Consider the following 231,407-nt stretch of genomic DNA (forward strand, 5'->3'; position numbering starts at 1 on the left):
ATAATTAGTCTAATTAAAATGACATCCTTTAAATTTTTATGTTTTCTCAAATAAGAATCTAGTTTAGTAAAGTAGTAGAGTGACCTCTATTGAAAAAAATATAGTAATATTGAATTTTAGAAAATAAAAAAAGGTGCTCTTACATCCTCATCCATTATATATTTATTCTTTATATTTACCCATATCTGATTTTTCAATTAAAAATAAGAAATTTTATTAAACAGGAAAAGAAGAGAAAGAATAATGTTCAATTACAAAACAACAAAGTGGGAAATTTTTAAAAATCTTTATTAAAAAATTTATAAATAAGGACACATGGAGTATCCTACTAAATATATAATGAGCATGCAACTTCGATGTTTACCAAACAATCTGCAACTTAATTACCCTCTTGGTAAATATAATAATAATAATAATAATTCACACTATTAATCTTTTTCTTACAGTCAAGGTTTATACAATAAATATCATTATACCCAATATTTCTTTAAATTTTAACTGGCATAATAGCTATTATAATAAAACAAACTATCCATCTTATATAGAAGGATACTTTGAATGATTAGTCGTGTCATTTAGTTTAAAAATGTGCCTCAGGTATTTCAAGCTAAAATAGATAAAATTTTATTATAATTTTTTTTGTTGATAGAAAAACTTTGTTACAAATTTTGCAAGAAATGATGAAGAATTTAGGACCCATATGTTATTATCCTAATTTGAAACATGAGTTTCTACCCTCGAGAGAATTTCAACTCTCTGTCACAAGGCAAGAAAGGGCATTAAAGTAAACTAGATCTTAGCTTACGTGCACTTATGCTGCACTTAATATAAGCCAGCAAGCTCGTTGGTCTCAAAGGGAAAAAAGGGGGAAAAAATAGGGGAATAAACTCTCTTCATATCCACTTCCACTTCCTCTTCCTCTTCTTCTTGTCCGCTTTGCTTCTCCAAACTTCAAACTTCACACTTCTCCTGAAACCTCTCACGAAACACTCTTTCAAATCCTTATATTCTGAGTGATGGGTATGAGCAGCCGCTGCTCCCACACATCTCACATAACCGAGATCATAATCACCAGCTTCTTTCGTCATAAGTCTTAAATTAAATTTCTTCTCGACTGTTGAATCATCGCATCATCTTTAGCGATGGCTGCTTAAAAGATTAAGAATATTAGTTTTAAGTTAAATGGCGGGTGGGAGGATGTATAATCAAAATAGTTCTAGTGGTGGTGGTACTTCAAGTCTGTCCTTTCTGATTCAAAGCCAAAAGGGTTCTTGCTCTAACTCTCAGAATCTTGATGCTTCGTTCCTCTCTGGCCCTTCTCCTTCTCCTTTTCTTGGTAATTTTTTTTTTCCTCCCCCCGCTTCTGCTTTGTCTGGATTTGTGTGCTTTCTTTTATGTGTGTACTTCGTACTAGGTAGATCCTTTTATGTGTTTCATTTTTCTTTGCAGAAAATTGGATTCTTATTAGTACAGAAAAATATGAAAGTTTACACCTGATTGTTTGCTTGTTTAGATGGAAAGCTGTTTCCTAATGAGTGCTCTGTGAAAGTCAAAATTTTTATGTGACTTTCGGAAGATATGATTGCCTCTTTACTACCGATTTCTATGATTATTGGCAACTCTGTTATAGGAACATTGCATACCTTTATTGAATGGGAAAAATATGATGTGTTTAAACGTAATCTTTTAATTTTGATTTTATTGCTAATAAATTCAGGACCAAGATCCATGGTGAGCTTTGAAGATGTGCACTTAGCAAATGGATCCAATAACAGGCCATTGTCCGATTTTATCGTTGATGAAGCTAATATTGATGTTTTGAGGGCAAGGATTCTAGTTATGGAGGTGAAGGCTCACGGTTGATCAAGTCCAGTTTCTTGAAAAAAGCTTCGAGGTAGAGAACAAGCTTGAACCCGAAAGGAAAATTCAACTGGCAAAAGACCTTGGCTTGCAGCCTAGACAGGTTGCGATTTGGTTCCAAAACCGCCGGGCTCGTTGGAAGACTAAACAGCTCGAGAAGGATTACGATGTATTGCAAAACAGCTATAATAGCCTTAAGGCCGATTATGACAATCTCTTCAAGGAGAAAGAAAAGCTAAAAGCTGAGGTAAATTTTGTCTCTCAGATTTCGCTGAATTTGTTGTGGCTAAATTGCTCTGATTTTGCCTCCTGGGCCTCATTGAACCATAGTCACCCGAATTTTGACTAATAATACGAGATATGAATTGATGTTTCATGGGTGTAGTTTCACAACCCCATATAAACGTTTAAACAGAACTGCGTTGAATTTTGATTGTGCTTGTGTGTTTTGTTCAGGTTCTTACGCTCACAGACAAGCTGCAGGTCAAAGAGAAAGAGGGTAAAAACACAGAATTGCCTGTAGTAAACAAGACATTGTCACAAGAACCACCACAAATTTCAGAACCTGTTGCTGATTCTGCTGCCTCAGAGGGTGAAGTATGCAAAGCCTCAGTTGTGGCTTGTAAGCAAGAAGATATAAGTTCAGCCAAAAGTGATATATTTGATTCGGATAGCCCAAATTACACGGATGGGGTTCACTCTTCACTCCTAGAAACTTGTGATTCATCTTATGTGTTTGAACCTGAACAGTCCGATTTATCACAAGATGAAGATGATAGCTTGAGCAAGAATGTCCTGTTGCCTCCATACGTCTTCCCAAAGCTTGAAGAAACTGAATACTCGGACCCGCCCACGAATTCCTGTAACTTCGGATTCCCCATTGAAGATCACGCCTTTTGGTCATGGTCCTTCTGATCATGAATCCTTGGTATATAAGTTTATCTTGCCTGTGTCTTTCTTTGTTTTTTTAAAAAGCATGTTAGAATTGTAAGTTAGGAATAAGAAATAAATTCAATCAATGGCACCCTAATGCAAAATTGGTGGTGGATTTTGATTGCTGTTGAAAGAGAAAAATGGTGGCTTTGCCCCGTCTGTAATTTTTGTTCTTGTAGGAGTTTCTTGAGTGTTGAATGGAACTTCTTGTTCAGAATGTAATTAAATAATATCTTTTATTTGAAAAAAAAAATTATTTGGATACATAATTCTAGTCCCTGTGCTGCGCAAAGCTCTGGTCTGAATGCAAGTCATTGCAGGGTTTAATTTTTTTACATCACCATTACTTCATGTTACGTTGATTAATTAATATCATTTTAGTGTGCAATTGACGGAGGGTGCATAATCGTAATCTCAAAAACTAGGTTCTTTTCGTGAGGATTAGTGAAAATGAAATGTGAAGGCAAAATTAGTGAAGAGTTGGAACCAGATCACATATCTTTAACAATAGTGGCTGCTGTTGCTAGTATATAATTCACTAATCACTACGCTCTTTGAAGCCTACAGAAAAGACTTCCAAGAGAGGCTTGATGTTAATGAGCAAATCATATTGTTTAGGGAACGTATTAATTCAAAATCAATCTCTTTTCTTTAAAGAATCGACAAGAAGGAAGCTTTGAGCTTCAGATCGAGTAGGCGCAGTTCCATGTTAGCCAATGCTCCGTGGGAAAATTCCAATCCAAATTAATGATTGATTATTTCGATCACATCAAATGAACGTCACTCTGGGGTCCCATTCAACAAAATTTGGAAGACAGCCTCATCCACAGGATGGTCCATATTGATGGTGATGTTCTCAATCTGTTTTACAAAAAAAAAAAAAAAAAAAACTTTGATCTTACCCATAAATGGGGCAACTGCCAGGCAGTTTTTTGATAAATTGACAGTAAAAGTTAGAAATTAAGCAATCGAAAAAGAATCTATAGCCACTTCAGCGGTTCTTTAGGCTCTTTTTTTTTTTTTTTGGTTTAAATCAAATTTTCATACGGCAGCGTCGTGCAAACGTCTCCATTACATAACATCTGGTGTGATCTCTCTTTCAACCCGCAATGATGATATGTGTATAGAGTTTTCAACGATACTTGGCCACAAGTTTCTTCTAATTTTTCTTCGTCAAATTGAAAAATTGCAAGCAATGCAAATGACTAGTGAATTTTAAAAGCAAAATTATTGCTTGCTTACTAATAACATATTCCGCTTATCAAATACAACACTGAAAACTGTTTGAATTCATCTTTTCTTTTTCTTTTTTTTTTTTTGAAAGGATCATCCCATGTAAGTTAAATTAACTGATGTCAGGATTTCTCGACTTGCCCTTTACGGCATATTTGCCAATCACACACCGCCACATGTCCGTTCTTCTCGAAGGACGAGGCTACTTTTCAGATTTCCTACCGACCACCCAAACCCACACACATGGGGTTTCAACAGATGCCATACACGTGTACGACTGTGATTCTAAAATCCATCTGAAGCCTATTCTCGTCAAACAAACATCACAATCAAGACAGCGTCCCACCAAGCACCTCCATAGAATCTATTTCTGTAGCCAGGCCCCACCGACGTGGACATCTAACGCAACGTGGCTGCTGATCCGTGATACGATAGGTTGATTGATCAGGTCAAAAAGTATAGGACCCACATTGTTATAAATATTTTATATTTTTTTGATAAAGTTTGTTCTCTTGCAAGAGAGATACAGATAAGCATCGGTGAGTTGTGGGCCCAGATTTGGAGGACAGAAGGGTACTTGACAGTGACAGCGCGGATATGTCCATGTTTTCCATCAAAGCTGATGTCACACGTGGTGCACCTTTCACTGGGGCCCACTGTACACGTGCCTATCAGATGTTGATGTCTAAGCAGCGTCACAGATTTATAAGTGCGAAACTAGGGTATTCCCGCATATAGCTTCCTTTTTACTAGCATAACTTTATTATTCTTATTATTATTATTATTAGGATCCACCTAAATTATATTTAATGTAACTTACGATCAGTCTCTGAAATTTTATTTAGCCCTCTATCCTCTATATTATTTATATTTTATTTATAAATATTATAAACTTTTTAAATTATAAAATTTCATTTAACCCTTTATACTCAATTTTATTTTATTGAAACCCTGTAGTATGAATTTGCCCCTATAATTTTAAATTCTCAAATTAATCTCCATTTAATTAAAAAATACAATTATTGTTAAATGATTTATAATAATAATTATTATTATTTTATTATAATCATAAATATAATTATATTTTTAAATAGATTATTTTTATTATTAATAACAATAATAAAAAGCATTATAATTAATTAATCTATTAACAATTTAATAATAATTTTTTATTAAATTTTTAATAATAATAATTAATGATAATTATCATTAATAATTAATTTTTGAATAATAATAACAATAATAATAATTAAAATGCAAAATAATAATTATGATAAAAATTAATTAAGGATTTTATAAAAATTGGTTTACAATTTAACTCATTCTGATTTTGATTCGAAGACAAAAGAAACACATAAATGGTAATACAACTCATTCTAATTACGATTTCTTCAGTTTAAGTAAATAAATTAAAATTATTATTATTATTCATTTAATAATATATTTTCTCAAATATTTATTTTTAATTTACTTTTTTTTAATAGCCAATATATTTTCATCGAGTTAAAATTGATCTACATCTTATTCTATCGTAAGATTTTACAAAATGTGATTATTTTCAAAAGTTAAAAAAATCTACACACACACACACACTCTCTCTCCCTCTCTTTCTTTAGAAAGTGTTTCAGAGAAAAATAAAAAAAATAGACAAAATAACATTATAATTTATTTACTTGAACTGAAGAAATCGTAATTAGAATGAGCTGTATTACCATTTATTTATTTATTTTGTTTTAGAATCAAAATCAGAATGAGTTAAATTGTAACCAATTGCTATAAAATCCTTAATTAATTTTTATCATAATTATTATTTTATATTTTAATTATTGTTATTGTTATTATTATTATTCAAAAATTAATTATTAATAATAATGATAATTAATTATTATTATTAACAATTTCATAAAAAATTATTATTAATTATTGTTAATAGATTAATTAATTATAATGCTTTTTATTCTTGTTATTAATAATAACAATAATCTATTTAAAAAATATAATTATATTTATGATTATAATAAAATAATAATTATTATTATAATTCATTTAACAATAATTATATTTTTTAATTAAATGGAGGTTAATTTGAGAATTTAAAATTATAGGGGCGAATTCATACTCTAGGGTTTTAATAAAATAAAATTAAGTATAAGGGGTTAAACTGAATTTTACAATTGAAAAGTTTATAATATTCATGAATAAAAGATAAATAACATAGAGCATAGGGAGCTAGATGAAATTTCAAAGGCTGACCGTAAGTTACCTTGAATGTAATTTAAGCGGACCCTTATTATTATTATTGGATGGAGCCATTACTTTTATAAATGCACCCATTTCTGAAAAATAATTGTAATGAAATCATAATATTTTTAAAAGATATAAATTAATAAAATATTTATATAGTTAATCAACTATATCTTTTATTATTTTTAAATTTTTTTAACTATTTTTAATCATAAAATTTAATATAAGTTTCATTTTACTAATTTACTATTATGATATAAAACAACAAAATTGCTCTAATAAACATGAGTTGTATCCAATAATTTAGGTATTTAATTTTGTGACATATAATCTAATATTTTTAAATAGATCTAATTATTATTTTCACTATTCTTATGTGTAAATGACATAAATTTGACAGTCCAATAATTTACATGACTATTGTGTCATAAAGACACTATGTTATTTTAATTAAAGTTTAGTAAACATAATAATAAAATAGTGTTAGAAACAATGAATTTGGTATAAAATTAGAAAAATATTAAAATTAAAGTAAATTCTTGGTAGTTTTACCTTATAAGCATAAAATAGTTAATTTAAATTTATGCAAAAACAATATTTATAATCAAATGTAATAAAAAAATCTCAGTCACAAAAAAGTAAATTAAGATAATTAATTCTCTAAATTTAATTTTTACTTGAATTTTTTAAAAAATAATCTCCATTTTCTGTAATTATTTTAAAAAAATAAGGTGGGTTTACAAAAATTATGGGGTGGAGATATCATCACCCTTATTATTATTATTACTACCTTTGAACGGAACTTTAGGGCATGTTTGGTAGGCTAGTTTAGTCTAATTTGTACTATCTATTTTGTATTTAATTACATTAAGATATCTCTGCACCAAACTTGAGCACTGTTATTTGTACTAGAATTACTTGATTAATCAGACCCATTTACCCCTTTGATTTAAGCGAATTTGGTCATTTTCTTTATTTCTTTTATTATTTTATCTAATTAATAATATCATAATAAATTCATTTCTTGTAATTAATTAACTAGTATTTAATAATTATTTTCACTAAGTCTTCACCTACAGCGCTTCTAGTCAGGCACCAATGGTAGGGATCACCATAGACGGCTATCTACTACCGTCACTGTCAATATTTTTCGATATCAGTTGACGTCTAGTTTATTATTTTCAAAATTTCTGTCATGAGCTCTACACAATGGTACCAATATCTCTGGCGACAAAGCTTCCATTCACTGCAGATTTTTAGTCATATGTTTGAAATCTAAAATTTGACCAAAAATATATAGCGAATAGAAGCTTCATTGTCGAAGATATTGGTACCATTATGAAGAGTTAGAGACGAGAAATGGGAGAAACTTATGGTGCAACTGTGGTACCGTGCCACAGTTGTATCTAGCTGTTGGATGCTAGTGGATCTCACCAATCTAAGTGCATCTAACGGCTGGATGCAACTGTGGCACGGTACCACAATTGCACCGTAACCTAATCCCGAGAAATGATACTGAATATGACTTAAATAGATAATGTTTATAATTTCCCCCCCAGTGGCTGGTGATATCGTTAGTGGTTGTCAGTATTAATTTATTTTTTAAATTAAAATAATATTATTATAATATAAATAATAATATAAAACATTCAAATATATAATACAGTATGTCTTGCAATATGTTAGTATACTAAAATTATTACACCCTAATAAAATACAATATAATATAATATTTCAAGTACAGTTTAATATAACGAGTCATATGCCAAACACACCCTTGTTAATTTCTTTAACGTGAATATTTTTCTAATACATAATTAACGTATACACCATAGAACAATAAAATATTTGAATTTTACTCGGGACATATTAATATACTGACATGCACTGAGCTAGTTGGTGTGTGGTAGTGTTTCAAGTGGAGTGGCGACATTCTTTTCGGCTTTTAATGGCCTACTCTTTCCTTTTCTTTTTTTCTTTTTTTCTTTTTTGAACAACGAGAGGGTATGGATTTTATTTATTTTTTTTCAAATTATTACACTTTACATATATATTATAATATAAAATCTACTAAGTATTTGGTGTATAAATATGGATATACTCATTTTTTATAAAGTCAGAATATCATTAACAGACTAAACAAACACATATTTTAATATATTAACAACAAAAAAATACAGTGTTTCATACATTGAAATTTATTTATATTTATATTTTAGTGGTATCTTTATTTTGTTAAAATAAGGATGTCCTTATACATATACATATATTATATTTTCAATCAAAGATTTCTGACTATATGTATATGTATATGATACATGTGTATGTACGTATGTGTGTGTGTATATATATATACACCTAGTTATATTTCGTATTTTTACGAAAAGAAAAAGGAGAAAAATATATGATTCAAACTGATGGCCGTGATAATATTGAAGGAGCCAGCCCAACAATATAACCCAATGACCATTAGTGGAACGCTTAACTTCTTTCAATGTCTCTAGTAAAAACGTGGATGTTTAGGTGCTCTTTGAACTAGTAACAAGAATTACAAGGATTTAGTAAATGAAGCTTATGGAGGTGTAAATTCTGTAAAATCATTAGATTAATGGAGAGTCATATGTGATGAAGCTTATTAAAGCTATTAGAGCATCATAGCTTGTACACATGGCATATAAGCGTCGAAGCAGAGGCTATTAGGACTTGACCTTTCAATTTAAAATAGATAGAAACTTCAAGTTCCAACCATTTATCTATTGTAATACGATGGCAATGTTAAATTCTATAGCTAATTTATAATAAGTTTATAGCCAGGAATTTTTAATTTAGATTAAATTTGAATTTTTAATCTACTATATTTTATCGGGTTAACAAACAAAAGATAAGATTCGCACCGCAAGTCTACAAGGCTCATAACTCAAAATCCAGAGCAAATGAATCATCAACATTCAACATGTCATCATGATATTCGAGTTGATTTGATTATTTTCTCGGGTAAGTTTTAAAAACCTCTCCTGAGGTTTGGACTTGTTGTAAGTAGATGGCGAAAATTTATTTATTTGTAAAAAACTCTCTACCGTCAGTTAACTTTAACATTGACCGTTAGTTGACTGTGCAAAGACAATATTACCCTTAACAACAGTTTGTAGACGAAAATAACTAAAAAATAAAATAAAATTGTTGGCGCGAAAGCACAAACCCTATTTTTTGACAATTTTATCCTTGTCAATTCCAAAGATTTACACTATCATAGGTAAAGATTATAACTATTTCCTTTTCAAGTTTTTAATTTTATCTTTTTTGTAGGAGCTTTAAGAAAATATCAATAATTTAAAGAGAATTTTTCAAATTTTTAATCTTATCTTTCTTGTAGGAACTTTAAGAAAATATCAATAATTTAAAGAGGGTAAACCAACAATTTTAATTTTTTTTTTAGTTATTTCTGTCTACAAACTGTTGTTAAGGGTAATATTATCTTTGCATAGTCAACTAACGATCAATGTTAAAGTTAACTGATGGTAGGAGATTTTTTACAAATAAATAAATTCTCGCCATCTACTTGCAACAAGCCCAAACCTCAGGGGAGATTTTTAAAAATTACCCTTATTTTCTCACTGCACTCTACAGTCGATTCATGCTCCATTGACCTATGGCAATAGGATTAATGTCGTCTTAACATCGTAACTGAGGATTAAGCCACTCGCTTGTCTAGCAAATGAGGTTCTTTTTGTAAGAAAGAATCATAATCGCTAGATCAACTAGAAATTGGTCCCATTTTTTTTTTTTTTTGAAAAAAATTTGATTTCATACTAGTATACAAAAGAAACTTCACGGACAACCGTTGTGTATCGTTTCAATCAGGTATTGAAATTAAAAGTACCATGTCTTGAGTCCTTCAACAGACAACCAATCCTTGACATTTTTCCTGAAAACAATCGGAAAATAACTCACTTATGATCTCAACTCCTCCTTGATTCCAGATCCTTCAATCTTCGTACAACTTACATTAATCGTGAGGAGAATTCTGAGGGTCTCCCTTGCCAAGCTTTCCTTTCCAACTACATGAACATAAGCCTTCATGATCTTGGATAAAAAGATCAACTGTTTTGCTTACTTGGGGAGTGACCATAAATAAAATAATGCTGCAATAAGGTACACAGTACACACTCGTCCTAAAGTAAGCAACCAGTTCAAAGGATGGGCCGCGTGTCCTTGATGTCAATTTGAACATCAAAATTTGACATTGTCCTTCAAGTAACACACAATCTCTTGCTGCATCAGTGCAAATTGAATACCCTACTTTAATCTTCTAAAATAATGATGTCTAAAAACTAAAATATATGCATGTGCATACAAAACAGAAGTTTGAAAATGGAAATAAGAAGATTGATATGGCTTCAACAGGATAACTTCTTTCAACTTACAATCAAACAGAGGATGATGCAACCAGCAGCACCAGGAAACAAAGCGTACCAAAAATTCAAGCTATGCAGCTTAACCCCATCAATGAATAGAATTGGCAAACTTGCAGCTGCAATTGCAATTATATCACGTGCGTATTAATACATGACAAATGAAGCTAGGTTAACTTATGTCAAGGCAAATAGTGACTAATAAGAGAAAAAGGATGTACATGCGATAAAAGCTATGATTGGATACAACCTGGTGGATGCGGAGCACGAGCATAGATCATGAATGCAATTGAAGCTGCAAGACCTGCACTCCTAGCTAGCCAACCTGGTCCAAATATTGAGAATGCCAAGACACCTATGGCTGCACAACCAATCTGAGACATGAACACATTGTATTTCTGCAATATTGCGAGAGTAAGTGATTAGTTTAGAATGTATGATAATCACTTAATCTCAAGAGAAGAACATTATAATGTAAAATGGGACAGCAAGGAGCCAAATAATCCAAAAACTTTTCAAAGTCTCTCCATGTTCAGTGCAAAGGTTTTCAGTCCTAATATTCCTCTATAAAGGATTAAGGCCCTGTAACTATATGAGAATAAGGTGCTTTAAATTTTCATACACAGAATAGGAATTACTAGCTATTAATATAATGCCATATCAAATTCGATCAACGATTTTGTTTACCAAAAGCTTAAGCTCTTGTACAATTAAATTAAGTTAAACCGCATTTGCTATAAATTAAGGAGAGTCTAATTAGACTAAATATGAAGCAACTGATCAAAATGTAATAGTGTGGTAGACTTCCTTGACTTAGGCTTTCAAAGGTAAAACTGCAGTGAAATAGAAGCCAGTTTATGACTATCTAGCAAAGCACTACGAATAAGAGGTGGAGGGTTCGGTTTGGGTATTATTTTTGGAGTTCATTTTTTTCCTTTTTTTTAAATAAACAATTGTATAAAACCTTCGGATGTCTTCAAAAGGCAAAGGTGGCTATCAACAGCAAGCATCTATCAACACTTTGACAATCGCCAAAAAAACAAAAAAGGCCTTAAAAACCCAAATAGTATAAGGCCTTTCAAAACTGTGAAAATTATATTATGAAATAACTCAAACTACCAAAATTGCAATACTTGCACGAGAGAATGACACTTCGATCTCTCTTAGAAATTATTTTTACCTCTTAGATCTTTGATAAATTTTAATAGTCTATCTATTGATTGATGTTAAATTAGTAACAAATACATATATTATCAAAGAAAAAATGTGAAATTTGGAAAAATATTAATTACTTTTAATTTGTCGAAGTCTTAGATAATTAATTTGGTATGACTTTAAGGGCTCGGCCGAGTGGCTTTTCAGCCTCCTTGTTTGGCTAGCCACTCAAATTGAATTTGTAATAATGGGTTGGTTGTACCTTTACCATAAGAATATGAATGACTTGTTAAAGAAATTAAAGAAACAAAATTTAAAGGTCGAAAAATTTAATCTTTTTCAATAATTTTTCTTCCTGATTGTCTTAACACAAGGAACGGGACGGTGCACAAAAACTTATGAAAGACCCAGATAATAGAAACAAATTTGAAGAGGAATGAAAGTGTCATCGTCTCTTCTTGTTCTCGTACTTAGAAATAAGCGAGAGATTGATAACACGTGTAGATGTCATACTACAGCCTGTGATACGTCGTAGGGTGTATTAAGTATTAGTATGACATATCATCCAGAACAGAGGAGGTAGTGTTAAGTGTGCTAATTGCTGCTATACGTTACCCAAAAAAGGATAATACACCACATCCAACCCAATCCTCCCCCCCCCCCTCCCCGGCAAAAAAAAAAAGAAAAAAATCGCCGGCATTTGCAAAATAGCAAGTGGAATTCATAATTTAAAAGAGTTGACAATTGACATATAATATGTATATAAAGACAGAAAGAATTAAAGGAGATTACTCGAGCAGCAGGCGTGGATGGGGTAGCAAAAAGCACTGCGCAAACAGCTCCTAATGGTGCAATCGTGATTGAAAATCCTTTGGGAGCCAATATTTGATCCATCTTTCCCAATATAGCCATTGCCGCAAACGCTCCTGTTCATTAACAAATTAATTAGCACTAATCTTGCAAGCATTTAGGCTTTGTTAGATTAAACTGTCTATATAGAGAGAGAGAGAAACTCGAGCACACTTAAATTACCTGCAGAAGGCCAAAGGATGTCGCTGAGGGAAGGATTAGAAGAACCCTTTTGCGGCTTCCAACTTTCCCAGATAGGTGTAGCCACGTTACTTGATGATGCCACGATTCCATGTTCAAAATTCTTTCTTTTTCTTCTTCTTATCACACTAGTCGTCTCCTTATTAGAATTGAAACTAAGAGATGTGCCTAAAAGTAATGATCTCTTGTTTCCACTCAAAGGGTGGTCAGGGAGTTTTGATATAATGAAAGAAGAACATGAATGCAGTGATGGGGCTGTTGTTATTGAAGAGCCATTATGCTGATAATAACTGGCCCTGAATTGTGTGCTCATTTCTTGGATGCAGCTCAGCTAGCAAGTAGCACCTCAATTTCTGTCCCGTATATCTATCTATAATAACAACTCAAGACAGGAGAATAAACAAGACCGTCGAGCTGCTCAAGTGTGGGCACTTATTCTCAGTCAATTAAGACTGAAGAAGAGTGGGCTTTTGGAGAGGTCGAAAGGGCATTGCATAAGGGCATCCAGCTCAGAGTCGGAATACTAACATCCATTCATTTTCTAATCATACTTTTATCTTCGTATACATATGCTAACACGAGTAGTCGCGTACCGCGCTCGCCCTTGTTTTTTGTCCTTTTAATTAATATTTAATGCGGGCGCAAAGCCAAACTGAACGGCATTAGAAGCGGCCGGTGAATTAAATAAATAAATCATCAGTTGGGTTTGGATAATGGGAGGTGTCTCAGATTGCCGCTACTTATTATTAGAGAGTATGATTTGAACAAAAAAAAAAAGGTTCTACCGTGATCATTATTATTTACCGTGTCTGCAGGTTGGTATGTTTTTTTTTAAGGCTAATGCTAAGTTACATGTATATACCTTACAACCCTCTTACATGAATAGTAAATAAATATTATTTATGTGAGAGGGTTGTAAGGTACGTGCATGTAATTGAGAGAGACTCTTTTTTTAATTGAATCACTGATTTTGCGGATGTCAAATTGTAGATGTGGTGGAGTTTTAAGGGTCAACGCTGCTGAAACAATTAACAGGTGTTGCGTGCGCAGTTCGATTGTGTGTGACCTGTCCGTGATATAAAAATTCATTTATTTGATATCAATGACACCATGCATGTTGCAACTTGCAACCATCTAGGATTATGAACCCCTTGGGCAATAATAAATTATCGCATCTATAGAAAGCCTTTGGGATTTAACCATAAGGTTAATTAATGTAGCAAGCTTAACTTATTATATCAATATAATGGTCTATGTATTCGGATTGCTAGTTTGAGAATTACAAGGAGCCCGTTTTAACTTTTTCTTTCCCTCTGAAATTCCAACCGTTCCTTTTGGTAATTGGCCATTTAGGGCTTTTCTCAAGCTCTTTTTTTTTCTTCATTTTTGATGCACATGCAATACGACGGCAGCATTTCATAATCTTCCTTCCTAAAAAGAAAAGTGGGGGGTTTTGTTGGGCTGTAACTATTCAGTGAGTGTTTGCGTAAAAAAAAAACCACAACATAACAAGATGACACGTAATATTATTTTATCTTATGTTGGGGGGGCATATACGCAAGATTCTCAGCATATTCTCGTCAAACTTTATTGTACAGCTGAAATACCAAGTATTAGCTTTTGTAACCATCATTCTGAGTGTGCACTCAATGAAACCCAAGATGCTGTAAGCCCTACGGCCCAAACATCTGAAGCTCCCTTTGAAAAAGCTACCCACAATCGTTTATATAACGCAATCCAATCTATCACATGCAAAAGTGTTCACGTTCTTACAAGAAAATGAGGATTTTTCTATGAAATTGTATAAATTTTTACAATATTAATAATAGGGTTGCTGTGCAATCTTAGATTTTAATGTTTTAATCTTCACCATTAGCTTAATTTAGTACACAAATTACTTTTTTAATAATTTACAAGTAAAATATAATAAGTTCATGGATATAATTTTATTTTTAATTAATTAATGAAATATTTTCTAAATCACCAACAAAATAAAAAAATTTGAAATACAAAAGTATAAATGTTTAGATAATGAATATGAATCGTTTAATCTTCATCGACACATGTTAAGCGTGATCCCATTTGTAAAGATGAAAGAGAGTTTTCAGCATGCATGATTAAATTGAAGTCATAGAGTTATGGTACTTGGAAGTTTAGAATGGAGGATCTACTCTATATGAAGACTTACATGAACCCATTGAAGGTGAAAAAGCTACACCCGCTGATTTAGAAAATAAGAAATGAGCTCAAACAAAAGATAATGGGTATTATAAGGTCATAGATTGATTAAACTGTGTACCATCATGTTGCAAAGGAATCCATGGTTGATGTTCTTTAGAGAAAATAAAAAATAAAAAATGAGCAGCTGATAGCGCAGAATAAAGTCAATCTAATGAAAAAGCTTGTTAACTTGAAATATAAGGAGAGGCGTAGTATAACTAAACACACTAGTGAGTTTCAAGGCTTAGTTGATTAGTTGACTACTATGAAGATTATTCTAAATGATAAACTACAAGATTTGTTATTGTTTACTTCTTTGCCTGACAGTTGGGAGATATTAGAGGCGTTAGTAAATAATTTAGAGCCGATGGGAAATTAATCTTGGATATAGTTATAAATAGGTGGTGGAATAAAAAATCTAGAAGAAAAAGCATTAAAGTGGTTCCCTCCGAGTCAGATGTAGAAAAGCAGGAAAGGTGAAGGAGAAGTCAACGTAGAAATTTCCGTCAGCAGTATAATGATAACTCTAGAGAAAGATTTAAGTCCCAAAGGAGAAATATCAAGTGTTTTCATTGTTAGAAAATGGGTTATATAAAAAGGGAGTGTAGATTGTACAAAAGATAATAGGTGAAAGAAAATGGCGATGCTCAAAAAATGACAAAGAGAACACTGCAACTATAGTTGATAGTGATATGTGTATCATTTATTATGAGAGCTCTGTAAATTTCATTTATTATACTAGTGATTGGGTGAATAATTCGAGCGCTTCGTTTTATGTTATTGCATATCGTGGTTACTTCACATCCTATGCTAAGGTGATTATGGCAATTTTGGATGAGAAATGAGAGGGCATCCAAGATTATAGGAATAAAAAATATTTGCTTGGACACCAGTGTGAGTTATAAGTTGGTGCTTAAAGATGTCAAGCATGTACTAGATATTCGACATAATTTGATCTCCACAGAAAAACTTGATGATGGTAGTTATACTAACCAATTTGGTGCAAGAAAATAGAAGCTTACCAAAGGCTCTTTAGTGATAGATAAGAAAAAGAAAGTAAACATTTTATATACGATAAAAGTCAAGTTCAAGAAAGAAGATACAAATGTGGCTATAAAAGATTCTAACATTGAGACATGGTATAAAAGGCTTGATCACATTAGTAAAAAATGACTGTAAACTCTTGTAAAAAAAGGACTTCTACTCAGCTCCACAAGTATGTTCCTCAAGACTTGTATTCGTTACTTAATTGGAAAGACACATAAAGAAGCTTTTAAAAAAAAACTTCTCCATTTAGAAAGTCGTATATCCTTGATTTGATTCACATTGATGTTTACATGATGCAAAATAGATTAATACAAGGTGCACTTTATTTTTTAACCTTTATTGATAATTGTTCTAGAAAAATGTGGCTTTTTGCTTTGAAATCTACAAATTAGGTGTATGTTTAAGTTTTTCCATACTTATGTTAAAAGAGGGACAAAAAGGAAATTAAAAAATGTTGAGGCAGACAATAGTAGTAAGTACATAGGACTATATGAGTAGTATTGCAAATCACATAGAGTCAAACTTGAGAAGAATGTACCAAAAACTCCTCAGCAAAATGGTGTTGCAGAAATGATGAACAAAATAATTAAAGAAATGATCAGGTGTATGCTTTCTGATTCCAAGCTTCTTAAATTTTTCTGGACATAAGCTATACATATTGCAGTTAATTTGATTAACATTTCTCCTTCAGCTCCATTAAATGGAGAGTTTAGACTGAAAAAGATGCTTCTTATAAACACTTGAGAGTGCTTAATTGTAGAGTATATGTTTACATCTCTAAATATGAGAGATTGAAGCCTGTTGATAACCAAGGAATATATTTTTTTAGGTTATAGACATGAAGAATTTGGGTACAAAGTTATGAGATCCAGTAGCAAGAAAATTGATCAAAAGTAAAGATGTTATGTTTCTTGAAGTTCAAATAATTTGTGATGAAGAGAAGAGTGATGAATCTCAGTCATATCTCGAGGTTCCTAATATTCCAACTTTAATTTCGCCACCAGTAGTTAATGATGATCATATGGGAGTTGAAAAGGATAATAACAATAGTCCAACATAACCAGTTGAACAAGTACCTTTATAACAACTTGCACCACTAGTTGAGCCAAAATTAAGAAAATCTACTAGAAAATGACCTTTCACTAGATATGCTCACATGAGTATATGATGCTTACAGATATAGGGGAGCCAAAATATTTTGAAGAAGACATGTCTCACTAATATAAAAGTGACTAGGTTAAAGGTATATAAGAGAAAATGAAATCTTTGAATAAAAACCATACTTAGTTAGGCTTTCTAAGGGAAAGAACATACTAAAGGACAAATGGGTTTACAGGTTGAAGACTGAAAATAACTCACTGAAGAAAGGTGTTGATTTTGAAAAAATATTTTCTCATATGGTAAAGATGTCTTCTATCCAAGTTGTTCTGAGATTAGTAGCTAGCTTGAATTTAGAAATTGAATAGCTTGATGTAAAGACAACTTTCTTGCACGGTGACTTAGAGGAGGAAATATACATGGAGCGACCTGAAGGCTTCAATGTCGAAAGTAAAAAAGAACTAGGGTGCAAGTTGAAAAAAAGTTTGTATGGGTTAAAACAGGCACAAAGACAATGGTATAAAAAGTTTGACTCCTTTATGAAAAATTATAGTTTAAGCAAGATTATGTTTGACCATTGCTATGAAGTTTGGTGATAATGATTTTATTATTCGTTTGCTTTATATGGATGACATGTTGATTATTGAGCAATATTGATAATATGAAGAAAGAGCTTAGTAAGTCTTTTACAATTAAGGACTTGGGATCAGGTTGCCATGAAAATTTCTCGTAATAGAAAATCTGGAAAGTTATCTTTAATTCAAAAAGCATAAATTGAAATGATTCTTGAAAAACTCAACATGAGCAAGGCAAATCTATTTATTCTCTACTTCCAAGCTATTTCAAGCTTAATTATGAGCTATCCTATAAATGAGAAAGAGAAGTAAGAGATGAGATGAATTTTCTATGCTTCAGCAGTTAGTAGTTTGATGTATGTCATGATTTGTATAAGACTAAAATTACCCATGCAGTTAGTATAATCAGTCAATTTTTCTCCAATCTAGGCAAAGAGCACTGGATAATAGTGAAGTAGACTCTCAGATATCTCATAGGCATTTCCAAAACATGTGTATGTTTTAGTTGTGACAAACCTATGTTACAAGTGTACATGGATGAAAATATGACAAAAGATGTTGATTCTAGAAAATTCTTATCACGATATTTTCTCCTTTTTGTAAAGGGAGCAATCTCATGACAGTTTAAACTTCAGCAGTGTGTTGTTATGTCTATCACTAAAATAAAGTATATTGCAATTACTAAAGGTTGCAAAAAAAAAAAAATATTGTGGATGAAGAATATCTTACAAGAAATAGGTGTGAAACAAGACAACTAAATTATGTCCTATAATAGTTAAAGTGTTATTTACTTAGTAAAGAATTTGAATATACTAATTGAAATACAAGTATATTGATGTGAGGAATTATTGGATATGAAATGTGTTTGGGGAGAAATAATTGTTACTTGAGAAGATTTACACAACATAAAATAAATTAGATATGATAACAAAGTCATTGTAAAAGAAAAAGCCAAAAAGCTATAAAAAGATAGCATTTAATAGTGTTCCCTACATTATCTGTAAGGAGAGATTTATTGGGTCCATCTCATTTAAAGTTTGCATTAGTTTAGGTGATTAAGTAATTAAAGAAATTTTATGGGGCTAAATGAAAATTTTCATTAAAAATAGGTCTTGAAAAGCGCATTATACAAAGAAGATTAATTGTTGCGGCAGCTACAATAACCAATGCGTGAAAAAGACAAGAGAAAAGAAGACAGTGGCATGAATTTATTTTTGGGTGTTAAAGATTTTCCATTTTCAATTGGACGATCAGAATGTAATTTTAGCTCTTTTTTTTTTTTCTAAATTTGGAGGATAAATTCTTAACATTACCCTCTATAATTTTATTGATCTTGATTTTTATTTTTTACTCTCGTTAGCTTTTGTTTGATATACTTATTTATTAGAAAGACATATATTAGGCTATTACAATAAGTCAAAATTATTAAAATTCTTGATGTTGTTAGCCTTCAATGTTATCTAAAGAAGAATTTATATTGCAATCTCATTATTAATATAGTGGAATGTTATATTGAACTAGGGTCCCATGATTTTTTCAATTTGAATTTTTCACGAAAAAATGTGTCTCTTATGATTAGTTTATTGCTATGATTATTTGGTTTATTTTCTACTTGTTAATTTATAGTACACATCTCATTTTATTCACGCAAAGATAAAAATAATTTATTTCCGCTTAATTTAATTAAGCAGTTGTTTGTGTGGTTCCTTTCCCAATATTTTTTGAGAATCGTGTTTGGGGAGCATGTTAAGTGTTTCCTGGGGAAAACCGGAGGAAATTCTTGCAGGATGTACATTGTTCTTTATCATGGATGTTGATGATAAGGAATTTGAATTTCCATTGCTCAAATGGAGAGCTAGCGAGTTGGGTGCCGCATGCACGGATGTATACTTGTCAGTGACACACGTGGTCTCCGTCTCAGCAAGGCCAGGAACAGAGGGTCGTTGGTCGGCGGAGCACCACAACACGTTTTCGGTGCATCCACAGTGGATTTATGCTGCTTATTATTTGTGGAGCAGACAAGCTGGGAAGGACTCTTTTCCACTTTGGACTCAACTTTTCTTTCTGTAATTATTTTTAAAGTTAAGCTAGCTACCTTACCCACCAACATATTTTTCTGTACTACTTTTAATTTCCACTGATTGATCTAATTGTAGTTAAATTAACCAAAAGACTTTGTATACTTTTTTTAATGAAAATATAATTGAATATCGGCATTTGCGTGACCTCATCTATTTTGCCCGTCATTTTTTTTTTAAATTTTTTACCTTGCTTGTTATCAAATAACATATAGAAGCTTAATATATTTACACATTAATAGATGAGGAGAAATTAACTAATTATCGACCATGAAATTGAAGCGAGATGTCTTGTAACTCTTGTTAAATATGAATGTGGTAAGTGTCATAATTGGCGGGGCTATAGACCCACAACATAGACCCACCAATTTTAAAGGTCGTGAAATCTTAAATAGTATCGTGTTTAGTACCACATTACGGTTACGCGACCTGACACATGAGTTAAAATCTTGACTAGACAATGAACAGCTTGAGTGGATAGGCTCAGTTAAAAATATGGGCTTCAGATCAGATGACTTGTAATTGACCCTGCACAACTCAATTGTTGGATCTCTAATGCTATCTAATTAGTGGTATTAGTAGAAGCCCCAGTGATTCACGGTAAGCAAGCAAGAGCATTCATAAAATTGTAGATGAGAAAAATTAATATACAGGCTGGGCCCTAAAGAGAGGGACAGAACACTTGCAGAATAAGGTTGAGGCAGTAACTACGCATGTTCTTGCAGAACAAGGTTAAACAAAATGATTTGTGTATCAAATTAACAATAATCTGAATGGGACTCGTAGAAATCACTTGGGCAAGGTGACATGACCTCTTGCTCTAGCAGCTGCAAAACCTGGTTCATGGACGGCCGATCATCCGGGTTAGCATCTGTGCACCTTGCAGCTATTTCAAGAATTGCTTCCACAGTTTCCATATCGGCATCAGCACAGCGTTTATCTATGACATCTTCCAATCTATTCTCTTTCAGTAGGGTGTTCATCTGGATAAGTAGAAATTGTTATTATTTTGGTACACTCACGAGATGCTAAGAAACCATTTAGTAACTTGTATTGTGTTCATCTGCATAAATAGAGTATCTCTAACTAAGAAATATAGTATATCAAGAAAAGAAAGTTCTGGAAAGCATACCCAACCAACAACATTTAAGCCTCTCTTTACAAAAGTCGGATCAGTAGGTCTTTTCCCAGTCACAAGCTCTAGCAAGAGAACTCCAAAGCTATACACATCGGACTTCTCAGTGGCTCTCCCACTTTGTAGATACTCTGTTTCAAAGTAGTACATAAAAGCAACCAATCAGTGAACCATAAAAGGTAATGAATCTTTGGAACTGGAACCGGAAAGAAATGCCAGAGTAAAACATCAATTCCACAAACACACACCTGGTGCTAAATAGCCAAAAGTGCCAGCCACCACAGTAGTGACATGGGCTTCTTCGTCTACTAAGAGCTTGGCGAGACCAAAATCTGAGACATGGGGCTCCAAGTTCTCATCGAGGAGGATGTTGCTGGATTTTATATCTCGGTGAATAATCTTTGGACAGCAGTCATGGTGCAAGTACGCCAACCCTCTGGCAGAACCAAGGGCTATTTTCAAACGAGCACTCCAGTTCAACAATTGCTGTCCTTCACCATGCTCTGAAGGGTAGCAGACATCAATTTTCTTTTCTTTTCTTTTTTTTAAAAAAAAAAACCATTAATTAAGAATTTATTTTCAATGACACCTAGTCATGTTAATCTTTCACCATGGAACAGAGTCAGACTACCGGAAAAGCTGATACTTACCATGCAAGAAATCATCTAAGCTGCCCATAGAAAGATAATCATAGATGAGAAGCTTTGTTGCAGGGAGTCTGCAATAACCTCTCAGATTGACCAAATTTATATGCTTGATGCTACCCAGGATCTCTAACTCCCTCTCGAACACTTGATCAGATCCTTCACGACTCCGATCAATTCTTTTAACAGCAAATGTTCCACAATCATTCATAACCATCCGGTATACAGTACCAAATCCTCCAGAACCTACAACATCCTCCTCATCAAGAGCCTCCAGCTTCTCAATGATCTCACATGAGGGGTACGGCATATCACCATGAAAAGTTATAAGCTTTGTACCTATTGAAGCATTTAAGAATTAGCAGTAAAAAAAAGGGACATGTGCAACATTTTGATTCATATTCAGCTTACTTGTTTCTTGATCAACTTGCTTTCGGACTTCAGTGTATCTCTTTACAGCTCTTTCCTTCTTTGACAGCAAACAAATCCAAAGGAATGCAAGGAGAACCACAAGTGCAAGGCCCATTGTGGACATTGCCCCAATCAGCACTCCTTTCATGTAATGAGAGGACCGTTTTGTAGGCACTGCACAAAACCCCCAGAGCAAATAAACTAGTATCAGTATTTGGACAACCATTTGCAGGAATCAGCTCTTCCTGATAAATTAACAGTAGGGGCAAAAAACTGCCAGGGACATCTGTTATTCAGTGAAAAACCAAGGAACATGGCATAATACTTGCCTGCAACTTCATCACTTGATGCATGAGGTAGCACAGCAGGAAATCCCATCGAGGTTCGACATGGCTTGTGTACTTGCTGACCACAGAGATCTAAATTTCCTATAAACCTAAGCCCAAGTGAAGCAGTCTTAGAACAAGTTCAGAGGACGGACAATTAAACAGAACAGAAGTGATAATCAAGAACCAATTTTGATGATATTAAACTTGTCTTAACCACCACATAAAATAAAGGATGACAAAATTGCTTGCTTGTTGTCTAGATAGTTCTCATGAGTGACACAATAGATAGCCATATTTAAACTGAGGATATAAATTGATGGATCTGACATTTTAGCACCCCTCAGACAAACAACAGCTAATCATGCAAGCAAAAGCTCATCCACATCAAATGGACATTTCATACACAGATGTCTTTGGGTACCATTCAAATCATGACACATAACATGAAATTATTTGAAGCACCAACAAGGGATAGCAATTCAAGCACTCATTCTAGTTCCAGTTTTCATCCAGGCTCTGATGAGTGTTTCACAAGGTCAGATGTATGCAAAGAAGATATATAGAAGCAATTTTGTCCTTATATGGGGTAGGCGGCGGGACTAATTTCATAAGTTCACTACTTAAAAGACATTTTGTCAAACGGCTGTAGAGGAGAGCTCAGATGAAACAAGAGAATCTGTTACATGTTAATTGGCCTGGCATATTTGATCAAGCATATGCACTGGTAAGAAAACAAGAAAAGCAAAAGAAAACACGAGCATATGCACTGGTAAGAAAACAAGAAAAGCAAAAGAAAACACGAGTGCTCACGATTTGTTTCCAAAAGCACTCAGGGCTCCAAAGTCAGGTATCTCACCAGAAAAGAAGTTGGTTGACAAGTTTCTGCATGAAACAGCACCATACAGTACTATTAAGACATGTTTCCAAGAAATCTGTGAGGGCTTTAAATTGAGATCCGTGAATATCCAAGTTTGTTAAGGTAATTGTAATTCATTTTAACTTACAGATAGTGCAGATGTGTGAGCCGGCCAAGAGATGACGGTATAGCACCCTTTAGTGAATTGCTTGACAAATCCCTAAATTCAATAATAAAATATAAGTTAAAGATAATAAACTCAACCAGGATTAAAATTTGGACCTGCAATGGACGACAAGATATCTTACAATATAGTAAGAAACAAAAGGTTTCCAATATTTGCTGGTATTCCTCCTTGCAAATAATTTGCCCTCAAGTACCTACATTAATGATCAAAATGACGCCATCAGGTGTCAAGTGCACATACATGAATGAAAGTTATCAAATGCAAGAACAATGAATCAGAGTGAGATGTTCTTTTGTCAAGTTGACTTACAAGGCTCTGAGCTCTGTACAATTTGTAATCTCATTCGGAATAGATCCATGTAAGCTGTTTTGATGAAGCGCCCTGTTTCAGGGTGAAATTGAATTACAATCAGAGATTTTGCAGGCAGAAAAGCAAAAAAGGGTCAAGAAGGGTATTGAACTTACAGTCTTTGCAATTTATCAAGTCTACCAATGCTGGGAGATATAATGCCGCCTAATTGCATATATGGCAGATTTCTGAATAACCCATCACGTGAATTAATTTTTTAACAAAGTAAAACAATTTGCAGTAATTTGAAAAGAGCAAAGTAGAGTTACATACATAGAGCGGACTCGCTGATCATGGGTATGGCAAGAAATGCCAGTCCATTTGCAAGGAGATTCATCAGTAGCTTGCCAGTTCCCAAGCAAATTTCTACTATCATTCAAAGAGCTTTTGATTTCTAGCAATGTCATGCCTGGAAAATATGATTATATCATCAATAATATCCCAACTTTAACCTCAATTTGACTCTCGTCTAAAAGATTATCTTTTGTATAATACTAAAAGCAACACTAAAACATCATGTTAAGAACTTTGTTTCTTTTCCCCCCGGTCAAAAACATCACCTTTTAGCTGCCAATGAAAGTCCCAAACTCAAAACTGCCGATTTCTCAGCCCAAAAAAAATAATAATAATAAATAATAAAACAAAACAAAATAAATAAAGAAATAAAAAAGAAGAACTCGAAATGGAATATGATATGTAATATGGTTTTTTTTTCTTACCATCTTCAGTGAGAGCAAGGCAGCAAGAGCTGAAGAGGGTTGCTGCAAAAATCACTGTCAAGATCAAAACCAGCTCATGCATTTTCATTTCTTCTCACAAATGGGCTCTTGCTATGCGCTAAGCCACTGTACAATGAGTGTACACACAGCCAGAGAAATGAGAAGCTGTGATGACAACAGTGCCTGGGAGAGGAGCGATGATAGTTTGAACTACTATTGATAAATCTAATTATTATTTGAAGCACTAAAGAGAGAGAGAGAGAGAGAGTAAAAATGCTTTATTTTTCCTATTTTCTATGACCTGAGTGAAAGACACCTTTTGAAAGTGTCTATGGAAAGTTGTGCGGTAAATAAGTAGCCGTTGTCCAATGAAATTCAAACACTTTGTTCCAAACAATACTCTTCTCGAGTACGAAATTTAAACTACTCGCTTCACATGACAAAGTTAAAACATTTTTGGGATTTTTAAAAATAAAATGCTTAAGTTTGGCACGTGTAAGATGGTTAGTAGAGAGTATGGGGCAATTTGTGTATCCACAAAATTAGCTTTCGAAGGTACTGCTTTTGTTTTTTTATATTAAAAAGTCTGCGGCTGCATTGAAACATGTCTGACTCACTCATTTTTAAGACATTGACGTGTCTTATGCGCTGTGTAGCTAGAGGTTTTATTTAAGGCCAAATCTTGGGCCATCCTATTGAGCCCTCATGAATGATTATGGGGCCAACTCTATTTTACTTTCATTTTCACGGGCATCCGTTTGAAAGGTTTCTTTCCTACTAAAGCTAGCCTTTTTTATCTGTATAATTTGCCTAATCTTGCTGAACCCAGAAAGCATTTGGAGGTTTTTTGTTCAAAATTTGAGTTTAAACTAGGTTTAGGCATGGTAGGTCGATGTTGATTTGGTAATGATTTATTTGTGCAATGTATGATGCCAATTCACTGGGGCTACAATGTGATGGTGCTTATCTACTACAATTGATTTTATGATTTGACCATAAGTCGTAGACCTCTTAATTAGCAAAGCCATTTGGGTCAAATTTGGATGATGGTCTTTCACCAGACACCAGCATTGATTTGAATTTAGACCTGAGGCTAAAAGAGCCTTCACCTTTACTATAAACATACTCAAACCAAACGAAACATGTTCAACTTCAGAATCATGAGTAGCTTTCTGCTGTAGATGCTTACGTTTCAAGCAAACGGTGGTCACACTGTGGCCAGCTTTATATGGTCGCAAAGCATATTGATTTGAGATATGGCACATTTTAGGAAATGGGGGTTGCAGAGATGGCAATATCAAGTCTAGCAAATAATATATTAGTACTTCGCTCAAGAAAGCGTTGGTCAAGTTTACTAAAATCACGTCATCAACATCTTAATAAAAGGAGATTAAAATTACAATCAAAGAGCATGCTACCAGGACAGACAAGGAGTGGGTGACTGATTATATTTCACTGATCTTGATTTCAACACCATCGGCTGGTATCGGATGTGAAAGATATATAAATCATATCTGCATCCGGATTGAGTAGTTCCCACATGAATTTCCATGAAAATTATATGAGACAAAGTTCGTATTGGCTCAAATTTAAAAAATGGGATCGACAGTTTTTCTTTACTTGTTTGCAGTGGACAGTCGGTGAAGAAGGAGCACAATTTGTAATCGAGCAAGCATGTTTCCAGCCAGCTCTAATTCCTTTAACCAACCCATCAAACAATTTATCCATGGACTCTAAAAGTGGCCCTGCTCAAAGCTTATGAATAACTTTCCAATGTTCTCGAATGTCACTTGTAAACATCAGATGTGAAATCACAGTCATTTGGAGAATGACTAAGTTGCAGCATCCATAAATAACAAGATCTGGTAATGGCATTGGATACGACCACACTTCAAAAATTTGTTCACGGGGTGCATATTATTTTTCAATTAGCAGTATCCTTATGTTCTGTTATTGGTGATCACTTTTCCGCTGTGTATATGGGGTGTTTAACGAAAAAATTGCCTCGTGATAGAAAAGTTGTGTCAGCTTAGCGAATATTAACTTGACGATCTTGCGCCAGGACCCGATTTTTACCTTCTTTGCTTCATCGGACATTTGGACCTACCCTTTTTGGCCCACAAGATCGACAATGGGCCATTCAAGCTCAAAGGAATCGTACGATCGAAATACAAATTTGTTGATTGCCGGGAAACATGTAATAATTAACGGTGATCCGAGCTCGTGGGTTCTGTACATTTCTACTCCATCACGGTACCCTGATCATCAGATTTTTTTTTTTTTTTTCTCTTTTAAGAGTCAAAGCTCATGGCCAAGCGATTGGGCTTTTGGGGGGTACAGCAGAGAAATGTAAAAATAAACAAATAAATATTTGCACCTAAAATTATCTTAAATATTTTGAAATGACACACAATAATTACGGTTAAATACTCGTTTAGTTCTTATATCTTAAGTTAAGTACTTGTTTAATCTTTATATTTTGAAAAATGTCTTAAAACATCTTTGCCATTGAATATGTGATACTTATGCATTTTTTTTTCTTTTGCAATTATACCCTTACAACAATATTTTGGAAATAAATTATTTATCTATAAAAAAATTAATACCAATAGTAAAATAACATTAAATGTAATTTTTTGTTCTATTTTACTTTCGGATTAATTTGGTAAATTATTTTTTATAAATAATTATTAATAAGATCATTGCAAAATTACCAATTATTGCTTTAAAATTGTGGTAAGGGTATTATTGCAAAAGTAAAGGAAATATGAGGGCATGAGTGTCATTTATTCAATACGAAGAGTATCTTGAGGTATTTTTTAGAATATAAAAATTAAACGGACACTTAACCTGAAATATAAGACCTAAATGAGTAAACTACTAATTAATAAAGCCATTGATACGAAGAATGAATTTCAAATTAAGATGTCTTACTTACTTCTGTTGCTTAGAGTTGATGAAATCATCAGGGCGGCGAATGTTCTTGAAGTACCCAAGAAAGGTGAACATTTCCCCGATAGAAGGGAAGCCCACTTGACCGGGTGGCAACCTCGGCCCGGAATATCGAAACTTCAGAGGAAGCGTATACTACAACAGCTAGTTCCAGTATTCCACCACCACAACAGCAGCCCCAAAATGGGCATCGCTCCAAGAAGAAATGCAACCCATACTCCCATTGTTGTTTCCACGATCCTACACTCCTTTTACTACTGTAGTAAAATATAATACAACAGTGATTTACTCACTCATTTCACGTGTCTTGTGTTGTTCTTTATAAATTTAACCTTTATATCAAACAGGCTCATATTTATCGGAGTTGTACATTGTATGTTCCTCGTAGATTACTCTTCTAGCCCTAAATTGCAAAGAGAAAAGATTTCCTACCCTACACATCTTCACAATATGTAAATATGTGACGTCTTCTTCATAAATTTAAGCTATAATAATATATATATATATATAGGCTTATATATCTATTTGATAGATTATTCTTCTAACCCTAAATTGCAAAATAACAGTGTACAAATAAATTAATGATTCTAATTTTAATATTATTTATGATATTATATTAATTAGAGATAAGTATATTACTGTGGAATATGTCGTCGCGGGAGGTGTAAACATAACTCCACACTTATTACTTTAATGGATCTTGCAATTTTGCGTCTTCTTCTGCTTTTTTAATTATTATTACAATATTACTTATATTTTACAAATGGGACCAATCCATCGACAACATTTTTATTTGAGGAGCGATTTGTCTTACTAGCCTAGGTCTAGATGCTTCCTAGCAAGTAGTGCAAGTTGGTGTAGAGATTTTTAGATATCGGACCGAGCTTGTTGAATATGGGTTGTTCGCTTGTTAAGTGCACCACGGCTCACTAGTTGTATGGGACAGTCCACTGCTAAGCATATTCTACTGTTAGATGGACTTTTACTGAGCGTATCCGTACGCGCCAATTTAGTCTTTGTTGGTGATAAATTTGAGCAGCCTGTGACATATCAGTACCCTAAGAAACCCCATTTTTACCATGCATGTTAACCCCTTGTTGTCAAACTTTAACACAACAAAGAGTAAGTAATTCCGTTAGTCTTATTTCCCTAAAATTTTAAATTTTAAACCATAATTAATTTTTAGTCAAGGCTAAAAATAGTCCAAAAAACAAAAATAATGAAATTTGATAACACAAGTTTTGGATATATTTTAAAACTTTACTAGAAAATGATTTGTTTTGCCAATTAAGAGGGGTCCTGATCATTTTCCATTGTTTGAAAAATGTATATATATTACTCTTCATTTCTCTTTAAATTCATTATTCCTCCTTAAAACTATATAAATAATTGTTAAAAAGGAAAAAAAAATCATTTTTTACTTAAAAAAATCCAGTGTTAAATTAACAAAATGAAAACCTTAAGTAGCTTAAGATATGATGACGAGAAATCTTTTTTTCTTTTCTTGAAGTTGCCCTGCCACATCCCTGAAAAAGTGCTAAATTATAAATAACTCGAGAAGAATTTGGGTTTAATACTGAGCCAAGCTTTTTACGATATTATGATTGATAGTTATAGGGTAAGACATACAAGTAAAACCTCGATAAATTAATATTTAACAAATAAAACCTCTGTTAAATAATAAATTTTTTCAATCTCTACCCCGTATTCAACGTGCTAAATTATAATTCTATTAATTTATAATCGCTTAATTAATAAAATTTTTTGGTCTCAATGTTATTAATTTATCGAGATTTTACCATAATAAGTAATTAAACTTTAACACTGGATTCAATTTGATAATGGAAGGACTAGAATTAGGTCATTAAAATTTTAATCAAGCCGAATACGAAATTAAAAAAAAAAAAAGATTAATTCACACTCTAAAGTAAAAAGAATCGTCTGGCTAACTACCTGTCTGAATAATATTTGACCAGTTTATATTAAATGATTTATACCATGATTTCTTTCAATCTTTTATTGGCATTTGAAAATACCCAACATTTGTAACTAAATATTTCATCAACGATTAAATGTTAAAAACCTATTATACTATTTCTGTGAGCTAATTGAGCTTTTGTATATGTCCGTAAAGTTAGGATCAAACCGCACAACAAATTTAACCAGTGTTACAAATCTGATTGGACCGTAACTGCTTCCCAAAATGCGCGTGTTAAGACCGGACGCTATGTATACTTTCAGCTCACGCATAGTTGACCAAATTAATAAACACGTTGCATGCGTGTCACCATGGGCACGTTTCTGGCATGTCACTTATCTTCAATTAGAATTTTCAGCAAATGTCCGAGTAATCAGCCTAGCTAGTACACCCACCACACTTCTATATCAGTCATATGTTATTCTTTCTTATTTTGCTTGCACTCTTATAATTAAAAGGGCATTAAGATTAAACGAAATTAATTAGTAAGCACACAAGAGAGAAAATTAATTAAATATGGCAAATAATATCCATTCTTCTTCTGCTTCCACAGTGGAGCAAGACCCTTCTGCTAAGAAACCTGGAGGATGGAGAGCCATAAAGTACATACTTGGTAATTTTCATAATTTTTTTTTGTGTGTGTGTGTGTGTACATGATTTGATTTGTGAGTGGATTTAATTAATTACTTATTATTGAAGGGAACGAGACATTCGAGAAATTGGCTTCGATGAGTTTGATAAGCAATATAACAGTGTATCTGCAAACCAATTACAACCTGGGAGGTGTTCTTTTGGTTAACATAGTAACCATATGGTCCGGTTCCAGCAACATTACGTCATTGCTGGGTGCTTTCGTTTCTGACGCTTATTTGGGCAGGTTCCGCACCCTCCTCGTCGGCTCCATTGCCTCTCTACTGGTAGTTAAGGAGGTTAATTAAAATGCATTAATTTTTGGTTGCATATTCTTGGTAGGGGTTAGTAAGACTAAGGCTCGTGTCTCCATAATTTTTACAGGGAATGTTGATAATGACACTGACAGCAGGCATACATCAGCTGAGACCCTCTAGCTGTAGTGATCCGCCTAATTGCCCTCAGCCTCAAGGTTGGCAATTCTGCGTCCTCTTCGCTGCACTTACACTGCTATCCATCGGAGCAGGTGGGATTAGGCCTTGCAACATTGCCTTTGGTGCTGATCAATTCGACACCACCACCGAGAAAGGACGGGCACAACTAGAAAGCTTCTTCAATTGGTGGTACTTCTCTTTTACCGTTGCCCTCGTTGTAGTACTCACAGGCGTTGTCTACATTCAGACAAATGTCAGTTGGGTTCTTGGCTTCGCAATCCCAACAGCTTGCCTTGCCTTCTCCATAACCCTTTTCTTGTTGGGCCGCCGCTGTTACATTTACATAAAACCTGCAGGAAGTGTCTTTTCAGACATGGCCAAAGTGGTCGTAGCTGCCTGTAGGAAGCGATGTTTTAGCGTTGAACCAGGTTGCGAGCATAACTATTATGACCCCCCTTTGATGATAAAGCTCAAGCGCACCAACAGATTCAAGTGCCTTGATAGAGCTGCTTTAATTACTGAACCAAGTCACGAGTTGCAAGAACAAGGGACGCCCAAGAATGGGTGGAGACTTTGTAGCTTGCAACAAGTAGAACAACTGAAATGTTTAATAGCAATCTTGCCTGTTTGTGTATCGGGAATCGCTTGTTTCATATCAATGGACCAACAGAACACATTCGGAATCCTACAAGCAATTCAAATGAACAAATCAGTGGGACCACATTTCAAAATGCCACCAGCCTGGATGAATATCACATCAATGCTTGCATTGTCATTATGGATCCTCATTTACGAGCGGTTATACATTCCAGTGGCCACAAAAATTGCCGGAAAGGTAAAAAGACTGACACTGCAACAAAGAATAAAGACCGGTATCGTAATGTCGATTCTATGCATGTTAGTGGCAGGATCTGTCGAGAAAAGACGACGTGAGTTGGCTTTGAAACACGATTCGTTTGTGTCGCCCATGAGCCTTTTGATACTTTTGCCGCAGTATGCCCTTTCAGGTCTGACCGAAGCGTTCGCTGCTGTTGCTATAATGGAGTTCTTCACCAACCAAATGCCTGAAAGCATGAGAACTGTTGCAGGGGCGGCATTTTTTCTCAGCTTGTCCGTAGCAAGCTACGTGAGCTCATTGGTTATTAATATCATCCACCGGGTGACTAAAAGAACGGGGAATTCGCCATGGCTGGGAGGTCATGATTTGAACAAGAACCGGCTCGACTATTACTACTACATCATTGCCGGCCTTGGAGCTGTGAATTTTGTCTACTTCAGCTTCTTCGCTAGTCACTTTGTGGTTAATACTACTGTTGCTGAAACTGGGGTAAAGGATGTGCAATTAGAGAACGTGGTTGCGGGTAACTCAGCAAACTTGCCAAGGAGAGAATCTATAGATGAAGAGAAGGGATTGGAAAGGCCTGACACTAGCTAATTAGCAAAATAGGAATCTATAGTTTTTTTTTTTAATATATAATTTTGTGTTATAATAGATATATAGATACTATTTGTTTGCTTACTTTCTTCTTCTCTCTTGTTTTTTTTTTAATTTTATTTTCCTCAGGAGAATAGTTTAATTGTAAAAATACAGTGACTCAATTTTTTTAGGAAATAGTACAGCAATAATGCTACTTTACAAAAAAAAAAAAAAGAAAAAAAAATCGAGAATCGGATTTCATGTTTCTTTTTATTTTTTATATTTTCAATAAGTCATGGCTATGTTAAAGTTGTTTCAAGGTGGAGAACAAATCACAGCCACACACACAAAAATAATAAATAGTAAAAAATACGTTATAACTTTAATTGTATGTTTATAAAAGAGTGTCAACAGAGCTAGACCCTTTTCAATATATATTGTATTAAATATAAAGCAGATAAGATTATGGTTGTCAGTATTTTCATAATTTTGTTTGTTAACTCTTTAAATCCTAAAATAAAGGAGTACTGATATTTACTCCAAAAGTTATCTAATAAGTACTCACAAAATCATTAAGGGCTAATTTGGGATTGCGATTATTGATTAAATAAGCTACTTCTGCTATATAGATGCAAAAAGCAGCTGATTAAAAAAGCAGGTTGGTGTTTGATAAACTATGTTATTGCAATTGCTATGAGTTTGAAAAGCAGTATATATGTATTTGGTAAATATTGCAAATGTATTGTTCTATTATATAATGATTAAAATAGACATAAGTTTAAATTACATTTTTATTTTTTTGGAGTATATTTAATGATATTTAGACATGTCTTTTTCTTTTTAAAATGCTTACAATTACATGAAGTGAAAAAAAAATTAATATATTTGTTATATAAAATATGATAAAAATTCGCACTAATACATAATATAGATAAAATAAAAAAAGTAATATGCATTACATTCATATTGAACTTGATGCAATAAACATATTAACTATAGTAAAAAAATATAAAGAGATTGAAAGTCATGGTTAATTTTCATGTGAAATTGTTCAAAGTTAAAAAAAAAATTACATAATTATATGCAAACCTTTTTTAATCTTATAATAGAAAATACAAAGAAAAAAATAAAAAAATATGAACTTTTTAGATCAAAACTTTGATACTGAAGAGAATATACAATAGTTGTGGCGGTAATTTGATTGTAGTGGTAATATGATATTTAATGGCTTAATATTATGGTGTGTGGGAAAATAAGACATAATTATTATTTTTAAATATTAAGGTTATAATAGGAACTTTAAAAAGGTATGATAACTTATTTAATGAGTTGCTTATAAAAAATAACCAACTACCTGCTTTTAAAAGTTACTGTCAAAATAGAGAAAATTATTAAATAAGTAACTTTTATAAAATTTATCAAATACTATTTTTGTCACAAATTATAAAATAAACAGTTTATTGAGTTTCAACCTCAATCCCAAACGGGACCTAAATACCGAACATATTAATATTTTTTGTACGACTTTTTGTGAGAGTTTGATTATTCAAAATAGAAGTGGCAATGTATGACTACATTAAACATGGTGTGCATGTTATCTACACACAAATAAAAAACTAGGGGGGGGGGGGCATTTGAAGCGTGATTATATTCTACATATTAATGTTATGATTACTAAATTTGAATGCTTAATTGAAATACTCAATGATATGTTATTAATTATTTAGTGACATGATTATGATATTAATTGATTTTATTATTATCATTAAGTTATTATTTTTACAGCCTACTAAATAAATTACACATAAAATGTCACATTATTAAATATCCCAATAAAATATTTAAAGTGAGTAAGTAGAGCATTACTCTATTCTAAAATATTAGCGAGGGCAAATATATCTCTCTGAAGTGTACATATAAAGTCTTATTGTTACATGACATAAATTTCCTAATTATGCTCAATAGACCTCTCAAAATGCTTAAAATGTATGAATTTATACTCCCACAAAACTCACATTGCAATATATTCGTATAATTATAACTTCAATAAATAAATAAACAAACAAGAAGAGAATCTAAAAAAAGCTTATTAAAACTTTAATATAAAAAAGCTAAAATATAGGGCTCGCTTGATTATAGTTAAAAATGATGGGATTGAAAAATCAGTGTAAAATAATCTTTATCTCACGTTTTGTTTGTACATAAAAGTAGATGTGGGATAAAAATGATGGGTCCATCTCGTAATCCTAAATAGTGAAAAAAATTCAATCCCAAGGGGACCCCCTGGGTTTATGTTTTTTAAATTAAAATTTTATCCCACAACCACTCACAGGATTAAGTGATAAAAATCCCAAGTTTCTCTCTATTGCTATGAACTCTTTGCCAAAATCAATTGCAGAATATTATAACTTCAATGTTATGAGTTGCTGGACTAATGTTCATACTATTTTATCATTTTAATGAGTGTGACAAAAGAAAATGCAAAAAAAAAAAAAAAAAAACCAACAACAACACACGCACACAAAAACAACGAGCAACTTGTTTTCTTCAGCTTTTGGTGCAATAACTAATTTAAGATAAATAAAAAAGAATTAATTTGAGAAAATTAATGTAATTAGCTACTAGCCAATACCAGAAAATACCAAATATAAGATAGGATTATTATTGAAATTTGATTAACGCAATATTTTATAAATAATGTGCATACCAAATAGGTCCGCACGTATAATATTATAAAAATAATAGGAAGGAAATAGTAAAAAATCCAAATACTGTATTCTGGTACCCAGTGTGGACCTACAAATTAGAGTACGAATTGTTTTTCTCTTTCACTCAATACGAAGCAAATTAATCAAGTCAGTTACGACAGGATTTGCTGAAGTTAAGATCCTTTCGTCGGCAAATATTATATCATGACAAATTGTAGGCGAAAGCAACGGATTCAACACTCGTGCAACTTTTGCTAAGTTGGCATGGTAATAGTTCATAACAAAACAAAATTAATTCCGTGAGACCCTTTGCTTGCTTTAATCAGTAATTCTAATTCATAACCTTTAAAAACGATAAGAATGGTGATGGTAATTTCAGACGTCACTGGCATGCCCCGTTTGCCAAGCGCACAGTTTTTGCCTGAACTCCTGAATAGATGGCAAACTCCTCTCACGGGGCATGAATGAATTTTGATGGATTTTTTAGGAATAAGGCTGAGAATGGTAAAAATTACAACACAAGAGCAAGTTTTTTCACATCCCGTAAAAAGATTTAAAAGATGAGGGCTTTTGTTGGTTGGTTTTGCTGATTGGAGTTGGGTGTGCGTGTATGTATATATTAGTTATTATTTATCTACGCATATTTTATTTTATTTTATAGTATTTCAATATGTTATTTTTTAATATATTAATGATGGTCGAATATCTAATACAAAGTAGATAAATGGGAGAATGAGTAAATTGATTTTCACACGAGATTCTCCATCTCTATCTCCATTATATTTGTTGGAGAATAAGCCAAATTTTAATCGGATGATGAATGGGGATGGCTTCTCCGCCTCTACCATGTCTTGTCGTTATTATTTCTACAATAGTAAAGTGGCCATAGAGAGAATAGATAAATACAAATTTCATTAATAATTCTAATTTAAATTATTAATATGAAGAGGAAAAAAACAATTGATACGTCGCAAACGTTGAAATCATCACAAAAAGACACCGAGGTATCTTCAAATTGTTAATTAGTTTCAAAATCCATTATTGAGAAGAGATATTGACCCCGTTTCATACTTGTGAGTCAACATGTGATTATGTTGAGATTTAAAATTTTCGTTGAATTGCTGACACATAGCGTATTAATTCTTCCAGCTAAATCAAACTCGAAGCTACTGTTTGTTACCGCTACTGTTTGTTACCGCTACTCCAACGAGCAATTATGTGAACCAGAATATAATTAATTAATTATATCAATAACGAACGATGGATGGTTACAAGCCATTAATTCTAATTTGACGTTTCAGGAATTTTTCGTGTAGCTGGGGAAGAGACCCATTCGATACTGAGTTGTCCAAATTTTTAATTTATAAATATTGTGCAATAAAATGATTGGGTATTAACTACAAGTACGTGAATGATTGGAAAATTAATAACCATTAAACATGGAGTGAGATTTGATGCTTTCAAAATTAAAATGAAATACAACTGTTAAAAAAAAGGAAATAAAATTTTAAGAGTAATACAAAATTTTCATTACTTCAAAAAACAAAAATTGTTTTAATCCCTATAATTTTAGTTAACCATCGAGTTAGTTCAAGTATTTTTTAAATTATTTAAAAGGTTGGTGTTTTATATATGGTCCCATTATAATTTATTTTTCAAAATTGTAAGTCAAATTTGTTCGACTGTTAAGTTATATCAGACAAAAATATGAATAGTTTGGAAAGTAATAAAGAGTAATGTTGTATTTCTTTTTTTTTAAATCAATTTTAAATTTTCCCACCTCCTACCACTTCTAAAAGAAAAAGCACGAGTAAAATATATTTTCAGAACATTTTTAAGTATTGAAAGAGGTGATTGAATAATATTTTAAAAATATATAGACTAATTATTTAGTTTAATAACAATTCAATCCTCTAATCATCCATATGAGCGTGGTTTTCACAATTTGTGGTTTACTTAAAATTATAAGGATTAAAGGAACATTTAGTATTACTTGAAAACATTAATAGAGTATACCGTAAAACTACGAAACTTGGGAAGCATTCTTGGTTGCTATGCTCTTCTTTATTGTCAACTTGGAAAATAGGATGTGGGTAAAAAGGAAATTACAAACAATGAAGAAATTCGTTATTATAAGGATTAATTTGGTAGTAAATAAATGTATTTTAAGAGTAACTCGGCCTTGGCCCAATGGTTAGGACCTTGTACTCACAACTGTGAGAGCAGCGGTTCAAGCCCCCGCGACGCATGTAGGGATTTATTTCCTTCCTTAATTATTAAGTGAATGCAATTTTCTCTATTTCAAAATGTGAGTGGAGTAGACACCACTCGAATATTAAAGAGGGTAAAATCTGGGCAGTGCTATATAAGAATTAATGTAAATTAGGCTCAGTAATTATCTGATTGTAAATGTCAGTTGTAAATCTCATATAATATGAGTTGTAATCTGAACATTAGTCTCGTGTAATTAAAAATATATATATATATTTTAAGATTGAGTTATTATTATACAAATAAATGTCTCTACCACCTTATTTTAAAATTGGACTCTCTACTCTATTTTTACAATGATTGCCGGAGACTCTTGACTCGAGTAATCATTTCGTGTTAGCATACTTTTCTTCTTTTTCTTTTTTTAATAGATGCCAGCTACAAGCGTACTTAAAAACTAAAATTGATTCAATTGAAAACAACAGCCTCCTCACCTCCACGAACTTCACTAAAATTATCTCTTGTAATTGTATAACTGACCTTTCCATTTGCTTCCAGATCTTTTCATCAAAATCAATTCACATGCATGGAAATCAAACCGTACTGTCACCATCCCTCCAGAAGAAAGACACTTCAAGTTCGCAACCATCGATGCAGATTTAATATTTTTCTATGATAATTAATTAATAGCAGATTGGTCAATGGTCAGCTTTGATGGGCTCCGCTCCCATTCTGTAGCATTCAAATTCTGCAGTGAATGCACGGTACTCTCAAATGATCGATGAGATCTTATAAGAGAAGAAACATTTGCGGAGCTCAATCTATCTATTCCTTATTATTATTATTATTAGTAGTAGTAGTAGTTATTATTCCCCTTGGCGCTGGCAAGAGACGGTAATTACTTAAATGGGACATACATGTGAACCAAGTCCCATCTTATTTGTACATTGGGATCAAAACTAAGATTAATTTTGAATCATTCAAAATCTCGTCCCTATCTTAATAGTTATCACTCAACTAAACATTTTAATTTTCATTGATTAACAATATCTAATTTAAAATTTTCATATATGAAAATAATTATGTTTCTATTAACAACTGAAATAATGTTAAAAAGACATCTATAATGCAATTGAAAAATTAAAGAATATTAGATATTTATGATTACACAATTTAAAATTAATAATGCTAAAGAAAAACAATGTTAAATACATTGTCAGCTAAAATAATTAGGAGAACCCGTCGAATCTCGCAATAAATCTCAATCTTGTCCCAAAATTAACAATAGTAATTGATTTTAATCTTGAATCTCGAATGTTTTTAAATTGAACCTAATAATGTAGATTAATACCGTCCTCACTAGTATGGGATCACGAATCCAACTAAAGTCCAGAATAAAAAATTCATTCCGATAGTAAATACGGAAAATACATTTATTTACTAGCCAAGACGTTGTTGGAGCACTGGCCTACCTTAACAAACCCATAAGTGTCTAAGATTTTATTAGCATAGGAATCAACTTCGCACCTTATCAAGTAGACATGCTATGGCAAGTCCTATAAATAGCATGTGAATGAGTCATTAGCCTTGGAACTTTGAGCACTCTTTTCCAGACACCATGGAGAAGAACAGTAAGACAGCAGTTGTTGCGACAGATGATGAGCCTCAGCTCAACTACAGGGGATGGAAATCAATGCCTTTTGTTATAGGTGAAAAAAAAAGAAATTTAAAAGAATGAATATCAGCTGTTTTTCTTCACAAATTGTTTGATTCTAAATTCTGATCATACATATTTTAAAACGCAGGAAATGAAACTTTTGAAAAGCTGGGGACTACTGGCACTTCCTCCAACCTCTTGGTATATTTGACAACCATATTCAACATGAAAAGTATCACGGCAACAACTCTCATTAACATCTTCAGTGGTACCACAAATTTTGCCACCTTGCTCGGAGCATTCCTGTCCGATACTTACTTTGGCCGGTACAAGACTCTGGGATTCGCTTCTGTTGCCTCTTTTCTGGTACTGATTAATAGCACTCTTCCTATTTCCTCGTATGCACTTGTAAAGAAACTACTGTTGCATTTATAATATACTGTTGTTTTTACTTTTGAAGGGGATGCTTGTACTTTCTTTGACAGCAGCAATCTCAAAACTGCACCCACCTGATTGTGGAAATCAAGATTCTGGAGCGTGCCCTGGGCCAACACCATGGCAACTGGCTTTTCTGTTCACTGGGCTAGGACTGATGGTAATTGGAGCTGGCGGCATTAGGCCATGTAACTTGGCCTTTGGTGCTGACCAATTTAATCCCAATACTGAATCTGGGAAGCAGGGAATCACCAGCTTCTTCAATTGGTACTACTTCACCTTCACCTTCGCGATGATGATATCTTTGACAGTCATTGTTTACGTGCAATCGGATGTGAGCTGGGCCTGGGGATTGGGAATCCCTGCATTTATGATGTTCTTATCCTGTGCAATGTTCTTCCTGGGATCTAGACTCTATGCGAAAGTAAAACCAGAGGGCAGTCCATTGGCTAGTACGGTGCAGGTCTTTGTGGCCGCAATCAAGAAGAGGCACTTGAAGTTACCAGAGGAACCGTGGCTCACCCTTCATAACCATATTCCAAAAAATTGTATCAACTCCAAACTTCCTCATACTGGACAATTCAGGTAAAAAGATTCAAAATATTCTAGCTATTCGTTTAAAAGTAAAAAATTGTTTACTAACGAACCAAAGTGATAATATTGGTTCAGGTGCCTGGACAAAGCGGCAATCATGACCCCTGAAGACCAAATAAAGTCGGATGGATCAGCAATCAATCCCTGGAGACTAAGCAGTATGCAAAAAGTTGAGGAGGTAAAAGTCCTAATTCGAGTGATTCCTATATGGGCCTCAGCTATTGTGTACTATGTCGCTTTAGTTCAACAACAGACCTACGTAGTCTTCCAAGCTCTTCAATCCGACAGACGCGTGGGCAATACCCATTTCAAAATCCCAGCTGCATCTTACGCCATCTTCTCAATGATTGGCCTCACAATTTGGATTCCTATCTATGACAGAATCATCGTTCCGAAGCTCCAACGATTGACGAAAAAAGAAGGCGGCATAACAATTCTTCAGAGAATGGCCATCGGCATGATTCTTGCTATTTTCACTATGATTATTTCTGGCATTATTGAAGATAAGCGAAGATATTTGGCCCTTTCCAGGCCTGTGGGTTTAGAGCAAAGAAGAGGTGCAATATCTTCTTTGTCAGGACTTTGGCTAATACCTCAGCTGTCACTGATAGGATTTTCTGAGGCATTTACAATTATTGCTGAAGTTGAATTCTACTACAAGCAGTTTCCCGAAAACATGAGAAGCATTGGCGGATCTTTGACGTTTGTTGGGTTTGCAATATCAAATTATTTGAGTGGTTTCTTGATATCAATGGTTCATAGATTTACAAAGGGTGCTTCCACTGGAGATTGGTTGCCCGAAGATCTTAACAAGGGGAGATTAGATTACTTCTATTACTTAGTTGCTGCATTAGGGCTCTTAAATTTCGGCTTCTTTTTATTGTGTGCAAAGTGGTACAAGTATAAAGGGAGTGGTGACGGCGCCCCGGAAGTGGCCATGGAAAAGCTGAATCCTGAAAAATCTCCAGTATGAAATAGAAAATAATGCAATATCATATAAAAGCTGAAAAGTTATACAACAGAATAACAAATATAATTCTAGGTTTCAACAACTATATAATGTTATTGTATTAGACAAGGTTTTATTTTATGAATAGCTTGCGCTGCCCATTTCTCTGTGTAAATTATAATTAAGCACTGTCCGGAATCCGGATAGTGTGTTTGAGAAAATGTTGGACCCAAAAAAGCTTTTGACTTTAAAAGAATATTTAAGCTTGCACAATTAAGATCATATGAACAGGTGGATAACGGACAAAAGATCGAGACCCAAGAATTAAAAATCTTGTACGCGACTTAATTTTAATTAATTAGGACACGCAAATTTCCACTTTCCAACTAATATATATAGAATACACTATACAGCGTTGTTTGAACAAAAAGCCAATAATTTCGTCTAGAACATCCTGTAGCTATTAGCTAACTAGCTAACAAAACAGGATGACTTGGTGAATCATGATTCCTTCAGTCCACCGAATGGTGGGTCCCCACTCAACAGTTTATGTGTGCCAAAATTTGTACATTCTGAATCTCTCTGATGGGGTTGAATCCGACTCTGATCATTTATATCTCTAATTTATGCCCTTTTCTATGTAACTCTTTAGATGTTTTCCTCTGACCTTTAATTGAACAAGTGAAAAAGGAATTCTAGTTTATATAATTCTACAAACCCTTTAGGGTTGATTTGTGGATTAGATGCTGCCAGATGAAAACTTTTTGCTGCCTATTTGCTGTGATGCACAATAACCTCAATTATTAATTAGAAACCAGTTGGTCCGTAAGATTTTAGGCCGATATCCACATGCATGGGATGAGGGAGGTAGTATCCTCCGTCTCCCACTTTATATTTAAGCCATAAAGTCTATCAGATGTTATGTTTTAAAAATCAATCACTTTTTCGTAAAGAATCCCTTATCTTAATAGAATTAGGGCTCGTTTGGTTTAAGTATAAAATGATGGGATTGGATAAATTTAGGATAAAATTATCTTAATACAGAGTTTGGTACCCAAAAATAGTTATGAGATAAAATTAGTGGAGCCCACCATTTAGTCCAAATAGTGTCAAAATTTTATCACAAGGGGAGTGTGGGATAAGCTAAAACTTAGCCATAGGATAAGAAAAAAAAAGCCCAAAATTCCTCTCTATCCCTCTCATAATTCTTGTTATGTTTATAATGATATTATTTAGTAAAATATAAGTTTAAAACTATAACATGTTAAATATAAAAAATTAAGGAAAGAATTTACATTTTTTAACAATTTTACCAATAATTACTAATTTAATTTAGATTACATTTCATGTCATTTTAAAATAAATCTAACATAATTTTGATAAATTAATATATAAAACATATTATTAGTTACTAGCCAATCTCATGTCATACCAAATATAAGACATGATTATTTATAGTCCAATCCAACATTGCACCAAACATAATTTAGTATTATATATAATCCAGTGTTATCCAATCCAATCCTATCTTATTCAATCTGATCCGATCAAATCCAACATACCAAACGAGCCCTTAAGGACTAAACTGTATTGGAATGTATATCCTTTTAATTTTTAAATTTATTTCTTACATTCAATAAAATAAAAGATCACCTATTAAAAAGAATATTCTTTAAAAATTCTCTCGATATTATTTCTAAGCATAAATAATATTTTGGATAAATGTTTATTCAATCATTATATTTTGAGTTAAGTGTCCGTTTAATTCCTATATTAAAAAAAAATCTCAAGACACCCATGTTTTTAAATTTGTTACACTCATACCCTTACTTTTTTTTCTTTTTATAATAATACATTTTCAACAATATTCTTAGAGATATTAATAAAAAAAGATAATTTATCAAATTAACCTTAAAAGTAATATAAAAATTTACACAAACGTTTATATTATTATTTTACTTTTAATATTAGTTTGGTTAAATAATTTTTTTTGTAAAAAATTATTAATATGATTGTTGTAAGTATATTAAATATTGCTTTAGGTTGGCTTATATTAATTTATTTATAAATAATTAATAGTAAGATTATTACACATGTACAAAAAAAATAATTTTTACACTGATATTAATTGGTTAATTTACTAATAAATAATTATTGAGTAATTTACTAATTAAATTTTTTATAGATAAATTAATTAACATCAATAATATTAGTGAAAGGATATTATTATAATAGGAAAGAAAAAGAAGGGTAAAAATAAAATATATTTAATTGTAAGAATATTTTAAATTATTTTTTAAAATATAAAAATTAAACAAATACTTAAATTAAAATATAAAAATTACAGAAATATTTACTGATGATATTTTTCAAGCTATTATTACTTCAACGACGACAAAATGATGGATATAATATGACAAAGGACTAGTGCTATCTGGCTAGTATCTGCACATGCCGCGTAAGAAAGCCCCAGAAAGTAATAATGAACGCGTCAATTTCTCTGAACTGGATGTTTACAAATTTGTGGAAAAATACAGAGCTTGTTTTCAATGGGCACGTGCATCAACATCAAACATTGAAAAGAGCTCCAAAAATAAAAAACGAATCCCCGAGCAATTAATGTAATTATTGGACTTATATGATATCATAAACAAGAGTAGATATTGCCTTCCACATTTACCACTGATTGAGAAGGAGGCGGCATAGAATTTTGCGGGTTTTAGCTTTTTTTTTCTTTTTTTTTTCAATTTCGGGCACTTGTTTCAGCTTTGACTGAAGTATTTGGTGGGTGGTCCCAATGAGATGGTGGACGACAGAAGTGTTCGAGTCAGAAAATACTTGAGTAAAATGTGAGCAATGGGGTGAGGAAGGGTACAAAGTTCATCCTGTAGCTCTAGCAGCTTTCTACATATAACCCCATTGACAAGGCATACGTACTGTTTAATAATTACTGGTTATAACGCACCAATCCAGAATGAAAGCAGCAGAGAAAGAAACGGTGGAGAAGAAAGAGAATGGAACCTTAGAGTTGGAGAAGATTTATGAGAATAGAACCATGGAATTGGAGAATGTTAAGAAAACTGTGGGAAACGATCATGATGAGCCCAAGATTAACTACAGAGGATGGAAAGCTATGCCCTTCATTATAGGTGAGCTGGAGTGGGCTGCTTGCTTCCTTCCTTCATGTTTCTTTTTTCTTTTGTTGTTGTTGTTGTGTTGTCTTTTTTTTTCTTTCCCAATTATTGTTGTTTTTACTGTTGAGTAACAAATTTCAGGTAACGAGACTTTTGAGAAGCTGGGAGCCGTTGGCACTTTAGCCAACCTGTTGATCTATCTTACTTCTGTGTTCAACATGAAAAACATTACAGCTGCAACAATTATCAACATCTTTAATGGCACCGCAAACTTTGGCACCATGATTGGAGCTTATCTTTGTGACACCTACTTTGGTCGCTACAACACATTGGGATTTGCTACGGTTGCTTCGTTTTTGGTACTAGCTTCTGCTCTTGAGCAGAGAGTTTCGGCTATTAAATTTTATATTGGTTACCATTTCTAGCTGAGCTAAGATATATTATTCTACTAACTGATCAGAAAATGATACAGACTTCGAATAAAAACCTATAACAATTTGAATTCTGTCAACCATATGGTACATTACATATTTAGTTGATATTCATGTGAATCTAATTCTTAATTTTTGGTGAAGGGGTTGCAAGCAATACAACTAACGGCGGCAATTCCAACTCTTCATCCTCCCCACTGTGCAGCAGAAAGTTCAACGTGCAAAGGGCCAACAGCAGGACAAATGGCATTTCTGTTGAGCGGGTTTGGACTGATGATAATAGGAGCTGGCGGCGTCCGGCCATGTAACTTGGCATTTGGAGCAGACCAATTCAATCCTAATACTGAATCTGGAAAGAGGGGTATTAATAGCTTCTTCAACTGGTACTTCTGCACCTTCACTTTTGCCCAGATGGTGTCTTTGACCCTCATTGTCTATGTGCAATCCAACGTGAGTTGGGCTATTGGTTTAGCAATTCCGGCGTTGCTGATGTTGGTAGCGTGTGTCGTCTTCTTCATGGGCACAAAAATATATGTTAGGGTGCCAGCCACTGGCAGTCCAATGACCAGTGTGGCACAGGTCATAGTGGTTGCTGTCAAGAAAAGGCAGCTGAAGCAACCAGACCAACCTTTACTTTCTCTGTTTAACTATATTCCTCCAGGTTCTATCAACTGCAAGCTCCGTCATACAGATCAATTCAGGTAATTAACATCTAGCATTGTGCTTCTCGGTTGTCTCGCTCTCACTATAGATGTGAGTCATCGGAGCTAAGTTAACAACTTATTAATTTGTTATCAGATTTTTAGACAAAGCAGCGATGCTGACACCCGAGGACCACATAAATCCAGATGGATCAGCGGCAAATCGTTGGAGACTTTGCAGTGTCCAGCAAGTGGAAGAAGTGAAATGCGTTTTGAGAGTAATTCCCACATGGTTTGCTGCTGTTATCTTCCATCTTATGATCAATCAGCAACATACCTATGCTGTCTTCCAAGCTCAGCAGTCCAATAGACGTCTTGGAAACACCAGCTTCAAAATCCCAGCAGCATCTTATGTGGTCTTCATGATGCTTAGCATGACCATTTGGATACCTATTTACGACAGAATTTTTGTCCCATTTCTCCGAAGGCTCACAGGAAAAGAAGGCGGCATCACACTGCTTCAAAGAATGGGCATCGGTATAGGCATCTCCATAATAGCCATGCTAGTATCTGGGGTTGTTGAAGAGCACCGAAGAACCACAGCTCTTACCAAGCCTACCGTCGGGTTTCAACCAAGAAGGGGTGCCGTTTCATCAATGTCTGGTATGTTTTTGATTCCTCAGTTTGCACTAGCTGGACTGGCAGATGCTTTTACTTCCATTGGACTAGTGGAATTCTACTACAAGCAATTTCCTGAGAACATGCGGAGCATTGGAGGGTCGTTATTCTTTTGTGCATTGGCAGGTTCAAGTTATTTGAGCAGTTTATTGATAACTATTGTTCACCAAACCACACAAGGAGCAGCAACTGGAAATTGGTTACCAGAAGATCTGAACAAGGGAAGACTGGATTACTACTATTACATGATTGCTGGCTTGGAGGTTTTGAATTTAGGATACTTTTTAGTATACGCTAGGTGGTACGAGTACAAAGAGACGGGCACAGGCTCAGCTACTACCATTGAGTTTGAAGCGAATGGTGAGGCGAAGCAATCTGATAAAACTTTAGTTTAATGATGACTATATTCATGCTAGGCTATGATAAAACTGCGGGGCTGTTTAGTTCAGCTTCAGCACTAGGCTAAGGGGAGAGTCATTTTCTCGGTAGTGATTAATGATTCCTAATCCTAGCTTATTTAGCAGAAGATTTTAATTGAATTAGATAGATGCAGACCCGAATGATGAAATAATGATGAAATTTAACATACTCTTACTTCTGTTGAAAGTTCTTTCAATACTCCCTGGGATGATTCCTGCCTTGCGCATACCGCAACGTCAAACCATTATGGAATTTGAAAGAGATTGCTTCAAATTTTTAAGTAAAAATTAAAATAACCTTAACCCTTCTATATAATCTCTCAACTTATGAACTAACTATTCATATCAAAACTTGTTTTGGACAGATTCTTTTGAAATATGAGTTTGCGGTAGTATTATTTATTGACTATAAAACAATTACTAACTGCTATGCTAAAAATTTATCAAGAAAACAACTTTAAGCAATGTATAGGAGCAGAGAGTGCAGCACCAAATATATCCAGAGTTTCTAACCGCTTGTTGCCCAAAATATTACAACCGAAGCAATTGCCTATCAACTATCAAGTGTTTGTCCTTAGTACAGTTGATTTAAAGAACTGCGAACCTTAGACCTTACTAATATAAGCATCAAATGCCCCGACAGAAATAAGTACATACTGTGGGCATTTGGTGGCGAAAGTTAAGAGCAGAGATGAAAACAGAAAGATAAATACTCACCACAGCACTCTGACGTGCTGGAAAGGAAAATATACTAGCACAAAATAACACTCTTGTTTGGCGGGTAACTTGCAACATGCTGATTACATATCTTCACAGCACCAGGAAATGTTTCTTAATAGATAACGATTACGTCAATAGATGATCTCTTAGACCGTGTAAGCTTGCTGAATCGTGTCTATGTCAAGGCCTTTCAATCTCACTACTGATTCCACATGACCTTTTAACGTATGGAGTTCTCTTAACCTGAATGAAGGTGTTCCAAGAAAATAGATTCAATTTTTTTTTAAAAAAAAAGTTATAATAAATAATAAATAGAGGAACTTAGCTGAACCAATTTAGCCATAACAAAGAACTCATTTCGGCTCCTCCAAGGCGTAAACCACAAAAGTGTATCAGGCTAAAATACTTGCTAGTAGTGTTGCTCACCTAGCAATTTCAGCTCTCCTTTTGGCTTCTTCAGCCATCTGATTAAGTTCATGAGTTCGCTCGGTGAACATCTTGGTATCAGGTGGTTGCAACCCATGCAATGTTCTTTGTGCATGTGCCCATTGAAGCTCACGTTGTTCCTTACCAAAATCCTTTTGCCTTGTGAAAGCAATCTACAAGACCAAAAAAAAATCCATCGATATACAACATAAAAGAAAGCCTAGCCAGACAAGGAAATCTCAACAGACAAATATCCATCAATATACAATATGAAAGAAAGTCATGAGAAACAAGGAACTCTCAACAAACAATTGCAAGTCATACCCTCTGCTCGATAACAAGATCCCAGGCCTTCCCACTCAGAGCATAGCGTATGAAGAACTTAATGAAATCAAGTGGGATGTAGAAGATGATGTTGTAAAGCCAGACCACACCGGCCCAACCCCACCCAATCCCTTCAATTGCAGCAAAACTCCAGTTTGCATAAACGGCAATCAGAGTAGCAATCTGCTCACAAGAAAGATAAAAAATTATTAGTGCTTCTTTTTCTTCCAGACCTATTGGTTAGAACTTATAATTAAATGGCGCACCAATTGACTCACCAGTTGAGCAATCAGAAAAGCCACAAGCAGCAATATACCAGGTCGCTCAACGAAAGACCAACTTCTTGACCGTGTTACGAATATAAGGGCCTGACTGATAGTGCTCACTTGCAAGTAAATTGCTGAGGCAAGCTTTCGGAAGTCATCATGAGCTGTTTTCTCAAGGGTTGCCACCCCAAATACTCTCTGGAAAATCAAAGGGCAGGTATATCATATGGAGTTCTTCATTAGTGTAAAATGCACTAGATTACAGAAATCAAGTCCTCGTACCGGAAAGAAATCTGTTTTATATGCTGCCCAGAAGAAAATAACTGTCATCATTGCCAAGTAACTGCCAAGAACAATGCCAGTTGTAAAAATTTCAGCAAGCTTCCAGCTATCTGGCAGAGGAGACGGTTTCACCCTATCTTTTGATATTGTCATAATTGTACCTGCAATTGATCCAAGTATAGCAACTTAGCATTTAAATCATAAATGGATTAAGTACCTTAGATTTGAATGAGTAAATTGTTATTACCACTTGATATATTCAAGGAATTGTTCAATAAGAAATATATATATTAAAAAAAGAGCAATATGAGGTGCACAAAAACGAACCATCATTCAGGATGGCAATGATAAGCACCATAAATGGAGGAAAGTCAAACTTCCATATGAGCGCCAGCAGCATGAAACCAAGCTGCAACAAAACATAAAAACAAAAATATATGTTATTGACGAATAGAATGGCAGAAATATGGTATCTATCTGTTATTAGAAAAATCTAGGGAACCACTTACCACAATACGAATGGTAATGGATACTGCATATATCTGAAAAACGAAAAATATAAATATAAGTAAATCGATAGAAAGTACACATGTATTGAAAAATACAGGTTCATAACCTGATAAAGACTTGCATTATTCAACTGTCAAGAACTATAATCCAAAAGTAACAACAGAATTGAAAATAATCAAATATGTGACTCTGAAACATTTTTGTTAAAAGTAAGAGCACTACCACCAAGGTCAGGAAAAATGCTTACTGTGTAATTTTTCATCCGCTGGAAGATAGCTCGACTGGTCAAGACAGCACTGATGATGACACTAAGGCCAGGTTCTGTAAGGACTATGTCAGAAGCACTACGAGCAGCATCAGTTGCATCCGCAACGGCTATCCCAATGTCAGCCTTCTTGAGAGCAGGAGCATCGTTGACACCATCACCAGTCATCCCACATATATGTTTCCTAGCTTGTAAGCGTTTTACTATCTCATACTTGTGTTCTGAACCAAAACACGTATGAAGTCAATTTATGTAAGCAAGCAGAACTAAAACTGAGCTCTGAGTACTCAACAGTACCAAGCAGAAATTTATGTCAGGCCACAGCCAAAGGGGAAATTTTTTTTTTTTTTAAATACCAGGGAAGACACCAGCAAAGCCGTCAGCTTTTTCTATCAGTTCATCAATAGGTAAAGCAGCGATAGACTCATCCTTGTCCTGTCCTAGCAAAGCAGATGAAGGATACATGTTGGTTCCCATTCCCAAACGACGTCCAGTCTCCTTTCCTATTGCCAGTTGATCTCCTGAAGAACCCACAAGTTTCAGCAACATAAAGATATCAAATAAGCCAAAGCAAGATTTTCAAATGGCAAATGGAACACACCAGTAATCATTTTAACATTTACTCCAAGATTCAAAGCCCTCCTTATGGTCTCTGCACTATCATGCCTTGGTGGATCAAAGAGCGGCATGAGGCCCATAAATTGCCATGGGCCTCCAGGACTATCCTTCCTTCCTTCAGGAACTTCCTGCATCCATTAACTTAAAATTAGTAATGATAATATCACATATATAAGAGACTAAATATTTAAAAATATATATATTGTTAAACGAAAAAAATGGATTCCAATCACCTGGTAGGCCACAGCAAGAGATCGTAAACCTCGCTCTGCAAACTTGTCAATCACAGCATGAACTCTTCTCTCAATGTCTGACTTGTTGTGTGCAAGATTTAGAATCTAAAAATCACACATCACAACCATGAATAAGAATAAAGTCTTTGGAAAACAAGGGCCGACAACTCAGATGATGTAGTGAGGACACTATTACCTGCTCTGGTGCCCCTTTACTGACTCTATGCATTTTCCCAGCATTGTCAATATATGTCAATGCGGTTCGCTTGTCAGTAGGATTGAAAGGGAGGAAATGCACCTCCTGAATGCCAGCACGTGCCTTTTGGAAGCAGAAACAAAATGAAAAATCATATTAAAAATTGTAGATATTTAAAAATTAAATTTCTGTCACAAAAAAGAAAGAGTATCAAGAAAACTATTAGTTACCTCCTTTGGATCAGCCAACATCCCAACTATAGCAGCATCTATTGCGTCCTGGTTCTCAGTCCTAGAGGCCTGAGCTGCCATGAGAACAACAGTATCTGCATCTACTCCTTTTGTGAAAACCTAAAGTAGAAATTTGGGCACAAGCTAAGAAACTATAATTACAAGCAAGAAAAATTTTAAAAATATAGCAGGCGACAGAAAAAACTGCCACAAACCTCAATAAGATTTTTGTCAACAGTAAGTTTGTTCAGTGTCAGTGTTCCAGTCTTGTCACTACAAAGCACATCCATGCCCGCCATTTCTTCTATTGCAGTCATTCTCTTAGTGATAGCTCCCTAAAGTCATGATTGACATGTCCCATCACTTCATCCAAATCCCAACAAAAGCTAATCAATTGATAAATGTCAAGGAACCTAACCAACCTGCTGAGATAGCCGATGAGAACCAATAGCCATTGTGACAGACAGAACTGTTGGCATGGCAATTGGAATTCCACCAATGAGAAGTACAAGAAGATTGTCGATTCCAGGGCGATATTCCCGGTCTTGAATAGGGTACATGACGATAATCTCTACTATCATTCCAACAGCAATTGAGCAAATGCAGAAGTTCCCTATTGCAGTCAAGACCTACAAATCATGGGAGATGGAACAACTTGGAATCAGAATCATGAAAAGGCACTCCTGCATTTTGGAAGCATAGGAAGTCCAGAATAAAGACACTTGATTATTTATCCCCTTGCCTTTTGAAAGTGGCCAACTTGGTTTGTGGTATCAACAAGGTGAGCAGCCTTCCCAAAGAAAGTATGTACACCAGTGGCAATGACCACTGCTTCAATCTCTCCCTGCTTGCAGGTAGAACCTGAGTACACACCATCTCCAGGGCCTTTAGTTACTGGAAGAGACTCGCCTGTGAGTGCAGACTGGAAATCCCAATACATAATAAGTTAGTTAAACAGAAGTCCAGTGCAACTAGAAATATAGTATGCAAAAACGGTTACAGACCTGGTCAATTTTCAACGGATCGCCTTCAAGAAGACGAGCATCAGCTGGAATAATATCTCCCAGTTTGATACTAATTATGTCACCAGGAACTAAAATAGAAGCATCTTGCTCATTCCACCTTCCATCTCGAAGAACCTATTATAACAATTTTGCTTGAAATGATAACATTGCAGGAATTGAAACAGGTATAACTGAAGTAGATAATCATACAATCTTCACCCACTCAAGGTTTCAACATGTATACAAATAAAGCTTAAGCTTAAAGATTATTACAACTTTTTAGTCGGAAACATATTGCCTAGAACCTGATACCTTCCCTTTTGGAGCAAGACGGGCCATTAGAGCAGCAGCTGCATTACCCGCATTGTTCTCCTCAATAAAACTGATGGTAGAGTTGATTACAAGCAAAGTAATGATACCAACAAAGTCTTGCCAATCTGGAGGCTTACCCTGCGTAAGATTAACAAGAAAAAGTTTATGAAACCCCACAAAAGGGAGTTTCTCAGAAACTAAAACAACCCAACAAATGAGGACTTACCCCTCCGTTTGCAAGAGCAATGGCCATAATAGCAGCAGCTTCCATAACCCATGAGAGAGGATTCCACATGAACCCCAAAAACTTCAAAAACTTGCTCTCCTGAAAACCGCCCAACAAAGAAGAAAAATATGAGCTAACAAAAGGCTTCCATCAAAATGTACAAAGAAGAACAAAAAAGAAAAAAGGTGTACTTTTTTCTCTTCAAGCTTGTTGTAACCAAAAATGCTGAGTCTCTCCTCAGCAGCCTGACTGCTGAGACCTTCTCTGCTACATCTCAGATTCTCAAATACTTCCTCAATGGGTATGTTTTCCTGCACTCAGCAAACGAACGGAATTCCAAAGGCCAAAACTTTAACACCAAAAGCACAAACTTTAAAACACAAACGGGCAAGAGAGAGCTTAAAAGCCTAATCAGATCTATTACCAAATCCACAGTTTCCTTCAACACAGCCTCCAAAACTTCCTCTTTATCCCCCATCTTCGCTCACACACACACACACACACAAATTCTCAACTTTTGCTCACTGCAAAAATCCAACCAAAGATCAATACACATTAACCAAACAACATGAAACCACCATCAAAGTCACCAAAACTTGACAAATGAAGACAAAACAGCCAATACCCAGTTCCAAATATTTGATTTTGAGCATTGATTAGGCTACCAATATCGAAATGAGAGTTACACAATACCACCAAATCTGTGAGAGCCAACCAGGAGATGAACCGCTAAGAGCAGTTGCAGTGTACCCGGCCAGTAACAGTCCACAATCCTTTTCTACTGAAAAAATTTCGAACAACTACCCTATTCATATTTATATTGCATAAACGTCCCCGCTTGTGCTCGTGTAGTTTTTTTCCATTTATCTTTTAACGTAACAATTACCGAACCTTTAAATAAACAATTAAAAGAATAAAATAAAATAAAAACCGTAACTATCACCTATCTATCTTTTATATATAGGGTTCTCTAGGTTATATGCACGTAACTTATAATTTTCTCACATAAATAGTGAGTGGACACATATTATTTAATATTTATATAAGAGAATTATAAATTATATGCATGTAACTTAACATTAGTATTTTATATATTTATATATATATATATATATATATATATATATATATATATATAGACATAGAGAGAGAGAACGAAAATACCTTCCGCATAGCCATGAATAATAAATTACAAGTGCATTTGCAATTATTTCTTTTTATGACTAAATGTTTCCATTTTTTCCCCTCACGATGCATCGCTTAAGTAACCCCAAAAAAATATCGAAAAATATCAAGCGTCCATAATGTTAGAAAAACTATTAACCAGCAACACAAAATAAAAAAGTAACACAAGATAAAAAAATAAAATGAAATAGTAATATATTATAAAGTGATTTTATTCATTCCAAGTGTGTACAAAATAAAGAGATGAGCTCTCTTTTATAGTTACATGATCATTCCATAAAATTAATAGAAACACTATGGATTATAATTTCTCGTGAGATAAGATAATAAGAGTTATAGAGAAATCAAATATTGCTAGTGGGAGACAATAAAGATACTAAGAGATATATGTTGTGAACACCCACATTTATTTTAATAAATTCATAACACATAAATCATAATTCCATGTATTATTTTTACAATCAAGTAACCAAAGATTGTGAAATTTTATCTGTTCGTTATTCTTTTCACATTTGGTAGTTTGATCACATTACCCGGAAACTAAACATAAAATAGGAAGCTTTGCACTTATGCCCCTATATTTGGTAGTTAATAGAAAACCAATTAAATTCTATTCGTTTTTCACCTTATTTTCATTTAGCATACTATGGTCAAGCTCGGAGAATAAAACATTAACGGTTAAAAATATATAGTATATTGTTACCAGACTTAAAATACTCTTCGAACCAAATTACTCACCTGATTTTGGTTTTATTTGGGATTAATGTTGTATAGTTGTAATTTAAAAATTATAACACTAAAGTATCTGATAAACATTATTTACTATAACTTAAAAGATAAGTGGATTTGATTTTAAATGAAAAATATTTTTAATAGTTTTGTCAAAAGTATTATTTAAAATTTGTATTTACTGCATACCATTAACTTTTGTTTCATAATTATAATTTTTTTTCACAATAGTTATATGTTAAAAGTTAGAGCACTTCAATACCAAATAGGCATTTCTTAGAAAATATTCAAGGTTTAGTGAATAATTAACAGATTAGTAAATACAATAATATTATACTTAGGTAGCTTTTATTTTTTTGTCAGGAATCTAAATGAGTTTGAATACATATATTTGAATGAACCTTTTTTTTTTAATATTTGAATATAAGTGGCATCTTGTTTGTTTTTATAAATAAAAAACATCTTAAACATAATTATTTGACATTTTACGTCAGTTCAAATCAAAATAAAAAAAAGGGATTAGATTTTATAGTTTAGAAAATAATTTATAGATATATTTTTAGAATATAATATTTACTTCTCATTCAAATCTTTTCCCGTTTAGATAAACATAAATGTTTAACTTTTGTATTCAAATATAAATATCTGAAAATCAAACATAAGTGTTAAAAAGACAAACAAGTCAATTTTAAAAGAGGTATACAATTAATAAAATTTCGGACTTTAAGCGGTTAACAAACAATGTATGCAACAACAATCATTGATAGGAAGCGTATAGTGTGGAATATATTAGGAATTCTATATTTTAAGTCAATTTAGTGTATAATATTTTATTAGGATTTATCATCTTTAATTAAGCTTATTTGAACCATATTTGTAATTCTAGGCTAATTAGGGTTTATGATAATTTTTCTTATTTGAGAAGAATCAAGATTAAGTTAGCTTTTAATACAAATAGTATTATTATCTTAATTTATTATACTACTTTTAAGGTTTTCATCAATAATATTTTAGATTATTCCGATTGGGTTTATTTTTTGCGTTAATTCAATATCTTCTCTTTTTAAGAGTTATTCTTCCTTAAATTTTAAGAATGTATTATGGAACGACATCTAACATCACTTCACTGCGTCAATCATTTAATGTCATGTATATGATATTAATAGTAAACAATTTAATATTCATATTCAATGACATTATATTTTACTTAATTAAGTTATTTAGTTTGTATCCCAACTAATATAGTAAATGATGTGTCACTATTTGATTTACTCAAATTATAGTTAGTTATTAAGTATTATCATTTATAATCTAAATGGTAAAAGGGGACTGGGGACACATCAATTGGTATAGAGATTAATTATCTCAGTTGATTCAACATAGCATGTACCTACATAATTTAGTTTCTTGTTTGTCGTGCGAAAGAGAAATTTTCCATACACCATGTCTGTGATTACATGGCAAATTGTGTATACGTTTCACCTAATACTCATCACTAAAATTCAAACTGACCTCATGGTCTCCTTCTTTTTTCATTTTGTATTTTTTAAATAATAGGTATTAGAAATCCAAACCTCTAATCTGAATAATGAGATAACGTGAGACAACCACTGAGGCAAGGAATGAATAGTCACTTACAATGGGTTGGATCTTGTTATTTCAGTTTTTTCGGATTTAAAAAACAAATAGGGCAAAATACAAGGTGAAAAAAATGTAAATAGTTGAAAGTTAAAACATGTTTATTTAAGAAAGACGCAATCTTTGTCTCTGATTTTAGGATAAAGCTGTAGTACAACTGTGTTACCGTGTCACAATTACACCCGATCGTTGAATTTTTACTTATTTAAATAGACATCACTCGTTTAAATGAGTCTTGGTGCAATTGTAGCACTGTATGGTGATCCCTGGTTTTATATTAACCTCATATGAAAGCAAAATTTTCAACTTTAAAGTTTAAACAATGAAAATGGGCAATCAAAAAGTCGTGAGTGTCAGTGATGATATGATTTTTATATCTTTGTTTTCCTTTGGCTTTCTTTCCCTCCACCTTTTGTCCTTTTTTTATTTTTTCCCTTCCAATTATTTGTAACACTATCTGCATTCTTATTGTTCGTTTCACCTACTATTTCATCACATGAACGTTTTGGTACGTGCTAGGAATAGGATTAAGATTCCGTTAGCGTTTTTTCCAACTTGATACGACCGTTTGTGACGTTCTAATTTTACGGAACGTAGCCGTATTAAAACCCAAAAATTAATTAATAGCAATGAATGAGAATATAATAGCCTCTTCCTCCCCAACTTTTTGTAAAGGAGTTCAATATTTACTTTGTCACATATGAGTAGGCTTAATTACCTTTTGATCATTATAATAAGGTTCTAAAAAATTATTAGAAGCTAAAATTTTGACTTGATTCATTAAGACATAGTTGTGTATGTGTGCGTGCGTGTGTGTATGTATGTATGTAACACAATAATGCAACAACTTCGATCAGTTATTAAGTCCTAGTTGTGTGTGTGTGTGTGTAACACAATTGGCTTCACACACACCCAATTAGAACCGAGTTAATTAAATATAAGAACTATGTAATAATTGAAACACGTATTCAAAACACAGTTCACTAATCGTTGAAAAATATTATGTTTTGGTTTCGTAGGTCATCAGTCCATCAACAACTCTGCTCATTTGGCTTGTACCTTTTAATTTTCTATTATCCTTTTAATAAGACCATATTTTATTATTATTATTATTATTTTTAAATAAGAATCTTAGACAAAAGCGTCACACGAAATATGTTAAATTGACGCCTGGTTCAATCATCAATAATTCATAGGTCAAAGGATCAACTTTAAAAAAAAAAAAAAAAATCACATGGTTTCAGATCTTGACCCTCGTGGAGTTTGTGTAGAAGAGTTTAGCCGTTGGCATTATCATGGCTAAAATTATGCCAATTTTGAACAGCACAATTGATCTCTTTTTTTTCTTTTTTTTCTCTTTCTCTCTGGAAAGCAAGCTTTTGTTTTTACACTAAATAATTAATATATATGTGTCTGTGATTTTATTGTTATTTGATTAATTTCAAGATTATTTAAATTATCTTGACCATAATTTTGCTAGTTTTGAAATTTAAGTGTCCATCAGGATTTTATTTTATTCATGTATATTTGTTGTATGCGTTATACTTAACTAACAAAAATATTATTATAATATATAATACAATAATAAATCCGTACGAAATTCACATTTAGACATTATGGACATATATACGTGGCTAAACACTATCAACAAATAATGAGCGACGCGTAATGCATTTGATTGGACGTAAAGCATTTTTGTCTCTACAACTAATTCCATTAATGGCACGTGCATGGATTATGCAATTATTTACGTGCGAATTTGAAATAATCAGAAAAGAAAACATAAAAAAAAGTATTTAAGAGGTGTTTGGTTAGGAAGAGAGAATGTAAGAGAGGAAAGTAATTTAAATTTTTTTTTAATTTTTATTTGGCTTGACAAAATATATAAAAATTTAATTTTCATTAGAATTTAATATCCATTATAATGTAAAATTTAAATTCCACACTAAATAGTAAAGAATTTAAATTCTTATTATATTATAAATTAAAGTTTTCAAAACTACCCTTTAACTTTTTAACTTATTTAATGCTATTAATTATTATTATTTTATTGATTTAATATTATAAATTGACCTCCACCGGAAAGTCGCCGGACCACCGTCGGGCCTCTCAGCAAGATCACTAGACCACTGTCGGAAGATTGCTGAACCTCCACTAGAAAGGTGCCGAACCTCCGACGCCGGCCACCGGACCACCATTTTATTATTATTATATATATATATATATATATTATTACTAATAGAAATAGTTTAATATGTAAGGTAAATGATAAATTTGTCTAAAGAAAAAAATTATAATTAATTTTCTTATCAAATGTTATATCAAATCAAACAACAAAATCTAATTTCACTACTTTTCTCTATTCCTTTTCATTCCACTCTTTTCCTCTATATTCCCTTTTCTTCAAACCAAACATGACCTTAGGGTATTCAAATTTCACCATAAATATATAGGTTGGCCTACTTTGTTTCTTTTGGTGGCAACTCCAAAGGCCAATTGACAATTTGTTCGCCAAACACTGCCTATTTTTTTTTTAACAGATTTTTTATTACATTTAATATATATATATATATATGATCGGATAATGTAGCGCCAGCCCCCAAATATTTTGATTACGTGCACCGCACGCCCAATTGTGTGTTGGTATTCTTTTCAGAGTCTTGGTATTCTTGTTTAGGGTTTCATTAGTAATTTGTGTTTGTTTGATTTTATGATAAAATAACATAATCTTTAACCCTATTAATTCATGTATCTCAAATTAATTCAAATAAAAATTAAAGAAGTTTAAAACTTCTCTTGGTGCGTGCCGGCTTTGATGGTCAAATGGGGACATACCCTTGTGTCAATTGAAAGACAAATGGGGAAAATTAAAACGCTTAAACTTGAAACTTATGTTTCAATTTATTGCATGAAATCATGAGTTACTTCAAAATTTCAGTTTGATTAATCATAGCATTTTAAAGAATATTCATTATTCAAAAAAAAAATAAATTCCAAAGCATCCTCGTTTCTAGTATCATTTATTTATTTTTCAGCTAAAATTAAAAACAAGAACGCTGTACCTTTTTTTTTTTTGAGACTGATTAATCATCAGATTACTGCATTACACAGATATTTACAACAACTGCTTATTGTAGCAGAGGTATTACACTGATATTTATAATCAGATATACATGATTGGGACTTACATTATTACAATGAATTCTATGAAGTACATGCTCAATACAAATAACCCCTCACAGGAGAGGATGTCCATACTCCATTTGTATTTCGCAAGGGAGAAGGATATAAAGAACATTTAGCCCCCACAATACTTTTGTGGGGGCTAGAACCGCTGCCCTCACAATACTTGTGAGGGCAGCAGCCCACCACTTCGGCCAAAGCTGTACCTAACTCTTATATATGGGGATCCATCTTATTTACACATTTGTAGTGATGAATAAATTAACTCTGATTATTGCATCCGTTTGCGGAGACGGCATTCTCATGACCCCAAAAAAATTTAGAATAATGAAGAAGGCCACCCGCTTAAATGGAAGAGTGACGAGGATGGGACCCACGGCCCATTTGAGACGCGTCCACATTGAGTGGGCAAAAGTGTTTTTATTATTTACGAATTAAAACTAAAACGAAAACGGAGATCATCAAATCAAATCGAACGCGATTTGTGCCCCGCGCCTACTCAAAAAGGACAATCCGTACCGATCCGTATCTCCTTATCACCTCTCCACTCTCCCCCCATTATTTTTTGTCTGAGAGGAAGGGCCGGTTCCGGTATATCGACATTTTCATTGGTGCGATCAATGCCTATCACGACCGTTGATTTAATTTTCTAATTTTTTTTTTTAAAATTTCTTTGAGACTAGGTCAGTCGAATCCGAGTCGGGTGATTCATATTGCGGATGATGGGCAACCTCGAGGGGCGTCACTTTCTTTACGGAACTGTCTTTTGACAAATTTAAAAATTATGAGTGGGGCTTGGGATATCATAATGCTTTTCCTCATTTTTTTTTTCTTCTTCTTTTTTATTTTTCACTTTAATTTTCTTCCTGTTTAATAATAGATACAATTTCACAATTCACAACGGGGCAAGCAGGGGCTCGTAGAAAATAAAAAATAAAAATTCTTTGATAGTCTAGCTTTTATATATACACACCCTATTTACGGAAAAGTAATACGTATTTTTTATGGTTGCCTACCTGTGCACATATATTCCTTCAATTAGATTATATTTTGTCGAGTGTATGTCCCACTCCCAATTAGTTATGTAAAAATGAAAATCTATTAGTCAACTACAAACGCTTTGTACAAATAAATATGTATAAAGTGATGAGACATGAAGAAATTTGTTTAAAATTATGTAATTCAAAATAATAATAATAATAATAATAATAGCAGTGAATGAAAATAAATATGTGAGCTCTATAATGATCTTATCTTACTAATTTCCAACAAAACAAGGGGGTGATACACTTTGTATGCACCTAAAATTTCTTTTTTTTAAAAAAAATTATTTTCTTCAATATTTGATGCACTAATATGTTATAAAATTACATCTATCAGAAAATTCTATCGGGGCTGGAAGCCAGAAACCCTGAGGAGGTGTCTTTAGCCTCGATTATATTTTTTTAAAAAAAATGGCTATAAATATGCTCCTTAAAGAAAAATAAAAATTCTTTTTTCTTTTTTTCAATACACAAATGGAAGCATGAATCCTTGATTTTAAGAATGAAGTAAAAAAGTGTCTAGAATTAAACTAAACTAAAACTTTACATCTTTTATTAAACTTTTTCTTAGTCATAAAAGAGTGAAAATATACTTGTAACATGAAATTAAATAATAGTGGTGTATAGTGCATAGTATATAACTGACTTTCAAAAAAAAAAAAAACCTACATGAAGGAAGAGTCGGACTTCCCCACAGCACTTGTAAATTTGGACACACTTTCACGTTGTTGGTTACACTTATTAAATTATTGACGATGCGTTCGAATAATTTGAGAAAGTGAAGTGAGATTTTCGAGGTGTCTCAACGTGTGTACCACGTAGTAACTTGTAAATTGGCCCTTTCTTATGAATGAAATGTGAACTCATGGTCCATTTTTAATGCAATTACAGGAAGCACAAGCGACTGATAATGATAATGTACAGCAGCAATAGATACATGGACGTGTGGTGCAGAGAAGCTTTATCCATTAACGTGCCGAGAGAAAGGGAACAAAGCTGAACAGGAGCCAGCTCTATCAGATATTTAGATTGCCCCCGCCAACTCCATCTCCTGTGGACCAATTTGCTTAATTATTATGATATGTTACACAAAAGTTTTATACATACCTTCCTTATAAAAGGGGAAAAAAAAAAAGTAAAAGTGTCTGTTTTACTATTTATCCAAATTAAAACTTTTTTTTTTGACAGCATACATGCAAATGACGTATAGATTATTTTATTATGGCAAAAATTTTAAGAGCACCTCACATGGGTGACTCGCTTTTAGATCCTTAATAGATAATTTCAACGCTTAGAAAATTAAAACATTGGTGTAAGAAAGATTTTCATTTTAAAAGAAAAGAAAAGAAAAGAAAAATAGTTTTAAAAGAACAATAATTGACTTACATGTTACGTGTTTCATGGACTGTTTTTTTTTTTTTTTGTGGGACGATGAAAGATTGTTTTTAGCCTTATAAATTTGTCAATGTCCTTTAGTCGGCAGAGACATGGCACCCTGACTCTAACACGGTCCCCATCTATTAACTCTTTCAAGGTTATAAATTTAATGCTGCCCCACACAACCACATGTTTTGCTTTACTTACAATATTTAGAATTTTGTTACCTTTATATGGATGTATGTACGTGTGTGTGTGTGTGTGTATATATATATATATACAGACACATATACACACACACACACTCATAAAGGAAAAAGAAAAAAATATTAATCAGTAATGTGCTAGTGGAGAGTTTGCTTTATTGTTATGACTCATTGAATATTATTGGGCCTTCCCTTTCCCCCCCTGCCTTTCACTTTCGTTTAGAACTTTATAACTTTACTCCCACCGCAAATGAAAAAGATAAAAAGTGCCTATATCTTCTTAAAAGGTTAGACAATTCAAGAATTTCAGGATTCCTAGATGATTTTGACGTGATTATTGATTTCATAATTAATTTTTACATAAAGAAGGGCACTTCACTTAGTCCCACTCCCACATCACTTTCAATTTCATAAAAGCACATAAGAAAGCAAGCCAACACAAATAATTTATGTGAAGTAATTAATGAATTTTATTCATTGCTTTCGCAAAAACTTGATCTTTCAGATGAAGCCAAGAGGCCCAAATGGTACTATTTATTTCTTTGTGATTTGAATAGCAAAATGTGAACGCTAATTTGCCAGTTTGTTAGTTGGCTGCTGGGTAATGCCATTTAGTAGAAATCTAATTTGGTAACTCAAATAAATGTCTCTTTTACCTGTAATAAGATGTAATATTATAACATGGCAGGAATCAATGGAATGAGGGTGAAAGCCGAATGACAAAAGAAACCAGGCTTTTAAAAAAGAAACCCTAGCAAAGGTTGTGGGCATGTGCAAATTCTCCTTTCTGTTTTGTCTCAGAAAGGACTTTTTTTTCTTTTTTTTAAAAACTTTTTAACTATAATTTGTGTCATTAGGGGTTGCACGGCAATATAACTTTTTTTTTTTTTTTTTTTAAAGAAAAAAATATATGAAGTTTGACGATAGAGTCAGTCATTTGTATTTAGTTGTCACCTTGTGGCTCACACATATATAAGCCAACTTTTAGCTACTCCAAAAACCCAAAATCAGAAACCTGAAAATAAGAAGAAATCAAAAACTAAAGAACAAGAAAAATGTTGAGAATTGAAGGACCACTCCACTCTGATTGCTTGGAGATGAATTTATGTCTGCCGCTGCCAGCAAGATTGAAGATGAAGTTCCTTCACCGTTTCTGTTTGACCTTTTCTAAGAGTAAGAGCCAATTAAAACTTGCTTCTTGTCTTGAACAAATTTGAAGAAGACAAATATATAGCTTCATTAAAGCCCAAATATTGAGGATAGAGATGAACAATTGAACAATAATTTGGGTCAACAGTTTAGAACAAAGAACGCAGTCCATATTCGATCAATGTTTGGGCTTGAGAAAGTACATATTCCCTTTGCAATTTGATGGGGGCTCCCAGATCAGGAATTGGACTCTAGAGATCTTGGAACTAGCAGTTCAGCGGAATTGAATATTTTAAAACCAATAAATTAAAATATTATATTTCCCAATGTCAAAATGTGACCATGTCAATGCCTATACAAGTTGTTCAGATTCCAAAGGAACAAGTGTTCCAGATTATATATATGTCTAGCAACCTAATCACCACGCAAAAAATCAAATGGAAACAATGACAAAGAAGAGCTCGTAGAATTTACCTGCCTCATCTTTCCAATTAGATAGCAACCCAGACCTTAAATACACCATTCCTTTCCACCCCACAAAAAACTGCCTATCATTCACATTCTACAACAGCATGCACACTATTTACATCCAACGATGGTTTCAACATCTGCCACTGACCCTGTTAATTTAGTGACCGTGTATGAATTTTGGTAATCACTATGAAAACACTCCTCCCAGAACACTTTTTAGCTCAGATTTCTGTTCCGACGTAAGCCTTGAAGGATACTTGACATCGATCTTGATTCTCAAATTACCCTTCTTACCAGGTTCTTTAGAGATTGGCATTCCTTCATTTGGGACCACAATCTCAGTACCGGGTTTGACAATATCTGTGAGTGGGATCATAAGATTCCTTCCGTCCAGGGTAGTCAGGTCAAGGGTCTTACCAGTGAGGGCCTCCAGCAACGTTATCTCCTGGCCTACAACCAGATCATTACCGTCCCTCCTATAAAGAGCATGCGGTTTCTCATCTACTATGAATATAAGATCAGCTGCAATAATGCCGGGTTCCTGGTTACCTTTTTCGGGAAATGTTATCTTTGTGCCCTTCTTCCAACCAGGTTTTATCTCAACGGTCAATATCTCCTCCACTGTCCTCGTCTTACTGCAAAAAAATTGCACAAGGTCAAAAACAACATATAGAAGCCAACCCTTTAGAGAGAGAACTTAAACATAAGTGGTTAAACGCAGAAGAACGCCATCATGCTCATGCTGTCAACAATAAAATCAAAAGCTGTCTAGTTTGAACAAAGCAAGCTGGAAGTACTTCAACTCACAATCTACTTTGCAGTTTCTAAGAAAACTTTGAAAATCTCCAAGCTTGCCTACAAATAATGTACATTTTCTAACAGCATATAATAGGAAAAACAGAGGCTCCTGCCCTGCAGGTAGGAAACAATTTAAAGTCGTGAAAACGACAGTGAATATGAAAACAAAGTTATTAGTCACCTGGATTCCTCAATACATTAAAGTCATCACAATTATTAAGTAGGCTTTCTTCTGTCATCTACTTTCATAGTAAAGCAAACAAGATTGGTTTTAACCAACAACTATAACAACACAAATAATATGAGCTAAAAACATATTAATAAGAAGATAACCAGCATATCTTCTTGACCAATATCCAATATACATCCCACATATTCCTGGCCAGGCCAGGCCAGTCCCTGAAGGGAAAGGAAAAAAAGCAATGGGTCAGTGGTCATCAAAATGGTTTACCTTATGGAACCATTCTATTGTCAGACCTGAACTTGCAACTGAAAATTGAAAAATATTAATGGAATAGCTCATACTCATTAGGATTGGTTCCTTCCATCATCTTTGCGATAACCCTCCTGTAATCTCCTTCTACTTATTATCCTATCCCAAGGCCAAGGGATACTCTATTAAACTTAGTAAAGACCATAAGGTGGATTCAAATAGAACATTGGTAAGTCTCCAGAAACATCTTCTCCCACTCACTTGTCCACTATTTACTCAAACTTGAGCACTTACTCCTCTGTTATTCCTTTAAACAAATATTGCTAAATTTGCTTCTTTAAGTCTGCCGTGCAGGTGACCTTTAAAAAGGAGAAAAGCAAATCCAGAGGCTTATATGCATAAATGCAGCAGGGGGACAACCAAATGCAAACACATTTTCAAGAAAACCAATCATTCGATTGATAAAAATTTTTAACTTCGCAAGAAGAACCTGAAGTCCTGCCCAGACAATGCGGAAGAAAATCAACCAAAAAAATGTATCGGTTGATGCCCAATGGGCTAAAATTTTTCCTATCAGTTAAATGAAATATCAATTATTACATGCTTGAGATGGAATATCATACAAACATAACTATTGTGCACCACTAAAAAAGGTCAATCCATGGATTTATTATAATATAATCTCATCAAAGGGAACCCCTGGACAGGAAAAAAAAATGATAATAATAATAATAATAATTACATGATGATACATTTTCAAATTATGAAACAATTAATAACCTATATTAGCTGAATGAAAATGGCTGCAAGCAAGCCATGACAATTTTATTCATATTAGCCTAGATATATATACACTTTATGATTAATAAAAAAAAAAAGAATTTAATTGCAAAAATTTAAGAAATGAAAGAGAAGGCATACCCAACAGAATCGTAGACATTGCGTGAAATCCGCATTTTCTTTTTAGCACCTTTATAAATCTCCTCCAAGCTACACGGCAACAGATTCTCCACGGCCGGAGCTTTCTTGAACTCAGCAGCCCCGCCACTAGCAGTACTACTACAATTGCCATTCCTAAAAAGCCCCTCTCTATGACTATACCCTCTAATATTATGATTATTCCCTCTTTGCCCTCCACTATTATTATTACTCTCAGATCCAAACAGCTCCTCATAAATATCCTCCGCATCCCTCGGATTAAACCGGAACGACGGGTTCGGATGCTGACGTTGATGATAATAATGCTGCCCTGCACGCGATGCTGACGTGGAAGTCGACGACGTTGGGACCGTCCCAGATTTCAAACCCTCCTCCCCGTACAAATCGTAGATCTGTCGCTTCTGTGGGTCGCTTAAAACATCGTAAGCTTCGGAGATTTGCTTGAACTTGGCCTCGGCTTCAGTTCTTTTGTGAGAAGGGTTCTTGTCTGGGTGCCATATCATGGCTAATCTTTTGTAAGCCTTTTTCAGGTCATCTTCGTTAGCGTTGCGGTTCACTTTCAGTATGTTGTAATAATCGAAGCCCATTTAAAGTTTCTGTTTTTTTTTTTATTTTCTGATCGTGATCGTGTTCGGGTCTTTCAAGAAGAAATCTTCTTATACGTTTTCCTTCCTTTATTTTCTGTAAATATAAGGGCTGGTGGCCGGAAAGTGGGAAGAGGCGGGAATAATGACCGTTAGATGAGTAACGGAAAAGGAAAGCGAAAAGGGATCTGACGGTTACTAAGAGACCTTACTAAAGATGGCGAGACGTGTTTAATGGGCGGCGAAATTCTGTCTTGTGGGTCCCCACTAACTCAAACGTGCTCATAACCACTAGGGTTTGTGGTTTACTGGGCTAGCCCATTTTAATAAAATGTGTGGGTGTTGGCTTGATGGGTTTCGGCCCATTATTTTTTATTCCCTTTGAACGCAGTGTGCTTATGGGAAAAAACACTGAAATTTTCCTGAATTTCATATACAAAAATATTTAAAAAGTACAAATACTGAAGTAAATCATCAAATCCCAACAATCCCCAACAAGAAAAAAAAAAAAAATATATATATATATATATATATACAAGAAAATATACTGGAACAAGAATTGGAGAGAACACAACACCGCAGTGGCTGACAAATGAGAATTATAGCCGATGTGCGATGCCTTCATCTTATGCATGATTCATGCCAAGCTGAAACCCAAGCAAAAGTCCGACGAATACCAAAGAATCTCCCCTAATGCCTCCATCACAACTCATTCTTGAATGTAAAAATCAAATTTTCTGGATGCCATACTTTTTCCCCGAATGGAATGTATCGGTACGAAATGAAAACAAACAGCCAGACTCGTAACAAGCAAAATAATTTTATAGACTCTCCTCTACATCAGACGGCAATAGCTTGGCCAGTAGCTGCATCGTGAAGCTGAAGTGAGCCGTCTTTCATTAGGTTAAGGCTTAAACTCTTGAATCTCTCCCTTGAATACTGTCGAGATGCCTTTCTCCAGTCAGTTCCAGTTTTCATCATAGCAACAAACTCCTCGTAACTGATACGCCCATCCTGGAAAAACAAAACACTAAAAAAGTTGACCATCTGAGCAAAGATAATGAAAATACAAGAATATGTGCGTATGTTGATAAGCAGGGATATTGAAAGCAAGAGAGAGGCAGGTAAACCCGAGAACTCTATAAACTGCCTTGATTTCCAACCAGTTTGTAGCAGCTTCAACATGTTTGTGCTGAAAATTTGCAGTTAATTTGAAAGACTTCTGGCAAGATTTTTTTTTTTTTAATATGTTGCTTTCTTGCTTTAACCCAACATGTTCTCAAAGTGATTTTCTTAAAAGTAAAATAATTAAGTGGAAGGAATGTCAAGGGATGTGGGAAGACATGGGCGTTATGAACTTCAAGCTAAGAAAGTCAAACCTTGTCCGTGTCGACTTCACGCATAATGTCATTCAATACATCATTCTCAGTTTCACCAGATTCATCAGCTAAGGCCTCCCGCAGCTCATCTGACTCAATATATCCACTCCCATCTTTGTCAAAAAACATAAATGCTCTACGGAAATGCTCATCATTCTCCATCTTCTGCAAATGAATTGTTACTGCAACAAACTCTCCATAGTCCAGCACTCCATTCCCATCAACATCAGCCTACATTAAGAACAGAAGGTAATATTACTGATAAATGCTAACAAAATTCAGAACTCAATATACCAATAATTGCAATTCAAAGCTGCCATTAGATAAGTAACGGATAAATTCCAAATTTCCACTTTCTAATTCACTGCAAGTCATCAAGCATGTATAGAATACAATAACCGGAGATGAAACAATTTCCAATCCTCTGTCCAAACTTCAGTAATAACAGGAACCTACCACTTCCATTAACATCTTCATCTCTGGTTCGGCCAACTGTGAACCAACTTTCCGAAGCCCTGCCTTCAGTTCCTCATATGAGACTTTTCCATCACTATCTGTGTCCATCAATTTGAACATATCCCTAATTACTTCAACCTCTTCAACAGATAAGTGCTCTGCAATTACCTACAGCCATTGATTGAACAAAGCAAAGTCAAAATAGCTGGTAACCAATTAGAGAAAATGAGCTGAAAGTTATATATATACCAACTGGAGCTGCTTACCCGCAGGGCTCTCTTCTTAAATCTATTCATCACAGAAAATTGCCTCAATCGTGCCCTCACAATATCTCCCAAAGGAACATTTGAAGCTTTCTTTGCATTTTGTAACCACGGATGTTCTACCAAAAGGAGATGGGAAGAGCAAAACTTATACAACTATTCAACAAAATTATCCTTCATACCAGTGAAAGTAAATCTCCCAGCAGAAGAGACACATAAGTAAATGAAAAAATTATCTCCTGATGACAATGTGAATTTCCAAAATTGAAATCAAAATGTGTGCATGCATGTGCTAGTTTACACACTTGCTTTCACTTAGATGTCCACATGATGTGCTCATTTCTATAGCCATACAAAATCACATCCAAAGTAACTGAAGTCGTGATAGGACCCAAGTATATCCGTTGCACAAAATTCAATAAATCTCAGTTGACTGGTTGCCTATGATATCAGACGAATATAGTTGAAAAAGACTTATCAAAGAGACAGAGAGAGAGAGAGACAGAGAGAGGCAGGAAATTTCAAAATGGATCTCTGTCTCCCTTACTGCATGCATTGCAACACACAGAGACATGCATAACCTGAGCCCGGATCAAGGTCTGGTTTACAAAGGGTAGCTACTTTACATCAAAATTGAGTTTTGGCTTATCAATGGAAGGTCAAAGAACATATGAACTCAAAATTGAGTTTTGGCTTATCAATGGAAGGTCAAAGAACATATGAACATTGATGAGGACTTACCAAGAACCTGTTGAGCAGTCAACCGCTTTTTGGGGTCTGACTCCAACATCTGCCGGACTAGACTCTTAGCGCTCTCTGAAATCTGAGGCCATGGTTCCCTCTTGAAATCAATCACCCCCCTCAAAATCGCCAAAGCAACACCCTGTTCAGTCTCTGGCACAAGATCAATCTGACTTCAGCAATCTAGTACAACCAACAGTTGTAAAAATTATCACCAAAAGCACAAAAACCCAAGTAACCTAATCAAGAAACAAATTACCAGCCCAAAATGGAGGAACCCCGCATAACAAGATATAAAGAATGACTCCAGCACTCCATACATCAACTTCCGGCCCATAATTCCTCTTCAACACCTCTGGTGCCATGTAGTATGGACTGCCCACAATCTCTGAGAACTTCTCTCCTGCAACATAAATGCAAAGCTAAATCACACAATAACCAAAAGCAGCATCAGCAAATGAAAAAAAAAAAAAATCCAGAAACAGTTGGAAAACCGAAGCAGAAAACCAGAAGAAGAATCCTACAAAAGTCAAACAAAATTATCTAAGCCTAAAGCCCAAACTAGAAAGACAAGCAAAAGCTTATTATAAATCAGAACCGAATAATGAAAATTCACCTTTAAAAAAAAAAAAGTGAATCGAACTCAAAATCAAAACTTTAAAAATCACAAAAAAAGAAAAAGAAAAAGGAGGAAAAGGAATTTTTTTAAAAAAAAAAAAAGAAAAAGAAAACTCCACACCTCATACTCAAAACTCAACATTTCACCAACTCGAAACGATGGAAAAAATCCCGACATACCAGACTTAAAAAACACAGAAAGTCCAAAATCAATAGCCTTAAGCGGACTATTCTCCTTCTTATTAGCAAACAAAAAATTCTCAGGCTTCAAATCTCTATGCATAACACCATTCTCATGACACATTCTCACGACCTCCATGATGGTCCTGGCCACCCCAGCGGCCGCTCTCTCACTGTAATGCCCTCGCGCCACAATCCTATCAAAAAGCTCACCGCCCTCACACAACTCCATGACCAAATGAACATTCTCAGCATCTTCATAAGTGGCTCTGAGCTTAATGACATTCGGATGGTGGGGCAACGTTGACATTATCATCACTTCGCGCCTAACGTCCTCGACGTCGATAGCGGTACGGAGCTTCCGCTTGGAAATGGACTTGCAAGCGAGGTCCTCTTTGGTCTCGCGGTCCGTGCAGAGGTAGGTGATGCCGAACTCGCCGCGGCCGAGCTCGCGGCCCAGTATGTACTTGTCGGTTATGCGTGTGCGGTGGCTTAAGGGGACGATGTCCTTGAGGACTCGGATCGGGGCAGGTGAGTGGATCGGGTTGGTGATGGGGCTGGTTGAGTAAGGGTTCGATTTGCGGTCTTTGGTGGCTCGTTTCTTGCGACGGGTTTTGGAGTCGGTTTTTGTTTTCGCTTTTGATTTTGTCTCCGGTGATGGTCTTACACAAGCGTAACAGTTTCCCATGCTCTGTGTTTCTTGTTGTCGCCTCTTTTTTTTTTTTTTTAGCGTGACTGTGCGTGTATCTGTGTGAGAGAGAAAGAGAGAGGGGGGTTATGAGTGGTTTTGTTTTTTTTTTTTTCTCCTGGGAGAAGGGGAGGCAGTGAAACGGTGCGTTTAAGTGGTGGTTGAGTTGACTGGCGAGGGTGGCGGTGGTGGAGGACTGGGAATGGGGCACATAGGGATGTGATGGCGGGTGGAGACTGAAGACTGGGAGAGAAAACGCGGTTCTGTTTGAGGGATATGCGGATTTTGAAATTTCCCCATACTTAATCTTTCTTTTTCAAAGTCTCTTCTTCTTCTTTCTCTTCTTCTTCTTCCCTTTTTTTTTAAAAAAAAAAATTCCAGTTATACATCTCTTATTTATTATATTACTCACACTGCTTTTATTAAAAACTGGCGAGCAATTTCTTATTTATTAAATTATTCTATTATTTGATAATAACCGGCGGGTAATTTCTTATTTATTTTTAATTCGCACTGATAAAAAAAATATATGCATTTTATTTCAGATATATTAAAATATTAATTTTTTAACTAAAAATATCAACATATACGCTGATGGATCAATCCTTAACCGCGGCGGGGGATGAGTGAATCGAAGATACATAATACAGATGGAATTTAATGGGGGGAATCGATTTTGTTTGGTTTGCTTGTTCTTGTTCATCATAAACCGAGTCAAGCGGCCGTCCCATCGTTTGACCCAGGCTCATCCGATAAACCAACATGAAATGAAACCAAAAGCAAAAGCTTGATTAACCTTACTTTTACAAGGACAATGGGAACATAGCAATGATTTTTAAGGACCCCACGAGTTCACGTGAACGGCATTATAACCGTTGATTCTTCATACTTTTTGGTTTGGGCCGGGGGCGGCAAGGGCTGAGATTTTCGAGACGTGAGTGGTTGAAGTTGTTTACCGGTTTTAAGTGCCCCTCCCTCCCCCTTGGGCTTCGCCTCGCATTAGGTGCAATTGCCAACAAACGACACTCTTTATGAATATATAGAATATGTATATACAGTGTTGTTAAATCACACCTCTCTTTTATTCATGTGAGAGGATGATTTGCTGTTCATTGAAAAGGGAAATTCCGAAATTGTTCGAATATTTGTTAACAACCCCAATAACACTGACTTGGGTCGAATACAACACAAACATAACGCCAATTTAATTAAATAGTCAAGCCGTGGCATTTGAGAGATCTTGCCGCTGACCTAATAAAAAAGCACAGGCCAGGATTTTCCCTCAGATGCAATCATACCTTTTGTATACAATCTAGAAGCACATAAAAAGTCGTTTGAATTAGGAATTTCCACAGAAATTGCAAAAGGAATAATGGCGGCACCGATAGAGAAGTAGGTGAAGAAACGGTCAAGAAGAAGAAACTCGAGCCTTCGAAGCGGATATCGGCAGCATTAATAGCACCATCGACTTCTGTTGAATTTTTAAAGATTCCGCACAATCAAAGTCAACAGAATTATGAATCATTTGCTTTACTAAAAGCTATACCTATACCCACCATTCATCGATGACTCATTCTTCTTACTTCCTCTTTACCCCTAAGTAAAATCAAACTCCAGTACTCCACGGTCCCTTTTGCTTTTGGGTCATCAACTAATGGTTTTCAATTATTTGAAGTTTGGTTAAATCAAATCAATTAATTGCGTTTCTTCTCGTATGAACAATTGTGACCCTCCACGCCCACGACCACTCTACCCAATTTGTCATCATAGATTTTGTAATGAATTAGTTTACCCAATTTGTCATCATAGATTTTGTACCACATCACACATCTTTGGAGTTGTAATAGACGTTTTGGGTAAGGTTACCTAAAACTAGTAGTAGTAGTATTAGTAGTTAAGATTAGGACCGAAATGCCAAAGCCCAGCTGTTGTTATTATTATTATTATTTGAGTGATCCATTGTGTGACACTCAAGTTTAATCTTTTAAATTAAACAACTATTTACATGTTTGTATAATAATAGATTATTATGCAATTATTTAATTAATCATCTTAAGGAACAAAAATACTCCTCGTCAAATGTACTCATCTTAATGATTGCGTCACGTTTTAAGGTGGTGATTGTGATGGCGTGAACACTCGAGATTAAAATCTCTCTCTCAAAAAGCTTGCGCTTTTTCATTCAGCCTTTTTATCCACAGCTGCCTGAAATCAAGGGTGTTTGTTCCTCTGGCATTTGCTTTATGTACTCTCAAATCACTCCACGAGTACAGCTGTTAACCTTGCAATGGTTATGCAAATTTGCTTTCGAAGGCAAAAGGTATGTGAATGAAAACAATAAATTAATAATTGTATGTGTGTGTGTATATATATATATATATATGGCTTTAGCTAAGTTACGTTAAACATAACTTATACCAGATACACCAACAGTATTAGTGATGAAACTTGTCACTGTTGCCGTGCTTGGCTTAAGTTACGTTTAACGTAACTTAGTCGGCTCCTATATATATATATATATATAGAGATGTTTTTGGTGATGCTACTTATTTTATGGCCACTGACACTATCAAGTTGTTTAATAAACATACAGCTTTCAAAGTTATTTTGAGAGGAATTAATTATTAAGGATTTATTTGGTATAATTTTTCAAATAAAACTTATTTAAATAGAGTTTTTGTTAGTAAATATTTTATAAAAATATTTTTATTTAAAAAAATTTAATTATTTGGTTATCAATAAAAAATTTTATTAAAAATTTATGAAATTACTTTAACAAACAAGTTTTTAAAAGTTATATTATGAAAATAATAAAATAAAATTATCAAATAAGTTGAGGGTATTTTCAATAATTTAACATTTAAAAAAAAAATTAACCTCTACTCCTAAAAGTAAAAAATTTAAGTTTTTATTAGTAGAGGTAAAATAGCTTATTTAAGTTTCAAAAATTCTATTAGAAAAACAATCAAATGAAATTAAATAAGTATTTATATCCATTAAATAAGACATACAAAACACGCACTAAAACTAATATTGTTGAATGATAATAAGGCAGATTGAGCTAAAATGAAGAGACAAAAAGCAACGATGGAGCTTATTCACGTAGCCAAACTTTATACTCTGTCGGATGGTTTTTTTTTTTTTTTTGAAGTCTGTTATACACAGATATTACTGACACTACATCAGACATTATAATTAATATTTACAATCATACTATATAACTGGGACCACCATCATACATTGACACATTGAAGTATATGCTCAGATATTTTAAACCCTCTCTAATATTCGAGGGGTGCCTACTCCACTCACATTTCGTAAGAGAGAGAATGTCTCCACTCAATTAAATGATAATTGAGGAAGAACTGAAACTAACCTCCATAATGCTCTTATGGAGGCTCGAACCCTTGCACTAAACTTTATACTCTGTCGGATGGTTAAGTAGGCCAAAGTTAAAGAATTTGATGAAAAGAAGGGAAAAAAAAGAAAAGGCAATGTTGTGACCAAAATGATTGTGTTTGATGATGGATTGCAAGAAAGCAAAGCATGTGTTTCTCCCCTTCCCCAGCTCCATCACCTCTCACGCCTCCTCTCAAATCTCCAATAAAAGCAGCGTTGCAAAACGTTTTCACTTTTTTTTTTTTTTTTGAAAAAAGTGCAAAAAGCCCTGCGGTGGGGGGAATTCTTATCTTTAAGACTTAAGAGCAGTAATAATCAAGTTTATGCCCCTAATTATTTGCTTACTCGCTCGCCGAATGCGGAATAAAGTAGGTTCTGGACCATATTATTTTTTCTGCCGTAGTGTCAATGCAATGTAGCAATCCATCATCATATTATATGACCAAAATGATAGTTCATCTTTTTACATACAGTTTCATAAAACGGCTAATTATGGTGGATTGATCCAAGGTTACTGAAACAGGAAAAAATATCGCACGTGAAACGCCATAATGGGTGTCGTTTCATTTTTATGAATATATATATATATATATATATATATATATATATATCCATCGGCGTCACCCATGAGCCATGATCGGGGGCGTAGAACAAAAAAGATCATATGGTGTTTTCAACTGCCCACAGCCCTAAATCAAGCCATTTATGTACCTTCTGGGCCGATGATTGGAATGAAGCCTATAAAACTAAAGTCTAGTTTCAATTGAGGAGGCCTCATTGGTCTAGGCAGTCTTGTAGACGGTAGGACCTTTCAAATAATTTTAGCCCAATTCTGTATTCAACATTACCATATTCTTATAACCCTTTGTATTATTTTAATATATTTTGAAGCGACATGTTAGCTTAGTTAGAATTTACATTGAGAGAAAAATATTAAGGTGGTGTTTGGTTTTAAGAAAGGTAAGGAGAGGAGAGGAGAAAAAAAGAGAGGAGTGGAGAGGCGATGAGAGGAAAATAGTGCAAAAATTAATGATTATTGTTTGGTTTCACATTAAATTTGAAAGGAAAATAAATTATATATTTTTTATTTGGACAAATATACCCACTATCTATAATGTAGATAAATAAAAAATAATTAAACTATGAATTAATTTAATCTATAAATTACCTAGTTAAATAATTCTTTTAAATTCCAGCACCAAGTCATGGACAGCTACCACGTAGACCCGAGTTGACCGACGTTGACCGGTGCCGTTGACCACCATTTTTCATCGCGTAAAATGCATAATAACGATCAGAAATGGACGATTTACTCATTGGAAATGTTAATTTTGCTGAAAATACACTATACAGTTGGAAAGCATGAGAGTTAAAATTTTCTCAAGCATTTAAACAAGACTTGAGGTAAATAACAACGTATATTAGCATTTTTAACCCCATGGAGTTGTAGACCGGCTCATGAGGATTCCATTGGTACCGATTTTGATGGTAAAGCACATCTCTGGCGAAACTCCAGCGAGTCTTCGGTGACTTTCCGGCGAGTCACTTTACTGCTTTTTTTTTCAAATAAATTTATCCTATTAATTTAAGAAAATAAATATAAATTACTTGTACTTTAATTTATTTAAAATTAATTTTGTTTAGAGGATAATATTGGAATTTTTGTGTTTCAATAGATAAGGAAATTGAAATCCTTAGTCAAGAAATACAAATTCTTCAATTTAATGGAAACCGAATTTCAATGGAAATTTAATTCCATTAAACTTGGTCCAACCAAATAATGGAAAGTAGAAAAGAAATTAAATTATTTTGCTCTCCCCACTTCTCTACCCCCAAGCAAACATGGCCTAAAAAGAATGTAAACGTCTTGATTTTTAAGAAGATTTTGTAAATTTTTAATGGTAAAAAATTAATATAATACTTACTTTACCTCTATATTACTTGAACTAAATATAACCAAGTTAAACCAATAATTTTTCCAAATACATATGGATAATAACTTATTCATAGTAATAAAAATAATGGATCCCAATATTATGACTACATAGAAGTTTTATTATATTTTTTATTTTAATATTTACATTAAATTAATGTTATCTGGATTCATATTCATTATATTTTTTATTGTTTTTATATTAACTAAATAGTTTAATTTTTTTTATTAAAGTAAATATTTCTCATCGCTAGCAACCACTCGTTGCCTCCGACAACAGCGTGCCGCAATCGACCGTTTTATCTCGGTGTCTATTTAACTATATTTTGGTAACTTTATAATTCTCATAATTTGTTCTATGCAACGGTATAAATAATACGTGGCAAATAAATTTTTGTACGCTGTAGATTTACTGTTGTTAAAGTTATGGTTTTAAATATTTGGCTGCACTGCACATCTATGGCGAGTGAAAACTCCATCACTGGTAACAGTTGCATTGCTCCAACGCTGAAGATTGCAATGGTACTGATTTTAGTTTAAAAGATGTTGAAATGCGATGGCCACCGCCACCGGTGGCCAGCCACCGTCCAACTCTTGCTAGCATTTCATCATCCCTGGCTGCAATGTTGTTGGGTTATTTATTTATTTAATTCTTATTATTTTAATTAAAGAAAGTAAGAAAAAAAAAGCGAATTAATTGCATGTTGGGTTTGTTTAATGAGACGGCTACTGTATATTGTAATGCACTATAATGCAATTTTATTTAGGTGTCAAATAAAAAGACTGCATTCATTCCAGGTGCCAAAACGATATGTTTGTAGCATATCTCTAAATGGGCATTCCCAAATGACGCCATGAATGTTAATTATGTTATTGTCACCGACTCACCAACAAAGTTTTAGCTATCATTGGAAATATATATAAAATTAAAAAAATTAAAAAGAAAAAAAGCCTGAGCCAAGAGAAGATCATTACAGGATATTAGGATCTTAATTTGACACGTGTATCATTCTTAAGGCTGTTTATTAAACCAAAGATTGTGGACAGTAAACGCGGACAAAGCATCATATTCAATGTAGAAAGGTCTCCCTTGATTGAATGACAAGAAATATCTGCCAACCATAATATCAGTCCACATCATCCATATTTGACAAGTCCCATGTGTCAAGCTGTGATGCTGTTATTATTCGTGCTCCGGGCTACATCCGCGGATTCAGGATTGGGTAATTTTTAAAAACCTTTCTTGAGGGTTCGATTTGTTACAAATAGATGGTGAAAATTTATTTATTTATAAAAAAATTTCTACCATCAATTAATTTTAACATTGACCATTAGTTGACTGTGCAAAGATAATATTATCCTTAATAATAATTTATAGATGAAAATAATTAAAAAAAATTAAAATTATTAATTATTTTATCCTCTTTAAATTATTGATATTTTTTTAAAGTTTATAGAAAAAAGATAAAATTAAAAATTTAAAAAATTCTCTGATATTTTCTTAAAGTTCATACAAAAAAGATAAAATTAAAAATTTAAAAATGAAATAGTTATAATCTTTACTTATGATATTGTAAATCTTTGGAATTGACAAGGATAAAATTATCAAAAAATAAGATTTGTAATTTTCGCGCCAATAATTTTAATTTTTTTTAGTTATTTCCTTTTACAAACTGTTGTTAAGGGTAATATTGTCTTTACACAGTCAATTAACGGTCAATATTAAAGTTAACTGACGGTAGAAAATTTTTTATAAATAAATAAATTTTTACCATCTATTTATAACAAGCTTAAAACTCAGGGGAGTTTTTTAAAAATTAAGCATTCGGGATTCAATTTTGATTTTGACGTCCGCAGGTGCATCGAATTAACCCGCGAGGCTGCTCGCGGTCGCGGGGCACTCTGGGGACCTGTTCAAGTTCAACCGAAGCAAATGTTTGACGAAGCAGCCATGGAAAATACAGGAGAAGTCTATGTTACTTTTCTTGGCTTTTGAAGAAAACCAATAATTTAAAGAGAAATCTTACCTTTTTTTGTGGCATCCAACATTTAAATTTTAATCGGTATAATATCTAGTTATTAATTATTAACTAAATAATTTACAAATTATAAAATTTATTATTTAATGAATGAGTAATACCTATTATTGAGAATCAAATTATAACTCTAATATTAAGATCTATGATATTATTAGAATTAAAAAATATCTATTTGAAGAAATAGTAAGGTGCCTGTTTGTTGTTAAAATAAATAAATAGATAAACTTACCTATTTGTCTTATTTAAAATAGTAAACGTGGTTGATAACAACCAAAACTTTTTCTTCTTATTTTTTGGTAATATTGAAATATGTTAGATGATTTTATTAATATTACATAAATATAATTTACAAATCAACCCATAAAATTATACAAATAAAAAAATAAACAATAAAAACATAAGAATATTAATAAAAACTCTTTAGATAAGATTTTACTTCTTATTTAAAGAGTTACATTAGTAATTAAAATATTATTTAATTTCTTTTTTTTAAATAATTGCTTTTTTTTGTTCTAACAACTATTTTTTTTTTCAAATTGTTTAATGCTTTCAAGTAATTTTATAATTAATATTATATATTTAATTTATTAACAACTAAAATTTTATATTATGCATTAAATTAAAAATAGAAAAAAATGGTGGAAAAAATATGTTAAAAGCATGTCAACATAATTATTGGAGGCTACTTAAATTTGTTAGGGTGAACAAATAGAGGGTAGTTAAATTTGGTAGAAGAAAATTTTGATTAAAATAATATAACCTTATTAATATTTTAAAGAGTTTTTAGAAAAGAATTGATTTTTTCATTCTTCTATTTGATACATAAATAAGGGGAAACTTATGGTGCAACTGTGGTATCGTGCCACAGTTGCATCCAGCCGTTGGATGCTAGTGGATCCCACCAATTTAAGTGCATTCAACGACTGGATGCAACTGTGCCACGGTACACTGGAACTGATCCCATAAATAAATACATAATTATTTAAAAATAAAATCAAAAGATTATTTTGATGATATTTTAACTGAAAAAAAAAAAAATAAAATAAATTGCGACAAATTCTAGAGAGACTTCTACGTGCATTTGATAAAATAAATACATTGTCAGAAGCGTGTGATTGATAATTAAACACATCCTATAAAATATATTTACCTTATGATTAAAATATTTTGTCCATTTCCCGGGTCGCGAAATTAGACTTCTGCTAAAACAAAAATTGCGAAACGCGTCTAATGAATTAAATTCATCTACCTGTCACGTGAAGACCACCAAAATGAAGCCACGTGTCTCAAACCATCAAATAAAAGTAGGGCTTTGAGAAATAAAAAAACAAAGCAAAAGAGTAAAAGCTGTTACTGTGTTAATATGAAGCCTTTGAGTTAACCTGACAGCCACCCCAGCTTGGTTGGAAAAAAAGAAAAAACCTCAGGAGTTGACGGCAGTAGAAGAGAGAAGGGAGCCGCCCCTCTCATTCTCTCCAAATTTTTTCTCCATTTTTTTTCTTTTTCTTTCTTTGAACACACACCGAGAGTCTTATACACTACTTTCAGGTACTTTGTAATCTCATGATCCTGCTGTTTTTATGTTTTTAGTCGCATTGTTTACTATGTCACTGCTTTCTTTGTTGGTTTTTGTGGTCACAAGCACCATTCTTTTGTTCTTTGACTTGTGGGTATTTTTGCTTTTGTGTCCTTTAAGTGATTGAGAACTTGAGGTGGATGGTGTGAATTTGATTTTTTTTTTAATAATTTTTTGGCATTAGACGGATGGAAGAGTGTATTTGGAGGGTAAATTTTTGTTCTTTTTGCCGTTTCGGTGAGAAAGAAAGAATTTTGATGATTGACTGATTGGCTGTAGATTGATTGATTAGTTTCTCAAGTGTGTGCTTGATAATGATGCATCATGCATGGTGTTGTTATGATTCTGAAGGTAATGCGTGTTTGATGTAAACTAATATTTTTGTTTGACTTCTTAGTGTATAAGAATGTAATTTGATGGTAGATTGAGGTGGTATCGATCTTATGTCTGGTTTGTTTATTGGTAATGGGTTGGGAAAAAAAAGATAAATGAAGTATGGAAAAATATGAGCTCCATGTGTGGAGTATCCGCTATCCAGTTTAACATTCTGTTGTTGATGATTTAAATCTCCGATTTTTTTTTCTTGTTTTCGCACTTTTGCCTGTTGAATCGAATGATTTAGTGACAAAATGATGGGAAAAATCCACACAATTCAAAATTTCTTGCAGTGTAATATTTTAGCAGCCTGGTGCAAGCTGTTATTCTCCAAGTTGCTTGGGTTACAGAAAATCTCTGTAGGCTTTCATTGTTACTTTTCTTATGGTCCATCATATGGTAATTCAACCCTTGCACAGTTCTACATGCTTTTATATGCACTTAGATGCTTCATTTCAATGATTTCACCTTTGGTATAGGGGTTTACAAAACTACTTTTTAAGTTGTAAGGTGGTGAGTCTATTGATTGTATAGCTAATTGCATATTTTTCACTTCTATTTTTTCTTAGTAAATTTTCATTTTTTTATTTTAAATATGAGTGTTTATTTCTTTGTGCTTGATGCAGAATAAGGACAGCCAAACCTCTGCTTTGTGTATTTCAATTTGTCTTGTGAATAGTATCCTTAGCGTGTTGCAATATTTCAATAGTCAGTATTAGGTTTTTAATTCATGTTATCAAGCATTTGAAGCAGTGTACGAGGAAGTGATTGTGTTTTCATCAATGTTAGAATTCAAGGAAAATCTGACATGGGTGTGAACCATAGATGAAAAGAAACAAGAAAACTATATCATAGAACTTCTATAAGAGGCTCCACAACTCCTTCTTTTAACAGGTTTAGTCCTTGAGTATAAACCACTTCATTTGTTGCTACTGTTTCTGTATTCTATAAGCTGCTGATCAACTACAGCAACTTTTATCTGGCTTACCTTATGGATTGTGATCTGAGCAAGTTCTGCTTCCATTATTTGTTGGATGGAAAAGCACTTTCCAGAAAATGTTCCCATGGCTTTGTTGTACTTTTGTTGCATTGAGTGGAATGCCTAATTGCTGCTATTATATCTTGCTAAAATGAAGGGGTTTCAATCTCTCAATCGCTTTGGTAGAGAGGCTTTGATAGTTGTTCACAAACCAGCATGAGCACATTGTCTTGCTTCAGATGTTGACAATGGAGTTTTAACCTTTTTATGCTAATTGGCTAATTGCAGATAATGTTGCGAGCAAAGCATATAACTAACCTTTCAAGCACAGCTCGATCATTTTTTCTTAATGGATCACGATGTAGCGCATCTGATGGAAGTTCATGTACTTGCTCTGAGGATGAAACTTGTGTCTCCCGAAGGCAGCACAATGCTCAAATGGTATACACCCCTGCTCGGGCAGGTGTTGTGGTTTCAGGGGAAGCAGTAAAAGCTGCGGGTTTACAAAAATCAGAGAGAGTATCTGTTCCCTCTCCCAGTTCTTTAGGAAGATCAGATCATGTCAGTTATGCTAGTACCGTTGATGCTGTTCCAAAGGATGTGCTCACATCCTCACCTATTTCAGACCAGTTTGTTAAGGCAGGTGTTGCGGCAGTGAGTTTTTTGTCTGATTTAGTAAATTACAAGCTTCCTGCACTAGATGGAAGTGGTACAGCAAACTCTCCAACAAACTTTATGGTCGATCCCACCAGGCCTCTTTCAAATATAAAACCTGCAAATGTGAAGACCATTAGAAGAGAAAATGTTTCCAAAGTCTACCCAAACTCATCTGCTGAGTCAACAGTGGGGTCAAATCCTTCGACTGGCTGTCACAATGCCAAGGATAAGGGTGATAATTCAAACATTGCACGGCGTTTCAAGCGAGTTTCAAATGCTTCAAATGGGACTTCGCTGGAAACTCATAATGTATCTTCTGATAACAGTGATCGGAGGAGGATTGTACAGCCGAGATCCAAAGCTCATTCGAACCGCTTGAACTCAAATTTTAAGTCAAACCTACAGCCTTCAGATGCAAAGGTTGTGGAGTGTGTCTCAGAACGTTTCAGCAAGCCCTCCAGAGAAATGAAAATTCCGGCTGGGCTTGCTCCATTTTCCAGGCACTTTGCCAGCACCGGGAATGTAGTGGAAAGTGTTTCTCGCATACTGCAACAGTGGAAGTGGGGCCCTCTAGCTGAAGAGGCTCTTGGAAATACCAACTATTCGATGGATGCATATCAGGCAAACCAAGTTCTGAAGCAGCTCCAAGATCACACTGTTGCTCTTGGTTTTTTCAATTGGTTGAGGCGGCAAGCTGGGTTCAAGCATGACGAGCATACCTATACAACCATGGTGGGCATCCTTGGCCGTGCCAGGCAGTTTGGTGCTATAAACAAATTGCTTGATCAGATGGTGAGGGATGGATGCCAGCCAAATGTTGTGACATATAACCGTCTTATTCACAGTTATGGACGTGCAAATTACCTGAATGAAGCACTTGATGTGTTCAAACAAATGCAAGTAGTAGGGTGTGAACCTGATCGTGTCACCTACTGCACCCTTATTGACATTCATGCAAAAGCTGGGTTTCTTGATGTTGCCATGGATATGTATAAAAAAATGCAAGCTGCTGGTCTTTCTCCTGACACATTCACCTACAGCGTTATAATCAACTGCCTTGGAAAAGCTGGCCATTTGCAGGCCGCCCACCAACTCTTCTGCGAGATGGTTAATCAGGGTTGTATACCTAATTTAGTGACCTATAACATCATGATTGCTTTGCAAGCCAAGGCTAGGAATTATCAGAGTGCATTAAAGCTTTACCGAGACATGCAGAATGCAGGATTTGAACCGGACAAAGTGACTTACAGCATAGTAATGGAGGTTCTTGGGCATTGTGGGTATCTTGATGAAGCAGAAGCAGTTTTTGCTGAGATGAGAAGGAAAAACTGGGTTCCTGATGAACCAGTTTACGGCCTTTTAGTAGATTTGTGGGGGAAGGCTGGAAATGTTAGGAAGGCATGGGAGTGGTATGAAGCCATGCTCCAAGCAGGTTTGCGCCCTAATGTGCCCACTTGCAATTCCCTGCTTAGTGCATTCCTTAGGGTGGGTCAGCTGTCAGATGCTTTTCACTTGTTGCGAGGCATGTTGAATCTTGGTTTAAAGCCTTCGCTGCAAACATATACATTACTCTTAAGTTGTTGTACAGAAGCACGGTCCCCATATGACATGGGGTTTTGTCATGAACTTATGGCTGTGTCGGGCCACCCTGCACATATGTTTCTGCTCTCTATGCCATCTCCAGGGCCTGATGGTCAGAATGTGCGAGATCATGTGAGCAGTTTCTTGGAGATGATGCACAGTGAGGACAGAGAGAGCAAGAGGGGACTTGTAGATGCGGTGGTGGATTTTCTTCACAAGTCAGGGCTGAAAGAGGAGGCTGGCTCTGTCTGGGAGGTGGCTGCGCAGAAGAATGTCTACCCAGATGCTGTTAGAGAGAAAGGCATGTCTTATTGGCTTATCAATCTCCATGTCATGTCAGATGGCACTGCTGTGATAGCCCTCTCCAGGACACTGGCCTGGTTCCGGAAGCAAATGCTAATGTCAGGGGTTGGTCCCAGTCGTATCGATATAGTAACTGGTTGGGGGAGGCGCAGCAGGGTGACAGGAACTTCTCTTGTGAGGCAGGCTGTGCAGGAATTGCTCCATATGTTTAGCTTCCCTTTTTTCACTGAGAATGGCAATTCTGGGTGCTTTGTTGGGTGTGGGGAGCCTCTTAATAAATGGCTGCTCCAGTCATATGTGGATCGGATGCATTTACTATAGTTGATATTCAGCACTTAGCTGCATGAACACAACCGAGTTTTGTTGCGGGAAGTAGAAGAGGTGTTCGGATGTACGGTGCATTTTGTACCTAATTTTGTGCAACTAGTTTTAAATCACATTGAAATGCGAAAACAATGCCTGATTTTGATTGTGCGTGCTACATCATCTTGTAGCTTTCATTTCACGATTTTGTAGTTCAACATTAAGCCATTTGTAAATGTCGAAAAAGAGGATTGAAGTGGCTGAGTGGCCATGTTACCACTGCAGGTGCAGGCAATGATCTTCTCATCTTATGCGGCTGCTTTATCAGTCTTTTATGTATTTTTAGTTTTTTGCACTTTTTGTTATGAGCTAGCCGGTTACAGGTCGCGGACCTTGCAGTGTTCGTTTCCAATGTGCTCCGCTCTTTAAATGCACGGCCATGATTCTGTCCAAAGTCATGAATGCTGAAACTTTTCGATGCCCTTTTTCTGAAATCATCCCGTGACCAAGAAAATCAGATTGCAAGATTGCATGCCAATGATGGAGCAGTGGTTGGTGAGAAGATCTCACTTCTCTGATGAGTGCTGTCGTACAAGTTAATTTATGATTGTGGGTTCTACATACTCTATAAAATCCAAAAACAATACAATATGATGTTGTTTCAGGCCCTCAGCCCTCTTTTCGTTTGCGGTTTTAAGTATGTATGCGTCAATCTCAATTTTAGATCTCAAATTTCTGGTATGACTGCTGCATTTAATTAGATCTTAACTTTTATTATGGCCTAAATGGGACATAGATAAAATTTTAACGCGTGATAAGGGTATTTTGTCATAGTATTCATTCTTCCGGATGCCACTTATTTTTTATAAGGGTATTTTCAATAAGGGTTTTACTAATTCGAGGGCAAATTATTCCCATTTCAATTATAATTACCTTAAATTCGCAAAACATTTCCTTAGGCAAAATTGATGCGACATTAATTAATAATTTAACTAATTAATAATTAAGCATGATTACATTTTTTTAATACCGTATAATTAAATTTTTTATTTTAAAATAATTTTTTTGAGAATATTTTAAAATGATTTATGTATGTAGGAACTAGGAACTTGATCATCCGCCCCTCTGGAGGGATATGTATATACTATCTGAAAAAAGTTTTAGTCCTCCACCCTCACCAACCTCGTTTGGCATAATTAATAAAAAAAGTTAGGGAGCCTAATGGTTCTATAAATGCTTAATCCATGCTTTTTAAATTATTCTATTTTGTTTTTATTTTTTCTCATCAAACGTCACCCCCCTTCCATGGGTTAGGTGATTGCCTGCCTCCTTCCTTCGCCTTCTCCTTCTCCTTCTCCTTCTCCTTCTGTCCCACTTTCCGTCAGTCCCTTTAAAAACTCTTCACTCTCTTCATCGATTTCACCGTCGATCTAATTCCGTCACCGTTATAAGTCTCCAATTCCCGTTTTACCCTCAACATTCTCATAATTTTACAACTAAGTGCCTGCTTCACAATCTCTTCTCTTTCACTCGTTTTTTGTATATTTATTTACACGCGCATGTAAATAAAAAAAATCTCGATTTTAATTAATTGATGGGGCATAAGAAGAAGAACACTGCTCCTCGCTCTAAACAATCACCAGCGGCCGCGGTCGAAGCCGAGCCGTGCGCGACTCCCGATGCGACGTCTAACCAAACCAATACCGAACCGTCGGAGGCCGACGTCGTCGTTGGCGGCGGGGGTGCGTCGACTTACGGCGCGATCAAGCTCGAGTGCGAGCGAGCCTTGACGGCTCTTCGGCGCGGAAACCACAAGAAAGCGTTGAGATTGATGAAGGAGTTGAGTTCGCGCCATGAGAACTCGGCGTACGTGGCGCTGATTCACCGCGTGCAAGGCACGGTGTGCGTTAAAGTGGCGTCGATCATCGACGATTTAAACTCGAAACAACGGCATTTGAAGAATGCGATTGAATCGGCCAAAAAAGCCGCGGAGTTGTCGCCTCACTCCGTTGAATTCGCGCACTTCTACGCGAATCTATTGTACGAGGCTGCCAATGACGGAAAAGAATATGAAGAAGTAGTTCAAGAGTGTGAGCGTGCTTTAGCTATTGAGAATCCTATAGATCCCGCTAAGGAGAGCTTACAGGATGAGAGTCAGCAAAAAATTTTGACAGCTGATGCTCGAATTGCGCATGTGCAGAGTGAGCTTAGGAGCTTGATTCAGAAATCCAACATTGCTTCCATTTCTACATGGATGAAGAACTTAGGAACTGGTGAAGAGAAGTTTAGGTTGATTCCTATTAGGAGAGTGGCCGAGGACCCTATGGAGGTTAGGTTAGTTCAAGCAAGGAGGCCTAATGAGATTAAAAAGGCCACTAAAACACCAGAAGAGAGACGAAAAGAGATTGAGGTTAGGGTTGCTGCTGCTAGATTGTTGCAACAGAAATCGGAGACAGGGCAGCTGTATCAGAATAATGAGGGGGAGAGAAATGTGGATTCTGGTTCAGGAGGGTTGGAGAAGAGAGAAAGAGAGAGGAGGAAGCATGGAAGTAATTTGAGGAGAAACAGGTCAAAAGAAGAGAGGAGGGATTTTGTGCGGTCTTATTGGAATTCCATGAGTTTAGAAATGAAGAGGGAGTTGCTTAAGGTTAAGGTTTGCGATATTAAAGCTCATTCTGCGTCATTGAAGGATGGTTTGGCAAGTGACGTTTTAGCTGAGGCATTGGCATTTGCGGAAGAGAATAAGACTTGGAGGTTTTGGGTTTGTTGTAGGTGCAATGAGAAGTTTGCTGATTCGGAATCACATATGCATCATGTTGTACAAGAGCATATGGGGAATTTGTTGCCCAAGATGCAGGCAGTTTTGCCTCAGAGTGTTGATAATGAGTGGAATGAGATGATTGATAACTGTTCTTGGAAGCCACTGGATATTGTAGCAGCTGTTAAAATGCTTGGACGGGATAAAACCAAGTCCCGGGATACTGAAGTTAGTGAGGATTTCTACTCTGGGAATCATATTGAGGAGTGTGATGATTGCTTTAAAGATGCATTGGATTCTTCACCTGAGAAGGAGAACTTGGGTCATAGTTATAACTCTAGCTCTGTTGAGGGAAATGATTGTGAAAAGGTTGTGAGCATCCAGTGTAGGGAATGTGATGGTAACCAGGTATCTGCTGTATACCCACTAATTGACAGTTGGCCGGTGGCAGATGACACTGAACGAGTGAAACTCCTTGAAAGAATTCATGCTTTATTTGAGTTGCTTCTTAGGCATAAATGTCTCTCTGCAAGCCATCTCAGCAAGGTCATACAGTATACAATGGATGAGCTGCAGAGTTTGGCTTCTGGCTCTCTACTTCTGAATCATGGTGTGGGCCAAACACCAATGTGCATATGCTTTTTGGGAGTGCACCAGCTGAGAAAAATTGTCAAGTTCTTGCAGGAACTATCTCATGCTTGTAGTTTGGGTAGATATTCTGAGAGAATTAATTCTATTGATGATGCAAACAGTGTCAGCCCAAGTCTTGAGATTAAAGAGACTATTGTTCTTAATGGAGATGCATCATGTCTTCTGTTGGATGAACGGTTACTATCCACTGAACTTGTTTCTAGTGATGCTTTTATAGATAATGTAACTTCTGCAAATATTAGGCATGAGAATGGGGTTGCAGAGGATGCAGATGCTTTGCTGACCTGGATCTTTGCAGGCCCCTCGAGTGGGGAACATCTAACGACGTGGATGCATTCGAAAGAAGAAAAAACTCATCAGGGAATGGAAATCCTCCAGACGCTTGAGAAGGAGTTTTATCACTTGCAGAGCCTTTGTGAGAGAAAATGTGAGCATTTGAGCTATGAGGAAGCATTGCAGGCATTGGAGGATCTCTGTCTGGAAGAAGGTAAGAAACGAGAGACTGTTGCAGAATTTGGCCATCGAAGCTATGAGTCTGTGCTCAGGAAGCGAAGAGAAGAGCTTCTTGAGAGTGAAAATGATATGTTCATCAGCAGTAGGTTTGAGTCAGATGCAATATTGAATGTTTTAAAAGAAGCTGAAGCACTGAATGTCAATCAATTTGGATACGAAGATACTTATTCTGGTATGACTTCCCAGTTATGTGATTTGGAATCTGGTGAAGATGATGATTGGAGAAATAAGGACTGTTTGCATCAAGTGGACACATGCATAGAAGTTGCAATTCAGAGACAGAAAGAACAGTTATCAGTAGAGGTCAGTTCATTGGTTTGAGACAGACCTTTTGATTAAGAAACACTTAATGTTGATGCTTTAACTAACTTGTTTGGTCATGCAGCTTAGCAAAATTGATGCTCGAATCATGCGAAATGTCACCAGTATGCAGCAGTTGGAACTCAAACTCGAACCTGTTTCTGCTTATGACTATCAGTCAATATTATTACCTCTAGTGCAGTCATATTTGAGGGTTTGTAATTAACAACCTGATCTGTGTATGAGTTCATCATTTTTGTTGGCTCAACTTTATTAGTTTGAATGTCAATCTTTCTAGGCACATTTGGAGGATCTGGCTGAGAAAGATGCCACCGAGAAGTCTGATGCTGCAAGAGAAGCGTTTTTAGCAGAACTTGCACTTGATTCTAAGAAGGTTGCTCGAGGAGGAAGTGATATTTCAAAACACACAAATGATAAGACAAAGGAAAAAAGGAAGCACAAAGAGTACAGGAAAACTAAAGATTCAAAGGTTATAATTTTGGTTTTGTTTATTTTCTTCTGTTTTAGTTATTTAATTATCATATAAAATCTGTGATCCTAGTTTAACATTTTCTTACTTTTTCAGCCTGTTGGTGGTAATGAGCGGCACATAGTTCATGATAAGACTGCTGACCTGGTGTATGTTATCATTTTGCATGCTCTTTGCACAAATGCATTTCGCTCTTTTTATGACATGCTGCTCTTTTCTAAAAATTTGTTACCTGGGTAGACTAAACTGTTAACGTATGTTTAATGCATATCTCACTGCAGCTCCTTTCCAGTTGAATCTGATGGTGATAATCCAGATTCAGAGCCTGTTGTTTCTGCCAATGGGGATGACTTAAAACTACAGGAAGAGGAATTTAGGCGTAAAATTGAGCTTGAAGCTGAGGAAAGAAAGCTTGAAGAAACTTTGGCGTATCAAAGGCGAATTGAGAATGAGGCTAAATTGAAACACCTTGCTGAGCAAAGCAAAAAATCTGCTCTAATATTTGGAGAAAATGTGGCTGAGGGAATCTGTGACACATACTTGGGTCATGGTAGTAATGATCTAGATATGCACAAGTCAATGAGACTTTCATCACCGGTAAGCATCACTGTCTTCTTGCTGTTAAATGTTAGAAGTTGATGCTACCAGTTTGTATGTCCCTTTCCATGAAAATTGGACTTAGAATTGAATACTGGAGATACGCTAAGAGGAAACTTTTGCTGCTGACTTAGGGATTTCTAAGGGACCTCATGAACTTCACTTTTCAGGTACAATTGGTGTCAAAGGATGAGTTCCCACACAATTTTGAGGGGACACCTGTGAATACTGCTAATGGTGCTGCAGCGCCAATCAGATCTTCCCCCACTTCCAGTTTCCAGAACATCAACACTGCTCATCACTTGAGCATTAAACAAGGTTAATAATCATATTGAATGGTCAGTATATGGTGTAATACGTGGAGACATGTTCATCACCTTTTCATATTGTGTAGGTCTACCCAATGGAGAAACTCCAGAGGATGGTTTCCTTCCCACTGATAGACGAACAGGAAGGAGAGGTAGAAGGCATAGGAGTTCTAATAGATCTCAAGATTGGAAGAATCAGGCCTTGTCATCTGAAAAGGAAAATATTGCAGTTAGATCCGATGACAGTCACCTTACTGGTGCTGGTAAGCCTTATGCTCTTGTTATGTTTTATGCTTTACTTGTTTAATTGGACCGTTTGCATTCTTTTTCAATCTGACTTCATGGTGGTATAGAATCAATGCATATGAGTACTTAAATGCTTCCGAAGTGACTCAAGAAGAACATATTGGGATTTTAGATCACTTGGCATGGCAACATGGTAAAACATATCAATGTTAGTTGCTTGTCATTCTATGTACTGTGGAAGAAAAACGAATTGATCATATTGACTCTGGTCTGTAAAAGACAAGAGCATGAGGATTAATTTGCTTGTTTTTTTTTTCTTTTCGGTTGCCTATCAATTTTTCCTTTAATTTTTATCACAATGTTAGTTGCTTGTCTCCAACATCTGGTCAGTATTAGAGTTTATATTCTATAGATGCTTCATTGTCTTGAGCTTGTCAGTCCATGCTTAGTCTCTTGAATATGGAACTAATCTATCATGGATTTATTTATGTTGAATCAGCTGCTCCTTATTTGGGAGACGGTGGAACAAAGACATTGAGACAATTACATGCAGAGGAGGATGATGAGGAAAGGTTCCAAGCTGACCTTAAGCAAGCTGTACGCCAAAGCCTTGGTAAACTCTCTCCTTTTTTCTTCCCATTTTTCCTGTAATCTTGTCATTGTTATTTTACTCCCATAATTAATTTTTGAAGCTATTTAGTGATAGAATGGACTGTAGCATATAAAGAAAACTACATTAGTTTAGTTACTTTAAAATTTTTCCCAAGATTAGTTGTGAACTCTCTAACCTTAGATTCTGTTTTTCTTAGACACATTCCAAGCGCATCAAAAAATGCCTTTGGTTTCAAGTTTGAGGATGACACAAAATGTGTCTCTGGAAGCAAATAAAGTTGCAGTTTTATCAAATGAAGTCAGAAGTGAAAATGTGAATGGAATTGATGTCTATGGTGCAGGACTGAAGAATGAAGTTGGTGAATACAATTGCTTTCTAAATGTTATTATACAGGTTTGGTGTTAGAAGAATTTTTTTTTTTTTTCCCCTCAAGTTTTAGAATCTTCATTGCTGCAGTCATTTTTTATTTTTTGCACTACTTATCTTTTCTAGGCTGAATTGTATGCTTTTCTTTGTTCTATAAATTTAGTCGTTATGGCATTTAAGGCGTTTTAGAGAGGAGTTCTCAAGGAGGTCACCGTCAGAACATATTCATGTGGGCGAGCCATGTGTTGTCTGTGCATTGTATGAGATTTTTACTGCTCTGAGCATTGCATCAACAGATACGCGGAAAGAGGCAGTTGCCCCTACATCTCTGAGGATAGCCCTAAGTAACTTATACCCAGATAGTAATTTCTTCCAGGAGGTAAATTCACAGAGCCATTTTTGCGCCTTTGCTTCAAATAGTTTTTACATTCTATTTCTTTACCATTCCCGCTTTAATTATCGCTGATGTTTCATGACCAATTTAAATTCAGTAGTTTCTTTATAATAGAAGTTTTGACTAAGATTATGGCTATTGACAGGCACAGATGAATGATGCTTCTGAAGTACTGGCAGTAATATTTGACTGCCTTCATAGGTCATTTACTCCTGGTTCTAATGTTTCCGATACTGAATCAGTAGAAAGCAATTGCATGGGATCTTGGGATTGTACAAACAGTGCTTGCATAGTCCATTCTCTTTTTGGAATGGACATTTTTGAACGAATGAACTGCTACAGTTGTGGTTTAGAATCCAGACATCTAAAGTACACTTCATTCTTTCATAACATAAATGCCAGTGCCCTCCGAACAATGAAGGTATCTGCTACAGGGAGAAATTTATTAGACCATGTTTGTTACATGTAATAATGTCCCTAATCCTTGTGACCTTTCTACCTCTTTTGCCCTTTCAGGTTATGTGTGCAGAAAGCTCCTTAGATGAGCTCTTAAATCTTGTAGAAATGAATCATCAATTAGCTTGTGATCCAGGGGCTGGTGGCTGTGAGAAGCTCAACTACATCCATCATATTCTCTCAACTCCACCGCATGTTTTCACAACAGGTGATTTCAGAGTTATGAAGACAAATCATATCAGCATTGTGGTTTATAAACTCATACTGATGGTCGTGCTTCGTCTTGCAGTTCTGGGCTGGCAGAATACATGTGAGAGTTTCGATGACATAACGGCAACACTGGCAGCCTTAAGTCCTGAGATTGATATTAGCATTCTCTATCGTGGGCTGGATCCGAAGAGGAGACATAGCTTGGTTTCAGTGGTATGTATACTTGGATGAACTTTGAGTATATATATTTAATGCTGATTTTTATATGACGACCCTTTTTTTTCTTTTTCTTTTTTTTTTCCTTCTCTTGGCTGTGAATTTAGATTGGTGGCTTTGCCTTATCTTGAGTTTGAGAAATTAAGATGTAATAGCAAAATGGGGGCTTGTGTACTTGAAATTGATTAATTGTCTTATATTTGACGATAGCCTAGTGATAAAGACAGCAATGTTAAAACATTTCCATTCAATGTTTTGCAACTTTTCAGGTTTGCTACTACGGGCAGCATTATCATTGCTTTGCCTACAGTCATGATCAAGAACGGTGGATTATGTATGATGACAAAACTGTGAAGGTTGTTGGTAGCTGGTCCGATGTTCTCAGCATGTGTGAAAGGGGGCACTTGCAACCTCAGGTTCTTTTCTTCGAAGCTGTAAATTAGATATATAATGATGTTTATCAATTATTTGCTGCAATAGGAGAGCATGGAGTTTGTCATGGGGTGGCATTTGATCACTGTTTGTGATTGGAAGTTGTTTGTATAGTGACGCCATTGCATCCTACGTCCTTGCAGCTGAGACAGTAATACTTAGTACTCACAGTATTGTTTCAAAAGAAGTTAAGAAGTTTTGGTACAATATAGGAGTTGTGATAAAAGTCAAGAGTTTTGTGGAATAATTAAAGAATTTTGTAGGAGAAATTGTCTTTTTGGGAAGAATGACGTGCTGAAGGAAATTTCTGTTTTATGTTGACGAAAATCAGAAAATTAGAGTAGAGCCTGAAATGTAGTTTTTGGTACAATTGCGTAGGAGTATTTTGTCCGCATAAGTTGGGATAGCTGTCCATGGAAATTTTCACCCTTTTTTCCCTTTTTTTTAATGGAGTTTTCTAATAAGCACTTTGGTGGAGAAAGAGAGAAGTAAACACCAGGTTGGCATTGATGAATGCATTGGAGGAACATGCCATGCTATGCGGTTGTTACCAGGAGCACACCTAGAAAGGGGGAATAGTTTATTAGGAACAAGAATCTATGCGAGATATATTTTCTTTAATGAAATATTTTCTCCCCCCAAATTGAAAGAGGTTGTGTACAGATATTGTGGTCCGTCCGGGCCCTTAAAACTCTTTGTACTTCAGCATATTAGAGTAAATTTGTTTTCATTATGATGCTGATGGGGTTAAAATTGTGAATCATCTTGTTCCTCTTGATCTCCAGAGTGATGAGGATTTAGCGTCCATTTTTCAGTCATGTCCTGGGTTCTTTTCGGGTGAATTGTTACCGCATTTGTATTTCGGACAACTCCCCTTTACTGAGTAGGATTTAGCTTATTTAGGAAAAAATGAAAAGAAATACAAATTGCTATACAATTAATCATATTGTATTTATGTCGCTTCCACCCTTCCTTTCCGCACTAAACGATCTGATGAATTTGCTGTTTGCATGTGTCAAGTTCCCATTATTCTTATTCTTTTTTTTTTTTTTAATTATTCGTGGTTTTTATGTTTGGGTCTAATCTAATGACATCCAAAAATGGGAATTTGGAGGGAGTTATGCTTCCACTGAATTTTGCCCTAACCATCCCGAACCATCCAAGCTACATTACCCTGGCAAGAGACTCCTTTTTTTGATAAGTTCATTGAAGAAACGATAAAAATGTAGTTTTGTTGCAGTAAAGCATTTATTAGGCCCTTACAAAGGGAAGCCATCAATCTTTTATCTCTGATTTCCTGCGGTTGCTTATCTGTCTGCAGTCTGCAGGATTTATATGCCAGTCCAAATTAATAACTAAAATTACTGGCTAACCATAGAACCCATACTGATTATTACAAAGAAGTGTGGCTATTTGACACTAACATCTAGATTTGCAAATTAATTAAACACGGTCGAAGCAAGAACATCCGAGCAATTATCACCATTTTTTTTTATTAGGTCTACCACTGCCTACAATGAGATTGTGAGCCAATTACATTATATATTTACATAATTACATCCCCAATAAAAGTTAAAAGCAATCATCAATTCATCATCTTATCTCTCGTTAACAACACATCAATGCATTGCATGCTGAAAAGAATTTCAAGCCAAGTAAGGTCTGACCGTAAGTGGCCCAAAAAAAGGGGACTTTGCTTTTGCTTTTGCAATAGTAACACGTGTCCCTCTCTCCCTTCCTTAATCTGTCAGTTATGCTCAATAACTTCCGAAATAATCGCTTCCATATCTTCTCTATCTTGAACTTTTTACTGAGTCTATTCATATCCAGTAAATCCGCTCATATGAGACCTATTCAGATCAAAGGGTGTAGTTACTTAGTTACCCATTTCAGTTTCAATCATCGACTCTCTCTCTCTTTTACTATATCATCATCAATAATCATCTTCACTGCCCTCTTCGTCTTATGAACACTCACACTCTCTCTCTGCTTTCTTATTCTTGAATGCTAGAAACATGACCCTTAAGGGCGGCACCAGCCAAGCCTGTGCTGTGTGCAAGTACCAAAGGAGGAGGTGCTCTGCTGAATGCCTTTTAGCACCATATTTTCCTCCCGATCAACCGAAAATGTTCCAAAATGCTCACAAGTTATTTGGTGTAAGCAACATTGTCAAGATTATCAAGAATTTGGATTCTGATGAACAGAAGGCTGAAGCAATGCGATCCATCATTTACCAAGCTAATATACGCGACAGGTTTCCTGTCCATGGTTGCTGGGGCATCATCTGTCAGTTACGGTATCAAATTTGGCAGGCGGAGGAAGAGCTACACGCCGTTCATGCACAACTTGAGATGTACAGGCAGCATTATCAACAACAGGTTTCGACCATGACTGATGATGTTCCTTCACAATTAGAACTAGGCATAGGCATGGCACCACCTAATGCTCTCTCTCTTTTTAACCATAATCCACAGCAGCAGCAGCAGCCTTACAATGCTGCTGCTCTGCCACTCTCGCAGCAGCATTCTTTGCCACTCTCGCAGCAGCATTCTTACTCGAATAACAGTTACAATTCTCCTTACATGGATGTCAAAGATAGTAGTGTTTCCAATTCTTTGTGGATACAACATCCGTATGCTATCAACAACAACGCCAATTCTTTGGCGATTCAGTCCCAATTAATTGCCTCACAACCCCTTACGATCCAGCAGGAAGTCGTGCAGGACTACGACGAGATGCATCCCTTTTTTGATACAATCGATGACAGGCAGTCTTACATAGATTCCAAAGAGGCTTACGAGTCAAGGTAATCAATCTTGTACCATGCCCTTACTTCTTTATTTAGTGATCATTGAAATTCGTAACAGTTTGTATTTTCGCTTGCAGCTCGGAAGAATCATTGAAAGACACAACACAATCCATTGAGCACGTTGCGGAAAACGAACTGAAGAGCGCTGCTGCATGTTTTAGTCTTACCAGTGTTAATTGATCAACAAACCCGGAGAAGATTAGTGCCATAATATATATATATATATATATTTTATTTTTGTTCAAGTTGTCATATTGTTTTCATAGGGTAGATTCCACAGTTTTGAGCCTTTTTGTTTTTTTTTTTATAATTTCATTTTCTTTTTTCGGTATATTTTAAGCTTTTCGTAGCCGCCTATCGTAGATCTTTAATCAACTATTCACTTAATTAAATTACATGTTATAGTTCTTCAAATATATTTTTTTGCATTTTGTTATCTTTTGTACTTTCAAGTACTTCCAAATTAATAATTTTATGTGCATTTTTGTGGGACTTCATCATTAATTTGGAGCACTGGCAAAACCTAGTAGTTACCAAACTGATATATTTATTTTCAAAAAGAATAAATGCGTTGAACCTGAAATTCAACCAAATCCAAGCACAAATAGATTTATCATGGACAATAAAATAGATTGTTCAAATGATTAAGCAGCAATAAAGTGCTTTCGTTCCATCACAAGCACAAAAAAATTATTGATTCATGCATAAAGAGTTCATCTTTCTCTACAAAGTAGCTTTGAGTCAAGCAATTACTCCACCACCCACTATCGAAGAGAGAATCATACAAGCCTAGTGTTGTAAGATCCACAAAAGGAGCATTTGTGATAAAGCCAATGGAAGGAAGCTGCTCCTTTCTTCTCACAATCGTTACACAGTATCACCTGTGATTCCTTTCACAGTCCATCAAAAAATATATCTGGTGATACATTTGCAACATTTAAAGGTATAAGAGGATTACGAACCTGAGTTTGGCCTAAATACTCTGGTGGCATTTTCTCCTCTGCCAACAGTGCATCTAACATACTAAAGTACACCTACGAAAAAAAGAAAATTCAACAGTAAAAGCTTAAAGACTTTTCCCCGATAGTTACAAGCAGGCATATTCCACATGCGACAGTCAATAATGAGCTTTTTATAAAGATTCAATAACGAGCTTTTTAATAAAGATTTTGGAATTTATAATTCTAGAATAAAGCCAATGTACTAGACATCAGCAGAAAATCCAAGCCAAGGAATACAAGAATTTATTATGGCGAATTAGTAACTGACCTTCATGTCCCCAAGTGACTTGCTGCAGATAGGGCAGGTATAGTGGGTACAAGTGTAATCCTAGAAGCAGCACCAGAGTTTTCAATAAAGCCGTCCATATAATAAAAAATCTCAGAGATGGACCAGGCCAGAATTACAAGAGCCATGTACCTGGAAACATGTTGAGTGCATCATATGGCCACATGGAAGGGCCTTCGCTGGATTGGTAGAAGAAAAGAGGTCTTCGTGGCAGATTGGGCAGTTATCCATAAAAGATTTCTCCCTACATATATGCACTTGGAGAGACCGCGACATGCAAGCATTGCAATTCATGCAATGAAAATAGTCAATGCCCAATCCCTTCCCTACTCTGCACAGATTACAATAAGGGCAGTGGTAGATTTCCCTGTTGCAGGATTTCTTTTAGAAGCTCCACAATCAATAATTAATATACCTAATATCAACATACCCAGATAAGATACGCCAAGTAAATCTGAACTTATCCTAGACTGTTGCAATTTGCTAAAAAATAAGTGGAACACGTAAAAGTATTTTGATAGGAAAGATCAGATATGTTTCTGCCAAAAACTCCATGAATTCAAATTTGAGGTCATGCAAAAGAATGTATAATAATTAAGTGAATCTTTGAAGACAGCATATCGATAGCTAATCATCCCAAAATGAGAAGGCTTGAAAATCATCAATTATGCTACATCACCTTTCGTCATCAAATAATTTGCAGATCCTGCAATAATATCTTGCCATGGAAAAGTTCCTGCAGGAAGTAGTTGAGCATCTGGACTCAACTGGCTGAATTATCAAGCATTTCATGCACATCATCTCTGATATAGATTTTCTGTATGCATATTGAAAAATTAATATGAAAGTCTGCGGAGGAGACGACAAAAGCCTCAAAATTCTAAGCATGAAAGATAGAAAGTATCTGACACTGTTGTTACCTATCCAATGCATGATCAGCTACCTCATCATGGCAGCGTATGCATGTATAAAGACTGTTGCAGCAGGTGGCCACAAGCTTACAGTTCCTCTTGTAATGTTTGCAACCAAAGATTAGTTTCTCAGTGTCTCGATAAGATGGCTGCTGACCTGGAATTTCTTCCCCACTACTTGAGATGGTTACTTTTGAATGTGTCATCTGTTGTCCAGTGATCCAACGGCTGAACCATGTGTGGATATGAGTGTCATGTTTCATAAATTTACAGTGCAGAATATAGAGTTAACAACAAATATTACTAAGCTGCCTAAGCATGTTGATGCCTTCTAGTTCTAGCAGCACATTGTCTGTACAATGCACTTTGACATAAAATGCAAGCATGCGCCATTTTGGCTACAGTTTGTTTTGAAGTTGATCATGATTAGAACCAATCCATCCAATGTCATCTTTTATATTTGGGGAAAAGCATAGTTGAGAGAAAAACCATTTGCATTGATGGCCATGTAACAGACAATCTTGACAGTTTTCTCCAAAGAAATGTCCAGAACTCGGATTACTAGAATGAATATGAGCATGACACCCAGCACAAGGATGACTTGCACACAAATTGAGATAGTCTACATTTGCATCATAAAAAAAATAATAAAAAATGGATAAATCCTTGACTATCCTCTAGAAAAGAGGGAATAAACCAAAAGCTTTAGTTGGAAGGAAATGCTTATTACCTCATTAGCAGGTTCTGGATTATAAATGATTTTTTCTGAGGATCTAAGGAAGAATCACGCGATACTCTTCTGATTGCAGCCTCCAGACTTTCTTGACTCACTGCCAAAATGTTCTCATGATTCCTACACTTCTCTGGAAAATTTTGACCTGGTTTATCAATCCAAGCCATGAGACCAACCGCTTCATTGCTTCTCTTCTTGTCACCATCACTACAAAGCTTTATACACTTTGAACATTCATAATTACTTAGTTCTTCAATAAAATTTTGTTCTTTACAGCCCACACTACTCTTCCGTAACGGCCCAATATCAGTCCCATTGTAATTGTTTTGTGTAAAATTGCTGCCTTTATTGCAAGATTCTCCATTCCACTCTTCAGGAACTTCTTTAGACAGATATGTTGAAATAATCTCCAAAGGATCTCCAGCAAATATGGGAGAAACACTTGACTCTACTCTTGCACTGGTCATATCATACCCCTCCCACCATTCTCCTAACCATTCTTCAAACATTGTACACTTTGTGGCACTGCACCACAAGGACATCATGGCATTCTGTTCTCTTGGTGTTAACGATGCCATCAACCATGGTAGCATATCTTGTAAAGTTTCTGCCCTTATTCTTCCAAGCATGCATTTTATGATCTTTTCTTGCTCCTCAATAGAGAAGCATTCTCTGAATAAGGGCCACAGTTCAGTTTCTTCACGATGTATATGTTCTGATAATAATTTATGCATCGATTTGCATATATCTTGGAGCCTGATGCATAATTGTTTATACTTCAACATTCTCTTATCCTGTACATTTGATTCATTACTAGAAACCGAAGCCTGTAATTCAAGCATCTCAATCAGAATGTTTGAAATCTTTTTAAAATGTTCAGCTTCCAATCTGTGGTCAATGGAGTATGAGTGACTAATATTCTGCAGTTTTCCCTTTGCCTCCATAGCAGGAAAGGCGATCTCATCCTCTGCGTCACTATGGATTTCATATAGAAGTCGTATTAGATTGAAACGCCGGTGGAATTCCACAAGGAACAGAGCATTTTCAGCCAATTGAGCTGAACCAAAGACAAGGTAATCCAAATCTTTCTTCAGTGCCTTGTGGAAGAAGAAGATGAGGTCCATTGGGATTGGTTCGTCAATTATGGAACCAGAACAACTCTTTTCAACTGAAAGCTTTGGCAAGGGATCGAATGTCCTTATTGTTTGTGGGAAAGATATGAGCAGACCAGTTCCACTCGAACATGATGTCTCGTACTTCTTAGCAGTGTGGAATGGAGAAGATGAAGAGTATGGATACCATTTGTTGTCCTTGTCGGAAAAAATTGGATCAGTTTGTCCTTGTTTTGTTCCTTTACAAGCTTCAACATCCGGGTGCAAGGAAGAAAATTCAATGGCTTGCTTCTCACACAGAAATGAGCATTTGCTTTTGAACATTTTCTGCAAGTTCATTCTGAAATTTTCAACGGAGATTTTTCCTGAACAGCCAATACGGAACCACTCCTGTAATAGGTATGTAAATGATTTATTGATAAAGGGGCCTCCATGATTTATGCCATAAAGAATGGACCTAGACTCATCCTCAGATAAGTAAGCTGAGAACCAAGTGATCACACACTTTAGTAACCCGAGTGGCATCATATAAAGGGTCCTGTACAGAAGGTGCTGCTGCATTTCAAGGCTGCAGCACTGGTCAAAGATGGTTAGCACCTCATAATAAAAAGGACAAATTACCAAATGAAAGTAGTGAAGAAAATATTATTTAATTAATTCCCCGGGCCTGAGATTAAAGTAAAATTTACTAAAGTTGATCAGATGGACAATAATTCAGGAATTACAAAGGTATTATAGAATATTCAAAGTTACTGTTAGTTTTTATAAGAACATTAATAAACAAAATAAACAGTATACCTCTGTTTCTTGAAAAGCAATCTGTTTCCTGACATCTATCACAAAAGACTCCAGTTCCCAGATGAGCTTCTCCACAAACTTGCATGGAGGGTTACTGTTATGAAAATAATGGTATAGCAGCTGCTGTAAAGGTTCAACATGAAATTGTTCTTTAGGACGAGCAGGACAGCCACTGGGAAGCTCATTTATCCCAGGATAATAAAATCTTTCCAATGCAGTGCTATAAACGAGAAAAAACAACTTTTAGATTTATCATATTCAATAATTATAATGAAAGAAATAAAGAAAGAGTTTCTACTTGACACCTTGAATAAGTAGAGTCTATGACAAGGAAATACTTGAGCAAAAAATTAATTACCCATAGAATATAAGGACATCAACAAGGAGTTTCAGCTGGACTGCTACAGAATGCAGATCAGAAAAAGCATTTGAACTTTTCATTTGAAGTAGGCTTTCCAGAATTCCTTCCAAATCTTTTCTTATGATTCTGTGCCAAGGCAGAAGGCCACTAACTGGACTCTGTTCAACATTTGCATGTAGACCACAAACTCTCTTCCGATCCCGATTTTCTCCAGAATAACTCTTAGATTGGAGCAATTTTGGGATGCTTTTCATATTTGCAGATCCATCAAGATGTTGAACTATTTTCTCGTTCTTAACGAAAAAATCCCAAAAAGTGGGTTGGCTGTTGCTGTGAAGCCAAGAAGTTAACACCTGCAAAAATATATTTAAACTGATGACACTCTGGAAGATTATTTGAATAGGGTGAGAATTTAATCCTGAATCTACCTCTTGCAGTGTTGTTTCCTCAGATACAATTTCTTTTATACAATGTCTGACTTCTACTTTTGCATCCTCGGAGAGAAAGGACAACATCCATGGCAAAAGCACCTCCAGCAGCATTACCGGAACACTGCACAGAAATTGACACACAAGTGAAGCCTGTTCTCTAGAAGAGAACTGCTTCACCAGCAAAGGAAAAACCTGCATCCCCACAGCTAGTATGTTATTACACTCAACACTGCCATATGATATAAAGGATCATTTATCATAAAGAATTCTAGAATTGCTTTATGAAAAAAAAATATTAAAATAATACTAGAAATTACTCAAAGTTAAAACCAACAGATACTTTGTTACAAGTATTAATTAAATGACCAGTTAACTCATAACATATATAGATATGAAGCATCACTGTAGATGGGCAGAAGTTTGTCTGTTGCAATATCAATGGACACAGATCCAAAGGAGTCTCCTTGTTGAATTTAATATGCTTAATGTGGTACATTCTTTTAAAACTGGACCGAAGGCTGAAAAAAATGGGAGGAACTGCTAGCCATCCGATGCCTATTCTTGATTTCTTTGTATTTCTTAAATGCTCATTTATGTTTTCCAATGTTGAAACATTCACAGTCAGGATAACATATGCTGAATTTTGACCAAACTGACATTATCAGCAATACTCCACTAGAATATGTGAAGTTCTGCAAGCTGAAAATATTTCCCCAATCCTAAATCATTATATCTCCTCACTAGTGAACTTTTTCAATATTATCATCCACTCTCTTTGTTCTACTACATGCTAGCTGCATAAAAGGCTACCTCGTAAGCAGTTTAAGGCGCTTGAACGTAAATTTCATCTTAAGTTGACAATCACTTTGTTGATTGTTTAATTTAGCTCATCTTCATGAATGCCACCTTAATTAACAAGTGAAGCAGTTGGATATTTTTAACTTAAAACATACTTACGAAATGCCATGCCATATCAAATTCTAATTAATTATGTGTTGTAGAATGATATGTAACTAAGTCATGCCAGAGGTCTTAGAGCTGATCATTCAAAATTGAAATCATTAATTTAGAAAAATGTAGTAGTCATGTCAAATTAATTTAAAAGTTTTTACCGACTGATTACCAAGTGAGAAACCATAAGTTGTTTGAACTAGGTAAGAAGCAAAATTCATGACTAGCGCTAAAAGTGTACCAGAATAACTTGAATTATGAGAAAACATATAAGCCTATGAAGTTCCTCAACCAAGCAACATTACCGTAAAGGTGTAGAAAAATATATATCTACCTGCTCTTCTTCTTTCAGCATGTGCTGGCAAATGAAGGTCTTGATGGTGCCGATGCAAAAGACAACTTCTTGAAATGGCTTGGATACATTTTCACTTCCCCCCAGTAAAACATTCAGGAGATCAAAAACAGAGTCAAAGAGCTCATCTATACTTTCATGTTCAAGTGAATATGTAGAGACCACATTTTTTATATGTGCGTCTAGTGCTAAAAAGATCACCTGTCAAGAAAATATAAGTTAATTTCACTCTTGAAACCATAGTGTTTTACAAGGAATGCAAAACGAAGGGAAAATTGGGGAAAAGGATAACAAATATCAGAAGCTAAAAACAACATTATCACTAATTCCTGTTTTCTCACTTTATTTATGACTAACATCCAACTTTTTGGACCTTTTGGTCAAATTGCTTAAATATATACGTCCAGAATTGTAACTGAGGTCGTTCCTAAATCCTACTCGTTTGACTTGATAAAGTTTTACAGCCCAGTAAATTATATAGATTTTAATTAATGGAAGTCAGAGTCTGAAAAATTCAACGTTTACGTTCTTAGAGCAAGTTATCATAATACCCCAAAACATTGGCCCCGGGAAAATCAAATAAATCCAAATGCAGCCTCTTAGAAATCCGCAGTTCACAATTATGGAAATCTAGTTTGAAAACTCATCAATTATCTCTTCATTTAACTACTTGCTCAGTTTTCAAAAAAATAAAATAAAAATGGCACGTTTCTAAAAGAAGCTAAACAAAAATAATAACACCGGTTAAATTGAGTTCTCTGAGAATTGCCCCAAACAAATTTGTAATAAAGCTTTTTTTTTTTTTTTGGGTTTTGGGGGTGGGGGGGGATGTTTTTTCCCTCTTAAAATTAAAGGTTTGAGCATAGTCGAAATTGTAAGCTTCATCCTACTTATGAACTAGTTTAACTAAAAGAGTTTATTTTGACTTTTCTTAGTAGCATTTTCTCGGTAACCAAACAGAAATATTGAAGCGTATGAATTAGAGTGTGCGTGAGTGAGTGAATTAAGATGACCTCGTCTTCAGCCACACAGTGATACTTATAAACAACTTTCAAGAACTCGAATCTCCGTTGGAGCTCGAGTATGAGCTTCCGGTCGTGAAATCCACGCTCCAAAGCCGTAACCGCTAAGCGATGAAGCTCGACAAGCTCGGCGCGTTGAGCCTTGTGGAAATAAACGAGGAAAAGAATCGGAGCATCGGCAAGGCCCACGCCGGAGAAGGTCTCGGACTCCGAAAGTGGAGGCGCTTCGTCCTCGTCCTTGTCGGCCGCGTTCTCCGTAGAATCTCCGCCGTCCATTTACAGACTGCATCAACGACGATAAAGCGAAGGGGAAGGTTTCGCATTGGGGATGCTGCTCGATTTAACTCTCTCTGTGTGTCGTGTTTAGTTTCTTTGAATAGAAATTATTTTTAATTTTAACGTCTACTTGAATTTGGTTTTTGATTATTGTTATCGCCACGGAGGTGATCGAGACCTTATACCGAACGGCCAACGGTTGTCCGTATTTCGTTGCGATCGTGTGGTTACTCCACGCGCCATATATTTTATAAAAGCGGGGGAGTAACGGGGGCCCATATGCTCCATTTTTCATCCGGTCGAAGAATGCATGTCATAGAAATTCTGTTTACTACTTACATCTATATTATATTTTTATTATCTATTTCATTCATTCTGTTAGAGATAACATATAAAATTAACATTTTTTATTCGTTTATTATTTTACCTTTTTTTATAGGATTTTATGATATTTCTAAGTAGTTTCACATCCAAATTTAAGAGAACATGAAAACGATTAGACTTATGTAATTATTAAAATAGTGCTTGCATTTTTTATTTATGGGCGAGGATACTTCCACCTTATTATTTCTGTAAGCCCACTCTACTTCTAAAATATATTCACAATAAATGCACATTATTTCTAATAAATATAGATCAACAAAAATATTTGGCATAATTAATCAATTGAATCACTCTTATTCTTTTACTTTTTTTTTTACTATTAAGGTTACTTTAATATAAGTTGTATTTAATCATTTTATCTTTATGACATAAAATGAACCAATTACGTGAAGAAATATGTGTTCTTATATTTAATATTGTAGCTACTTAATTTTTTTTACTTAGATTAACTTTCTAAATGAAGTCTAATAATTTTCAACATTTCACATATAAATGGCATAAATTTGATAGCTTAATAATTTACATGAGTATTGGCTTATAAAGACATTATGTTAGCTTAATTAAGGGCTAATAATCATACTAATAAAGTAGAATTGACTATTTAAAAACAATAAATTTTGTAAAAATAAATTAAAAAAAGTTGAAGTTAAAGAAAATATTTGGTGCTTTTAGCTTTTAAGGATAAAATAGTCAATTTAAATTTAGGGTAAAATAATCTTAGTTTTCAAACATAATAAAAAAAAATCTAAGTCACAAAAAATAAATTAAGATATAAAAAAATAAATTAAGAATTTAAGAAGGATTTACTTGATTGATTCTTCATAATTCTTCTGTATTTGAAATTTATAAAAATAATGGGAATTTTTTATAATTTTCTTTTAGAAGTATGGTAGATTTATAGAATTTGTGGGGTAGAAATATCACCACCCTTTATTTATTTATTTTTTCTAATCCTAATAACTTGGGGTCAAATTTTAATTTTAATTTTAAAATATCACACCTTGAATAATTATTTTGCCCTCATTTTCACAAGTAATTATGTTATCTCTTAATGGAAAGGATAAAACAAGTAATTAAAAGTCTAATAAGATTGTAACTAGTAAGTATAACATTTATAAAGGATAAAACATGCATTCTCCCTCCCCAGTTTTTTTCCTTACTATTTTCAAATAATAAAATAATTTTTTATACATATCAAGTAGATCCTTGATGAATGATGATCCCTTGCAAAAAAGAGTAATGATGTTTGTACAGCAATTGAAAAACAACACTAAAGTCAAAATATATATATATTTTTTTTTACAGTGAAGTATTTTTTTTAATTTTTTTAGTGATTATGTGTTACTTTTGTGTTACTTTTTGTGCACAACAGCACATACCACTACTCCTTACAAAATGTATAAATTGTCTTATAGTTTATGTGTATCTGTTACAAAGTAGACGGCTACACTAAAAATTTAGATTAGTTTGGTCCATTTTGGCTTCTTTTAGCTTAGTTCTTAGTTTTATAAAAATAAAAAATAAATAATGAATTTTGAAACGATTGTCAATTTTATGATTTCGAGCTATAAAAGTCAAAAAAAATAATTTATATGTTACGTGTTTTATGCAGGCAGCTGATTTTATTACCATGTGCATGCCCTCACTTTAAAATACCACTTCTATATTTATCCCGCTTCAATAAATAAAGTATATTTCAAAATTTTAGTGGGGGCCCAGACCAAGTACATATTTGGTAAAACCAAACAAATTAAATCTCACTTTATAAAATATGACGAATTTAATTACTGTAATGTTATTATCCCATAAAATTTGGAGCATACTATAATTTCTCGTTCTACAATCTACAGAAGCGTACCTGCATACGCATCAACTGATAACGGATATTTCTGGGCGGAATCTTGAATAGTGGTAAATGGGTAGGTGACTCGGCTCGATGATAATCGGAGAATGAATCTAACGCGCTACGAAAGAGAGTGGAAGTATAAGAAATTTTCGTATTATTTAGATTTCCCGCCATGTCATTGTTCACAACGGTTCGATTATCTTAATGAGGAGTAGAGATTGAAGATTACGTGGGGTTCAGTTTAAACTTTAAAGATTTAAGATGTGTGATTTAGGGCCTAGACCACGCCGCCCGTATCTTGTAATCACGTGTGAGTCAACTGCTTGAAATCCTTTCTTTTTGTGATTTCTCGGGTCGCTACTCCCGCGTGTGTTCAACCTGGGATGCCACGTGCTCTCTTGTTGCCTGCTCGTTCCCTTATCCACGTGGACCTTTCCTCATCGTTTGGGTGACATTTTTTTTTTGGAAAATAATATTTATCCCGGTTCAAATCCCAAAAATGAAATGCACCGTTTTACTAAAGTCAGAAACGACACCGTTTTCCTTGCCAAATACTTCTCATTTCCTTCGTCCATGGAGCTCCAGCCATAGCCAAATATTTCTCATTTCCTTTCTTTCGTCGATCGAGCTCCAGCCACAGCCACAGCCATTCGCAAATCGCAATCCACAATCTGCGCCTGAAATTACCATTCACAATCCATAACTTACAGCCACAGCTCCACACAAAGCACGACTCCCACAACTATCACACGACAACGAGATTGAGCTCTTTAACATTCAGAGAGTAGATTTGGTTGCGAAAGTTTATTTTTAATTTGCTTGCAAGCTGAGATATTTTGAATTCTCTGTTTTTTTTTTAATAAGTTACTGAGCCAAAAGCTTTGCATAAGCTTCTGCTACGATTTTGCTAGTGTGAGAAGCAAATTAAGAGACTTTTACTTGTTTATTTATATTTTTGGTAGTTGCTGCAAGTGATTTTTCTTTTTGAATTGTTTTCTTTTGACACTTGTGTTGAACAACAAAGTGTAATGTCGTGAATAAGAGGATGGCAAAATTTGAAGATTATGAATGTGCAAGTGTTTTTTTCCTTTTCATAAATGTGTAATTGAAAGTTTGAACTTTACCTTCTTACTTTTTTTTTTCATAAATTGCTCATGGTGTAGTCTGTTTTTGCTAGTTGAAGAAACAATTAAGGGGGTTTGTAGTTGAGAAGAAAGAGGAAACAAAAATGAAAAGAGAAAGCAGAAGTTAAGTCCTCGGTGCATGCAAATAGCATTTTTTAATTAAAAAAATTAATTCTCAAAACGACATCATTTTCTAAAGTTTCGGGTTTGATCCAGGGTAAATATCGGTGTTATTTTTTTTAGAAGGGTTGACCAAGTTTTTGATATGTTGGTTCAAATGAAAATATCAAAAGAGCTTAACACTAGATAATTGACGAATGATTGAAAATCAACTCCCTCGTTGGTGAATTAAATTGAGACAATTCACCATACATGAACTCTAAGGATGATTACTTTAAGGTTATTATCCCATGAAATCTAGAACACACTATAATTTCTTTTTAAGTTGCAGCTGTTATGAAGTAAAAGTTATAACTGTGAAGTAGGGCTAAGAAAACTGAATATTGAGCTACCAAAACTCAACTGCAAGGTGTTACCAAACCAAAGTTTAGTTGCAACACATCACTCCCAAACGCACCCAATATTGTGTAAATTGTATTGGATTATTCCGTATTGCATTAAGTCATATTACAATATCATGTCTGATGTCGTATAAACTATATTATATATAATATTATTTTATAGTATTATTTCATGTTTAATATTAAAATGAGATTAATATTATCTAAACTCGTTAATATTTTAATGTTATATTGTGAATTTTTTAATTTAGTTATTAAATAATTACTTTTATGTATTAATTTTTATATTATAAAAATAATTGAATAAGATACTAATCATCAAATATTATAATATTATAATATTATTACCTAATATTATATTATAATATACTATAATTCATTTTTATATATTGTCTAGTAGCTATAAAAGATAATATAATACAAATTACATTAATATTTTAATGCAATATAATGTTATATATTTAATGCAATTTTGAATTAATCTTACTTATTAATGTCAAATATAATTTTTTGATTTAAATTTATTAAATTAAAATGATTAAATAATTAAAAAAGGGTTTTTTAACATATTTCAAGTAAAATAATTAAAAGGATTCGATACGTTAAAAAACTTTTTTTAATTATTTACCACTAAAGGAGGCTAAATTGGCATACCAAGGTGCGCTCAGTAAAGGACTACCTAAAGGTAGATATACTGAGTAGCAGGGTACACTTAGTAGTGGGTTGCCTCATACATTAGCAAGTTGTGGTGCGTTTAATAGCGAACAATCCAAGATTAAGCCTAAATCTGCAAGGCAAAATGAAGAAGTAGAATTCTCTACACCACTCTACACTTGTAATTATCTAGATAATTTTACATTTTTGTATAGCTAGACTTCTCTAAAACTTAGTAGATGCTTTTAGGTAAGTTGCGCAAGTTGCTCAGGTAGCATGAAAAGCTTTAGACCTAGGCAAGCCTCCCTATAAATAGTGCATGTCACTTGTCATTTTGTATAACGCATACTACACCAAGCACAAACAATTCAAGCATACTTGTAAAGTTCTCTCGTATTCTTTCTTTCGAGTAATGAAATTCTCTTTGATTACATTGCTCTTTCTTCTCTCTAGTTTTCTCGCAAGTATGTTTGCTTAACTAGCATGAGAAGTTCGATAGATTTATTTAGCAACTTTAGTGTTAGAAGTTAAGTGCCCTACAAATTGTTGTGCCAAGTAATCATCTCATGACAATTTGGTCTATTCCCAACTAATGTTTCTTTGACATATATCTTTTTTTTTAAAAAAAAAAACAATTGTGACATCATCTTAATCTGTCCTTAGTTTTTTTTTTCCTTTTGGTTTTTGTATAGTAGATTCTATTCTAGACAAATGATATATATTATTATTGCATAAAAAACAAACAATGGACATATAAAAAAAAGAATATCAAATATAAAATAACAATGGTATACATATCAACTAACAAATGAAACAATTCAACCAACTAACATGACATAGAATTCCATTTCCAGCAACAGAAGGGGACAAGAACAAAAGCAACACATGACAACGAGGCATATCATCATTAAATCAAAGAAAATCATAATTTGTTGAAAATTACAACATTGCAAATTGAAAATAAATTATGAGTGGACCAAGAAGCACGTCTGCGTGGTCCTCCACCGCCAAAGCAATGTGTGTGGTCCAACAAACCAAGTTGTTGGGGTTTATATATAAAGGCGTGTTGGAATTACTAAAATTAGTTATATAGCTTTTTGAGAGCAAAAACACTATTTTTTTTTAATCAAACAAACTTAAAAAAATATATATTAATAAGTGGGTCCGAAAAAAAGAAAAGCACTTCATGGGCCATAGCAGCACAAGCTAAGCGACGATTGGATCCGTGTTCGTTTGGAATTTGATGACTTAGTGGACCATGTTTACTCATTGAAAACGCCACCATTATTTTGTGGTAGGGTCCCTCTGTCAGTGTTAGTGGAGCACTGATGTCCGTAATAAGACAAATGCTACGTTATGTAACGTACACACTCAACAACAACCACATAAATTATGTGGTTGTTATTGAGTGTGTATGTTACATTAATTGTAACATAGGGGCTCCCCCATAATAAACCATGAGAAAACAGCGATTTTTTTTTTTAAATATTCAAAACAAAACCATTTTGAATAAAATTTTTATCAATTTTTTGTCAAGTTTTATTAAGGGTTAATTTCCGAGCTCATAAATTAATTATTTTTATATCATTTTTATTTTAAAAAATTTCAATTTACTATTATTTTTATCAAGAAACCAAAAAAAAAAAAAGAAAAAAGAAAAAAAAGACACATCCTCAAAAACAAAAACCAGCTAGCACATTATATGACATGCATTTAAGGTTATATATTGATAACAAACTACCTAGAAATGATAGAAGAAATAAACTGGAGATTATATATTTGATACCAAACGGTCTATAACACGTTTGCTTTATATCACATTGGTACAATCATCGTAAGCAACAGTATTAATAAACAACTTTGATTAAATAAGAGCATCCAACTTATTTGGGACATGATATATATGGGAAAAAAAATGGTGACAATTTAAACGCAAATCGATTATTCTTAAAATCTTAAATATTGCTAAGCCGACCTGTAGATTATGTTATTATATTAAATAATGCAGAAATTAGTTTAGTTAATATTATTGCAACAATATGGATTTCATGGTCCCATTGATAAAAGAAATGATAAAAATCGAAACATTAAGTAAGAAAATTAATTGTTAGAAAATTTTAGTAGTAAAATGACATGTCAGAGGAGAACGTTAAGTGGAAAAGTGATAATATTTTTATTTAATATAAAATAGATTGTTTAAGTTAAATGTATCTCATATGTAAGTGAAATTAAACCATGATTTTTAAAATAAAGTTTATTTTTGCAATATAATTTCACAAAATTATGGTGGTCAATGAAATATTTATTATATTTTTTAAAAGAAAAAAGACAAAATCATTGTACGCAAATGTGCAATGAAATATATATTGATTTTTATTTTTATTTTTTTTGCCACAAAATTTTAATGTATAAACTTATAATGATTAAAAGGATTGTTAATATAATGCAGTACGCTAATAATTAAGTGAATTATTCGGCCTTTTAAATTCAAAATAAGTATTAAAAATACAAAATATTACAAAGCCGAATAAAATAAAGAAATGTCATTTTTTTCTTTCTTATAAGATGTATGATTGGTCCTTCTCAAAAAAAAAAAAAAGATGTATGATTGGTCTGATAAAATACTGATACTTAAAAACATATAAAATCATTTTTCAACAATTATTAGAGACAGCCCTCTGCTTTCCTGCGCAAAAGAGATCAGAGACTGTGAGGAGAGACACGGCGATGCGGATGGAGGAGAGGTTAAGCACAAACTCAAAATGGATTGCTACTGTGGCGAGCATATGGATTCAGTGCAGCGTCGGCACAACGTACACCTTCAGCATCTATTCATCCACCCTCAAGTCAACTCAAAACTACGACCAATCAACGCTTGAGAGAGTGGCTGTCTTCAAAGACATGGGCGGCAGCGCCGGTATTTTATCGGGCCTCCTCTTCTCCTACGTCACGCTTAATCATCATCATCATCAGACCCGTACCCGGTTTCTTCGCGGGCCATGGGTGGTCCACTTCACGGGTGCTATCCTCTGCTTTACTGGGTACTTCTTAGTATGGGCCTCTGTTGTGGGGCTGCTTCCGAGGCCAGTACCGGTGCCTTTGATGTGTTTGTTCATTTTCACGGCGGCTCATGCACAGAATTTCTTTAACACGGGTAATATTGTCACTGGCGTCATGAACTTTGGTCATTATAGCGGGACCATTGTGGGTATCTTGAAGGTATGCAGTTTGTTTGGGAAAAAAAATGAATGAAACAGCGAGACAGAACTTTTTTTTTTCTTTCCAATGAATTAATCTTCTGAACACAGTGTACTATGCCATTTTAAAGAATTTAAAATTTTTAATTTGTTTCTGTTTCAGGGCTTTGTTGGTTTAAGCGGAGCAGTGCTAACCCAAGTGTACAAAACTGTGTGCAACGGCAATCCGAGCACTTTCATTCTGGTTCTTGCATTGCTTCCAACTCTTGTGTCTCTTTTGTTCATGAGTCATGTAAGAATCTACGGAACAAACTCAGTTGATGACAAGAAGCACCTGAATGCTTTCTCTGCAGTTGCTATGACACTGGCTGCCTATTTCATGGTCATTACCGTTATGGAAAATTTGTTAACATTTCCATTATGGGCACGCATCATTACATTTATAATTCTGCTGCTTCTACTTGCATCACCTCTTAGAGTTGCAATCACAGCCGATCGGGAGGATGCAATGACATCACCTAAACTCTCTACACCACAACAAGATCCCTTGGCATATCATGAGCTGGCTGATGATGAAAGTAAAGTAACGGCTGCTTTTGATGACAAAATATTGAAGGATGAAGAGGATATGAATCTTTTGCAAGCAATGTGCACTGGAAACTTCTGGTTCTTGTGCATTGCTACGTTATGCGGAATGGGCTCAGGGATTGCCACAATGAACAATATCGCTCAAGTAGGAGAATCTCTCCACTACAGTACCACTGAAATAAATTCTCTGATCTCCCTGTGGAGTATATGGAATTTTTTTGGTCGTTTTGGAGCAGGGTATGGGTCAGATGTGTTCTTGCACAAACTTGGCTGGGCAAGGCCTATATTCATGGTGATTACTCTAGTAGCAATGTCAATTGGTCATATAGCTATTGCTTCTGGCTTTCCAGGAAACTTGTTTGTGGGTACAATGATAGTTGGTGTTTGTTATGGTTCCCAGTGGTCACTGATGCCGACAATCACTTCTGAAATCTTTGGTGTGAGACATATGGGAACTATTTTCAACACCATTAGTATAGCATGTCCTGTTGGATCTTACATATGCTCTGTGAGAATCATTGGGCGTATTTACGACAGGGTAGCTAGCGGTGAAGATCACACTTGCTATGGCACTCATTGCTTCATGTTGTCTTTTATGATCATGGCATTTGTTGCTTTCTTCGGAAGTCTTGTTGCCTTTCTGTTGTTCCTTCGGACAAGGAGGTTCTATAACCAGGTTGTTATTAGAAGATTGCAGCATTCTTCAACAACCTGAGAAGCAACATAACCAGTAAAGCTACACGTACAGGCGGTAAACATCTCAATCCCATTTTTCCTTTTCACAGTTGTGGTATGATGCCGGAGCACCATTTTTAAGTATCATTCTTTTATCTTTATATCTTGGAGTGAGGGTGCGTTTGGGATTGAGGTTGCACAACTGTAACGTTTAAGCGACACACTAAAGTGTTTGGTAAACACTAGCTGCTGTTATTTGAAAGTTATTTTAATATAATTTTTCACTTATATAATAAAAAAATTATTATATGTTTAATAATTTTATCAAAATTATTATTTAAAATTTATATTATTAACTTTTATTTTATAATTACAGTTTTTTATTCATAGCAACTGTAGTTTAAAAATTACAACACCTTAATCCTAAATATGACTTGAGTGGTTGATTTCTTAGCTCAATGTGTTGTCAAAAGGAGTTATTCATACGAAGTTTCTGTTGTAAAACAATCCCATTTTATCCTTCTTGTATTGTGGATTGTGGTATGATGCGGGTGTCAAACATTTAGAAGCATGTATTAAATATATCGTGGAGTAATTGATTTTTGGATCAAGGTATAGCTTGTCAAAAGAGTAATTTATGTACATTATTTGTATGTAAAGAAATCAACATCTCTTTTGTGATTAATCAAGAAAAAGTTTATTATGTGACCATCCTCAGATCCATGTAAGTTGGTTTAAATACCAATTCTCTTTAAAAACACAAATATACGTTCGACAAATAAAATTTAAAAACATTTTTGAAAATGCAAGATTCATCTTTCACTTTTAATAAATAAAATTAAAAAATGAAAATTCTTTTGTTTTCCTTATTTTCCTCTAGTAAATGAGTGAAAGATTTTACTCTTCTGTCTTAGTTTTTTATTTTATTTTGTATTATAAATAAAGAAATTAACAAGATCACATAAGTTCTTTTAGAATCCATTTGAGCTGAGTTCGAACACCAATACTTTTATATCACCGCTATTCACTAACTAGCGCAAACATAAATTTTAATAAGTTATGTATATATATGCGTGTGTGTAATATAATTCTTTATATAGTCAATTTGAAGACTAACCCATAAATTTATCGGAGACTTAGCATATTCATTGATATAATTCATCTAAAGATCATCCTAATATGGAAAGATTTGAATGCTTGACCTCAAGAGTAAAACTGCTATAGACCAAATAGTGGTTGACAGTTTCATAAATAACTTAGACATCAACATATTCAGGTTGTTACAAAGTCATTTCTCTCTAATAAATATTATATGTGTGAGCTAGAACTTGTCTTATAAATCTTCATATTTCTACCTTCAAACAATTTCATTATAAACAACTACATTAATTAAATTAATTTGTATTCAATAGTGATTTATCTACAAATCGCTGACTAAACTCTCTTTCTAAAATTTAAATTGGTGGCTGAGGGGGTACAAAAGAATAATTAGTTAAAGGCAAATGCTATGTTACAATTAATGTAACATACACATTCAACAACAACCACACAAATTGTGTGGGTCCATCATTTGTGTGGTTGTTGTTGAGTGTGTATGTTACATTAATTGTAACATAGGGGCTCCCTTAGTTAAAAGCATCGGTGTCCACACGTACTTCACTTTTTAACCAATCACATATCGCATAGCAGCCATAAAAGCAGAAAGTTTGTCGGTCACAACAAGCTATGTTGGGTTGGTATATGCATTACACTTGGTAATTATTTTGTGAGAATTACTGGCTGGGTATAAATTTTTGATTGTAATTACTTGTGAAAATACATGTTCATCGTTGAAAATACAATTGTGCAATTACATGTTCATCACTGTAATTAGTTTGGTTTAGCCAAATATAAGTGAAATGCTAGAAAAACTTGTTCGAACAAAATATAAGTCAAACATTAATCACATTCATTGTTGTCTTTGTTACGTTGTTGATGTAGCAAATGTTGGAAACTTCCACTTCCAGTTCCTTTGTACGTCATCGAATGAGAATGATAATGTGGTTGTAAAACATATGACGGAAGTGGTTGCTGTAATATATAAAAAATTAAAACATGAGATTTTAGAAATTAAAAAATATAAGTATACAAAATATTTAATATTCGTATTAAGAATAAATTATTATAAATTTTTACAAAATTTTGATCCACCAATAATTTAATCCATCATATTCTAAAAATTAAAATTAAAAAATAATAAATTGAATACAAAATTAAAATTAAAAAAATTCTAAATCGAAACAAAATTTAAATTAAAAATTTCTAAATCCCACCCATCATTTAAATTAAAAAAACTTTTAAATAAAAAAATTTCTAAATCAAACACAACATTTATATTAAAAGAAATTATAAATCCAACACAAAATTAAAATTAAAATTTTCTAAATCAAATTTATCATTATTTGATTTCTAAATCAAACTTCTAAATCAAAATTTCTAAATCAAAATTTCTAAATCAAAATTTCATTATCATATAACAAAAAATAATAGAATAAATAAAAAAAATCAATCTTTACCAGCTGGGTGTTTTACTTCAAGCTGGTGATAAACTACTCTTGCTAGGCTGCTAATGCCGTTTTCCTGCTTCTAAAAGGAGAAAAAAAAACCCCCAACTCAATCCTTTCACGTGAATGAGAAAAATACTCCTGCCGTTTTCCTTTCTCACCGTCTATTCTTTGTCAAGGAGAATCTCATTGAAATTGATATTTTAAAATTATATTCAGATGGATATGGATAATTATTTTTATCTAATGGATATTCGTTTAATCCAACATAAATTTAAAAAATTTTAATTTTATAAAATAATAAATAAAAATATAATAAATAAAAAATTGTAAAAATATTATATTAACTAGTGAAAATTTTAAATTCCTCTTATATTAAAAACTAAAGTTTTTAAAATTATCCTTTAATTTTTTAACTTATTTAATATTATTAATAATTATTATTTTATTTTATTAATTTAATATTATAAATAGACATCCACCGGAAAGTCGCCGGACCACCACCGGATTTCACCAGACCACCGTCTGCTTCGCCGGAAGGTCGCCGGACCTCCGCCGGAATTCACCAAAAAGTTGCCGGATTGCCACCACCGACCACCGGACCGCCATTTTATTTTATATATATATATATATATATATATATTATTACTAATATAAATAGTTTAATAACTAAATTTAATATTAAAATTTTAACTATTTTATATTATTATTTTTATATAATAAAAATAAAATATTCATGGATCTCTATAGTTATATGGATAAAATTCATATCCATATCAATATTAAATACTAAATATAAATATATTCATTATAAATAATTATAAATTTATATTTAGATATATATTATCTATCCATAATTAGATATTTATCATCCCTAATTCTCTCTACTTGTGAAATGAGAGAAAAATCTCAACTCAATTAGTGCTTTTCGACAGCTAGAATCAAATGTGGGGAAGAAAGAGTCAAAAGCGTGGAAAAAGCAAAAGTAGCAAGAAAAAACAAAAGGGGCCAAAGTTCACGTGGTGGAGGGTGGGGCCGAGAGAAACGGCATTACTGAATGCCGTTTCTCTCGGCATTCTCGCAGCATTCTCGCTGAGATGCGTTTTCCTTTTTGTATACGCCACATGCGGACACGTGATCAATTTGCTGCTGACTTAATTGCAAAGCGGCCATTCCGCCGTAGTCGTGTGTCTGTTCCTTGCAGCTCCACGTTTTTGGAGAAACCAAATCAGCAAGGCAGTGTACGGTTGGCAAATGTTCCTGACGAAGGATCTAATGGGATTCTGGCCTTCTGGGGATTGTTGAATCCAATCCATTTTTAGACTTGATGAGGTGGCCTTTGATACTGAGCTCGGTGTAATGGGTATGGCATCTCATCCGATCTTTGTGAAAAATGGTCGTTTCTTTTTGTCATTCAACCGTGATAAAATGAGACAGTCGGGACGTTCTGGGAGATGTGCATGGAATGCCCATGTGGCGCAAATATTGGTGCTGATGGTGGAGTACGACTGCGTCCGTATCATACCATTATTGCTGAGTTTACTGTCAATGATACTACATCCAAGCCATCTTTGGTACATGTCTGCGCTTCTCTTAAATTAGAAAATGTGAATACATGGAAGTTGGTTCAGTTTCACTATGGCAACTGACGATTATGTAAATTTGAATAGGATAAAAATTATCTAATTTAAGATTTTTGATTTTATTAAAGTTGGAAGAAGTTATCCACAATACTGTAATATTATTATATTACTACACCCTACGACATAATAGTTTTCTCCAATTTTAATACAGTGCAAGATCCGGATAAGGTAAGCACCTTAGCCTGCTCCCTTAGCTGGATATGGCATTATTGGGGTTTGTTCGGCCGGTCAAAACACTCCAACAAACTTCATATTTAGGGTTATTTTTAAGGACTTTCCTTGAGCTTTAGTGTATTGACAGTCTAATAGAAAGTATTTGTGTAATTACAGAAACTTCCCCTAACGTTAGTACACGTTTTCGTATATGTTAGTATATGAGGGTAAATTAGTAATTTCATAAATTAAAAAAAATCAAAGAACCAAAACACTATTTTCTCTCTCATTAAACGAAACCCACAACCATTTTCAAGGTTGAAAAGCTCTGGAGAAGCTTTTGAACCAATCCGTCCCGGCCTACGTGAAGGAATCGAAGGCTTTGCTCACGAGACAGGGGATCGGAATCTCGTTCAGAGTGAGCCAGTAGTAGCAAAGCAGTTGTTAGCTATTCGTAGTGACCCTTGTTAGTTGTTGGCAACTCGTCGGTAGGGATTTGATCTCAACGGAGGAAAATGAGACCCTTTTGAACAAGCTTTGGGTCTAATCGGAGAGTAGAAATTTCTACCGCAAACTCGATCGCATCTTTTTCATTATCATTTACCACCCTTTCTTTCCTCCCGACTATTCACGCACGAAGATCGTCGTATGTATGCTCGACTTCGGTTGCTGGTAGGAGTACATTATGGGAAGATCAGTCACCTGGGCTCATTGTTTTTCTTTTTTAATTGTTGTGATGATTAAGAATGAAAATATGTGTTGAAGAAATTGCTGGATAAGTTATGTTGGACGAAAAAGAATTTTTTCTTTTTGGCTATTTTAATTGATTTCAAACTTAAATGAGTTGAAATCTTTGATTTATTTACTTATTATTTAAATTCAAAAGGTAGGTTTGCTGGTATTTTTGTATGGGGATGATAATTGATTTTTGCTTGCCTTGAAATTGGCATGGCAGGTATCATTACCCAATTGGTCTAGACTTTTGCTGTGGCAGTAGCATTTTCTTACGCTTTAGTCTGCCTTCTTCATATGGCTAGTGGTGTGAAACTTGGAATAACAAAGGAAGATTTTTTTTTTCTTTTCTTTTCTTCTTTGGCTTCAATTTAAATGGCTAAGGAATATTGGTTGTGTATTTTGAATGCATTGAAAAGTGAATTATGGTTTATTTATTGTTTTATTGAAGCAGCTTACTAATTATTGAGCTTTTGAGATGTTGAATGATGAAGGAAGAAATTGTGAGATGAAAGTTAAAGAAGCAATGGTTGTAATGGTGATTTTAACTTGACAATGGCTGTATTTACAACCACTGTTGCTGTAAATATTTACTACATTGATAGCTTTGTTGATTTTGTCAATTTATATTTTTCTCTTTTTTTTAATATTATGTAATATCAATGATTTGTTTTAAATGGTCAGTTTAGACTTTTTAGGGTTTTAGTGTGATGTTTAACGCCAAACTGTAGTTATTATCATTAAAGAAATTATTAACTGCCAAAGCATTTTTGAGGCCTAGGGCATTTTTGGCTTTTCGTCAGTCCACTAACAGTCAAGTTAACCATGTAGTAACGTCAGGGGAGGTCGCTGTAATTACGTGAATACTTTCTATCAGACTGTCAATACACCAAACCTCAGAGGAGGTCTCTAAAAATAACCCTTCATATTTATTTAATTATCATTTAGCGTATACAATACGCCTACGTATTTTTATGGTCCAAATTCAAATCCCATCCTCGTAATTTTCTCTTCCACACTCTCTCTCTTTCTTTCTTCACTCCGATTTTTCTCCAAATCTTCGCATGGCCGACGATAAGGTATTCTGTATATTTCTTTGACTTTTTTCTTTTTTTTCAGCTGAAAGAACAAGAAATAAATTTTTTTTTTTTATTATCTGAAGCTCCGTTTTTGTGGAAACAGGTGATTTTGTAGATTTTAGATTTCTTTTCTTTCTTTTTCTTTTTTTATGACGTAAATGTAAAAAAATTACAACTGCATTTTTGTTATTGTTATGAATTACTGTAAAATTCAAAGAAGAAAAATAGATCACGAATTCTTGTAATAAAAAAGTTGCACAAAAGGATATATAGGAGGACTGGGAGAGCAGCTGCGAAGAGAACCGAACAGAGTTTGCGGGAGGGACATGGAGAGTGAGAGACGACTAAACTTGAAATCAAAGTGGATAGCGACGGTGGCGAGCATATGGATCCAGTGCTGCAGCGGTGCCACGTACACCTTCGGCATCTACTCATCCACCCTCAAGTCCTCTCAAAATTACGACCAATCCACGCTTGACACCGTGTCAGTCTTCAAAGACATAGGTGCCAACGTCGGTGTCCTATCCGGCCTTCTGTACTCTTTCGCGACGCTCAACCACCACCACCGTACCCGTTTCAGCTTTCTTCGCGGTCCATGGGTGGTCCACTTGACCGGTGCTATCCTTTGCTTTGCGGGTTACTTCTTGATGTGGGCCTCCGTTGTGGGGCTGATTCACAGTCCGCCGGTTCCGTTGATGTGCTTGTTCATGTTCCTGGCGGCTCATTCGCAGACATTCTTTAACACGGGGAATGTTGTGACTGGTGTGATGAACTTCGGTGATTATGGCGGGACCATTGTTGGCATCATGAAGGTATGCACTAGTTCACATTTTTGTTTCTTGCTTTGATTGAGATTCTAGACTCAAAATGAATTCAGTTATATGTAAATCAGTAGCTTATTTAACATTTACACACGAGAAGACAAGATTCTGGACTCAAAATGAAAAAAAAGGACTTGTAGTAATACTTCCAGTGCTCCTAAGGAATTGTGAATTTTTAGATCATATCCGCTAGCTTACTTAGATCTAGGAAAGACTTACATTTTCGCAACTTTCAATTTACTAGCTTGTAAGTAACGCAGCAATGGTTTATTTTTTGGAATACAACAGAATACCTTTTTTTTTTTTTCTCCCATTGTCCACTGTCCAGGGCTTTCTTGGTCTAGGTGGGGCAGCATTAATCCAAGCTTATGACACTATATGGAAGGGCCGTCCAAGCACTTACCTTCTGATTCTTGCACTGCTGCCAACTTTTGCGTCTCTTTTGTTCATGTCTCTGGTAAGAATCCATGGAACGAATTCAGCTGATGACAAGAAGCACTTGAATGCTTTTTCTGCCGTTGCTTTGACCATTGCAGCCTATCTCATGATCATTATAATTTTGGAGAACATCTTCACTTTTCCATTATGGGCACGAATCATTACATTCTTGTTTCTACTATTTCTACTTTCCTCACCTCTTGGAATTGCAATCAAAGCCCAGAGGGAGGATACAACTAGGTTATCGCCAACATTTGCCACTCAGAGGAGTCCGTTAGTGGACTGCCCTGAGACAACGACATCTACTAAATTCTCTGCCTCACAAGATTCTGTAGCATATCATGAGCTGCCTGGTGAGGAAAGTCAAGTGAAAGCCGAATTTGATGACAAAAAATTGAAGGATGAAGAGGATATGAATATTTTGCAATCAGTATGTACTCTAAACTTTTGGCTGCTGTTTGTTGCCATGTTATGTGGAATGGGTTCTGGGCTTGCCACTGTAAATAATATCAGTCAAATAGGGGAATCTCTTGGCTACCCTACCAGTGCAATCAATTCCCTGGTCTCTTTGTGGAGTATATGGAACTTTCTTGGCCGTTTTGGAGGAGGGTACGTCTCAGATATAGTCCTACATAGAATGGGCTGGGAAAGGCCATCGTTCATTGCCATTACTCTAGCAACAATGTCTGTTGGTCATATTGTTGTTGCTTCTGGTTTTCCGGGAAATTTGTATGTGGGTTCAATTATAGTGGGTGTTTGTTATGGTTGCCAGTGGTCGTTAATGCCTACTATTACTTATGAGATATTTGGAGTCAGGCACATGGGAACTATTTTTAACACCATTGCCATTGCTAGTCCCGTTGGATCTTACGTATGCTCTGTAAGAATTATTGGGTATATTTACGACAACGTTGCAAGTGGTGAAGGTAATTCCTGCAATGGCACTCACTGCTTCATGTTATCATTTCTGATCATGGCGTCTGTTGCTTTTGTTGGGTGTCTTGTTGCCTTCTTGTTGTTCATTCGGACAAGGAGGTTCTATAAACAGGTTGTTCTCAGGAGGTTGGGGCATTCTTAAAGAACATGAGAAGTGACTACAAGAGCTTCATGTTCAGGCAGACATGCGGTCGATATCCATTTTCCTTGGTCCATTTGTATTATCATATATGTCTAATTATCATTGAGTAATTGGTTTCTCTGTTTTCTCGAGGAGAAAAAAAGATGTACCATGTCTTTTTGTAAAGAAAATCAATATTTTATTGGCATTTTATACTTTTTCACCATTTACTCGTTGAATTTCGTATTTCAAGTGGTGAGATATCTCATCTGACACAGTGAGGAGGTTAGACAAATGTTGATTCAAGACCGAGTAGTAGCAGTAGTAGTATGAGTAATAATATAGTTATAAATTCTTGTATAAATTTATTTTGTATAAATTATGTGGTATTAATTTATTGATGGAATGAAAATATAAAATAATAAAAATAAATTATATGATTAAAGAGATATTTAATTCAACTAATAAATTAATGATACATCAATTTATATGAAATATATTTATACAAGTATTTATAGCTTTATTATTACTTGTAACACTATTATTATATTAACAGAGACTGTGCGCGTTTAACAATTACAAATCAAAATGGAAAAGACACGTGGCAGCTAAAACCCGAGGAGAGTATACTAAAAAACTCACCTGAACTGAACAGAATCGATGAAAGCAACGCAAGAAAAAGAAAATGGAGAGACTGAAGCAGTTGAGGCTAAACACGAGATGGGTCTCAACCGTAGCCAGCATCTGGATTCAGTGCACCAGCGGCTCCCTCTACACCTTCTCCATCTACTCTCCCGCTCTTAAAACCACCCAACACTACGACCAAACAACGCTCGACACCGTGTCCGTCTTCAAGGACATCGGCGCCAACACCGGCACTCTCTCCGGCGTCCTCTACACCTACTCCACATCGGATCATTCCTCCCATCACCCACGGCAACAACGACTGACCCGTTTATTGGGGCCATGGGTAGTCCTCTTGGTGGGAGCGATTCAGTGCTTCGCGGGTTACTTCTTGATGTGGGCCTCCGTTGTGGGGTTAATTCCAAGGCCGCCGGTTCCAGTTATGTGCTTGTTTATGTTGTTTGCGGCTCACGGGATGACTTTTTTCAACACGGCTGATGTTGTCACTTCCGTGCGTAATTTTCCTACTTACAGTGGCACTGCCGTTGGCATTATGAAGGTGCTTTCTTATAGCCCTTAATTATCTGAGTAAACTTTGTCAAATCAGAAAATTTTCATAATTTAGATAACTTGTCAAAGGAAGGTTCAAAATTTTGAGAGATTTATTAGAGATTTAAGCAATTTTTACTTAGCAATATTCAACACGAAGTAATCTAATATTTATGGGATATGGAGAATTTATGTGAGTTCGTAATTATGCTATTTATTTGCTAGGGATTTGTTGGTCTAAGTGGTGCGATTTTGATCCAAGTATATCAGACATTTTTCAACAACAAACCCACTTCATATCTTCTGCTACTGGCTCTTTTGGCGAGTATAGACCCTTTGTTGCTTATGTGGTTTGTGAGAATCTGCAACACAAACGAAGGGAATGAGAAGAAGCACCTGAACAGTTTTTCATTGATTGCTTTGATTGTTGCTGCTTATCTTATGGTTATTATAATATTGGAGCACATATTTGCTCTCCCATTTTTAGTGCGTGTTCTTACACTCATTTTGCTGCTGCTTTTGCTCGCCTCTCCTCTTTATGTTGCTATTAGAGTGCAGGGAAGCGACAGTGATAGGACTTCGGAGACCAGCTTTTGTGAAGAGGATGAGCTAACAGATGATCCCCATGAGATGCATGCTGAGAAGATGCATGTGAGACAAGATCCTGTTGGGTATCATCGTTTGCCTAGTGAGCCTGATGTAGGGACAGATACTAATGATGCAACGACTTCATTATGGGGAGGAGACCTTGACTTGTTGCAAGCAATCTGCACTTTGGAGTTCTGGATTTTGTCTTTCGCTATGGCATGTGGTATGGGCTCAGGACTTGCTACTGTGAATAACATCAGCCAGATAGGAGGATCTCTTGGTTACTCAAGCTTTGAAACAAGTTCTTTGATTTCTTTGTGGAGCATCTGGAATTTTCTTGGCCGCTTTGGAGCTGGATATGTATCGGACTATTTCCTACATGTTAAAGAATGGGCAAGGCCATTGTTCATGGTCATCACTCTTGCAGCAATGAGCATCGGTCATTTGATAATTGCATCTGGTTTGCCTGGTGCTCTGTATGCAGGTTCAGTTTTGGTGGGTGTTTGTTATGGCTCCCAATGGTCACTGATGCCCACAATTGCTTCTGAGATCTTTGGTGTACTACAAATGGGAACCATATTCAATACCATTACCATAGCCAATCCTGTTGGCTCTTATATTTTTTCGGTGAGAGTGGTTGGTTATATTTACGACAGGGAAGCATCAGGGGAAGGGAACAAATGCACTGGGACTCATTGCTTCATGTTATCTTTTTTTATCATGGGATCTGCCACCCTCTGTGGTTCTCTCGCCGCTTTTGGATTGTTTTTACGGACAAAAAGGTTCTATAACGAGGTCATATTGAGAAGACTGCTACATTCAGTAAGGGAGTAAAATGTTTCTAAACACTTGTACGAAGATGATTTTGTGCCTGAGCCTGAAATTATGAGGGAATTGGATTGTGAATATGAAAGCCTCTGCTCTGGTTAAAAGGACAAGGGCATGTAAAGTTTGTAAACTGTATTATAGACAACAAAATTAAAATATTGTATATATCCGCTGTTGTCCTGGCAAAGTATAAAAATGCATCCGATGTGGTGCTGCTCCCTACTGCAAATCCAATTAAATTTATATGGGTTGTGTGTGCATTTTTTTCAATATGATTAATGATTAGGTTGGATTAGGTTCATGTTAATGAGTTCATATAATCCATCCCAACTCAAGGGTAATAAAATTTATAGAAAATATAATGTCAATTATTAAATTTAAATAGCTAAATCTAATTTTGAATTCTTTTATATAAGGGAATCTTTTCAATTTCTCTTTGTTTAAACTCGATATTATTGAATTATTAAGGTTTTAAATTCAGAAATCAAATCCAAATTTTCACTAAAAGTAAGTTAGATTAATATTCTAACATAACATTATGTTACTTATTAATAGTGGTTGGGTATAATGGACAATATTTAATTTATAACGGAGTAAATTTATTTTAAATACTATTCGAATCTAATTTTTAAATACCAATTTTTTTTTTACTTTTATGTTTGAATTTTTTGTATTTTTAATTTTAATAAACTTGATCAACATATCCAGCCCAATTTAATGATTTAAAGATTTAATTGAACATGTTTGTTTTGTTAGATTGGATGGATTTATTCTCAATCCAATCAATAATGAATTGGATTTAATTTTCATAAGCCCCGATCTAATTCAACCCATGCCCACCTCTAGAATAGTAAACTGTTTGAGATTTTTCAATTCCTTTTTCCAAATATTTTTACCGACTTCATCAATTAAATTATTTGATGTATGTGATTTTTCTTTTCTTATCTTTTCTAAAAATAATTATTAAAAAAAATCCTAAGAGAAGAGTGATCCTAAATGCATCAGCACCAACAGTTAACTGAACTGATTCGTTATTATCTAATTCAAAAAGAAGACCTTGATCGGCCCACGAGACAATTGATCCTATTAAAAAATAATAATAATAATAAAAAAGAAGAAGACCCTGATATTGTCTCGCAGGGGTATTTTAGTCCATAAATGTGAAGCCCAAAGCCCAAGCCCAAGCCTGCCAACTGATTGAGACTTGGCCCAAATTCTGGCTCAGCTTATTCTGAAATCCGAAATCCGAAATCCGAAACCGAAAGATAGTATGATATACGAATACCAAAAACATCTGTCGTAATCTTATATAATAATTGGGGAGGCAGCCATTAGTAATTTTAACGCCTAACTTCAATTTACTTTTTCTTTTTTTTAAAAAAAAAATCCATTGATATTAGAATTAGAGAGAGAGAGAGAGAGAGAGCGAGAGAGTTTCTTCCGCACCAGCTGCATCGTTTCGTGGTTGCAGTTCGTAGGGCCGACTTCCGATTTGGGTTAGATTGAAAACAGAAGACACAAGAAGGAAGAGTCGTTTTGGAGCGATAAGAAGATGAAGACTACCAAAGGAGGCAAAGTGATGAACCCTACCGACGCCTATCGTAAAGAGCTCCGTAAAAAGGAACTCAAAAGGGTAACTTTTCTCTATCTCTATCTCTGTCTATTATTTTCATTTTTTTAAATTTCAATCCATTGTTCATATGGCTGAAATTAGTCGACATAAGCTCGCGTGGATTTATTTATACTTAGAATTTGCTTAATTTGAGCAACTTTTACTTTTGACCTTAGCATTGTTTATTATTCAGATTGTTAAATTTATTTTCTTTTAGAAGTCAGGAAATTTACATTAAACAATAGGGCCTGTTAATTAATTTTGTATGATTCCACTTAAGGAACTATAAGTCAATGAAACGTGAACTGGGCTATGCTTCACTGGAGGGAATAAGCGTGATATTTAGAAGCTGGTGGATAATTTACAGCTTATGCGGTTGTGGGCTTAGTGTGCATGGGTTAAGTTCTTGCTTGAATGTTTCTGATTTTTACATTATTTGTCTGACAGAACAAGAAAGAAAGAAAGAAGGTTAGGGAGGTAGGGATTTTGAAGAAAGATCCAGAACAAATCCGGGAGCAGATTGAGAAGTTGGAAATGATGAGTAAGTCGTTATCTGTTTTAACATTTCTGATCAAGTGGCCTTTGAGGTTGTGCGGCTATTTTGAGCTAAAAGTTCTTGTTAATTTCACTAGTATTGAAATGTTGATTTTTTTCTTTAATTTTTCAATGGGATTTTCTATAACTGCAAGTTACCACATTCCTTGCTGGGTTCGCACGTGGTGATTCCCTTTGCAATTTTAATGTTTAATGTATTCTTTTCTGTAATATTATCTCATTTAATTCACCAAGCTTTTTAAATGGATTGTTTCAGAGGCGGATGGTGCTTTGGACAAAGCTAGGAAACACAAGAAGAGACAACTTGAGGACACACTTAATCTTGTTCTGAAGAAACGGAAGGTAATGATCATAACTCATAAGTCATAACTCAGATTTCTTAAGCACCAATGCATCCCTGCTAACCACACACAGTCAAACATAGTTGGGACTGATCTAATCTAAACATCAATAGGCTAAGATTATTTAGAAATTCAGATTGCAAATATCTAAGGGTAGAAGCTTCTAGGTTTGATATATTACTTCAACAGGTAACTTATAGGGGCTAGGCCCTTATATGTATTTATGTACTTTAAAGTATCTGTGGCTTAATGTTTCCATTTATTTTATAAGCATCATCTGATGATTCGTTGCCTAATCATGAATTACAATGGCCCTTGTAATTCTATTGACAGGAGCTTCAAGAAAAGATGAAGGAGAAGGGTGAGACTCCAGTCATGTTTAGGTGAAAAAGGCCTTTCTTCCTTATCTAATCTTGTTTCTGGTTGAACTTTTCGATTTAACATCCATTTGTTTTGTTTAAAAACTGTAGTTTCTCTTATGCTGCAGTCACTTAGGACCTCCTCGACGAAGAACTGCTGAAGAAGAAGAGAGAGCTAAGCACCCAAAGCCAGAAGTAAGCTCTGCTGTTTTCTGATTAATACTTGCTCTTCTGCTTACTGCTGAACCTTTGTGTTTTGTCTGTTTATTTATTTACCTTGTTTGTATTGCAGGACTCTGCTTACTATCACCCTACGCTGAATCCTACCGGGGCTCCACCACCTGGAAAGCCTCCAATGTATCTATCCTCAATAGGTGTGCTTCTTCTTCCATCCGTCTAATTTTCTGCTCAAGTACATAAACTTATTTGCTAAGATCTCACACGATCTCTCACACTTGGAAGTCTGTTTTTACTGTGTTCTGCAGGGCCTAGAATTCCCTTATCTAGTGATGAGGCATCATCTTCAAAAACAGAATCAGATGATGTTGCTTTGCCCGTACCACCTCCACCTCCTCCGTTGCCAGATTCTGGAAGATTAGGCTCTGGGGATGGCTCTGTCATCCCTGCATCTTTGCCTTTACCACCTCCACCTCCCCCGCCAAAGCCCCCAACGTCTGCTGGTGCAAACTTGGGTATGTCATTGCCTCCACCACCTTTACCACCACCACCTCCTGGTCCCCCACCCAAAGATCTAGTTGCAGGTCAACCTCCGCTTCCTCCTTCCCAACCCCTCCAACAGTCGGTGCAGCCACCTCCACCTGGCATGAGTGGAAGTGAAAGGGAGGGAAGTCTGTCTGCATTGTCAGATGACTCAATCTTCAAGGCATCAGCTCAGGTTAGCTCTTTGTCATCCATCTAATTTGGTATCCCATCTTAAGAAGTTTAAAAATTTAATGAAGCATATTATTGGAAATATAGATACTGTAATGGTCAAGTATTTGGTTGATTTTCTAGGCCGGAGGGAATATACTTGGTTATATCTGAAAACCCAACTAATGACTGTTCTTTTGAAAAATGCTGATGCCTCCTTTTTGTTATCATTTAGGTGCCTTCCACGCTTCCACCACCCCCTCCCCCACCTGGGATGCCTCAAAAGTCACCAAATACTGAGTCTGGAGGTACTGCTTCCGAAGCTGATGGCAATAACCTGTCAACAACAACGGATCTTCCTAAAATGGTTCCTCCGCCACCACCTCCGAGGCAGCAGCCCACTGTGCCTGGACCTGGCTTGATGCCCAGTGTGCCGGCTGATGTATTGCCTCCTGGATTATCAAGTTTTCCCCCGCCTCCACCTCCACCTCCGTTAGACATGCGCCCGCCGTTATCTGCTCCTGGAATTCCTGGAGGAGCTAACCATCCTGGTATGATGGTCCCACTCGTTCCAAGGCCACCATATGGTCCTCCCCCAATGATGAGGCCACCACTTCCACCTGGTCCTCCTCCCACCTTGCAAGAAGGTGAATATGCTGCTAATAGGCCGACAGTGCCTCAGAAGCCATCATATGTAAAATCTGCTGCTCCAACTGTTGTCAAGAGACCACTAGCACAGCACACGCCAGAACTTACTGCTATGGTGAGTAATTTCCCTCTTCAATTAATATATTGAATTTCTGTTTTATTGCAGACCGTACTTATATATATATATATATCATAAATTGGTCAAAATTCAAATTTTCTTTTTCTATATTATGAAAAGTTTCTCTTATGATGAGGAGCTTGCATAAGTCTGTGGAATCTTTTTCTAAAAATTTGGGAAGTTGCTATGTCATAAAGGTGTGAATTGCAGTGCAGAAGCTTATTTTATATGAATTATCAACACTGTAATTTTGGTTTAGCCAGGAAGCTTTGCTTTCTTGTTTGTACTACTACTATATATTTGAACCTAATGTTCTGTTTGGATTCAGGTTCCTGCGTCTGTTAGGGTCCGGAGAGAAACTGCCCTCCCAAAAGCCAAGCCAAAGCCTTCAGTGTCAACCACTGTAACTACCATTCAGCCGGCTACTGCACCAGTAGTGAGGCAAGAATCAATAGCCTGCTCGGCAGCACCCAAGTCTCAGGGCAAGAGCATTGATGACTCATATATGGCATTTTTGGAGGACATGAAAGCACTGGGTGCACTTGATAGTTGATTTAATTTATAGCCTGACCTTCTCAAAAAAAAAAAAAAAAAAAAATAGCTTGACAATGTACAAGGTAATGAAGAGCCATGGGGGGGGGGGGGGGGGGGAAGAAAATCTGTATGCAAGCTATCCTAAAGCGGAAATACGTTTTGTTGCTGCTAGCCTTAGTTTATTTCTTTCCCTTATTTGTTTAGGAACTTACCTGTGTATCATCGATTATCAATTCATCATTTCTATTGCTCAGGTGTTTTTATGTTGGAGTTCTTGAGGTGGGAGTAAAGTTGCCCTACTTTTCTTGAATGATTGACCTAACAAATGTATCAGCTTTTGATAAAGCTACAATTGTATGAGATCGAAATAAAAAAAAAAAATTAATAATAATAATACTTATACCGGCATTTCATTCACTCTTCCGAGAATTGCTAACTTTTCAATATGCATTTCTTCGGGGGGCCACTGAATCTAGGTCAACGTTTTGAAAACAGATGCATGGAGGACGGTTTGAGAGAACTCTTCCGCTTATATCAAGATCCTGTGAATCTGAGAATGATGTGGCTGCGCTGGCATTATACTGTTTTCAATACGGGTTTGAGAAACTCTATGAAGTAAATAAATGACTTTTTATTGGAAATCAAAATCATATCAGCTCAGCGTAGGGGTAAAAAATGAAACATGAAGAAACAGCAATATGAACATATTTTCACATGCATAGATATTATCATCCAATGTCAGTCTTGCTTAGTAATTTACAAGTGAAGTGAGAATTCCCCTTTTTTGCTTCCTTGTGACGTGTCGTGAGATGAGCGTTGGTGCTATTTTCCTGTTTTCTGTGCTGTTATTCCCCTTTACCAGAAACTTCTCATCTTGTGCTTCGTGTACTAATTCAAGTGGGTAATTCTCTGTCTGTGAGCCTATTTCTAATTGTCTGCTGCGGTTGCTGGTCTAATCTAATCGGAACTTTGCTCCCCATGTTATGCAACAGAGGTGCTTGAGAGCCTTTTGAAATTCTGTTCTTACAACACCAAGTGCCTCCTGTGGCTCTACTAAAGATGGGCATTTGCAGCAGCTATTTTCAGACTAGAACGCCTCCATTCCAGCATGTGCCTCTCTGTTAAACTTAGTCTTATGTTCAGTTACGGTAAGCCTCCTAGTCTTGTGTTCGGTTACGGTAAGCCTCCTCAACCCAAAATGATTCCTTCGTGATTTTAGACAAAGTAAATATATGCATGTTTTTCTTCTGGATGTAAAATATAAATATCAGTTTTCTTCTTTTGTGCTAGTATCTTTGTATACGTCACATGAAGACATGTGATCGATTTGCTGCTGACTTACATGAAAAGGAGTCAGTCCACCGCAGTAACGTGTCTGTTGTCGGCAGCTCCACATTTTTGGAGAAACCAACCCAGTCCCAAGCTAGTACTTCAACTGAATTTTGCACAAAGTTGTGGGATACATATGGTGATAGATCTCTAGATGATGCAAAGTTGCAGCTTAATACTAAACCTGTTTCAAAGTATAACATAGAAACTCAACCTCCAGCTGGTGTTTGCCTCGAGAAAATAGGAAATTTGGAGCGCATATTGATTTTGCTCCCAATCGCGTCTTTTTATCTGATCAGCAAGGTAGTGTATGGTTGGCAAATGTTCCTGATGAGGGATCTAATGGGATTCTGGGGATTGCCGAATCCAACCCATTTTTAGACTTGATGAAGTGCCCTTTGATACTGAGCGCGGTGTAGTGGGTGTGGCATTTCATCCAAACTCAGGGAAAATGGCCGCTTCTTTTTGTCATTCAACCGTGATAAAATGAGACAGCCAGGATGCTCTGGGAGACGTGCATGTAATACCGGTGTGGATTGTATTGGTGCTTATAATGGAGTATGCATATGTCAGCATCACACTATTATTTCTGAGTTTACTGCGAATGATACTACATCAAAGCCTCTTCTCTTAAATTCTATCTAAGCAAATTCTAACTAGATTTTTGTAAACGGGACTTCCCTTTAGTGGAGGTCATGCGGGTCAAATTCTTTTTGACTTGCAGATGGGTATTTATACCTTATGATTGCGGACGGTTCACATAGAGGCGGCGATCCTTACATTTTGCTCAGAACAAGAAATCTTTGCTCGGAAAGATTCTGAGAATTGATGTAGATCACATACCAACTATGTCTCCCAGCTACTTTTTCATTTTTTTGTTCTTAGATCTTTTTGTTACTTCATTACAATCTTTTAATCCAAGATATCAAGTCTGTGTATTTTAGATTAGCAGCTGCTGAATCACAAATCCGCAGAGCATGTTGCTGTGAACACTTCTATCATTATGGAAGTAGTTGCAAATTAGAAAATGTGAATAGATGGAAGTTGGCTCAGTTTCACTATAGTAAGTGATGATTATGTAAATTTTATACATAGAGACAAACTCATTTTGATGTGCTAAGCATGAGAAAGGGGATGCCTTCAGTTCTAGTTTTGGTGATTGAATTTGATGCCAGCAGCCAGTGATACTGCTATTCTTGGTATTGTCAGCTCTTTAAATTATCTGCTGTGTAAGCTGAGCTTAACTGATCTATAACTTTTCGGAATGTGTATTAACTTCAAAATATTACTAGGTGCGAGGGAAATCAATGAGCTTGGCCTATGGGGAACTTATTCTATAACAAAAGATAATCCATTTATAGCTGATAAAGAGCAGCAGCCAGAGATCTGGGCCTTGGGTTTTAAAAATCCAAGGCGATGCAGTTTTGATGCTGAAAGGCCAACGCACTTACTTTGTGGCGATGCTGGATAGGTTTGGAGATTCCTCTTCTTTACTAATGTTTGGTGTATCTTGCAATCTCCTAATCGTTTTGCTTTGTATTCTTTCCGGAATTTCTAGTTTACTATTGTATAATTTGCAACAAGGTTTATTCATTATTTTATTAGGTTTGACCACCATCAAGAATGCATATGTTTTGTAGTCCTAATGTACTTTTGGGTCACATTATAAGACATTAATCTAGTCAATTCTTGAGTTGTTTCTTTTCTTTAAACCGTAATTTAATTTACTCTTTTGATTTAGGATCAATATAAAGAGGTTACAAAGGCGGAAATTATGGGTGGTGAGTTCATGAGGGCCCTTGCTTTTCCATCCGGCAAAGTCTCCAGGAGGAAACATCTCTCCTAGCTCCATAAATCCCATTTTTCCAGTAAAGTGTTGTTACCATTCTGATATAGATAATAATGTTCGATCTGCCTCCATGGCAGCCTCTTATTTTTATTGGTCAATGACTGATCCATGCATGTATGGTATGTCAATATTTATGCCAATTTGGGAAAGAAAAAAAAAATTCCCCAATGAGGCTCAATCAAAATTTCCCTTTTTGAATCCTAGTGCACAAGATGTATATATAAGCTTTTGCTTTTAACCATCTTACTAGTAAATTAAATTTCCAGGTATTTGTATTCGGATTCGTATGCAGGAGCTTTATGGGCAGGCATTGAGGATCCTGTAAACAGTGGAAACTTCACCACTAGCAAAGTTGCTTTGAGATGTGCTCATAACTCTCAGATTGATGTAGGTTTGTGGCAGGAAGTCCTCTGCCTGAACTCGCTTATGTTTTCTCTCATTTGCTGAAGACAATAAGAAGGATATTTATATGCTGGTCTGGTTATATTGGAACCACTTTAAGGTAAAGTATATTTTTATAACTACACGATTAAAGTTATAATGAAGTTTTTATTATTTATCACTTTATGTATGTGACTATGATTCGTGTTTTATCTTAAAGCAACTCCAAGATAGTTATAACCTTATATGCTAATAAGCACAAGTGTATATAGAATTGCACGGCCAAGCCGCTGCAATTTAACAATTTACATGTCCGGATGAACATTAGGACAAGTCAATGATAATTAAGTTATTATAAAATAATAATTTATTTATTCGGGAAATTAGTGTCCGAATCTTCTCTTGGTTTAGTCTATGCTTATTTTAAATGAATAAAAAATGACTTGTGTTTAGGCCAAACATGACATGACAATCACACGAACGGAAACATGGAGACAAGTCGGTGATAGTTACGAGATCCTGTGGAAAATTTCTATTTGGTGTGGCGTGACGACACACGCGAAGATTTTCAGGCGATAGCCTAATTAATATAGCATTATTGATTACTAACATGTAACCTAACAAGGCCAAATTAAATAATTAAAGAGATTCTCTGAGCTTTATTAATAAATTAATAGGCTATTATTTAACTTTTTGGATTTATATTTACCTTAACTAGGGAAAGTGAGGGGTTGTGGTCACTGGTCAGTAATGGCAACGTAGTAGTTTTATTAAAAATGTTGTTACTTTTGTCTAAGGGAAACAGAAAGTCAGCATCTTTATTGAAGTAGACCGAAACATGGGACCTTTCTGTAATAAGGCAATTACTGGCAAGTAAACGTAAAAAGTCAACTTAAAAATCAAGTGGTGAATTGATGGGGTAACAAACTCCCTGCTCTTCATAGTTATCCATCTGTTTATTTTGTGTTGATCAAACGATTAGATGTGTTAAAAGGTTTTATTGGTCAGAACATGGATAATTTTTTTTTTTTTAAGTACCAAATATTTTTTACATGCACCAGGGTGAATTAATATCTATGACTAGTCAAAGCCTAAAAAGAGAGAAGGACACTGTGAGTCAGTGATTAGAAAAAAAAAAGATTAAAATAACTGTTGGAAGTTGGAACCAACCAGCATGTGAAACCAAGAAGGCAAGAGGCAGAAGAAGCTTCTCTATTAATTGTGTTGTCTCTTTTTCAATACTTTAACAGCCACTTCCTCACTTAATAAATGTTAGTGCATCATTTAGAATTATAAAAAAAAAAAAAAGTCAATGCATGCTTTGACCAATTTATTACTATATTATTTACAACTAGATAATGTTGTCTGACATTGGTTGTCTGTTTCTTCTGGTTTTGATGCTATCGCCTTCTATTTTAATACCTTTTTTTGGCTCTCTCTTTTAATTGATAAATTTAAGTGGCAAAACCATGGTTTGTGGCTTGTGTTTAAAAAACATTGAACCCGTTAGTGCAATCAACCGAGATCCGAATATGCAACTTGGTTTTGTGGGAAAAACAAGTGGGTGTTTTTCTTCTCAACCACCCCATTAAAGAAGTTTATTCAAAGGTCAACTATGTGGACTGCCCAAAATGGCTTTCTGTATTTGATTTAAAGCTATTATGGATAGGTGGTCTTTATCCATGGAGTTTAAAAAAGAAAATGACAAAAGCTTGTAAGAAAGAGAGAGATAAAATCAACTTTCCTTTCGGCAGTTGATATTTAAAGAGATAAAGAATGAAAAGGGGTTTGAAAATGGTGTTTCTTCTGGAAGCTGAGCTGAAGAAATTTTTTTAATATTTTGAGGGGGAGCACTATTTAGGAGTTGGTACTGGGAAGAATGTTTGAAAACCAACAAAACTTATGAATGTAAACCATAATCTTTTTGGTATTCTTCAGCCAACCAAACGATTTTGCTTGCTTGTTAAGAGATGGGCCTGCAATAGATTGACAAAGTGAAGGGGTGTTATATCTGTAACGTCTGTTCATCTCTGTCCATTTGGTGGAGATGGGAGGAGTTCTCGCCATCATCTTTCTTTTTGCCAACTTTGTTATGCTTCTTGTTCCTTCACTTTCCCTTCCTCTATGCACTGATTCAAGTGAGTTTCTTATTTGAATTTTGTCACACTACTATTTATGTTATTGTCTGGTTGAATTTTCATTTGATTTCTTATTTTCCCTGCATTAATTTGGTATCCAGGGGCTCCAATTACTCTGAACATAACACTGAGTTTCTGTCCTTACAATGGGAAGACATGCTGCAACGCTACAGGAGATTCTCAATTGCAGAAGCAGTTTCAAGCAATGAATATCTCTGATTCTGGCTGCTCTTCTCTTTTGAAATCAATCCTTTGTGCTGTAAGTCAATGTTCCTCCAATAATTTAAAATTAATTTATCTATGATGCTGTCAAATTTTAAACCTTGCATTGATTAGCTTCAGCTACTGAAATAATTCTGCAATTGAAGCTGACTATATTATTAGTTAATGTGATGATAATCTGGGGCTCCAGAGCTTTTTTTTAATTTCCATGTGATTGAAAACTTATAAATCAATGTTCATTAATCGTGGTGAAGGATCTATGATAATCATTCTGCTGTTTTTTTTTTCAATTATTAAAAACTCTTCACCTGGTGTTTTGTTCACATACATATATATATGGTTTCTCACTTCTGCTTCCCCAGCGCAAGGACAGAGACTTGATCTTGACATGTTAAATAGAACAATAAGCATCAATAATTCAATACTTAATGAACTCTCTTTTCATTTCGTATTTTGTTGTTTATTTTAGGAAAGTTTCACCTTGTGGCTCATTTCTTCATTGCAATTGTTACAGAAATGTGATCAGTTTGCAGGGGAGTTATTTACTGCTGGTTCTGTAGTTCGGCCTGTTCCATTACTTTGCAACTCCACTGGTTCAAATTCATCTCAGTCCAGCAAAGCTACAATTACGGATTTCTGCTCTGAAGTATGGGATACATGTCAGAATGTATCTGTCCGTAATTCCCCCTTCTCACCTTCATTGCAGGGACAAGCCGGAGCACCAGTTAGTTCCAATTTCACCAAACTAACTGAGTTCTGGCAGTCAAAAGCTGATTTCTGCAATGCATTTGGTGGAACATCTAAGGATGGATCAGTGTGTTTTAATGGTGAACCTGTCACACTAAACAACACTGGAACACCTAACCCTCCACAGGGGTTGTGCCTTGAGAAAATTGGGAATGGTTCTTACCTCAATATGGTTGCTCATCCTGATGGTTCCAACCGTGCATTCTTCTCTAATCAAGAAGGCAAGATTTGGTTGGCGACTATTCCTGAACAAGGATTAGGAGAAACTATGGAGCTTGATGCTTCCAGTCCCTTTGCAGATCTGACTGATGAAGTTCACTTTGATACTGAATTTGGGTTGATGGGTATGGCGTTTCATCCAAACTTTGCAAAAAATGGTAGATTCTTTGCTTCATTCAACTGTGATAAAGTGAAGTGGCCAGGATGTGCGGGTAGATGTTCATGTAATTCGGATGTGAATTGTGATCCTTCTAAACTACGAGGTGATAATGGCGCACAGCCATGTCAGTATCAAACTGTTGTCGCTGAGTATACTGTTAATGGCACCGCATCTGAGCCTTCCTTGGTATGATTCGATATATCCTGCGAATTTCGACCCAATTTCTACCTAATTATGATTGTAGCTCAAGGATTGTAACTGAATCTTGATCTCTTTTCAGGCAAAAAGAGCCAAGCCATCAGAAGTGAGAAGGATATTTACCATGGGCCTTTCATTTAATGGTCATCATGGTGGACAATTACTCTTTGGACCAACAGATGGGTATATGTACTTTACGATGGGAGATGGCGGTGGTCCAGGCGATCCCTACAACTTTTCCCAGAACAAGAAATCACTGCTTGGAAAGATCATGAGGCTTGATGTTGATAATATACCAAGTGAGCATCACATTTCATTGTTTAGTTGTGTTAATACTGTCTGCTGCCAATTTCCTCGTATTCTTTGTTAAACAAGGTGGTTTATTGTCACTTTGCAGTTAACACTAATTTTTCACTGATGCTTGTCCATCATATCCAGGTGCTGCTGAAATTGAGAAACTTGGCTTGTGGGGAAGCTACTCTATCCCTAAGGACAATCCTTTCAGTGAAGATAGTGGACTGCAGCCTGAAATATGGGCTTTAGGTTTAAGAAATCCTTGGCGCTGCAGTTTTGATTCAGATAGGCCTTCTTACTTTATGTGTGCTGATGTTGGACAGGTATTTGTTTCAAATAAGCTTTTTGATCAACAACAATTTATGCTATCATTATTCAACCACTACAGAAAATATTTTTCCAAGCATGGGCATGTTTGACACTTTTGACCAATATCATCTAACAGGATGTATACGAAGAGGTTGATATCATCACGAGAGGTGGGAATTATGGCTGGCGTCTTTACGAGGGACCTTACCTTTTCACTCCTCTTGAAACACCTGGAGGAATTACTCCTCTAAATTCTGTTAGCCCAATATTCCCAGTTTTGGGATACAATCACTCGGAAGTAAACAAGAAAGAAGGATCAGCATCAATCACTGGAGGCTATTTCTATCGTTCCATGACTGATCCATGCATGTTTGGAAGGTAAATTTTTTGTCTGTAATATTGATATTCTGTGCAAAAGTAGAAAATTCAATTTCTAAATCCAGGGCTTGCCTAATGAGTTTTCTTACATGTCATGTGGTTTTCAGGTATTTGTATGCAGATCTGTATGCTACTGCTTTATGGGCAGCAAGTGAAAGTCCTGAAAATAGTGGCAACTTTACCACTAGCAAAATTCCTTTCAGCTGTGCACGTGACTCACCTATACAGTGCAAAGTCTTGCCCGGAAATGATCTTCCCTCTCTGGGTTACATTTACTCATTTGGGGAGGACAACCGGAAGGATATCTTCATCCTAACCAGCGATGGAGTTTACAGAGTTGTTCGTCCAAGTCGCTGCAACTACACTTGCTCAAAGGAAAATACCACGGCAAGTGCTGGTCCGGGTCCTGCTACCTCTCCCAATTCATTTGCAAACCGTTTGTGTGACCCTTATAACAGTTTGGTTCTCCTATTTTCCTCTTTGTTGTTGCTTCTGCTTGGTCTTTTCTAGAATGCCATGACTGCTGAATTTAGATGATGAGATTACTTTACCATAAATCTTTGTTTGTTTGTTTTCCTTTTTTTAATTTTTTTTCCATCTCGTACATCCGAACTGGCTAAAAGAGAGAAGTATACTATCTATTAGTATTTCAGTTTTTGGCGATTGTGTAAATCAGTTTGGTTCACTTTGTTTGTATCCCATTGCAGAGAGTAGCATATTGTTGTCACAGATAGCCATACTATATGATTGAATAATGTCCCCATGCCTATATTTTTTCAGTAAAGCTGATACAAATTTTATTCGAAACTCGGCGTTTCAATTTACACAAGCCGGGCCTCCCAACATCAAATCTTGGGAAACCATCGCTCCAGTCAGCCCACGGGCCCAATTTGGCCCATGGTAAATGAAATATTGGAATGCGATGAAAATATTAAAAAATAAGTCACTGCTCAAAATAAAAATTAAATGAAAAAGGAATCTTATTTTTTTTTTTAAAAAAAAACAAATCCATACCCAGAATCCAAGTTCAAAGCAAATACAATTATACAAATCAACGACAGCTGGTAAGTTACAAATTTCACTTATAATTAATCTAAAATTAGTTTCCACAATTTTTAAGTTCTTTGAGTAGCGGCAATTTAAAGATATAAAGAATACTTTAAAGCTCAGCGTACCCATAGATTATGTAATGGCATAGCTCATTCAATAGCTTAAGTTAGCACTGTAAACAACAGAAATTATTAAATAGTTGGACAAAAATGTTTTAATTCGGAATTTTAAAGTACGGAATCATATGAAAAAGATGTATAAACCGTGCGGTTTAAGTGTTTTAAGTTTTAAGTCTTTAAAATCCTGCGATTTTAAAATTTTCCTGAACTTTTCCTTCACTCTAATATCCCAAACCCAAAAACTACTAATGGTTGGGTGAATCTCCAACAAATAGTATGTATTTATTGTTAAGTTGATTTATTAAAAGGCACACTTACATTTCATCCCATAACTGAACCTACGCTTGCAAACAAAAATTAAAGTAATATAAGAGAACTCTTAAGTTATATGTAATGTAATTTATATCAATTCACATGAACAGTTAGTGGTGTGTGGGTCACTTACTGTTCGCGTGAGTGTGAGTGGTGTAAGTTATGAATGTTTTTTTTTTTTTTTTTGGTTTGAGATTTTCTATTTCATTATGCGGGTGCACTTCTCTTTAATCCAAATTAGATAAAAAAACAAACCAGCTTAAAAATTAAAACCTTCATGCTAACCACTAATTACTAACAAAGCAAAATCCAGTCCAGGTTAATTTAAAATCACCAAAAGCCGAAGCATTTACTCGGAAAATGACCCAAATAACCTTAGACAAAAGTGAAATCACACAAACAGTTATGAGTTGATTACCCTGCTTTCTTCTCCTTCCCAAGTTCCATTTCCTTCTGTCTCTTCCTCACTTTTCCTTCTCTTTCTTGTTCTCCTGTTTTCACTCTCACACGAACCCAAAAGAGGAAAAAGAAAAATTAAAAATTAAAAGAAAAACTTAAATTTTTTTTAAAAGGAAAAAAGAAAAAAGAAAAAACGACACAGACTAGAATTAGAAACACAGACGGTTTATTTATGTGAACGATGCTTTGGACCATAGGTCCTAATCCAGCTTCTGCTTTGTCTTCATTTTTATCTCTGTCTTAAAACAACATTAATCTTATTTTCCAATTTTTCTTTTATAGTTTAATTTCACTTTGATTTTTTTATTTTTTTGTTTTTAACCTAAATGCCTAAACCCATGAATACGATGAGGAATATGATCCTCTACATGTAATCCCACCGTAAGTAACCTAAACCCCTCTCGATCTCCATCTTCGTCTCCCCAGCCATGTCCCGTGAATCCACCCCTGCGTCTCCGATCCCTAACGACGATACCCCTAATCCCCAAAACGACGACGCTCACTCCCCTCAAAACGACACCACTGCTACTACTGCAACTAATACTGCCCCTACTCCTCCTGTCAATAGAAGCAACCGCCCTTCCCGCGCGTGCACTCTACGTACGGCTCAGCGCCTCTACGCCGCTGCCCAGGCGCAGGCCCAGGCCGTGATCGAGCGCAAGCCTAAGAAGAAGGAGCAAAGAGAGAGGTTCGATGAGTCCCCCCCGCAGCAATGCAGCGCTAATAGTAAGATTGTCACGCCGTTGCTCGCTGATCCTCCGCCGTCGCAGCTGCCACGCTGGAGTCTCCGGGCCATGTGGGAGTTAGCTTCCGTACTTAATTTCTTGCATGTGAGTGTTTTTTTTTTTCCTTTTAGCAAATTCCCCCCCGCGCCCCCTTTTTTTGTTTCTGTGAAGTGATTTTGTTGTTGTTGTTGTTGCTGTTTGTTAGGTGTTTAGGCCGTTATTGAATGTAACAGCTGAGTTTTCGGCAGAGGAGTTCGAGACGGCGTTGATCACTCCTAATGATACTTTAAGTGATATTCATATACCCATTTTAAAGGTTGGTGCTTTTGGCTTTGCATTAAAGTTTGTGTTTTTAGTTTCAGTTCCTTTTTAGTTTCTAGTTCGAATTTAGCCTTTTTGGTCATCAATTCAGTTCTTAGCGGGGCAATGCCTGTACATCTAGTCCTATTTGCCATTTTTTCAACTAAATAAGAGGAATGTACTTGCAAGGTTTAGTGCTTAATTGTAGTTTTTGCGATGCTTTTGTTGATATTTGGTGTAGCCTGTTCTTCAGACTTTAAGTGAGAGAAACAGCAAAGAACACTACAGTTGTACTTGTTGATGTATCATGGGTTTTTTTTTAGCAGAGAATTAGCTCACAATGTGATGTTGTGATGTGAAAAAGGCAATGGGAATGTGATTATCATTTGGTGATGCTTTTTCCATATTCATATGATGAATGGTAAAAACTGTCGATTGGATATTGAATGTTATGTTTGTAACTAGTAATTTTCTCTCAAAACAAAGAATCCAAATACAGATGCTTGAGTATTTGGCAATGATTTTTAGGGTTCAATACAACTATACTATTCATCTGTCTATTGCATTGATTGGTTACCACAGTGCAGATAAAACTCCATGACATTGTATGAGCAATGAGCTATGTTTGTCTGTCCTATGATCACAAATTGTGCAATGTGTTCCATGAGTACATTTTGTAGATTTTGAGTCTCAAACATTAAGTTCCTAGTTTTTGAAATTTTGCCTTCTATGGCATGTTCTACAAGGGCATTTGAATTTTGAAAGAAAAGTACATCAATTATCCTTTTCTGCTATAGAGGACAAAAATGAATGGAATTTAGATTTATAGCAATATATAAAGAAGATTTTTGTAGAGTGTGCAAAAGAGCTTTGGGTTTCTCTCACATTGAAGCACATTTAAATTAGTGTAAGCAGACTTTTAATGTTGAAAAATCGATTTTCATTAATAGTGTCCATGAGGTTTGATGTCTGCCTTTGTTAGTAGTCAAATAATGAAAACTTATTGTAGGAAATTTTCCCTCCTCCTGGGAAGAGCTGAGAACAGAAAACCGTTTGGAAGGTTTTATTGTATGATGTATGATTTTTCTTTAGATGAATTTGCAAAACTTACAGTTGTTTCTGCTTACTCTGTGTTTCTATTCTATGAGCCTCTTTGCCTTTGTATATTTAGTCACACAATTTTGGCATATTGATAATTCAAAATGAGAAACTTGATTACTTGTCTGATTTTTAGTGCCACTCAAACTTAGCCGCTGTTCTGGTCTTTCAGACCGTTTTAAGCAGTAATGGGGATAGTTTTCACTTGTATAATAGTGAGAAGCACTGGAGGTGCTCTGTTTCGAAGTTTCTCCTGTTGCTGCCTGGGCTCTTGCTCCCCGTCTTTTTTCCCCTTTCTTCTCTCTTAAGGATGGGCTTCAACCTGATAGTTGAGAGTTTGGACGAGAGAGTTTTCATCTCTGAAGGAGTTAAAAGATGATGAGTGATGCTGGTGAAATTATTATTATTATTATTTTAATATTTCTCACTGCTGTTTTAGTTCATAGACCTTCAGGTTTTGAATATAACCTCTATCTGTTAAATCTGATTAATGTTTTGAAAAGATTTAAGGGATGTTTACTTGGGATATGATTTTCCTTTTAATTAACATTTTCCTTGATTTTGTAATGCGCTCTGACATGTTCATGGAACATTGTTTAGAAATTCAACATTTTTTTAATGGTACTTATCACTTGCGAATTTCAGTGCTATTGCTTATTTGTTTTAGTTTTCCTTGTTATAGGCAATCCCTCCTATTACACGAATGGCCCTTACACGTGATACCTGGGTTACTGTTTTATGCAGAAAATTAAGAGACTGGTGGCACTGGGTAACTTGGTTATTGAACCCTTATCAACTGATGACAACAATGCGTCATACATAATAAGGTCATTGCTAACATAGGCTTATAATCTTATTGTAGGTTGCAGAAGGGGATCTTCCTATTGTTGCTTCGCATGGGTGAGTTTTTGCATCTTTGAAGCACTTTACTATATGATTATCTCTGTGTTGCTAATGTTGCATGTTCATGCTAATTTTTTAGGACGGAGGTTGAAGTATATAAAACACTTGATCCTGGGGTCCGTGTGGTTATCTTGAAGGCACTTTGTGATATTCGTGTTGAGGTATTACTCTTGTTATAGAAAAATACGTTGTACTCTGCAATTGGGTAGTTGACTGTTTGGCAGATTAGGATCCGACTCTTTTGTTCTCTGTACTACACCTTGAAACCTGTTGTGCTTATTTGTCCATCATCATACATGAAACTTAAATCATAATTTTGTTGAATTAGTCTGCACAAAAACATAGCTCATCCAATAAAGCCTTCATTCCAACTGCTTAAAGTTAGATTGTGAATCTTTTGACGCTGTTTAACTTTATCATCTATCAAGAACCCTATTAAATTATTGGCCATATTATGTTGCTGCTATTCATATATATGTATGAATAGTCCGTGATTTTAATTTTGGTAACGATGCCCTCCTATTTTGTCAACATAGTCTCTAGTGTCTACTATGTACAAACAACATATACTGTGGTACTTCTTTCTGGGTTTTATTTGTAAGTTGAACATAAGAAACATAATCTTTGGTGATAGATGCTACACATTGATTTTAAAAGTCAGTTGTGAAATCTAATGTCATATGATGGTACCAAGTTATAAATTCGATATAAATTTCTTTTGCTTCCTCTAAAACCTTTCTGTAAATTAACTAAGCAAGTAATAGCTAGATGAACAATCTTTATCACCATCCTAATCAGTTGATTTCTGCAGCAAGAAGATATCCGGAACTATATTGACAACTCGCTTAAACATGGTGTTCAACTTTCGGCATTTCGTAAAGAACGTGTTGGGGGTGATTCATATGGAATTAATTACTGGTAACATAACTAAGCTTTTCATAAGGATCCATTAATGATTTTGGCAATTTCTACTTTCAAATTGACTGAATAATGTCTTATGTTATCAGTAGATGATTTTTTGGTATGTGAAAATGATGTATGGTATTAGTAATTTGGTGCAGGTATGAAGATGATCCAGTAGTAGGTCATCGGTTGTACAGAGAGATAAGAAAAGTTGAGGTGAAGAAAGTGAAAGCCAAGGGTTCCCATGTCCTCCCTACTGCTACATACCAGTGGGAAACAGTTGCAACTAATTTGGAAGAATTTCAAGATGTTTCTGTATGTGTGTATATTTCTGTCCATGTGTAAAGTGGACTTTTTTCGCTTCTGTATGTTGTGAGATCTAAGAACGTCAAATATGGTCAATTACCTGATATTGCGAGAGGACATGCAGGGCTATATATATGTGTGTGTGTGTGTATTTTCCAAGACGGTTTTATCTTGTCCTACACTAAATTTTTGGTACTGCTCCTACAGGAAAAGCTTTTCTCTAGCAAAAATAGAACCGAGGCATCCCTTGGGAAGAAGTTAAAGAATGACATGCTTCCAGAAATTGAGAAGGAACATAAGGTACTTAAAACTGCCTTTTTCCAGGTTCCATAAGCCCTGTTATGGGGCTGTAGTTGTGTTTTTTTTAACTAGCTGAAAAAAGGATTGCCTCATCTTTTCACTGGCATTTTGTGATGTTTCTCAGTTGTGTGGTCTCTGTGATGTTTCAGTAAATAATGCTATCCCATTTTCTGTTTTTATGTTCTCAGAGGAAAGAGAAATTACTGAAAAAGCAGCATAGACAAGCTCTGCTTCTTGATAACTTCATAAATGTCGATGGGCTTGGTCCCGGACGCTCCCTTCGTGACAGAAAACCTGTCACTTATACTTTTGGTGAGAATAACAAAATCTATTTATCAATCTTCTCAATATCTTGTTCTGCTTCCTGTTAATGAGAGCCCCCAAGTTTAGGGATTACGGATTGAAGGAATTCTGACATGTCAAAACATTTTGGCAGACGATTATGACCGATCAATCAATGAGGCTATCAAGATAACCAAGTATGGAGATTTTCCCTGAATCCATGTTTTTGGGTTTACATTCAATATAGCTTGTTGGGAGGGGGAAAAATGTATGTTTGGACAATATTCTGTTGTTTGATGTCCTTGTTCTCTACTTTTGTATCAGGCGGAAGCCATCATCCCCAGAGCCTAATCTAAGAAGAGAAGTCGGTTTCAAATCTGAAGCTTCCATGAATGGTAAATGGAGTGATTCTATGCATGCCTCTGAACATGTCACATTCAATGCGCTGTCCCCTAATTCGCTTGATTATGATGAGTTTGATGAAGAGCGTAAACCTGAATCATTGGACCGAAGGTAAGATAAGTTTGTGTTATTTTCATTGCCTTGAGACTTTTAAGAAATTAACCATGACATAAATTATAAAAGGAATTAACCATGACATAAATTATGTATAGCAATCGGCGAAGACAGAGGCCTCAACGATATTCAGTCAAAGAGTTTGTTGAAGCTGTTTCAGATAATGATGCAGATTTTGATAGTGATGATGATATAGTTGGAGAAGTTGTATATGATGAGGAATATCTGAGGAAACGGAAACAGAGAAAGCTTTCCAGCAGCTCGGAAGGAGATGAGGAATACCATTGGGATGAAGAAAATGCTGAAGATGAAGAAGAAGAAGAAGAAGAAGAAGATTCCTTGAGTATCAGTGAGGACAGTGATGAGCCTCAAAGGGTTAAGAAATTGCCAGGCCGTACTCGGAGGGAAACTAAATTGAGGTCAGTAGATGAGTTGCAATCAGGTCTAAGACGCAGTAAAAGGGCCTCCAGAAACCGCATTAATTACCGACAGTATGAGTTGTCTGAATCAGATACAGAGTCGGCAAAGCCCAATAAGTCCAGTGAATCAGATAAACAATCAGATGCAACAGATAAACAATCAGATGCAAGTGAGAACGCAGAATATTCAATGGGTAGTCAAGAGTCAGATGGCAATGACGATGACCAGGAGATAAAAGTTGATCAACCAGTTGAAGGTTATGCCGAGACAGTTGAGAAAGAAGAGCAAAGTCAGCCACCAGAGAAACCAAATAACCCAGGCCAAACTGAAGTTGAAGGAGTGAAAAAGAGACGTTTCCTTGACCTAAATGAGCTTGCCCCGGGTTCTGGTTTTGATGATGGTCCAAACTCGATAAAAGATGATGATACAGGTGATTTATAGAGCTATCCCATATGCTGGAAAGCAAGGGCAGTAGTTCTGTCTCGGGGAAGCTTAGTGTACGATAGTAAGAGCTATAAATTTTGGATTAAGCTTATCGTGGAAGTTACAATCAGAGCCCTTCCATGGCTTAATATAAGCAACTCCCTTGATGCAATTAATTCCAAAATTTGCTGTGGGGAGCAACAGAATGCTGAGAGCTATGTAGATTAGGTAGTCATTTTTTAGTATGTCTACATTCAAAGAAACCTACGACAGGTGGATGGGTATTAGTTGAGAGTTATTTAGCTTATCCCATTAATGTACAATAACCTTTAACTAATGTTGTAACTGATAAATTTGGCTTTTAGATGTTCAAGCACCGTAGTTTATATTTCATGATCATGAGTATGATCTGCCTCTTGAGCATTTGGGTTGGTTGGGCCTGTTGGTAACATATTGAGCTTACAAATGTTATCTTTGTTGTAACTGAACCATCCTCCCGCAAATGGCAACTACTGTTTCTCTTACTATTCTTCTACTCTTTCAATTGCACTCAACTATGTGTTCTATATATCGAAGTGTTGCATTGCTCTGTTTTCATGTGGGTTCACTAAATTGTTTTAATATGTTGATGAAACAGCTTTTTTTTTTTTGGCACTAATCAAATAGGTTAAGTAGTAGTATTATTATTACACAACTTATTCCAAGATGATGTTTATTCCACTATTAACATAGACATATTCCTCGTAAAAATTTCGTAGAAAAATTATTCCTAAAGATAGCCGATTTCATGAGTCACAATAATTCTTGCTTTTCAACTCTGTTTTTTGGGTCGGCATCATTTTCCTTGCTCTGCTCCTCTCTTGACTCCTCAGCTTGCTTCCTTTCTGCTTCTTCCTTCCCTTCCTTGAGAGCTTGAATCAAGCTTGAAAGGCATTTCTCTACATTATCAGATGGAGATTTAGGCATCAGATTCTCAGCAACATCGGCAGGTGTGATCTTGGTATCTTCCATCAGCTTTTGAATTGTTTCAAACAATGTATGAGTTTCCACATTCAGATAATTCTTCGCAAGCACTTTGAATCCCTGGAATGTGCAGTAAGAGAGCTCTATATGTTTATCCATCCTGCCTCTTCTAATCAAAGCTGGATCAAGCTTCTCCACATAATTGGTGGTGAAAACAATCAGCCTCTCCCCTCCACAAGCCGACCATAGTCCATCAATAAAATTCAGTAACCCTGATAAAGTAACTTTGCTGCTGCCCTCTTCCTTTGGTTCCTTGCGCGAAATCTCCTTATCCAGCTTTTCTTTCTCATCATCCGACGACTTCTCAGCTTTCTTCTTCCTCTGACCTGTTAGATCAAGCGAGCAATCTATATCTTCAATCACAATAATTGACTTACTAGTCGTCTCAATCAAAAGCTTCCTGAGCTCTGTATTGTCCTTAACAGCTGTGAGCTCAAGATCATAAACATCATAATTCAACAAATTTGCCATGGCAGCAATCATAGTAGACTTGCCAGTTCCTGGAGGACCATAAAGAAGATACCCTCTTTTCCAAGCCTTCCCAATCCTTGCATAAAAATCTCTACTTTTGCTGAAAGTAACAAGATCTTCAATAATCTCCTGCTTCTTCTCCGGCTCCAACGCCATTGTCTCAAACGTTGCAGGATGCTCAAACACAATGTGACTCCACATAGTTTGCTTGTAACTTGGCCACTTGTAACCAGGACTGTTTGTGTAAAGCTTCCTCTGCCGATTTCTCACTCTGATTTCTTTCCCTTCCTTCACTACATGCTGCAAATAAGACTCAGTTATGATCTCCCTATACCGCTTATGAAATGTGAGCCTGTAGTATCTCTTCTCCTGCTCAGGATAATATGACATGCCCCTCGTTGTTGACACGACTTTGCTTGAAACCCACCAAACTTTTACCCCGCGGAACTCGTCAGTAACTCTCTCATACTCATCCATGCTAAGCACCAAGTTGCTGCTATCTTTGCCCATCTCAGCCTTGAGTCTTTTAGCACTCTTGGATGAGTTGACGCTAAGATAAGCCTCAACAGCAGCATAAGCCTCGCTGCGCTTGAGGCGATCACCCGTGAATTCATGGATTGAAATCTTGATGTAAGGATAAAAGAACCCCATGATTCTGTGCGTATACTTTTCAAAGTGGCGGCGAACTTCATATGGGCAATATTGGCGAATGATAGCCCACACAAACATGAAACTTGCTATTGTCGAACCCATTGCTGCCAACATCTCAGTCACTGTCGCTGGCACCATATTTCTTTGCTTTACAGTTGCTTTTACTCAGGCCAGGCCAAGCCAAGCGAAAAGAGTATTGTATTTGTGATAAAGCTTTGTGAATTGTGCTTCTTTTATTCTGTTTGTTAGGCCTTCGAATCATAACATTGCTAGTCACTTAAATAAAGTGAAGAATGAGAAAACAGAGTAGGTAAGAGTAGAGAATTGAGTCATTACTAAACACCGCTTTTTATGGACACAAGTGATATACGGGGAAATTACCATTTTCTCACTATAAATGTTTAAAAGGCTAAAAATATTATAAAATTTTAAAATCTATCATTTTTTTTAATATTGATTACACATTAAATTTTTGTACAGCAGATCATTACACTGATATTTACAGTCAGATAATGACTGAGACTTACATTATTACAATAAATTTAATGAAGTACATGTCCAGAAAAATAATTCTCACACATGAGAGATGTTTCTACTCCACTCGTATTTCACAAAGAAAAATATTTACAAATTAACTCTACACAATTATGCATAATTGAGTGAGGTTGAGTTTAGGGGTGGCAAAAATATTGGCCTGGTTCGGACCTAGACCGCACCCGGGTGTTGTGGGCCCCGGGTATAAAGTCGGGCCGATCTTAGACATCACTTGATAAACCTGGAACCCGAATTTTATTAAAAAATATTAATTATTTTAAATATTTATATCTATTTGACTCATTTATTACACATATATAAAATTTAAAACACTTAAAGTTTATATTTTCATGTCAAATTTTATTGAAATAAATTTAAAACTTATATAATTACCAAAAAAATATACACATATAATATTAAAAAATCTAAAATTTAGGTACTCGGATTAAAATCTGGCCCGATGCCGAGCTTAAAAAACACAGCCCATACATTTAAGAATTACGTCTGGGCTGGGTCCGGGCATTGCGATACCCAAACTCGACCCGGAGTTTTGCCAACCATGAAAATTCAAACACGTCTCACAATCATACTTAACTGTGAAGGTAGTTGTTCACCACTCAGCCAAAACCAAAATCTATCATTTTTTAAACCATCCATAAAATTTTTAAAAAGTATTATTGTTACAGCTTCCCTATAAATTTGTCAGAGAATCTTTGTCAAAAGATTATTTTACGCTTCTAATTTAATTTAACATTATGATGCAAGGTATTCTTAAATAATGAATTAAATAAGGCAAATAATGTGAATTTTGTTTCGAATGTCTGAACAAAAGTGATGCAAACATTTTGCGAAATGTGCATCAAGGATCTGTTTAAATTCTATTATTTGATTATGAATGGAATAGAATTCAGTTGGTGGGTCTACGTGGACCGCGATAGAAAAAGACAAACGATGCAGTCGGCGAGTCCACACCGTGTGCTGTAAATAAAAACAAGTCACATTTTGATCCGCTTAATGACAAAGAAAGAAGGCAAAGTTAAGTGAAAAGTGGGACTTGGTTGACGTTGACGCTGATTTTCAAAATAAAGTGAACGAATCTTGGAGGGGATTGATCTATCATCTATGCTTTGATCTTGCTTGCTCAGAAATTTCCAAGTCATTCCCCATCAATTTTGTGGGCTTGAAAAGATTGGGGATTTGCTTGGGAAGAATCATTCCCAAGAGACTGCACTCTGCACTTGTCTCTCAGCCTGCTGTCTATCTGCATGTAGCATCATCGGGGACGAAAGTAGGAAACTTCTGGGAAATTTTTGACACGTTTTGCAATGATAATGAAAGCTGTGAAGTCATCTCATGACAATAAGCATGACGACACTCACTGCTTCGAACTTTATATTATAAAAGTCAGCAAATGGGTGTGTATGGGAGCTGGCTAAAGCTGGAACTGTAAGTTACAGAATCCGTAACTTGCCAGCTCCCCGTTTCTAATCTATTATTCAACAACTATGATAAATTTATAACGTCCTTTCAAGATTTGTAAAGCCGTAGCCACTAGCCATCCATATCATTTGTTCAACCTTAAATCATTGGAGCTGTCGAGTGTCGAAAATTCTAGAAAATAAGAACGCAAATTTCAAGGAGAATAATGGGTTTGTTCTGATGTTTTTGTATTTAAATTTTTAGTAGAATGAGATACGTATAACCAAAAAAACTTAGAGACTGTTTGGACTCTGGTGAGTGGTGACCCGACCCAGAAAGTAGGTGTCAGCAAATATGTGGCCACTCACTGTAAAGGCATTATTATTATTATTAAAGGAAACCAGTAGTGGAATAGACTTGTTAGTCATGTTTTGGACTTAACTTTTGATGAAAGGAGACAAATGCTCGAGTCATATCAACTCACGTGGGTTAGTCCTATGAGCGTAAACTTTGGGGCAAGTACAAGTAACATTGCAAAAATTTATTGTTCATTTTTCTTTTGTTTTGGATTGTTTATTTTTTTGGTACGGAGAAAATATTGCAATTATTATTATTCGGGGTTATTTTTACATACCTTTCATGAGTTTTTACGTAATAACAGTTTAATAAAAAGTATGATAATATTTTTATATCCCTCCCCTGCCATTAGTAATTTCTTCGGTTGGCTGTTTGTAGACTGATAAAATGATAAAATTACCCTTTCAAGTTTCAAGGCTGAAAAAGTAACCCTAATTAAAAAAGAAAAAAAAAGTTATTCATGTTGGTCAAGTGAAGGGTAGAGATTCCCCTTCTCCTCCAAATCTCTCGCTCATTGCCCATTGCACATGAGAATGGGAATGCAGAAGCCATGGAGTAAACATGTCAACTGTACCTTGCCACTTGGACTTTTTTATTTGGGGAAAATACGAATTACTGTTTGAAAATGCATTACTTTTACTTTTCATCGATTCTTGTGGGAAATATATTTCTTCCCTTTTCGTTCGGCGATTCTAGTGAAATAAAATTAAATCAATTAATATAAAAATTAATTTTTCTGCAAATTCAACATACATCGAAACCCATAATCTTTTACAACAAATATCCACAACATGGCAGCACCAATTTTCCAATCTTTCGGGTATGACTACAAGTGAATTTCAAGTACAAACACCCACACCCTATTTTCTTTGACTTTTGCCCAGTCCTTTATATAGAGAGAAAAAAAAAAGGAAAAGAGAGAAGCTCACGGGGAGAGAGAGGAAAGAACCGGCTCTAACCTAACCCGCGATAGTGACCTGGTCAAATCTCCCGTTTCGGGCCACCATTTCGGTCGAGCTTGGTACCGATTGGAAGCCCTTGAGCCGCTGGTCATCTCCATGCCGTCCTTGCCGCCGGAAAGTGTCCAGAAAGCCACCGATCGAAGCCATGAAAAGTCACAGAAACGCCACCTCCATTGGCCATGGTTTCGGCAATTTAACTAACCTCTTCTCGGCTCCAATACCGGTCGCGGAACCACGTCGCCGTTTGTACTAGCTCGTCGGCAGTCTTCTATCAGCATCGAAGCTTGTCTTCTTCATGGGTAAGTTCAAAATGGTGATGATCAAGATCCTCAAACTCAATAATACTCGCTTGTTTTCGCACTTAAGCTGCTGAGGGGTGAATGTTGCGTGAGTGTAAATCATTTTGCATAAGATTTACACTTTTGTGAAGAGATTTTTTTTTTTGGATAATGAAATAGACTAGGTAATAGGGTGATGCAGTAGGTATTTCGCGCTTACCAATGCCACTCCTGCTAACTTTTTAAGTTTTTTAAATGTTAAAATGTGCTTTTACAATTGTAGCCTTATATATTGATACTATACTGACAGAAATACTAACAGCAGGAGAGAAATGTAATAATCCTATCATATTTTCTATTAAACTGTTATTACGTGAAATGTCAAGAGAGGCATTTAAAAATAGCCCTACTCCAAAACAATAATACCCCGCGTGACAATGACATTGCTCTTATGAGACTAAACTTGGGTATTCATTCATTTGTCATCTTTACAATTTGCGCAATACGCCAAGTTTTATAATAAATAATTATAAATTTGTAAAGATCGCCCGCCGTCCATTCATGAATATTATTTTATGAACGCAACCTAAATGGATTAGGCAGGCACTCACTCTTAATATCTTTTTGTTTTTGGAACATGCACTTGTAATACATGGATTCCTCCTCATTCCTCAACCAAAAAGGCAAATAAAGTAAGTTGGTAGTATGACACATGTTTTCATTTATTAATTATTTAAGGTCTCGGTAGTTGGTATTGTCAAACAAAAAAAAAAGTGTTGGTAGTTGGTAGTAAAGAACAAAAACTTATTATCCAAAGTGCAGATTTTATAATGGATAAGGATCCGTTTAATATTAGTTGAAATAATTTAAATCTGTCAAAGCTGAAACTAGTGCATATCATTCTAAAGAATGGATAAGGTTGATTTAGATTAATTCGATGTTTTTTGAATTAGCTTCTTAGGTGAGTTAGTTAGCCAAGCAAGCTAAACGACTCCAGTTCAGTTGTGCGGATGGTGTGGAGCTCCTTCAAAGCAACTGAGACAAAGGTAGTTTTTGAACAGCTGTGGTTGTTCCGGTGCATAAACTAAGCTGTTGTTAGTGCTAATTGCTGTGATGAAGTGAAAGCCTATTGTATTCACATGAGCTTTTAGAAAAAGAAAGGTGCATTGAGCTCTACGAAGAACGCAGCATCGACGTTCATGGATATGCTACGTTCGATCATAACCATCACCTTTTGCATTTTCAGAGCTTTAGATTCTTCATATCTTCCTCATTGGCAAACCAGTCTGGTATTATCCGTGCCAAATGAGGGAAAAGATCTTTGTAGACATTCTTGATGGTCCCTTCTGCCACTCTCGTAACAATGGAGATCTCTGCAAAAACAGGGGCATGAATGGCATCTGAGTAAGCATAATTTCTAAAAGAATTGATAGCTTTCTAACCTTTGAGAGGCTTTGTGTCATTTGATAGCTGAGTTATGATGTAAATAACAGCTGCCGCCACTGAGATCGGGCTTCTCCTGTGAAAGCAAGCAAGAATTTTGTTTTACCCAAAGCCAATGACACCATCTACATACACTATTCATTTATATTAATTTTCTAATGGAGTTGTTAAAAAATTTCACAGAGAGAGGGAGAGAGAGATAAATAAACAAATAAATAAAACAGCTCCACAGGTTATCTGATGCTTCCTTTCATTTGACAAAAAGGCAAATGTTCATTAACAGCTTCTATGTCTATGATCCAAAGCCATGTGAAGATCTACTGAAATGAAGTTAGACAAACTCAATCAAACAAGAGAAGACCACATGAAATAAACTCATTTCTCTCCCCCACCACGACTCCTTTCTTTCTTTCTTATATTTTTCTTCTTCAAAGATAATTATGTGTTCATAGGGTTCAACTAATATATTCTTAGTATCCATAACACCGAAATGTATAAATGCATCTCATAAAAGCCCAAACTATAAGTTGAATGTTAGTTTCTACCAAGAAAAGTGAAAAGAAAACCAGAATTAACCTTATGTCGAGATCTTCAGATTTCTGAACAGCCTCTTGAGCAGCCTTAACAGCTTGATTCGTCATTCCAAGATTGGAACAAAAACGTCTCTATAGATTGAAGATAAAATTTATGTAAATGGATGCATTGGATTAGACAGATAAGGCCACAAGGAACAAAAAATCATACACGAAGAAAAATCCAATACGAACAGAAAGAAAAAATTTTTAAAAATATTCAACAAAAATATCACCAGATAATCTGAAGCATGTATAGTTCCCATTTCCACAGATTGACCCATTTCTGCTTCTAGGTGTTTCACGATGAATTCTTTTGCCCGTCCTATTTCTTTCTTTGTTGTCCCATTAGCAACAGAACAAAATTCTAGTTGAAATCTATGTAGTTAGCATATGAAACCTTACAATGCAAAGCGGAAGATCAAGAAAATTTTTAGAGAAAGTTTGCTCAGTACCTTTCACAGTCCTGGGTTTGTTTTCTTGTCGGCAAGCAATGTAGAGGCAAGCAGCCACAATTGCTTCCTGATTTCGTCCTCTAAGAGGTTTTTGATCTTCTACCTTCTTATAGATTTCATTAGCTCGATCCTTAAAGTCATAAGTAGAAACAGTTAGCAGATGATAAAAGCTCTAAAACAAAAAGATTGGACCAAACCGTTTGAAAGTAGAAACCAGCATAGCATGTTCGAGAAAGGAAAGATAAACTAAAATATGATAGCATATATAAATCCCAAATAGAAGCATAAATACTAAAATATCAGACAAAATAATTCTAAAAAGATATATGCTAGCCAAATTGTGGTTTAATCAATTGATAATCAATGATGAAGTTCTGAATCTTTTGTGTGAAGCTTTGTGTGTTTTGACCACACTACTTAACATTCCACAGTTTACCCTAAGATCACGATTGATTCATCTATGAATGCCATGTTTGTATCTTTCAGTTCCTCAAGCCTGAAATTTATACACGTATGATAACAACAACCATAAATTGAATGTTGGCCCGAGTGCCTTAACTGGAGTAAATTTGACAATACCAACAAAGCTAGTTGGCATTGAGAAGGGTATAGCTTAAGCAGAAGGCTAATTAAACTCTTCCTTTATTGAACTCTTATCATCCCACCTCTTTCACTCTTTCCTAACCTTCATCTTTATCCTACCTGAGCTCTGTCTAAGACAAATCAAACATCACTTTCTAACCTCCATTGCCAGTGTTCTTTATAATATTAAGTTCACTATGAAATTCAGGACTGCCAACCCAATTGGGTGAATGGACACAAGAATCCTCGTATTCAGGCAGAATCAATTTCCAAGAAGTATACAAGAAAAATTCAAATGCACAAATGCACACATGGTAACAGAGCAATCAACAGTATGTCTGAATAGTGAAGAAGCAATAGCACCAGTAATTCTATATTTTAAAAAAAAGAAATTATTACATATACTAAATACCTTTATGGTTGTAACAAGTCCCAACCTGAAACACCCATATCTTGCATCAGCTATAACAGCAATTTATTCAACTATGAAGAACCAATATTTTCATCAGGAAAATGACTCCCAGAAAAAAATATTTCAATGACTCACTAAGCAAAGCATAATGTAGTGTACAAGTCTAAAGCTGAGGAATATTCAAGAATGAACTTGGGAAACAAAAATGCTATTCATTGAAAGTCTCAGCAGTTTATGCTCAAGGTATACGCGAAAACACAAACAATGAGGTAAAGTCCGTCCCCTGGAGGCATATCAGAAAAATAAAAAAAACATGCTCCTCCTTAACTATACAAAAGTTTGCTTACTACTTGAACAATGTCATGCAGCAAGCGTCTTGTATTTCTGTCTTTAGTTAAAAATCTTAAGTTATATATTAAAAACTATTGATCTTCGAATTGCAGGTCATTTCAGATAAGAATAAGACAATCCTCATCAAGAACATCTAGTATAGCAAAATGTCCACCAATAAAGTAAGCACTGGACTGCAAGAGTGAGACGCAACAACATGTGCACGTTAAATTAAATAAAAATTAAAATATAGAGTCTCTCTCACAGAATGCTGCAAGCAAGAAACATATTGCATAATGCCCATCTATAATCATTTCATATATAGAATTGCATACATATATACATACAGTTGGCCCAACTAAACAGCTCATTAGATTATTGAAAACTGAAAACGATTTTCACACAGCAAAATTAAGGAAAAAAAAACTGAAAAAAGGGGAGGGGTGGGGGCCAGCCAATGCAAAATAAAAAAAAAATAGAAAGGAAGAGAAAAATGCAAGATTTAAATTTAGAATTACACCTATCAGACATGGCAGAAATAGACTTGAAGGCCTGAATAAGGTTCCTATCAGGATGGGAACTGCGGGCCTGCAACTTGCCAAGGGAGCCAGACAAAAGCTCAGTGGAGCCGCCAGCAGTAGGCTTGGCAATAACAGTGGATAGGCCGCCGCCGCTCAAGAGAGGGTTGAGGGGCCCACCGACACGAACGGGGTCGTGATCGGAGGACTCGTTGGCGAAAATACGCCATTCGGAGGTTTCGTCGACGGAGTAGGCCTCCAAGACGAGACCGCACTCAGAGCAAATGGTGTCGCCGGCCGAGTGGTCGAACACCACTTCCGTCAGTCGCTTGCAATCTGCGCAGTACGAGTCCGCCATAGGAAGAAACAAGGAAACAAGGAAACGAGAAAGAGGTTTAAAGTTTCAGTTTCAGTTTCAGTTTCAGTTTCGGTTCAGCAGCACTGAATAAATCATAAATGCGCGTGTGCTTTCGTTCTTGTTGCTGCTGCTGGCTGCTCTTACGAGTCTGCTCTGATGCGTCTGTGCAAGTGAGGCGTTTTATTTGTGATGTGATTATTTTATAGTGGGGCCATCCGCGCTTCAGTGGGGGTTCCTGCCAGCTCATTCTCTCTGTGAAAAGTAATAACTATTTACGAGAATGGCCCGAGTATTTGTCCTAATTTATAAATAGTGGTCCAATTTTGATTCCTTCTTTTCTTTTAGTACCCAAATTATGATGATTTTGGCAAGCGGGTTGTTTTATAGATCGGTCCTAATTTTGGATATTTTCTTTAAATTTTCTAAACGTACGCCGTAGATATTTTTTATGACTCACAATCATACGAGTGGAATGAAATGATGATTCTCATGCGTTAGGTGCAGAGTTCTGCAACTTAATTTTTTTATTTTTTATTTTATTAAACATGTAACAAGCACGTCTCTTTTTTGTTCATTTTCATAACACTTTTTTCTCTCACTGATTGACAATCGCAGAGCGAGCCAGCAGACGATCTCTGATTCTCAGTCATCCTACAAATGTCCAAGCCACAGAAAATTGTGGCTACTTTCATTTAAATATTCCTCATTCCTCTGAAAGTACTAACAATATAAACTCGTTTTACATGAATATGCCTTAACAAGGTAAACAAAAACCAACCCTAGTTGAGGATTCTCGACTTTTACGATAAGGTGGAGTAATAACTAATAAGCGAGTTCAAGTATGTCGAACAAGCCAGCCACGTGAGAACTCATACTCTCACAATTCGAGTTGTCATATTGTAATACGGGCACTTAATTTCTCTCTTAATTAAGTGAAGATATTTTTTTTCTTTACTACAAAGTGCGAGCAGATTAAACGTTTCTTAAATATTAGTTAGAATAAAAATCTGAATAAAGTACTAGTAGGCTAATATGCGAGTAAATTAAACCTGTTTTGAATATTAGTGGGACTTGGCTATGTTGCAATAGTGGTACCGTGCTACAGCTACAACTAGTCATTAGATCCACTTGGATCTACTGTTACACCCTCCATCCAAGTGGATCCAATGGCTGGTTGTAACTGTGGCACGGTACCACTGTTGCAACATAATCAAACCCATATTAGTGAGGGTAAAAATTCGAACATAGTAATAGTAGTCTAATTTGTAAAAATCTGAGCATACTTTATAAGATTTAATGTATGTAAACTAATTTAACGGATGTGGCCAGGTTCAACATTTAATTTATAGTCTTAACTCATTTCACTCGTAATACCAGAAACTGAGGGACTAGTGTTGAGTAACAAAAGAGTACCAGCTGGGCATATCCCCATTTCCTTCCTGGGGGTGAATCTCCTCGACTGAATGGTATGAGCAGATTCCTGGCGGCGTATACTTTATGGAGCACAACCCGACCAGAAAATGAGTACCGGCCAGAAGCTTGTCACCCAAAAAGAGGGCACGATCTCGCAAAAACGCGACAGTTTTGCCACGCTCTAAGCCGCTGGGGAGAACACGATGCCCCACGTTTACCCACGTTTGATTGTTGAGACTCGTTAAGGCCCTTGATCGCCCGAGAATGACGGGCATGGAAAATGCTCTATGAACGTGGGGCGATTGCCTATAAAAGCCGGGAAAATCAATTGAGAAGGGATGGACAAAAAACAGAGAGGAAAAACTCTGCCAAATTGGTATCAGAATTTAACTCCATAACAGCCTTCAACACACTTTTCTTTAATAACATTTCTGTTAGTGTGCACGAACTTAAATTACACAGTTTTTTCGAAAGCCCCGCATAATGGCTTAAGCATCGAAGTGTTTTCGCCGGAAAAACCACCGGCACATCTGATTTGTTTCTGTGAACACAGATCTTGAAAGAGGAAGAAAATGATTTGAGTCTCAAGAATCTGAGAAATTGAAGAAGCTTGTGGAGTGCAGCGTTTTCATCGTTGTCAGTACAACCGTTGGTGAGCCAATCTGATCAGGCAAATGGAGACAAGATTTCAGCATCAACAAGTAGTATATAAAAATATGCTGCTAGGTAGGTAGCTAGGTAACTTTAAAACTAATTACAGAAAGAAAAATTGAATCTACAGTGGAAAATAATCCTTCTCAGCTTGTCTGCTCCACAGATAATAAGCAGCATAAATCCATTGTGGATGCACCAAAAACTTGTTGTGTTTCTCCGCCAACCGACGACCTTTTGTTCCTGGCCTTGATGAGACGGAGACCACTTGTGTCACCGACAAGTTGTACACATCCGTGCATACAGCACCCAACTCACCAGCCCTCCATTTGAGTAATGGAAATTCAAATTCCTTATCATCAACATCCCTGCTAAAGAACAATGTGCATCTTGCAAGAATCTGCCTCCGAATTTTCCCCAAGAAACACCTAACATCTCTGCAAACCGGATTCTTAAAAAACAACCCGTGAACTGTTTTCAGAACTCGAAGAACATTCACAAGTGCCCCATTCAACTCGTTCTCATCAGTGTTCCTCTCAGAAAAGGATTTCTGAAGAATATTATTCTTCTTATTTCTTCTCTCTTTAAAATAATTATAACTCCCCACCAACATGAGATGCTCTTTATGATCCTTCCAAACCTTCTCCGTGTCATCAACGATGACGACACCCCATTCTTGTCCCAGAACCAAATCACCGCTCTTCTTTCCCTTTTCTTTAAAATCTTCGCGTGTTATCAATCTCGACCTGATGTGGTACTCACACTTAGGATCAAGCAATTTAGCCATCATCACTGCGTATGATCGAATCCCCGTGGTACATAAATAAATGTCATACATCTTGCTCGCTTCTTTGAGAAATTTTCGGATGTAAGGCCTTACCTTGACCAAAAACAACTCACCATAAGGCCGTAACTTGACCAAAAATAACTCACCAGCCATCTTAAACAGGTCACCGTCTGATGCTAGTTTCATCAAATATTCACGATCTTTGGAAGCTAAAATATCGATGTCTACTGCATGCAGCAAGGTATGATCTAAGTCCAGCACTAAGTGGAGTTTCTTCTGCCGATACACCATCTCCGAGTTCATTTGTTTCCAAAGAGTAACTTTGTCTCTGCTAATTAAGCTTTAAACCCTCGACTAAGCAGTTAAATGATAAGCCATATCCCTTTGCTATTGTTCGTGCACAAGATAAGCACACTCCATGGTAAACTACGGGATGTGAACAAGGGGGTGATTTTTGGACATAAGGGGATGAAGAAGAAGAGGACTGAATATGCATACTGAGATTAATTTGGTAAGTGCAATAGAATTTATGAATAAAGTTTATTATGTAGCGCGCGCATATATATATATATATAGGGTCGGCCTAAGTTACATTTAATGCAACTTACGGTCAGCCCGTAAAATTTCATCTACTCCTATACTCTATGTTATTTAATTTTTTATTCTAAAATTGAACCATCATTGGCTTACAATATGAGCAATCCAACGGTGGACAGATTTTACGCTTATAACCGGTTACCGAACCACTATTAACAGGCAGTTATGAAAGCTAATGTTCACGTAGCACCCTTACTTTTAACTGAATTTCAAAATAATCAATTCAAATTAGAAAACTATTAAAGATCCCCTTTAACTTTGCAATGAAAAATATGCTTAAATTACGTAATTTCTAAGCTAATGAGAATAATATTTATATTAAAATAAATCATAAATTAATTATATTATTTTAATATGACATTATAAGTCTTTTTATTAAAAATTATTTAAAACATTTTTTGTTAATTGTATAATATTACAATGCAGTTCAAATGTAGCTAAATCATATTACCCCTAAATATTTGAAAGAGAAAAAACCCATAATGCCCATTAAGGAAATCCCTACTTGCCAATATCGAAAGTAAAATAATTTTCCATCCAACCGTTGGATAGTTCTCAAATAAATATATTATTGATAATACCAAGCTACATAATTCCCAATAAAATATTATTAGTACTACCAACTAATATTAGTAGTGCAATTAGATCACATTATAAGGACACCGTGAAACATCTAAATATTAGAATAATACTCACGAATAATCTTATGTAAATTATTTCAAGCAACTTTATGTGAAATTAAGTAAATTATTCTATATAGCATTACCATATTTATTCCTTTGTGCTATAATATTTCTATGTTTATATTTATCACTATTTTCAAGCCACAATAATTTCTGTAAATAGTTGTAATAGACATTTATATATGTAATGTTAATATTTGATCTTAATTTATCAGTGTTATCATGATTAATGAAATTATAACACAACTTTATAATTGATGTTATTAATAGCTATCATTGTTAGCCATTACTATCATTATTATTATTAGAGTTAGGAGTTGCTAGAGTCAAAATATAATTTTGTAACCACTACACCCTCTAGAATTCGGATTATAGCCAAACAGAAATGGCAGTGTTAGCCATTATTAATTTGATTAAATTAAACTCAATTATGATACTTATTATCAATTTTATGAATTATTTTATCAGAATGTGTGTAATTGTGTATGGTGTGGCCCATATTTAAGATTATTTTCCTATTATAATTATTATTTTTTTAATAAGACAATGATTTTGTTAGTTATCATTACAATTCTCATTAACCAAATTCTATTACGTAACTAGCAATATAATATTGATAATTATAAATTCACAATAACTGAATTTTAGTAATATCCATATTAAAGAAAAAAGAACATTGAATAATATTTTTTTTTTCATATTTTACAATCATATAATCTAGACATGATAATTATATTTTTAGATTTATACCAAATTAATTTGTGTAATAACGCGCAACGGAGGTGGCTACATGAAATATATATACTAATTGATGTGCAATTCATTCATAGGCATTATAAAGTTCATTCACTATTAATACATAATAAATCAATTGTCATTGAAATGTAACTGTTTAAAAATTAGTATTATGAACAGAACTTTATTGTTAATAATGAAATAAAATAAAATAAAACGACTCTTTTTTTCTTGGGATAAGGAGTCTTTTTTGTTTTGTTTAAATCACCCGGTTTCCAGCGACTGCATTGAGCCCCCACTAATCCGGATTCGGGGTGTAGTCACAGTTAAGGCTCCTTATTCCTCCCAAATGGTGTGTTTAGTGGGGATCGAACCCGAAACTCTTCCCACTTACCCAACCTGTGCCACCAACTGAACCACGACCGTTTGGTTAAGGAGTCATTTTTTTATTTAGTGGCAAAACTACCGCCATAATGAAATATTTTTCAAACCTATTTTTTTTACTAAAAATATAAATACTTCGTATTTTTCTACTTCAAAAACCCTAGCCACTCTATCGATTCATCCCTCACACTGACACATACAATACGATCACCAACCACGAGAGCAGCCACCGCCGGATGTCGTTGTTACCAATACCCAATACCCAGTTCAGGTAATCATTCAAAAAAAATTTCATTTTGTTGTTCACTATCAACTAATTCAGCTGAAATCCGACACCTACCAGAAGGCCTTCAATTTGTACCCATTAATATGAAGAAAAGTTTTGATATCATTGCCATGTTTATGATCATTCTGGTGACTTGTACATCTCAAGTATCATTTGCTTAAATAATACCTATGTTTAGTTGAAAATGCTAGTCTATGATGACTCTTCAGGAGAATCTAATGATCTTAACAAAGCTGGGTTTATAATTCTTGTCGAATGGTATCCAGTATAAGTAAATGATGTATAACTATTTGTTTGATGTACAATTATTTGTTATGAATAATGATGTACACATATACAATATACGACTGCTTCTTTACATTTCTTCACAGATTCATTACTGAACAACCAAATTAACAGCCGCTGTCACTACATTAACACACTCGCTTAAGTTTTTTCAGAGAAGGTATTTTCCGATGCTGACTCCATATTTCTATTGTCTGTGATATTGAATGACTTTTCATGGGGTCTGTTAATTTTTAATTTAATTTTCCATCCGTTGGATGCGAATATTAATTTATGAATGATGATCTAGTCTTGCGGCAACTTCCGCACGAAATTCTTGTTGAAATTATCAGTCGGTCAAGTCTGACGGAATCTGCAAGCTCTTGGTAAACGTTTTACGAATTCATCATTAGCTTGACCTAGTTCTCCTGTAAAGCGTATTTAATTAATTTCAAACCTTTTTCTAGTAGCTACATATAAAAGGCTACACTTTATATCCCAGAATCAGATACCCAAAAACAGCAAGAAATAACTTCTACGACGTCGCATTCATTCAAAAAAAAAAATTTTGCCGCGTCTATAATTTTTTTTTTTTAATCGCCATGTCAAATTAAAGGCAGCTTGAATCTTTATTAACACAAAGAATTTACAAAGTCAGAAAAGCCATCTAACGATCTCATCCTGATTCTGATCCTACAATTTGCCATTATTTTACTAAATTCAAAGTAATGTTAATCACGCTTTCAGACTCCAAGAGTAGTATAAATAGATCCATCATCTTCCTTTCAATCCACCAACACAAAAGGACCTACAGATATTAATTGATCCTACTCACAGCTAGCCATGTATTCTTCATCAGCGTCACTCTTTGGGCTGCTATGCTGCCTGATAGTGTTATTGATTCTCCCTTTCCCTTCCCATGCAAGTGACCCTGATCCTTTACAAGACGTCTGTATTGCGGATTTGAATGCCCCCATCTCTATCAATGGTTTCCCCTGCAAACCTGATTCAGAAGTAACTTCTGATGATTTCTTCACGGATTTTTCCAAAAATCCGACCACATTTGATGTCTTTAAGCGTGCAGTTACACTTGGTGATGTTTCCGGCTTTCCAGCGGTCAATACTCAAGGAGTTTCACTCTTCCGAATTGACCTGGATGTAGGTGGAATAAACCCACCTCATACACATCCTCGTGGAACTGAGGCTGGCATTGTTACTCGAGGAAAGGTGCTTGTTGGGTTAGTAACAACTAATAATACCTTTTTCTCAAAGGTTTTGACTCCCGGGATGGTGTTCTTAATTCCCAGAGCACTGATTCACTTCCAGCTAAATGTTGGAAAGGGGCCGGCCACCTTTATACCTATTTTCAATACTCAAAATCCTGGCGTTTCGGACTCACTCACTACTCTTTTTGATACAACACCCCCAATTCCCAATGAATTGCTGACCAAATCTCTTCGAGTAAGTGATGATGTGATAAATGGCATCAGAAAAGCCCGGGCATCAAACTAGTAATCGGTCCAGCTAGGTTAACATCCTGGGTGCTTGATCAATATGCTTTAGTGTGCCAACATATATATACTAATAAATGCGATTTATTTTATGTTACAATTATTGAATAAAGAGTAAAGTCCAGACGACCAATAATTATTGAATAAGGAAAGCGAGATTTTTTTTTTCTCATTTCTTCTTCTTTTACTTTTGATTTTTCCATGGCATTATCTATGCAATTTGTTGCTTCCATCGGCCTCGTTCATTGGTATTTCCTTGTAGGCTTCAAATAATCTTTTATAATCCGAATTTCATTCCTGTATTTCCAGCCTCTCAATATCCATTAATGGTACCCCTGCAATAATTATTGAATAAAAAATGCCTAATACTTATTAATTTTTTTGTCTTGTTAATTTTTTTTCATGGGTCATTCTATTTGATATATACCGCGATAAAATAATTCGATAAATATGTCAAAAATAAAATTACCGGTGAAATAGAAAACATACTGAAATCAAACCCGTTCATTGCTTTATTATTTTTTTGTTCTCCCTATTCAACCGAACCAATTGAAAGTGATAGTGACGATTACGTGGAATAATTGGGGGGCACGAAATAAGCTATTATTCAGAAGGCAATTTAGTTCACCACAAGCCATCTATGCACGGGCTCAAAGAATTTTCGAATCTTTTGGGAGTTGTGGTGTGGCTATTCTTGATTCTAATTTGAGTAGTGTCGTGTGTGGGGATGATAGTGTTGTGCGGTAGTTGCCACTAGTAGGTTGGGTGAAATTAAGTGTAGACGCAGCAGTTGATCTAGCTCGGGGTGCAGTGGGTTACGGTGCCGTTGTGCCAAATCATGAAGGTTTGGTGATGGCTACGGGAGCTTTTCATGTGGTTTTTTCTGATGAGGTTGATATCACTGAAGCAGAATCCTTGCGCTTTGGTTTACAGTTCGCTAGTGCAGCTGGTTTATTTTGTTAACAGTTGCAGTCAAATTTGCTTCAAGTCATAGAACTATTTTAGATCTTTTCTGAGGTGCTTTGAATTATTTCTGAGCTGAAGCAGTTGCAATTACCAAAGCAAATGCATTAGCTAAATATTCTATGTAGTTTTTTATTCTTATATTTGGTGGGAAGATTTTCCACCACATTTAAATTGATAACTTGAGTGTATTATGATTCTGATTCTAATAAAGTTTTTATCTCACCAACCCAAAAAAAAAAAATTGAAATAATAAAAATAATGAATAACTTATTTAAGCCCCCGTTTGGTATAACTTTTCAAGTAGAGCTTATTTGAGTAGAGTTTCTATTAAAAAATAATTAGTTGTTTAATTGTCAATAAAAGCTTTTATTAAAAATTTATGAAATTACTTTAATAGACAAGTTTTTTAAAGTTATGTCATAAAAAAATAAAATAAGATTGTAAAATAAGTAGAGGATATTTTAGATATTTTCTCTTAAAACTCGAAATTTGAGTTTTTGTTCATAGAGGTAAAATAGATTATTTAAACTTCAAAAGTTCTATTAGAAAAACAACCAAACAACACCAAAAATTATTATAAGAGCTTAATAGATTAAATAATCACTTATGGCCATTGAATAAGTCATACCAAATAATCACATAGTACTTATTTATTATTGATTGTAATTTTTTTTAAAAATAAATTTTAGTTTCTAAAATTAAATTTTAATTTTAATTTTCTATTTTTGGCATTTATAACGTACTTTTTTTTCATGTATGTATGTGATAAAAATACTCTGAATTTATTACGATACATTCCTCATTCTTGAAAACGTAGTAGTACCCTAAAGCTTACAAAGGAAAGAAATTGGTATCAACCTTTTAGGAACCTTAAAATTTTTATAAACTGATTATCCTTTACCTCTAATTTGAGTTGAAAAACAAATTAAATCGTTTTTCTATATTGATTTTGGTTTTGCTGTTGCACTTTATTTTATCCGTAGAACATGGATGAAGGAATCATATCATGAACTCCAAATTTACACAACAATTGATGCTCTTGTAACCCATTCCCAATTTATTTGTTGCTCTTTTAACTCAATTTATTTGATAAAAAATGATTATTTTTATTTAAATTAATTTTAGAAAATTACAATTAGTAAACATTTTTAACTTTTGTATTATAGCGAGATCTTTTTGACTTTCCAACAACACCAAACAAAGCCTTCCACAGGCATACATTGTATCTGAAACATCACAAAATCTTATTCCATAATTTTTACTAAAATAGTGTTTTGGTAATTTTTTTTTAAATCATTCATTTCATAATTTTCTCTATTTTGACAACAACATAATAGAATTTTTTAAAAATAGTTATAAAATAATTTCCTAAATAAATAAAAAAATTATTTTTTAAAACTTTATGTAATAATCTTATTATTTCAATAAAAAGGTAGTCATCTCCTATTTTTTCCTTCAGCTTTTTTTTTTTTTCATTTTATGTAAATTTGGGTGTTCCAAAAATGAAACAAAAATGTGTTTAGACAACATAAGCTTATGTTGATGATTGAGAATAGAAGGAACTCGCGCCGATTTGTAATGTATTCACGAAATGTTGCTTGCACGTCTCAATAAATCCATTTTTTTTTTAAATATATCAATTGATTTATAGTTGGTGCAACGGGTTATGCAGTCAATGAATACAGATGTTATTCACGTTCGCAAGCATTAGATTAACTTTGTTAATGACTCTGGAATGTATTAAGAAATCTAAAATTGTTTGATGATATACGTTTATCTAAAAGGAATTAAGGAAAGGGTCAAGTTTGGCGGTTGAATAGCTCGGGATCAACGGCCATGTCAAAGTTAATTAATAAACCCAAGCATATTCTGCTGATCACAATTAATGGAAGGGATCGATTGGCTATCACACTACCCCGCAGTTGACATTGAAGTTTGTCATTGAAGTATGTCTTCTTCAAACATTCCCGCGGAAGGTTGCGTGTCAATATTTGACCACTATGAAATTGCCGCATATTCATCGACTACTTCACATCTCATTATTGAATGTTGCAACTTATAGGATGGTTGCATAGGATGAGTAGAGTATTTTTCGGAGGTCATAATTTAGTTACATGTGTCCATTTTGGGGGGTCATAATTGAGATATTCTATTTCTTTTGTTATTGTTTAGCTGTTTGAAATTATTTTTTTATTTTTCCTGTTACTTCCAAAATTTTATTTTTATTTTTTTTAGATGTTAGATTTAGGCGTCGTTTGTTTTGTTGTCCTTATTTTGATTATAAGAATTTTATTATAAAATAATATTTTAGATTTACTTATTTTAGTAAATTCGTGATATTTAGAGTTATTATCAAAGGGCCCCAAAACCCCTAATTTTGTCCATTCACACTTTTGCAATAAAATTTTCATTATTTTGAAACCTAGTTTCTTTTTCAATCCAACTTTTATGTATCATCAACTTAAGTTTTAAATTGCTTTTGATTCATTAGGAAGGAAATCAACTTTCTATTATTAATCTATTAAATGAATTTTGTGTTTAACATATACACTCTTAAACAATAAGGTGAAAAATTTTCGATTCCTGATTATATTGACAAAATATATCATTATAATTCCAAAATTATATATATATATATATAGCGCAATTAAAATTAAGTTACTTAACTCTATATTTATATATGGAAAATTTTCAATGAAGGTTCCAGCACTTTAATGAAGTACAAGAAAATTATTATGCCATATAGTATGATAGCGTAATCCTCACTAAAAAAGAATTATTTATATACATACATACATATATATATATATATATATATATATATATATATATATATATATATAGAAATTTTCCATTGATTAAAGTCCAAAAACTCTCATCAGACAAAACACTATAAGCTATCCTTTTGTCACTAAGCCAAAACAACAAGACATTATTCTGGTTCATTATCATTCACGGTTGCAATGCCCAGGTGATATCATGTACCAATTTAAAAATATTCGACACGCTTTATATCCAAAAGTCAAAAAGTCAATAAGCCTTATCGATGGCCAATTCTTTGGCATTAATATTTTACTAAAGTCAAAAAGTCAATAAGCCTCATCTGCTTAATCTTTGGTTAATCACGCTTTGAGATTCCAAGGAGTAGTATAAATAGATCCATCACCTTCCATCCAATCCACCAACACAAAAAGACCTGCAGACATTAATTCTGTAATTTAGATCTTAACAGCAGCCAGCCATGTATTCTTCTTCATCAGTGTCACTCTTTGGGCTGCTATGCGGCTTGGTAGTGTTACTGATTCTCCCTTTCTCTTCCCGTGCAAGTGACCCTGATCCTTTACAAGACGTCTGTATTGCGGATTTGAATGCCCCCATCTCTATCAATGGTTTCCCCTGCAAACCTGATTCAGAAGTAACTTCTGATGATTTCTTCACAGATTTTTCTAAAAATCCGACCACTTTTGATGTCTTTAAGCGTGCAGTTACGCTTGGTGATGTTTCTGGCTTTCCAGCGGTCAATACTCAAGGAGTTTCACTCTTCCGAATTGACCTGGATGTCGGTGGAATAAACCCGCCTCATACACATCCTCGTGGAACTGAGGCTGGCATTGTTACTCGAGGAAAGGTGCTCGTAGGTTTAGTAACAACTAATAATACCTTTTTCTCAAAGGTTTTGACTCCCGGGATGGTGTTCCTAATTCCCAGAGCGCTGATTCACTTCCAGCTGAATGTTGGGAAGGGGCCGGCCACCTTTATACCTATTTTCAATACTCAAAATCCTGGCGTTTCCGACTCACTCACTACTCTTTTTGATACAACACCCCCAATTCCCAATAAAGTGTTGACCAAATCTTTCCGAGTCAGTAATGATGTGATCAACACCATCAGAGCGGCCCGGGCATCAAACTAGTAATCGATCCGGCTAGGTTAACATTCTCGACACCTGATGATACCCATTATAATGTCTCAGAACTAATGAATAAGATTTATTTTATGTAATAATTGTTGAATAAAGAAAAGATGGTGGCGATTTGCATGCTAAATGTACCTCGAATTCCATATTATGATAAAGTTTTTTTTTCCCCCCTAAATTTCTTTTTGTACAAATTATATGTTGAATCATGAACGTGTAAGTTAGTATTAGGATAATTTAATTGAACTAAATAAAATACAACATGTTACTCTTGACACCATCTAGCACACTTATTCAAAATCCTATTAGTTTTCAACCAAAAAACTTTCCTCCTCAACATAACCCATCTAGTATAGTTTTCTGGTCCAGAATCTTAAAGTGCAGGAAAAGTCCGAAAAAATTTTAAAACTGCGGGGTTTTAAAGGTTTACAACTTGAAACACTTAAACCGCACAGTTTATGCGTTTTTCCGGACGTTCCCACACTTTAAAATTCTAAATTGGAACATAAATAAATGTTTCAATTCAGGATCTTAAAGTGCGGGAAAAACCACATGGTTTTAAAGGCTTAAAACTGTAGGCCTTTAAAACCGTGCAGTTTTAAAACTTTCCCGCACTTTACAATTATGAACTAGAAAACTACTATATCTATATAATATCATATATCATATCATATCATATAATATAACATAACATAATATAATATAATATAATATAAATATTAATAGGAAAATTATTTGGGAGGCAGCAAGATGCAGAATTACATGTCACCACTAATGATTAAATCCAAATTACCTCTTATTTGTAACTTGTATCAATAAACCACTTTTTGTTGAATTTGAATAAAAGATGTTAAAAAATCTTTATTAAAATATCCATTTTCCCTTGATATTGTTTAAAAATGTTAAAAAAAAAACATTCTTACCCATTGAAGCAAGTTTCCAACTGCAAAAATTAAAAACAGCAGTTGCTTATGCCAAAAAATAAAAAATCAGAAAAAAAAGGCATGCTCGGATGCTCCCGGTTAGGTAGAGATTTTTGTTGTGACAATTCTTTATTAAATGATTAACTCAAAACTTATTGGCTCTTGTAATACAATTATTCTACTAGTTTCAGCATACGAGAAGCATTAGATCTTATTGCTTCTCTATTAATTAATACTTGGTGCGTCAGGTAATGGAATGAAAGAAATTAAATTTTTTTTTTTTGGCTCAAGCTTCCATAGTTTCCTGAAGATAGCCTTCAATTAATGGATTGAATAATAATCTATCATCATGAATTTGAATAACTCTGGTGATAAAATCTCAATAAGCTACTAGCTAGCTGAAAATGGGTTCAAAATTCCACGACCTTGAAATTACAAGGTACTGAAACCTCATTGAAGATTTCAGAGTTTGTTGTAAACTGTACTTTCAATGCAAAGATCAGGGCGTTGGAAGGCAAGTGTTTCTAATCTATCCTATTATTGTGGACAGGGTCTACTTCTAGCGTAAGAAACGGTCTCCCTAGAACTGGGATAGAGTCTCATAAGTATGTGTACCTTAATTTAAAAAAAAATATATATATATATATATATTTTACGGATGTAAGTGTAGAGAAAAAAGAATAGACGACTCTTCAATTAACGAAATTAAAAGATTTTGTCATTTAGATTTCACGGACCAAAAATCAAATCAAAAAATATTATGCAGCTAATTGATTTCTCACTCGGCTGTAATGCTAGGACTGAATGAGGAATCTTATTTATCCAGTCATAAATGTTCCCTGAGAATTGATGAATTGGATAATTAATCATCATCAACAAACTTGTTCCCCCATCCCTGAGAATTGATGGATTGGATAATTAATCGTCATCAACAAGCTGGCTACTAGGTAAAGGTTTACGGATTCATTTTTCGATGACTTTGAAATCACTAAGTATATAATAGGAGAATAGACTGCTTCAACTCTTTTTAATATGTTGATTTGTTTGTTTCAAATATCAACTCCAAGAAATTACTTAAACAAGAAGAGACGGCTCATTATCTTGACGTAGTACTTCTGTAAAGTGTATTTAATTAATTTTCAACCTGTAGCTACATATCAAAGCTAGAGTTTATATCCCAGAATCAAATAACCAAAAACAACAAGAAATAACTTCATACTCACGCTTGACCAAGTACATACTTCTACCACGTCTTCAATTTCAATCTTTTTTTTTTTCCGTCGCCATATCAAATTAAAAGCAGCTTAGATCTTTGTTAACACACGCTTTACAAAGCCGAAAAAGCCAACAATTAAATAATCTCATTATTCTGATTCTGATCCTACAATTTTCTATTAAAAACTTCTTTTTTCAATCAAACTATATGTTGAATGTATTTAGTATTATGAACAATTTAATTGAAAAATCTAGCACGCTGCTTCAATATCATATTGCATCTTAGTCTAAAAATTTTCGTCCTCAATATCATAGCTGATGCATTATTTTTATTAAGTTTTGTTTGATAGTTATAATTTTTTTCTACAGCAGCAGTAGCTTAAAAAGTACATCACCTCAATCCCAAATGAACCTTTGGATCATAGTTGTGCAGCTGTAGCTTCGGTTATAGTACTTGTGTTTGGTTTGAAGAAATGAAAGAAAATAAGATGAGAGAAAAGGAGGAGAGGGTAAATAAATAAGGAGAAAAAAAAAGATGAATTTTGTGTCAAAATAAACAATAAAATTGAGATTGATTTTTTTTTTAACCTCATTTCCTCTTGAGCATATATGTTGGACTTATAAATTTATGTTTGGATGTAAATTGTTTGATAAATTCCTATTGTTGTGGTTTGGAAATTAGGTTAATTTGATTTAACATTTACATAATAAACCACTTACAGTATTTTTATTATATTTTTATCAAAACTTTCATTTAAAAGTCATATTTATTATATACTAATAACTTTTATTTCATGACGATAGATGCAGCACTTCAAAACCAAAATAAGACCATATATGTTTATAACTTCTCTTATCAGAATATGAATGTCGCTTGCACGCATTAACAATTCCACTAGTTTCCGGTTCGTAATTATCACGTCAACTCTTAAAAAAAGGGAGCACTGCCGGTTCATAACTATCTGCACAAAGTACATTATTCTAGCATTAAATTTTAAATATCTTTCAGCGCCTTTAAAAATTAAACATTCAAACTACTTAGTTATATTGTCAGAAAGCCAAAACAATGAGACGTTCTTTTTGGCTCATTATCTTTCCCGGTTGCAAAGGCCAGGTTACGTAACAATTTAAATAATCTGTACGCGCTATCCGAATTCAGAAAGTCAACAAACCTCATCGATCTGCCAATTCTTTGGCATTAATATTTTACTTAATTCAAAGTAATGTTAATCACGCTTTCAGGCTCCAAGGATTAATATAAATAGATCCGTCATCTTCCTTTAAATCAACAACTAAAGACTACTTGCTGCCATTAATTGTGTAAATTTAGATTTTAATCACAACCATGATTTCTTCTTCATCAACGTCACTCATTGGGCTGCTATGCTGCTTGATAGTGTTATTGATTCTCCCTTTCCCTTCCCATGCAAGTGACCCTGATCCTTTACAAGACATCTGTGTTGCGGATTTGAATGCTTCCGGCTCTATTAATGGTTTCCCCTGCAAACCTGAGTCAGAAGTAACTTCTGATGATTTCTTCACGGATTTTTCCAAAGAAGCAGCCACTTTTGATGTCTTTAAACGTGGAGCTACACTCGGTGATGTTTTTGGCTTTCCAGTGGTCAATACTCAAGGAGTTTCACTCTTCCGAATTGACTTGGGTGTCGGTGGAATAAACCCGCCTCATACACACCCTCGTGGAACCGAGGCTGGTATTGTTACTCGAGGAAAGGTGCTCGTAGGTTTAGTAACAACTAATAATACCTTTTTCTCAAAGGTTCTGACTCCCGGGATGGTATTCTTAATTCCTAGAGCGCTGATTCACTTCCAGCTGAATGTTGGAAAGGGGCCGGCCACCTTTATACCTATTTTCAATACTCAAAATCCTGGCGTTTCGGACTCACTCACTACTCTTTTTGACACAACACCTCCAATACCCGATGAAGTGTTAACCAAATCTTTCCGAGTAAGTGACGAAGTGATTAATGTGATCAGAGCAGCCCGGGCATCAAATTAATTAGTAATCGATCTAGTGAGGTAGCATCCTCGATGCTTGATCGGTACCCTTTATATTGTCTCAAAGTAATGAATAAGATTTATTTTATGCAATTGTTATTGAATAAAAGCTGAGACAACCAAATAATTGATTAATAAAGTTTTTAAATTTTTAAATTTCTTTACTTTTTCATGTATTGTGTGAATAAAGTTTGAAAATTGCGTATACATTTAAATATAGATAAGATCAAAATACACCTCTGAGTTGTTTGATTCTCATAAAATGCAGAAATGTAAAAAATTGATAATTAAGAGAAATTAAGTTTATAAATAATGAAACTTTATTGAAAAAAAATCTGAATGAATAACAATAGGGTTTTTGGACATTTTTATAGTAACTCTAAATATCACGAATTTATCAAAATAAACAAATTAGAAAAAAAAAGATAGGAATCTTGAATGTAGTAGAAAAAACTAGAAAATAATTAAAAATCACAAAACGAACAAAAAAAAACTGAATTTTTTGTTTGACCACGGAGTAAAATTGTGTAAGCATTCTGGATTTGGTACGTCTCGTCGTAAGTTTCATAATGCTATATTATACATCCAAGACTAGCGCACGTAACTCAAGATGCTATGTTATACATCCAAGACTAGCGCACGTAACTCAAGTTATTTATAACTAGTGGAAAGTACCCTGCCTGTTCTACACAACTATTTTAAGTTATGAACACCAAAAGATATTGGTCCTGCGAACCATGCTACATCAAGTACCATTTCTAATTGGAATGCTACGCATATTGGAAAAAGTGTTCAAAAGTTTGAGTTTTGCAACAATACGGGAAGCATTACAGATACGCTCAAGAATGTTTTTACAATCTCAAAAGTCTCCTGGTTGATATGATGTCCATTTCTTTTGTTGATGTGGATGCTAACCGAGACACTGTCAGAGTTTTTTCAAATACAATTGTCCATTGCTTAGAAGATTTAAGTGCGAGGAGATCTGACTTAAACATCAATCCGATTGACGTATCTAGAGATTGATAGTTGCAATTCAATTGAAGAAATTGAAATTTCTGCCCAAAAATCTTTTGTCACATAACTATCGTGGATTGGAAATCAATTTCAGGATTGACAATGCTCCCTTGCTTTTTGATGTATCCCCTGGTAGGACAGTTGATGGTCAGTTGAGAAATCTTATTAATCCTTTCAGAAACTTTCTCCCACAGCTCGAGAATCTGTAATTAAACGTAACGGAGCCGATTTGTAATTTAATATTTTAAGCCCATTGTCACATTCATAAGTACCAAGTGAACTGCAACAATTTATGGAAATGGGTGGGAAGCGTTATAATTTGCTCAAGACTGTTTAACAATCTTTAAAGTCCCATGGTTTATCTAACAACATCAAGTCTTTGAAGTCTATTTCTTTTGTCGATGTGGATGATAACAGATAGGTAGCTAGGTAACTTTAAAACTAATTACAGAAAGAAAAATTGAATCTAAAGTGGAAAATAGTCCTTCTCAACTTGTCTGCTCCACAGATAATAAGCAGCATAAATCCACTGTGGATGCACCAAAAACTTGTTGTGTTGCTCCGCCAACCGATGACCTTTTATTCCCAGCCTTGATGAGACGGAGACCACTTGTGCCACCGACAAGTTGTACACATCCGTACATGCAGCACCCAACTCGCCAGCCCTCCATTTGAGTAATGGAAATTCAAATTCCTTATCATCAACATCCCTGCTAAAGAACAATGTGCATCTTACAAGAATCTGCCTCTGAATTTTCCCCAAGAAACACCTAACATCTCCGCAAACCGGATTCTCAAAAAACAACCCATGAACTGTTTTCATAACTCGAAGAACATTCACAAGTGCCCCATTCAACTAGTTCTCATCAGTGTTCCTCTCAGAAAAGGATTTCTGAAGAATATTATTCTTCTTATTTCTTCTCTCTTTAAAATAATTATAGCTCCCCACCAACATGAGATGCTCTTTATGATCCTTCCAAACCTTCTCCGTGTCATCAACGATGACGACACCCCATTCTTGTCTCAGAACTAAATCACCGCTCTTCTTTCCCTTTTCTTTAAAATCTTCGCGTGTTATCAATCTTGAGCTGATGTGGTACTCACACTTAGGATTAAGCAATTTAGCCATCATCATTGCGTAGGATCGAATCCTCGTGGTACATAAATAAATGTCATACATCTTGCTCGCTTTTTTGAGAAATTTTCGGATGTAAGACCTTACCTTGACCAAAAACAACTCACTAGCCATCTTAAACAGGTCACCGTCTGATGAAGAACCCCTTTGTTTCATCAAATATTTACGATCTTTGGAAGCTAAAATGTCGATGTCTACTGCATGCGGCAAGGTCTGATCTAAGTCCAGCACTAAGTGGAGTTTCTTCTGCCGATACACCATCTCCGAGTTCATTTTTTTCCAAAGAGTAACTTTGTCTCTGCTAATTAAGCTTTAAACCCTCGACTAAGAAGTTAAATGATAAGCCATATCCCTTTGCTATTGTTCGTGCACAAGATAAGCACACTCCATGGTAAACTACGGGATGTGAACGAGGACTGAATATGCATACTGAGATTAATTTGGTAAGCGCAATAGAATTTATGAATAAAGTTTATTATGTAGCGCGCGCGCGCATATATATATAACTACTTTTCCTTTAAAGGTTAGGATTCCCTATTCCATCTTATATCCACTTTTCCCTTAAATGTTAGGATTTCTATTTCATTAGATATTGTTTTGCAAATAACTACTCGTTTATTATGTATGGGTAGGCTGTTGGATCATAAATTTGATCCAAGATAAATAAATTCAAGTCCAACTCATGGAAGATTCCATGAGTAAGTATAGTTGGTGAAGTTTGAATTATTTATGTTAGGTGTAGAAGGTGTGGTTGGTGAAGTAGGTGAATGGTAGGTTTTAATGAATAGTGAGGATTTATGTAGTAGTTGAATAAATGAATGGTTGTGATTAGTTTGTATCATGTATAAATACCCCTTCTCCCCTTTGGTTTAAGTATCAAGTGAAGTAACAAAATCTCTAAGGTGTAGAGAGTGAAAAATAAGAGTTGTAATTGGTGAGGAGTGTTGTTGAAGAAATAAAATAGTGTGATTTGTGAGTTTTATTTGTTAATTCTCCAACAAAGTGTTATCAGAGCTAGTGTTTGATGCTATATATAGTCATATAACATATCAAATCGAAGATCTCAACGATAGGAACGTGACGCCGCAAAAATCATCCCGATTGGAGTCTGGACGCGCACACACTCGCCGCCGGAATTTTTCTGTTCGGAGCTGAATCGACTCACTGAGTTGAACCAAGTTGAACCGATCCGAACCAAGCCGAGCTGAACTGAACCGAATCAAGTCGAACCGAGCCAACTCGAGCCGAACCAAGCCGGACCGAACCAAGACTACCAAGCCAGTGTTGATCGTTGACCGGCGTTGACCATTGACCGAAAGTTGACTCGAGTCCCTCCCAAGGTTTTTCGACGTGCCAGATCCATCCGTGCATTCAGAATCTCAAAATTCTTATTCAATTTGTGAGTTATGGCAAATGGTGGTATGATGTTATTTCAAGTTCCACAATTAAAAGGAAGTAAGTTTGACAATTGGAGTATTAAAATGAAGGATCTATTGGGTGTACATGACGTATGGGATGTTGTGGAGAAAGACTTTATTATGCCAGAAAACGATGCCACTTTAATTGCGGTGCAGAAGCAGAATTTAAAAGACTTGAAGAAGAAAGAGAATAAAGCAAAGTATCTCATCTTTCAATCATTAGATGAAGATGCGTTTGAAAAGATTGCTGGTACAACCTCCTCAAAAGAAGCATGGGAGAAACTAGAGACCTCTTACAAAGGAACGGAGCAAGTAAAGAAGGTTTGTCTCCAAACATTACGAGGAGAATTTGAGTCTTTACACATAAAGGCGTCGGAGTCAATTTCTGACTACTTTACTCGGGTTGTGACCGTTTCCAATGAATTAAAAAGAAATGGCGAGGAGTTAAAAGAGGTAAAGATAATTGAAAAGATACTTCGATTAGTAGACTCGAAGTTTGACCATATTGTTGTGACAATTAAAGAAACAAGAGATCTAGAGGATATGACGATCGAGCAACTTCAAGGAAGGTTGCAAGCTTACGAAGAAAAATTAAAAAAGAAGCAAGCAATCGAAGAACAACTTCTCAATATGGAGGTCAATCCAAAGAAAAGAGAAGAAAGCTTCGACAACGAGAGAAGGCATTATGTCCGAGGAAGAGAACGAGGACGTGGTAGAGGTCGTGGTCATGGACGAAGTTGGAATTTCAACAGCAATTCCAACTATGCCAAAAGAGAAAGCTCAAGCAGAAGACGAGGCAGAGGCAATCCAAGATCGAGGTATGAAAAATCTCAAGTACAGTGCTATAATTGTCAAAAGTTTGAGCATTATGCTTCAGAATGCAGAGCTCTAAGCACCAGAATTGAGGAAAGAGTGAACTACGCTGAAGAAAAAAAAAGGTGAAGATGGCACACTTTTACTAGCACGCAATGACACAAGTGGAGGTAAAAAAAATACATAGTATCTTGACACAGGTGCTAGCAATCATATGAGTGGAAACATAAGTATGTTTGTGCAACTAATTGAATTTGTGAATGACAGTGTTGCTTTTGAAGATGATTCAAAAGTACCAGTGAAGGGTAAATGTAACATTCTTTTTCGTGCAAAAGATGGTAGCCACCAAATAATTTCGAATGTTTACTATGTGCCCAATATGAAAAGCAACATCCTTAGTTTGGGTCAACTTTTAGAAAAAAAGGCTATGATATTCACTTAAAAGATTATAGTCTTTTCCTAAGAGATGACAAAAGAAATCTAATTACAAAGGTGAAAATGTCGAAAAATAGAATGTTTCCTTTAAATATTCAAAATGATGTTGCAAAATGTCTCAAAACTTGTCACAAAGATCCATTCTGGATTTGGCATCTTCGATATGGGCATCTCAACTTTGGAGGATTGGAGCTACTATTCAAGAAGAACATGGTGAAAGGCTTATCATATATCAATCACCCTGATCAACTTTGTGAAGGATGTTTACTTGGCAAACAGTTCAGAAAGAGCTTTCCAAATGAGTCAAACTCAAGAGCTCAGAAGCCATTCAAGCTCATTCATACTGATGTGTGTGGTCCATTCAAGCCAAACTCCCTTGGTAAAAGTAACTACTTTCTTCTCTTCATAGATGATTTTTCAAGAAAAATTTGGGTGTATTTTTTGAAGCAAAAATCAGAAGTCTTTGAAGCTTTCAAGAAGTTTAAAGCTGCAATGGAAAAAGAAAGTGGATACCAGATTAAAGCCATGAGATCTGATCGAGGTGGAGAGTTCACTTCTAAAGAATTTTTAGAGTTTTGTGAAGCAAATTCCTAATTTTTAGAGTTTTGTGAAGCAAATGGAATTCGACGCCCTTTGACAATTCCAAGATCCCCTCAACAAAATGGTGTTGCAGAAAGGAAGAACAAAACCATCCTCAACATGGCAAGAAGCATGCTCATGAGCAAGAGGCTACCTAAAGAATTTTGGGCCGAAGCTATTGCATGTGCAGTCTACTTATCCAATCGATCTCCAATAAGAAGCGTGTGGGGCAAGACGCCACAAGAAGCTTGGAGTGGAAGAAAACCCAGCATCACCCATCTAAGAGTTTTCAGAAGCATTGCCTATGTACATGTACCAGACGAAAGTAGAGCCAAGATGGATGACAAAAGTGAGAAGTTCATTTTCATCGGCTACGACAACAACTCCAAAGGATACAAGCTTTACAATCCAAACAACGGGAAAATCGTGATCAGTCGAGATGTAGTTTTTGATAAAGAAGGGGAATGTGATTTTGGCTCTGGTGTGGATGACTTCAACTTCTTTCTCATTGAAGAAGATGATCATACACAGATAAAACAAGTAGACGAACAACAAGAGCCTGCTACTCCACATATCTCACCAGCATCAACCACATGGGGAGATTCACTGCCGTCTTTCTTAAATAAAAGAACCGAAGAACGTACAAGGAGTCTTCAAGATCTGTATGAGGTAACTGAAAGACATGACAATCTCACTCTCTTTTGCCTCTTTACTGATTGTGAGACAGTCAACTTCCAAGAAGCTGCTCTAGATGAGAAGTGGAAAATTGCAATGGATGAAGAAATCAAAGCCATTGTGAAGAATGATACTTGAGAGCTTACTACTCTTCCCAAATGTCACAAGATGATTGGTGTCAAATGGGTGTATAAAACAAAAAGAAATACGAAGGGAGAAATTGAAAGGCACAAGGCGAGGCTAGTTGCAAAAGGCTATAGTCAAAAGGCTGGCATAGACTATGACGAGATATTTGCTCCTGTAGCTCGACTTGAAACTATTAGAATTATTATTTCTTTGGCTACTCAGAACAAATGGAAGATTTTTCAAATGGATGTGAAGTCTGCTTTCTTGAATGGATTCCTTGAAGAAGAAGTTTACATTGAACAACCATTAGGCTATGTAGTGAAAGGACATGAAGACAAAGTTTTGAGATTGAATAAAGCTCTTTATAGGCTAAAGCAAGCACCAAGGGCATGCAATAGCATACTTGACAAGTATTTTCAAGAGAACAGCTTTACCAATGCCCATATGAATATGCTCTCTACGTCAAAGAAAAAGCTGGAGACATTTTGATTGTGTGCTTGTATGTGGATGATCTCATCTTCACTGGAAGTAATCCAAGCTTGTTTGAAGAGTTCAAGAGAGTGATGATCAAAGAGTTCGAGATGACTGACATCGGACTAATGGCATATTATCTCGGCATAGAAGTCAAACAAAAGGAAGAAGACATATTTATCTCCCAAGAAAGCTATGCAAAGGAAATTCTCAAGAAGTTCAAGATGAATGATTGTAAGCCTATAAGCACGCCAGTGGAATGCGGAGTTAAATTATCCAAACATGATGAAGGCAAAGATATAGATCCAACATTCTTTAAAAGTTTGGTCGGAAGCCTATGTTATTTGACATGCACATGACCAGATGTCCTTTATGTTGTTGGACTTGTGAGCCGATACATGGAGAATCCAAAGACCACCCATTTTAAAGCTGCAAAAAGAATCATTCGCTACATCAAAGGTACAACTAATTTCGGCTTGTTATACTCATTTTCTAATGACTACAAGCTTGTTGGATATAGCGATAGTGATTGGGGTGGAGATGTAGATGATCAGAAAAGCACCACAGGATTTGTGTTCTTCATGGGAGATACTGCTTTCACATGGATGTCAAAGAAGCAACCTATTGTCACGCTATCCACTTGTGAAGTTGAGTATGTAGCTGCCACATCAAGTGTTTGTCATGCAATTTGGCTTAGAAATTTGCCGAATGAGTTGGGTTTGCCACAAGAAAAGCCAACTGAGATTTATGTTGATAACAAATCAGCAATTGTCATATCCAAGAATCCAGTCTTTCATGATCGAAGCAAACACATAGACACTCGCTATCATTTCATAAGAGAGTGTATTGCAAGAAAGGAAGTGCAGATCAAGTATGTAAAATCACAAGATCAAGCAGCTGATATCTTCACTAAGCCACTCAAGCAAGAAGACTTCGTAAAATTCAAAAGTTTACTTTGTGTCACAGGATCAAGTTTAAGGGGAGGTGTTGGATCATAAACTTGATCCAAGATGAATAACTTCAAGCCCAACTCATGGAAGATTCCATGAGTAGGTATGGTTGGTGAAGTTTGAATTATTTGTGTTAGGTGTAGTAGGTGTGGTTGGTGAAGTATGTGAGTGGTAGGTTTTAATGAATGGTGAGGATTTATGTAGTAGTTGAATAAATGAATGGTTGTGATTAGTTTGTATCATGTATAAATACCCCATCTCCCCTTTGGTTTAAGCATTAAGTGAAGTAACAAAATCTCTAAGGAGTAGAGAGTGAAAAATAAGAGTTGTAATTAGTGAGGAGTGTTGTTGAAGAAATAAAATAGTGTGATTTGTGAGTTTTATTTGTTAATTCTCCAACATAAGCCTGGAATACAGCGTTGTATGTGATACAGCGCATTTTAATTTTTTATTCTAAAATTGAACCATCATTGGCTTCCAATATGAGCAATCCAACGGTGGACAGATTTTACACTTATAACCGGTTACTGAACCACTATTAACAGGCAGTTATGAAAGCTAATGTTCACGTAGCACCCTTACTTTTAACTGAATTTCAAAATAATCAATTCAAATTAGAAAACTATTAAAGATCCCCTTTAACTTTGCAATGAAAAATATGCTTAAATTATGTAATTTCTAAGCTAATGAGAATAATATTTATATTAAAATAAATCATAAATTAATTATATTATTTTAATATCTCTTTTTTATTAAAAATTATTCAAAACATTTTTTGTTAATTGTATAATATTACAATGCAGTTCAAATGTAGCTAAATCATATTACCCCTAAATATTTGAAAGGGAAAAAACCCATAATGCCCATTAAGGAAATCCCTACTTGCCAATATCGAAAGTAAAATAATTTTCCATCCAACCGTTGGATAGTTCTCAAATAAATATATTATTGATAATACCATGCTACATAATTCCCAATAGAATATTATTAGTACTACCAACTAATATTAATGGTACAATTAGATCACATTATAAGGACACCGTGAAACATCTAAATATTAGAATAATACTCACGAATAATCTTATGTAAATTATTTCATGCAACTTTATGTGAAATTAAGTAAATTATTCTATATAGCATTACCATATTTATTCCTTTGTGCTATATTATTTCTATGTTTATATTTATCACTATTTTCAAGCCACAATAATTTCTGTAAATAGTTGTAATAGACATTTATATATGTAATGTTAATATTTGATCTTAATTTATTAGTGTTATCATGATTAATGAAATTATAACACAACTTTATTATTGATGTTATTAATAGCTATCATTGTTAGTCATTACTATCATTATTATTATTAGAGTTAGGAGTTGGTAGAGTCAAAATATAATTTTGTAACCACTACACCCTCTAGAATTCGGATTATAGCCAAACAGAAAGGACAGTGTTAGCCTTTATTAATTTGATTAAATTAAACTCAATTATGATACTTATTATCAATTTTATGAATTATTTTATCAGAATGTGTGTAATTGTGTATGGTGTGGCCCATATTTAAGATTATTTTCCTATTATAATTATTATTTTTTTAATAAGACAATGATTTTGTTAGTTATCATTACAATTCTCATTAACCAAATTCTATTACGTAACTAGCAATATAATATTGATAATTATAAATTCACAATAACTGAATTTTAGTAATATCCATATTAAAGAAAAAAGAACATTGAATAATATTTTTTTTTTCATATTTTACAATCATATAATCTAGACATGATAATTATATTTTTAGATTTATACCAAATTAATTTGTGTAATAACGCGCAACGGAGGTGGTTACATGAAATATATATACTAATTGATGTGCAATTCATTCATAGGCATTATAAAGTTCATTCACTATTAATACATAATAAATCAATTGTCATTGAAATGTAACTGTTTAAAAATTAGTATTATGAACAGAACTTTATTGTTAATAATGAAATAAAATAAAATAAAATGACTCTTTTTTTCTCGGGATAAGGAGTCATTTTTTTTTTGTTTAAATCACCCGGTTTCCGGCAACTGCATTGAGCCCCGACTAATCCGGATTCTGAGTGCAGTCACAGTTAAGGCTCATTATCCCTCCCAAATGGTGTATTTAGTGGGGATCGAACCCGAAAACTCTTCCCACTTACCCAACCTGTGCCACCAACTGAACCACAACCGTTTGGTTAAGCAGTCATTTTTTATTTAGGCGGCGAAACTACCGCCGTAATGAAATATTTTTCAAACCTATTTTTTTTTACTAAAAATATAAATACTTCGTATTTTTCTACTTCAAAAACCCTAGCCACTCTATCGATTCATCCCTCACACTGACACATACAATACGATCACCAACCACGAGAGCAGCCACCGCCGGATGTCGTTGTTACCAATACCCAATACCCAGTTCAGGTAATCATTCAAAAAAAATTTCATTTTGTTGTTCACTATCAACTAATTCAGCTGAAATCCTACACCTACCAGAAGGCCTTCAATTTGTCCCCATTAATATGAAGAAAAGTTTTGATATCATTGCCATGTTTATGATCATTCTGGTGAATTGTACATCTCAAGTATCATTTAATTTGCTTAAATAAAACCTATGTTTAGTTGAAAATGCTAGTCTATGATGACTCTTCAGGAGAATCTAATGATCTTAACAAAGCGGGGTTTATAATTCTTGTCGAATGGTATCCAGTATAAATAAATGATGTATAACTATTTGTTTGATGTACAATTATTTGTTATGAATAATGATGTACACATATACAATATACGACTGCTTCTTTACATTTCTTCACAGATTCATTACTGAACAACCAAATTAATAGCCGCTGTCACTACATTAACACACTCACTTAAATTTTTTCAGAGAAGTTATTTTCCGATGCTGACTCCATATTTCTACTGTCTGTGATATTGAATGACTTTTCATGGGGTCTGTTAATTTTTAATTTAATTTTCCATCCGTTGGATGCGAATATTAATGGGAAAATATCCACCGTCCACCCGTTTTTTACACCTTTTTCAAAAATACACAATTCCTTCATTTTTTGGCTGGAATCCGCCTAAAGTTTCATTTTTTTTCACTTTTCCACTTCCGTTTGGAATCCGTTAAGAAAACTAACGGAAATTTAAAAAAATGACCATTTTACCCCCAAAACGAAAATTATAATTTCACCTTAAAAATTATAAAAAATAATTAGATTAAATCTAATAATTTTCCCCATCGGTCAGTAAAGAAATTAATTCCACAACCATCAAATACATGTTTTTTTAAAAATATGTCAGTAATTAGAATGCTAAATTATAACAGTAGTATTAAAAATAGCCCAATCTCACAAACCATCAATTGAATTTAAGATAAGTAAAATTTTATTATTCATTGAGTTATAATCTCTAGTAGTTAAGATTTTTTTGTACTTCATTAACGTACCAATAATGATATTCATCATTAAATCTTATTATTTTTGGCATTTTTTAGGGTGAAATTGTAATTTTCGTTTTGGGGGTAAAATGGTCTTTTTTTAAGTTTCCGTTAGTTTGCTTAACGGATTCCAAACGGAAGTGGAAAAGTGAAAAAAAATGTAACTTTAGGTGGATTCCAGCCAAAAAATGAAAGAATTGTGTATTTTTAAAAAAGGTGTAAAAAATAGGTGGACGGTGGATATTTTCCCAATATTAATTTATGAATGATGATCTAGTCTTGCGGCAACTTCCGCACGAAATTCTTGTTGAAATTATCAGTCGGTCAAGTCTGACGGAATCTGCAAGCTCTTGGTAAACGTTTACGAATTCATCATTAGCTTGACCTAGTTCTCCTGTAAAGCGTATTTAATTAATTTCAAACCTTTTTCTAGTAGCTACATATAAAAGGCTACAGTTAATATCCCAGAATCAGATAGCCAAAAACAGCCAGAAATAACTTCTACAACGTCGTATTCATTCAAAAATATATATATATTATACCGCGTCTATAAGTGTTTTTTTTTTTAATCGCCATGTCAAATTAAAGGCAGCTTGAATCTTTATTAATACAAAGAATTTACAAAGTCAGAAAAGCCATCTAATGATCTCATCCTGATTCTGATCCTACAATTTGCCATTATTTTACTAAATTCAAAGTAATGTTAATCACGCTTTCAGACTCCAAGAGTAGTATAAATAGATCCATCATCTTCCTTTCAATCCACCAACACAAAAGGACCTACAGCTATTAATTGATCCTACTCACAGCTAGCCATGTATTCTTCATCAGCGTCACTCTTTGGGCTGCTATGCGGCCTGATAGTGTTATTGATTCTCCCTTTCCCTTCCCATGCAAGTGACCCTGATCCTTTACAAGACGTCTGTATTGCGGACTTGAATGCCCCCATCTCTATCAATGGTTTCCCCTGCAAACCGGATTCAGAAGTAACTTCTGATGATTTCTTCACTGATTTTTCCAAAAATCCGACCACATTTGATGTCTTTAAGCGTGCAGTTACACTTGGTGATGTTTCTGGCTTTCCAGCGGTCAATACTCAAGGAGTTTCACTCTTCCGAATTGACCTGGATGTAGGTGGAATAAACCCACCTCATACACATCCTCGTGGAACTGAGGCTGGCATTGTTACTCGAGGAAAGGTGCTTGTTGGGTTAGTAACAACTAATAATACCTTTTTCTCAAAGGTTTTGACTCCCGGGATGGTGTTCTTAATTCCCAGAGCACTGATTCACTTCCAGCTAAATGTTGGAAAGGGGCCGGCCACCTTTATACCTATTTTCAATACTCAAAATCCTGGCGTTTCGGACTCACTCACTACTCTTTTTGATACAACACCCCCAATTCCCAATGAATTGCTGACCAAATCTCTTCGAGTAAGTGATGATGTGATAAATGCCATCAGAAAAGCCCGGGCATCAAACTAGTAATCGGTCCAGCTAGGTTAACATCCTGGGTGCTTGATCAATATGCTTTAGTGTGCCAACATATATATACTAATAAATGCGATTTATTTTATGTTACAATTATTGAATAAAGAATAAAGTCCAGACGACCAATAATTATTGAATAAGGAAAGCGAGATTTTTTTTTTTCTCATTTCTTCTTCTTTTACTTTTGATTTTTCCATGGCATTATCTATGCAATTTGTTGCTTCCATCGGCCTCGTTCATTGGTATTTCCTTGTAGGCTTCAAATAATCTTTTATAATCCGAATTTCATTCCCGTATTTCCAGCCTCTCAATATCCATTAATGGTACCCCTGCAATAATTATTGAATAAAAAATGCCTAATACTTATTAATTTTTTTGTCTTGTTAATTTTTTTTCATGGGTCATTCTATTTGATATATACCGCGATAAAATAATTCGATAAATATGTCAAAAATAAAATTACCGGTGAAATAGAAAACATACTGAAATCAAACCCGTTCATTGCTTTATTATTTTTTTGTTCTCCCTATTCAACCGAACCAATTGAAATTGATAGTGACGATTACGTGGAATATTTGGGGGGCACGAAATAAGCTATTATTCAGAAGGCAATTTAGTTCACCACAAGCCATCTATGCACGGGCTCAAAGAATTTTCGAATCTTTTGGGAGTTGTGGTGTGGCTATTCTTGATTCTAATTTGAGTAGTGTCGTGTTGGGGATGATAGTGTTGTGCGGGAGTTGACACTAGTAGGTTGGGTGAAATTAAGTGTAGACGCAGCAGTTGATCTAGCTCGGGGTGCAGTGGGTTACGGTGCCGTTGTGCCAAATCATGAAGGTTTGGTGATGGCTACGGGAACTTTTCATGTGGTTTTTTCTGATGAGGTTGATATCACTGAGGCAGAATCCTTGCGCTTTGGTTTACAGTTCGCTAGTGCAGCTGGTTTATTTTGTTAACAGTTGCAGTCAAATTTGCTTCAAGTCATAGAACTATTTTAGATCTTTTCTGAGGTGCTTTGAATTATTTCTGAGCTGAAGCAATTGCAATTACCAAAGCAAATGCATTAGCTAAATATTCTATGTAGTTTTTTATTCTTATATTTGGTGGGAAGATTTTCCACCACATTTAAATTGCTAACTTGAGTGTATTATGATTCTGATTCTAATAAAGTTTTTATCTCACCAACCCAAAAAAAAAAAATTGAAATAATAAAAATAATGAATAACTTATTTAAGCCCCCGTTTGGTATAACTTTTCAAGTAGAGCTTATTTGAGTAGAGTTTCTATTAAAAAATAATTAGTTGTTTAATTGTCAATAAAAGCTTTTATTAAAAATTTATGAAATTATTTTAATAGACAAGTTTTTTAAAGTTATGTCATAAAAAAATAAAATAAGATTGTAAAATAAGTAGAGGATATTTTAGATATTTTCTCTTAAAACTCGAAATTTGAGTTTTTGTTCATAGAGGTAAAATAAATTATTTAAACTACAAAAGTTCTATTAGAAAAACAACCAAACAACATCAAAAATTATTATAAGAGCTTATGAGATTAAATAATCACTTATGACCATTGAATAAGTCATACCAAATAATTACATAGTACTTATTTATTATTGATTGTAATTTTTTTTAAAAAATAAATTTTAGTTTCTAAAATTAGATTTTAATTTTAATTTTCTATTTTTGCATTTATAACGTACTTTTTTTTCCATGTATGTATGTGATAAAAATACTCTGAATTTATTACGATACATTCCTCATTCTTGAAAATGTAGTAGTACCCTAAAGCTTACAAAGGAAAGAAATTGGTATCAACCTTTTAGGAACCTTAAAATTTTTATAAACTGATTATCCTTTATCTCTAATTTGAGTTGAAAAACAAATTAAATCGTTTTTCTATATTGATTTTGGTTTCGCAGTTGCACTTTATTTTATCCATAGAACATGGATGAAGGAATCATATCATGAACTCCAAATTTACACAACAATTGAAGCTCTTGTAACCCATTCCCAATTTATTTGATGCTCTTTTAACTCAATTTATTTTTAAAAAAATTATTATTTTTATTTAAATTGTTTTTAAAAAATTACGATTAGTAAACATTATTAACTTTTGTATTATAGCTAGATCTTTTTTACTTTCCAACAATACCAAACAAAGCCTTCCACAGGCATACATTGTAGCTAAAACATCACAAAATCTTATTCCATAATTTTTAGTAAAATAGTGTTTTGGTAATTTTTTTAAAAAATAACTCATTTCATAATTTTCTCTATTTTGACAACAACATAATAGAATTTTTAAAATAGTTATAAAATAATTTCCTATATAAATTAAAAATTATTTTTTTAAACTTTATGTAATAATCTTATTATTTCAATAAAAAGGTAGTCATCTCCTATTTTTTCCTTCAGCTTTTTTTTTTTTCATTTTATGTAAATTTGGGTGTTCCAAAAATGAAACAAAAATGTGTTTAGACAGCATAAGCTTATGTATATATTTTGGTAGTTACACAATGAAACTCACAGTACTCCTAGTAATAAAGTTTACTAACACCTAATTACTTTTTTGTGTAGTTGATTATTTTATAAGCACACGAAATCTCTGTTCCCTAGCGTCTCTCCTAGATAGTTGTGTGGATGAGTTTTGATGACTAAATTTTGTTCTTCTACTTTGATAAAAACGATTCCGTCTTCTTCTCGTCCAACTTAGTTAATCTAACAAATTACTAAAGAGGATGCAACTTTGACACTGAATTTCAATACCAAATATATTTTCTCTCTTCAACAGAATCATTAAGGCATTTCAAACGCTTGGCAAGCAAGGCTAGCTTGTGCTACCAAAGATACATTTTGGAATAGCTTCAAGATATTAATATTCTGTTACATGAATTAAATTTGGTGATATGTTGATGATTGAGAATAGAAGGAACTCGCGCCGATTTGTAATGTATTCACGAAATGTTGCTTGCACGTCTCGATAAATCCTTTTTTTTTTAAATATATCAATTGATTTATAGTTGGTGCAACAGGTTATGCAGTCAATGAATACAGATGTTATTCACGTTCGCAAGCATTAGATTAACTTTGTTAATGACTCTGGAATGTATTAAGAAATCTAAAATTGTTTGATGATATACGTTTATCTAAAAGGAATTAAGGAAAGGGTCAAGTTTGGCGGTTGAATAGCTCGGGATCAACGGCCATGTCAAAGTTAATTAATAAACCCAAGCATATTCTGCTGATCACAATTAATGGAAGGGATCGATTGGCTATCACACTACTCCGCAGTTGACATTGAAGTTTGTCATTGAAGTATGTCTTCTTCAAACATTCCCGCGGAAGGTTGCGTGTCAATATTTGACCACTATGAAATTGCCGCGTATTCATCGACTACTTCACATCTCATTATTGAATGTTGCAACTTATAGGATGGTTGCATAGGATGAATAGAGTATTTTCCGGAGGTCATAATTTAGTTACATGTGTCCATTTTGGGGGGTCATAATTGAGATATTCTATTTCTTTTGTTATTGTTTTGCTGTTTGAAATTATTTTTTTATTTTTCCTGTTACTTCCAAAATTTTATTTTTATTTTTTTTAGATGTTAGATTTAGGCGTCGTTTGTTTTGTTGTCCTTATTTTGATTATAAGAATTTTATTATAAAATAATATTTTAGATTTACTTATTTTAGTAAATTCGTGATATTTAGAGTTATTATCAAAGGGCCCCAAAACCCCTAATTTTGTCCATTCACACTTTTGCAATAAAATTTTCATTATTTTGAAACCTAGTTTCTTTTTCAATCCAACTTTTATGCATCATCAACTTAAGTTTTAAATTGCTTTTGATTCATTAGGAAGGAAATCAACTTTCTATTATTAATCTATTAAATGAATTTTGTGTTTAACATATACACTCTTAAACAATAAGGTGAACAATTTTCGATTCCTGATTATATTGACAAAATATATCATTATAATTCCAAAATTATATATATAGCGCCATTAAAATTAAGTTACTTAACTCTATATTTATATATGGAAAATTTTCAATGAAGGTTCCAGCACTTTAATGAAGTAAAAGAAAATTATTATGACATATAGTATGATAGCGTAATCCTCACTAAAAAAGAATTATTTATATACATATATATAGATTTTTTCCATTGATTAAAGTGCAAAAACTCTCATCAGACAAAACAGTATAAGCTATCCCTTTGTCACTAAGCCAAAACAACAAGACATTATTCTGGTTCATTATCATTCACGGTTGCAATGCCTAGGTGATATCATGTACCAATTTAAAAATATTCGACACGCTTTATATCCAAAAGTCAAAAAGTCAATAAGCCTTATCGATGGCCAATTCTTTGGCATTAATATTTTACTAAAGTCAAAAAGTCAATAAGCCTCATCTGCTTAATCTTTGGTTTATCACGCTTTGAGATTCCAAGGAGTAGTATAAATAGATCCATCACCTTCCATCCAATCCGCCAACACAAAAAGACCTGCAGACATTAATTCTGTAATTTAGATCTTAACAGCAGCCAGCCATGTATTCTTCTTCATCAGTGTCACTCTTTGGGCTGCTATGCGGCTTGGTAGTGTTACTGATTCTCCCTTTCTCTTCCCGTGCAAGTGACCCTGATCCTTTACAAGACGTCTGTATTGCGGATTTGAATGCCCCCATCTCTATCAATGGTTTCCCCTGCAAACCTGATTCAGAAGTAACTTCTGATGATTTCTTCACCGATTTTTCTAAAAATCCGACCACTTTTGATGTCTTTAAGCGTGCAGTTACGCTTGGTGATGTTTCTGGCTTTCCAGCGGTCAATACTCAAGGAGTTTCACTCTTCCGAATTGACCTGGATGTCGGTGGAATAAACCCGCCTCATACACATCCACGTGGAACTGAGGCTGGCATTGTTACTCGAGGAAAGGTTCTCGTAGGTTTAGTAACAACTAATAATACCTTTTTCTCAAAGGTTTTGACTCCCGGGATGGTGTTCCTAATTCCCAGAGCGCTGATTCACTTCCAGCTGAATGTTGGAAAGGGGCCGGCCACCTTTATACCTATTTTCAATACTCAAAATCCTGGCGTTTCGGACTCACTCACTACTCTTTTTGATACAACACCCCCAATTCCCAATAAAGTGTTGACCAAATCTTTCCGAGTCAGTAATGATGTGATCAACACCATCAGAGCGGCCCGGGCATCAAACTAGTAATCGATCCGGCTAGGTTAACATTCTCGACACCTGATGATACCCATTATAATGTCTCAGAACTAATGAATAAGATTTATTTTATGTAATAATTGTTGAATAAAGAAAAGATGGTGGCGATTTGCATGCTAAATGTACCTCGAATTCCATATAATGATAAAGTTTTTTTTCCCCCCCTAAATTTCTTTTTGTACAAATTATATGTTGAATCATGAACGTGTAAGTTAGTATTAGGATAATTTAATTGAACTAAATAAAATACAACATGTTACTCTTGACACCATCTAGCACACTTATTCAAAATCCTATTAGTTTTCAACCAAAAAACTTTCCTCCTCAACATAACCCATCTAATATAGTTTTCTGGTCCAGAATCTTAAATGTAGGAAAAGTCTGAAAAAACATTAAAACTGTGGGGTTTTAAAGGCTTACAACTTGAAGCACTTAAATCGCACAGTTTATGCGTTTTTCCGGACATTCCCGCACTTTAAAATTCTAATTTGGAACATAAATAAATGTTTCAATTCAGGATCTTAAAGTGCGGGAAAAACCACATGGTTTTAAAGGCTTAAAACTGTAGGCCTTTAAAACCATGCGTTTTTAAAACTTTCCCGCACTTTAAAATTATGAACTAGAAAACTACTATATCTATATAATATCATATATCATATAATATAATATAATATAAATATTAATAGGAAAATTATTTGGGAGGCAGCAAGATGCAGAATTACATGTAACCACTAATGATTAAATCCAAATTACCTCTTATTTGTAACTTGTATCAATAAATCACTTTTTGTTGAATTTGAATAAAAGATGTTAAAAAATCTTTATTAAAATATCCATTTTCCCTTGATATTGTTTAAAAATGTTTTAAAAAAAACATTCTTACCCATTGAAGCAAGTTTCCAACTGCAAAAATTAAAGACAGCATTTGCTTATGCCAAAAAATAAAAAATCAGAAAAAAAAAGGCATGCTCCCGGTTAGGTAGAGATTTTTGTTGTGACAATTCTTTATTAAATGATTAACTCAAAACTTATTGGCTCTTGTAATACAATTATTCTACTAGTTTCAGCATACGAGAAGCATTAGATCTTATTGCTTCTCTATTAATTAATACTTGGTGCGTCAGGTAATGGAATGAAAGAAATTAAATTTTTTTTGTTTTGGCTGAAGCTTCCAATTATCGGAGATGGCTCATGGCTGCTAGCCGAACAATAACCTTCGGCTCTAGGAATGAGTTGGAACCATCCGTAAGACAAACAAGATGAGTTACGTTGCCAAAACCCATAGTTTCCTGAAGATAGCCTTCAATTAATGGATTGAATAATAATCTATCATCATGAATTTGAATAACTCTGGTGATAAAATCTCAATAAGCTACTAGCTAGCTGAAAATGGGTTCAAAATTCCACGACCTTGAAATTACAAGGTACTGAAACCTCATTGAAGATTTCAGAGTTTGTTGTAAACTGTACTTTCAATGTAAAGATCAGGGCGTTGGAAGGCAAGTGTTTCTAATCTATCCTATTATTGTGGACAGGGTCTACTTCTAGCGTAAGAAACGGTCTCCCTAGAACTGGGATAGATTCTCATAAGTAGGCGTACCTTAATTTAAAATATATATATATATATTTTACGGATGTAAGTCTAGAGAAATAAGAATAGACGACTCTTCAATTAACGAAATTAAAAGATTTTGTCATTTAGATTTCATGGACCAAAAATCAAATCAAAATTTGAGAATATTATGCAGCTAATTGATTTCTCACCCGGCTGTAATGCTAGGACTGAATGAGGAATCTTATTTATCCAGTCATAAATGTTCCCTGAGAATTGATGAATTGGATAATTAATCATCATTAACAAACTAGTTCCCTCATCCCTGAGAATCGATGGATTGGATAATTAATCGTCATCAACAAGCTGGCTACTAGGTGAAGGTTTACGGATTCATTTTTCGATGACTTTGAAATCACTAAGTATATAATAGGAGAATAGACTGCTTCAACTCTTTTTAATATGTTGATTTGTTTGTTTCAAATATCAACTCCAAGAAATTACTTAAACAAGAAGAGACGGCTCATTATCTTGACGTAGTACTTCTGTAAAGTGTATTTAATTAATTTTCAACCTGTAGCTACATATCAAAGCTAGAGTTTATATCCCAGAATCAAATAACCAAAAACAACAAGAAATAACTTCATACTCACGCTTGACCAAGTACATACTTCTACCACGTCTTCAATTTCAATCTTTTTTTTTTTCCGTCGCCATATCAAATTAAAAGCAGCTTAGATCTTTGTTAACACACGCTTTACAAAGCCGAAAAAGCCAACAATTAAATAATCTCATTATTCTGATTCTGATCCTACAATTTTCTATTAAAAACTTCTTTTTTCAATCAAACTATATGTTGAATGTATTTAGTATTATGAACAATTTAATTGAAAAATCTAGCACGCTGCTTCAATATCATATTGCATCTTAGTCTAAAAATTTTCGTCCTCAATATCATAGCTGATGCATTATTTTTATTAAGTTTTGTTTGATAGTTATAATTTTTTTCTACAGCAGCAGTAGCTTAAAAAGTACATCACCTCAATCCCAAATGAACCTTTGGATCATAGTTGTGCAGCTGTAGCTTCGGTTATAGTACTTGTGTTTGGTTTGAAGAAATGAAAGAAAATAAGATGAGAGAAAAGGAGGAGAGGGTAAATAAATAAGGAGAAAAAAAAAGATGAATTTTGTGTCAAAATAAACAATAAAATTGAGATTGATTTTTTTTTTAACCTCATTTCCTCTTGAGCATATATGTTGGACTTATAAATTTATGTTTGGATGTAAATTGTTTGATAAATTCCTATTGTTGTGGTTTGGAAATTAGGTTAATTTGATTTAACATTTACATAATAAACCACTTACAGTATTTTTATTATATTTTTATCAAAACTTTCATTTAAAAGTCATATTTATTATATACTAATAACTTTTATTTCATGACGATAGATGCAGCACTTCAAAACCAAAATAAGACCATATATGTTTATAACTTCTCTTATCAGAATATGAATGTCGCTTGCACGCATTAACAATTCCACTAGTTTCCGGTTCGTAATTATCACGTCAACTCTTAAAAAAAGGGAGCACTGCCGGTTCATAACTATCTGCACAAAGTACATTATTCTAGCATTAAATTTTAAATATCTTTCAGCGCCTTTAAAAATTAAACATTCAAACTACTTAGTTATATTGTCAGAAAGCCAAAACAATGAGACGTTCTTTTTGGCTCATTATCTTTCCCGGTTGCAAAGGCCAGGTTACGTAACAATTTAAATAATCTGTACGCGCTATCCGAATTCAGAAAGTCAACAAACCTCATCGATCTGCCAATTCTTTGGCATTAATATTTTACTTAATTCAAAGTAATGTTAATCACGCTTTCAGGCTCCAAGGATTAATATAAATAGATCCGTCATCTTCCTTTAAATCAACAACTAAAGACTACTTGCTGCCATTAATTGTGTAAATTTAGATTTTAATCACAACCATGATTTCTTCTTCATCAACGTCACTCATTGGGCTGCTATGCTGCCTGATAGTGTTATTGATTCTCCCTTTCCCTTCCCATGCAAGTGACCCTGATCCTTTACAAGACATCTGTGTTGCGGATTTGAATGCTTCCGGCTCTATTAATGGTTTCCCCTGCAAACCTGAGTCAGAAGTAACTTCTGATGATTTCTTCACGGATTTTTCCAAAGAAGCAGCCACTTTTGATGTCTTTAAACGTGGAGCTACACTCGGTGATGTTTTTGGCTTTCCAGTGGTCAATACTCAAGGAGTTTCACTCTTCCGAATTGACTTGGGTGTCGGTGGAATAAACCCGCCTCATACACACCCTCGTGGAACCGAGGCTGGTATTGTTACTCGAGGAAAGGTGCTCGTAGGTTTAGTAACAACTAATAATACCTTTTTCTCAAAGGTTCTGACTCCCGGGATGGTATTCTTAATTCCTAGAGCGCTGATTCACTTCCAGCTGAATGTTGGAAAGGGGCCGGCCACCTTTATACCTATTTTCAATACTCAAAATCCTGGCGTTTCGGACTCACTCACTACTCTTTTTGACACAACACCTCCAATACCCGATGAAGTGTTAACCAAATCTTTCCGAGTAAGTGACGAAGTGATTAATGTGATCAGAGCAGCCCGGGCATCAAATTAATTAGTAATCGATCTAGTGAGGTAGCATCCTCGATGCTTGATCGGTACCCTTTATATTGTCTCAAAGTAATGAATAAGATTTATTTTATGCAATTGTTATTGAATAAAAGCTGAGACAACCAAATAATTGATTAATAAAGTTTTTAAATTTTTAAATTTCTTTACTTTTTCATGTATTGTGTGAATAAAGTTTGAAAATTGCGTATACATTTAAATATAGATAAGATCAAAATACACCTCTGAGTTGTTTGATTCTCATAAAATGCAGAAATGTAAAAAATTGATAATTAAGAGAAATTAAGTTTATAAATAATGAAACTTTATTGAAAAAAAATCTGAATGAATAACAATAGGGTTTTTGGACATTTTTATAGTAACTCTAAATATCACGAATTTATCAAAATAAACAAATTAGAAAAAAAAAGATAGGAATCTTGAATGTAGTAGAAAAAACTAGAAAATAATTAAAAATCACAAAACGAACAAAAAAAAACTGAATTTTTTGTTTGACCACGGAGTAAAATTGTGTAAGCATTCTGGATTTGGTACGTCTCGTCGTAAGTTTCATAATGCTATATTATACATCCAAGACTAGCGCATGTAACTCAAGTTATTTATAACTAATGGAAAGTACCCTGCTTGTTCTACACGACTATTTTAAGTTATGAACACCAAAAGATACTGGTCCTGCGAACCATGCTACATCAATTACCATTTCTAATTGGAAATGCTACGCATATTGGAAAAAGTGTTCAAAAGTTTGAGTTTTGCAACAATACGGGAAGCATTACAGATACGCTCAAGAATGTTTTTACAATCTCAAAAGTCTCCTGGTTGATATGATGTCCATTTCTTTTGTTGATGTGGATGCTAACCGAGAGACTTTCAGAGTTTCTTCAAATACAAATATACAATGGTCCATTTCTTAGAAGATTTAAGTGCGAGGAGATCTGACTTAAACATCAATCCGATTGACGCACCTAGAGATTGATAGTTGCAATTCAATTGAAGAAATTGAAATTTCTGCCCAAAAATCTTTTGTCAAATAACTATCGTGGATTGGAAATCAAGTTCAGGGTTGACAATGCTCCCTTGGTTTTTTATGTATCCCCTGGTAGGACAGTTGATGGTCAGGAGAAATCTTATTAATCCTTTCAGAAACTTTCTCCCAAAGCTCGAGAATCTGCAATCAAACTTAACGGAACCGGTTTGTAATTTAATATTTTAAGCCAATTTTCACATTAACAAGTACCAAGTGAATTGCAACAATTTATGGAAATGGGTGGGAAGCGTTATGATTTGCTCAAGAATGTTTAACAATCTTTTAAAGTCCCCTGGTTTATCTAACAACATAAAGTCTTTGAAGTCTATTTCTTTTGTCGATGTGGATGATAACAGATAAGACTCTCGAGTTTTTTATGTACAGTTGCCCACTTCTTAAGAGATTGAGTGTGAGGTATTCTCCATATTTATCTGGCTTAAAAGTTGTTGGTTCGTAATCCGACTGACGAACCCAGAGCTTTTCCATTCAAGAAGCTGAAACTGCTGGTCCAATGCTTTTGTCATTGAAATTCTACGGATTAGAAATTAAGGATTGAGAATTCTCCCCAGCTTCTTAATTTGTCCATTGGCGGCCTGCCAAGCCTTATTCAAGGAATGTTATTGAACCAATTCAAAACTATCTTCCTCAGCTGGAGACACTTGAGTTGCAGTTTTACTCGACTGCGGTCTGTACTTCAAATTTTAGGAGGTGTGTGATCTTGTGTAACTCTGCATCTTATGATCAGTTACGTATAAGCAAAGGAACTTGACATTATGCCTCTTTAGACTGACTTATTAGGGAAAACCTCGTTGCATTGACTTGCATGATAAAAGCATGCCCCGTTCTGCAGAAGTTTACGTTGAAGGTAAACCGTTTATTTTATCACTTGTGAATTTGGATTACATGATCTTATCTCAAATATGGATACAATGATGGTTGTGATATTATTTTCATACTTAATTTAGAGAGTGCAGTGCTCATGTTGAAGTAGTAAAGTTGTACACTATCATGTTACAGCGATACTGTATGCAGAACTCTAATATTTTTGTTGTATCTTCTTCGATGATTAGTCATGTCCTTCTGCTTGCGGTTTGTTGCAGTACTTGTCAAATAGAGGCGATCCATGAGAGAGTGTTGGCATAGATAATTCTAGGATGATTCTACGTGAAGCCTCCGATATATTGCGTTGGAAAAGGCAACGCAAGGGGTTGAACAATCGGTTAATTTTCTTCAGAACTTTCCATTTCACAATAAACACTTTATCTTTGAAATTTTCGATTTGAGAGTATAATGATGCAAACTATAATAGAAAACTCAATTCCCTTTCTCGAGCTCTAAGCCTGCCATACGTTCATGCTGTGTGATGAGAGTCTAAATGGGTCATTCTACATACCATAAATTTGTAGTTGATCCCCATTATGGGGGGAAAAAAGACAACATAAACCTGTACTCGAAATTTCTAACTAACAGCTATTGAAAAAGAAAAGCAAGCTGAGGTATAAATTTGTGGATGTAACCGATATCCAATTTCATTCTACCACAGCCATTATTGTGTAAATTACAAAAATATGATGTGTATGAGAATGTTTCTCCAGAAGGGAAAAATTTTAAGAGCAAGGAAAAAATGAAAGAATATGGAAAGGGCAAATGAAGGGAGAGCCTAGATACAACTAACCAAAGAATGTACAATAAATGAATGATGGCTTTGACTGCAAAATTTGTTCCTCTGGTTCTTCATCCTTGAGCTGCTCACTGAACATCACAACCATTCATCATCTAATGTTGCAGCACTGAGCATTTCCCAGCATTTGCAATTTGTTCCACAGGCAGATCATTTGCCTTGGAGACTGATAATGAGCCGTATAATAACCTTCTATGCAACCAAACTGGCAAAACTTCAAGCTGTGTACATACTTTACGGGTTTCGTGCTGTTGAACTGCTCTACCCACATTCCCATACTCACATCTTCCATCTTGAACAACTGCACAAATTTAAAGATTATTGAAAACTTTAGCGAAGACAAGCAACCACCATGACCTTCATACACACACAAATCATACTCACTCTTAATTTATGGCTCTCAAACTCAGATACTATGGACTTCGCTATGTCAGATGACAAAATGTAGCCTGGCCCATTGGCGTAGGGTGGATAATCTTCCTCTGGCCACTCCTTAAACCACCAGCAATTAAGGAAGAAAGAGTGAAGAATATCAAACATCCAAATTGACTATCATGTAGATAATAATTATAAAAAAATAATAATAATTGCAAAAGGACAGAGTAATACAAAAACATTGACAGAGACTTAAACTCTGCAGGAATGAAAGACGAAGCTTCATAAATTATTTATCAACAAGAAATCTAAAAACGTTTCAGATAACAAATTTCTAGAATAGTTGAGTTATGCACAATTGAAACAAATTTCTTGCAGGACTGAAAGATGAAACTTCATAAATTATTTATTAAAAGAGAAAAAATTCTTAAAACATTTCAGATAACAAATTTGTAGAATAATTGAACTATGCACAATCAAAACAAATTCTTCAAAAAAAAAAAATTATTATTGTCCATCAATTTTAAAAAATTCAGTTAAATTATATTACATCCGGCTGTCAAGGCAGATAGACAGAGAGAAAGAGAACTAAACTATGTTGCTTCAAATTGAAATGCAAGTTTTTCTCTTTTTCTTGTTTGAAAGGAAATTGAAGATGCAAGTTGATGAGATAAAAACTAGCAAATCAACATGTCCATCCATACCTCATATGTCACAGCCCATTTACCATGCCGAAGGGGCTTGTGGTGGTAGTTGACGTTTCCAACGTACAAGCTGTTGCCCTGAGGTACATTCTTCACTTCATTAACAACTGCATCTAATCTTACAAATGTGTCATCATCACACTTCATTATATACTTTGCAGACAGCGTACGAGCCTGTAAACATCCAAAGTCATCAAATGTCATCTCTTGGATTAACACTTATCCTTCAGCTTATAATAATTATAATTTGACAACTCACCCCATATTCACAGATGGCAACGGTTTTCAACACAACAAGGTCATAGTTGTCCAAGTAAGGAACAAGTACAATGTCACCGAAAAATTCTGCTTCTTTCTTTAACTCCACATTCACTTCTTTCCTTGCATGCTGTTCATTCAAAAACGAAAATGTATTTAACGACCTTCCACCTAGTGTTTACATGCTAACAAATAACCAATAATCAATCATCTACGGAGCATGATTTTATTATTACCAGTGCTACAAAGAATCGAGCCACCACATTTGAAGATTGAACAAACTTATGCTGCATCCAAGACTTCCTCACAGCCATCCGCTCAGCAAAATGGTTTCCAGCAGAAAGTATACCAATAAAAAGTTCCACGGGCCCCTCAGGAAGAGGTGGAGCCTGCCATCTGCTTGACATCTCAAGATGTGTTTGAGGACCAGAACTAGGATGTGTTGTAGGCAAAGAAGCAGCAAATATGTCACGGACATCAACGTCCCCATTCACAGTTAAGCCAGTGGCATCCTCAAGAGTAAATCCCTATAGCAAGCATCAGACAAACTTTGAGCCATCAATAGTGATCATGAGACTAAAGCATTGTGTTATATTACTTACAGTGCGATAAGGAAAGGATGTAACATGCTTCCCGTCAACGCTAACATGATAACCCTCTAAACCAGCACGAAGAGTCAGAACAAACAGCTTGCGCTCCTCAAATGGGAAAGGTGATGACCAGTCAGTGGTCCCCTTTTCTGTATCAGATCCAAGCCGCTTCAGTAGCCACCATTTATTTTTAGCCTGTTCAGGGTGATTTTCGTCATCATGGATCCATTTCTCACACTTCAACTTGCCATCAACTGCAGTAAGTCCAAAAGAATCACCCAATTTGGTTGTCCAAAAAATGACCAAAAACTAGCAAAAAACAATTATTCAAAATATATAATTAATGAATATGAGCAAGCAACTTCAAATTGGTTCTGATCTCTTCTTGAAGAGAAAAGCAATAAAAAAAACATTCTTGTTCGTTGACAAAATGGTTCCATGAGCAGGCCACATCTTAGAGAAGTGCAAGTTACCCATACCTAATCCCTTCAATGGTGATTTGACAAGGTTGATCTCAGCATAACATGAATTTGCAAACACAACCCAAAAGTATAAAATAGAAAACAATGAAATATCAAATTAATTTTCCACCTTGAAGAGAAAATTAAATTAAAAAATCAATCTCATATTAAATAATAATTATAGGACTTCAGAATTTGAGGCAGTGATATGTGAAGACAGAATTAAATGTTTCTCTAGCCCATTATACACAGAAATGCACTAAAGCACATGCATATAAAAGAGAAGCATGCCATCGATTTGCAGTATCAGGTTCTACCCCCTCATTCCTTATAATACTATGGAAACATAAGAATTACCAAAACACACCCTAACAGCTACCCATTAAACCGCACAGCAGATTAATTCCACCTCTTGATTTAACTTCAACAACAACCACAACAATATCTATCATAGCTCTCACCAATATTTATTCTTTTCACCAATACAATCACTCAAAAATCAATCAGCCCAGAAGTTGCAAGTCCTTTGCTAAGATCATTCATTAATCAAATATAAACTTCTAAGAAAATATAAAACCTCAACAACAACGACAACTTACCAGTCTCCTCATCAGGCCTGGATGGCCGGCCCTGGCACCGCAAGGCAGTCCCCCACTGCATCCTATAACAGGTATTCTGCTCAATCACAGGCTTGCCACTAAAATCCCCTTTTAACCTTGGATTAAAATGCAAAATTCTCGGTGGCTCCTCCCCTTCCACTGTTTTCAACCCACGCAGCTCCATCATGAACTGAGAAACCATGGTTTCCTGCCCATCATTCAAAAATGAAATCTTTGGATTCTTCTCCGCGTGTGCTGCCCTTGGCACACCCACTATCGTTATATGTGACCCCAGTGTAAGCCCACATGGTAAAATCATCAAATTTTTATTATTCAAAAACTCCGACCCAGATAAAATTATCGAGTGAGGACACGATTCTGACAAATTTTCTTTCTTTTTTGTATCAATTTGTATGTTCCCTGATTCAAGTTCCTCCCACAACTTTGCCCCCACTTCAAAAGCCGTTTTGGCCGCCTTATGTAACTGTAAAACCCCAGATTCACTACCGGGTGTGAAAGTCTTAGCATCCAAAGAAATGTTTGAAAGCAGTTGGCTTTTGCTATTGGACCAGGCGGTGGGGGTGAGTTGAGACTGAGTCGGTGAGTCCGAGTCTTGTGATGAAACCCATTGCTTTAAAGGACGAGATGGAGCTTTCACTTGCAAATGACCCTCTTCGATTCTCCTGAGTCTATCATAATGTTGAGTAATTACAGGTTCTTGAGAAATCGAACTGAACCCAGTTGTGAAAACAAACGGAACTTGTAAACCAATCAAAAATATCAAATACAGAACACCAATAAAGATCAAAATTTGAATCCATCTTTGCCTGCTGAGTGATACAACCATTTCAAAGTTTCCTCCTTTCTCTGATTTCGAAAGTAGCTTCAGTTTCCTCATTACAAAAGATACATAAAATACCGAAACACAGAGACAGAGGTGGTCACGTGTTTGTTTAATGGAAGACAAAGATGGTGAAGTGTTTGTTTAGGAATTTGATTATAAGTAGAGGTTTAATGGGTGCCAAATAGTGAAGAGAGTTAGGTGATCAAAACTCAAACCCAAAACAACACCTTGTGGTTGTGGAGAGAAGATGAAAATGTCGGTCCATAATATGAGTTCATTTGCGTTTTCTTTTCCTTTAAAGGGAATTATTAAGATACTGTTATCTAAAAACGGGAATATATTCCTGGTATAATATATTAATAGAAATAATAGTGTTAAAAAAAATTTAGATATTTGCGAAGGTTGCTTTTGCTAGGAATAATAATAATAAAAATATAATTATGAAGAATTTATTAGATAAAATCAATAAGAAAGATACAAATTCAAAACACATAATAAATATGTATTTAGATACGTCAGTTTATGAGAATTTGTAGGAAATAAAAACGCATCAACAACTTGTTTTACCAACAAAACAATAAATAGAGTTAAAGTTGAATCTTACTTCATTTAAAACTAGATAATTAATTAATGACGTAATGTCTATAAATTTCGCGGTAATAAAATTAAGATCCCTGTTTTCCTGTGATTTCTCAAATAAGAACATAGTTTTCCTACTTTTAGCAAATTGGTCATTGACAGAATGACAGTGACAGACTATTGGCAAATGAATCCTTCAAGTGTAAATTCAATTGGACAGAGACAAAACAAGAACTATATATTGACAAGGAAAGGGAGTTGAAACGATACGTGTTGATTTGACATTTTAGGCACATAACTGTATTAGATCAGTAGGAGTAAAAAAATATTTAATTTATTTTTTTAAATAATTCAAAAACAAAAAAAAAAACCCCAATAACACCCACATAATATTAAGAAATATTTTATTAATATTAGTAAACAAAAAATATTTTTTGTTTTGTTTTGTTTTAAAAAGAAGACCCAAAGTCTAGTATGGTACATAATTTATTTTTTTAAATAATTAAAAAAAAACAATAACACCCACATAATAGTTATAATGACTAAATTAAGGGGATATTTTATTAATATTAGTAAAAAATTATTTTAAAAAAAAGACCCAAATTCTAGTATGGTACATAAATAAATAGTAATAGACCAAATGATTTGCGTGCAAATAAAAAATTTATACTGAGCCCAAAATGAAATAAAAATAAGCTTAAATTTATTAAACCAATTTGACACAACACGCCCTAAAATTAACAACTCTCCATTGAGTCATATTAATAAAATAATTGAAACAGCCTTCAACGTTGAATTGTCTCAGTTAATTGTAAAAAGTGTAATGTGGCCAGGTCAATGGACCTATTTGATACAAATGAAAAAAGCTACACCCTTACGTGAAAGAATCTGAAAAGTGGGTATCTAGATGTATGTCACTGTCCAATTTCCGGCCCAAATTGGCAGAGAGAAAAAGAAGAAGACGAAGGAATCCCATTGGAAAATTCGCCTCCTGGTCAGCTCTAAATTGTCGGCTCATAATCTTAGGTGTCCATTAGTGGCGCTGCCACACCCACCTTAATTGACAGGTCGTTCGTTATTTATTTCTCGACACTGTGACACTTTCCTCTCTTTATTTTTTTCTGGTTACAATATGCAAGATTTTACTTTATTTCAAATTTGAACGCCTCAGAATAACAATAATAATTATTATTGTAATCAAATCTTGAATTCTATTTACATCACCACTGACTATTTGTCAATTGTGTGATTGTATCTTCAGTTTTGAAGGTAAGTTAATGAATGATGTGTTCCTCTTATTAACAAATACATTTGACAAATTAGCATTAAAGAGCTGAAACAAATTAACGTATAGACAAATTTTGAAATTTTCAAGTTATTATTTTGTAACAAGAATTCTTGATTTACATGAACCATATAATCCTATCTAAACTTCATTATCGGATCGTTGATATTAACCTTAAACAGTGGATGATAATCATAAAATTTTAATTGATTTGTGATCCAAAATTATGATGATAATCACAATGTTGTGATTAGTTAAAATCTTATTTCTTTTGATATAAATTGTTGTTAGGAGAAGAAAGAATTCCTAAGCAAAACGACTCTGCGTATTTTTAGATAAAATTGAGCACAGATTGTACACAATCATGCAATCGCGTTATTAGCTATAATTATTAATTCTTAAGTTTATTTCCGCCCAATTAGCTATGATATAATTGAGAATAGCATTAATAATCAACCCCACTAAGACTTTTGTAAGTTATTTCCAGTTTCAATTGGCATCCCAGTTGCGTTTTTCTTAATGAGATATTATTATCATATGGCACTACAATCCATTTATGTTATAATTAGAAATTTATAAATATGTCGAGACTAAATGTAGGGACCAATTCAAAATCTAAAAATCTGCCACGACCTGTCCTCAAGTAGGTCCATTAAAAAAAAAATGCATGAAAACTTATGATCCCACCAATTGATCCACACAATAATGAGAGAGTGGCGTGGAAATCTTCTTTTGCCCACGAGCATAATTTGTGAGATTTATAGTCTTTCAGTCTATTTAAAGAGGGGTGGGGTAGATGAGAACCATCTAATTATTAACCAAATGATATTTTGAATCAAGAATAGAAATTTAAACCTACAAACTTTTTTTATAATGTCACAAGAATAAAAGATGAGAAAACCCAACCCCTAACCAAATTTATCATAATCTTTAGTGGTTAATTTGGAGAGTGTGGGTCAATTAATTGTGATTGTAATTTTGGAGTTATGCTTCATGAGACCATCTAGCCTAGATGTTGTCAATTATTCACTCTCAACAATGATTATGCCTTACATTGTCTTCTAATTTTTATATATTAGCTTTTGTATTAGCTTACATTGTCTTGTACTTTTTATATTTTTATATATCAGCTTTGTATTAGCTGTTTGACACATTTTCAATGATCTTTCTTTTCCATTGTACAATTGTTCTCAAATCCAGCTTCATATGAATGAAGATGACGCATATATTTTTTATATGGCATTAATTGAAATTGCTTCCTCAGCTGGTATCTTTCATCAGCTAGCGTTCATCGAACGGTAATGGAAATTTTAGACCCTTTCTTTAAACTTTTGTGGGTTTTCGATTCATTTATTACGATTAAAATGAAATCTTTTACCTGATGGCATCATCTCCAATATGGTAATTGTCTTCGGTGAAGTCAAGCAACGACCTGAAAATGATGTCAAAAAAAAAACATTTTAAAATAGTCGCTTCGCTTGCCAAGCACGTCCTCAACCGTGTTGACAAGTCATTGAGGATTATGATGACTCATGAATCACATTTACTAGAAAGTACAAAAATATTGTTTTCAGCGTTCAAAGTATTAAAATCTTCTACGGCATCATTTGGTCTTTTCTTGGATTAAAGTTAAGGCTAATGCTAAGTTATATGCATGTACCTTACAACCCTCTCACATGAATAGTGAATGATGTGGGTCCACTCACTATTCATGTGAGAGGGTTGTAAGGTACATGCATGTAACTTAGAGGGATCCGTAAGTTAATGGTCTTTCTAAAAAAATTTAGGTCCAACTTATTGTAGCGTTATTTATAAAGGTTTTGACGAAATATTTTTAGGTTGCTTTGTGATGTCAATTAAGAATTAAAATTTCTTTTAAGTAGTACTTTTTGTTATTATTTTTTATATTGAATTTGCTTATAGTAAGAGTTGGTATTTATTGTAATTAAAATATAATTCAATGACTACTTATTCTTACTTTAAAAGTGATAACTTTTATATTCATTGGCAACTCCACATTAAATAGCTCAATTGCTAATTATTATAAAGTTTCTATAATCTCATTATTCTCATATCTACCGAGAAAGAAACAATATTGCTTATTTGAATTTTTTCAATTTGACATTGTGGGATTTTCCTCCATCAGAAATTAAAAATTTTCTACTTGATGACTCTTGGAGATGCCTAAATACTGCATTTCTTAATCCTATTATGGTTTACTATTGTATGGACTATCTATAAGATTTCATTTGGATTTGTCTCTTTCAAATGAATTTTGATTTAATATATTGTACTTGTCTTGAGGTTTACAAAAAAAAAAAAAAAAAAGCCTTCAGAGAACATAAGAACTTACGTATATATACATTTAATATATATGTGTAGACGAAGATTATTTGAGTCATTCATTCGCTTTCTTTTAATCCCCGAGTAATACAACCCAAGTATTGACTAATAATTTACGGTTGAAGCTTCTACATATGTAAGTCATCGAATATGTTGTCTTATATAATATATGTTATTATTATATACGTCCACTTCATTGGGCCGAACTCTGTAGCCAACATTTTGTTCTTGGCAGCTTCAACTTTCCTTGGAGTTGATTAATTTTCTTGCTAGAAAACCTTTTCACATTTTTTAAGATACGACTTATTTCGATTTCACAGCTTTATCTAGCTATAATTTGATACCGTTATATGCAAATGGCGGCACTAAAGAATGATTCCTATATAACTTTGAAAATAATTATCAATGTCTAAGTATAGCTCCTCAATATTTTTTTATTTATCTATTTATTTTGTAAGGGCTCCGCAGATTATTAATCAATTTTGTTCTTCTTCAACAGCTTACGCACATGCATTTATTTTCTCATTTTTTACATCATTGAATCCACCATTTTATCACATAATTGGTGAATATTGTAGAAATGATACATATATAACATCACTAGTCTAGATTCTAGCCAGATAGCTAATTAGCTATACCATAACACCCAAAATTTCATAAAATAATTCACACAGAGGTGGTGACTACTACAAGTACACCCACAAGTCATACATCATACACTGTTTAAAAAATTTACTGTCATCCAACTTGTGACAATCAAGAACTTAAACCAAACTCATTTTCTTTCACACAATCAACTAATTAATCCATGCAATGAATAATTTATGCCATTTCACTAATATTTTCTCTAAGTTTAACCAAAAAATTCACCCGATTTGAACCAGACTCAAATGCTCTTGGAGCCAAGTGTATGAGTATATTTTAGGTAGAAAGAGGACAATTAATGTGTAAATTCAAAATTCATCTCAAACGCGAAGATGCCATACTTCATGCAAATGCAGTTTAATGGGAGCAATGCCACATGCATTTCTTGCCTCCACACTTGTTATACCTTTAAACCCACATCCTTCTTCTCCTTCTTCCTCCCAAAGAGCATTTAATTTGCATTACAAGTTTCAAAGTCAATATTAATCTCTCACCATCAACTTTTTTTTTTCCTTTTTTTTGTTTTTGTTTCCTATTTGATATTCAATAACCAAATTTTCTGAAGCAAAGGATAAAGATGGGGAGGCCTCCTTGCTGCGACAAGCTGAATGTGAAGAAAGGTATTTGGAGTGCAGAGGAAGATGCAAAGATACTTGCATATGTCTCGAAACATGGAGCCTGTAACTGGACTGCCGTTCCAAAAAAAGCAGGTTAATTTGATTTTATTTTTTTTGTTTTGTTCTTTTACATTGAATCAATTTATATACGGTCTCATGAACTTTCAATTGTAATTAAGACTTACCATATTTTTATTTTATGAAAACCCAAATGTGAGCACGTCCTCCAGGACTTCGGAGATGCGGAAAGAGTTGCAGACTTAGATGGACTAATTACCTGAGGCCAGATCTTAAGCATGAGAGCTTCACCCCACAAGAAGAGGAAATGATTATCAGGCTTCATGCTGCTATTGGTAGCAGGTCTGTCACTTTTATTTTCCCTTAATTACTTCACTGTTTTGTCTTTGGTCCCTGGAGAAGCAATAAGAAGAACTTTAACCAAATGTTGGACAAACGAGTTAAAAACTTGAAGTACTCTTTTTGGACGGCTCATTCGATTAATTAATTAATGAGAAATTAAATTACATGCACGATCAGAACAAACATAACTGCCTGCTATGAGAATTGAGACATACAATATAACAATATGATTCCAACTGTCTTAGCTGCGGTGTTTGTGTTAATGTTAGTGCAAAAATGGTTCAGGTGGTCAATTATAGCCCAACAGCTTCCAGGGAGAACAGATAATGATGTGAAGAATTACTGGAACACAAAGCTGAGAAAGAAACTTACCGAGATGGGAATAGATCCTGTTACTCACAAACCTTTCTCTCAAATACTAGCTGATTATGGAAACATTGGTGGACTTCCCAAATCTGGAACCCGAATCGGGTGTCTCAATAGAGACATGAGCAAGAATGCATTCATGATGCAAAAACCTGAACAGCATGAGTCTCCATTTCAGGTTTTTTCAAACATCAGCAGTCATTTGATGACAATGGTATCACCAAACGTGGAGCCAATTAAAGATACCCTCTTGAACCACTATAATGACCACAGCAACTCAATGGATCTTCTTGCTCAGCTTCAAGCCGTAAGACTGGTGGCAGAAGCCTCCAATAATAATTGTGCTACTAATGCTAATGAATCTATTTCGCCGCCTCAAATCTTCTTTAACGAAGCAGGCTCATTGTCGTCGTCATCTTCTTCATCTTCAACTTGTTCCACAGCAGGACAAGAGAAGTCGCCGCTGAATTTTACCTGGGAAGATTTCCTTCTTGATGATGATGATGCATTTTTGTCTGCTGACATTCCACAAGCACAGGAACAAGAACACGACACGCACAGTATGGTTGAATTTTCATCCAAGGATTTCACCAACCATACACGGAATGTGATGCCGCAGAACCAGAACAACAATGAGACTGCCATTACACAGGTGAATAATGGAGTTCAGAGAATGGATTCTGGAGGTCCAAGCTATGAGTTTGCTGCAGCTTCATCATCATTTGTGGAAGCCATGCTAGACCGAGAAAATGACATGTTGTTGGAGTTTCCTAACCTTTTGGTTTTGGATGAACCACACTTCTATAACTGAGCTCTTCTCCAATCACAAGGCTATATGTTGAAATCAATAATTAAGACCTGTAGCAAGACATTATCTCTGGCACTTGAATTCGATTAGCACACTTTTCGTTACTTTCATATTGTCAAATATTATTATATTCTTATTTTCCTCCTCTGTCCTCTCCAACTACGATTTCTTTCTTTTTAGGTGGGTAGCTCGCGGATGCACAATTTGTTCCAACAGCTGCCACATGTGAGACAGGATAGAAAAAAAATCAAATCTACAATTTTGTATAAACATATGGCTGCTATAGCCCGACATCCTGAACAGTGATATAGAAAGAGACAATTAATTAAACATTTCTATTAATATCTGTGAGAGAATAATCGTTTGAGGTAATACAACCGGCCGATGATAATTTGATAAACGTAGTTTTTTTTTTTTAATTACATGAGACTATTGATTAAGACTACAACTCAAGTATATGAGATTGTAACTAATATTTATAAATTAGATTATTATTGGGATAAGAGTACATTAATATTATTTGAAGCACTACCCATATTTTAACCATCACTAAGAGCAATGGCGGATCTAGAAAAATAATTTATCGGGGGCTAAATTAGATAATAGTAAAATATAAAAAATTAAAATTTTGAATATATAAAATATTTATAATTAGTCTCTACACATTTTTATAGTTTAAAAATGTTATGCAATAGACTCGTTATCAATATTATTAAATTTATTATTTTCTATATAAACAATCAAACTATCATTCATCCCATCCGATTCTAAAGATGATTCCTCATGAGTTTTGTTATTGAAAATGTTCGTTCTACTATTATTATATAAACTGAAAGAATTAATCATATTTTTTAGAATAGAAAATATTTTGAGTAGTGGGCTATCATTATTTTTAATTAAAATATATGTTTTTATATTTTTTTAAAGTAAAAGTTTAAATTTTATAGAGTTTATATTTTATAGTGACTATTTTAATAAATTTAATGGGGTTAATTAAAAAATTAAAATATTTTTTTCTTTAATTTTTTAATTTTTTTTTTTGGCCAGTGGGGGCTTGAGCCCCCACTGGTCATGTGATGCATCCGCCTCTGACTAAGAGTACATTAATATTATATAAAGCACTACCCATATTTTAACTATCATTAATAATCGACGAATATCTACTACATTCACATTTCGTAAGAGTGAAAATCAATCTCCACTCAAATTTAAGAAAAGAACTAAGTTCTCATATTACTATATGGGGATTCTCTCACAGTGTGAGAGAGCTTGATAAATGTAGTTTTGGCTGAGTGGCTTGATAAATGTAGTTTTAATTTTGCATCGGAGAACAAAATCTTTTGGATGGCAAATAGGGCTTGACCAGGCCTAGTTAAGTGCAGGCAGCCCATGCTTCAAAGAAGAAAGGAGCCCGTAAAAAGCCAGTGTGTCCACCAGTTGGCCGGGCCGGGCCAATTAGTTGCAACTTTAAATCCACATCATTCTTCCTCGGTTCCTCTCCAAGAGCCTGCATGTTCGTCAATCTCTTTCAATGTCGTTTAATCTTTGAGAGTTCAACAAAATTTTTGACGTGTATATGCTGGTTTTCCTATTCCTGTGTTTGTTTTTGCTTCTTGCGACTTAGTTGTTCGAGTATTTGGTAGACTTTTTTGTAGCTGGACTTATAGTTAATTAGCCTAACAATTAATTACTTTTAAAAAAAAAAGCTCTTAAAATAATGACAAATAAGTTTTACTTGAGAACTGATAGTATTTTCTAATCGACACCCATAAACTTTTTTTATAGCTAAAAATTCTGAAATTTCTCCATCTCTCTCGATGGCTGTAGCTTAAGAATCACAACACCATAATAGCAAAATGAAACTAAGGCGACACTATGTTTCTCACTGGAAACCTTCTAGCAAGTAGCAACATTGCTTTTAACAACTTGCTACAACAGTTAATGCACCATGCAGGTAATCTAGGGGCTTTTCGGTAATGTTTCGTAATTGGTAATTTTATTTTTGTTTTCAACATTCAAAGTGTAATAATGTTCGATGTTTGACATAACAAAAAGACAGGCTTCATTATTACTATATCCCAAGGACTAGAGACTTGGACTTGAGTCAATCAAGGATTTATTTATTTTTTTCTAAGTTCATTTCATTTGATATAAATTATTTAAATTATATCAATTTGTGTTAATTTTATTCTTGAATTGAACTTTCTCAAATAATGTTAATTTTGAGTAAATATAACTTATATAATTAGTATAATCTATTTATAAAAATAGTATTAACAAACATATACTCATTGTTTTTATTATTTGCAATCATAACTCCTGAACAAGTATTACTGTTTTCTTTTTAAAACACATGATACACAAAATAATACCAAACATCTACATTAATTTAAAATACAACAACTTTAAAACATCATCTTTATTCTCATTTTTGTTTTGAGAAAATACTAATAGGAAGATAATACTAAAACACTTCCTCAAGGATATTCACATTACAGATCTCTACCATGAGATCTTTTTTATTTAAATTTGGGTGGTTTTTTTTTTTTTTTTGAAATCTAAATAGACCTGAAATTAGTATGAATTTTTAATAAAATTGAATATCAGAATTTGGATGATATGTTTTTTTTCTTTTGTCTGAATCGCTAAAAACAAATAATAAGTTTTTTTTTAACTTAAAAAATCTTAAAACTAATATTTTTACATTTATACCCTTACAAATTATAAATGTTAAAAAAATAACAAATGTCTCAAAAAGAATAAATAAGATAATATATTATCATAAAATAAGTTATATTCAATTGAATATAACTCTTTAATATTCTATATTATATATGTTAATCGATTTTATTATTGTTTATGATGCTTGTCTATGAAAAATATTCCTAAAAAATTATGAAGATAAATAATGCTAATTTGATGAAAATAAAAAGATAAAAATAACAATAGTATACTACTATGAGTGATGATACAGCCACAAACTTTTATACAAACTTATCTTGTACAAACTGACGCGGCATTAACTCATTAGTTGAATAAAAATATAAAATATAAAATAATAAAAATAAATCATGTGGGTCAAGTGATATTTAATTCAACCAATCTTATCATGCCACACGAGTTTGTACAAAATAAATTTGTACAAGAGTTTGTATGTATATCATTACTCTACTACTATATATTATCACAAGTTATATAGAGATGGACAATAATGCTAATTATTAAATTTTATTTAGGTAATGATGAAAATTAATTAATTAGATATGGATATTTTGGAGAATGTTTTTTAATGATATCATTTAGAATTTTTAAATTAAGCAAAAAGTTTAAAAAATTAGCTTAATGACTTAATGGTTGAAATTTTTTATTAAGTTAAAAAAATGACTTAACTAATTAAAATTAAGTCAATTAAGTCATTAAATAAAAAAAAAAACAAGTAGCCCTAGCAAAGCAAACTTTTCATTAGTTTTGAATTTTGATCACAATGTTTATGCTTTTATATTATAACGCATATGCATTAAAGTTTACATTTTTCTCTCTCTTTTTTAGCTAATTATTCATAATTAATTCAAACCCTATGTTTATAAAATGCCATCAAATGTCTCTATTACGGACTTGTCTTTGCACAGCCTATTTCAATGTTAACTGCACAACTTATTAATAATTCTATATGTTAAAAAAAAAAATCGATTCAAGTAATATATGCACTAACAGCTGACTCCTATAAGAACTAATGGTTTACCACCCGACCAATTGGTGGTTTCCGATTATTTTTAAGCTTAAGAAAAGAAAATAGATACTTCTTATTTTGTAAAATATTAAGTAGGAATTAATGAAGTTCATTAGTAAATAATCACTTTGGTTGGACATGACCAGTCGTTTACGTTAACCAAAAATAACCGACGATCAGTTGAGTTGGAGACCGCGAAAGTGTAGACTTTTTAATGACAATATGCGTAGAGATAAAAGACTCGACAGAGACGAAACGAGAATCGAAGGTTGAAGACTAGGCGGTTGAGTTGAGTTTCATAAAGAATAAAGATGGTGGCGTTATCTCTTTACAGAGGGAACCTTCACAGGGTCCCAGACGTGCCTCGTCGATGGCTAATGCCGGCAGCGAGAATCTCTTTCAAAGATTTCAAAACCCTTTTGAACCGCCGCAACAGAGCCCTCTCTCGCCTCCGCCAACACTCCCTCGCCGCCGGTAACGCCATCACTTCAAACCCTAATTCCAATTGTAAACAAGAAGACGAAGCCGTTAAACCTAATGGGTCGTCGCTTCAGGTTCAGTTAGATGAGGGTAAAGAGGGTAATTGTCGAGAGGAAGAACGAAATGTTAAAAATGAAGAGATCATGGATCGGGGGAAATTGGACGATGGAGATCGTTCGGAGAAACCGGAACCGGTCGATGATGCAGAGGTGGCAGCGGTTTTTAAGGTGGATGGTGATGAGAAACTGCAATCTTTGGATGTGGTTAAGAAAGCAGCTGAACCCGTTGAATCGGCTGACCCTGCGTCTAACCCTAATGTACAGGTATTTAGACATTGAAAGTTAAAAAAATAAATAAAAAACTTCACTCATTTTAAGTCATTTTATTGGACTCTTATTTTGAAAAAAAGAACCCTTTTTTTTGTTGGAGTTTGGTTTATTAATGAATATAAATCACCAAAATATTAATAAATCGAGAAGTAATTAATTTTAACTCTAGATATGTTTCGGAATTATTGTTAATGTGAATGTAAATGAGATAAAATTGTTTGATACTTTACGAGTGGCCTAGTTGATTTGGGTACTAGAATCATTTGGTTTTGAGCTTCATCTGGAAGAAAAATCCCAAAATGATTTTTAGGCCATGTGTTTTTGTTTCTTTTGGGCTGTTTTTGGTGATGGCTTGTATTTCTTTTGCTTGCTAGACAAGTAATAAACCGGATGTGCTATATGGTAAAGAGAAACGGAAAAAGGAAATCGAGGAGAAGCTGGAAACTTTGAATGCCAAAAAGCATAATCTAGTGCAAGCTCTGAAGCAAGTAAGTTTTGTTTTCATACTTTTCTTGTGTTAAGATGAAAATTTTTTGGAGCTAATTGTTGGTCTTTGGCAGCTATTGAATGCTGAGGAGGAACTAAAGAGACGTAATTGTACTCAAGGAATGGTGATTCGGCCTACTGGTCCACTTCAAGTGGATGTCACAAGTGAGTCTGGGTTGATGGCCAGACAGACTACACCTAGGACAGGCTCAGAGGCAAATCTTGTTGGCGACACAGAAGGGGCAGAAGCAGAAGATGCTTCAAACCAAAATGCTCACTCACGCCATATGCTCAGAATGAGCAGCATGTCTCCATCTTCAGAATCTCCTCTTAGAAGACCCACCATTCTTCAACATAATGTGGTAGCATACGTATCAATGACTATCATGCATGCTACTGCTTATCTGTTTGAAAATTTAGTGAAATGTCATGCATGCTACTGCTTATCTGTTTGAATCCGTCCCCCCTTTTTACTGCAGAATTGTAGTTAACATGATCATATATTGAAGGAACGGATTCCAACTGATCATTCTGTTTCCATAACTAGTGAAGTTTTCTTAGAACACTGTGACTGTATGATTGAGAGAATGATCAGATGGAATATCCGCTACTATCTAGGTTATAATGTTCTAAGAAAACTTCAATAGTTATGGAAACTTGGGCCTGCTATTCAGAAAAGCAGTATATACTACTATCTGGGTTCTATTAAATGGTATTACTTGGTAGCTTTTTGTTTAATTTATGAACTGCAAAATTTTTTAGTTCTGAATGTTGACGACAAATCTTACTGGAACAAATATTCATTTAGAGTCCTTAAAAATTTTTAATATTCCTCAATATACACATGCACGCATGGTTTTCATATATTGTCAATGTTTTGTATCTGTAAATTCTTGTATGAAACTGTGTCATGAAATGAAACATTGGATGAGTGTAAAGATTTATTAATTGCTGCCAGCTTTTCCATGTTACCCAAATCTTTTGAGTATGTGAGATCCATCATTCATTTATTTCGCTTGCATCTAGGTTCCACACCCTTCTCGAGCAAGTTTGGCAGTCACTGGTAGTCCATCGCGCTTTGCTCCTCCTGGCCATCAGGGGAATTCTGGGAATCTGCCCACGGTATGTGTTTCGGGCACAAATTATGTTGCATCCTCTCCTTCCCCTGCAGCATCAGGTGGCACATCCGTATTTAGAGATGCTCGACAGCCGAGTCCATGGAATTAGAAGCTATGCTCGACAACCAAGTCCATGGAATTAGAAGCTATGTGATTGCACCACTATGCTTTTCTGTACTTGAGGTTAGATATTGACGGTGATATAGATCTCCTGGGATCACATAGCATGCTGGATACCACTTCAACTATTATAACCTTACTCTAGAGGAATGAGAATGTACCCGTTGCAGTACCATGTTAGTTTGTCAGGTCAAGTACTGCTGGAACTCCAATCTCTTGAAGCCAAGTAATTGAATCTGAGTCTCAAAAGTTGCGAGAGTTGTAAATTCAATGTTGTTCCAGGCCATTACATAGCCCTGCTGTAGGTATGAGAGAATGAAGAAACGCAATGTATCTACATTTTGTACATTATTTTCTACATGTTCGATATGTTATAGCTGATTTGCTTTTCTTCTCAATGACAGACAAAACGTCTTATTGAAAAGGATTAAGAAAAGTCGTGGTATAGATTTTACAAAAGATTTGGTCTGGATAGACGTATGGGCCAGCACATGTTTGTGTTTGCCTTTCTTCCATTAATAATACAAAAATGAACTAAGCAAATTCATGAAGTATCACCACGAATGGGCAAATGGATATGGACCAAACAAAGTTCCTTGTGAAAATTGAAAACGATTGTACAAATTTGAGGATGAAACATAGGCGAGCCCCCACAGAGATTTTTTAGTCACTGGATTGATACTCGGACTGTTTCGATTACTACCTACTTGGCCGTTCAGCGACTGGTCACACTCAATCTCAGTAACTTTCGTAAGCAGCAAGCTTACAGTACAACCTAAACCATCCGATTGTTTCTTCAAATAGATAAAGTCAATGGTCAACAAATCACACACCTCCGTTACCTCCACTTCTTTAGCATGTTGGATATAATAAGAGCAAACAAAGAAAACAGCCGTTGGGCTTAGATCGCATCTATCTGATCTCACCACACAAGTCCCAATCCACGGAACCCCAGCATATCACTGGCCTAAGGCCCCTTCAAATTTACTATTCCAAATCCAACCCCAAAACAATTAGGCAAATTCCAAGTCTGCAACACAACAAACTACTCTGCCTACTGCTGCCTTCATCAGTTTTTTTTTTTTTCCTTCTTATCCCTAAACACCTCACCCAGCCAAAACAAAATAACACAAGCACGCTGCACGTTCATAGCATCAGCCCCAGACCCGCTTAACTCGTCCATGGATCCCACTCTCAAAAGGTCTAACACCAAAAGTATAATCAAAACCAAAACCAAAACCAGTCACCCGACAGAAACAAATTTAGATGCCCCTAGATCATCTAAACCTTTTTATTATATGAGCAATAACTGGTCAAGATTGAATCTTTACCGCAACGAAGCACGTGCATCTCAAAAACAAATCGTCAACCCACCTAGCAAAGACATCCATTTGCAAGCCAGAGCCATGACTGTTTCTGCCGACTCTGATATCTCCAGATTCTTGCTCAATAAACCAAGCAAGCAACAGCCCCAGAGAAAAGCTAAAGAGAGCAGAAGAACGACGGAAGCATCCAAAGAGGAGCTCAAGAAATCGGCGAAAGGAGGGTCGGTGAACAGTTTAAATATGGGGGCCTTCGATTGTGAAGAGGGACTTGAAAGTAAAAAATTAGTGTTTGTGAAGGATAAAGATGTGAAGAAGGATCTAGAACATGAAGTGAAAGATTTGAAGAGAGTTTCAGTTTCATTTGGAAGAAGGAGATCCTTCTGTGGCTCACGAGTGGAGTTGGCTGATGTTCTTGCAAGCTGTGGTGTGAAAATTGTTTCAGTTGATATGCCGCCATTTATGCAGATCCATGCTGTTGATTGTGCAAGAAAAACTTATGATAGCTTAGAAAAGTTCACTGCCAAAACCCTTGCACTCACTCTGAAGAAGGTAAGAACTTTCACTAATTTACATTTGTCACTTTTTTTTTTTTTTTAATAATGAGCTTTTGAGTGATAGCAAATTTTAATCTATGATTGTCAAGAATGTAAAGAGAAAAAATTATTATAGTTATTTTAATATTTTTTCTCACACTTAATACCTTAATATTATCTAATCTCTAAATTGGCTTATTATTTCTCTCAATTATAAATTATTTACTTATAGAAAAAAATTAATTTTTGTGTTATGTAAATAAGTAAATTTGATCTTTTTACATATAGTGATTACTTTTCAGAGAAAAAGAAATTCTTTATATATATATGTAAATTGTATTCTCAATTGTATTCTTATTTAAATAAGATGAGTTTAAAAATCTTTCAAAATAAAAAATATTTTTAAAAAATCTTGTTAAGAGAAAGTGGGGGGTGACCGTGTTTCTTAATAGACATTGAACTGAACTAATGAGTTTGTGGTCACGGCTGCGACTTTTCTGCAGGAGTTTGATGAGGTTTATGGGCCGGCATGGCACTGCATCGTGGGGACAAGTTTTGGTTCTTTCGTCACGCATTCAGTGGGTGGGTTTCTGTATTTTTCAATGGATCAAAAATTGTACATTCTTTTGTTTAAGACCACTGTACAGCGAGCTGATTGAAGCGCATGGCTTCATGTTAAAATATGCACCATTATCCCTCCTTACTCCGTGCACTTATTATATTTTGTTGACTTTTGATGATTTTTTTGGCCATCAAAGGTTTCTAGGCCATCGCAGGCTATGAGGTTAGGTTAGGTACTAATGAAAAAGCACTTCTACACTTCTAATTTATCATAGAGTAGTTTACTTTATTGTTTTAGTCTCCCTAGTAAGTAATTTTTGGGAATATTTAGCCGCTTGCATTATGTTGTATTTTATTGTATTAATTTTTTTTTTTTTATGTTAATTCATGTTTGACTAAAATTTTTAATTGAATTGTATTGTATTGCATCAGAATAATGGCTAATACAATAAAATGAACATAAAATAAATTCTTGTGAGTGGGACTATTAGCCCCCCTTCAAAATCTTTTTTAAACCTCTTTTTTAATTATATTTCATTTAATGCTAAAAGTACTATTTATCTAAATAAACACTATTTTTATTTATAAATTTTACAATTTCTAATAACTTTCTCACTCTTTCAGTCTTAATAATTATATTCCTCTCTTCAAACTTTCTTTATCATTTAATTTCTAAAAAAAATCTAAAAGAAAAAAGTAAGAAAAATCTTATCAAATATTAAATATTTTATGGGTCCAATACAATTTTACCGTACATGTAAACTTTGGGTGCAACAATTAGTTTGAAAATCCTTAAAAAATTATTTGTAGTGAGATAAAATTTTATTTAATTTATTTTCTCTCAATCTTGTATCCTAATTTTGTTGCTACATATATTACAAGAGTATTATTTTGTCTTAAAAAATTTGCTTCTTAAATTTAGATTATTCTAATGATTAAAAAAAATTATATTGTGCAAGCAAAATGAAATTGAAGAGAGAAAGAAAATATAAATGAGATTAAGATTCTATTTATATTTGTCCTTAAATATAATTATAATATCACAGGAGTTTTATAAAATCAAAGAAGGGGTTCTAATAGTCCAACTCATCTCTTATTTAGGTTGTAGTGCATTAAAATATTGTTCATATTTTACATTTTTATTATTTTACTTTTATTATTCAATAATTTATAATGAATTTATATTTATATTTAAATAAAATTTGATTTTGAACAATAATATTAACATAGAAAATGTAAATAAACCGCAAAAATTTAATAAATAAGTGATAATATATTAATTTACTTTTATAATATAAAATCATTCTAATTATTCAACTTTAAATATGTAAAAAGTATTTTAATTATTTAATTATTTACTGTCTACTAAAATACTAAACTTAAATTAAACAATTATATGTTAATATTATATTTTATTATAATATAATGTAACTTACCTTACACTATCATTTATATTATAATAACTAATATAAAAAAATTAAATTATGTAATAATATGATATTAAAATATTAAATTTTTTAAATCATGTTTTAATATTAACATAAATAATAACACAAAGTAATATTATATAAGTCCATATTACACCAAACATGATATTGTATATAATACACCAAACATAAATTTTTTAAATCATGTTTTAATATTAAGATAAATAATACCACAAAGTAATATTATATACGTTCATATTACACCAAACATGATATTGTATTATAACTTAATAGGATAAACCCTAATGTAATGTATCATAATGCAATAAGGCTAATACAATATAATACAATACAGTGTGCTGAACACACTCTTTTTATGTTTTTTATTTTTGCTAAAAAAAAATAGGAAATGAAAAATTTTACTTTTTTTTTTTAAAAAAAAAATTATTATTCAATTTCCATGATTTGGCAGTTTTAAATGATCTAATCTGTTAGACATTGCTTTTTATCATAACGTCCTTAAAGTTTGTTCTTTGTTCTTCTCATCATATATGATGAGGGAGCGGAATCGCTTGGTAGTCTGCAATTTAGAAGGTGAAGTTTCGTGATACAGAGTAGCATTGTGTTGTCGTTAACCACAGTTCCAGCAGGACCCTCATTAACAACAGATTGCAGAGAGGGTCCGCCACGTCAATGATTTCACGTTTCAATTCTGACTCTGACAACACGGTTGTTTCCTGCAAGGGCTTTTACTTTGGGAACTATGTCATGTTCATCCATCGTACACGTATTTGAGTGATGCTTGTACTGTAGCGGCAGCTCCAATCCTCATTTGAACGGCAAATTTCATGAGATGTTTCGTCTTATCTATGGCAGAGGTTTGTTATCCCTCGCTTTCTGTGATGCAAATGTAGCTGTGTATTTAGTTACTGTTCTTCCACAAGGAAAAATCCTTTGTAGGTCCATAAATGGAGCTCTGAAACCTTTAGATCAGCTGTTGCACCAGACCGTGTGAGTGTGATCGGCTCGTCTTGTTTCCTTTAGTGTTGCATCAATCAGGATCAAGATTTCTCAGATTTTAAACAATTTCAAGTGAATTGAGCTTTTAATCAATATAAGACGTGAGGCCTCAAAACACAATCAATGCCGAGTTAAGTCGAGTTCTAATGTTCTGTCATTGATGCAGTGGAGTCGCGAGGAGACTGTTACCAGACACTTCTGACGTACTATTTATTAGTTTAGCTCGAAGAATGAGTCCCTTTACTCTTCAGTCAACGACCCAATCAAAATCAAGCATTGAGTGGGGCACCTGGCTCTGCTGCTGGGGTTAGCTTAGCTCTCTGTTTGCCATAGCCTGTAACGTAACGTCGCTTTAAACAAACTGAGCTGGGCTCTGTGACTTAAGCCTGACCCATGACTTAAATAATGATTTCCAAAGCCTGGCCCAGCAGATCCAATGCTGGAGCCTGGACGTTCATTTTCTGCAAACTACGTCTGCCTAGTACCTTGCCTTCCCTATACGAAAACAAATGTCTACTCTTCTGGATACACAATAATTAAATGATTCGTCCCAGTTCATGTCTAATTTTTTTTTAATATTATATATTACAATCTACTGATATGTTCATGTTTGTACAAAAAAGAAAAAAAGAAAATTTTACAGGACCATGTCTATGTAACTCCACATTTTTGTAAATAGAGAGCTTGAAAGCCTAGTTTACCGCTTGACTGACATGTGATTTAAGGATTGCAGTTACTATATAGAGCTTGTTACCTTACATTATTATGTAAATGTAAGGTACATAACTGTCCTGCAACCGTTCGATAAAAATCCAACGGCTGTGAAAAAATAAGATTATGTTTCTTTATATTATTATAGCCGTTGGATTTTCATTAAACGGTTGTGGGTCAATTATGTACCTTACATAATAATGTAAGGTAATAAGGGCCGTTATTATATTTGTATAATCCCTATTTGAGCAACGGCGGCGCCACATTATGGCTGGCTTTTTAAAATTTACAAATTTAATTAGATATTGTCCCATTTTTAATTTGATTTATCATAAAAGTCCTTGCTAAAATTTAAAAATAACTAAAATATTAAGTATATATTTGTACACTTCCAATCCACTAAGAAAAAAGTTCATCGGGCCCTACTAACTCTCCTTGCTTAAAAAAAACAGAAACTACTTAACCTTACTGAGTTAATCCAAATGATTTTTCTTCAATGGATCTTATGGTACTTAAAATTCAACTTGACGTATACATTATGAAAGTAGGTTCTGATAACAAATTTTCAAAATTAAAAAGGATTGACAAGCTAAGAAGAAAAATAATTGATACTAAAAAGGATAAATTGTATTCATTAGTTTATTTATTGATTTTACTAGTCGTCATAACTTCAGTAAAAAAAAAAAAAATCAACTATGAATTTTGTGAAAAATCGAATGTGAAATCAAATAATTGAGTGATATTATTGTTGTATATATAGAAAATGTTTATTTTGTATTCTTAATGATAAAGTTATTCTTCAACATTTTTAACATATGAAAATAAGTCGAAGTCAATTATAAATATATTGAATGAATATGTTAATGAATATTTATTTTAATACTTGTTATTTATTGACTATTTGTAAATTATATTATTATTATTATTTAAATTAGCCCCCGATAGATTAAATTCCTGGCACCGCCATTGTATTTAAGCATTGGCTATATATAGTTCTATTATGCGGAAAACATAATTGAGGAATCTAATTTGAAAATTTGAATCATCCTACTTTCAATTTCTAAGGTAGCCAAATGTAGACATCTTATTTGGCATCACACAATGGCAAAGTTCTTATCAGAAAAGAAGATATTGTCCTAAAGTAGAGACGCTTTATCATTATTTATTTTTTTCTAAGTTTCAATGAGTTTTATCCAAAGTGACCCCGCTTCGTTTCATTTTCTTAATCACACTGTTAGTGTACGGGTGCACTAATAGTTTCCTCGACCTTGTTAGCTGGTAGTATTTGAGGCTGTTGTAGAATCCTTTTGCGATGGCAAATAAACAAATGCAGTTACAATAATTCTTCATCCAGCAATCAAACGAGACATTAAATGTTCATGATAATAACTTGTGTTCCTTCCACCTCGTTGGACTAAGCTTTATGATCTGCCACGTAAACTTGACATGACGGATCGATGTAACAGTGGAACTTACTCAGAAGGGGCACATCACTTTACCGACCCATTAGCATGTGGAATTTTTTCCGATTCAATGAGGTGGACAAGACGTGATGGTATTGCAAGGAAAATTTCACATCTTCAACCCAAAGACGAAAGTTTTGGATCACGTTTTTAAAACCCATCTGAGAAGAGAATGTCATGAAGTAAAGGCATGCATCGGCGTCACAATCCACTTGCTTTTGCTTTCTGGTACGAAGATGCATCGTTTCCTTTTGTTTTAGGGATGCAAACAGGACGCTTTCCAGTGATTAATTTTACTTGCTTAATTAGCCAAGTATACAATTTTTTGCTAGGCAAGTTAGGCGCAACAGTATGGCACTTCATATTTGTGACGAGCAAGAAGATACATAGAAAATTAATAAAGGGTTAAGCAGAAATTGATGTTTGTGCCTTAAGCTGAAAGCTTCTCTCAACTCTAATGCATAATATACGAAGCCGTCTTGATAAAACAAGTAGAAGGATATGTTTAAAGGACATTATTCATAACTAAGTTATTATACATGTCTCATAATTAAACCTAATTTTAGATTTTCATTTTGCTCCATCCACTCAAGAAATTCTCATTAATAAAGTGATATATATATATGATACTTAGGGAAGTTTAATCTAGCTGCCCATGATCTTTGGGAAGGTAATTGTTCCAAAACCAAAGTCACCTTTTACTTCAATTCTATTCACATAAATTTGCTTAAATGGTGATTTGCAGCTACATCATATGATGGTATACAGTTGAGTCATAAAAGAACATGGCATGTCATGTTAAATTATTAACAGAGTGATTTTTTTCCTCAAAAAATAATTAACTAGTATTAACCAAAAAAAAATTTACAATTTTGAACCAACGAGGTATTGGTTCAACTGGCGCCGGCTGAACCCCTTAGGTGGCTCGATTAGATTTGCTCCCCAGTTCGAGTCTCCTGAGAGTCCCTCTCTCATTGGCAGGGCTTTATTGGCACCCGACCCGAATCCAGAGTAATCGGACCCAATATAGTCGCCGGACATCGAATGGTTAAGACAAAAAAAAAAATTTACAATTTTGGCCACATAAAAGCAACTTCTTCTTTCTTTTTTTTTCGGTTAAAAAAGAAATTAAAATGTAGCAAATCATAATTGCTTTATTACAAAGAAAATAAAAAAAGGACAAGATGCCTAACCGGGTGTGATCTAACTGATGTTGTGCCTCCCCTCTTTGTACAGAGTACTTGCGGCGCGTGATCCCATGATTTCCATCTGCAATTTGGTATACTCTCTTGGGTGTATGAGAACTAAGTACTAGCTAAATTGCGAGTTGATGAGTCATCGAAATGGCCCTTCGTAAATGTGGCAAGTTCTTGAAGCGCGTACGGTGACTTATGTACTTACGAGAGTGATTCTAATATTACACCCCTTCGATCCTCCGAGAAAACCTCACTCAATTACCCTGCTCTGCTATAGTGCTACTCCCCACGTCTTCTTAAAAATCTATTAGCAAGTGAAGGTAAAAAGTCTTACAAAGTGCCTTGTGCGCACTGCGCACCGCAATTTTCATTTTCTCTCTGTTATATATAATTTGTAAAATTTTTCTTTCAACTTTTTTTTTTCTAATTCTGGATGGATATGTTTGAGCCCCCATTTCACACGTTTTTATTTTATTTTTTAATACAGTATTCCAATATGGAGATCTTGATAAAATTATAAAAAATAATTTAAGATGGGATTCAAAAATATTAATTGAAGAATAAGAACTAATGATAAGAAAAATTAAACTAAAATGGAAAAAAAACTAGAAAGCCCGGGGGCATAGTACGCACCCCCCGGGGTGCCTCCTGGCCAAGAAAATCACACTCGGACACAGACCAACCTCATCAGCAGTCTTACACAGTCACAGCTTTTTCTTTTCATCTCCATCTGCATCAACTTCAACCTTTAAAAATCACAAATTAAAAAGCCTTCACTCTCTATCTCTATCATCTGTCTCTATCTCCTAATCAACTTCTTAACTAACCCCATCATCTCAGTCAGTCACTCACTCACTCGCTCACAAACTCTCCAAAATCCAAACTTTCTCTCATCTACCAGGGGCCTCGAGTGCCTGGATCCGAATCCCAATCCGCCTTTTTAATGTACCCACCCGGGTCACTAAAATGGATCCTCCGCTTGTAAACGAGTCTTCCTTCTCTGCTGCCAACCCTTCATCCTACAGTTTGGCAGAGATTTGGCCTTTTCCAATCAACAATGGCGGTGCCGGTGATGCCGGTCTTCGAATGGGGAATATGGGTCATGGGTTCGGGGAAAGTTCGGCTCTCAGAGATGGGTCGATGGGGGAATCAACAGTGACTGAGCAGAGTGGTGGTGGGTGTGGCAGAAAGAGAAGGGATTTGAGCTCTGAAGATGAATCTTCTAAGATTGTTTCTACTACTAGTAGTGCCAATGACTTGGTACGTATAATTTTATTTTCCATTAACTTTTTAGTAAATTTATGGGGTGTTTGAATTTGTCTGGTGGTTAATTGAAAAAATAAAAGTAAGACAAAACATTAAAAAAAAAAAAAAAGGAGCGAGATTTTTGAGGGATGTGTTTTGTTTTGATTAGATTAAAGTTGAGAGAGCTGGGACAAGTATTTTGGATTGTTATGTTTAAGCTCCATTGCGGTTTTCTTGGAACATTTGAAGATTGATATTGACTTGAATCATACCTAATTAGAGAGCCTGCTTTTTAAGCAAATGATTGAGAGAAAGGAATTCTTTTTGTGATAATTGTTTGGTGTGGATTCAGTTTTGGGTCTGTACAAATCTGAATTAGTTTTTTTTTTTTTGGGTTTTTTTGACGCTCAATTGACGGGAGGATTTCCTTTCTTTCAAAGTTACCAGATATTTAGATTTTTAAGATTTGAGATTCTGGTTATTGTTCCTTTCTTCCTATTTGATTTATTAGTAAATGATTGAAATTAAAATAAAAGAAAGAAAAATTTGATTTAATATTGTTTAGCCTTTTTTTGTGTGTGTGTGGGTGGTGGGGGTAGAATAAGATGAATCAGAAATGGAAAGAAACAGTTATTAGGTTGACTCTCAGAATGTGGGTTTTTATGTTGGTGGAGCTCAGGTACATTGGCCATGATAATGATGGTTGATCTGTGTTCTGACTTTAGTATGGAGTGATTCAAGTTGGGTCTTTGTTCATATTATCATTTGATTCCATTTTGATTTTCAAGCTTTTATTTTCTGTTTATTGCAGAATGATTCAAATGGTAAATGGATGAAAACATCGGGATCAAAAAATGAAAATGGTTCAAAAGCTGAAGTGGAAGCAAGTTCTGCAGCTGGTAACAAGCCAGCTGAAAGTAGTAAACCCTCTGAGCCACCTAAAGACTATATTCATGTCAGAGCAAGAAGAGGCCAAGCTACTGATAGCCATAGTTTAGCAGAGAGAGTAATTCACTTCAGTCCTCTCGACCTGTCAATTACAAAAGATGAGGCTTCATGTGGTTAATAAACAGTTTTAATAGACAGCTATGGCCTATGAAATGTCGTCATTGTTGAATGTTCTCTTCTTTGTTTATTTTATTTTTTTGAACACTACTTTTCTTTTTTCAGCTATTCTATTTTGAAACACAGATGGTACAGCTACATAGTTTATTCAATTATGAAACATACTGCATAACATATGCGTAATCGTTTTGGCAGGCTAGACGAGAAAAAATTAGCGAGAGGATGAAGATTCTGCAGGATCTGGTCCCTGGATGCAATAAGGTATCTGATGTTATTGAACAACTTTTGTATCATATAATGCCAGTTCATGGTGTTATTTTAAATTACTGACCTCAAGACGGAAAATATAATGACTCCGGTTTATTTGCATTGTTGTAGATTTATTTTAAGTCCCCAATGAAAACATCTTTCAACTTAGTAATTTCTCTGAATGATTTGTTTATTTCAACAACAAGCAGGTTATTGGAAAAGCTCTTGTTCTCGATGAAATAATTAATTACATTCAGTCACTACAACGGCAGGTTGAGGTATGAATATCTATCTTATGTCTATTGCCACCGTAAGGCATTTTTGTCTCCTTTACACCATTTAACTTCTGCTTTATACATGACTTACTTCTGCAGTTCCTGTCAATGAAGTTAGAAGCTGTTAATTCAAGGATGAACTTGACTCCTACCATTGAAGGGTTTCATCCAAAAGATGTAAGTCTATCAATTTAATACCCAGAATCGTTCGATCTCGCATGAGTGTCATTGAACTCAAAACTACAACGTTTTGTAGTTGGGAAACCCATAGGATATGATATCATGGGCAAATGGCCCCACAATGTGAAGAACAGAAAGAATCAAGGAACAGCATACAACATAATGCTTGTTTTTCTTCCTGAATGCAAAAGTGGTGTGAAAGTTTGAGAAAATAATTCTGATTCTGCCAATTCATTTTTCAACTATTCTACGGCTATAATGTCCCTGTGTGAATTACTATTTGCAACGGAATTTTTCTTCTTACTGGCTATATAATAAGATTCAAGATATGTACATATAGCCTGTGCCATGAAATGATACTTTGAGTCTTGTGGGTATCCTCTTCATTTGACAGTTAACAATATATCATAATAGCCAATTATGTAGCAAATACAATGTTTTCTTGGAAATTCAGAGACAATTAATCCTTTGTTTTTGGTATTTTAGCTTGGTGAACAGGCATTTGATGCCACGGGAATGATATTCGGGTCACAAACAGCAAGAGAATATGCTCAAGGATCGCAACAGGATTGGCTGCATATGCAGGTTGGTGGAAGTTTTGAAAGGGCTACGTAGCTTTAAATGAACCTCATTGCATAATCGGTGGATTAAGCAGCAAGTTTAGTTCTGTTTGTTATCCTTACTCATTGGGGAAAGGTGCTGTTGGTTTCTTCCTACAAGCAAGGCCCTTCTTAAGTTTGTATTATTATATCATTTGTAGAAAATACATCTCATCTTCATGTGTATTATTTGACTGGATACTCTGTGCTCTATTTCTAAGTTTTTAAACAAATTTGTCTAGTGAATTCAGTTCTCAACTCTGTCAGAGAAGGATTTTGTTTCTTAAAGAAATATGTGCCATCTTTAGACAAATTTATCAATGAATCATCACCAGTATAATCAAACAATAACTAGAATGTAAACATAGAATCACCTTGATGGGTCCGCCTATGTTGCAACAGTTGCAACATACAACAACTTTTGTCATTTTGTGTTTGATTACACCACACTACCTTATATTTTCTGCAAAATTCAATAGCCACTAAACGTAACAAACTTTTACATATAAGTCCATTTTTGGAATAAAATGACATTTGAAAAGAATTTTAATTTATTATTATTATTATTATTATTAATATCATTATTAGGATTTTGCTATGTTACATTGAATGTACCATACACAACTAATAAGAACCACACAATTATGTGGGTCCCACAATTTGTGTGGTTCTTGTGAGTTGTGTATGGTACATTTAATGTAACATAGGGGCTCCCTCATTATTATTATATAAGATTATTTCTATTAAATTTTATTATTTTTATTTATTTTAATTATTATTATTTATGATTATTACTGTCATTATTATTATTAAAATTTATTTCTTTTATTATTTTAATTGTTATTATACTGTAATTAATTCATTAATATTAATATTTATCTTGTTATTATTAAAATTATTTTTATTAAAATATATTAACTTTATTATTTTTATTATTATTAATTATTGTTGTTATTACTATTATTATTAAAACTTATTAATAATTTTTATTATTATCATTATTAATATTATTATTTCAGTTAATTTTGTTGTTATTATTGTTATTGTTAAATTTTTTAATTTTTTGTTTTAATTAACATTATTGTCATAATTATTATTTTTAGTTTTATTATTATTATTGTTTAATTATAATATATACAAATAATATTAGGGACACAATTAACAAATGGCATTTTAATAACTTATAATAGTCTATTCCAATTATAAAATAAAGTAAACACATAAATGAGAATGTTGTTCATTCCGATTCCCATTCCTATAGCTCAAGTAAATAACTTATTTTCATTCAAATTCCTTATTACAATTCTAGCTCATTTCAATTCTTATTTAATAAACGCACCATTAGAATGTATTTAGAACATAATATTGTATATTGTTATAATATTATTCACATTAATTTATTACTTACCTATGTTTGGAAGTTTTAAAAGTTAGATTGTAGCCAATTATATAATTCACTACAGTGTGCTAACTTTTGTCTTAATTGAAACATTAAATATATTTAAATTATATTTTTTATTTTTACTATGATAATTATAATATTAAAAATATATAATATTATATTTATATATTAATAATTAATATAAAAATAATAATTAATATATAATTATTAATAAATTTAAATAATGAGAGTAGATCTAGAAATGATAGTAATAATTAATAAATTACAAAATATTTATGAATTTGTGGAATAAATAAACGAGTATTAAACCATGCATTGTAATTACCTAATATTAATAATAAAAGTCTTCTTAAATTTCATACTTATTCTTTATTCATATCATTTAACAACTAATCTAATAAATAAAATAATAATAATTATATTTTTTCCTGGCATTTCACAACATAAGAGGGATTGCAATGAAAAAAACCAAAATAAATATACCCTACCGTTGGATTTGCTTTTACCATTCTTGCCCTTGGATCCAATGGTTAAATTACAAAATGACAAAAGTAGTGGTATGTTGCAACTGTTGCAACATAGGCGGCTCCCACCTTGATATCATAATTTGATGTTCACTGAATCAATTACAATCGATGACAGAGTGATACTACACTTTTGACACAAATTCACAGAATCTGGCCCTTTGACACCTCACTCCGAATTTAACAATGAACATCACCTAGAATAAGTGGCAAATACACAGAACGATCATGTATCTTAATAAAATTGTAATTCATTTCCAAGACTATGACGCAATTAAAGTATAATTGAAATCCTCTCCTAATACAAGCAATTTGAAGTTTTTTTTTAAAAAAAAATTATTCTCATTATTGAAAAAATCGCTTGACCTTCAAGCTTAGCTGAGAATTAGGAGAATCCAACAATAGTATTTAAAACGAATTTTAATATATTTCTTCACAAATAGGCCAAAAAATGGGCTAAAAGAGCACAAGAGCTCCAAAATCATGCAAGAATTGAAGAGTTTGCATATAGAAATAATCAACTTGAGGCCTAGACTCTGATATCATAGAAACTTAAGTTGATAGATATTTAAAACATGTATGTTAACTCATCTTTTTAAGAGGATATCAAGAAACTTGTCAATTACAGCCATCTGTTATTCTGTTTATTTATTTATTTTTTTTATCTTTTAGCAAAAAATTATCAAAACAGTGTTCTACTTCACTAATCTGTAAGTTGTTTATGACGACCTTCGTTGATCATCCCTCAGAAACAAGAATTAACAACGCCTTGAAATTTAGATTCTCCTTATAAATTCAATCTCTCACTCGTATCCTTCACCCCGACCGCGATCGACTGTTGTTCAACAGAAAATGCACAGAAAACCCATTAAGCTTAGGAAAGGTACCACGTGGGTAAGATTGATAGAAAGTAGAAATTGTTCGCTTTTGGCATTACGCATAGTCGCAGGCGCCCTTCATCCCAATATCAGGATTACTGTTGCAGGGTGAAATTAACGCATGTTGAGAGGCTGAAATTTCAGGAAAGCGATTAGTTGAAGCCTATGATGAGGAAACACCAATAAATGGGGCCAGTGGAAGCAACATAATGCTGTCGAAAAAGAACAAGAAGAAGGAACAAGGAAAAAAAAAAATCATACTTTTTGCTCGGCCATTCGCCGGAATGTGTACGAGATACCATAAGGGCCCAAATATTTCAATGGTACCTTTGTCTAAAGCTTCGAATGAGATTTCATATCCGAAATCGCAGGAAAGATAAACAAGGAAAATTAAAAAAATTATCACACTTTCTTTATTCAATAATTATAGTTGTCTCGGCTTTATTCGTTATTCAATAATTTATTGCATAAAATAATTGTTATCCATTAGTTGTGAGGCAACAAAGGATATTGATCAAGTATTGAGGATGTTAAGCTAGCAAGATCCATTATTAATTTGATGCTCCGCTTTGATGGCATTGATCACATCATCACTTACCCGAAAAGATTCTATCAACACTTCATTGGAAATTAGGGACCTTGTATAAAAATAGGCGCCAGAATTTTGAGTATCGAAAATAGCCATGAATAAAGCCTTTCTTTTCCACCATTTAGTTGGAAGTGGACCAGTGGTCTAGGAATTAGAAACAACCTTCCCGAGAGTCAAAACCTTTGAGAAAAAGGTATTATTATTTGCTACTAACCCTAACAGCACCTTTACTCTGGTAATAATACCAGCCTCAGTTCCACAAGGATGTGTATGAGGCTGGTTTATTCTACCAACATCCAGGTCAATTCGGAAGAGTGAAACTCCTTGAGTATTGACCGCTGGAAAGCCAGAAACATCACCAAATGTAACTGCACGCTTAAAGATACCAAATGTGGTCGGATCCTTGGAAAAATCCGTGAAGAAATCATCAGAAGTTACTTCTAGATCAAGTTTGCAGGAGAAACCATTAATGGAGATGGGGGCATTCAAATCTGCAACAGATGTCTTGTATCACTTGCATGGGAAGGGAAAGGGAGAATCAATTACACTATTAGGCCGTGTAGCAGCCCAAAGAGTGACACTGGTGAAGAAGAAATCATGGCTGGCTGTCGTTAAGATCTAATTAAATTGCACAATGGCTGTAGGTCTTTTTGTGTTGGAGGATTGAATGGAAGATGATGGATCTATTTACACACTCTTGGAGTCTCAAAGCGTGATTAACATTACTTTGAATTTAATTGGCAAAATAATAGTAAATTATAAGATCAGAATCTTTATCTCATTTGAAGGTGTACTATCTCATTTGAATAAGCATTATTTCATTTGAATAGTATTTTGAAACTCTTTTTATTGATGTGTCTCTTCAAATAAGTAGTAAAATCTCATTTAAGCAGCCTTTTGGTAATGCCCTTAGATCTCTGATAACACGCGCTTTACAAAGTCAAAAATTCAATATTGAAGAGAGATAAGCACTATCTCATTTGAAAAGTCTTTTAAAGTATTTAATTTAGTATTATATTATTTTTTTATCTCATAATTCATGAAGAGAGAACTGTTATAATCGCTATTACTTTTATAGATAAAAAAGTTTGATAAAAATTAGATATACTTATTTTTATTTAAAGAGTCTTATGGAAGATGATTTCTTTTTTACTCTTCTACTGCCATATAGATAAGCAAATACGTATTTAAAAAGTTAAATTAGAAGAGTCTATTAGTGATCCTCTAAGCTATTTTTTAATTTGATATGGTGATAAAAAAAAAAATTAAATGGTGGACGTGGTAGAAGTATGTACTTGGTCAAGCGTGGGGATGGCAAAAAAGTTTGGGTTGGCTCGGTCCATTCTAACAGGCTTTGGCCCAAGCCTCCATACGAAGGGCCTGGACAGGGGCTTACTAGGTCCAAGCTCTCTATTTTAAAAAAATTATAAATGATAATAATAAATTAAAATTAAAAAAATTAATAATGAAAAAATAAAAAAGTAAATCCCTAATTTATATATCAATAATAAATATAAATAAAAATAAAAATATTATAATATTAAAATCTCTTTTAAATGTTAATTTATTAAGATGGTGCTTGAATTAGAGAATCTACTATTAAAAAAATTAAATATCTAAACTTTTATTTACTTCATTTTTCTTTCTTTATTATTTATTATGAAATTTCTTTAATTTGTTGTTGATTATATCAACTTATGATTATTAACTCATTTTAAGTTTACAACAATTAAAAAAATAAGTGAAAGCTCAAGCCCAACCTAAAGCCTAGCGCAGGTCCACAATGGGCCCTTATACTTTCCCTCTAATAGGCTTGGGTCTAGGCTTGAAAAAGCCGTGTCAAGCCCCCATTTTGCCATCCTTAGTCAAGCGAGAGTGCGAAGTTATTTCTTATTGTTTTGGCTACCTGACTCTGGAATATAAACTATAGCTTTGATATGCAGCTGCTAGAAAAGGTTTGAAATTTGTTGGATACACTTTACATAAGTACTAGGTCAAGATAATGAACTGTTTCTTCTTGTTTAATTAATTCTTAGAGTTGACCTTTGAGACTAATGATAGATGCGTATTAAGCATTCAATTAATGGAGATCCAAAAATATACTTTTTGATTCTCGAATACGGAAGTAGATCGCAACGATATTATATTATTGTCAATTTTATTAGAGACAGAGGATATAATAACAAGGAAAATCCTCATGCTACTGTATGCTTACGATCGAATGATAATAAGAGAATAGAAAATTCTCTCATATCACATTGTAAGAGCCCACTAATATGTTCGACGTATTTTTTATAAGCTCACGAGAGAGTGATAAAAGTCAATCAAAAGATTTATAACGCTTAGAGTCCAATTAGACTTACATCAATCATTTGGAACTCCATCTAGAAGTAGCTTCTACATTGTTCTTTATGTTGGGCACCCCATTATGGACACCAATTCCTACGTAAACAGACAATTCAACATATTAAAGGGAGTTGAAGTAGTCTATTATTCTCCTATATGAGGTGATTTCAAAGTCATTGAAAAATGAATTTGTAAACATTTACCTAGTAGGTGCTAGGTAGTTTGTCGATGACGATTAATTATCCAATCTATCAACTCTGGGAGAACATTTATGACTTGTTAAATAAGATTTCTCAGTTAGTCCTATTGTTAAAGTCAAGTGATAAATCAATAAACTGCAGAATCTACTCAATTTTTAAACTGATTTTTGGTACAAAATATTTTACCGGAGTCATCTATTCTATTTCTCTAGAGTTGACATTCGTAAATAAAAACACGATAAGACTTTTTTTAATTTATTTTTATTAAGACATGCAAACTAATGAGACTCGAACCCAAGTCTTGAGTCTTAGCAATACCGTTTCGTACTCTAAAACTAGACCTTGGCCTCAATAACATGAAAGATTAAACGAACTTGACTTCAAACGGCCTAATCTTTGCACTGAAACACAGTTTACAACCAGGTCTGGAATCTTCAATGAGGTTTCAATACCTGTAATTTCAAGGTCGTGGAAATTTGAATCTGATTGCAGCTGGTAGCTTATTGAGATTTGATCATTGGGCTTATCCAATTCATGACGATCGATTAATTATCCAATTCCTTAATTGGATCTTCAGGAACTAATGAGCAACGTAACTCATCGTATTTGTCTTTGGGATGGTGCCGACTCATTCCTAGAGCCAAAGGTTATTGGTTGGCTAGCAGCCATTAGCCATCTCCGATAACTGAAAGCTTCAGTAAATAATATTTAATTTCATTCATTCCATGCCCTGGTGCACCAAGTTTTCATTAAAAGAGAACGATTAAGAGACCCGGTGCTTTTTAGAGCATAACAAGAGATTTCTAATTTTACTCTGTAAATGCCTATTTCTTTACTTATATGGTAAGCTAAAGAGTGAAAAAATATTTTTTTTTTTCAAAAAATTCTTCAAATATAAATAAATTTATATTATTTTAATCAAATAATTCTCTCACTATATTAAACTAACTTCCATTTTTTCAACCATATATTTATAGTACTCCTCTTGCTTCAATTTCCATAGTAATGATATAAAAATTATTGCAATTAATATATTTAAAGAGGGAGAAGTTACTGTTTAAAAAGAGAGAGGGGCCCATTTAAAGAGCTCTCTGGACAATTCCATTTGGAGTGCTCATTGAAAGTCTTGTTACTAATATAACTATTTAAATAAGATGTAAGTATCTTATTTAAAGAGTCTTTTAATGGTGCTCTTATATTGAAAAACTAGTGAAATAACTGACTTATAACAGCCAATAAGTTGAGTTACTCATTAGCACGCCTTTTCTTTTCTTTTTATTATTCTAAAACTAGTAGAATAATTGACTTAACAGCCAATAAATTGAGTTACTCATTAGCACGTCTTTTCTTTTCTTTTATATTCTTTCAACTAGCTCCCTTTTTTTTTTGGTTTCGGCGGCGGGGGGGGGGGGGGGGGTAATTTCTA

General features: G+C 34.5%; 33 protein-coding genes and 3 pseudogenes across 37 annotated transcripts; 24 read left to right on the top strand and 12 right to left on the bottom strand.

Annotated features, from left to right (window-relative positions):
• The first annotated feature begins 855 nt into the window (after nucleotides 1–855).
• On the top strand, nucleotides 856–3,062 carry LOC18047771 (annotated as a pseudogene).
• Nucleotides 3,063–10,143: 7,081 nt separating this feature from the next.
• LOC18047772 lies at nucleotides 10,144–13,400 on the bottom strand. The gene is made up of 5 exons (XM_006439595.2): nucleotides 12,870–13,400; nucleotides 12,630–12,763; nucleotides 10,933–11,080; nucleotides 10,695–10,801; nucleotides 10,144–10,542 (listed from the first exon to the last, which is right to left on the bottom strand). Exons 1-5 carry the CDS (start codon nucleotides 13,198–13,200, stop codon nucleotides 10,501–10,503), a joined length of 762 nt encoding a protein of 253 aa, XP_006439658.1. The 5' UTR covers nucleotides 13,201–13,400; the 3' UTR covers nucleotides 10,144–10,500.
• A 7,103-nt stretch (nucleotides 13,401–20,503) lies between these two features.
• On the bottom strand, nucleotides 20,504–24,840 carry LOC18047773 (LRR receptor-like serine/threonine-protein kinase FEI 2). The gene is made up of 13 exons (XM_006439596.2): nucleotides 24,535–24,840; nucleotides 24,089–24,224; nucleotides 23,932–24,003; nucleotides 23,777–23,848; nucleotides 23,589–23,660; nucleotides 23,429–23,500; nucleotides 23,235–23,306; nucleotides 22,425–22,531; nucleotides 22,096–22,269; nucleotides 21,691–22,023; nucleotides 21,289–21,543; nucleotides 21,038–21,171; nucleotides 20,504–20,888 (listed from the first exon to the last, which is right to left on the bottom strand). The coding sequence occupies exons 1-13, from the start codon at nucleotides 24,620–24,622 to the stop codon at nucleotides 20,664–20,666; spliced, it is 1,812 nt and encodes a 603-aa protein (XP_006439659.1). The 5' UTR covers nucleotides 24,623–24,840; the 3' UTR covers nucleotides 20,504–20,663.
• Nucleotides 24,841–29,923: 5,083 nt separating this feature from the next.
• On the top strand, nucleotides 29,924–31,963 carry LOC18047774 (protein NRT1/ PTR FAMILY 2.8). The gene is made up of 3 exons (XM_006439597.2): nucleotides 29,924–30,077; nucleotides 30,164–30,381; nucleotides 30,479–31,963. Exons 1-3 carry the CDS (start codon nucleotides 29,981–29,983, stop codon nucleotides 31,961–31,963), a joined length of 1,800 nt encoding a protein of 599 aa, XP_006439660.2. The 5' UTR covers nucleotides 29,924–29,980.
• A 6,496-nt stretch (nucleotides 31,964–38,459) lies between these two features.
• Nucleotides 38,460–40,660, top strand: LOC18047775 (protein NRT1/ PTR FAMILY 2.11). Its single transcript, XM_006439599.2, has 4 exons — nucleotides 38,460–38,573; nucleotides 38,670–38,887; nucleotides 38,982–39,541; nucleotides 39,626–40,660. The coding sequence occupies exons 1-4, from the start codon at nucleotides 38,483–38,485 to the stop codon at nucleotides 40,521–40,523; spliced, it is 1,767 nt and encodes a 588-aa protein (XP_006439662.1). The 5' UTR covers nucleotides 38,460–38,482; the 3' UTR covers nucleotides 40,524–40,660.
• A 2,476-nt stretch (nucleotides 40,661–43,136) lies between these two features.
• LOC18047776 (protein NRT1/ PTR FAMILY 2.9) lies at nucleotides 43,137–46,001 on the top strand. The gene is made up of 4 exons (XM_006439600.2): nucleotides 43,137–43,648; nucleotides 43,775–43,992; nucleotides 44,209–44,765; nucleotides 44,863–46,001. The coding sequence occupies exons 1-4, from the start codon at nucleotides 43,474–43,476 to the stop codon at nucleotides 45,776–45,778; spliced, it is 1,866 nt and encodes a 621-aa protein (XP_006439663.1). The 5' UTR covers nucleotides 43,137–43,473; the 3' UTR covers nucleotides 45,779–46,001.
• Nucleotides 46,002–46,185: 184 nt separating this feature from the next.
• LOC18047777 (ATPase 11, plasma membrane-type) lies at nucleotides 46,186–52,207 on the bottom strand. The gene is made up of 22 exons (XM_006439602.2): nucleotides 52,040–52,207; nucleotides 51,839–51,938; nucleotides 51,606–51,725; nucleotides 51,415–51,513; nucleotides 51,189–51,326; nucleotides 50,877–51,011; nucleotides 50,615–50,794; nucleotides 50,295–50,501; nucleotides 50,088–50,207; nucleotides 49,873–49,992; nucleotides 49,643–49,765; nucleotides 49,447–49,551; nucleotides 49,197–49,341; nucleotides 48,952–49,116; nucleotides 48,578–48,816; nucleotides 48,330–48,362; nucleotides 48,148–48,229; nucleotides 47,821–47,981; nucleotides 47,551–47,736; nucleotides 47,273–47,455; nucleotides 46,949–47,121; nucleotides 46,186–46,765 (listed from the first exon to the last, which is right to left on the bottom strand). The coding sequence occupies exons 2-22, from the start codon at nucleotides 51,890–51,892 to the stop codon at nucleotides 46,669–46,671; spliced, it is 2,865 nt and encodes a 954-aa protein (XP_006439665.1). The 5' UTR covers nucleotides 51,893–51,938; nucleotides 52,040–52,207; the 3' UTR covers nucleotides 46,186–46,668.
• A 9,510-nt stretch (nucleotides 52,208–61,717) lies between these two features.
• LOC18047778 (dnaJ homolog subfamily B member 1) lies at nucleotides 61,718–65,533 on the bottom strand. Its single transcript, XM_006439603.2, has 2 exons — nucleotides 64,548–65,533; nucleotides 61,718–63,030 (listed from the first exon to the last, which is right to left on the bottom strand). Exons 1-2 carry the CDS (start codon nucleotides 65,150–65,152, stop codon nucleotides 62,583–62,585), a joined length of 1,053 nt encoding a protein of 350 aa, XP_006439666.1. The 5' UTR covers nucleotides 65,153–65,533; the 3' UTR covers nucleotides 61,718–62,582.
• Nucleotides 65,534–65,636: 103 nt separating this feature from the next.
• LOC18048597 (calcium-dependent protein kinase 10) lies at nucleotides 65,637–69,802 on the bottom strand. Its single transcript, XM_006439604.2, has 7 exons — nucleotides 68,787–69,802; nucleotides 68,248–68,391; nucleotides 67,989–68,141; nucleotides 67,251–67,366; nucleotides 66,985–67,152; nucleotides 66,529–66,759; nucleotides 65,637–66,163 (listed from the first exon to the last, which is right to left on the bottom strand). Exons 1-7 carry the CDS (start codon nucleotides 69,472–69,474, stop codon nucleotides 65,990–65,992), a joined length of 1,674 nt encoding a protein of 557 aa, XP_006439667.1. The 5' UTR covers nucleotides 69,475–69,802; the 3' UTR covers nucleotides 65,637–65,989.
• Nucleotides 69,803–78,176: 8,374 nt separating this feature from the next.
• On the top strand, nucleotides 78,177–83,355 carry LOC18048598 (pentatricopeptide repeat-containing protein At1g74750). Its single transcript, XM_006439605.2, has 2 exons — nucleotides 78,177–78,393; nucleotides 80,064–83,355. Exon 2 carries the CDS (start codon nucleotides 80,067–80,069, stop codon nucleotides 82,635–82,637), a length of 2,571 nt encoding a protein of 856 aa, XP_006439668.1. The 5' UTR covers nucleotides 78,177–78,393; nucleotides 80,064–80,066; the 3' UTR covers nucleotides 82,638–83,355.
• A 455-nt stretch (nucleotides 83,356–83,810) lies between these two features.
• Nucleotides 83,811–93,253, top strand: LOC18048599. 2 transcript variants are annotated; one of them, XM_024189885.1, is made up of 15 exons: nucleotides 83,811–86,844; nucleotides 86,927–87,055; nucleotides 87,140–87,331; nucleotides 87,428–87,480; nucleotides 87,613–87,928; nucleotides 88,099–88,246; nucleotides 88,323–88,499; nucleotides 88,982–89,095; nucleotides 89,292–89,488; nucleotides 89,625–89,840; nucleotides 90,001–90,276; nucleotides 90,372–90,519; nucleotides 90,601–90,734; nucleotides 91,007–91,153; nucleotides 93,181–93,253. In XM_024189885.1, the coding sequence occupies exons 1-15, from the start codon at nucleotides 84,214–84,216 to the stop codon at nucleotides 93,193–93,195; spliced, it is 4,893 nt and encodes a 1,630-aa protein (XP_024045653.1). In that variant the 5' UTR covers nucleotides 83,811–84,213; the 3' UTR covers nucleotides 93,196–93,253. The 2 variants fall into 2 exon arrangements, with proteins under 2 accessions (XP_024045653.1, XP_006439669.1); XM_006439606.2 differs by lacking the exon at nucleotides 93,181–93,253 and having other exon boundaries at nucleotides 91,007–92,124.
• Nucleotides 93,254–93,295: 42 nt separating this feature from the next.
• LOC18048600 (LOB domain-containing protein 27) lies at nucleotides 93,296–94,158 on the top strand. Its single transcript, XM_006439607.2, has 2 exons — nucleotides 93,296–93,975; nucleotides 94,056–94,158. The coding sequence occupies exons 1-2, from the start codon at nucleotides 93,296–93,298 to the stop codon at nucleotides 94,156–94,158; spliced, it is 783 nt and encodes a 260-aa protein (XP_006439670.2).
• Nucleotides 94,159–94,571: 413 nt separating this feature from the next.
• LOC18048601 (zinc finger protein BRUTUS-like At1g18910) lies at nucleotides 94,572–102,401 on the bottom strand. 2 transcript variants are annotated; one of them, XM_024189365.1, is made up of 12 exons: nucleotides 101,928–102,401; nucleotides 100,897–101,115; nucleotides 99,609–99,803; nucleotides 99,178–99,533; nucleotides 98,820–99,039; nucleotides 96,907–98,597; nucleotides 96,186–96,404; nucleotides 95,945–96,082; nucleotides 95,398–95,596; nucleotides 95,248–95,307; nucleotides 94,941–95,012; nucleotides 94,572–94,859 (listed from the first exon to the last, which is right to left on the bottom strand). In XM_024189365.1, exons 1-12 carry the CDS (start codon nucleotides 102,210–102,212, stop codon nucleotides 94,758–94,760), a joined length of 3,756 nt encoding a protein of 1,251 aa, XP_024045133.1. In that variant the 5' UTR covers nucleotides 102,213–102,401; the 3' UTR covers nucleotides 94,572–94,757. The 2 variants fall into 2 exon arrangements, with proteins under 2 accessions (XP_024045133.1, XP_006439671.1); XM_006439608.2 differs by having other exon boundaries at nucleotides 95,398–95,632.
• A 6,935-nt stretch (nucleotides 102,402–109,336) lies between these two features.
• On the top strand, nucleotides 109,337–111,489 carry LOC18048602 (protein NUCLEAR FUSION DEFECTIVE 4). Its single transcript, XM_024186884.1, has 2 exons — nucleotides 109,337–109,960; nucleotides 110,102–111,489. The coding sequence occupies exons 1-2, from the start codon at nucleotides 109,469–109,471 to the stop codon at nucleotides 111,239–111,241; spliced, it is 1,632 nt and encodes a 543-aa protein (XP_024042652.1). The 5' UTR covers nucleotides 109,337–109,468; the 3' UTR covers nucleotides 111,242–111,489.
• Nucleotides 111,490–117,258: 5,769 nt separating this feature from the next.
• Nucleotides 117,259–119,878, top strand: LOC18048603 (protein NUCLEAR FUSION DEFECTIVE 4). Its single transcript, XM_006439611.2, has 3 exons — nucleotides 117,259–117,351; nucleotides 117,455–118,163; nucleotides 118,501–119,878. The coding sequence occupies exons 2-3, from the start codon at nucleotides 117,678–117,680 to the stop codon at nucleotides 119,686–119,688; spliced, it is 1,674 nt and encodes a 557-aa protein (XP_006439674.1). The 5' UTR covers nucleotides 117,259–117,351; nucleotides 117,455–117,677; the 3' UTR covers nucleotides 119,689–119,878.
• Nucleotides 119,879–120,352: 474 nt separating this feature from the next.
• LOC18048604 (protein NUCLEAR FUSION DEFECTIVE 4) lies at nucleotides 120,353–122,472 on the top strand. Its single transcript, XM_006439614.2, has 2 exons — nucleotides 120,353–120,850; nucleotides 121,066–122,472. The coding sequence occupies exons 1-2, from the start codon at nucleotides 120,353–120,355 to the stop codon at nucleotides 122,260–122,262; spliced, it is 1,695 nt and encodes a 564-aa protein (XP_006439677.1). The 3' UTR covers nucleotides 122,263–122,472.
• Nucleotides 122,473–123,592: 1,120 nt separating this feature from the next.
• Nucleotides 123,593–127,405, top strand: LOC18048605 (WW domain-binding protein 11). Its single transcript, XM_006439615.2, has 9 exons — nucleotides 123,593–123,889; nucleotides 124,316–124,409; nucleotides 124,680–124,765; nucleotides 125,098–125,147; nucleotides 125,252–125,318; nucleotides 125,416–125,497; nucleotides 125,609–126,018; nucleotides 126,229–126,756; nucleotides 127,088–127,405. The coding sequence occupies exons 1-9, from the start codon at nucleotides 123,809–123,811 to the stop codon at nucleotides 127,310–127,312; spliced, it is 1,623 nt and encodes a 540-aa protein (XP_006439678.1). The 5' UTR covers nucleotides 123,593–123,808; the 3' UTR covers nucleotides 127,313–127,405.
• Nucleotides 127,406–127,934: 529 nt separating this feature from the next.
• On the top strand, nucleotides 127,935–131,387 carry LOC112100050 (annotated as a pseudogene).
• Nucleotides 131,388–132,241: 854 nt separating this feature from the next.
• On the top strand, nucleotides 132,242–136,205 carry LOC18048606 (HIPL1 protein). 2 transcript variants are annotated; one of them, XM_024188379.1, is made up of 7 exons: nucleotides 132,242–132,990; nucleotides 133,092–133,249; nucleotides 133,682–134,524; nucleotides 134,619–134,835; nucleotides 134,975–135,153; nucleotides 135,276–135,517; nucleotides 135,625–136,205. In XM_024188379.1, the coding sequence occupies exons 1-7, from the start codon at nucleotides 132,900–132,902 to the stop codon at nucleotides 136,025–136,027; spliced, it is 2,133 nt and encodes a 710-aa protein (XP_024044147.1). In that variant the 5' UTR covers nucleotides 132,242–132,899; the 3' UTR covers nucleotides 136,028–136,205. The 2 variants fall into 2 exon arrangements, with proteins under 2 accessions (XP_024044147.1, XP_006439681.1); XM_006439618.2 differs by having other exon boundaries at nucleotides 132,246–132,990; nucleotides 133,727–134,524.
• A 1,179-nt stretch (nucleotides 136,206–137,384) lies between these two features.
• Nucleotides 137,385–144,194, top strand: LOC18048607 (DDT domain-containing protein DDR4). The gene is made up of 12 exons (XM_006439620.2): nucleotides 137,385–138,287; nucleotides 138,388–138,498; nucleotides 140,263–140,349; nucleotides 140,443–140,480; nucleotides 140,563–140,644; nucleotides 141,295–141,401; nucleotides 141,545–141,701; nucleotides 141,900–141,992; nucleotides 142,181–142,304; nucleotides 142,429–142,471; nucleotides 142,599–142,787; nucleotides 142,889–144,194. The coding sequence occupies exons 1-12, from the start codon at nucleotides 137,886–137,888 to the stop codon at nucleotides 143,649–143,651; spliced, it is 2,196 nt and encodes a 731-aa protein (XP_006439683.1). The 5' UTR covers nucleotides 137,385–137,885; the 3' UTR covers nucleotides 143,652–144,194.
• A 100-nt stretch (nucleotides 144,195–144,294) lies between these two features.
• Nucleotides 144,295–146,075, bottom strand: LOC18050136 (AAA-ATPase ASD, mitochondrial). The gene has a single exon (XM_006439621.2). It carries the CDS (start codon nucleotides 145,914–145,916, stop codon nucleotides 144,426–144,428), a length of 1,491 nt encoding a protein of 496 aa, XP_006439684.1. The 5' UTR covers nucleotides 145,917–146,075; the 3' UTR covers nucleotides 144,295–144,425.
• Nucleotides 146,076–150,330: 4,255 nt separating this feature from the next.
• On the bottom strand, nucleotides 150,331–154,157 carry LOC18050137 (transcription initiation factor IIB). The gene is made up of 7 exons (XM_006439622.2): nucleotides 153,643–154,157; nucleotides 152,793–152,817; nucleotides 151,799–151,928; nucleotides 151,580–151,710; nucleotides 151,348–151,436; nucleotides 150,771–150,847; nucleotides 150,331–150,701 (listed from the first exon to the last, which is right to left on the bottom strand). Exons 1-7 carry the CDS (start codon nucleotides 153,996–153,998, stop codon nucleotides 150,571–150,573), a joined length of 939 nt encoding a protein of 312 aa, XP_006439685.1. The 5' UTR covers nucleotides 153,999–154,157; the 3' UTR covers nucleotides 150,331–150,570.
• A 2,029-nt stretch (nucleotides 154,158–156,186) lies between these two features.
• LOC112100224 (RNA polymerase II C-terminal domain phosphatase-like 4) lies at nucleotides 156,187–157,140 on the bottom strand. The gene has a single exon (XM_024188990.1). The coding sequence runs from the start codon at nucleotides 157,138–157,140 to the stop codon at nucleotides 156,187–156,189; it is 954 nt and encodes a 317-aa protein (XP_024044758.1).
• A 3,501-nt stretch (nucleotides 157,141–160,641) lies between these two features.
• On the top strand, nucleotides 160,642–161,310 carry LOC18050138 (germin-like protein 1-1). Its single transcript, XM_006439623.2, has one exon. The coding sequence runs from the start codon at nucleotides 160,642–160,644 to the stop codon at nucleotides 161,308–161,310; it is 669 nt and encodes a 222-aa protein (XP_006439686.1).
• A 4,160-nt stretch (nucleotides 161,311–165,470) lies between these two features.
• On the top strand, nucleotides 165,471–166,321 carry LOC18050139 (germin-like protein 1-1). The gene has a single exon (XM_006439624.2). The coding sequence runs from the start codon at nucleotides 165,517–165,519 to the stop codon at nucleotides 166,186–166,188; it is 672 nt and encodes a 223-aa protein (XP_006439687.1). The 5' UTR covers nucleotides 165,471–165,516; the 3' UTR covers nucleotides 166,189–166,321.
• A 3,353-nt stretch (nucleotides 166,322–169,674) lies between these two features.
• LOC18050140 (germin-like protein subfamily T member 2) lies at nucleotides 169,675–170,406 on the top strand. The gene has a single exon (XM_006439625.2). The coding sequence runs from the start codon at nucleotides 169,675–169,677 to the stop codon at nucleotides 170,344–170,346; it is 672 nt and encodes a 223-aa protein (XP_006439688.1). The 3' UTR covers nucleotides 170,347–170,406.
• A 1,419-nt stretch (nucleotides 170,407–171,825) lies between these two features.
• Nucleotides 171,826–172,755, bottom strand: LOC112100230 (RNA polymerase II C-terminal domain phosphatase-like 4). Its single transcript, XM_024189002.1, has 3 exons — nucleotides 172,582–172,755; nucleotides 172,342–172,464; nucleotides 171,826–172,215 (listed from the first exon to the last, which is right to left on the bottom strand). The coding sequence occupies exons 1-3, from the start codon at nucleotides 172,753–172,755 to the stop codon at nucleotides 171,826–171,828; spliced, it is 687 nt and encodes a 228-aa protein (XP_024044770.1).
• A 9,488-nt stretch (nucleotides 172,756–182,243) lies between these two features.
• LOC18050141 (germin-like protein 1-1) lies at nucleotides 182,244–182,912 on the top strand. Its single transcript, XM_006439626.2, has one exon. It carries the CDS (start codon nucleotides 182,244–182,246, stop codon nucleotides 182,910–182,912), a length of 669 nt encoding a protein of 222 aa, XP_006439689.1.
• Nucleotides 182,913–187,430: 4,518 nt separating this feature from the next.
• On the top strand, nucleotides 187,431–188,281 carry LOC18050142 (germin-like protein 1-1). Its single transcript, XM_006439627.2, has one exon. The coding sequence runs from the start codon at nucleotides 187,477–187,479 to the stop codon at nucleotides 188,146–188,148; it is 672 nt and encodes a 223-aa protein (XP_006439690.1). The 5' UTR covers nucleotides 187,431–187,476; the 3' UTR covers nucleotides 188,149–188,281.
• A 3,402-nt stretch (nucleotides 188,282–191,683) lies between these two features.
• Nucleotides 191,684–192,434, top strand: LOC18050143 (germin-like protein subfamily T member 2). The gene has a single exon (XM_006439628.2). It carries the CDS (start codon nucleotides 191,703–191,705, stop codon nucleotides 192,372–192,374), a length of 672 nt encoding a protein of 223 aa, XP_006439691.1. The 5' UTR covers nucleotides 191,684–191,702; the 3' UTR covers nucleotides 192,375–192,434.
• Nucleotides 192,435–194,605: 2,171 nt separating this feature from the next.
• On the bottom strand, nucleotides 194,606–199,222 carry LOC18050144 (hydroxyproline O-galactosyltransferase GALT6). Its single transcript, XM_006439630.2, has 7 exons — nucleotides 198,084–199,222; nucleotides 197,036–197,277; nucleotides 196,670–196,960; nucleotides 196,435–196,563; nucleotides 196,176–196,349; nucleotides 195,481–195,588; nucleotides 194,606–195,397 (listed from the first exon to the last, which is right to left on the bottom strand). Exons 1-7 carry the CDS (start codon nucleotides 198,979–198,981, stop codon nucleotides 195,188–195,190), a joined length of 2,052 nt encoding a protein of 683 aa, XP_006439693.1. The 5' UTR covers nucleotides 198,982–199,222; the 3' UTR covers nucleotides 194,606–195,187.
• Nucleotides 199,223–204,080: 4,858 nt separating this feature from the next.
• LOC18050145 (transcription factor MYB35) lies at nucleotides 204,081–205,933 on the top strand. The gene is made up of 3 exons (XM_006439631.2): nucleotides 204,081–204,489; nucleotides 204,627–204,756; nucleotides 205,042–205,933. The coding sequence occupies exons 1-3, from the start codon at nucleotides 204,357–204,359 to the stop codon at nucleotides 205,931–205,933; spliced, it is 1,155 nt and encodes a 384-aa protein (XP_006439694.1). The 5' UTR covers nucleotides 204,081–204,356.
• Nucleotides 205,934–209,796: 3,863 nt separating this feature from the next.
• LOC18050146 lies at nucleotides 209,797–212,617 on the top strand. 2 transcript variants are annotated; one of them, XM_006439632.2, is made up of 4 exons: nucleotides 209,797–210,463; nucleotides 210,844–210,957; nucleotides 211,030–211,317; nucleotides 211,982–212,617. In XM_006439632.2, the coding sequence occupies exons 1-4, from the start codon at nucleotides 209,972–209,974 to the stop codon at nucleotides 212,180–212,182; spliced, it is 1,095 nt and encodes a 364-aa protein (XP_006439695.1). In that variant the 5' UTR covers nucleotides 209,797–209,971; the 3' UTR covers nucleotides 212,183–212,617. The 2 variants fall into 2 exon arrangements, with proteins under 2 accessions (XP_006439695.1, XP_006439697.1); XM_006439634.2 differs by having other exon boundaries at nucleotides 211,030–211,314.
• A 202-nt stretch (nucleotides 212,618–212,819) lies between these two features.
• Nucleotides 212,820–214,942, top strand: LOC18050147. Its single transcript, XM_006439635.2, has 2 exons — nucleotides 212,820–214,067; nucleotides 214,555–214,942. The coding sequence occupies exons 1-2, from the start codon at nucleotides 213,375–213,377 to the stop codon at nucleotides 214,708–214,710; spliced, it is 849 nt and encodes a 282-aa protein (XP_006439698.1). The 5' UTR covers nucleotides 212,820–213,374; the 3' UTR covers nucleotides 214,711–214,942.
• Nucleotides 214,943–221,011: 6,069 nt separating this feature from the next.
• On the top strand, nucleotides 221,012–224,292 carry LOC18050148 (transcription factor bHLH79). Its single transcript, XM_006439638.2, has 6 exons — nucleotides 221,012–221,689; nucleotides 222,486–222,680; nucleotides 222,935–223,000; nucleotides 223,198–223,266; nucleotides 223,363–223,440; nucleotides 223,930–224,292. Exons 1-6 carry the CDS (start codon nucleotides 221,396–221,398, stop codon nucleotides 224,056–224,058), a joined length of 831 nt encoding a protein of 276 aa, XP_006439701.1. The 5' UTR covers nucleotides 221,012–221,395; the 3' UTR covers nucleotides 224,059–224,292.
• Nucleotides 224,293–227,381: 3,089 nt separating this feature from the next.
• On the bottom strand, nucleotides 227,382–228,034 carry LOC112100238 (annotated as a pseudogene).
• Between the last annotated feature and the right edge of the window lie 3,373 nt (nucleotides 228,035–231,407).

This window comes from Citrus clementina, unplaced genomic scaffold, assembly GCF_000493195.1.
Source record: "Citrus clementina cultivar Clemenules unplaced genomic scaffold, Citrus_clementina_v1.0 scaffold_3, whole genome shotgun sequence".
Classification (NCBI taxonomy): Eukaryota; Viridiplantae; Streptophyta; class Magnoliopsida; order Sapindales; family Rutaceae; genus Citrus; species Citrus x clementina.

Coding starts and splice junctions, on each gene's coding strand:
- LOC18047778 (XM_006439603.2), bottom strand. CDS start 65,152: ATGGGCTTCGATTATTACAACATACTGAAAGTGAACCGCAACGCTAAC. Junction 63,031..64,547: donor AATGTCTACGATTCTGTTGG/GTATGCCTTCTC, acceptor ATTTTTTTGCAG/TAAGACGAGGACAGTGGAGG.
- LOC18050143 (XM_006439628.2), top strand. CDS start 191,703: ATGATTTCTTCTTCATCAACGTCACTCATTGGGCTGCTATGCTGCCTG.
- LOC18048601 (XM_006439608.2), bottom strand. CDS start 102,212: ATGGACGGCGGAGATTCTACGGAGAACGCGGCCGACAAGGACGAGGAC. Junction 96,405..96,906: donor ATCCAGAACCTGCTAATGAG/GTAATAAGCATT, acceptor CACATGGTTCAG/CCGTTGGATCACTGGACAAC. Junction 95,013..95,247: donor AGTCACTTGGGGACATGAAG/GTCAGTTACTAA, acceptor TTTTTTTCGTAG/GTGTACTTTAGTATGTTAGA.
- LOC18050148 (XM_006439638.2), top strand. CDS start 221,396: ATGGATCCTCCGCTTGTAAACGAGTCTTCCTTCTCTGCTGCCAACCCT. Junction 223,001..223,197: donor TGGTCCCTGGATGCAATAAG/GTATCTGATGTT, acceptor AACAACAAGCAG/GTTATTGGAAAAGCTCTTGT. Junction 223,441..223,929: donor AAGGGTTTCATCCAAAAGAT/GTAAGTCTATCA, acceptor TTGGTATTTTAG/CTTGGTGAACAGGCATTTGA.
- LOC18047773 (XM_006439596.2), bottom strand. CDS start 24,622: ATGAAAATGCATGAGCTGGTTTTGATCTTGACAGTGATTTTTGCAGCA. Junction 24,004..24,088: donor GATCAGCGAGTCCGCTCTAT/GTATGTAACTCT, acceptor TGGGTTATTCAG/AAATCTGCCATATATGCAAT. Junction 23,307..23,428: donor CTCACACATCTGCACTATCT/GTAAGTTAAAAT, acceptor TGTTTCATGCAG/AAACTTGTCAACCAACTTCT.
- LOC18050144 (XM_006439630.2), bottom strand. CDS start 198,981: ATGAGGAAACTGAAGCTACTTTCGAAATCAGAGAAAGGAGGAAACTTT. Junction 197,278..198,083: donor CAGGCCTGATGAGGAGACTG/GTAAGTTGTCGT, acceptor GACTTACTGCAG/TTGATGGCAAGTTGAAGTGT. Junction 196,961..197,035: donor CATCCTTTCCTTATCGCACT/GTAAGTAATATA, acceptor TGCTTGCTATAG/GGATTTACTCTTGAGGATGC.
- LOC18048607 (XM_006439620.2), top strand. CDS start 137,886: ATGTCCCGTGAATCCACCCCTGCGTCTCCGATCCCTAACGACGATACC. Junction 140,645..141,294: donor TTTGTGATATTCGTGTTGAG/GTATTACTCTTG, acceptor TGATTTCTGCAG/CAAGAAGATATCCGGAACTA. Junction 142,305..142,428: donor ACCTGTCACTTATACTTTTG/GTGAGAATAACA, acceptor ACATTTTGGCAG/ACGATTATGACCGATCAATC.
- LOC18047772 (XM_006439595.2), bottom strand. CDS start 13,200: ATGAGCACACAATTCAGGGCCAGTTATTATCAGCATAATGGCTCTTCA. Junction 12,764..12,869: donor CATCCTTTGGCCTTCTGCAG/GTAATTTAAGTG, acceptor GTTAATGAACAG/GAGCGTTTGCGGCAATGGCT. Junction 10,543..10,694: donor GCATCATCCTCTGTTTGATT/GTAAGTTGAAAG, acceptor GCACTGATGCAG/CAAGAGATTGTGTGTTACTT.
- LOC18050136 (XM_006439621.2), bottom strand. CDS start 145,916: ATGGTGCCAGCGACAGTGACTGAGATGTTGGCAGCAATGGGTTCGACA.
- LOC18048604 (XM_006439614.2), top strand. CDS start 120,353: ATGGAGAGACTGAAGCAGTTGAGGCTAAACACGAGATGGGTCTCAACC. Junction 120,851..121,065: donor CTGCCGTTGGCATTATGAAG/GTGCTTTCTTAT, acceptor TTTATTTGCTAG/GGATTTGTTGGTCTAAGTGG.
- LOC18050146 (XM_006439632.2), top strand. CDS start 209,972: ATGGTGGCGTTATCTCTTTACAGAGGGAACCTTCACAGGGTCCCAGAC. Junction 210,464..210,843: donor CGTCTAACCCTAATGTACAG/GTATTTAGACAT, acceptor TTTGCTTGCTAG/ACAAGTAATAAACCGGATGT. Junction 211,318..211,981: donor CCATTCTTCAACATAATGTG/GTAGCATACGTA, acceptor GCTTGCATCTAG/GTTCCACACCCTTCTCGAGC.
- LOC18050141 (XM_006439626.2), top strand. CDS start 182,244: ATGTATTCTTCATCAGCGTCACTCTTTGGGCTGCTATGCGGCCTGATA.
- LOC18050138 (XM_006439623.2), top strand. CDS start 160,642: ATGTATTCTTCATCAGCGTCACTCTTTGGGCTGCTATGCTGCCTGATA.
- LOC18050137 (XM_006439622.2), bottom strand. CDS start 153,998: ATGGCGGACTCGTACTGCGCAGATTGCAAGCGACTGACGGAAGTGGTG. Junction 151,711..151,798: donor CAAACCCAGGACTGTGAAAG/GTACTGAGCAAA, acceptor GATTTCAACTAG/AATTTTGTTCTGTTGCTAAT. Junction 150,702..150,770: donor TGACACAAAGCCTCTCAAAG/GTTAGAAAGCTA, acceptor CTGTTTTTGCAG/AGATCTCCATTGTTACGAGA.
- LOC18047774 (XM_006439597.2), top strand. CDS start 29,981: ATGGCAAATAATATCCATTCTTCTTCTGCTTCCACAGTGGAGCAAGAC. Junction 30,078..30,163: donor AGCCATAAAGTACATACTTG/GTAATTTTCATA, acceptor TTATTATTGAAG/GGAACGAGACATTCGAGAAA. Junction 30,382..30,478: donor GCTCCATTGCCTCTCTACTG/GTAGTTAAGGAG, acceptor TAATTTTTACAG/GGAATGTTGATAATGACACT.
- LOC18048598 (XM_006439605.2), top strand. CDS start 80,067: ATGTTGCGAGCAAAGCATATAACTAACCTTTCAAGCACAGCTCGATCA.
- LOC18050142 (XM_006439627.2), top strand. CDS start 187,477: ATGTATTCTTCTTCATCAGTGTCACTCTTTGGGCTGCTATGCGGCTTG.
- LOC18050145 (XM_006439631.2), top strand. CDS start 204,357: ATGGGGAGGCCTCCTTGCTGCGACAAGCTGAATGTGAAGAAAGGTATT. Junction 204,490..204,626: donor TGCCGTTCCAAAAAAAGCAG/GTTAATTTGATT, acceptor CACGTCCTCCAG/GACTTCGGAGATGCGGAAAG. Junction 204,757..205,041: donor CATGCTGCTATTGGTAGCAG/GTCTGTCACTTT, acceptor AAAATGGTTCAG/GTGGTCAATTATAGCCCAAC.
- LOC112100230 (XM_024189002.1), bottom strand. CDS start 172,755: ATGGTGTATCGGCAGAAGAAACTCCACTTAGTGCTGGACTTAGATCAG. Junction 172,465..172,581: donor GTGAGTTGTTTTTGGTCAAG/GTAAGGTCTTAC, acceptor CTTAATCCTAAG/TGTGAGTACCACATCAGCTC. Junction 172,216..172,341: donor TCGTTGATGACACGGAGAAG/GTTTGGAAGGAT, acceptor GATGAGAACTAG/TTGAATGGGGCACTTGTGAA.
- LOC18050147 (XM_006439635.2), top strand. CDS start 213,375: ATGGATCCCACTCTCAAAAGGTCTAACACCAAAAGTATAATCAAAACC. Junction 214,068..214,554: donor TTGCACTCACTCTGAAGAAG/GTAAGAACTTTC, acceptor ACTTTTCTGCAG/GAGTTTGATGAGGTTTATGG.
- LOC18048605 (XM_006439615.2), top strand. CDS start 123,809: ATGAAGACTACCAAAGGAGGCAAAGTGATGAACCCTACCGACGCCTAT. Junction 123,890..124,315: donor GTAAAAAGGAACTCAAAAGG/GTAACTTTTCTC, acceptor TTTGTCTGACAG/AACAAGAAAGAAAGAAAGAA. Junction 124,766..125,097: donor TTGTTCTGAAGAAACGGAAG/GTAATGATCATA, acceptor TTCTATTGACAG/GAGCTTCAAGAAAAGATGAA.
- LOC18048600 (XM_006439607.2), top strand. CDS start 93,296: ATGTTCCAAAATGCTCACAAGTTATTTGGTGTAAGCAACATTGTCAAG. Junction 93,976..94,055: donor AAAGAGGCTTACGAGTCAAG/GTAATCAATCTT, acceptor TTTCGCTTGCAG/CTCGGAAGAATCATTGAAAG.
- LOC18048599 (XM_006439606.2), top strand. CDS start 84,214: ATGGGGCATAAGAAGAAGAACACTGCTCCTCGCTCTAAACAATCACCA. Junction 87,481..87,612: donor GATAAGACTGCTGACCTGGT/GTATGTTATCAT, acceptor ATCTCACTGCAG/CTCCTTTCCAGTTGAATCTG. Junction 89,841..90,000: donor ATAGTAATTTCTTCCAGGAG/GTAAATTCACAG, acceptor GGCTATTGACAG/GCACAGATGAATGATGCTTC.
- LOC18047775 (XM_006439599.2), top strand. CDS start 38,483: ATGGAGAAGAACAGTAAGACAGCAGTTGTTGCGACAGATGATGAGCCT. Junction 38,888..38,981: donor CTTCTGTTGCCTCTTTTCTG/GTACTGATTAAT, acceptor TTACTTTTGAAG/GGGATGCTTGTACTTTCTTT. Junction 39,542..39,625: donor CCTCATACTGGACAATTCAG/GTAAAAAGATTC, acceptor ATATTGGTTCAG/GTGCCTGGACAAAGCGGCAA.
- LOC18047776 (XM_006439600.2), top strand. CDS start 43,474: ATGAAAGCAGCAGAGAAAGAAACGGTGGAGAAGAAAGAGAATGGAACC. Junction 43,993..44,208: donor CTACGGTTGCTTCGTTTTTG/GTACTAGCTTCT, acceptor TTTTTGGTGAAG/GGGTTGCAAGCAATACAACT. Junction 44,766..44,862: donor CGTCATACAGATCAATTCAG/GTAATTAACATC, acceptor ATTTGTTATCAG/ATTTTTAGACAAAGCAGCGA.
- LOC18050139 (XM_006439624.2), top strand. CDS start 165,517: ATGTATTCTTCTTCATCAGTGTCACTCTTTGGGCTGCTATGCGGCTTG.
- LOC18050140 (XM_006439625.2), top strand. CDS start 169,675: ATGATTTCTTCTTCATCAACGTCACTCATTGGGCTGCTATGCTGCTTG.
- LOC18048597 (XM_006439604.2), bottom strand. CDS start 69,474: ATGGGAAACTGTTACGCTTGTGTAAGACCATCACCGGAGACAAAATCA. Junction 68,392..68,786: donor TTCTGTGTTTTTTAAGTCTG/GTATGTCGGGAT, acceptor TTTATGTTGCAG/GAGAGAAGTTCTCAGAGATT. Junction 67,367..67,988: donor GACTGCTCAACAGGTTCTTG/GTAAGTCCTCAT, acceptor TCCTTTTGGTAG/AACATCCGTGGTTACAAAAT.
- LOC18047777 (XM_006439602.2), bottom strand. CDS start 51,892: ATGGGGGATAAAGAGGAAGTTTTGGAGGCTGTGTTGAAGGAAACTGTG. Junction 50,502..50,614: donor AAGTTGGCCACTTTCAAAAG/GCAAGGGGATAA, acceptor CATGATTTGTAG/GTCTTGACTGCAATAGGGAA. Junction 47,122..47,272: donor ATCTTGTTATCGAGCAGAGG/GTATGACTTGCA, acceptor TTGGTCTTGTAG/ATTGCTTTCACAAGGCAAAA.
- LOC18048602 (XM_024186884.1), top strand. CDS start 109,469: ATGCGGATGGAGGAGAGGTTAAGCACAAACTCAAAATGGATTGCTACT. Junction 109,961..110,101: donor CCATTGTGGGTATCTTGAAG/GTATGCAGTTTG, acceptor TTTCTGTTTCAG/GGCTTTGTTGGTTTAAGCGG.
- LOC18048603 (XM_006439611.2), top strand. CDS start 117,678: ATGGAGAGTGAGAGACGACTAAACTTGAAATCAAAGTGGATAGCGACG. Junction 118,164..118,500: donor CCATTGTTGGCATCATGAAG/GTATGCACTAGT, acceptor TCCACTGTCCAG/GGCTTTCTTGGTCTAGGTGG.
- LOC112100224 (XM_024188990.1), bottom strand. CDS start 157,140: ATGGTGTATCGGCAGAAGAAACTCCACTTAGTGCTGGACTTAGATCAT.
- LOC18048606 (XM_024188379.1), top strand. CDS start 132,900: ATGGGAGGAGTTCTCGCCATCATCTTTCTTTTTGCCAACTTTGTTATG. Junction 133,250..133,681: donor TGAAATCAATCCTTTGTGCT/GTAAGTCAATGT, acceptor TGTTTATTTTAG/GAAAGTTTCACCTTGTGGCT. Junction 134,836..134,974: donor TGATGTTGATAATATACCAA/GTGAGCATCACA, acceptor CATCATATCCAG/GTGCTGCTGAAATTGAGAAA.